We start from the raw sequence: 288,358 nt of genomic DNA on the forward strand, positions 1-288,358 counted from the left end.
GTGGGTGGGAAGCTGACTGCCGCCTGCGGTCAGCACCGCACCACGATTTCATGCTGGCGGGCCAATTAAGGCCTGCCCAGCGTGAAATGCGAGTGGCAGCGCTGAGCGCTGCCTGTGTCAGAGCTGGGGGGTGGAGAGTGCGAGCCAGCCAAGCACGAACTTCACACATGCACGTGAGTGAGCGCTGCACAATCTCCCTGTGGCACAGGGCTGCCTCAGGGAGATGAAGAGATATTAAAAAATAAGTAAATAAAATAAAAATGTAATAAAACATGTCCCCGCAAGTGACTGTCACATGAGCAGGGACGTGATATTAATGAAAAATTAAAGTTTTTATTTTACTTTTATTTGCTTTTGGAAACCTCATCCTGCCCATGGATGAGATTTCCAAAAAAACGCAAAGACTGCTTGGCCTTTTTGCCTGCCCGTCAACTGTTAGGTTGGACAGGCAGCGAAAAATTTACGTGTGTGTTTGTGTGTGTGTCTGTGTGTGCGTGTGTGTGTGTGTGCATGCGCCTGTGCATGTGTGAGCATGTGTATGTGTGTGCATGTGTCTGTCATTGTGTGTCTGTGTCTGTAGGTGTGTCTTTTTGTCTGTGTGTGTGTGTGTGTGTCTGTCTGTCTGTCTGTGTGTGTCTGTCTGTGTGTTTGGGTCCAGAGGAGGCGTATGTAGCTTCAGCAAAATCATTATCAGCACCAGCTGTCTGAGAAAATGGGAGCAGTGACTACAATCTGAAATTATTGAGATTGAGTTTCTGGAAGGTTGTAAAGTGCCTAATCGAAAGATGCGGTGCTGCTCCTCGAACCTCATTGGAGAAATGTAGGAGGCCGAGGACAGAGAGGCCAGGGTGGGAATGGGATGGACAATTAGAGTGCCAAAAAACTAGAAGCTAAGAGGTGTTCAGCAAAGCAATCACCCAATCTACAGTTGCTGTTCCCAATGTAGAGGAGACCACATTGTGATCCTAACTTGCTGTTGATTTACAGGGACAGACAATCAAGTTCCATGCTTCCTGAATCGATGTTCTTAAAGCATAATTTTAATTACAGCAATGTCGAGGGTAGAATTGGAGATTAGTATTGCTAATTAACTCTGGATATATTCCTGGAGATTTTTCATCTCATGGCCCCTTGGCTGACCCAATCTAAAAGCCTTTTCTCCCATCTCTGTATAATTAATTAACAAAAATATTCAAAGAAAATGAAAAGAATGCACATTTTTAACTGCCCCCTATTACCTATCTCATGAGTGTTGACTAGAGCAGTATCCAGGAGATACCTGGAGATACCAGGACAATCCTGGACCCTATTGGAGATCCAGTTATTGTGACAGGTTAGGATTGTTTTGAGAGCTGTTTTCAATTCGAGAGACTACACAGGGTAGATAATGAGTGGCAGACAAGGCCTCTAATTAAATCACACAACACGAGTTGATTAACAAGAAGTCATTGGGGTAGATAGCAGTAAGAATAAAAGGTCTCCTTTCTAAGATGGAGATGAGGAATTTTTTTTTCTCTCAGGGGGTCATTAGTCTGTGGAATTCTCTTCCCCAGAAAGCAGTGGAGTCTGGGTCACTGAATTTAGTCAAGGCAGATTTTCGATAGACAAGGGAGTCAAGGGTTATAGGGGGGCAGACGGGAAAGTGGAGTTGGGGCCACAACCAGATCTTATGGAATGGCAGAGCAGGCTCGAAGGGCTGAATGGCCTCCTCCTGCTCCTAAGTCCTATGTTCCTAGATTGTGTCCTTCCTGAGGTAGGAAGGAGTGGGTGACGTTAAGTCACAGGCCATGTTACATCTCTCGCCATTGTTAATTTGTGCTGGCTGGTCAGGAGATATGTAAAAATCAGACTGGCAACTCACAGTCGCAATCACTGTCACACAGGCGTGACGAAACCTAAGCTCACCATCTTTCGCTCGGAGGTCGGGAACTCTGATTCCCAGGGATCTTCGGAACCTTTCGCGCGTGCGCGGCCGTGAACTGCCCCCATCACCTGCGCGGTATTACCTTTTTACATTCTCCGGGGGGGGCCAAGGACCAGCCCTGAGCACCTGTGCAGAGAAAAGAATGATGGCGCGAAAGGGCAGGTCAGGTGACCAAATACCATTATCTAGTAGGTGCCCCGGGGGAGCGGGACACGGAAGGGGGACAAGGAGAGGTCCCAAAAAGAAATCCCAGGTAAGGGTCAAAGATAGCAACAGAAATAGACCCCGCTGAGTTAAGTTAAAAGAAAGGAGCAGAGAAATAGGCTCTGAATTAAAGAAAGAACTGCAGGGAGCTGACTTTAAGCCAAGTGGGCACGAGAGAAGCCCTGAAAATCCAAGATGGCAACAAGGTTGGTTACTCAGCGCCGTGGGATATTGGGGCAAAGGTACCCTTTTGGGGGCAGTGGTGTTCTGCTTGGCACGGCCAGAGACCTGAAATTGCACCTGGAAGATGAAGCCTGAGTGTACTCGGAGACCTGGGGAAAGGAATCTAGGAAGGCGAGGTCGAAACCCTGCGAAATGAGCCATTTTTGAAGCCCGTCCAAGCGGGGGCGAGGAGTGGAGACAATTCCAAAGCAAGGTCTTCAAATGTGGAGATTGGAAACCCTAGTGAGAAAAACAAAGTTTCAGTCAGATTTGTTGACTCACAATGTGACAACTGTCTGGTTGGGTTGTTGAGAAATCCATGGAATCTGTTTTGGTCGCATCTGTCATTTATTGTGTACAGTGGTGTGTCCGACCACAGTTCACCGTGTACCTCATGCTTACCCTGAATGTTAGAGTATAAGATAGATAATGTAAATTGTTTTATCTTTCTGAACTTGTATGATAAAAGTTTATTTTTGTCTGTTCAAAACCTATTGAATCTTGTGGCTTTTCTCACTCAGTAAGCACCTTGAATCTCAAACTTTACCCACTTTAAACAAAATCCTTTCGGTCCCTAACTGAATCTCCCCTGACAACCCGGGATCTGGCCAAGGATCGTAACAAAAAGATCATGATCGACCCCCCATTGAGTGTGAGTCCCTCAGTTTGTGAAAGACAATAGAGTGATGGGAACATAGGGCTGAAATACAGCTGATAGAATGACTGCCTCATCTATAACATGGGTAGTCTAGTGCCCATGGTACTTGGGTCAGCAATTTAGAGGTCAAGGGTCAAATGATTCCATGGGTGAAAAGCAAAGACTTGCATTTACATAGCACCTTTCACGGCCACAGCCATTGAAGTGTAGTCACTGTTGTAATGTAGGAAACATGGCAGCCAATTTGCGCACAGCAAGCTCCCGCAATCAGCGATGTCATAATGACCACGTAATGTTTTAATGATATTGGTTGAGGGCTAAATATTGGCCAGGATACTAGGATACCCTGCTCATCTTTAAACTAGAGTCATGGGATCTTTTACGCCCACCTATGAAGGCAGCCGAACCATGATTTAACGTCTCATCTGAAAGGCGGCACCCCCAGCGCTGCAGCACTCCCTCTGTACCACATAGAGTGTCAGCCTTGACTTTTGGTGCTCAAGTCCTGGGCACTTGAACCCACGACGTCCTGACTCAGAGCTGAGTCTGCTACCAGCTGACTGAAGCATCGAAATGATGTCTTAATCTCAAGAATCGGGGGAGGGGAGGGAGTCTGATAAAACAAATCTGCAAACGCACAGAAAGCGAGGAGTCATAGTTGTAATCACTGCCACAGAGCTTTATAGCTCAAGGTGCAGCTGTCTCCACCCCTAGGGAGGGATTAGTGCTCCATTCTTACAAAGCTGCACAGTGGCACTATAATTAAGGCAGCCACAGCTTCCTTTGTGCTTGTTTGAACCCTTCCTTAAATACACCGAAGCTGATCCCCCTCCGAGCAGCAGTTGCCAAGCTTTCCGAGGTGCGGCAGGGCCCGTTGTGAATTGAACCTGGGTTGCAATGGATTTCGGTGGCTTGGGACCTACTCTCGCAGTCCTCGCGCTGACTGTGCTGTTGCTTGTCTGCTTCGGGAAGGGTAGGCGGAGGGACAGCAGGCTCCCGCCGGGTCCTCCTGCCCTCCCGCTCCTAGGGAACGCTCTCCAGATCGACAAGAGAGCACCTGATCGATCCCTCATGAAGGTAGGCAGGGTTTCCTGGCGTCCTCTGTAACTCGATCTGCGCTGCGTGTTTCTGTGTGCATGCTTGCGTTCTTTATGTGAAGGTGTTTGTTGCCAGACTGTGGTACCAGCATCGAGTTCGCCTCTGGCACCAGAGACGCCGGATCAAATTGCCCACTCCCCACCCCCACCTATAACAGGAAGACTGCTTGCCCTTGCATAGAAACAGAGAAATTTAGATCACCGAAGAAGGCCATTCAGTCCATCATATCCACGCCAGCTGACAAGTAGCCTTCCAGCCTCATCCTACTTTATAGCTCTCCGTCCATAACCTTATGGGTTTTGGCACTTCAAGTGCACATACAAGTACTTTTTAAACGTGATGAGGGTTTCTGCCTATGCCACCCTTCCAGGCAGCGAGCTCCAGATCCCCACCACCCTCTGGGTGAAAAAATTCCTCTCAAACCCCCTCTAAACCTCCAATTTTTTTTCCTGAATCTATGCCCCCTGGTGCTCGGACCCCTCAACCTCAAGGGACTTCCTATCCACTCTATTTAGGCCCCTCGTAATGTTATACACTTCAGTTAAAATCTCCTCTCTGCCTCCTCCCCTCCAAAGAAAGCATCCCCAGCCCATTCAATCTTTCCTCGATGCTAAAGTTCCCCAGTCTGAGCTACATCCTTGCGAAAATGAAACATTCCTTATCAATTACTGTTGACAGCAACCCTTATTGCTGCTGCATCAATGTCCAGTTTATTAACCACAAGACGCTTGTGGCTTATTCAGAATTCAGACGTGACTAATTGCGAAAAGAGTAAATGCCATCCTCGGGCCTGGAATCTCAATATTCATAATCGCACAGCATCTGCCAGCGAACATTAACCTTATTGTGAGATGGTCGGCAAAGTAGTGAGAGGTAGCACAGAGTGTGTGTTTGTTCATTGTGTCAGATAGACACATGTTTGCTAAGCAAATACATTTTATCTGTGTGGCGTATAATGCATTCTCTGTTGGAACAAGTGCTTGTGGCTAAAATGGTGCCTGCGGAGCTACACCTGGGACTTGTAACCTGGAACTGACCTCTTTGACCAAGCGTCTGGTAATCTGTCCTAGTATCTCCTTATGTGGCTCAGTGTCAGAGGCTTCACTTGTCTGATTCCTGGGATGGGCAGGTGGGGAGGTTATCTCTTGAGGAAAGGTTGGGACAGGCTGCACCTGTACCCATTGGAATTCAGAAGAATGAGAGACGATCTTATTGAAACAAAAAAGATCCTGAAGGGAGTTCGACCGGGTGGATGCTGAAATGATGTTTTCCCCTCGTGGGAGAGACTAAAATCAGGGGGCACAGTTTAAAAATAAGGGGTCACCCATTTAAGACAGAGTTAAAGAGAAATCTTTTTCTCTCAGAGAGTCGTGAGTCTTTGGAACTCTCTTCCCCAGACAGCGGTGGAGACAGGGTCAATGCATATTTTTAAGGTGGCGGTAGATAGATCCTTGACTATCATGGGAGTCAAAGATTATCGCGGGTAGGCGTGAATGTGGAGTTGAGACCACAATCGGATCAGCCATTGAATGGCTCGATGGGCCAAATGGCCTACTCCTGCTCTGCACTACGACGCTCCTGTGAAGCACCTTGGGACACTTTGCTACATCGGGAGGTGCTATACAAATGTAGGTTGTTGTTGTTACGCTACAGCACAAAGTCAAGTTCCATCCCCAAAAGTTCCGGAGAGCCTGGGGTCCAGACCCTGCATCCGCCCGGAGTGGCAGGACAGACTCTCTGTGCCTCCTCTGTTTAGCATGTTGGGGCAGAGGTGCCCATGAAGCGATGCCAGAAATAGTCCGGGATCCCTAGGGCTGTGTTTCTGTGACGTGGAGGCGCCCTTGCTTGTGAGACGAACACCCACCCTCGCTTTTCGCAGGGTGCCGGCGAAAGCAAGGAGCACTGGCTCAGCTTTTTCTGTTCAACTTCACGGGAGTTTACTGACGAACAGGAAATGTTTGAGCACACAAATCAGCAAAAGCAATGTTTACAGAGCACCGGAAATTCCACCACCAAGCTCGCAAATAAATGTATCATCGGACTTTTTTTTTGCAGCAGAGTTGGTCACTCATACTTTGGTCTATATTGAGCAGCTCTGGGCGAGCAAAGCACCATCAGCCTCGTGGGGAGGTGGATCCCAGCCAACTGGTCACCTCACCATCCTTAAACTAGAATAAAAACAGAGACAAGGAGCAGAAGACAGAGGAGCAGAAATTAGGCCATTCGGCCCATTGAGTCTGCTCCGCCATTCAGTCATGGCTGATAAGTTTCTCAACCCCATTCTCCCGCCTTCTCCCCGTAACCTTTGATCCCCTTACCAATCAAGAACCTATCTATCTCGGTCTTAAATACACTCAATGACCTGGCCTCCACAGCCTTCTGTGGCAATGAATTCCATAGATTCACCACTCTCTGGCTAAAGAAGTTTCTCCTCATCTCTGTTCTAAAAGGTCTTCCCTTTACTCTGAGGCTGTGCCCTCGGGTCCTAGTCTCTCCTACTAATGGAAACATCTTCCCCACGTCCACTCTATCCAGGCCATTCAGTATTCTGTAAGTTTCAATCAGATCCCCCCTCATCCTTCTAAACTCCATCAAGTATAGACCCAGAGTCCTCAAACGCTCCTCATATGTTAAGCCTTTCATTCCTGGGATCGTTCTCGTGAACCTCCTCTGGACCCTCTCCAGGGCCAGAACATCCTTCCTGAGATACGGGGCCCAAAATTGCTCACAATATTCTAAATGTGGTCTGACCAGAGCCTTATAAAGCCTCAGCAGCACATCCCTGCTTTTATATTCTAGTCCTCTCGAAATAAATGCCAACATTGCATTTGCCTTCCTAACTACCGACTCAACCTGCATGTTAACATTAAGAGAATCCTGGACTAGGACTCCCAAGTCCCTTTGCACTCCAGATTTCTGAATTCTCTCCCCATTTAGGAAATAGTCCATGCCTCTATTCTTCCTACCAAAGTGCATGACCTCACACTTGCCCACGTTGTATTCCATCTGCCACTTCTTTGCCCATTCTCCTAACCTGTCCAAATCCTTCTGCAGCCTCCCCGCCTCCTCAATACTACCTGTCCCTCCACCTATCTTTGTATCATCTGCAAACTTAGCCAGGATGCCCTCAGTTCCTTCATCTAGATCAATAATGTATAAAGTGAAAAGTTGTGGTCCCAACACTGACCCCTGCGGAACTCCACTAGTCACCGGCCGCCATCCTGAGAAGGACCCCCTTATCCCCACTCTCTGCCTCCTGCCAGACAGCCAATCTTCTATCCATGCTAGTACCTTGCCTCTAACACCATGGGCTCTTATCTTACTGAGCAGCCTCCTGTGCGGCACCTTGTCAAAGGCCTTCTGGATGTCCAAGTAGATAACATCCATTGGCTCTCCTTTGTCTAGCCTACTCGTTAATCCTCAAAGAATTCTAACAGATTTGTCAGGCTTCTAACAGGACCTGCCTGCCTCTCTCTCTCTCGCTCACACCGACACATTTATCCCACCTCAGGACTACTGCTTCCCTCCTCTCTGTCCCAGCCCTCTGCATCCACCCACCCCCCCACCCCTCCACCGCGCCCCCCCTTCTCGCTACCCCCATCCCGTTTGTGTGGATGGAAGCTGTCCTCAGGACTGACATGACTTAGAGGCTGATTTTCCATCTCTGACTTAAAATGAGTTGATGATTCTCCCACTGACAGGCAATAACCTTAACGTGGCTGGTCCATCTTTGCATGCCCTGAGCCGGAATATTGGTCAGATGTTTGACCAAGGGAGCCATCACAGGAGTACCAATTTCATCAACTTGCTGTTATCCACAAGTGTGGACTACCCAGAGTCTTTGGATAACGTTTGTGAGAGGGCATTTTGACAAATTCTAGTCCTTTTTGGCGCAGGGACACTGATTCCAATTGGTAACGTCCCCCTCACTCCCCTGCATTGTCCTAGTTCAGACTAGCAGATGATCAACCCTCCCTGGTTTTCACAGCTGAGAGACATACGAACATACGAACAAGGAGCAGGAATAGGCCATTCGGCCCTTCGAGCCTGCTCCGCCATTTAATAAGATCATGGCTGATCTGACTGTAACCTGAAATCTGCATCCCACCTACCACCGATAACCTATCACCCCCTTGCTTACCAAGAATCTAGCCACCTTTGATTTAAAAATATTCAAAGACTCTGCTTCCACCACCTTTTCAGGAAGAGAGTTCCAAAGACTCACGACCCTCTGAGTGAAAAGATTTCACCTCATCTCTGTTTTAAATGGGCGACTCCTTATTTTAAAACAGTGACTCCCTAGTTCTAGATTCTTCCACAAGAGGAAACGTCCTCTCCACATCCACCCTGTCAAGACCCCTCAGGATCTTATATGTTTCAATCAAGTTGCCTCTTACTCTTCTAAACTCCAGCGGATACAAGCCTAGTCTGTCCAACCTTTCCTCATAAGGCAACTCACTCATTCCAGGTATTAGTTCGGTAAACCTTCTCTGAACTGCTCATAATGTATTTACAGCCTTCCTTAAATATGGTGACCAATACTGTACACAGTACTCCAAATGTGGTCTCACTAGTGCCCTGTACGACTGAAGCATAACCTCCCTACTTTTGTATTCAATTCCCCTCACAAGGGGAAGAAAAAGACAGAACAGAAAGAGACGGAGAGAAAGAGAGCACAACCACTATATCGATGACTTTCACACCCTCGAGAGCTCCAGTCAGTAACACCTTTATAAAGCGTAATCACTGTTATAGAGGTCTCGTGGTGCAGTGGTAGTGTCCCTGTCTCTGGGCCAACATCTCTGGGTTTAAAAGTAAAAAAGAACAGCACCTCATCTTCCGACTAGGCACTTTACAGTCTTTCGGGCTTAATATTGAGTTCAACAATTTCAGATCATGAACTCTCTCCTCCATCCCCACCCACTTTCCGATCCCCCTTTTCCAATAATTTATAATTTTTTTTACAACTATATTTTTTTCTTTTCCCTCCTATTTTTAAATTTATTTCGATCTATTGTTTCATCTCCACCTTTTAGCCCATTTCGATTCCTTCCCCCCACCTCACCCCCACTAGGGCCATCTGCCACTAGCTTGCTTCCCTTAATGTCCCCTTTAGCACATCCTTTAGATAATATCACCACCGTCAACACCCCTTTGTCCTTTTGTCTGTGACATCTTTGGCAGTCTCTTCTTGGCCTCCACCTATCACTGGCCCCCTATCGAGCTCTCCTGTCTCACCTCCTTCTACCAGCTTATATTTCATCTCATTTCTATATGTCTTAGTTCTGATAAAGAGTCATATGGACTTGAAACGTCAACTGTATCCCTCTCCGCAGATGCTGTCAGACTTGCTGAGTTTTTCCAGGTATTTTTGTTTTTATCTCTGGGTTTAAGTCCCACTCCAGGACTTGATGGACCTGGAAGATGTGTTCATAATGTGGCCAAGCAGGCTGGTTATCAGCCTGTAAATCTTTCCAACCTGCCTAATGGCATGGGGCTAAGTGTGGAAGAGTTTCCTGGTCAGACGCTCTGCAGAAGGCAACAGCAAAGCACTGCAGTACTTTGCCAAGCATAATCGTGAGCCAATCCAATGGAAGGCTATGGTTGCCAATTCCCTATCTTAAGGGCATGGTACCTGGGGGAAGAATCACTATTATAATGCGGGAAAAGTGCCAGTCAATTGGCGCACAGAAAGATCCCACAATCATGAATAAACAGTTAATACATTTTGTTATTGCACAGTACTCCCTCAAGAAAAGGATATAGAATGTAGAAGGAGAGAGAGGAAGATTACAGGAGTAGAGTAAATCAACAGTCTGCTCTCTAAAGGATATTACCTGTCTCCAGTGTGCACCCCAACATCAAGTAAAATGGATACAGGTTCAATCGCAACTTTCAAAAGGGATGAACACTTGACGTAGAAAAAAATTGCAGAGAGATGGAGGAGTGGGGGGAAGTGGGGGATGGGGTTAATTGATAGCTCTTTCAAAGAGGCACAATGGGCTGAACAGCCTCCACTCTGTGCTGTATCCTTCTACTATTGTATGATTTTCTGGATTCAAAGCTCATGAGGACCGAGGGCTCAGGAAAATTAAAGCCTCAAAATGCCTCAGCGACTCCCTCAAGACATTGCAACATCTGGAGATTTTAGCACCCCCTGCATTCCCAGCTCCTGCGGTAAATGATTATTTGTTTTCCTCGGAGAGTATTGTTTATCCCGAGCATCCTGTGGGAACATCGCCTCCCTCCCTGTATAAACTGCAAACTTCCTGGTGGTTTCCAGATGGACCCCAGCTGTCCGATAACCAATTACCTTCCCTTTCTTTATTAAGTCTATTTTTTAATTTAGAGGTTTACAGAGAGCAACAAGTGATCAGACAACAATCAGAAGTTTTGGACAAGGGAAGCTCTGTTGAAGCAAAATTGACGTACAGGGTAGGGTTGCTGAGCTCATCCACCCTAACCTGCCCAAGGATAGTACAATGTTTACACAAACGGTGATTAAAATACTGGGAAACCAACTTTGGAGGAGGGCAATGTCAGTCAGTAGCTGATAAACAAGACTCAAACTGGTTCTGCTGGGACATTATCATAAGAACCAGCTTTTTGACTTTATGCAATTTTTTGACAATTCCTTTTATAGGACATGGGCATTGCTGGCAAGGCCAGCATTTGTTGCCCATCCTTAGCTGCCCTTGAACTGAGTGACTCACTAGACCACTTCAGAGGGCAGTTAAGAGTCAACCACATTACTGTGGGTCTGGAGTCACATGTAGGCCAGACCAGGTAAGGATGGCAGATTTCCTTCCCTAGAGAATGTTAGTGAGCCGGGTGGGTTTTTGTGACATCTGATGATAGTTTCATGGCCCCCATTACTGAGACTAGCTTTACATTTCTTAATTGAATACAAATTCCACCAGCTACCACCATGGTGGGATTTGAACCCATGTCCCAAGAGCATTAGCCTGAGTTTCTGGATTACTAGTGCAGTGACATTACCACTATGCCACTGCCTCACCCATTGACGTTAAAGGCCTGAGGATTTGAGGATTGGGGTAGAGGGGGGGCGGGGGGTGCGGTGGTGGGGGGAGTGGGGGAGTGGGGGGGTGGGGCGTTGGGAGGGGGTTGCAGGGCGCTCGACTCATCAAGTTGGAAGTCCCCTCAATCAGGACCCAGTGTAAGATCGACCCAGACCCACCTGGTCTCATCGGGCACCCCTTCCTGCTTCCGACGGAAGTGAGGCCGACCCGGGAGGCGTTCAGGCTGAGGTCAAAGGTTCGGGTTCACTTGGGCACCCAGAATGTTCTTCAGGAGTGGGAGAGGGTTAGTACCTGCACCCTCCCTCCTCGTAAGGGTTTTTCCCCAGGGTTTTCAGCAGTGGGTGGGGGGAAGATGTGTAAATCCTCCCACTCAGGCCATGCCTCTTGAGCCCGCAACCTTCAAGTCCCAGTCAGGACAGTTTTTACATGATGTCCCATCCCCTCCCCCCAAAGTTAAAAATCCCCCCGACATTCACTGATTAGCACTCAAGCCCAATGAATGCTTTTCCAGTGAGCCATTGGAGAGCCAAGGGAAGGTGGAGAAAATCAGAGATGTGGGGGAGGAGGAGTTAGAATAATCCTTTCAAATTTCTTTATTGTACATCTAAACTGGATGATTTCAAATCCAGTCAAATTCCCACCACCAAAAGCGATTGGTCAGGAGTTCCTTCTGTGCTTACAGGGGCGCTGGTGGACTCACATCGCCTCTCGTCCAGACCACCCAAGGAGGTTGGCTGGACAAAAAGATTCAAGAAGCTTTCTCTCAACTCAGTGGGACAAAAGCTGTCTCAGGTGAAGACCTCTCCCTCTTCGCAGTGCCTGCTAACTTAAAGAAGTTAACCTTCGTACTCAGAGGCTGTTGGAAAAGAAACACACGAATGATGCCAGGGGGGCTGAATTAGTAACTCCACCAAGTGACGATGGACCCTACGTCACAGGAGCATCCCAAGTAACTGCTCAGCGCTGTATTCTCCCATCACAACTGAGGCAGCACTGAGGGGACTAAACTTGCCCTCTTCAAAAGGATCTTAAAAGGAGAGAATCAAAGAGAGGGAGAGACAGAAGCTTAGAGAGCAAATCCCTACAATCAGAGTGTGTAAAACATTATTTGGTCGTGTCTGCTGACAATGGAAGTGCAGGGGATGAACTTCCTGCCCTTACGTGGTGGTAATGTTTCTGGGCTAATAACCCATTGGCTGATCCGGAGTTATGGAGCGGTACCTTCAGGACTTAGTCACTCCTGGAAGGGCGGAATAATTTTCAGGTCAGGAGCATGATTTACGAATGGGCGAGCTCTTACCCAAAGCCAGGGCATTAGGAACCTGCTTCTGGGTTGCCTGACCAGTCAGGGAGGGTGAGTGAGGCAACACGTCCATTCTATCAAAGAAAGGGTTTCTAATTGACATCGGTTACGACGAATCACCAGCACTTGGGATTTTGGGGCTGCGGCAAGGAACCACAGAGGAGACCTGCTCCCTCGGTCTCTCACTCTTAACCGGAGAGCCGGCTGCAGGACATGAGGGGCCACAGTGAGCTGCCGACTCCCAACGATCAGAGGGGAAGATGACAAATTCTCCAACGAAGCAGGCATGGATAGAAGCGGCTGAGGAAGCAGACGGCAGGAGTGTGGTCCTCCAGCCTGGAGGTGGTGCATCAAGAGGATCTAGGGCCTCAGGAGGAGGGGGGGGCAAAGATGAGTGGCAGAACACACTTTCATGAGCCAAGCTCCCCACACTCTGACTTTCCCAGAATTCTCCTGCGCAGCACTATTCAGGGGAGGGGAGGGATGCAAGGTGGGAGCGTAGCCCTCCAATGATAGGCACCTTGTCAGCCTCTGGCGATGTGTACCCGCTTGCTTCACTGGGAAGGAGTCTTGTTCAAAGGGGCTGCGGATGTCAACAGTGACCTGCCATGAGTCTCCTGAGACACTGGTGCTCAGACATGGTGAGAGAGCTGATCCTCTGCCTGTAGCCCCCGTGTTGGAGGGGTCTCGCCACCTTCCAGCTGGACCTCGGTGTCCATCCCCTCTGTCCTGTGGAGGGTCATGTGGCTGAGGTGAAGGCAGCTGCTGCTGCCGCTTCTGTTGCTGCCGGTGGTGGTACGGCTTCTATTTGGCCCTCAGAGGTATGAGGGGGAGCTGCATAAGCTGCTCCAATGTCATGGTGAAGGCTGGGAGCAGGGAAGTACAGCAGAAGGGGAGTGAAGCACTACACGGGTGAAGTGCTTTCCAAGAACTGGCAATCACCCGTCAAGCAGTGACCACACCCTGAGAGAAGAAGCTCTATGAACAATATCCTCTCACCTGGTCACGGCTGCAGCTCTTCAGTTTAAGGGATTAAAGCCTTCCCAGCCTGTCAGTTTTACTGAAGAAGCTCTTCCCGATGTGCAATCACCTCAGTGACCCTGGCAAGTTGCTGACGGCTTAGGAAACAAGTGGCCGGCTGGGAAACAAAGATTTGAGGTCATAATTGGCTTTTTAACTACCTTAATAGCTTACCCAACAGATCCAATCACCACCAATCCTGTTCCTCAGAAACCCACAGAGGGTAGGATGATGTTGGGAACCCAATCTGATATCAATTTCAGGAGATTTAACTCCCCCTGTGCATGCAAGCTCGGTTGCCCTGGCCTGGGAAAATAACCCCAGCTAACTCTGTTTCCCTCTCCACAGATGCTGCCTGATCTGCTGAGTATTTCCAGCATTTTCTGTTTTTATTTCACTTTTCCAGCATCTGCAGTATTTTGGTTTTGGCTACAGGTTTAAGCCTGGTTGAGGGAAGACACAAGCAACATGAAACTTAAACTTGTAGTTAGGCTAAATGCACAAATAGGGGCAACTGAAACTTAGAAAGTAGAAGAGTAAAGATTGGAGTTGGGAGGACAAAGGATTGCCAAAGATTGACATTCACTACAATTTAACCTCTGAAAAATAGTATTAAACGTTCTGATTACTAAATAAGCACAACAGATAATAGATAAATGCTCAAGTACTCACATCTAAAACAATTTACAGCTATGTTCTGGCTTTAAAGATATTTTCTCTTTTCCAAACTCTACTATGTATTATTTATAACAGATATATATATATATAGTAGAGATATATACAATATATACACACACACATATATATATATATAAATAAAATAGATTTTATATATATAATAGATTATATATAATAATATATATTATATGGCGGAACCTCCAATACGAAAGATTTAAAGATCGTGCCAAATGGAAGTACATATGCATGTCCGATGACATCACTGCGTAAGTATGTATGCATAATGTCACCACACACCACTAGAATTGCAGATGGACAAACTCAGCCTGTCAACAGAGGACACTTTCTGATGATGTTACCAATGTGAACTGGACTGTACACACGCGAGTTAGTGAGATTCGGCTGTGCAAACTCATTCCTAGTTGATCGGCAGTTGTCACATCAAGCTTTTTTTACGCAACTTGGTTATGTGCTGCCTGTTGGAGTGATGGATACAGATTCAATAGGAGCTTGCAAAAAATATTTGGACAAATATTTAAAGGAAGGAAGGCATACGAAGAAAGAATACGAGAGCAGGACTAGCTAGATAGCTGCTCCAAAGAGCTAGGTTCAGGTTCAATGGGCTGAATGGCCTCCCTCTGTGCTGTGCTACAATTACAAACATACGAACAAGGAGCAGGAGTAGGCCATTCGGCCCCTCAAACCTGCTCTGCCATTTAATAAGATCTTGGCTGATCAGATAGTAACATGAAATCTGCATCCCACCTACTCCCGATAACCTATCACCCCCTTGCTTACCAAGAATCCATCCACCTCTGCCTTAAAAATATTCAAAGACTCTGCCTCCACCACCCTTTGAGGAAGAGAGTTCCAAAGACTCACAACTCTCTGAATGAAAAAATTTCCCCTCATCTCTGTTTTAAATGGGCGACCCCTTATTTTTAAACAGTGACCCCTAGCTCTAGATTCTTCCACAAGAGGAAACATCCTCTCCACACCCACCCGGTCAAGACCCCTCAGGATCTTATATGTTTCAATCAAGTCACCTCTTACTCTTCTAAACTCCAGCGATACAAGTCTAGTCTGTCCAATCTTTCCTCATAAGACAACCCACCCATTCCAGGTATTAGTCTGGTAAACCTTCTCTGAACTGCTTCCAACGCATTTACATCCTTCCTTAAATAAGGTGACCAATACTGTATACAGTAATCCAGATGTGGTCTCACCAGTGCCCTGTACAACTGAAGCATAATCTCCCTACTTTTGTATTCAATTCCCCTCGCAATAAATGATAACATTCTATTAGCTTTCCTCATTACCTGCTCTACCTGCACACTAACCTTTTGTGATTCATGCACTGGGACACCCAGATGCCTCTGCACCTCTGAGCTCTGCAATCTCTCACCATTTAGATAATATGCTTCTCTTTCATTCTCCCTGCCAAAATGAGCAATTTCACATTTTCCCACATTATACTCCATCTGCCAGGTCTTTACCCACTCACTTAACCTATCTATATCTGTTAGTAGCCTCCTTATGTTCTCTTCACAGCTTACTTTCCTACCTATTTTTGCGTCATCAGCAAATTTGGCAACCATCCCTTCAAACCCTTCGTCCAAGTCATTCATATAAATCTGTAAACAGTTGAGGTCCCAGCACTGATCCCTCTGGCACACCACTCATTACATCTTGCCAACCTGAAAAAAGACCCATTTATGCCTACCATCTGCTTCCTGTTAGCCAGCCAATCTTCTATCCATGCCAACGTGTTACCCACTATACCATGAACTTTTATTTTATGCAATAACCTTTGATGTGGCACTTTATCAAATGCCTTCTGGGAATCTAAGTACAGTACATCCACCAGTTCCCCTTTATCCACAGCACCTGTTACTTCCTCAAAGAACTCCAATAAGTTGGTTAAACACAATTTCCCTTCCACAAAAGCATGTTGACTCTGCCTGATGACCTTGAGCTTATCTAAGTGCCCTGCTATAACTTCTTTAATAATAGCGTCTAACATTTTCCCTATGACAGATGTTAAGATAACTGGCCTGTAGTTTCCTGCTTTCTGTCTCCCTCCCTTTTTGAATAATGGAGTTACATTTGCTATCTTCCAATCTAATGGAACCTTGCCCGAATCTAGGGAGTTTTGGAAAATTAAAACCAATGCATCAATTATCTCACTGGCCACTTCTTATAAAACCTGAGAATGAAGCCATCAGGACCCAGGCTCTTGTCAGCTGCAGCTCCAACAATTTACTCAGGACCACTTCTCTGGTGACTGTAATTTTTCTGACTTCCTTCTCTACTTCCATTTCCTGGTTTATAGCTGCTTGTGGGATGTTACTTGTATCCTCTATAGTGAAAATTGATGCAAAATACCTGTTCAATTCATCTGCCATTTCCTTGTTTTCCATCAGCAATTCTGCAGACTCACTTTCTATAGGACCATCGCTCACTTTGTTAACTCTTTCCTTTTCTAAATATCTATAAAAACTCTTACTATCTGTTTTTATATTTCTGTCTAGCTTTCTCTCATACTTTTATTTTTTCCCTCCTCATTAGTCTTTTAGTCACTCTTTGCTATTCCTTATCTCCTGTCCAATCATCTGACATTCCACCTACCTTTGCACAACTCTATGCTTTTTCTTTAAGTTTGATACTATCTTTAACCTTTCTAGTTAACCATGGATGGTGTGTCCGTCCCTTGGAATTTTTCTTACTCGTGATTGAGGCAGACATGGCCACTAATGGTAGACTGGAGGGTGGGTAAGCGAGAAGGGAGGATTACACGGAAGTTGAAGAGAGTGGGAAAGACCCCGCCATGGGAGATTGTGGGTGTTGTTCTGTGGCCTGTTGGCACCAGCTCAAATGGGAAAAGCAGTCATTCCCAAACCCCTGCCCCTGTGCAACCCCTCACCTTCAGATTTATATCGAACACAACACCCTGCACAATAATATTTCTGGGTCTTGGTATGTGCAGGTTGGTGGTTGGTCACTACACACTGCAGACAGGCATTTGCACATTGACAACCCTATAACTTCACAGTGTGAGGTGATTAGTAAGGCTGTAGGAACTTGATACGTTAACCATTGATAAGTATTTTTAGCTATGCAAATCCACACACAAATGTACCTAGGGGCAGAATTTTTCAGTCGGAGTGTGGGGGCAGGCCCGACACTCCGGCGCTTAAAATGACTTACGATGATGTTGGGCGTGTGTCATCGCTCAGTCCCGCAATATTTCGTTCAGCGGGCGCACGCCAGAGTCAGCTGCGCACCCGCTGAAAGGTAAACGGCCTATTGAGGCCATTAACAAAGTAATTATTGTACTTGTTAACGCTGCCCGTCCAACCTTAAGGTTGGTGGGAAGATAAAAAGCCCAAGCAGCCTTTGCATTCTTTAGGAAACCTCATCCACGAGCGGGGTGAGGTTTCTAAAGCTTTGATTAAACAAATAAAAGTTTTCATAAAAACAAAAACATGTCCCTTCTCATGTGACACAGTCACATGAGGGGACATTGTTTAAATAAATTTCTAAATCATTTATTTAATTATTTTAATATCCATTCAATCACTCTGAGGCTGCTTCGTGCCTCAAGGAGATTGAAGTGCTCTTTCAAGTGCATGCGCAAAAGAGCGCTGGCCCCGACTCTCCCTCCTCCCCCTGCCTGCACAGAGTCATAGAGGTTTACAGCACAGAAAAAGGCCCTTTGGCCCATAAAGTCTGCGCCAGTCAAACAAGAACCTATTTTAGTCCATTTTTCTAGCACTAGACCCATAGCCTTGTATGCCATGGCATCGCAAGTGCACATCCAAATACTTCTTAAATGTTATGAGGGTTTCTGCCTCTACCACCCTTTCAGGCAGTGAGTTCCAGATTCCCAACACCCTCTGGGTGAAAAAATTCTTCCTCACATCCCCTCTAAACCTCCTGGCCCTTACCTTAAATCTATGCCCCCTAGTTATTGATCCCTCCACCAAAGGGAAAAGTTCCTTCCTGTCTACCCTATCTATGCCCCTCATAATTTTATACACCTCAATCACGTCCCCCCTCAATCTCCTCTGCTCCAGGGAAAATAGCCCCAGTCTATCCAATCCTCATAACTAAAACTCTCCAGCCCAGGCAACATCCTGGTAAATCTCCTCTGCACTCTCTCTAGTTCAATCACATCCTTCCTATAATGTGGATTCCAGAACTGCACGCAATACTCTAGCTGTGGCCTAACCAGCGTTAGGTCCCCCCTACGTCTTGCTATGGACACTACGCCCTGTATCCTGCCTGTGCTCTTATGGGGCTGTGTCTTTTGTTGGCCCTCGGTGCTGGATATGAACCAGATCTCTTGCAGTTCTGTTACATTGCCCTTTTCTATCAATTGGTTCCCAATTCTATAATCCGTTAGATTCAAGGTTGATATGGAAAAGGACAAGGATAGGCCAGAAATCAGAGTTTTAAATTGGGGGAAGGCTGATTTTAATAATGTACTTGTAAAATAGCTTTGGATTTTCCTTTATTTTGCGAATATTTTTTCATGCCCCTTTTTTGTTCTCCCAATTTCCTTTTTAAGTTCCCCCCTACACATTCTATACTCCTCTAGGGCTTCCGCTGTTTTGAGCCTTCGGTATCTGCCATAAGCCTCCCTTTTTCTCTTTATCCAATCCTGTATATCCCTCGACATCCAGGGTTCCTTGGATTTGTTGGTCCCACCCTTTATCTTTACTGGAATATGTTGGCCCTGTACTCTCCCTATTTCCTTCTTGAATGAGTCCCACTGCTCTGACACAGATTTACCTAAAAGTAGCTGCTCCCAGTCTACTCTGGCCAAATCATATCTGATCTTATTAAAATCGGCCTTCCCCCAATTTAGAACTCTGATCTCTGGCCCATACTTGTCCTTTTCCATAACAACCCTGAATCTCACAGAGTTATGATCACTATCTGCAAAATGCTCCCCCACTGATACCTTTACCACTTGCCCGGCTTCATTCCCTAAAATTAAGTCCCCTCTCTTGTAGGACCTTCCACGTACTGGCTTAAAAAGCTCTCCCGCTTGCATTTTAAGAATTCATGAACACCTTCTGTTTTTTTAACTTAATTTAGTTGTTTTGTTTCTTATTATTGGCATTTTCTAAAATTGGCTTCCATCCTTTATTTTTAAAACCGTGGATAAGCCAATATTTGGGCCCACAGTGGGCGATCTGGCCTACAAAGACTTTTACACAGATGAACAAACTCGCGAACGAAGAAGCCATCGCGAGTGATAGCGCTTTACTGTATTTCGAAAGGTCTCCGGAGAGCAAGGAGCCTATGCTGCACTCAGTCAGACAAGCCCAGTGAACTGTTGGGGGGGGAGTGGGGGACAAGGGAGAGGAACAGGGCTGGTGTCCTCAACCCAGTTCACATCCACAGGGGTTATTTTTTATAAACGGCCCCAGTTAATCGGTTTGCACCTCCCTGGCTTGCGGGAGACTGAACCCCACTTTCTGTCTCTACAGCTGAGCAAGAAGTACGGTTCTGTGTTCACCGTCTGGCTTGGAACACGCCCAGCGGTGGTGCTGTGCGGCTTTGAAACCGTGAAGGAAGCGTTGGTCGATCGGGCGGCCGATTTCGGAGCCAGAGGCACGGTCCCGTCAATCAGGAAGGTCACGAAAGGATATGGTAAGAACGGGGGCCAAGTTAATCCCCCTGACCTTTCTCCCCCCATACGTCTTGCTATGGACACTACGCCCTGTATCCTGCCTGTGCTTTTACATGGCTGTGTCTTTTGTTGGCCCTCGGTGCTGGGTATGAACCAGATCTCTTGCAGTTCTGTTACATCTCCCTTTTCTATCAATTGTGTTCCCAATTCTATAAATGCGCTATGGGGTTTAAATTGGTCCAAAATGAGCTCATGGTAAAATTTAGAAAATTGGACATCGTGTACAATATTTGCCTTCCTGTTTCCTGCTGCAATCTCATTCTCTAACGTCATTACAAAAACAGAATGACTTTCCTTTCTTCCTCTTTTTCATTTGGCCTTTTCTTTCCCCTTCCTCCTCCACTCCATCCCTCCTCCCGCATACCTCTTTTTTCTGTACGCCCTCCCTCATTTGTTTATTACCTCTCTGCGTTCAGCCTCCCCGCCTGCATCCCTGAGCAGAGCTGGCAATTCAGAGATGGGGATTTCCAACACTGAGGAATTATCCTAGGTGCTAAAGTCGTCTGCTGCGAAAGTGGCTGAGCAGTGAATGTGGAATCTTTAGCCCAGGGCGCATTCTTGAGGCATGCCTATGATCTACCATCATGATCTCAGTATTCTAATCCCCAGGTAGGGTGTGGCACCAGTGAATGCAGAATGCAAGCCTCCGAGCCTCACCACCCACCCCAGTGTGGCGTTTAATAGAAGTCTGGTTAAGTACGTGAGGAGTAGAAGGCTATATAATTGGGCGAGACGCACTAAGATGGAGGGAGATAAAAGCAAAATGCTGCGGAAGCCTGAAACAAAAACAGAAAATGCTGGAAAGGCTCAGCAGGTCTGACGGCGTCTGTGGAGAGAGAGGGAAAAACAAAGTTAACGTTTCGAGTCCGTAGGGGTCAATACGGACGTGAAACGTTAACTTTGTTTTTCTCTCTCTCCACAGACGCCGTCAGACCTGCCGCGCTTTTCCAGCATTTTCTATTTAAGATGGAGGGAGGCTTCCATTAAAACTCCAGCATAGACCAGTGGGGCTGAATGGCCTGTTTCTGTGTTATAATTCTAGGTAGCTCTTGTGTTCACCAACACCCACACCCGCCCCCCCCCCACCAACGCCCAAAAGTAAATTTCTCAAGCTGTACCATCTGTTGAGGTCATTTTGACCCCAGATCTCAAAGGTGAAAGGTCAGAGGCTAACCCAACCCCACCCTGCACCCCCCAACCCCACCCCCTTGACCTTCAATCCTACCTGACATGCAGCTCGAGACAGAGCAAGCTGCCTTGAGGCATGGGCTGCATGGGAGATAACTGCGCCAAGATCTTCCACTCAGGCGCTGCAACGTCAGCGAGGGGTCCCTCAGGAAAACTGCGGGAAAAAACTCAGCTCTTTCCACTGAAGTGATGGTGGAGGAGGAGGAGAATCCCCTCTCAAGAGTTTCACAGTCCCCTTCCCTCGCCCCCCCGCCACCCCTCGTTTAACAACACGCACTGGGGAGTGGAGTAGGGGGTGAGTGGGAGTGGGGGGGTGGCGTGCCCTCTGAATGGTGTCACTCTCTGTCCTCCCAGGAATCGCCAGCAGCAACGGGCAGCGCTCGCTCCATCTTCGGAACTTCGCCATCACGGCCCTGAGGAACTTCGGGAAGGGGACGAAGACACTGGAGGATTTCATCCAGCAAGAGGCAAAGTGCCTGGTGGAGGTCTTCAGAGAGACCAAAGGTTAGTGATTCCACTCAGACTAGACTGACACTGAGCACCAACTACACTCAACCCACAACCTGCGGCATCAAGTTATTCACTTTGGCAGGAAAAACAGAAAAGACAGAGTATCTTTTAAATGGTGAGAGATTGGGAAGTGTTGAGTTCCAAAGGGACCTGGGTGTTCAAGCCATGAGGAAGGGAAATGGTATATTGGCCTTAATTGCAAGAGGATGTGAGTACAGGAATAAAGAAGTCTTGCTTCACGTGTATAGACCCTTGGTGAGACGGCACCTGGAGTATCCTGTGCAGTTTTGGTCTCCTTACCTAAGGAAGAATATACTTGTTCAGCCATTGAGTATGTTCAAGACAGAGATCGATAGATTTTTAAATATCAAAGGTATCAAGGGAATGTGGAGATATTGCAGGAAAATGGCGCTGAAGTGGAAAATCAGCCATGATCTAGTTAAATAGCAGAGCAGGCGTGAGGGGTTCCTATTTCCTATGTTCCTATCAAGATCAGCGCGAGTGTACTGAGGTAAAGTGGAGGGATGTTCACTTGGAACTGGCAAACATTACGAATTCAATTCTCAAAGGTGAAAGGTGAGAGTTGAACCATTTTCAGAAACCTGGGATTCACTGAGACCTTTTGTAGATCCAGCCGCTTCCCAACACCCACAAATTTCCCCCTGTCCTTTCCTGACTCTGTTTTGTGGGGTATGGGCTCCCCCCCTACCCACCAGCACCAACACCCTCGTGCAGACCTGCACAGCGAGAGCACAGTGGGGGCATCACCTCGGAGCTGATCCTGCCCAAAGAACTCAGATTGGGCAACAAATGTTGAAAAACAGCCATCGTGGGTATGAGGTACCAACCCAAACACCACTCAGACAGAGGTTAGAAAGAATGCCAAACCCTGCATTTATGTAACACCTTTCACAACCTCAGGACATCCTGCAGTGTTTTACAGCCAATGGGTTTTCATTTGAAGTGCAGACACTATAATAGGAAGCACAGCAACCAATTTGGGCACAGCAAGATTCCACTGTGTGATGGTGAACAGGTCATCAGATGTTGGTTGAGGGATAAACATTGGCCAGGAGACTGGGGAGAACTCCCCTGCTCTTCAAAATAGCGGCATAGGATCTTTTACATCCACCTATGCAGGGCTTCAGTTCAACATCGCATCCAAAAGACGGCACCTCCAACAGTTCAGCACTCCCTCAGCCTGGCTTACATGCCCAAGCATCAAGAATGGGGCTTCAACCCACAACCTTCTAACTCAGAGGGAAGAGGAGAAGGCGGGAGAATGGGGTTGAGAAACTTATCAGCCATGATTGAATGGTGGGGCAGACTCGATGGGCCGAATGGCCTAATTTCTGCTCCTATGTCTTATGGTCTTATGGTCTTATGGATATGCAGGCTCAGCTGTGAATCGCCCCATGGTTGAATAGGCTACTGGCAATTGGGCAGGTATTTGAAGTCAATGGAAATATAAATGAGGAGAGATGTAGAGAGACTGCCAACTCTCTCTTATTCTACCTCAGCACTTACCCTTAGGGTGCCTTGGGCAGGGTGAGCTGTGGACGCAGTATAAATATGCTTTATTCACACTTCTTTTTCACAAGCCAAGGGTTGCAGGAGCTTAAAAGCAAAAAAACTGCGGATTCTGGAAATCCAAAACAAAAATAAAAATACCTGGAAAAACTCAGCAGGTCTGGCAGCATCTGCGAAGAGGACTCTTCTGTTGAAGAGTCATACGGACTCGAAACGTTAACTGTGCTCCTCTCCGCAGATGCTACCAGACCGGCTGAGTTTTTCCAGGTGTTTTTATTTTTGGTCGCAGGGGCTGGTTTGCTTTTGGTTTTGGTGAAGTTCCCCTCACACCATTGATCACGGCCGCTCCCAAGAGCTGAGCCTTTGACAAACACAAGGCCTTGTGGATCGAGAGCAGAGGGGTCTCCGTCAGGAATTACTATCAGTTAATGACCGGAATACACGAGACATAGTGAGAAAGAAGCTCAACAGCAGGTGTACAAAGGGTTGGTTTCATTTGTAGAATTGTCAATCACACCTTCACAATCACCTGGCCTTTGAGTGAGACGATTACTCTCCATTCTCACCGTTAGACACCCTCACGCTGAAATGCTTTATCATGAATCTCAGGCGGTACTTTTTAGGAGGGCCACTGGCATTCAGCGTCTTAGTTAGAAACATTGCGAGAATGAAGTAAGTCAGAGGTTATTTTAACATTTGGTGCGAAAGGTAAAGTATAGAACCTTCCAGCACAGAAGGAGGCCATTCAGCCCATCATGCCTGTCCCAGCTTTCTGAAAGAGGCGAGTGGGTTTCTTAAATTGATGGGAAGGAAACGTGGGCGGGGTACAAGCGGCTGTCACCCAATCAGACGTCACCTGCTTTATGCTTTCGGCCAATCGGATGTGGACTCTTTTATGTTACTGGCCAATCCAATGTGAAGTGTGTTACACTATTGCCCCCTCCCCCGCCCCCACACCCCCTCCCCAAGGTAACTACAGAAAAATAGGCCTCAGCCCTCTCCCCTCCTTTGTTTGGGATGCACTCCGGTGCTTTGTGGTGCTCCATTTATCAAGTCACGCTTTGTTGTTCCTTGTTATTTCAGAGTTGCCCTTTGACCCCACGTTCCAGCTCACCTGTGCCACAGGTAACATAATGTGTGCTGTTGTCTTTGGGAATCGGTTCAATTACACGGACTCAAAGTTGCTCAATCTGCTGGACATGATCACAGAAAACATGAGAGTCATTAGCAGCCCCTGGGGCCAGGTAAGGTCAATCCCAGTCACTGGTTCCTCTCTCTGTCTTCACCTGTTTATTCCTCAGTAACACAGGCCTTTCTTTCACCCTACCGATAAGCTCCGACCTTTGAACTCGTCCCCAGGTGACCTCTTCTTCAAGGGCACTCGCACACTCTCGCCCCCAGCAGAGCTCGCCAATATTTTCAATTGACATAAATACTCTTGCTTCTTTAATTCACTGGGTAAACTTCAACTAGGAGCAATGAAGGGAGGACGGAGTGGTAGAAATTGTGAGTACAGTGCACACCCCCAGCACTCAAATCTTTCCATCCTCATAACATTGTCCTACATCTTTGCCAGAATGGTGAACGCAATAACTGCAGATTCTTTCATCGAACATTCTGCGACTAAATTCTCTATAACCTGCTGTATTGTGTGAGTTCTCCCCACATTCCTTGTGAGCATTTCCTACATGTTCCGTGAAAGTGTTCTCTACATGCCTGTCAGCGCTCTGAATCTGTTCACGGTGACAGTTCTCTGCATAGAGTCAATCATAAAATGGTTACAGCGCAGAAAGAGGCCATTCAGCCCATAGTGTCTGTGCTGGCTCTCTGCAAGAGCAATTCCCCTACAGCCACCCATCACTTTCCTGTAGCCCTGCAATTTGTTTTCTTTTCAGATAATGATCCAAAGCCCTTTTGAAAGCCATGATTGAACCTGCCTCCACCACACTCTCTGGCAATGCGTTCCCAATCCCGCCACTCCACTGCATAAGGAGGTTTTTCTTCATGTTGCCCATTGCTTGTTTAGCCAATCACCTTAAATCTGTGCCCTCTGGTTCTCAATCCTTCCAACAATGGGAACAGCTTTTCCTTACCTGCCCTGTCCAGACCTGTCATGATTTCGATTACCACTTTCAAATCCCCTCTCAGCCTTCTCTCCTACAAGGCTCCTCCAATCTATCTACAAAGCTGAAGTTCCTCATTCCTGGAACCATTCTCACGAATCTTTTCGGCACCCTGTCCAATGCCTTCACATTATTTCGAAAGGTCGGGGAGCACACAAGGGGTTGTGAACCTTGGCTAAGGTGCACTGTACCCACGTTCTGTCAGTTTCTTCAAATAGTCAGAGTTGTATTCTACCGACATGTGGCTACAGGTGGCTGTTTGAGTCATGTTGCACCTGTTCCCCACACCTTTTCCTCAGCTCCACGCCTCATGTTGCCCCAACATGTCTCACTGTTGAATGAATCATTGCCTCCTGTTATCCTGACTCCCAATCTGAAACTCTTAACGATTCCCTAACAAGATTTCAATGAAAGCCAGCTGTGGCAACAATTGCCACTTCATAATGACACTCCCATTTTGGGAATCTGATTAAACTCATCAGCTTTTGCCAGAAAACTTTAGCACAGACCAGCTGCCTCTGTCCCCTTGGGCCCCATAATGCTCCTTTCCCCCTGCTCTTAGTGCTAAGCCTGGATTGGAGTCTCTCTATACAGTAGGTGGAAATTCTCATATATACAGGAATTTGTGTATTGTCTGCTGCATTTGATTGAATCTTGGGGTGAGAGGTTGGCCTATGTGGAGTTGAGTAGAATGGGTCCATATTCTCTGGAGTTTAGAAGAATGAGACGTGATCTCATTGAATCATATAAAATTCTTAGCTTGACAGGATGGATACCAAGAGGCTGTTTCCCCCTGGACAGAGATCTTATAACCAGGGGTCATAGGCTCAGGATAGGGGTCGGCCATTTCAGATTGGAATGAGGAGAAACTTTTTCACTCAGCGAGGGCTGTTAATCTTTGGAATTCTCTACCCCAGAGAGTTGTGGATGCTCAGTTGTTGAGTATATTCAAGTTTGAGAGAGACAGATTTTTGGTCATGAAGAGAGACGGGGAATCGGGTGGGAAAATGGAGTTGAGGTGGAAGATCAGCCATGATCATATTGAATGGAGGAGCAGGCTCAACAGGCTGCATGGTCTACTCCTGCTGCTATTCCTTATGTTCTCGTGCTCTACTTACAGCACAGAGCAGCTGGGTAGAAGGGAAATGGGGCCAGGACGTGAGGAGCTGCACTGAGTATCTGCAGGAGGGAGTTAAAAAAAGATTGATATCAAATCTGACTCAGAAGAACAGTCCCATCGACCCACCACCCCCACTCCCACCCCCACTCCCCATGGTACCAGACACTACCATTGATGTGACACTTTTTATTTGTTAATAGCTCAATATCCTCCTGATTTTCTCATCTAGCCTTTTCCACACTCCACAGCAAGGCAGAGATGGTGGTGTAGCGGTGATGTTGTTGGACTGGAAATCTAGAAACCTAGGCTAATGCTTTGGCCATACGGGTTCAAATCCCACCATGGCAGCTGGTAGTGATCCAATTCAATAAAGCTAGTCTCTGTATCAGTGACTATGATAGCTATCAGTGGTTGTTTACAAAACCCCATCTGATTCACTAATGTCCTTTCCTTTTAGTGAAGGAAATCTCCTGTCCTTACCCGGTCTGGCCAACATGTGACTCCAGACCCACAGCAATGTGGTTGAATCTTAACTGCCCTCTGAAATGGCCTAGCAAGCCACTCAAGACAAGGACAGTTAGGGATGGGCAACAAATTCTGGCCTTGCCAGCGACGCCCACATCCCCAGAAAGAATAAAGGAAAGTACAGCGATTTATGTTGGGTTAGGATGCTTAGCAGTTCTTCCTCAAGTGTGAACCTAGACAGTGAGTGATGACATTCTCCATCATGTGGGGCTTCACAGAGCCACAATGAAGGCAATTACTGTACACTGACTGCGATCCCAGCACCTAACAGATTGCCCAATACCCCCAACATAGTTCAGCTCGGTATCACTCTCACCTCTTATGGCTTCAAACCTCACTCCAGAGTCATGAGCACCTAATCTAGGCTGACTGACACTCAATGTGGTACTGAGGGAGTCCTGCAATGTTGGAGGTGCGGTCCTTTGAGTGAGACGTTAGACTGAAGCCCCAACTATCCTCTCGGGTAGATGTAAAAGATCCCGTTACTATTGGAAGAAGAGCAGGGGAGCTCACTCTGGTCTCCTGGGGCAATATTTAACACTCAAAACAACACCTAAATCAGATTATCAGGACATTATCTCATTGTTGTTTGAGGGATCTTGCTGCGCTACATTACAATTGCTCATTGACTGTAAACCACTTTGGGACGTCCTGAGGCTATGAAAGATACAATATAAGTACAAACTTGTTCAACCTTTTTTCTTCACACAAGCCAATATCCAGTGATGGGTAAAGATTTAATCTCTTGCTATTTGGCCTCTGGCCACAGAAAGCCATTCCTCCTGCCATGACTCAACTAATTAACCACTACCTTGTGTCCTTTCTACAGCTATATGACTTGCTTCCGAACATTTTGGATTACCTCCCGGGCCCTCACAACAGGCTTTTCGAAAATGCAGCTCAAATCAAGAATTTCCTGAGAGAAATGATCCAAAGTCACAAAGACATGAGCGCCAGAGAGCGGCCCCAGGATTTTACTGCCAGTTTCCTCTCCAAAATGGAGGAGGTTTGTAAAGAGGTTTTTGAACATGTTCTGAACAGCACTGATCTTTAATGGAATCTCTGGGCTTTGAGCTGTTGAGCTGGCCACCAATCGGCTCTCTGAACTCTGGTTAACAAAGCCATTGATGGAAGAGAGCTGTTGGATAAGTCAGGGAGCTGAAGAGTGTTGGGGGCGGCAGAGTGGTGACGTCAAAAGCAAAATACTGCGGATGCTGGGAATCTGAAACAAAAATAGAAAAACAAAAATAGCTGGAAAAACTCAGCAGGCCTGACGGCATCTGCGGAGAGGAAAACAGTTAACGTTTCGAGTCCCTGTGACCCGTCTGATGAAGAGTCATATGGACTCGAAACGTTAACTGTGTCCCTCCTCACAGGTGCCATTGTGGTAATGTTACTGGCTGAGTAAACTAGAGATGGGGGTTCAAATCCCGCTTGAGCTGGTGGAATTTAAGTTCAATTAGTTAATCAATCTGGAATGAAATGTTAGTTTCTGTAGGGGTGACTTTGAAACTACTGTATTTTAGCAAAAACCCATCTGGTTCACCAATATCTGCTTCCTTACCCCGGTCAGGCCTACACATGACTCCAGGCCCAGGCAATGCGGTCATATTGATTCTTAACGCCCCTCTGAAATAGCCACTCAGTTGTATCAAACTGCTTTGGAAAAATAGCACAGTGGGTGTACCTGTAGCAGTTCAAGAAGGCAACTCACCACTACCTTCTCAGGGGCATTTAGGGAGGGGAAACAAATCCTGGACTTGCCAACAGCACCCACATCCCATGAACAAACATAGAAAAATGTAGAAGAGGAACATTGGTTCAGTTAGCTTATGGTCTGAGGGCAATTTTAACCCAAACCATCCACTAAGAAAATAAAAGCAAAATACTGTGGACGCTGGAAATCTGAAACCAAAACAAAAATAGCTGGAAAAACTCAGCAGGTCTGGCAGCATCTGTGGAGAGGAACACAGTTAACGTTTCGAGTCCATATGACTCTTCATCAGAACTAAGGAAATATAGAAATGAGGTGAAATATAAGCTGGTTGAAGGGGGGGTGGGACAGGTGGAGCTGGATAGAGGGCCAGTGATATGTGGAGGCAAAGAAGAGATTGCCAAAGGTGTCATAAACAAAAGGACAAAGGGGTGTTGACGGTGGTGATATTAGCTAAGGAATGTGCTGATGGTGACATTAAGGGTGAGCAAGTGACAGATGGCCCTAGTGGGGGTGGGGTGGGGGGGAAGGGATCGAAATAGGCTAAAAGGTGGAGATAAAACAATGGATGGGAATAAATTTAAAAATAATAATAGAAATAGGTGGGAAAAGAAAAATATATTTTTTAAAAAGGTATAATAATTATTAGGAAAAAGGGGATCGGAAAGGGGGTGGGGATGGAGGAGAGAGTTCATGATCTGAAGTTGTTGAACTCAATATTCAGTCCGGAAGGCTGTAAAGTGCCTAGTCGGAAGATGAGGTGCTGTTCCTCCAGTTTGCGTTGAGCTTCACTGGAACAATGCAGCAGGCCAAGGCTAAGAAAATGATGGAATCAGTTACAGCACCCCCCACTCCCAGACTTTGCTCTATATTGAAATACTGGGAGAAGGATACAAAGCTGAGACTCCACCCAATCCTGCGAGTTCCCCAGTTGTTCATTTTTCTTAAAGTTACCCCAGATGTTCTTTTAGTTCACTTTTGAACGCCTAACTGCCCTCCGAAATGGTGTAGTAAACTCCTCCACTGTATCATAGCAACCAACAGCACTACGGACAAACCTTTGCCAACACAGAGACTGCAGCCTACCAACCACCTTCTGAAGGGCAGCTGGAAATGGGCAGCGAATGCTGGTCATGCCAGTAAAACACCCTCATCCCCAGAATGAGTTTTAAAAAAAGAGATTGGCGTGAAGGATCCCAACCCACTATTCGAAGAAGAGCAGGAATGTTCTCCTGTTTTCGCATCCAACATTTACCCCCCGCCACCCACAGCACCATCCCTACACCCCGAGTCCACAACTCCAATGAAAATAAATTAAATGGCCACCTCTCTTATTTATTGTTTGTGGGATCTTGCTGTGCATAAATTGGCTATGTTTTCCCAGATAACGACAGTCACTAGCCTTCAAAGTGACCTTTGGGTGACACCCTGAGGACATGAAAGGTGCTATATAAATGTGGCTTCTTTCATAATGGTGTTATTATAGTAAACTGTTGATACAGCACAGATAAAGGCCCTTCGGCCCATCAAGTCTGCGCCAATCAAACCAGTACCTAACTATTCTAATCCCATTTTCCAGCCATGGCATCGCAAGTGCACATCCAAATACTTCTTCAATGTTATGAGGGTTTCTGCCTCTACTACCCTTTCAGGCAGTGAGTTCCAGATTCCCAACACCCTCTGAGTGAAAAAATTCTTCCTCACATCCCCTCTAAACCTCCTGCCCCTTACCTTAAATCTATGCCCCCTGGTTATTGATCCTTCCACCAAGGGGAGAAGTTCCTTCCTGTCTACCCTATCTATGCCCCTCATAATTTTATACACCTCAATCATGTCTTCCCTCAATCTCCTCTGCTCCAGGGAAAATAACCCCAGTCTATCCAATCTCTCCTCATAACTAAAACTCTCCAGCCCAGGCAACATCCTGGCAAATCTCCTCTGCACTCTCTCTAGTGCAATCACATCCTTCCTATAATGCAGATTCCAGAACTGCACGCAATACTCTAGCTGCAGCCTAACCAGTGTTTTATACAGTTCCAGCATAACCTCCCTGCTCTTATATTCTATACCTCGGCTAATAAAGGCAAGTATCCCATATGCCTTCTTAACCACCTTATCTACCTGTCCCGCTACCTTAAGGGACCGGTGGACATACGCACCAAGGTCCCTCTGATCCTTGGCACTTCCCAGGGTCCTACCTTTCATTGTTTACTCCTGTGCCTTGTTTGTCCTGCCCAAGTGCATCATCGTACAATTATCCGGATTAAATTCCATTTGCCACTGATCAGCCCATCTGACCAGCCCGTCTATATCCTCCTGTAATCTAAGGCTATCCTCCTCACTATTTACCAGCCCGCCAATTTTCGTGTCATCCGCGAACTTACTGATCAACCCTCCTCCATTCAAGACTATATCGTTTATATGTACCACAAACAGCAAGGGACCCAGCACCGATCCCTGTGGAATCCCACTGGACACAGGCATCCAGTAACAAAAACACCCCTCGACCATCACCCTCTGCTTCCTGCCACTCAGCCAATTCTGGATCCAATTTGCCAAATTGCCTTGGATCCCATGGGCTCTTACCTGCGTTATCAGTCTCCCATGCAGGACCTTGGTACAGCCCTGGGCCATAATTTATCTCTCCACCAACATCACTGGAAACAGATGATCATATTGCTGCTCGTGGGAGCTTGTTGTGTGCAAAAATTGGCTGCTGTATTTCCCATGTTACCGCAATGATTACTTTTCAAGAAAAGCATTTAATTGGCTGTAAAACACTTTAACGCTCTGAAGTCAGGAAAGGCGCTATAAAAATGCAAGTCATTCCTCTGCCATTTAAAGTTTTAGAAATGACATTTATTCTGTCGTTAACTTAATGGGTAATATTTAATTAAAAATAATTAATCCTGGCTCTTTCTTGATATTCTGCAGCAGAAACAAAAAGTCAATTTGGAATTTGCCACAAACGTAACCATGGGGTTTAAAATGCGATCAGTTTATGAAGTTTTGTTTCTCAAGTCTGTGTTTTGCACTTTTGCCAAGGGTAAGAACAGCAATAGTTCAAAGGCAGAATATATATAAGAGTGGGATGAGGCGATCTATGCCCAGGGAGCTGGAGGGATGCCAAGGGTTGCCCCTCATGTCCCCTGGCCAGGGGTGGCAAACACGACCCAGGACATCCCACAGTAGCTAAGGAGTCACTGCCGTTTGTAAACTGGATCTTGTGGTGTCTGGGGTTTGTTCAGCTGTGGTGCTCACCTTGGGCACAGTCAAGCAGAGCGACAGTGTGATAATACAAAGTTATTATCTCCCTCTTCTCCCAGGAGAAAGGCAACCCAAGGACTGAATTCAACGATGAGAACCTTCTCCTGTCCACATTTAACATATTTCTTGCTGGGACTGACACCACCAGCTCGACAATGCGATGGGGGCTCCTGCTATTCATGAAGTTTCCAAATGTCCAGAGTGAGTATGAGTGACGGTCATTCTGCACACGTTAACTGTGTTTCTTGTACATTCCCAGAGCCCTGTGCACACGGTAGCAAGTGGGTTGGCGTGTGTCACAGGTTAATTCCTGCACACCCTCAGCAAGGGTTCCCTCTGAAAGAGGTCTACGTTAAACTTTGCCTCTATTAGTTGGCTCAATGGTACTGTGGACAAATTGCTAAGTGATGTCAGTAAATGCAACGAAAACAAAAATAGCTGGAAAAACTCAGCAGGTCTGACAGCATCTGCGGAGAGGAACACAGTCAACGTTTCGAGTCCGTATGACTCTTCATCAGAACTAAGGAAATATAGAAATGAGGTGAAATATAAGCTGGTTGAGAGGGGATGGGACAGGTAGAGCTGGATAGAGGGCCAGTGATAGGTGGAGGCAAAGAAGAGATTGCCAAAGATGTCATAGACAAAAGGACAAAGGGGTGTTGACGGTGGTAATATTAGCTAAGGAATGTGCTAATGGGGACATTAAGGGTAGAAAGCAGGACGAGCAAGTGACAGATAGCCCTAGTGGGGGTGGGGGTGGGGGGGAAGGGATCGAAATAGGCTAAACGGTGGAGATAAAACAATGGATGGAAATAAATTTAAAAATAATGGAAATAGGTGGGAAAAGAAAAATATATTTAAAAAATTATAAATTATTGGGAAAAGGGGGATCGGAAAGGGAGTGGAGATGGAAGAGAGAGTTCATGATCTAAAGTTGTTGAACTCAATGTTAAGTCCGGAAGGCTGTAAAGTGCCTAGTCGGAAGATGAGGTGCTGCCTGTTGCTCGATCGCTTTGCTGCAAGTCCCCTTGTCTGTACTGCACTTAAAATTCTTTCGAGTTATCAACAGTCACAGATTGCAACTATTTCAAGAACAAATACAGTTCTTGGTTTCCGGGAGTGGGACATGAACCCACAACCCTCTGATTCAAAGGCGAGGGTGCTATGAACTGAGCCACAGCTGACACCTCGTACTGCACTTAAAGGTGCCATCTTTTGGATGAGATGTTAATCTGAAGCCCTGTCCCAATGATGAATGTGAAAGATCTCATGTCACTAGGCCATAGGAGAGCAGGGAATACGTTCTGGGTTCTGACCGACAATTGCCCATCAGTTAGCTGAGGCTCCAGGGATAGAACACTCAACTCTGAGGTGGAACCTCATGGGTTCAAGACCCACTCCAGAGAATTGCTTACTGTGCCAGTAGAAGAAAATGTTGAAAATATGACCTAAAAAATGCAAGTGTAGGAAAAACAGGATGGTTTAGCATTCATTTTCTTATTATTTCCTATTCTGATTTTGTCATTGTAGAATCTGTTGCCCACGTGCTCAGAATCTCATGCAAGATTCTTACAGGGCTCGACAGGGTAGATGCTGGAAGGATGTCCCCCTTGGCTGGAGAGGGTCTATACAGTCTCAGAATAAGGGGCGGGTCATTTAGGGTTGAGATGAGGAGGAATTTCTTCACTCAGAGGGTGGTGAATCTTTGAAAGTCTCTGCCCCAGAGGCCTGTGGAGGCTCAGTCGTTGGGTATGTTCAAGACTGAGATCGATAGGTTTCTATATATTAAAAACTAGCAAGGGATAGTGCAGGAAAATTGTGTTGAAGTTGAAGATCGGCCACGGTCTCATTGAATGGTGAAGCGGGCTTGAAGGGCTGAATGGTCTTTCTATGTTCTTAATCAAAAAGGAGTTAGGTATAGCTCTTGGGGCGAAAGGGGTCAAAGGGTATGGGGAGAAAGCGGGATCAGGCTATTGAGTTGGATGATCAGTCATGATCATAATGAATGGCGGAGCAGGCTCGAAGGGCCGAATGGCCTACTCCTGCTCCTAGTTTCTATGTAAACTATTCCACCCTGGCACCAGTACATGAATCTGCATTAGTCAGAGCCCATTGGATTTTGCTTTACAATAAGCTAAGAACTCTACTCAAACTAGAGTTTAAAAATAAATTGTTTCCGACTTACGAAATGTCACTTTTCATGTATGGTTTCACTGTAAAGAGTGGGGCTGTATATATTTTTGCACTGTTCATTCTGATGTGTTAAACCACAATGACTTTCACAATTGCAACAGGGGAGGTGTTCAGGAGTCGAGATAATTACAAGTTGTGCAGTGCTGCTCAGTAATTCATGCAACAGAACATTGCGTTCAACAAGTTCTGCCTTCCGCCCTGTCACAGACATTCCCTTTGGTTCTTCGCCACCCACTTCTCCCTGCCTCTGTACCCACTCAAAAGCTATTACATCTCAGTAACTTTTTCCAGTTCTGATGACAGGTCATCGACCTGAAACGTTAACTCCGGCCGGGATGTCCCCACCCCACCCGTGGCGGGATGGAAAATTTGATGGACTAGCCAAAGGTCCATTGACTCCAGGCGGGAATTCCTAGTCCCACGGTGGGCAGGACCGGAAAATCCTGGCCTGCGTTGCTTCCTCTCTCCACAGATGCTTCCCGGCCTGCTGAGCGTTTCCAACATTTTCTGTTCTTATTTCCAACTATAATTACTCCTCCCATTTGTCCAGATGACAGTTATTGGTAATGATTCTGCTGTTGCCATTAATGCCTCCACTTGCCCCAGCCCTTGTTTCTTTGCTTGTCCTATTTAATTGTCATTTAATCACCATTGTCCTCCTATCTATTACAGACTTCCTTAATTTCTTTGGAGGCCAAGACTCATTAAGCACATAACTGGAACTCTCCAAAGCCATCAACTCATTTTATTTTTTCTCTGCCTTAACTTTTTGTCTATAAAACAGGAAGAGAAAATAACATCCAACTGATTACAGTGCTACACCCCAACAAATTGGCTCTGATAGTCTTCAGTCTCTCCTCCCAAACTTACCTCTTTGATCCATGTTGATTGGCTCAAAGCTGAGTCGCAAAATGTTACAATGATACAACACAGAAAGACCACTCAGCCCATCGTTCCTTTACTGGATCTTTGATAGAGCAATCCAATTAGTCCCACTTCCCTGGTGTCAGCTGTGGCTCAGTCCATAGCACCCTCGCCTTTGAATAGGAGGGTTGTGGGTTCATGTCCCACTCCCGAAAACCAAGAACTGTGATTGTACTCGAAAGAGTTGCAATCTGCGACTGTTGATAACTTGAAAGAGTTTCCCTGGTACCTCCCTAAGGCTTTTACATCTATCTAAATCGTGGTGCCCAGAATTGGACACAGTGCTCCAGCCAGAGTCTAACCAATGTTTGATTGAAGTTCAGCATAAACTCCTTTGCTTTTGAACCCAATGCCCCTATTTATCTTTTTCATTTTTTCATTCATGGGATGTGGGCGCTGCTGGCTAGGCCAGCATTTATTGCCCATCCCTAACCAGAGGGCATTTAAAAGTCAACCACATTGCTATGGGTCTGGAGTCACATGTAAGCCAGGCAAGGTGAGGGAAGCAGATTTCCTTCTCTGAAGGATATTAGTGAACCAGATGGGGTTTTACATCAATTGGCAATGGTTTCATGGTTATTATCAGACTTTTAATTCCAGATTTTTATTGAATTCAAATTTCACCATCTGCTGTGGCAGGATTCGAACCCAGGTCCTGAGAGCATTACGTTGGGTCTCTAGGATACTAATCCAGTGACAATACCATGATGCAACCTCCCACAGATCCTGAATGTTTTTTAACAGTTTTCTCAACTTGTTCTGTCACCTTCACACAAACACCAAACCCCCCACCCAAATCTCCCTGTTCCTGCACCTCTTTTAAAATTGTACCTTTTAGCTCAGTCTTTTCTCATTCTTACTACCAACATGCATTATTTCACACTTTCCTGCATTAAATTGCATCTGCCATGCGTCTGCCCATTTCACCAGTCCATCTGTGTCCTCCTGGATTCTGTTACTATCCTGCTGCTTTGAAATTATGCCTCTTATACCAGAGTCCAGCTCATTAGTATGTATCAAAAAGAGTAGTGGACCTAATATCGACCCCGGGGCTGGATTTTAAGGCCCCCGGCCAGGTGTGTTTTCGAAGGTGTGGGGATCAGGTAAAATATGTCGGGTGGCTAGGCCACTGCCTTCCCATCCATTCCCAAACCAGTCACTATTAATAAGGAAAGTGGGTATGGCACCCACTAGGCTGCCCACCTTAGGTCCATTGAGGCCCTTAAGTGGCCAATTATCGGCCATTTAAGGCCCTCAATCCAGCTCTGCCCCCATAATGCACTGGCAAGACAGACTGGAGTGGGCAGGCTGTTTTTTTCACCAGCTTTGGTGAAAGGACAGGGAGGAAGGGGGTTACCTCTTTTGAGGGGGTGCCCTGTGCGCATCAGGGGCACCATCCCCCCTAAGATCTCACCACCCCCCTCCCTTTGTACCTTCCAGCCTAGGCTTCAGGAGCCACCCCCACCCCCCCAACTTTTCCCCCTCCCTAGGCTGCCCGATCCCTCCCCGTTCAAAACCCCAGACTTACCTGAGTCAGGTGGCCATGTCCTCCGCTTCCCAGGGACTACTTGCAGTACCCACAGCAGCCACTACTCAGCGCTGGCACTGCTGCAACTGCTGGAGGTGCCAGGAAATCCGACTGACTGGCAGCTCTGGAAGAACGGACTTACTTCTGCCTTGTTAAGGCTGCCCAGAGCAGCCACCTGTAAAATGCATCCCATGGGGAACATCACTGTACACATCCAGTGTGAAAAAAACAACCACTCGCTCACCACTCCTCTCTGCTTTCTGCCGTTTAGCTAGTCTCGTATTCATGCAGCCACTGTCTCTCTAATCCCATGGGTTTAATGCAATTTGCTAACAAATCTATTATGAGATTTATAGTCCTCTGACAGCATGTGTCAGGGGTGATTTCTAGATTGTGTGCATGTGTTTGCGTGTACGTGTGTGTGTGCATGTGTTTGCGTGTACGTGTGTGTGTGTGTGCATGTGTGTGTGCATGTGTTTGCGTGTACGTGTGTGTGTGCATGTGAGTGTGCATGTGTTTGCGTGTACGTGTGTGTGTGCATGTGTGTGTGCGTGTGTTTGCGCGTACGTGTGTGTGTGCATGTGTTTGCGTGTACGTGTGTGTGTGCATGTGTTTGCGTGTACGTGTGCGTGCATGTGTGTGTGCATGTGTTTGCGTGTACGTGTGTGTGTGCATGTGTTTGCGTGTACATGTGTGTGTGCATGTGCGTGTGTTTGTGTGTGTGTGTGTGTGGTAAAGTGGGTCACTAACCGTTCATTTATAATCAGTAAACCCACTCAAAGAACGAGAAAGCAATGTTTATTTCCAAGATTGAAAAAAAAGTTATCAGAATCTTCTCTCCCATAATGAGTGACTGTTTACATATCTGATCTCGGGTAGTTTGATTCCTGGCACTACAAAGAATGTATGTAGGTGCATCCTCCCATCACTTCCACCCTCGAACCAGAAAACCCAGATTGTTAATAGGGTCAGAGCTGGCTGGTGAAGCCAAAACCAAGAGACGGAGCTTTTCTTTATTGAGAGAGCTTGTTCAGTCTCACAGCTCCCCTCCCACACAGCCCAGTGTCCCAGTTATCCCCTATGTATACTTAATAATAAAACAAATGATCAGTAAAATAAAATAATCGAAGGGGCGACATCCCTTGGTGGGGCATTGTAACAAAAAACAAGCTTCAAAAGGAAATTTACAAAATCAAATTAAAATGTTGTTACCGGGGCTGATGATGCACTCCAGCCCCTGCAGTGCCTATTGGTCTCAGAAGGATCCCCTATTTATATTCTCTTTTAAATAAAACCAAAAATCAATCAAATAAGCCTATTAAAAGGGCTGCCAGCCCCTGAGGGGGCACTGTAACTAAAACAAAACACCAAAGGAAACTTACAGAATCAAATTAAAATGGTGTTCCCAGGGCACTCCAGCCCCCACAGTGCCCACTGGTCTCAGAAGGATCCCCTATTTATATGTGCTCAAAGACAATTAATACCCATCACCTGTTTCTCCCAGCATTCACAATGACATTAACAAAACTTTAGGTAATTAATAAGGTATTAACACAGCTAACAATTACATCCCCTCAATTCTGTGCCCTGTCTACAGCCCTTCGTTCCCGTACCCTCTACCTGTCAACAGCCCCCCAATCCTGCACATCCTACCCATGTCTACAGCCCCCCAACCCTGCACTTTTGCGCATATATGTAGCCCCCGCCGCTCCTCACTCCGCCCACCCGATCCTGCACAGTCTACAGCCCTTTGCAATACTGATGACATTCCTTTTTCAGAAAAAATTCAATGTGAGATTGACGAGGTGATCGGGTCTGAACGCACTCCCGCTATTGACGATAGAGAGAAGATGCCTTACACCAACGCAGCTATCCACGAGGTCCAACGATATTCCAACATTATCCCGTTAAATCTCCCTCACACCGTGACGAGAGACACTGAATTCAGGGGATTCATGATTCCAAAGGTAACTTGTCTACTTTATTTAGCTTTTTGTTTCTTGTTGCCTCACAGTTTCTGCAGCCACCTGTAAGCGCAGTCCCTTGTGTACAAGCAAATGAATAGCGTTTGGCGAATTTTGAGGTCGCTTCTGCAATCGCATGGCCCTTAGAGAAGTGTGGCGAACCCTGTGGGACATCCCCAGTGTGACAAGCCCAGTGAGACACCTGGAGTGTAATAATTCCAGTGGAATAGTCCCACTGTGACTAATCCACTGGGATATTCCCAGTACAATAAATCCAGTGGTTCCGTGGCACATCAAAAAAGAGCAATGATGCTCCCCTGAGCATCCTTGCTCATCCTGCAAAGGCGAGGGTGACCATGTTCATCACCTGAGGAGTTTGGTGAGGTTCCGATGGGTGTGTGGGTGACCGCTAAGGCCGATCTGTGCCCGGAAGGTTCTGCGTGCAAATAGGGCAGAATACGGCAGACGATGGAGTTTTGGACAAGTCGCTGGATCAGGATTTCCTCTCCTTGTGTTTTCTCTCTGCCTCTGATATGTGTTTGCCTCTGAAGGAGGCCGTTCCGTGTTTTATTTGGTTGCGCCGGGTGCAGTGACCCCGGGCGAGCTTCTCCCGGGACTCGGGGTCGATATCAAAACCCCCAGGTGAAGCCTTCGGAGTGCCCTTGTGGTGCTTCCTTTGATCGCGATGAGAGCTCACCCCAGACTCGAGCTCTCCACAGAAGATTCGCTTTGGTAAGCGAGTGTCGGGGATTGTGGCTACATGACCAGCCCAACTCAGTTGTGACTGTCTCAATCTGGTGTGGATGCTTGGCACACCAGCTCGGGTGGGCACCGCAGTGTCGGGTATTTTGTCCTGCCACCTGATCTTCAGAAGCTTCCAAAGGCAGCTCGGGCGAAAGTGGTTGAGCTTCTTGGCAGGGACGCTGGCACACAGTCCGAGTCTCCTATGCGTAGATCAGAGTGGGCAGGACTATTGCTCTACAGAGTTTCAGTTTGGTAGGAAGACTCACTCCTCTTCATTCCCTGACTGATGTTCAATGTCTGCCAAAAGCTACACCTGCTTTGGCAATTCCTGCACGTGTCTCATCGCCAACATAGACACCTCGAGAGAGAGTGTGCTGCCAAGATAAGATACGAGGAGAGTGCGAGAGGAGGACCCTGGGTCAGGCAGTCAGCAGCACCTAGAGGAGAGTGCGAGAGGAGGACCCTGGGACAGGCAGTCAGCAGCACCTAGAGGAGAGTGCAAAAGGAGGACCCTGGGACAGGCAGTCAGCAGCACCTAGAGGAGAGTGCGAGAGGAGGACCCTGGGACAGGCAGTCAGCAGCGCCTAGAGGAGAGTGCGAGAGGAGGACCCTGGGACAGGCAGTCAGCAGCACCTAGCACCTATCAGCACAGGAAACGTATAAGTTCTTTGGTTGGTGAGAAACTGCTGTTAAGGAATGTCATCGAGTAGCTGAGAATTAGAAAAGCACATTCTTTTTAAAAGAAGTGGTTATTACATTGAAGTAAGAAACACAAGCCATAGGGAAATAAAGTTACATCGAGGCCAGGTAAAATAAGGTGCATAAGGAAACCAAAGTAAAATAAAGTTAACACAAGGGAAATAAATTGAAGCCATGGCAGGACAACTCGGTCATGTGGAATGCGTGTCTTGTAATATGTGGGAAGTTGTGGATGCTGCCAGTATCCTAGACGACCACATGTGCAGGAAGTGTCACCAGCTGCAGAACCTTGAGCTCCGGGTTTCAGAGCTCGAGCGGCGGCTGGAGTGACTGTTGCACATCCGCCAGACTGAGATCTACGTGGATAGCACGTTCAAAGATGTAGTTACATCGTAGCTTAGGAGCCTGGAGGCAGAAAGGGAATGGGTGACCACCAGGCCGTCCAAGGAAATTGGGCAGGTAGCGCAGGAGTTCCCTGGGGTCCCGCTCACCAATCGGTTTTCCATTTTGGATACCGGTGAGGGCATTGGTTCCTCGAAGAGTGCAGTTAGAGTCAAGTTTGTGCCACCACAGGCAGCTCTGCTGTACAGGAGGGGAGGAAGAAGAGGTGAAGAGCAGTAGTAATAGGGGATTCGTCAGATAGGGGAACATGTCGCTATAGACATGACTCCGGGAGAGTATGCTACCTCCCAGGTGCCAGGGTCAAGGATGTCATGGACCAGCTGCAGGACATTCTTCTGGTGAAGGGTGATCAGCCAGAGGCTGTGGTCCATGTTGGTGCCAATGAGTTAGGTAGGAAAGGGGATGAGATCCTGAAAGCAGACTTTAGGGAGCTAAGAAAGAGATTGAAAAGCAGGACCTCTAAAGCAATAATCTCAGGATTACTCCCAGTCCCGCACGCAAGCGAATATAGAAATAGGAGAACTGAGTGAATAAACACATGGCTGGAAAGCTGGTGTAGGAGGGAGGGCATCAGGTATCTGAGGCATTGGGACCAGTTCTGGGGAAGGTGGGTCCTACACAAGCTGGATGGCCTACAGCTGAACAGGGCTGAGACGAATATCCTTGCAGGGAGATTTGCTAGTGCTGTTGGGTGGGGCGGGGGGAGGTTTAAACTGGGTTGGCCGGGGGGATGGGAACCTGAGGGCAAATTCAGAGGGAACGGGAGATGGAGAATTAGTGAGTGACCCCGAAAGACAGATGCAGCAAAGGTTAAAAAGTGTACAGCAGAGGAATTTGGCAGTGTTAAAAGATATATATATAAATGCAAGAAGCATTGTAAATAACGCCGATGAGCTGAGGTTACAGATAGACACATGGCAGCATGATATCATCATTATGACAGAAACTTGGCTTAAGGAGGGGCAAAAATGGCAGCTCAACAAACTTGGATATAGAGTTTTCAGGCAAGATAGGGAGGGGGATAAAAATGGTGGTGGTGTAGCATTATTGGTTAAAGGATCAATTACAGCTGTGGGGAGGGATGATATACTAAATGAAGCATCAAATGAGGCCATATGGGTTGAGCTCAGAAATAAATAAGGGGCAGCCACACTGCTAGGAGTGTAGTATAGACCCCCAAATAGGGGAAGGGAGTTAGAAGAGCAAATATGTAGTCAGATTTCTGAGTGCAAAAACAATAGGGCAGTAATCGTTGGGGACTTCAGCTACCCTAATATCAGTTGGGATACCAACAGTGTGAAGGGCACAGAGAGTGCAAAATTCTTGAATTGCATTCAAGAGCATTTCTTTGACCAGCACATAACAAGTTCAACGAGAGGGGGCGCAATCCTAGATTTAGTCTTAGGAAATGAAGCTGGGCAAGTGGATGAAGTAGCAGTTGGGGGGCCATTTTGGAGATAGCAACCATAATAACATAATTATGGAAAAGGGCAAAGATAGGACAGAGGTAAAAGTTCTAAATTGGGGGAGGACAAATTTTACAAAGCTGAGAGGTGAGCTGGAGAGAGTGGACTGGATACAGCTATTAAAAGGAAAAACGGTGTAAAATCAGTGGGAGGCATTCAAAGGCAAAATTCTACAGGCACAGTGTAGACATGTTCCCACAAAGAAAAATGGTGGTACTGCCAAATCTAGAGCCCCCTGGATACTCAGAAGCATACAGGCCAGAATAAAACAGAAAAAGAAAGCTTATGACAGTCACAAAAGGCTCAATACTGTAGAAAGCCTACAGGAGTATCGAAAGTACAGGGGTGAAGTAGAAATGGAAATTAGGAGAGCAAAGAGAGGATACCATAAAGTATTGGCAGGTACAATAAAAAAAGCCCAAAGACATTTTACCAGTATATTAAGAGCAAGAGAATAACTAAGGAAAAGGTAGGGCCTATCAGAGATGTACATGGTAACTTGTGTGTTGATGCTGAAGATGTGGGCAGGGTTGTCAACGAGTACTTTGTCCCTGTCTTCACTAAGGAGAGGGATGATGCAGACATTCCAGTTAAAGAGGAGGAGTGTGAAATATTAGGTACAATAAGCATAATGAGAGAGGAAGTACTGGAGGGACTGGCATCCTTGAAGATGGATAAATCACCAGGTCCAGATGGTTTGTATCCCAAGCTGCTGAAAGAAGCCAGGGAGGAAATAGTAGATGCTCTGAGGATCATTTTCCAATCCTCATTAGATACGGTTCAGGTCCCAGAGAAGTGGAGGTCTGCGAACATTGTACCATTATTTAAAAAGGGTGCGAGGGATAGGCCAGAAAATTATAGGCCGGTCAGTCTGAATTTGGTGGTGGGAAAATTATTGGAAACAATTCTGAGAGACAGGATTATCTGTCACTTAGAAAGGCACAGATTGATCAGGGATAGTCAGCATGGTTTTGTTAGGGGGAGATCGTATCTTACTAACTTAATAGAATTTGTTGAGAAAGTAACAAGGAGGATTGATGAGGGTAATGTAGTGGATATGGTCAACATGGATTTCAGTAAAGCACTTGACAAGATCTCACATGGCAGATTGGTCAGAAAAGTGAGATCCCATGAGATACAGGGGAACATGGCAGGTTGGATCCAATATTGACTCAGTGACAGGAAACAAAGGATAATGGCCAATGGATGAAAATGGTTTCCAGTGGTGTTCCACGGGGCTCAGTGTTGGGGCCCTTGCTGTTTGTTGTATATATTAATGATTTAGACTTAAATGTGGGAGGCACGATTGGGAAATTTGCAGATGACACAAAAATTGGCCATGTATTTGATGGTGAAGAGGATAGCTGTCGACTCCAGGATGATATCAATGGTTTGGTTGAGTGGGTGGAGAAGTGGTAAATGGAATTCAATCTGGAAAAGTGTGAGGTAATGCGTTTGGGGAGAGCAAACAAAGCAAGGGAATACTCAATAAACGGGAAGTTATTGAGACGGGTTGAGGAAGTGAGAGACCTTGGAGTGCATGTCCACAGGTCCTTGAAGGCGGCAGGAAAGGTGGACAAGGTGGTCAAGAAAGCAAATGGAATGCTTTCCTTTATTGGGCGAGGTATTGAATACAAAAGCAGGGATGTCATGATGGAACTGTTTTAAATGCTGGTTAGGCCACAGCTGGAATTTTATGTACAGTTCTGTTCACCACATTAGAGGAACGACATAATTGATCTGGAGAGAGTACAAAGGAGATTTACAAGAATGTTGCCAGGGCTTGAAAATTGCAGCTATGAGGAGAGATTGGATAGGCTAGGATTATTTTCCTTAGAACAGAAGAGGCTAAGGGGTGACCTAAATGAGGTGTGCAAAATTATGAGGGGCCTAGATAGGGTAAACAGGGATGACTTGTTTCCCCTAGCTGAGGGGACAATTACCAGGGGGCATAGATTTAAGGTGATTGGTAGAAAGATTAGAGGGGACATGAGGAAAACCTTTTTCACCCAGAGGATGGTGGGCATCTGGAATTCACGGCCTAAGTTGGTGGTTGAGGCTGAAACACTGAACTCATTCAAAAGGTACCTGGATCTGCATCTGAAGCGCTATAACCTGCAAGGCTATGGACCAGGCGCTGGAAAGTGGGATTAAAATGAGCGGCTAGTTTCTTTTCTCTCTTTTTGGCCGGTGCAGACACTATGGGCTGAATGGCCTCTTTCTGCACCATAACTTTTCTGTGCTGCTATGGTTCTATAAGTGAACGTATTCACTGCTGACAGGCTCTGGCCATGGGTTGAAACCTTGGGCTCGAGATGGGGCTTCCTTGGAGCAGGCTGGTACATTACTTCAGTTTTCTTTGTGCTGACAGTCAGGCCGAGGTTGCATGCGTTGGAGGACAAGTCCGTGCTGCATCGCATATCCAGCTCTGAACGGCAGCTAATGCACAGTCATCGGCAAACAGGAAATCACATAGTATGTCCTTGGAGATCTTGATCTCGGATTGAGCGGTTCCGGTCCGTACAGTATCTAGTTCAATGCCAGGGTCACCTTTATGGAAGGCAGGCGAGCATGACAAAGAAGAACATGCTGAAGAGGGTTGGCGCTAGCACGCAGCCCTGTTTAACTCCACTAGTGACTGGGAATGGGTCAGAAGATTCACCATCATCCAGGACATAGGTTATTGAAGATGGCAGGGCATGATGAGACAGCAGTTAATAAAGCATATTGTATCTTAGGCTTTATTAACTGGGGCATTGAGTACAAGAGTAAGGAGGTCATGTTGAACTTGTATAAGACACTAGTTAGGCCTCATTTGGAGTACTGTGTCCAGTTCTGGGCACCATACTTGAGGAAGGATGTGAAGGCATTGGAGAGGGTACAGAGGAGATTCACAAGAATGATTCCCAGGATGAAGAACTATAGCTATGAGGATAGATTGGAGAGGTTGGGACTCTTTTCCTTGGAGAAAAGAAGGCTGAGAGGAGACTTGATAGAGGTATTCAAGATCCTGAGGGGTACGGACAGGGTAAATAGTGAGAAACTGTTCCCACTCAAGAGAACATCAAGAACTAGAGGGCACAGATTCAAAATAATTGGCAAAAGGAGTAAACGTGATGTGAGGAAAAATGTTTTCACCCAGAGGGTGGTCGGAGTCTGGAACAAACTTCCTGAAAGGGTGGTGGAGGCAGGTTCGATCGAGGTATTCAAAAGGGAATCGGATTGCTACCTGAAAAGAGGGAATGGGCAAGGTCACAGGGATAAGGCAGGGGAGTGGGACAAGGTGGGATGCTCTTTCAGAGAGCCAGTGAAGACTCAATGGGCCAAGTGGCCTCCACCTGCACAGTAAAGATTCTGTGATACTGTGATGTGTGAGCACGCTGTCATTAAACCATTGTGATGAATTTCTCAGGGCAGCCAAATTTCTCCTTCCAAAGGCCCTAATGGCCGACTGTGTCAAAGGCCTTGGTCAGGTCAACAAACGTGGCGTCAAGGTCCATGTTCTGTTCTTGGCATTTCTCCTGGAGCTATCTAGCCACAAACACCAGCAATATTTATACCTCAAACATCATCACTTAAGCAGATTGTCTGTATGGTTGTTATCTCATTGCTGTGTGTGGGAGCTTGCTGTGCACAAATTGGCTGCTGCATTTCCTACATTATAACGATGTCTACACACCCAAAGTAGTAGAGGTGATGTAGCTATGAGGGTAGATTGGAGAGGTTGGGACTCTTTTCCCTGAGAAAAGAAGGCCGAGAGGTTGTAAAGTGGCTGTAAAGGGCTTCGTTGGTTGTAAAGTGCTTTGAGATATCCTGACATTGTGAAAGATGCTGTGGAAATGCAACTGCATTGGCCCAAATCGTGAACCTCCAAGGAAGACACTGGCTACATTAACAAGATGGGTGCTACATTGATCTTAATCTCTGTGGGTTTTATCCTTAGGGAATGATTGTGATCCCTCTCCTTGCGTCTGTTTTGTATGATTCCAATTATTGGGAGAGTCCGGAAGCATTCAACCCAGACCGTTTTCTGGATGAGACGGGACGATTGAAGGAGAATGAAGCTTTCATGCCATTTTCAGCAGGTTTGGACAACATTTATATTGTGTGCGTTCTTCATTTAAATTGCGAAAGTGCGGTGAGGGGACCAAGACCCATGGTACAAGGTTGGAAGGAGAAAAGCTGACACAATGGGAGAGGCACAGGGTTTATTCATACCAAATTTGGCCTTTCAAAATCCTCTTCACTGACGTCAAGACTGAGGCCTCCAGAAAGAAGATGTTAGAATTGAAGATGTGTTTTCAGACGATTAAAGGGTTTGATCGGGTTGCTAGAGACAAACTATTTCCTCTGGTGGGGGGGGTGGGGAGTCGAGAACAAAGGGAGAGAACCTTAAATTGAGAGCCAGGCCATTCAGGGATGATGTCAGAAAGCACTTCCTCACACAGAGGTTAGTGGAAACCTGGGACTCCCTCCTCCAACCAGCTGTTGAGGCTGGGAAGATGAATTGAAAATTTCAAAACGGAGATTGATAGATTTTTGTTAGGCAAGGGTATCAAGTGTTACTGAATCAAAGTGGGTAAATGGAGTTAAGGCATAGATCAGTCACAGATTTAACTGAATAATGGAATAGGCTCAAGGGCTCAATGGCATCCTCCTGCTCCTATATCTGAGGAAGTGCAGTTGGAAGAACAAGGGAACCTTCAAAATAATGCAGCCTCTCTTCTTCCTCCTGAAATACCCTTTCCCTTATCTCCTGTAAGTTCATTTCTAGCTCTTTCTTATCGATCTCGCAGATCCAGGTTGTGAGGCAGAGTTAGTGACTGAGGCAGAGACTACTGGCCTGGATTTTAGCTCCCAGGGTGTTGCCAACAATGGGGAAACTGGGCTGATGGGTTCATGCCACTTGCCCATGGCAAAGTGTTTGAATCCCACTGCTAATTTCCCAAGATCGTGGGGAATAAGGGCAGAAAAACAGCTCGCCAACATGAGGTGGGCAATGGGTTTGGGGTCTGGGTCCACTCGAGAACGTGGTCTCACGCTCGGGGAGTGGGGGTGCGGGTGGGGGTGGGAGTTAGGGAGGCCTGAACTTTCATATTGGTCCCTATATGAAGTTTTTATGTTCCTCCTTACCCCAACAAAGGAGAGACCCTTCTCTTTATCAGCATCTCCTGGTTCCGATCCCAGGATAACCTGGATGGAAAGGCTTCTCCACCCCAGCCTGGGTTTAAAATAGCAGCTGGGCCCCAGTGACCTCACCAGGGCTGGTCAGCGCAGTGCAGGGAAGATCCCATCGGCTTTGGACAGGTCGTCTCGTAGGATGCTGCAGGAAAGGGAGTTAAGATTGCAGATGGCAGGATCCTGGCATTTCAGCTGCCCACCCATTCAGGGGAGGGGCTTTAAACCCCCACCCCAGCCCCGCCAACCCCCGTGACACACTTTAGAAATAGGGTTAGATAAACGATTGAAGGAAATGGGAATAAAAAGACATGATTGGCACAAGGGCTAATACTGGTCGAGAGGATAAAGACCAACAGGGCCTGGCTGGGTCCAATGACCTGTCTCCATGTTGGGACGTCTATGTCACCATCACCTTGTAAGACCTTGGTAAACTCGCATAATTGTGACTCCTTGGCTTGCAAAGAGGCAATAGAACTCCCACCTGGATTTGCCAACATCCCAGGATTGGCCCGGAATCTCCAGGTATTAAAAAAGTAACCTCCAGTACAGTACACTGCTGTGGGAAACAGCCAGGAACAGAAAAAAACATAGGGGGATTAAAAAAACACTTTCATTTTCATTTCTTTGAACACGTCTGCTTACCAGTTATAAAAATATTGGTGATGACGTGGGGGATGAGGGGGTGGGTGGGTGGGTGTTGGGGGGAAATAAAGGCTGTTTGACCGACGGTCAAGTATCGGCCAATCAAATAATGGGGAGACTGCTATCCAATTGAGTGTGGGAAGGTGGGTGTTGCGATGATGGGCATGTAGGACAACCAATGGCGGGAGTGTTGGGATTAAAAACAGAAAAGGCTGGTAAACCTCCGCAGGTCTGGCAGCATCTGTGCAGCGAGAAACAGAGTTAACGTTTCAAGTCCGTATGACTCTTCTTCAGAGCTAACGAGAAGTAGGAATGCGATGTGATGGATTTTATGCTGTTTAGGAGCAGGTGGAGCAAGATAGAAGGCCAGGGATAAGCAACAGCTACTGTGGGAGTGTTGGGGGCAACCAGTGGCCTGAGTGTGGGGGTCAAAACAGTTGGCGCCTTGAGATCATATGATGAGACCCCCAGGAATACCTCCAAACAATGTTGGCAACCCAAACCCCATCCTGTTAAAGGCCCAGCTATATCCATGGACTTTCCATTATTCCGTTAGAGTGAGGTCAGTTCCTAACACCCCTGCATTACTTGTCCATCTCTTATAGGGAGCCGTATGTGCATAGGTGAGACCGTGGCCCAGATGCAGCTTTTCCTGTTTCTCACAGCCCTGCTGCAGAACTTCACCTTGAGATCCCTGGCAGAGCCACACGCCATTGATATCAGCCCGCTGTCCAGTGGCTTCTCAACCCTGCATCGACCGTACCAGTTATATTGTGTCCCTCGCAAATCAGCGTGAAACACAGCCAGAGGAAGAAACACCCAAGCCATGTGATCAGGAAGGGGTCAAAATGGACTTCACAACATTGTGGTACAAGAAGTTATTTTTTTAAAGCGTGGACAATTGGAATCACCAATTCCCTCATTCTCTGAGGGATTAAAAAATCAAATTTACGGTATGGAATTGGACCTGTCTGTTGACCGAATCAGACAAGAACACAACAGGTTCATTTCCTTTGAAAGACATTAATAAACCAGTTGGGTTTTTACGACAATCCAACAACATTACCACGGTAACATCGCCGCAAGTAACTTTCACCCTTTAAATGTTTTGGAGTGTTACTTTGAGTGAATGAAAGGTCATTTGAAAGCTTACATGGTGAGAGCAGTAACATTGAGTAAGACAATCTTACAGTTACACCAGGTAAAAGTTGTTCTGAACGGAGCAGTTGTTGCCGATTAGAAGGGCTACTAGGCCTCAGCATTTCAGTCAGTGTACTCTACCCATCATTCGTATAATGTTCTTGGTCTCGTTGTACTAACACAGAACATTTGAAGAATCGGAGTAAGGAAAATGTTAACTATATTAAGGAACAACTCACTGTGGCTTCCTCTTGCCATGAGGTTCAACAAGAGAGAGCAAGATCATGAGATATTGCATCACTTCCTGTGATGATGTGGACTGGGTCTCCTTAGCATACCACACAATCAGAATACATCTTGACTTATACCTTATACTGCATCTCCTCGAGTCTCTGTTTCTCCCCATTATACTACATCTCCCCAAGTCTCTGTTTCTAACCATTATACTACATCTCCCCAAGTCTCTGATTCTACCCCATGTACTACATCTCCCCCAAGTCTCTGTTTCTCCCCATTATACCACATCTCCCCAAGTCTCTGATTCTACCCAATGTACTACATCTCCCCCAAGTCTCTGTTTCTCCCCATTATACTACATCTCCCCAAGTCTCTGTTTCTACCCATTATACTATATCTCCCCCCACACCACCACGCAGTCTCCCCCACCTCCCCAAGTGTCTGACTTCTATTTATAGGGAAAACCGCTGTGGCAGTTTCACAAGTCTACCGGACCGGGTCCTCTGCTCATTTGGAGGAGATTGCGGATTTGAGTCCTGCGTATACATGTTAACATTCTTGCTGCCGATTGGCCAACTGTACAGAATGGATGGCAATGTGTTTCTTGAAGCTCCACTCTATCATTCATGCTCAAAAAGAGGACAAACCATCCCCCAGTAAACCAGGAACTTACAGCCCCTAGCATGCAATTGCAGACTCATCTGCACTGTGGAAATGTGCCACAGCCTACAAACTAGGCTCAAGGAACATCCAACCTCCTTCAAACACAGTGAATGGGGCAAGTCAGCTATTGTCAAACACGCTCAACTTAATAACCACCACATCCAATGGGCCAACTCTGGACTTGTCTCATCCATCACACATTGCCACACAAGACCTGGCAGGGAGGCCATGAAGCTCAACCAACACCACACTGTCCCCCAAGGTGGCAGCCTTCTCAGCAGTGACAACTGGCTACCCTTACTCAAGAGACACATTACCATCCATTCTGCGCAGCTGACTGATCAGAAGCAGGAATGTCATTCTGCCAAATGATGGGTAAAGTATGCTGTCTAAAATGTTGAGGCCTACCATTTCTTCTAACCCAGAAGTAAAAAACAGTTCGGACCAGTATTCTTATTCCCCAGTTTTACTGGCGTTCCATTTTAAGGTGTACAAGACCAGTTCGGACCAGTATTCTTATACCCCAGTTTTACTGGCGTTCCATTTTATGGTATACTAGACCAGTTTGGGCCAGTATTCTTATTTCCCAGTTTTTACTTCTGGAAAGGAATTTTTTTTAAGATAACAACTGCTTTTTCCAGAGCAAATTTTACATGGTGCAAAAATCATCTCACTTGATGGAAGAATACTGTTAATTACTGATTGAAGACTGATTGGGCAATGTGTCAGGCTGGTACCCAGATCAGTTCAAACCTCCCATTATATAGTGCCATACGTGCATTGATGTGTGTCACTGAGCCCCATGCACGCGAGGGAAGCCCTGGATTTAGTCCCTGGGCAGTGCCAAGTTAGCTGATCCTGCCCGAGGCAGCTGTAAACTATTGACCTCGGTGCCTGATGACCATGGAAGGAAAATCAGCTTCTGATTGGTGTCTAGTGATCCCATGGATTTCCCATTGCCCCAAATTGGGCAGGTAAAGTGGGGAAAATTGGGACCTGGGACCTAAACTTATCAACCACCTACCTGCCCACCCTAGTCGCTTCTCCCCTGCTCAGCCCCATGTAAAACACTGATGAGAAGACAGGGCCTGAGTTCCTGGCCCACTTCCCTCCCATCCACCTCACTCCCCACCTGAGATAAAGTTTTTGACACAGGGACAAAGACCAAGGAAGGCTTCCTAGCGATGTCAGCCCTGGCACCTCAGGATCAGAAGGTCATGTATGGAAGCCCTCAATTCAGAGGCTCAACAGTCACAACAATGGAGTATCTGGTCATTATTACATTCTGGGATCGTGCTGTGTGCAAACTGTCTGCCACAATTCCTTTTACAACTCTAGAGAGACAAAGGGGAGGCAGAGAGGAAGAAAGCAGGACAAGAAGAGACAGCATTTGCTCGTCAGTTGCAGACGATTGTCCGGCACAGTGAGCAACTGTCCTGGATTTTAGGGGACTGTCACACGTTTGAGGCGTTTGTCCCCTAGTTTGCTGCCAGGATGCGCTTTGTCCCGTGGTTTTGATCCATGATTTTCACTAATGAGTTCCCCGCTCTTCTCTCACAGGTTCGCCAGCACATCACTCCCTGCGCTGCACAACTCCCCACCACCCCACCCTCACAGGTTTGCCAGCAATCCCCCCGGTTGTATAGCCCACCATGCCATAGTGTCCCTTAGCTTTTTCCCTGAGAGTTGGTCACCCTGTTGTCCAGTTAAGATGTACATGACCAGCTGGTTAGTTGCCATCCCACTTTTCGCAATGTTTCAGCAAATTTATAGAAATATTCTGCTTTTTAAAAATCAGTCGCAATTCAATCACACCTTATCCCCGAGACAGAAACTGCTTGTGTTAAATGTACAGTATAATAAATGTCAAGTGCTCTCCCCAGTGGAAAGAGGTTGTTACTGCAGCAACTGTTTGATTTAATAACGTGTGAAGATGAGGGATTACAGCTGCATAGATAGACGGGAGAAGCCGCGGTTGTCTTCCTAGAGTAGAAAAGGCTCAGAGGAGATTTGGTAGAGACATTTAAAATCAAGAAGGGTTTAGATAGAGTAAATAAAGACAAACTGTTTCCAATGGCTGACGGATCAATAACCCAAAGACACACATCTAAAACGGTTGGTAAATGAGCCAGGGGGGGACATGAGGAAATGTATTTTAAGGAATGGGTGGTGAGGATTTGAAATGTACTGCACTGATAGGGAGGTGGATACAGATTTAATAGTAGCCTTCAAAAAGGAATTGGGTAAGCATTTGATTGAGAAAACGTTGAATGTACAGGAGAAATGGTGCAGAAGAGGTGCTAACTGGATCACTCTGATTGAGCAGGCGTAGACTCGAAAGGCTGACTAGTCTCCTTCTCTGCTACTATTCTATTAGCGGTTTTTTGGTAGTGCAGAACTTGAGCATTGCTGAAAAAAAGAGACATGTTATTGAAGCTTTTCATCTTGCACTCATTCAGGATAGCTCGCAAGAAATTCCCAAACTGTTACAAGGGAACAATTTATACTGCATGGGAAGAGAGCGCTGACTGGTTGGCAAGTGGACTCTGATTGATGGAGGCATTGCTAAGGAGAATGCACCAGGGAACAGTTAACTGCCAAGTTTTGTTCAAATTCAAACCGGGCAGGTTGACTCTGGTCAAGACATTGCCCTGGGAGATGAACCACGGAATGACTGTTCCCTAAGCTTTTGTTTAGTTGAAAATAGTGCAAAGTTGTGCACATTTTCCTTCTGTCTACAAAGGACAGGGCCCTGTATATGAACATACGTGGCTTCTAGCCATGTTACAGTTGGTAATTTCTTGCGATCTGACCTGATGAGTGCAAGACAAAAAGCTTTGACAGCATGTCTCTTTTTTCCAGCAATATTCTATTCGTATCGATTTCTCTCTGCTTTTGATTCTCATTAGAAACTGTGACACATGAGCATTAAGCTCTCTTAAATTTCTCAACTCCATAATCTCATTAAAAGTAGTCAAATAAGCTTTGAACCACTTACAACAAAGTGGTGCGTTATTCTATAGGTCGGAGTTCTGGAACAAACTGCAGCCAGGAGATATGGGGCAGTGTAGGGTAAGGATTAACAGAATGGGTATGCTAATGTATGACATAGATGATGATGTATCATCGATATCAGTCAGTCGTGTATTAGACTCTCGAGGTTGGAACACATGCTCAGGAGCAACATGCCTTCTCTGTAACCTGTTCAGTAGTACTAATAAACCTTTCTTGTGCAAGTATCAGAGTATGACTGGTCTGTCTGAGGGAAGATAGGCCACGCACACCAGTAACCAAGAAATCCACAGATCAGAGGGACCATCCAAAACAGGGAGCGGTCTTGCACTGACCTCCCTCACCACACCAGCTGTGTTTCTATTTAAGTTTGAAAGCACGCATGAAAATGAAGACTGAAAAACCCAGGCAGGCTTGGGTGATACGATGATGGGTGCGGGATTGGAGACCTAGGTGCACACACTGTTCGTTTCCTGCCTGTCATGCTGAATGTAAACCTGGTTTTCTTAAGTGCAGTTGGCACTGGTTGCCTCAAGACAAACCAGTCCTACATAGGGGCCTGTGACAGGCATAATTTACCAATGCAAAGTGGCCTAATGGCTGTTTCAGGTGTGGACTGTGTACTGTGTTTTCTTTTTGGTCAACATGCTGCCCTTCTTGCCTGTCATATTGGAGGCCATTTCACACCCAAATAAAACGTGATGTAAAACCTGGAATTAAAACAGAGTAGTAGAATCTATGCCAGGCCCACACTTTCCATTGCATCGTCTTTGGCGAATTTGACATCATAAGAGTTTTTTTATTAACATAATTGATGGACAATCCAAGACCACAATACACAAGGAATGCAACAAATATCCAGCACATCAGGAAGTTTTTTTATCCCCCCTGGAAACTGGGAGATTTTAATCCGGTAATCCCACAAGCTCACACAAAAATCGAGGTGATTCCTACAAGAACACTTCTAGTAGAGTTTAAACATCAGTCTATTACTGCATCTCTGGCACAGCCTCTCTGGAGCTCACAGCTTTATTTGTAGAAAAGCAGTCCCAGACTCATCACAGAGGCATTATTAGACAAAAATGGACACTAAGCCAAAGCAGGACGAGGTGGCTAAAAGGTTGGACAGAGAGGTGGGTTTTAAGGAGGGTCTGACAAGATGGGGAGCTGGAGAGGTTCAGGGAAGGAATTCTAGAGGGTGGGGCCTAGTGGACTAAAGGCATGACTCCATTGGAGGGGTGAAGATAAGGAGGATGCACAAGGGGCCAGAGTCAGATGAACGCAAAGGTTGTGGAGCTGGAGGACGTTACAGAGAAAGGAAGGAGTAAGGCCCTGAAACTATTTGAACAGGAGGATGAGAATATTAAATTGAAGGTTTTGAGGCAGCGGGAGCCAATGGAGGCCAGCAAGTAGAGGGAACTGCTTGGAATTGCTTTTTCAGTGCTGGGATAAACCCAGACTGACACATTTCAGTCTTGGATTTAGAAACATTTTTTGAACATTATCCCCACCATTAACATTATTGCAATGGTAGCTGCAAATTCCAAAGCTAATTCGCAATAGTCATGAATTAGCCTGTATGTGGATGATAGCAGGATTGTGATTGAAGAAAAAACCGACGGATTCAACTGCTGGACTGTAACAACTATTCGAACTAAAAATATCTGCATTTCAAATGAGAGGTTGGCACTACAGAATGGATGTTTTGCCTGAGCATGAAGCATTCACAGGTCAGGATAAACACAAGCAGATTCAGAACAAAGTTTCATCTGTTGTGATGTCCGAGTACCTTATGCAGGCACTCCACTGCAGTACTGAGGGAGTGACGCACTGCCAGAGATGCTGGCTTTCAGACGAGACCTTAAACTGAAGCCCCATCTGTTCAGATAGATGTAAAAGATCCAATCATATTTGAACAGCAGCTAATTTTTGCCCTCAACCAACATCTTCAAAATAAAAGCCAACCGATAATTTATCTTTGTGGGATCTTGCTATGCACCAACTGGCATTTGCTTACATAGGTGACTGCATTTTGAAGGCAATTCATTGACTTATTAAGTTTGTCGGGCAACCCCCAAGGATGTGAGAAGTGAATGTAAATGCTTACTTTAGGCTGTGATAATTCTATTTCTCACACCAGCCATTGTTATGACCTGCGAGGCTGACCCACGTGCAATAAATTTTCTGCAGGAGACTCAGTCCTTCAAGGTGTGACAACATAGCCATAACTGTTGTCAAACCAAGGTGCATGGCCAGAGCGAAAACAAGTCAAAGCAATGAGGTACCTGGGAATCTTAATAGTTTTGCAGCTCTTAGGCGTTTAAAGAAGCTGAGATGAAACCTTCAGGTATCCCAATTCTTGGGAGGTCTCTGTGACTGCGTATACAGCAACACATGCACTGTCCAAATTGAAATTCTTGGGTTTATAAAAAGCTGAAGAGCAACTGAAGCCTCCAGGTTGATCATCTGCATGCCAAAGCTGGGTCATGGGGCAGTTATCCAGTTCCACAAGAGTGCCCGGTCCACTTGTGAAGCTGGTCAGCTGCTTAAATCAAAGATCAACTGCAAACAATGTACAGATGAGTTTAAAATACATTTTTAATGACTTTTTTTGTTTAAACATAATTGTTCAGTTTTAGGCATTGTAACAAAGTACCGACATAGCACAAAGCAATAGCTTTAGAACTTAACCGAATGCAAAGTTAAATGGCAGGTATCAACAGGGAAAAAGAGCAAGTGTTCACACTATGAAGCATTCAGTCTAGATTGACAGTCTGACAGGACATAGGCATCTTGGTGATCAATGTTCCTAGGATTATTTAACATATTTTCACTATAAACCCCTAGGATAAAACTCTTGTAATAACTAGTCTTTGCCTGTGTAACAGAATGGAATATGAAGCACTTTTCTACATGGATCAGTGACAACACAAACTTGTGAATTTTACAATATGACAAATAAATTTACTTATCCACAAGCAATTTCATGTCTACAAGCTACCTATAAAGTCAAATAAAACACTAACAGTAGTGTGTGGGTCACTACAATGCAGGCCACTATCTTGCATGGAATCATTTCTTATGAAGATTTCTCCAATTTTCTTCCCTCCTCCTCATCCGCCCCCCCAGTACGCCCATCGTTTCAATCCCATAGATAATGAGTTCATTTTGGTACCATTTCCAATGAGCCACTTCTCGCGTTGTCACCAACAGGTCAGCAGGTTATGTGATTGCAAGGCAGCATCATAAAAGTCCAGTCCAACTTCCTCCACACATTCATTTCAAGTAGGGCCAGTCATGAAATCTCACTGCCTCCCAAAGCAAACAGCATTGGGATAGCTTTTTATATCCTTTGGTCGCTTGTTCTTCCAGCTGCTTTTCACCCCACTGAAATTCCTGTACTGAAAATCAAGCAGGTTCTCTACAGGGCATGCAATCTGTTTCACCAGATTGCCACTCAGGTCGAAAACCTATCTAACCCAGCATCTACCAGAGATCAAGCTAGGGTCTTCCAGATCCGTACAGTTCAGTGATTCATTAGGGTCACCTTGCTCAGTCATCAAGGTTAACTCTTTCTTGTAAAGCTTCTACCTATTAATGCTCTAGAATATTTATTCCAAACTAGGTGTTCCTGCACCTAGTCATGCCTGCCCAAGATGTGTGATTAAAAGTTACTAAAGCCACTCATTCAAGTGACAATCTACCAGGGTGGGAGAGTGGAGAGAAAGAGGGGTAAATTCATAATTTGAAATTTGCTTCTCTGAGGCAAAACCTTATCTGCTGCTAGTGTGGGAAAATGAGTAGTCACATAGTAAATGACCTATTAGTTGAAAATGTTTAGTGGCCAGCCAAGTGGAGGGAGTAAACCAAATTAAATCAAATATCCTAATTATTTAATGACACAGCACAGGAGGCCATTCAGCCCATCATGCCTTCCTGATCAGTTTGGACTGAATTTAACCAGGTTGCCATTTCTTGTCTAGTTTGAGGTCAAGTTATTCATCACCAGGCCACAAGCCAAAGAGATACAGGGGTTGAGCTCTGGCGCTGGCCCACAAGCCACATCTTTCCAAAACTGGTTTATTTGGAGCATCACAATGAAACCTAATCGACTCCAGCAATGGAGATCAGTAGTTCTACCTTAGGACAGTGTGATAAAAGGCTGACGTTACAAGATTGCCAAGCATTCACCATCACAGCAAGTCTCAGGATGTCATCATCTACCTTCCTCATGAGCACAGCACCTCAGGAAGGATAACTAGCCAAGACAATCACCTCCCTTTCTCCCACCCCTTCCCCAGGTGCAAAGCGAAACACAGCGCACTCCTTTCAGGAACCGAGGCTGCATGAAGCAAGTGAAGTAAAACACACCCAAAGCTGAGAGATAGGCAGATTTGTTTTTATTAACAGTATACGTTTTGTCAGCTTCTAGAGATGGAAGACAATTTTTCAGTTCATCAGCCAAAATGGTGGTGAAATAAACTGATTGCCTGAATGATATTGTAAAATGGTTTGGTCTGTACATAATATGGAGTGTTTATTTCTTTGTTTAAATCCCTGCTTTTTTTTTTACAATAGCACAACTGCCAAACCTGAAGGGTGTTCAGAGATAATTCTCAGCGCTCTTCTTCGCCCAAATAGACACAATGCTAAAACCCAACAGTATGGTCAAAAATATTCCTTGGGCCCTTAATTATATTTCAGACAAACACAAACTCTTGTAAGACGTTATTGAGGACAGTAACACCAAAAGCTGTGTGTGTGTGTGTGTGTGTCATTCAATCTTAAATCTTCCCCAGATACAAAAGCTGTTTCAACCAGACTCGACAGAAAAGCACAAGCAAAGTCACGTGAATAGTTATACATTATATAAAAAAAGTTAACACATGTTCAAGGTTCTAATAGTTTCAAAGAAATTTTGTCATTAGTTACCGACAAAATATCGACAGCTTATTAACAGTAAAAAGTTACATAAAAATCTAAAAAGGCGTCATTACATGAAACATCCCAGAATCTTAAAACTGTTTATTCCTTCTCTTTGCATCTTTTTTCAATTATACAATCACTACTACTATATCGACACAATAAAATGCCTGAAGACTGGTGTGTTTCACACCCTGATGCAGCTTTTAAATCTTAAATACAACAGACTGCTAGTAGAATTATTGGTTTTTTTTTTAAAAAATGGTTTTGTGACAAGAGCTTCGGCATTTGGGTTTTACTGTGTCCCAGAGCCCTGGGATCCTCCCGAGTAATTTCCATAGTTGTAATTCCCATAGTACTGGTTCCACTGACTCTGGTTCTGATAATACTGGCTCCACTGCTGAGCATACTGGAGGACAAAGGGAATATGGACAATGTTAAATTCACAGACATTAAGATTCATTAAAATGCAACATAAACATTTCAAGACAAGTAAAAATTTAAAAAAACATAGAACCATCTAGCTTTTCATAAAAATGTTTAAATGGGTGCTGTTACTGAGGGAGATCAAGCACTGCTTCAGCACAATGCCCAGTGTGCACTGAATATGTTACAGTCCATTAGAGAACATCCACAATAAAACTCTTGTTCTGTCCCAATATCTCATCTTAATTTCAGAGCAGTAACCATGGGTGGAATTTTATGCCCCCCTGCCACCGGGAGGCAGAGCCCTATGATGAGACTGGAAGGCTTGGGACGGAGAACCCATCACATTCCTGACTCCCCACCCCAATTTAAGTCTTGAGAGGGAAGTGTCGAGGGCGGTCCTCCTGTCTGGAGGCCAATTAAGGCCCACCCGGTCAGACACCTTGTGCTCAATGGAGGGACCCACCAGGGGCAAGGGCCTCTCCATGGGAAGACCCCCTCCCCTACCATCCTTTAAACTGAAGCCCCTTCCCCCAAGCCTGCCTGACTGGCCCCGGCAAGCCCACCCCAGTTACCCGGGTTCCAGGGCTTCATGACTGTTCCCTCCTCCCGGCTGCTGCAGTACTGATAATGACCACCGCTCCCGGTGGCATTGCAGAGACTAAATAGTTGTCAGCTTCTGATTGGCCAGCAGCTCTTGGAAATGGGACATCTGCTTTGCAGGACCCAGGAGCCCTGATGCTGACCACATAGGCGCCTGATTGGCACTTAATTGCCTCATGGCACCTAAGAATAGCCACGATGGGGTTGCCACTGGCTCTCCAGCCAGTGAACTGGCCCACCACAGTGGCTATTAAATCCAGCCCCAAATCAGCCAATTCCTAACTAGTTTGCACTTGGACTTTAAATGACACAACTGTTAAGAAAGATGTTTATCCTATCCAGATGCCAACACAGGTCCAGGAGATTAAAGTGTTACCTACTATGCCACCCAATCCCCAAAGACCGATTAGTTTTTTCATCCAAACATACGAACAAGGAGGAGTAGGCCATTCAGCCCCTCAAACCTGCTCCGCCATTTAATAAAATCATGGCTGATCTGATGGTAACCTAAAATCTGCATCCCACCTACCGCCAGTAACCTACCACCCACTTGCTAACCAAGAATCTATCCACCTCTGCCTTAATATTCAAAGACTCTGTTTCCACCGCCTTTTCAGGAAGAGAGTTCCAAAGACTCACGACCCTCTGAATGAAAACATTTCACCTCATTTTTAAATGGGTGACCCCTTATTTTTAAGGTGACCCCTAGTTCTAGATTCCTTCACAAGAGGAAACATCCTCTCCACACCCACCCTGTCAAGACTGCTCAGGATCTTATATGTTTCAATCAAGTTGCCTCTTACTCTTCTAAGCTCCAGCAGATACAAGCCTAGTCTATCCAACCTTTCCTCATAAGTCAACCCAACCATTCCAGGTATTAGTCTGGTAAGCCTTCTCTGAACTGCTTCCAACGCATTTAGATACAAAGAAAATCTTGAAACACAATAAGACTGCCATTGTTTCAGCACATTCATTCAAACATCAATGTCACATTCATAGCAGGCACTTTCAAAAATGGCCACTTCTGTCATTTCAGGGGCATCTTATGTGGTACACTGATCAGCAACAGCATCGCTTTGAACAGTCCTCCATTACAGGTAAATACAGAGTCAAACCTTCCTTATCCGATCTCTCCATCCAGAGATCAAATAATTAAGGTTCCCCGTTAGTGACATCAGTGAACTCAGTTACATGTTTCTTAGAATGTGGGTGATGCAGAAACGGTTGCATTCCCTACCCACCTACAGCTCAGCTTTCTACACGCTCACTGAACCCCTTCAGCCACACCAGGAGGGAGACCAGAGAGGGGCAGGGTAGGTGTCAGGTTCCTTACCTGTGAACCAGGTGGGTTTTTAAACAAGCTTTGGTCATTTTTTTTTTCTCCTTCCTGATGCTAGCCCACAAAGTGCCAGATATATCAAACTCAATTCTAGAGTTAACTCAATTCCCATTGTTGAGGGTGTGGGGTTGGGGTATTGAACGAACTGTGCACTAGGATACAGTACTGGATGCTAAGAGAGAGTTAAGATGTGCATTCTGACATTCCAAGTCTGTTAAAAATCACCTGCTGGTACTGGCTGGGGTATTGCTGGCTGTAAGGTTGTGTTGCAGTCTGGGGCTGAGTGTAGCTTTGATTGTAGTTCCCATAGGTGCTATAGTTGGGGTAAGTGTAAGTTGGATTGTACGTTTGATTGTAGCTCGGACTGTAGGTCGGCGCGTACGTTGTCGGTGTCGTCGTAGGTGCTGCTGGTGTTGGCTAAAATAGAAACGAAACATGTCAAGCTTGTTACAGCTTTGGAGGTTAAGGCTCAGAATGGAAAACAGCAGCACTTTTAACTGCTTCAGTCTGCAGTCTTCTTTATATAAAGTCTCCAAAGCCAATGCAACTTTAATCCATTTAAAGCTGAAAAATTTCAGCACAAGTTCCTAATGTACCAACAGGCAACCAGACAAACTGAGGAAGGACTAAGTTGAAGATTCAATGAAGAAACCAAATACAAGAATAAGCTTGGCTCAGTGGTTGTTCAGTCATCGCAAAGTTAGAGAGGGTCATGGGTTCGAGACTGACTCCTGATATGGCACACAGACTACGCAGCTGCTTCCACAGAGATTGTGAGAGATGCCATTTTTCAGATGTTAAAGACATCTCAGAAACACTGGACTGATGTCCATGGCACTATCCAAAGAGCAAGGAAAGAGTTTTGGCAAACATTTATCCTTCAACAAGCACTACTGAAAAGATCATCTGGTTTGGGTAAACAAACTGACTGTCAGGTGTGTCCACAAAAACAGTGACTACACTAACACAATTGGCTGGAAAACACTTTGGGACATCCTTGCGGGCATGAAAGGATCTATGTAAATGCAAGCTCTTTCTTTTTTGCACCAAGTGTGTAAATCCTGTAAAAGTGGTTACTTGATCCCACCCCCATATCCAATAATGCATTTCCAGCTGATATATATGCCAGCTTATTCCAAACCCCCCTCCCTCTTCCACCCCCCTCCTCCCCCACCTATTATTTATCGGCAGCTGTTACCTGGCTCTGATTGTAGCTGGTTTTGTTGTAGGTGGGTGTGCGGGTTGAGTTATAGCTCTGAGTGCGATTGTAGGTACCACGGCTGTTGGTGGTACTGTTGGTCCAACGGTTCTGTGTGTTACCTCCACGGTTGAAGCCTGCATTTAAAAATAGACAGATCTGATGTATGACTAGCGTGGGTCCTGCATCTGTACTGGGAAACAACAGGCCAAAAACTTCCCAGCAACAGGTGAACATAGGAACAGGAGTAGGCCATTCAGCCCCTTGAGCCTATTCTGCCATTCAACGGCTGAATTCATCGCCTTGGTTCCATAACCATTAATATCCTTGCCAACCAAAAGTCGATCAGTTTTGAAATTTTCAATTAAACCATTTCAGATTTCTACCAGCACTGAGGGAACCTTCGGCTGCTCCCTTACCTGTGGGCCAATCAAGGCCCTTAAGTGACCAATTAACAGCCACTTAAGGGCTTCCTCTCAGCACCGTGGGAATTTTACTGGTGATGGAAGGCCCAGAAGGGTTACTTTCTTGATTGGCATCCTACCCACCACCGCCCCTCCTCCCTCAACACAAGGTGTGAAACCCCCACCCCACAACCAGTATGCCTCCCCTTATTTACTCTTTCCAATAATACCCCCCACCCCAGCCTATCCCGGATGAAATCCCAGACTCGCCTTACATCATGGTTCCAACGCTGAACGCCTTCCTCTGAACCTTGCTGCAGTCCCAGTGGTGACCACTGTTTCTGGTGGCGCTGCTGGGACACAAGAGCTACCAGCCCCCAAGTGACTGCCAGCACTCTGCGGCGGAACTTCCTCTTGGTGAGGGGCAGAGGTCCTGCATATCACGCTAATTAATAGCCCGACGGCCATTTAACGGCTGCTGGGTGATCCGGCCAAGCGGAAGCAGGCTCGCTCTGATTTTTACACTAGAGGGGCAGAAACCAAACCCCCCCCCCCATCGTACAATTCAGCCGTGTGAAGAAATGCTTCCTGAACGGCCTAGCCCAAACTTTAAGGGGATGTAGCCTTTTCATTTCATGATAACTACTAAACCGAGCCACGAACACACTAGAGGCTATTTTAAAAGCAGAATAAACCTGGGACTTCTCTCGTTGACCCCCGCCACTAACCTGATCTGAATCCACCGCGGGTGAACCCACGCGTTGCCTGCCCGCCGCGACTGTCAAATCGGTTGAAGTTTCCTCGCCCACGGAAGCCGCCGGTTCGGTTGTCGAACCTCTTGTCGGGGGGAGGGCCAGCCTTTCTTCCTTCCTCATTATATTCGCTCACCAGCTTCAGCGACTCCTCCTTCTGCAGCTCGATGTAGGTCACGTCGTCCAGGAACTCGTCAGCCTCAGGCAGGGAGAAGTTCGCTGGGGGCCACACCAAAAAAAAAGGGAAAAAGAAACACAACGAGAGGAGACAAGTCAATGGGCACTCTCGGATTTAGCAAAAATAAAGGTCGATCCACCACAGGATGGATCTTTGCGCCAGTGGCCCAATGCCACTCATCACTGGGAGAAAGTAGGGTGCAAGGAAAAGAAAATAAGATACTGCGATCCCCAGGAAACTGCTTCTGAATTCCCAAGCAGATCGCTTGACATTGTATAACTGGTTACCGTCAACGCACTTATGAACACCACATAAATCAGAGAATCTGGTGATGGCCATAACATTCTTGGTGTACTAACCTGGGGTTTATAGTGTGTACATCTGGTAAGAGGGAAGAGACGGTGAAATGGGTTTGATGTGGGGGCAATAACAAAGGATGAAGACGGGAAGAGAGCTTTCTGACTGTGCTTTTTTTTCTTCCGACTTTTTTTTTTAAACAGGATGTGTGTTTCCAGTTTCCTACCTTTCATTTCTAAAACTGCATGATCAGGAACATCCTTTCCTTCCTCATCAGTGCGCTTTATTGTCCGTTGTTTTAAATCGGCATCCGTGGGACAAATTACAATAGCCTTGCGTTGAAACCCTTCAAAAGGACGCATTTTTCGTCTCTGTGCTGATCCATAAACATTTGTCTAGCAATGGTGACAAAGAAGAGGCAAAATTGTTCATTATTTGTTGCTTGGTTTGCAGACATTGAGGCCTGTAAACGACGAAATAAACAGTTTTTCCCCCTCATAGCTGGCAGGGTGGGCACCCCCCATCCCCTTGCAGAAAAACTTACCCGCAGGGTTAGGAATCTCCTTACTGGGCGTTTTTAAGTGTTGGATAAAACTGACAGGGCCTTGCAAGGTTTAGGAAAATCTCTTGTTGCTCCGTAATTTAAATAAACCAAACCAACAGTGTAAGCTTATCAGCATGTGTAATCTTAAAACGGAAAACTTCAAACGCCCAGATCGAGACTGCCTTCCTACCAGCGCTACAACAGTTTTCTGAATGCTCTGAGTCTTCTAACAGTAATCAGTAAAACATTAAAAAGCAAACCCAGCTACCTGTAGGCTAAATAGACAGTGATGGTCCAAACAATTCCTGACAACTTTGACCAATTAGAATTTATTACACAAACAAGTAGTCCATATCTTAATTGTAAAAGTCTACAAATCACACCAAGTAATAAATTAAACCACAATTGAACACTTTTTTTTAATTAACTCACTAATTGCATTAAATGTTCCTTTCACTCCCCATCTTTCCAAAAGAAGTTAACCGTGAAAAGCAGCAATCATGAGTTTGACAAAAATGGCTGTGATTATTGTAGAAAGTGCATGTTTTTTCTATAAAATAACTGGTGTATAGTGACACTGCAGGTCCCAGCCAGAATGGAAATGATTTGGTGATACGCCCCACCCCTTCAGTCACACCTGGAGACCCCAGTGCTGTAAGTAGCTGACTGATCTTAGGCATTTAATTTGTATTATGTAACCATTCACCGCTCCATGCATCTTGGTGGAGAAATAATCCCAATTTTAACGAGCGGCTCTGCTGTGTTTTCCGTCATGAGTTTTGTTTGATGTAGTGCAAATACTCTTGTCTAAATACACTGTTTACTTTAAGTATCATTCTGCCTGTAACCCACTGGCTCTCAGTGGTGTTAAACTCATTCTTATTTAATTCAGGCTGTTTTTGCAGTTAGAGAGAGATGTGTACAAGAATTTCTGTGATTACTTCAGATCTATTTAGTGTCTCTATGGGTGAGCTTGTCCCATAACCCTCTTGTTACGATGGTAACCCTGTTGGCAGTATAAAATATATTTCCTTTTAGCCTTCAGGCACCAGTTGATAACTTCAAATCGTTGATTGAAAACTTCACCTTTCCTGTACATTAGATGAAAAATAAAATCACCGCAGAAGTGACTATCCAATACCACTGGCAGAATCTTGTGGAGGCAACGGCTGTGTCTGTCTGTGTGTGTGTGTGTGTGTGTGTGTGTGTGGGGGGGGTCTCACCTGCCACCGGAAAGCCAGTGAGCGCCCCAGGTTTCCTCTTTTTGGGAAGGCCTGATGCACCTTGTGCCACTCAGGTACTTGACAGGCCAGTTAGTGGGACTTCCCCCTGGGATCAAGGACCCCGAGAGCTGAAGACCCCGCCCGACAGGAGCTGCCCACCAATCAGAGGCTGGCAGCTCTACTGAACTATAGCGCCACCAGGGAGGTGGGCCGGTATGACACCCACCCGCTGGCTAGGATCTTTCTAGGGAATCATCCCACTCCACCCTTGCGAGCTTCACCAGCCGCACAGCTCCTCTGCACCTTCAGTCCTCTGGCCACTGGTACAATTTCCCCCTCAACCCTCTGGAATACTCTTCTGACGACTCTCCTCTTTTCTCATCACTTTTACAAGTCTTCTCCAAACATCTTTTCTTTTCACCTCTCAACCCTCTCATCACCACCCTGCATTTACTTCTTTCTACTTTCATCTTTTTACCCTCCTCTTTCCATAAAAGCACCTTAAAGGCACTGTGTGTATGAATACTAGTTGCTGCATTATTCACATTTAATGGAAACAGATAAAGATAAACTGCTTTCAGGTCTCTCGCGTACCTCTCTCACCATTCAATTATAATCTTTTACTACACTAACCTCAATATTAAAAACACTAAGAGCACAGCGTATGAAAACTCCAGACACTTGACTACCAAGAAACATTAATGACAAAACTAGATATGTTAAAAGCAATAGTTCCTACTCAACAATAAGCAGGACAGCTTAGGAGCTCTCAACTGGGAGGGGTCCGGAAATAGTCTCCCCTTTATATTGAGATAAGTGGAACTGTCTCAGGAGGTACTGTTTATGCACAGCCAATTCAGGCAAATACTGCTATACACAAGTTAAGTACTGCTGAGAAAGTCAGTGATGTGCAAAGGGGCTCATCTAACATACAAGAGTGTTCAACAAATCCCTTTGCACATCACTGACTTTTACAGCAGTACTTATCTCATTAAGTTTTATTTGATCCAGCCCTATCTGCTTCCACGTTCATAAACTATTTACCCAGTAGGTTGAGTTGGTGACCCAAATTGATGGACAGGGGAACCCCCAAATTAGTCTGTCATTCCATTGCCTGAGGTAGCGTGAGCCTTCCTTTAAACCCTTTCCTTTCCCTCTGTGCAAAGTCGGTTGGAAGTTTCTCACTTGTTTGAAAAAGGACATTTTTAACCCTCGACCCTACCCCCGGCCAATTGAACTGGTGTTTGAGATTGGGCGGGGGGGGGCACCATCATTAAAGAGTACAAGCTGTCACATGGGCCTTGAAGGGGATGTGGTGGGGGAGGGGGTGAAATCAGGTAAGAAAGAGAGAGTAACAATAATCCGTAACATTGTAATCAGGATCCAGTATGTCTCCCTCCTTCAACATCTTCAGTCTGAATGAATAAAATGGCTGAATGCGCTACCATTATTTTTCTCACACTTCAAGACTAGCAACTTTAGATTCATGGCTATGTCTTCTCTGAAGGACGGATTGGCTTAGTCTGAGTGCTCGTGTCCTTTGCGATACCACCGGCTATTTGTGAAAGGGTTGGAGAGGAGGAAAGGACGAGGCGACCTGTGTCATTTACGGAGATGTTGTCAGATGGGCAGTCACCCTGTTTATTTCTCCATTTCGCTCATGTGGAATCTACCTCCAGCATTACTGGTATTGTTAATTCAAGTTGTTGGATTTCTGTTATGTTAGATGTTTGGTATCAAAGTTAAAAGGAAAGTTTTTTTTTCCCCCCAGAAGGGAAAGACACAGACCTGGAATTGACCGAGCATGTACAAAACAATCCTGTAGTGAGCAATGTGCCTGTTGTTTCTGGCTCATTTCCTCTTAAGCAATTAGTTGATGGGACAGTGCAGGCCTCGGGCAGAAAATGGGGACATAATGTAAATTTAGGACTTATTAAATTCTTCTTTTAGTAAGGGGTAGTGGAGCTATCCCAGCAGGAGCGAGATAAATTGCAAAAAACAGGAAGAATCATAAACGTACACAATACCAGATATGGATAAATTTTTAATGCACCCATCAGTTTCAAAACTTGCTTCATCAAGTTCAACCATAAGGGCTGAACAGCACTGAGGAGGTGAAGTTGTGAGCAAAAAAAGATAAAAGCCACCAATGAACCTACAAAATTAAAGGAAAGGCAAAGATAGCTACTTGAATTTCGGTTTTATTTGTACTGGTACGAGAGATATATCTCAACTGCAATTTGTGTGTAAGTATTGTCCAATGAATTTTTGAATCCTTCCCAATTACAGAGACACTTACTCACCAAGCATGAAATAATTAGGAATAAGCAACGTGTTTTTTGAGCGAAAGGCTAAGGAACTGGTTGGTACTAAAGCAGTAATGAAATCCACAACTGCTTCAGTATCTGAGGAGCTGCGAATCGTGCTGAACACTGCGCAAATCCCTATGCCCAAGTCCAAACTGTCGATATATATGGAGAACTAATCCTGCAGTACATCACTGTCACATTATTTTGCAAGCCAAGCAAGAGCCATCAACCCTAACCCTTCGTCTCCTCCCCATCTTCCAACTTTCCATCAGCCAGCTACATATCCTCTTATATCAAACATTTGTTCAACACACCGCCTGTGAAACATCTAGTGTCGTTGTGGCCATTCTTCCCATCAAGTCTGTGCCAGCTCATTAAAGAGCAATCCAATCAGTCCCATTCAAAATCCTGGAACTCCCTCCCGAACAGTACCTACACCACATGGACTGCAACAGTTCAAGGAGCCAGCTCACCACCACCTTCAAGGGCAATTAGGGATGGGCACAAAATGCTGGCCTAATCAGCAATGCCCACATCCCATGAACAAGTAATTTTTAAAAATTCTCCCAGTCGATCCCCATAGCTTTGCATGTTCATTTCCCTCAAGTCTCTTTGCCCATGCTCTCCACTGTTACTTATAAAAACAAACAATAAATGCTACCACCTTTTATATAAATTAAAATGAAATTTCTTTTTCAAATCATTCATCACCTCTGCTTCCACCACCCTCATAGCGAGTTCCAGGTCATTATCACTGGCTGTGTAAAAAAGTTTTCCCTCACATCCTCCCTGCGTCTCATACCCAAAGCCTTAAATCTGTGACCCCTAGTCCTTGTACCATCAGCTAATGGGAACAGTTTCTCTTTGTCTGCCTTTTCTAAACCTGTCATAATCTAGTACACCTTTTTTCAAACCTTCTCTCAATCTCCCTTGTTTTAATTCAATGGTTTTCACAATCCCTCCACACCACATCTACTCCATTATCCAATCAGTCTTCAAAATTCTATTACATCTGTGAGACAAAACTTGTCTTTAAAAGCTGTATGTTTGAGTACCCCAAACATTTCCAAATGCTTAATGATTCAATATCACACCATGAATTGTAAGAATTGTCCAAAACTGATCGTAAACTAAAGTTGGCAGTTTATCCTCCTTTCCCCTCTTGAATAGAGCCATTATGGTGGACAGTTTTTATATCAAAGGAGGATTAGAAAACTGTGCTCAGATATCCTGCCTTATCCTCAGGGACTTGTTTCAATAGCCTATTGTGCACCCACTAGGACCAAATAACCCTTGAATTCTACCCACTTTGAGAAATAAATTCCTTTTCTAGTTATTTCCATGGCAGCACAAGGGAAAGGTGGAAGTATATCACCGCCCAGTTTTAAGATATGCAAGTAAATCATTTCCTGTTTGATTTTGCTCTCAAGGATCTAAGTTATGCAATAAACCACTTGATATGCATTTTACACATGGAGTGGCACTTTCCTCACCCAAGGAAATTGTAGCTTCCTAAAGTTCAATATAATTGCGACTCAACTTCTGCAAATCCACCACAGACTATTCAAATAAAGGGACTTCAAAGAACTTCGTTTCAATGGGACTTTTTTTTTTAAAAACAAACAGAATATGACTGAATTCTGTGACTCTGAACAGCTGACAGCAGTTTTTGCAGCACAATATGATTCGAGACAATTCAAAACTGTACTTAATTTCTGTGTGCTAAAGTCACTCTGGCTCAAATTTAATTACACAATATTGGCTGACTTAAGCTTTAAGTTGGAAAAATAATCGAATTCAGCCTTCAACATTTTACAGTTTCTCAGTGCAGTAGTAAAATGCATTTTTATAAATGTACCCTGGAGAACCAGTTCATACTCCTCTTCTTTCAACAATATTGCTGAAGGACTTGGTAAAACCAGTTCTGAGTTCAACACATCTGATAACATTAACTAATGCAGCAACTCTTGTGTGATTTAAAGCATAAGCTACATGCTCTGCCATACCACTAAATTATCTGCCCATTAATACCCATTTTGCCATTTATAGGAAAGTTCAAATCACAAATTGCCCCATACAAAAAGGATACTGCAAAAAAAATGTATACTTAATGTTACGGTGCACAATGCAAGCCAACTCACAGAGCATCCTACGTACAGTCACAGGCTCACTTGTTTAACAGCTATGAACCAATCCTTTTCATTAGACGGCTGGCAACATCATATTACTGCATGCAACAAACATGCGGAAGTTATTTTACAGGTCATTACATCTGTAATCTGTTCAGCCGTAAACTATATCTTGTCGTAAGCATTTATTCATTACTAAAGGTGTTTGTGTAACAAAAGAATATCACGACCCTGCAAGATCATTTCAAAATTATGCTTAATCTCCATTCTTTTTAAAAAGCTTAAGTAACAACTTTCTTCCAGCATTAAAAAAAATTCCTTGCTCTGAAATCAAAATTCAAGGCACTTCCAAACTTGGATTACAGAAATTATGGAGCAACACAAGATCCAAAGCCTTTGCAGCGTAAATCAACTGCAACATACAAACCAAACATGGGTGTGAAATTTAACAGCTGTACACATCTTTAATGTACTTAAAGGTGTGTTAAATTAGACATGCCAATCTTCAGCATACATTTTGAGGATTAGAGCTATCTAATTCACTTGTGGTGCAAGGAATCTACACATAAATGTAAATGCGTGGGTCACTGTGCCACTAGAATGGAGAATGTTTTATCCAATGATCCAATTAAATATCTTCAGAAACTTTGATGAAGCCAATCTAATTCAATTACAAACAGGACTTTAAAGCTCGAACAAACTAGATGTGTGTGTCAGAGCAATTGTAGTGTCACCTACGTGGACCACTAACTATTAGTTCTCGTGTAGGGTAGCATATGTAAATATAATTAGGATTCCATTCTTTGCACCTTTAAAGGGGTCAATGAACTCCACAAACACCACCAAGAAAGTGCGAAGGTTTTCTTGTCTTGACCCTGACTACTCTCTCTGATACTTACCTTTACTTACCAGTTCTTCATAAGACCATCTGCCCCAGACAAGACAACATATAACTACTTACCAGTGGTACTTACAGTTATCCTGAACCAAAGATTGTCCTTTAGACCTGTACTTACCTTGCCTGTCCTGAAGGCCCTGGAAAGCCAAAATTAGTTGATGATAACTTACCTGGGCAACAATTATTAAACAAAACAAAGTTCCAATTTCTATATTTACATTTTTAAACTTTTTTTTCTTTACTTAGTAACAATGGAGATCAGTCAATTACTCACCATTGGTGTTTTACTTTCTAAGCAGCAACATCATTAAATTTCATCTTGTATTTTTGTTCTTTACGTGAGATGGCTATTTTCATTTGATCCCCAGGCAATGAAACAAAGTTCGTCTTTATTTACATCTTAATTTACAATGTTTTTCTTTAGATATTACATGAGATTTAATTTACCGAAATAATGTATCATTAATTTGTCGTAAACAAACAAAAACAAGCTATCTTATTTAATGTAGCAATGCAGCATGGAAACACAACAGTACCTGGTCAAGAATGTAGTTACGTTTCTTGCGAGCAGCAATCTGGATGAGACGGTTCAAGCACTGAGTAGCCTGCTGGATTAGGACGTCCCAGCGACCCGCGTAATTGCGTTGACGGCGGAGACCCATCACCTGTGAAAATGGCAGAGATGCCTGTTGCTGAGAGAACCGGATTCTTTGGCTCCTAGTAAGCGTCGGTTCCAGGTGTCTGGCCAGTGACTTGGAAATTATATTAACCCAATTTGTGCTGAAATAGCTTAAGCACTGAAGAGCCTGTGAGCCGGGGCTCTTTGGTTGGAAGCAATTTTTTAAACTCACCTTTGTACTCGTCTCAATTTACAATTCTGCCTTTTGGTACTGGGAGATGATAATTATTTGATATACATTCTATGATTACCGGCACCGCTTTTTGCATACGTGGAAATGGCAGTTTATTAAATTTCAAATGATCAAGCTTAAGGCTCAAGTTCTGTCCAGGGATGAGAAATTTACGCCATTTGGCACAATTCCAACTTTTGAAGAACAGAATTCTGCTCTTTTAATTTTTTTAACCGAGCTCCGCCTCCCCTTGGCCGTATCTGCCTCCAACGCAGCCAGAGCCGGCATGAGAGAATCTCAGTAATTCCAATAATGAGGCCAGGAGGTGGCTCGGGGGAGCTGCCCACCCATCCCACTGGGAGCTGTGGATCCGGGTTTCAGCAGGGCCAGAGTGGAAGAGGAGTCAGCGTCTGGCAGATGCAGGGGTGGGGGGGGTAGGTTGCGGGGTGGGCACGGTGGTAGCAATGTCTATATGGAATTCAGCAGACTCAGGGTTTGCTGGGCCTGGTGGGGGGGTGAGCAGTGGAGCTCAATGATGCAGAAGTCTTTTTTTTCTCCAGAAGATTTGGAAACAGTGGCTGCACTGTGCATTATTATTTATTGATTTATCAAATCAAAGGACAGTGAAATGCTTAAGCTTGTGCACTGGAAGCCAAAATAAAGGTTGATGACTTCTGATTTCCAGCTAAAAAGATATTACAGAATTCGTCCCTGCATTAAAAAAGCTCGCAAAAGACAAACTTTTTTTTCTTTATTTACAGGGATATTATACCGTAGTTAGCTTTAAAATGCATGATGTTGCAATACTTGTCCATTGCAAAAAACGAAAAAGCTCGCAAGATGTAAGAATCTTTCTTAAACAACGCAACATAAGCATATTGAGAATCAAACATGCAGTTATTCTGAAAAGTGTTTCCTATTAACTAAAGTATTTTTAGGAAGTAGACTCAGAACGACCTCGTTTAGATTAAATTATTATTCCAAAATTAATTTGAAAACTTGCCCCTGCTGCTAACTCAGACTGGTACATTTTTTTGTTTATGAGTTCTTCATTGAGTCATGTCTGAATGGGAGTTCTTGCAAAATAGGAAAAGACGAGCGCATTAATTGCCATGCTTTGACACAGCACAACTAGCTACCCAGGAGTGTGCAGCGAAGCCCCAGTCTCAGCCAACTATAGTGAACTGGCACCAGTTTTCAGTCACAGTGGCCTGGCCGTGATGGGGCTTGTGGGGCCCCAGAGCAGCTTGGTGTTGCTGTGAGGCTGTTGGAAAGGCCAGGTTGCTGAGTGAGTGAGTTGGGGGTTGGAAGAAAGGCGTGCGAGTGTGTGCGGTTAGGGAAAGAGGGTCTGATTACAATGTGTGTTTGGGGAGGTGGAGAGGACAGGGGCTTCATTGAGTCTTCTGTCACTAGGGAGTATGGAAAGCTTGGATGAAACCGACATGGGTACGTAAAATAATATTTTTAAAGTACTTTACAAACACATTTTCATATTTATATGATGCATTATATATTGACTTTAATAATTATATACTGAATGTTACTACGCTGCTTTATTGTTGTTTTTTGCTGGCATCAGGGGTCATCGTTAATTTTCAAGAGTTTAATATATTTATTCAAAGGATGTAGGCATCACTAGCAAGGCCAGCACTTGTTGCCCATCCCTCATTGCCCTTGAGAAGGTAGTGGTGAGTTAAAATGTTTTGTTGTAAGTATGGACTTCATCCTGTATTGCATGCATTAACTGCATTGAACATGAAATGTTGAGGTCACTTTGCTGATTTGATACAAATATATTGGTCCACGTCTTGACGGCAATAGAAGCTAAACAAAGAGAAAACTAATAGTTCTACCCACATGAAGTCTGATAATTCCACCCATCTGAAGTGGCCTACAAGAATTAACATTCACTACAGATCATAAAAATATAATTACATAATTCCTTATCACAAAAAATTTCAGGCCTTCTCACCGTCAGCTACTCTCATCCTGGGTTTGCCCTCCTCCAAAGATTATTTAAATAAAAGGACCTTAATGTTTGTGCATAGGTCTGTATTTAATGTCACTTTATAGTAGAATAAACATAGAATTGAAAATATCACTGCACCAGCTGACTTCTGACCTCTATGCAACAACAGCCTATGAAAGATACTGAAAGAAGTTGTTGACAGAATTACAGATAAGCATTTTCAACCCTTCCAATATTGGGCTGTAGGCACAAATGTTTTACAGTAAAAAAAAAAAATGCTGTCAAGTCTATAGAAATGTTATTGGGACAGTGACACCTGTCCCCATTACTGATTTTCACATCATGTTCATTTAGTCTTTGGATAGCAGACTTGGCCTACAGTATTATTGGGGGACTTTAAAATTGAACTCAGTTAATGAAGATATCAGCTGACCACCTCTGAGCTACTTACCAGTTCAGGCACAAACATAAGAACTGGGTCATTCTGCATGCCTTATACCTACCTTCATCTTTTCCATGATGGCATTTGTTCCAAGGATGTTGTATTTCTTCCAAGGATGGTGAGCTGCATGTGAAATAGCCCATGTTGTCTTCCCAGCTGCAGGTAAGCCAACCATCATCAGGATCTAAAGAAAAAGCCTCATGAGTAAAACACTGGCTCTCAACATTCTTTAAGGTGCTGTGCTCCCCATTTTCTCCAATTTCCCTTTCTCCCCACTATCTCCAGCCTCTTCTCTTTAGTAATTGACCATCTTGCAACAACTTGCATTTATATAGCACCTTTAATGTAGTAAAATACTCTAAGATGCTTAATGGAGAAATTAGGACAGGTGATCAAAAGTTTGGTCAAAAAGGTAAGTTTTAAGGGGGGTCATAAAGGAGAGGAGAGAGGTGGAGAGATTAGAGATAATTCCAGAGCTTAGGGTTAGGCAGCCACAGGTAAGGCCTCCCGATTGTGGAACGATGATAATTGGGGATTGCACTAAGCGCCACAAGCCTTCAATGCTGGCTGTTCTCCACTGGCCTCTTTGAGAATCTGACCTTGAAACAGAAGGGAATGCTGTCCCAAATCCGCCTGTTCAAGTCACAGTCATCAGTGATAATTGCAATGTGGTTATGTGACACAGCGACTGCAAGTTTATTTACCATTCTGGTGCCTTGCATTCCACCCAAAAGCAAATCTCCCTCTGCTTTGAAAATGCAGCTGACTCTTTATTGCCCTCTGAGGCATTTTTTAGAGCTGCTGTTGACACAATTGAGGCTTTTCAGTATTAGCACAACTTACTCCCTGAACAGGCTTTTGACCTGAAAAACTGAGGCTTGTATAGTAAAAGTCATTGGTCAGAGTCAACGGTTTTTAATTGAACCAGCGCAGTAATTTGGCTGGTTGGAGAATGATGTCTACATTGGGTTGCATGTGATTCCTGCCATACAAAGTTGAAGGATGGTTAGATCAATCTGGGTATTGAAATTTCACCCTTCAGGGCAGCTCAAAACTTCAGTTTCTTACTAAACATTTTAATTCCTTTGCATGGATAATTGAGGCTTTGCCACACCCCCCCTCCCATAACATTTGAAAAATTGAAGTCATCATCTTCAGCACCTACCATCCAACACTATATTCTCTTTACCTATTTTGAGGTTGAACTAAATTGTTCACAACCTCAAGGCTCTTTTTTTTAAACTTCAAGCTTAGCTTCCGACCCATTATCCCTTCCATCACAAGAATGCCCACTTCCACCTCCCCCCTTATTTCAGCCCATCTGCCACTAAAACCCTAATCTCTGACTTTGTCACCTGCAGACTCTACTATTGCAATGCTTTCCTAGCTGATCTTATATCCAACACTTTTCCTAAAATTCAGCTCATGCAATGCTCTGTTGCCCATATCCTACTCTGTCTCAAGAAAACCTCACCCAACACCTTGGTCCTACAGTGACTCCTGATCCTCCATGACTCAGTCAAAATTGTCATCCTTATGTTTAAATCACCGGCCTCTCACTACCTCTTCCAGTGCTACAATCTCCATGTGTTGAGTGTTCCCTTTAGGCATTCCTCCTCCTTCTGTCTTACCAATGGCTGCCGTGCCTTCAGCCAACATGCCCCTAAGTTCTTGAATGAGGATGACTAAATGATTGTGAAACAGTATGGTTTTGATTCATTTAGTGTCTCATTTAGAAAGGTGTTACACACAAGGGCCACAGACTGTTATTCATTATCCTTCAAATTAGTGATTTAAAACTGACTGCCTCCAACTCTATTTCAACTCAACCATTGCACTACATTTATCCACCTGCCAATAATCCAGAAATTCCAAATTATATTGTTATCCTCATCTGCTTAATAAACCAGACATCTTTCAGATATAATCTTGATAAACACATGGATGATTTATCGTACAATTCTGTGCTTGTGCCATATAAACAATGGGCATGGGCTGTGTGGGTGGGATTGCATAGACCAAAGCATCTGGTCAACAGGAGTCTTCAATCAACCTTTCACATTATGTTTTTCTAATCGGACCATGACAATATAGGGATTGTGAGTGGTGCATTTCTAAATCCCATTCTTTGAACTTTTTACATGATTTGCTACTGCAGAATTATGATCCTTGGAAAAGCACAGAAGGAAAAGACCTCCATACCAAAACTGAGACTATGGAAATTCTACATTTTCAAAATATTTTGAATTGAATTATTTAATTAAAGTCAAATAAATTCAGACCATCAAGGGGAAAATTAAAAGTAGGCCAAATGGAGAATTCAATCTAAAAAAAAAAGTGGTGTAAAGGAAAGGGTTTCTTCGAGATAGACTGCACAGATTCACTTTTAGAATCACAATAACCACCTCCAACCTTAATAAGCGTACCTACCTCACACTCTGACTTAGACTTTGGTCCTAATGTGCCTCGCATACGTTCATCAACAGGCACATGCTGAATGTACATGAACCCATCAGGAATTCTGCACCATGGTTCCTTCTGCCCAAAGTTGAATTCAATGGCACAATTCTTTGTCAGCACATGCGGGAACAATGGCAGTCCACCAAGAGCCATCTTTTTGACCCTAAATGCCACACCTAGCCACCTTCCGTTCTTTGTAAAGGACATCTCCACATCTTCACCGGCTTCAAAATTCTATAGATGTGATAGATAATAAAAACGTGAAAGGTTCAACAACGAAATATTTGGCAACTGGTTTTAACAACTACCTCCTTTTCCCATTTAATGCAGTCCCCTTAAACATGAGAGCTGGCACAAATTTTCCATCTCACCATCAGTCCCCTGCAGCTTTCCCAGTAAGTCAGTAATCACGCTGCAATAGGTGACACCATCCATTGTTCTGACGCCCCCCACCTCCGACCCCCCCACCCGTGTCATTCCTAACAATCTGACCAAGAACCAAGAGACCCTGAAAGTATAAATCCAGACAGTCTACCCACTGTCAATGTAGTTTTAAGCAGTGACAAGGTTAGCCTTCTGTTCCATGTGGATAACCACAATGTACAATAACAGACAGCAACCACAGCCTGCAGGAGACTGCAAACCGGGACTGCAAAATTTAAACAGTTGCATAGAATCCCTGTTTGAACCCATATCACGTTAATTTATTTTCGCAGTACCATTCTACAGGAGATACCAAGTTGATGTCATGAGAACAAGGATGAGCAGCCAAACCCCATTCTGACCTGTTCCACCAGTCTGAAAACTAACAGTCAAAGCCATGCATCAGATCAAAGCTCCAAAAAGATATTTCAAAGTCAGGAACTGATCAGTTCATAGAATAACCTTCAAGGGCATCCTTAACACAAATTTCCAACACCCAATAAAACCATTATACTGCAACCATTATATTAATATGTGTAAAACACAAAAAAAGCTACTCTGCTTGTAGCCTAGAGTTGAAAAATTATAATTCAAAGCAAATCTGTAACACTTACAATTAGACATCCCATCACATCGTTCTCAGAAAATCGCTCTCCGTAGTCCTGAAACTTGCAGTTTGTTGACTTCTTTCCAGTCCCTCCAAACCCAAACGAGAATTCCTCCTCACCTAAAATGGACAGTTAATTTGTCATCTGGCAGGCTACTTCAATAAACAGAGAAATTTCACATGGGCGCACGTGCATTGCATGCAACTCCAAATCAAGAAGCTTTATGGAGGAATTTCTCAAGTCAGTTAAATTCTGATACTGCGACTTGCTGATCTCATTCTGCAATCCATTAGGTGCCTCAGAGTGCTTGCTGATTGAGGACAACATGCTGTGGGTGCTATGGTACAACTGTCTCTAAGTAAGCACATAGAATGTACAAGTGCTTTACTGTTACATTAATCTCCTAGTAAGAAGCTATGCCAGGCATGAAAATATTACAGCATCCTCCCATGACAGAATTATCTGTCTTAGAAAACAATAATTGGTATCATGCACGATGTGGGCTCATAATCCATACTCAATAAATAAATGTGCAAATGAACACCGACTTCTATGTTACGGAAGACAAATTGGAAATATTTATATCCCACTGGTTGAACAGGAATAAAAACAATAACAATTCATCTGCTGTAACATGTCTGGGCCCCAGTAACAACTTTTGGAATACATGGTACAAATGTCAAGCATTACAAATACTAATCGCAGCTTGTGACAGGCAGGACATCAAAGTTGAACCAAGGAGGGTGAGGCCCACAATCAGAAAGGTTGATTCTTAAAAGGACAAGGCAAACTTTTATTGAACTTTCACAGTTTGTGCAGTAGATCGCTAAAGTTCCTCAACATGACAAAAGACAAGAAACTTAGGCCAGGATTTTACTGGTCCCCAGGAGATCCAGCAAAGAATGAACACCAATTTAATGCAACAGAGAAAATTATTTAGGCAATTGTCAGTAGGTAAACTGAAAAGATGCCGATCCTTGACAAATCTTTTAATCAAATTAGTAGAATAGATTTGTTTTAATCTTCAGCACACAGTTTTAAAATAAACTAGCAATCCAATTAGACCCTCCATCCACAATTTATAATGAGGAAAAAAATGGGGTCAATTATCAAGGATGTGTAGATAGTGCAAAATACATACATATGTTCCATTTATACTGCTAATATTTGCAGGGCATATCCTTCAAATCTACACAGCCATTGTCAAGATGTAGCCTCCCGTGCAAACAAAGCCTACAGAATTCTTTGATCTGGCTGAAGATGCTTCTAAATCAGTACTTCCATCGGCAGATCTGAATCACCAAATTCACTTTCAGGCCAAGTTTGGGAAGCAAGACCCTCCCAACTCTTACCAAAGCAAAACTCATCCTAGGCAAAACCACTGATGCCCTAAATTCGATAAAGGAAAATCAACACTCCCAAATTTCCTCCAGAATTTGCCAATCTAGAAAGAGGGACCAATTCCTGAGAGCACAGAGATACAGAATCCATAAAGGAACACTGAATAGGACCAACTTCAAGAATTAAAAAAAACCCATAGCAAGACTTATGGAGTTGAAAAGAAAAGCAAAATCTACGAATGCTGGAAAAGGAGTAATGCCACATCAAGGCCCCCAGGTCACTGCTGCACAAAGCACAATTCATCTGCAAGGATGGGAACCAGCTTATCCGCTCAAGCACTGGGGGCGGTTAAAATCTCCATATACTATGATGGGCAGACAAGAGAAGGAGAAAAAAGTGGAAAGTAAAAGAATATTGCAGGTGCTGAAAATCTGGATCAAAATGCTGGAAACACTGATCAGATCAAGCAGTTTTGAACTGGATAAGAGTCAGTTTTTGGCCTTGTACTCAACAGATGCTGCCTGGCTTGCTGAGTATCTGCAGTGCTTCTTGTTTTTCTCACAAGATACGAGAATCTACATTCGGCGAGCACATCTTTCTTGCAGAGATGAACAATGAATATAATTTTTTTAATATCCATTCATGGGATGTGGGCATCACTAGCTAGGCCAGCATTTATTGCCCATCCCTAAATGCCCATGAGAAGGCGGTGGTGAGCTGTCTTCTTGAATCGCTGTGGTCCATGTGGTGTAGGTACACCCACAGTGCTGTTAGGTAGGAAGAGTGTTTCAGGATTTGGACCCAGCGACAGTAAAGGAATGGCAATGTAGTTCCAAGTCAGGATGGTGAGCGGCTTGGAGGGGAACTTCCAGGTGGTGGCGTTCCCATGTGTTTGCTGCCCTTGTCCTTCTAGATGGTAGCGGTCGTGGGTTTGCAAGGTGCTATCTAAGGAGCCTTGGTGAGTTCCTGCAGTGCATTTTGTAGGTGGTACACACTGCTGCCACTATGCGTCGGTGGTGGAGGGAGTGAATGTTTGTGGATGGGGTGCCAATCAAGCGGGTTGCTTTGTCCTGGGTGGCATTCTTGAGTTAGGTTGGAGCTGCACTCCTGGCAAGTGAACAGTATTCCATCACACTCCTGGCTTGTGCCTTGTAGATGATGGACAGGTTCTGGGGAGTCAGGAGGTGAGTTACACACCACAGGATTCCTAGCCTCTGACCTGCTCTTGTATTTATAATGGCTAGTCCCAGTTCAATATCTGGTCAATGGTAACCCCCAGGGTGTTGATAGTGGGGGATTCAGCAATGGTAATGCCATTGAATGTCATGGGGCGATGGTTAGATTCTCTCTTGTTGGAGATGGTCATTGCCTGGCACCTGTGTGGCACAAATGTTACTTGCCACTTGTCAGCCCAAGCCTGGATATTGTCCAGGTCTTACTGCATTTGGACATGGACTGCTTCAGTATCTGAGGAGTCACGAATGGTGCTGAACATTGTGCAATCACCAGTAAACATTCCCAATTCCAACCTTATGATGGAAGGAAGGTCAATTGATGAAGCAGCTGAAGATGGTTGGGCCTAGGACATCATCAATTCCATGTAATCTACCAAAGCGTGTTCAACCACAGAAATCTCAAATTAGCAAGGAGTCAAATAAACTAGCCAACCCAATGGTCAACCTGCTCCAAACACTATGATACAAAGTCTGACAAGATCGCTCTTGAATGCTTATCTGGAATGAAACCAGCACGACATAAAAAAATTGCAAAGAAGACAAATTTACCAAACAGCCATGAAGATTATAATATTCACATATTCATTTTGAAAGAGGTGGAGAGTAAAATTTAATCCACATAACATGCAAAGATATTAACTACAAGATTCCTACTCCGATTTGACTTTTACCCCAACCAAACAGGCATAGGAAAAGAAAGTTAGTATTAGTTAGAAAGTTAGTAGTTCCTAGAGTGGGTACAGAAAAATTTTCCATGGCAATATTTTTTTAAAATTTTGTTCACAGGATCTGGGTGTTGCTGGCTAGGCCAGCATTTATCGCCCATTCCTAACTGCCCTCAAGAAGGTGGCGGTGAGCCACCTTCTTGAATCACTGCAGTCCATATGGTATAGGTACACCCATAGTGCTTAGGGAGGGAGTTCCAGGATTTTGACCCAGCGACAGTGAAGGAATGGCAATATAGTTCCAAGTCTGGATGGTGTAAGACTTGGAGGGGAACCTATGGGCGCTGGCCCTCCCATGCATCTGCTGCCCTTGGCCTTCTAGGTGTTAGAGCTTGCGGGTTTGGAAGGTGCTGTCAAAAGGAGCCTGGGTGAGTTGCAGCTGTGCATCTTGTAGATGGTACACACTGCTGCCACTGTGCGTCAGTGGTGGAGGGCGTGAATATTTAAGGTGGCGGTTGGGATGCCAATCAAGTGGACTGCTTTGTCCTGGATGGGTCGAGCTTATTGAGTGTTGTTGAAGCTGTGCTCAGCCAGGCAAGTGGAGAGTATTCCATCACACGCCTGACTTGTAAATGGTGGACAGGCTTTGTGGAGTCAGGAGGTGAGTTACTCGCCACAGAATTCCCAATCTCTGAATTGCTCTTGTAGCCACAGTATTTAAATGGCTGGTCCAGTTCAGTTTCTGGTCAATGGTAACCACCAGAATATTGGTAGTGAGGGATTCAGCAATGGCAATACCATGGAATGTCAAAGGGAGGTGATTAGATTCTCTCCTGTTTGAGATGCTCATTGCCTGGCAATTGAGTGGGCGAACATTACTTGCCACTTATCGGCCCAAGTCTAAATAACGTCCAGATCTTGCTGCATATGGACAAGGGCTGCTCCACTATCAAAGGATTCGTGAATGGTGTTGTGCAATCATCAGTGAACATCCTTATTTTTGATCTTATGATGGAGGGAAAGTGATTGAGGCAGCAGCCAAAAGTGATTGGGCCTAGGACACTACCTGAGGGACTCCTGCAGTGGTGCCCTGGGACTGAGATGGTTCACGTCCAACAACCACAACAATCTTCCTTTGTGCTAGGTATGACTCCAACCAATGGAGAGTTTCCCCCTGATTCTTACTGACTCCAGGTTTGCTAGGGCTCCTTGATTCCACACTCGGTAAAATGCTACCTTGATATCAAGGGCACTCATCTCACCTCACCTCTTTCGTCCATATTTGGACGAAGGCTACAATGAGGTCAGGAACTGAGGAACCCAAACTGATCATCAGTGAGCAGGTTATTGCTGAGTAACTGCCACTTGATTGCACTGTCAACTACCCCTTTCATCATTTTGCTGATGATCAACTGTAGACTGATAAGAGCAGTATTTGGATGTGTCCTGCTTTTTGCAGACAGGACATATCTGGGCAATTTTCCACATTGTCTGGTAGATGCCAGTGCTGGAGCTGTACTGGAACAACTTGGCTAAGGGCGCAGCTAGTTCTGGATCACAAGCCTTCACTACTATTGGCCATAGCCTTTGCAGTATCCAGTGCCTTCAGCCCTTTCTTGATATCATATGGAGTGTATCGGATTAGCTGAAGACTGGCATGTGATGCTGGGGACCTCAGGAGGAGGAGGAGATCGATCATGCACTTAGAACTTCTGGCTGATAATGATTGCAAATGCTTCAGCCTTGTCTTCCGCATTGATGTGCCTGGCTCCCCCATCAATGAGGATATGGATATTTGTGGAGCCTCCTCCTCTTCCTGTTAATTATTTAATTGTCCAGCAACTTTCACGACTGGATGTGGCACGACTACAGAGCTTAGATCTGATCCGCTGGTTGTGGGATAACTTACTCGGCTTATTGCAGGCTGCTTACACTGTTTGGCACGCAAGTGGTCCTGCGTTGTAGCTTCACCAGGTTGACCCCTCATTGTCAGGTATGCCTGGTGCTGCTTTTGGCATGCCCTCCTCACTCTGCATTGAACCAAGGGTGGTCCCCTGGCTTGATGGTAATGGTAGAGTGGGGGCTACGCCAGGCCATGAGATTACATATTGCGGTTGTATACAATTCTGCTGCTGCTGCAGATGGCCCAAAACACCTCATAGATGTCTCAGTTTTGAATTGCTAGATCTGATTGAAATCTATCCCTTTTAGCACAGTGGTAGTGCCACACAATACGATGGAGGGTATCCTCAATGTGAAGAGGGGACTTCACCTGCACAAGGACTGTGTGTGGTGGTCAATCCTGTAGATCCTATCATGGATCGGTGCATCTGTGACAGATAGATTGGCGAGGACAAGGTCAAGTAGGTTTTCCCCTCTTGTTGGTTTCCTGACCAATCACCGCAGACCCAGTATGGTAGCTATGTCATTTAGGACTTGGTCAGCTTGATCAATAGTAGTGCTCTTGGTGATGGACACTGAAGTCCTGACCCAGAATATATTCTGTGCCCTTGCCACCTTCAGTGCTTTTTTTCCCTGCAGTGGGACAGGACATACCCAGGGATGGTGATGGTGGTGTCTGGGGCATTGCCTGTAAGGTATGAATCCATGAGAATGACTATGACAGGCTGTTGCTTGACTCGTCAATGGGGATCACCCTCCCAATTTTGGCACAAGCCCCCAGATGTTCGCAAAGAGGACTTTGCAGGGTAGACAGAGCTAGGTTTGCTGTCGTCATTTCCGCTGCTTAGGTCAATGCTGGGCGGTCCATTCAGTGTCTTTCCTGTTAGACTTCATAGTGGTTTGATACACTGAGTAGCTTGCTAGGCCATTTCAGAAGGCAGTCAAGAGTCAACCACGTTGCTGTGGGTCTGGAGTCACATGTAGGCCAAATCAGGTAATAACAGCAGATTTCCTTCCTTAAAAGACATTGGTGAACCAAATGGTTCACAAAAATCAACAACGCTTTCATGGTCATCATTACTGGTGACTAGCTTTCAATTCCAGATTTATTAACTCAATTCAAATTCCACCAGCTGCTGTGGTGGGGTTTAAATCCATGTCCCCAGAACATTAGCCTGGGCCTCTGGATTATGAGTCCAGTGACATTACCACTACACCACTGTCTCCCTAAGTATATTTCCAGTCAAGGTATATCTCCAACAAGAAAGGAGGCACTGCTAGACCGAAAGCAAAAATGAAGTGTTGGAAAAACCCAGCAGGTCTGGCAGCATCTGTGGAGAGGGAAACAGTTAACGTTTTTGAGTCCAATATGACTCTTCTTCAGAACTGGTAGACCTGTTCCGAGGTCGACCAAGTGGAAGTAGGGGAACATTTAGGGGACGGTGATCATTGTGTCATAAGGTTTAGGTTGGCTATGGAAAAGGAGAAAGAACAATCTAGTAAGTAAAATTAACTGGGGGAACGCCGACTTCAGTAGGGTAAGAATGGATCTGCACCAAATAAATCGGAATCAAAGATTAGCAGGCAAATCTGTAACTGAACAATAGGCTGCTTTTAAAGAAGAGATAGTTCGGCACAGTCAAGATATATTCCTACAAAGTGCAAAAGTAGGGCATACAAATCTAGAGCTCCCAGGATGACAAAAGAGACAGAGATTAAGGTGAAGGAGGAAAACTGTACTTATGACAGATGTCAGGTGGATAATACAATTGAGACCCAAGGAGGAATATGAAAGGTTCAGGGGGGGAAATGAAAAAGCAAATAGGAGAAGCAAAGAGACAGAGAGTATGAAAAGAGACTGGCAGCTAACATAAAAGGGAATCCCAAAGTCTTCTATAGGCATGTAAATTTTAATGAAAAAACTGGTAAAAAGAGGAGTAGGGCCGATTAGGGACCAAAAAGGAGATTTACGCATGGAGAAAGGGGACATAGCTGAGGTATTAAATAAATACTTTGCATCTGTCTTAACCAAAGCACAGTAAAGGAGGTAGTTCAGACATTTGAAGGGTTTAAAGTTGATACGGCAGAGGTATTGGATAGGCTGTCTGTATCTTAAAGTTGATAAGGCACTAACACTGGCTGAGATAGATCCAACAATACTGAGGAAAAAGAGAGTGGAAATTGCAAAGATACTGGCCATAATTTTCCAGTCTTTCTTAGGACTCAGGGGTAGTATCAGAGAGCTGAAGAATTGCAAATGTTACACCCTTGTCCAAAACAGGACATAAAGATAAGCCCAGCAAATACAGGACAATCAGTTTAACCTCGGTGGTGGGAAAGCTTCCAGAAGCAATAACTTTGAGACAAAATTGATAGTCACCTGAGCAAATTCAGGTTAAGGAAAGCCAGCACAGATTTGTTAAGGACAAATGTTCTGGAGTTTTTTGATGGGGTAACAGAGGGGGCTGATGAGGGTAATGCTGTTGACGCAGTGTACATGAACTCCCAAAAGTGTTTTGACAAAGTAACTTGTTAGTAGACTTGTTAGCAAAGTTACAGCTCATGGAATAAAAGGGACAGGAGCAATATGAATATGAAATTGGCTGAGTGACAGGAAGCAATAGCAGTTAATGGGTGTTTTTCCAGATTGGAGCAAGGTTTTCAGTGGAGCTCCCCAGGGGTCAGTTTTGGGACCCTTGCTCTTCCTGATATACATTATTGACCTAGGCCTTGGTGTACAGAGCACAATTTCAAAATTTGCAGATGATAGCAAATTTGGAAGCATTGTGAACTGTGAGGATTGTGTAGAGGTTCAAAAGGACATAAACAGGTTGGTAGAATGGGCGGGCCAAGTGACAGATGAAGCTCAATGTAGAGAAATGTGAATCGATTCATTTTGGTAGGAAGAATATGGAGACACAATATAAAAGAAAGGGTACAATTCTAAATGGGTGCAGGAGCAGGGGGGCCTGGGTTTTTATGTGCATAAGTCACCGAAGGTGGCAGGACAGGTTGAGAGGGCGATTAATAAATCATGCGGCATCCTAGGCTTTATTAATAGGGGCACATAGTGCAAGCGCAAGGAAGTTATGTTAAACTTGTATAAAACACTGGTTCAGCCTCAACTGGAGTATTATGTTCAGTTCTGGGCGCCACACTTCTGGAAAGATGAAAGGCATTAGAGAGAGTGCAGATAGGATTCACTCAGCTTCAGTTACGTAGATAAATTAGAGAAGCTGGGACTGTTTTCCTTGGAGAAGATAAAGTTGAGAGATTTGATAGAGGTATCCAAAATCATGAAGGGTCCGGACATGGTAGATAGGAAAAAATCTTCCCACTGGTGGAAGAATCGAGAACAAGAGGGCACAGAGGGAAGGTAATGTGAAGACTCACTTTAAGATCAGTTCAACTGAGTAGTGGTCACGATATTTGTCCAAGCAATGTGTGGCTAGCATGGGGGAATAAATTCTAGGGAGGGGTTCCCTAGGAAAGGTAGTTATATGAGGGGCTGGCTGGATGCAAGCAGCCACGGAAGCTCTCATATAAATAAAGTTTGTTTTGTTTGATTAAGAAGCCTCCCAGAGTGTGTTTCTACAGGTAACTGGCAAAAGAAAGCAATGGAGACATGAGGAGAAACTTTTTTCACACAGCGAGTGGTTGGGATCTAGAACGCATTGCCTAAGAATGTGGCGGAGACAAGTTCAATCCAGGAATTCAAGAGGGAACTGGATTATCTGAAAAGGAAAAACGTGCAGGGGAGAAGGTGTGGGAGTGGCACTAGGTAAAATGCCCCTTCAGAAAGCCAGTGCAACAATTCTATGATACTGCGAACAGGAGGGTGGTCACTTAAAAAAAAAAGGCACAGGCAAGGTGCTAACTAACACTTCCATTAGAAGTTATGGCACAGGAAAGCAAACTAAAACCAACCTCTCCAGCAACTTCCGATAATAATAATAATGCATGAAATACATTACTGGCAAGATGGCATATAGGAAAGATATGAGTGGGAAAATTCAACACGTTTGCAGTAAACCTCAAAGAGCACCAATGGGACACCAATTTACTGAATCAATATTACATAGAAAAAAATCTGGTGAATCAATAAAAAAAATTTTCACCCAGTCGAACGTAAATCAGCATTTCCATTGCTTCAGATAGCACACATGGTGCTGCCACATTACTTAAATCCAATTTCCATAAACATCTCAGCGAAATGCCAGAAATGAACAAAAAAAACTTTTGATTGACAGCCTCAGAGAACAACTGTAGCCAAAAGTCGAGTATTAATAAGTGGTTTTAATTGATTGACATGACAGGAAAAGTATTACCAGTATTGATCAGGATGAAGAACAACCCTGAAGACAGCAGGTATCTACCATCCCTGCATATTCATTTCAGTCAATATGAACCCAAAACCAAGGGTGCATTGGTCAGCCATATAAAAATGTAGCTCTGTTTTGCAAAGGGGAGAGGTTGCAATCCAAGGCCTTTCAGGCACAGTGCACCTAGGGGCTAGGAATTGTATAGACCCCTCGGGCTGTTTGACTCACAGTGAATGTAGCCGATGAATGTTACATGTATCACAATTGTACTGAAGCATCAAGGGTGCAATATGATTTACTTAAATACCATTGCACTGTCTGTTATGACCATTATCAAATGTCTATAATGTTCCTTCATTGTATTGTTGCACCTCAGGGTGCGACACGATCTAGGTGGAAAACTTGAATATGACTGCACTTTTGCGATGGCCATTTTGAAATGTTTTTTTCAGATATTATGAATAAAGTATATTTTTGCAAAAAAAAATGTTTCTGATTTGCTGCACTGAAGAAAGATAGATTAACAAGCCTTCTGATGTTAGCAAGGAGTCACAAAACACAGAACAAACAGGCAAGACCGCCATCCAGCATTTAAATAAAGCAGGTTATCAGCACAGCCTCCAAAGGTTCCTGACAAAAACATGAGTAACGTGATCACATACTGTGTTGACCACCATTACCTTCACAAGGCAATCTCTACAGCCACAATAATTAAGGGCATACTTTCAAGCAATCTCATTTAGCAATTAGATACTTAATGACCCAGTGAAAGAAAAGCTGGAAAGGATTATTCTCAGATAAAGCATTCCGTGTCTCACCAGTTAGGATGAATGTATCTGAGACAAGCAACCCATCTGTCAGAACTGTAATCAAAGCATGGGGTTTGGGCATGTTTTTAAATCACTTTAACAGGTTCCAAATGGGTTTATTGTTTTCCAATTCAAATGTGCAAAGAAGTGATCTGATTTTATATTTTACATAAATTCAGACCTATTCATGCATAGTTCATTTCGTCCATGAAAGTTAAATTAGTACTTTCAAAAATTAATTGTCCTACAAGCTTATTTGTGCCTGTTGTAGTTATATATCCCACTTTTCATTTCATGGAATATTTAAATTTTAAAGGTGAAAACAACTGGAAAGGAAATGGGGGCACAAGAGGCCACAATTCACTCGAGGATGACCAGGGCTACGGATACCAAATCAATGGGAGATGACAAAATCTAGGCAGCAGGTCCAGTCTGATCTCAAGTTACCTGGGAAAGAAAGGAGAGCATGGGCCCATGAGGAACACACCAGAGAGGGAGGAGATAAATACAGAGCAAGGCTGGGGGCTGTAGCAGCTGCTGGAGGACACCGGGTTTTGGGGTGGAGGGGGGCAATCAAATCGTGACATCACAGAAAGCCGTAAGTTGATTGGTTGGTGAGCAACTGCTATTAAGGAGTGTGTGTAAATAGCTGGAAATTAGAAGAGAGAATTTTTTAAAATACTTTTCAGTGGTAAAGGTCTATTCTATTACTGCGGTTTAAATTAGTTTTTTTTTATTCATTTACGGGATGCGGGCATCGTTGGCTGGGCCGACATTTATTCCTCATCCCTAGTTGCCCTTGAGAAAGCAGTGGTAAGCTGCCTTCTTGAACCACGTGGCTGTAACAAGGTCAGGAGCTAAGTGGCCCTGGCAGCACCCAAACTGGGCATCAGTGAGCAGGTTATTGCTAAGCAAGTGCCGCTTGATAGCACTGCTGATGACCCCTTCCATTACTTTACTGATGATGGAGAGTAGACCGATGGGGCGGTAATTGGCTGGGTTGGATTTGTCCTGCATTTTGTGTACAGGACATACCTGGGCAATTTCCCACATAGCCAGGTAGTGTTGTAGGTGAACTGGAACAGCTTGGCTAGAGGCATAGCAAGTTCTGGAGCACTATTGCCGGAATGTTGTCAGGGCCCATAGCCTTTGCAGTATCCAGGGCCTTCAGCTGTTTCTTGATATCACGTAGAGTGAATCGAATTGGCTGAAGACTGGCATCTATGATGTGGTGACCTCCGGAGGAGGCCGAGATGGATCATCCACTCGGCACTTCTTACTGAAGATTGTTGTGAATGCTTCAGCCTTGTCTTTTGCACTGCTGTGCTGGGCTCCTCCATCATTGAGGATGGGGATATTTGTGCAGCCACCTCCTCAAGTGAGTTGTTTAATTGTCCACCACCATTCACGACTGGATGTGGCAGGACTGCAGAGCTTAGATCTGATCCGTTGATTGTGGGATCACTTAGCTTTGTCTATCACTTTGCTGCTAATGCTGTTTGGCACGCAAGTAGTCCTGTTTTATAGCTTCACCAGTTGACACCTCATTTTTAGGTATGCCTGGTGCTGCTCCTGGCATGCCCTCCTGCACTCTTCATTGAACCAGGGCTGATCTCCTGGCTTGATGGTAATGGTAGGGTGGGGGGTATGCCAGGCCATAAGTTTAGATTGCGTTTTGAGTAAAATTCTGCTGCTGCTGATGGCCCACAGCGCCTCATGGATGCCCAGTCTTGAGTTGTCCTCAATGTGAAGGGAGGATTTCATCTCCACAATGACTGTGCGGTGGTCATTCCTACCGATACTGTCATGGACAGATGCACCTGCAGCAGGCAGGTTGGCGAGGATGAGGTCAAGTATGTTTTACCCTCTTGTTGGTTCCCTCACCACCTGCCGCAGACCCAGTCTAGCAGATAGGTAATTTAGGGCTCAGCCAGCTCGGTCAGTAGTGGTGCTACCGAGCCACTCTTGGTGATGGACATTGAAGTCCCCCACCCAGAGAACTTTCTGCGCCCATGCCACTCTCAGTGCTTCCTCCAAGTGATGTTCAACATGGAGGAGCACTGATCCATCAGTACGTGGTAATCAACAGGAGGTTTCCTTGCCCGTGTCTGACATGATGCCATGAGACTTCATGGGGTCCGAAATCAATGTTGAGGACTCCCAGGGCAACTCCCTCCTGACTGTATACCACTGTGCCGCCACCTCCGCTGCTGCTGATGGCCCACATGTATGATCTGATAGGCATTGTAGAGACGTGGTTGAAAGGTGACCATGGCTGGGACCTGAATGTTGAAGGGTATTTGACATATCAGAATGACAGGGATGGTGACAAGGAAGTATTCAATGAACGGCATGACACTAGAAAGTTTTGAGGAGTTAAGGGACCTTGGCGTGTGTGTCCATAGATCTCTGAAGGCGGAGGGGCATGTTAGTGGGGTGGTGAAAAAGGCATATGGGACACTTGCCTTTATCAATTGAGGCATAGATGACAAAAGTAGGGAGGTCATGTTGGAGTTGTATAGAACCTTGGTGAGGCCACAGCTGGAGTACTGTGTGCAGTTCTGGTCGCCACATTATAGGAAGGATGTGATTGCACTGGAGGGGGTGCAGAGGAGATTCACCAGGATGTTGCCTGGGATGAAACATTTAAGTTATGAAGAGAGGTTGGATAGACTTGGGTTGTTTTCGTTGGAGCAGAGAAAACTGAGGGGCGACCTGATCAAGGTGTATAAGATTATGAGGTGCATGGACCAGGGTGGATAGAGAGCAGTTGCTCCCCTTAGTTGAAGGATCAGTCACGAGGGGACATAAGTTCAAGGTGAGGGGCAGAAGGTTTAGCTGAGGGGGTGGGCAGGGAGGGGTGAGGAAAAACTTTTTTACCCAGAGGGTGGTGACGGTTTGGAATGCACTGCTTGGGAGGGTGGTGGAGGCGGGTTGCCTCACATCCTTTAAAAAGTACCTGGGTGAGCACTTCGCACGTCATAACATTCAAGGCTATGGGCCAAGTGCTGGTAAATGGGATTAGGTAGGTAGGTCAGGTGTTTCTCACATGTCAGTGCAGACTCGATGGGCCGAAGGGCCTCTTCTGCACTGTGAGATTCTGTGAGATTGGTGGACTCTGGGACATTATCTGTAAGGTATGATTCCATAAGGCAGCTTTCCCAATTTTGGCACTAGCCCCCAGATGTTAGTGAGGAGGACTTTGCAGGGTTGACAGGGCTGCAATTGTCGTTGGTGTTTCCGGTGCCCACGTCGATGCCGGGTGGTCCGTCCAGTTTCATTCCTTTTTTGTGTCTTTGTAGCAGTTTGTTACAACTGAATGGCTTGCATTTAAGAGTCAACCACATTGATGTGGGTCTGGAGTGGCCAGGCCAGGTAAGGAGGACAGATTTCCTTCCCTAAAGGACATTAGTGAACCAGATGGGTTTTTACAACAATCGACAATGGTTTCATGGTTATCTATGAGTTTTAATTCCAGATTTTTATTGAATTCAAATTCCACCATCTGCCGTGGGTCCCCAGAGCATTACCCTGGGTCTCTGGATTACTAGTCCAGCGACAATACTACTACGCCATCGCCTTCCCCTAAGTAAGTGGTGGTAATGAGGGGCACTAAACAAAATACAAAAAGAGAAATAAATAAACAAATTGTTAAATAAATTAGCTAATTAAAATACATTAAGGATGGCAGGGCAGGTGATATGTTGCGATTGCAGAATGTGGGAGCTTCTGGGTGTCAGTGTGATCCAGGGCAAAAAATGTCTGCAGTAAGTGTCTGCGGCTTGAGAAGCTTCGGTTCAGAGTCATTGAGCTGGAAGTTGAGTGGCAGACACCGCAACACATCAGGGAGGGGGAAAGTTACCTGGATACTTTATTCCATAAGTCAATCATCATCTTAAGATAGGGTCTTCTGATTTGTTTAGTGGTGAGGGACAGGAGGGTGTGGCTACAAGTGAGGCGGGTGAGGGGACCCAGTAGGCAGGAGTGCAGGAGCCTCAGCCCTCGCAATTGTCCAATAGGCTTGAGGTTCTTTCAGCTCGTTTGGATGAGAGCAGGGGCTGCAGGGTGGATAGGCAAAATGACCATGGCACTATGGTCAATCGGGGGGGGGGGGGGGGGGGGGGGAATAAATAGGAATGGAGTGGTAGTGCCCAGTGCTAGGGTTCAGGACGTCTGCTCAGGGCTGGAGAGGAACATGCAGTGGGAGGGGGAAGGTCCAGTTATCATGGTCCACGTAGGTACCAATGACACAGATGGAAAGATAGAACTAGGAAAGAGGTTCTGCTGAGGGAGTATGAGCAGCTAGGGGCTAAATTTAAGCAGAATATCAAGGGTAATAATCTCAGGATTATTATCTGAGCCACAAGCAAATTGGCGTAGGATAAATAAGATTAGCGAGATGAACATGTGGCTCAAAGAACGGTGTGGGAGAAATGGGTTTCGGTTCATGGGGCACTGGCACCAGTACTGGGGAAAGTGGGAGCTGTGCAGTCGGGACAGTCTACAGCTGAAACGTGCTGGGGCCACTATTCTGACAAATCGTATAACTAGGGCATCATTGACAGCTTTCAATTAAATATTGGGAGAAGGGGTCATGTGAGAGAAGATACAGAGCAGGGCAGCAATTTGGGTAATGAGTACCAGAGTGTGACAGGAAGGGACAGAACATCCAATCGCAAGAGTACACCAGCAGATAAGACCCGAGATTGCAAAAATTGTTTAAAAAGAGTTTAAGGCCCTGTATCTGAATGCACACAGCATTTGTAACAAAAGGGATGAATTGTTAGCAGAGATAAAGATAAATATGTATGACCTGATAGGCATTACAGAGATGTGGTTGAAAGGTGACCATGGCTGGGACCTGAATGTTGAAGAGTATTTGACATATCGGAATGACAAGAAGTTAGGAAAAGATGGCGGGTTAGGTCTGTTAATTAAGGATGACATTAGTTCAGTACTGAGAGATGACCTTAGCTTGAAACAGAAATATGTAGAGTCAGTTTGGGTAGAGATAAGAAATAGTAATGGTAAGAGGTCACTTCTGAGAGTAGTTTATAGGTCTCCTAACAGTAGTTACACAGTAGGCCAGAGTATATAGGAAGGAATAAATGTGGTATGTAGGAAAGGTACCACAATAATCATGGGTGACTTTAATCTACATGTAGATTGGACAAATCAAATTGGCAAAGGAGCCTGGAAAATGAGTTCATAGAATGTTTTTGGGACAATATCTTAGAGCAGTATATTCTAGAGCCAATCAGGGAACAGGCTATCCTAGACCTGGTAACGTGCAACGAGTCAGGATTAACCTCATGGTAAAGGAGATTCCAGGTGATACCGATCACAACACGATAGAATTTCATGCTCAGTTTGAAAGGGAGAAGTGTGGGTCCGTGAGTAGTGTTTTAAACCTAAATAAAAGGTAACTATGAGGGTATGAAGGTGAAATGGAAAACTAAGTTAAAAGGTAGGACATTAGAATTGCAGTGGCAGACTTTAAAGGAAATATTTATTAACTCTCAGCAAAGATTTATCCCAGTGAAAAAAAGGTTCTTTGAGAAAGATGCATCATCTGTGATTTAAAAAGGAAGTTAAGGATAGCGTTAAATTGAAAGAAACACTGTACAAATCTGCAAAGATTAGTGGTAGGTCAAAGGATTAGACAGATTTTAAGAACCAGCAAAGAATGACTAAAAAGATAATAAAGAGGCAGAAAGAAGAGTATAAGACAAAGGCAGGACCGAATGGCCTCCACCCCAGGGTCTTAAAAGTGGTGACACAGATAGCAGATGCATCTCCCAAAATTCCTTAGATTCTGAACAGTCCCAGTGGATTGGAAAATAGGTAACGTAACATCTTTATTCGAGAAAGGAGGGAGGCACAAAGCAAGAAACTATAGACCAGTTCACCTAATATCTGTCATAGTGAAAGTGCTAGAATCCATTACTAAAGAGGTTATAGCAGGATACTTGGAAAATCACAATGTGATCAGGCAGAGCCAACATAGCTTTATGAAAGGGAAATTGTGTTTAACTAATCTATTAAAGTTTTTTTGATGAAGTAATATTCAACTTGGATAAAGGGAAACTTGTAGATGTGATGTACTTGGATTTCCAAAAGGCCATTTGATAAGGTGCCACATCAAAGGTTACTCCACAATCTAAGATCACACGGTGTAGGGCGTAACATATTAGCGTGGCTAAAAGATTGATTAGCTAACAGGAAGCAGACAGTAGAGATAAATGGGGCTTTTTTGGATTGGCAAGCTAATGGAGTGCCACAGGGATCTGGGTCCGCAAATGTTTACAATCTATATCAATGACTTGGATGAAGGGACCAAACGTATGGTAGCTAAGTTTACCAATGACACCAAGATAGGTAGGAAAGCAAGTTGTCAAGAGGGGATAGAGTTTGCAAAGGGCAAAAAATTGGCAGAGTATATCATGGGTAAATGTGAACTTCTCCATTTTGGCAGGAAGAATAGAAAAATGGCATACTATTTAAACGGAGAAAGATTACAGAACTCGGTGGTATAGAAGGATCTGGATGTCCTCGTACAAGAATCAAAAATTTAGAATCACCAAGTGATTAGGAAGGCAAATGGAAGGTTGGCATTTATTGCAAGAGGAATGGATTATAAAAGTAGGGAAGTTTTACTGCAGCTGTACAGGGCCTTGGTGAGACATCTGGAGTACTATATAGTTTTGAAAAAAACTTTTGAAAAAAATAACTGCTTTAGCAGTTCAGAGAAGGTTCACTTGACTCATACTTAGGATGAAGGGCTTATCTTATGAAGAAAGGTTCAATAGGTTGGACTTATACCCATTGGAGTTTAGAAAAATGAGAGGTCTTAAGGTCTGAAGGGGGCTTGATGGCATGGATACCTGGAGGATGTTTCCTCTTATGAGGGAAGACTAAAACTAGGGGACATAGTTTAAGAATAAGAGGTCTCCCTTTTAAGACAGAGGTGAAGAAGATTTTTTTTCTCTCAGAGGGTTGTTAGTCTGTGGAATTCTCTTCCCCAGAAAGTAGTGGAGGCAGGGTCATTGAAGTTATTCAAGGCTGAGTTAGATAAATTTTTGGTAGGCAAGGGAGTCAAGAATTATTGGGGGCGGGGGGGTGGAGGGAAGCACACCAGATCAGCCATGATCTTATTGAATGATGCTGCAGGCTCAAAGGTCCAAACAGCCTATTCCTGCTCCTTAGTCCTGTCTTCCTATGACCTGTCGAATAACACAAATATGATCTTCTCTTTCAGCAGCTGCCAACAGTGACGATACCAAAGGATTCAGAGGATAAACCCTTACTGTGTTAGGGAATTTTACACAGCTGGGGCCTTGGAAGGTGAGCAGATTAAAGTGTAGAACAGTAAATGCATTTTTCTACATGCACACTTCATTTTAGCAAAGAAGCTTAAGTTCTCGGGACTGACTCTCACCAAAAAAATGAGGTTCTATCTCCGTCACTCAATCCCAATCGTCTCACCAGGTTCCAGAAAGGATTTTTCTTCATTTTTATGCAATGAGAACAAGAACAAGAACAAACCAGCAACAGGAAAATCTCACAGGGGAGTGTAGGGACTAAAACACAAGGTGACAGGTTCAGCTTTGGTTCAGAGGGCATAAGGAGGACATGATTTTGAGAAAAGGTTCTAGAAAAACAGCTTTCAAAACATTACAAACGATTTCTCTCCCACTGCGATAAGCAATCTTCTCCAAAATAGCTACTCTCTGCCTCCTCAAAGCAAGTCTTTCTTCCAACGAGTCTTTCTTCCAAAAGATTAAAGCGATTCCAACCGAGTCCAACTCAAGGAGTCAGGCCCAAGTTCTTGAAGTTTTTAAAGTGACAGGTAGTTGCAAATTTTAACACAAATAATAGAGCATTACAACCCATTTGCAAGTCAATTAAGAGTTGTTGTTTCAACTTTTATTACAGAAAATTCTTCATAAAAATGATTTTTGAACAACCCGTGCATGAAAACATTGGTTCAAATTGAAAACTACTACACATTTAAAGCTCAATTCTCTTTGTTTCAATTCTAGCTTTACAGAAAGGAGATGAAAGAAACTGTAAAACCTGCCAATACAACACACTTGCCAAACCACAGCATCATCCATGCCATGTAATCTAAGTAACTAATTATATACCACCCACGATAGCGGAAAAGCATAAACTTTGCAGAGCTAATCATGATCCAAATTCGATACAATAAGTATAAACATGGCACCTCAAAAGGTTGAGACAAATTTTCTTACCTAATTGGGTACTGCATAAATCAAGTGACCAACCAACACGAACCACATGGGGATCGGGCTCAGTCGGAGGGAGGTGCTTAACTGAAATCTCTTCATGAATCTACAAAAAATAAACACAAGTAGTTTTTCTTTAAAACAATACTGCCACAGACATCATAACTAATATGCAAGTACTGCAAGTAATTAGAAAAGCTAATACAATGTTATCATTTATTGCAAGGGGAATTGAATACAAAAGGAGGGAGATTATGCTTCAGTTGTACAGGGCACTATTGAGATCATGTTTGGAGTACCGTGTACAGTGTTGGTCACCTTATTTAAGAAAGGATGTAAATGCGTTGGAAGCAGTTCAGAGAAGGTTTACCTGACTAATGCCTGGAATGGGTGGCTTGTCTTATGAGGAAAGGTTAGACAGGCTAGGCTTGTATCCGCTGGAGTTTAGAAGAGTAAGAGGTCACTTGATTGAAACATATAAGATCCTGAGGGGTCTTGACAGGGTGGATGTGGCGAGGATGTTCCCTCTTGTGGAAGAACCTTGAACTAGGGGTCACTGTGTAAAAATAAGGGGTCGCCCATTTAAAACAGATGGTGTAATTTTTTCACTGAGGGTTGAGTGAAACTCTCTTCTTGAAAAGGTAGTCGAAGCAGAGTCTTTGAATATTTTTACGGCAGAGGTGGATAGATTCTTGGTAAGCACAGGGGTGATAGGTTATCGGTGGTAGGTGGGATGCAGATTTCAGGTTACAATCAGATCACCACAATCTTATAAAATGGCAGAGCAGGCTCGAGGGACTGAATGGCCTAGTCCTGTTCCTTGTTTGTATGTTCGTATAACAAGCATTAGATCCTAAGTCCTACTTGAAGTCCAAGTGAGATAATGAGACTCTGAGAAGGGCCTGAATTCAGTAGACAATATGAATGCTAAAACTTTTGTTTCTATAGTTCAGCTGTCCAAATATAATAATCAAAGGACATTAGATGCTTTTGCAAAATTGTTTTACTATACATCCCCTAGCAAGAAAATTGATTCTTTTCACCGGTCACCTGAATATACTTAGCCCTGCTTGGAGTATGGGTCCACAGTTGCCAATCAATCACTTTCCACCTATCTCAGCCAGGGATCTATTACTTCAGCATTAGACTGAATGGGGTGCATCAGACTATTCAACCGCAGGGCCTTCACAGCCACTGCTCTCACAAATCTGAAACACAAGCACTTTCAGCCAGGGTCACTGGATAATAAATGGAAATGGGTACCCTAATCAAAATTCTACCTTTAACATCAGAGTTGCTTAGGTCAGCTACAGTGCCTCAGCCGAGATCAACTCAGCAGAAAACAGTGATTGTACCTTTAGCATTTCCCGGACTGAATGGCTCAACCAGTCACTGAATCACGAGGTTTGACCCAGGTCACAAATAGGGAGAATCTCATCGAATATATTTTCAAGAGGTCATGGTTCCTGACAATGTCCATGACGCTCCTTATACACTGTAAGCATCTTGCAAGCAGAAAGGTCCAAATGGTCCATAATACTAGTTAATGTATAGTAAACTATAAAACGTCAGACCACCCCACAACCATCTGTACTCAGGAGAATAGAAACCAAGTTTATTCAACTTGATCATATAATTTGACCTATTAAGTCCTGGTATAATTCTGGTGAATCTGCAATTTACCCCCTCAGAGGGTAACTTCTTTCTCAAGGTTTGGTGTCCAACACTGAAAGTTGCTCTCCAGATGGGGACTAATCAAAGCTCTGTACAACTCAAGAGTTGCTCACTTTGAAGTTTAGGGTGGTAGATGGGGTCCCAGTCAAGTGGGCTGCTTTGTCCTGAATGACGTTGAGTTTCTTGAGTGTTGTTAGAACTGTACTCAGCAAAACAAGAGTAGCATATTCCTTCCCTGATGCTGGTAGAAAGGCTTTGGGGAATCAGGTGGTGAGTCACTTGCTGCAGAATTACCCAGCCTCTGACCTGCTCTTGTAGCCACATTATTTATATGGCTGGTCCTGTTAAGTACCTGGTCAATGGTAGCCCCGGGACATTGATGGTAGGTAATGCCATTGAATGCCATGGGGAAATGGGTAGACTCTCTCTTATTGGAGATGGTCATTGTATGGCACTTAAGTGGCAAGTAACATTTGTGCCACACATCAGCCAAAGCTGGAATGCTGTTCAGGTCTTGCTGCATGCGGGCATAGACTGCTTCATTATCGAAGGAGCTACAAATGGAGATCATCAAACATCTCCACTTCTGACCTTAAAATGGAGGGGAAGTCATTGATGTAGCAGCTGAAGGTGAGTGGCCTTGGTCACTGCAGTGAGGAACCTGTGTGGTGATATCCCGCAGAAGTGATGGTTGGCCTCCACAACCAACTTCCCTCTGTACTTAAGTATGACCTCTAGGCTGTGACTTAAGCCAAATGCTGCCTTAATATCAAGATAAGTCACTCTCACCTCACCTCTGAAATTCAGCTCTTTTGTCCATGTTTGGAGCAAGGCTATAATGAGCTCTGGAGTCCTGTGGTCCTGGAGGGTCCCAAACTAAGCATCGGGTGTCCAGGTTATTGGTAAGCCAGTGCAGCTCGATAGCACCATTGATGGTGCCAATTTTGACAGTCTCCAATTTCCACCGCACTATTATTGGAAACCATGCATTCAGTTGCCCAAGCACAAGTTCTGGAATTTCCTTCCTAAATCTTCACCCATATCTCCTGCTTTAAGACTCCTTAAAACATCTCTCTTTGACTAAGTGTTTGGTCCCCTGTCCTACTATCTCTATGTGGCTTATACCAAATTTTATCTGATAAAGCTCCTGTGAAAGCACCTTGGGGCATTTTAAAGACACTTTACTAAGTGACCTATATACTGAAAGAAAGTGCAAGACTGTCAAATTTGCAAATAGCAATCATTTAGCAGAAGAAACAGAGATTGCAGTTAAGAATTTGTGAAAGGATTGGATCATTCATATAATCTGGTGATAGAAGTAGACCCTTAATACTGAAAGCATTGGTTATTTTGTGAAGTGAGCACAGCTCAGAACAAAATAAATGGAATAAAATTAACAGAAAGAGATTCAAAAAGGATCCACGAGTAAAAGTAGCCTTGTCACCGTCAATGACTGAACAACCTGATGGAGTAATTGAAAAGACTAATACAAAGCATGGATGATAAACAAAACAATTCAACCAAAGATATGCTGAATATTGTACTGGTCAGAGATACAAGTTTAAACAGGATGAATCTTTGAAGCCTAGAGAACTTTTTAAGATTGAGAGCACTCAAAATTTTCTATAAAATATATTAAAAGGCTTGGAGAAGATGAATCCAGAATATTACTTTAAACTAAGGCAGGCTAAGTTACAGTAAAGTCCTGCTGCTCACGGGGGCTACATTCCCATGAAGCCTCGCTAACGACGAAATCATGAAGGAGAAACAGGCTTTTGAACAGGACTCAATTGGATAGGTTCCAGCCTTGCAAGGGCAGCATTGATTAGGCAGTTACAGTACTCTACAAAAAGCTGTGTTTCTCTTCACTGAAGTTGCTGTGTATACTCCACATTTTTGCTTTTTTTGTTTCCAGTTTCCAGGACTGGCAGTTTTATTCGCAATCCATTTAAAAATCACGGTCAATGAAAAAGAGAAAAACTCAGGGCCAACAAGGGGTAAAATAAATCCTGGAAAATTCATCTCCTATTCCCCCCACCCCCCTCAGGTCACTGAAACCAGCCAAGATGGTCACATGGACCAAGGATTACAAAGGTTTATAAAGACACTTGCACTCTGTTTTATGTGATTTCTGTCCTCGACCAGAACTAGTCCAGTTCCCTCTGAAAGTGTTTGGAGAGTCAGCACCTACACCAGCCTGCATTATATTCACTATTCTCGGAGCCTCACTACTCTCTGAGAAAAGACAAATCATCTAATATCTAGTCTATTTCTACTCTCTCATAGTAAATTAATGGATCCCACCCTCGAGTTGTGCTCAAAAGGTGTACCTGTCAAAGAATCAGTGCAGAGATTCAGGCATTTCAAACGCGGATAAGCGAACATTGCCCACGCAATGGGCGATGCGGTGTACAAAGTACAAAGCGCAGGTAAGTGAAAACACAAACAAGAAAGTCACGAAAAGTGGGACTTTATTGTATATTAATTTAAAATCAGATGCATCAGCTAGAGCATCTTTAGACAAAAGGCAACATTCTATATTCTGCCTGTAATTGATCCAAATTTTCAGAGAGGTCAAAGTGCAGTTGGCAATTAGGCAAAGAGTTAAAGCACACAAGGACGGGCTGCATTTGACAGTAACTCTTCGCGTACTTGGCTTTTCTGCTGCACTTCCTCACTCAAGCCTCACAAACACATTACAGGAGGCAGTAAAGTAAAAAATCCCACGGTCAAAGTTCTCTGTAAATCTTCAGAGCAATTTGGAATGCAGCTGTTCTTCGAGTGCAATAAAGAAAGGTCATCCTTGATATATTTAAGGCTGAGATAGTTTCTTGGTCTCTCAGAGAATGAAGGGATATGGGCAGCAGGCAGCAAATTGAAGTTCAAGCCCAGGATCCGCCCTGATCATACTGAATGGCAGAACAAGCACAATAGGCTGTATGGTCTACTCCTGCTCCTATTTCTTGTGTTATGTGAACTCAGTAAGAATTAGTAAGCTTACTTGGTTAAAGAAATAAATCCTAGCAGGGCACCAACTAATAAAGGGTTTAAACTTCCTGATGCGTTGTGTGAATCTGTTCTCTATAAGGAATTCAATGGAATTTTCTGACTTTAGTGGCAAAAACTGAATTCTCAGTGCTAGTGCAAAAAGTGTTTCCTTGGCTGAATACTACACCATGTCTCCGGCTGATGTGTATTTCTCCAGGTGATGTGGTGCATCAAGTGTGTTAACGTAGTGGTGAGTCTGCTTGTCACCTCTTGCTTTCAGCTCTCACCGCTGGCTAGCAGTACAACTATCGTGCATAAGGCTCTTCCACCACTACATAGCCTCTTCATCTGCAAGCCCGATATGGTGCCTGTCTGTAGTGTCACTTGTAAACCAGGTACTTTGCAGTCCCAGGCTAAACTACAGGGGACTCAGAAGAGGCCTGGCCCCCACACACACAGTATACAGGCCGACGGGTACATGGTTATGCCCTGGTGCCCACAACCCAGATCTCCAGCTATGGGTAAATAGCCTCACTGCCAAAGGAGAAAAGAAGGATAAGGAAGTAAACCCTGACAGAAAATCCACAGTGAAGTCCCATAGACAGTAATCTGTCATCTAGCAGTCAGCTTTTCAGCAACTCCTGCAGCAGAGCTGGTAACAAATAGTACTGGTTTTATCCTTTCCTTCGGACAATCGTAGCAATGCCCAAAATTGGGGGTGGGGGTGGTGTGGGGTGGAGAAAAGAGGTTCCTGGTGCTTGGGCAACTCAGGGTTTCCATACTATTTGCCCAAACCTGTACCCTGGAGAGGAAACTCTGGCTTCGTAGTTTACATAGGCACAAGGTGGGTAGAGACGGGTGTCAGGGCAAGGGTGGGTGCCTACCCAGCTTGGCCAACATGCATAGGGCACCAGGGAATCAGCATGATGAACTAAAATGGACAGAGTTTGCTGGAGCTATGCTGTTGCCATGGGCTCTGTGACGAACAGCTACTTCCAAACCAAGCTGTGTCACAAAGTGTCCTGGAGACATTCGAGATCATGCCACTGGCACCAGCTGGATCTTATCTTCACCAGAAGTACCACCCTCAACAGTGTCCTCATCACTCAGTTATCACATCGCTGACTGACACTGACCACTCCCTGGGATGTAATAAGGGCAGGCTTCATTCAAGGAAACTGTACCACTCCAAGAAGAAAGGTCATCCTCGGATCAACACTTGCCATGCCACTAACCCAGAAAGGACCCTGGAATTTCTCAACATCCTTGACCAGGTCCTTTCAGACAACAATGCCCAAAGCCAGAGTGCAGGGTCAAAGTGGGATCATCTGCGCAACACCATCTATAGTTCTGCACTCACTGCGTAGTTTGAGGCTTACTGGACTGAAATGGAGCCAGTTACTGCAACCAAGAGGAGAGCCCTCATAAACCACAAGCAAGGCCCCAGCAAACAAAATCTAGATGCTCTCAGAGCTCCCAGAACCAAGTCTTAGCAGTCTGCTCAGCAGTGCACCAATCAATACTGGTGAAACTCTGCAACTACATACAATTTGCTGCTGAATCTGGGGATGCAAGAATGATATATGAAGGAATCAAGAAAGCAACAGGCCCAGAAGCAACCAAATGAGACCCCTTGAAGACAAAAGACAGGGATGATCATCACTGAACCTAGCAAGCAGATGGAAAGGTGTGTGGAGTACTAGACTGAACTCTACACAATGGAGAAGGTTGTCACTGAAGAAGCTCTCAGTGCCATTCCAGACTTTCCTGTCATGGAGGAGCTGGACAGCAAACCCACCACCATAGGGCTCAACAAGGCCACTGGTAAAGCCCCAGGAAATGACTGCATTCCACCTGAGATCATCAAAAGTGGAAAGCCAATGCTGCTGCAGCACCTCCATGAACTTCTGTGCCTCAAGACATGCGCAATGCAAATATAGTCACTTTGCACAAAAACAAGGGAGTTCGCAGTGACTGCAACAATTACCAAGGCATCTCCTTGTTAAATATTGTGGGGAAAGTCTTTGTTCACATTGGTCACACCAGATTGCAGACCCTGGCATCACGTATCTACCCTGAGACTCAGTGTGGTTTTGGAGCTGGCATGATTTTCTCACTTCAGCAGTTACAGAAGTGCCACGAACAGACCACTCTACATTGCCTTCATAGACCTCATCAACACTTTCAATCTCATCTGCAGAGACAGGGTCTTTAAACTGCTGCAGAAAATAGGCTGCCCCTCTGGACTCCTGGGTGTCATTTCTTCCTTCCACGAGAAGATGTACAATTTTGTCAGTTACAATGAAGCAACATCTTTCAAGATCAGCAGTGGGCTAAAGCAGGGCTACATCCTGGTGCCAACTCTCTGGCATATTTTTCTCTCTGCTGCCAGTGTACGCTTTCAGCGACTCAAATGATGGTGTCTGCCTGCATGCCAGAGCTGGTGGCGAGCTGTTCAACTCAGCAAGGCTACACGCCAAGACCAAAGTGCGTAGTTTCCTAGTCCTTGAGTTGCTGTTTGCTGATGACATCACGCTGGTATCCCATGCTGAAGTTCTCTTGCAACAGTTGCAGTTCTCCTAGGTTTGCAAAGAGTTTGGACTGATAATCAGCATCAGGAAGACCAAAGTTATGGAGCAAGACTTAGAGACCCCACCTTCCATCAATATCGACAACCTCTGGTTGGTCCTCTGGAGGTCACTGCTTCACATGTCTTGGATCAACAACTATTAGCAACCTGACCCTAGACGCTGAAATTAGCACCAGGATTGCCAAGGCTGCCGCTGTCATGCCAAAGTTGAGAAGTCAAGTGTGGGTCAACAGCAAACTAACCAAAAGTACAAAGCTCCATGTGTGCCAGGCTGGTGTTCTCAGCATCCTCCTTTACAGTAGTGAAGCATGGACAACTTACGCAAGCCAAGAAAAGTAGCTGAACAGCTTCCATCTCTGCTGCTCCAGACAAATACTGGACAGCTCCTGGCAAGGCAGAGTGCCTTATGTGGAAGCACACCAGCATGCAAGGATCACCAGCATGTTTGCTCTCGAGTCAGTGGCAACACTGTTGGCTGGGTCATGAGCCAAATGGATGACGGCCATATCCTCAAAGACAGGCTCTTCTAGTGAGCTTGCTATCAGCACGAGGCCAACAGGTCGCCCAAGTCTGCGGTATAAGGATGTCTGTAAGCAAGACAACAAGTTGATCGGGTTTGAAGTCGGTCATGGGAAATCCTTGCTGCTTACCAGAGTACCTGGAGACAAACAGGAAAGTGATGGAAAAAGCAGAGGGGAAAACAAACCACCAGATGGCAGAAAAGAGAGCCCACTGAAAAAAAAATCAGTCGACCCCGAACCAACGCAATTCATCTGTGCTAGCTGCAGAAGGGTCTGCCACTCACAAATCTCTACAGCCACAGCAGACGATGATCAATCCAGAAGTGACATACGCTCTAGACAGAGTCCCTGGTCTCCCGAGACAGGTGGATGCCATCATCACACTAGGGAAATGGTGTAAACTGGACACCAATGCAAAGAAGAGCAGATTAGAGGAGGATACAATCTCGCTCTGTTTCGCTTTGGAGTCCATTCAGGCTTTAATACCCGATTTACAGTCCACAAGTTTAGCATTGGTGCTCATTTGTACAGAATGCCAGGATTACCATGACTGCATTGCAAGGGATAGTCAGTCAGTCTTAATTTCAACAGAGAAATTTCCTAATCATCTAGACAAGGATTTAAGTTGCAAGCTGAAAGGAGCATCACTGAAGAAAGGAAATGCGGTTTAGTTACCAGAGTCTCAATAACCCACCTGTACAACATCTAATAAAGGAATTGAGCAATGTAGAGAGCAAGGTTGTCCAGAAGAAAGCCTTCTTGATAAACAGAGCAAAGAAATAAGCCTAGGACTTACAATCTCCAGGGTCGGGAAGTTTGGACTTCCAATGGGCAATTTCTCTGCATCTGGAACGCTCCGAAAGTCTTGTCGGAGACTTTGGATGGTTCCAACTCATTTACTAAAATAGGCGTCCAGGAAACATTAGGAGGATTAAAACGAGTTTTAACTCCTGGGTAACTATACCTCCCGCCCGGCTACCCCTCCTGACTGTGCCCCCTCCCCCACCACCGACCCACCCTACCCCCTCACCCACCCACCTGCCACCCTATCCCCTCATCCAATCACAAGTTACTTTATCTCAGTAACTTCTCAAAGTGGCTCTAAGGCCTTTAAACTTACCAGAATATGGCACCTAGTGCTGTAAAAATGGGGCATGGCTTGGCTTCCCCTGATGATCCTGCACTACAAGGAAGGACTACTAAAACAGGCATGCTCCACATTTCTGAGAAGGTCCGGTTCAGACATCCCGGCGAGAAATGCGGAGCTGCGGTGCAAGGTAAGCAAATAGGAGCAGAGTGGAAATCCAATGGTGATTGCCACTCCTTGAAGGGTTTGGCCCAATATTTCTTTTTGCTCCTAAGATTTTGGGAATGTTCCTTAGGAACCTGAAAGAGGGCATGAGGAAATTTCCATTCCATGCAGGCGGTGAAAAAGCTACACCAGTCACTGTGGGTCTTGCAATAGAACCTTTGTAACCCTTTGTTCTCACAGCTTGCCTAGACACCTCTTTCCATGTACAACTACAAAAGGGACAAGTCAACTTAAGAATCCATTCATGAAATCCTACCCTTGCTAAAGTGTGTTCATTTTTACATAACATATTGGCCAGATTAATGTGACGTTCGATCAGTATCAATGCTGTTTTGCTTTACATCTAGATGCAGAATACGTAATTTCACAACTGCTGTTGTGCTGTCCTGTCATTTGCAAATATCAAGCTGTGGTTACCCCAAATGCACCTGCTCAATCAGACCAAAACAGAATTTACATATCCCCTCACACTGCCCTGCCACTGCCCTAAACAGAGCTTCAATTCTCATCAACATGGTTTAACCACTTCCAGCTCTGAAGCATTGCCCATCTCCAAACCCTAGGTCATCCCACTAAACCCCTGACTCATCTTCATTGCTGGCAAAGCCATGTCGCTTATATGCTTAAGACCACACTGACCAATGCTGGGTCCCTGCCCCTCTAAGCGCAGATTTCAAAATCCTCCTTACAACCACTCCTTGGCCTTGTTGAACACAATCACTGCAACCTCTTTCAGACCTTCTGCTCTTCAGATACAAGTCTTTCCTCTTAGCTCAGCAAAGCACCTTTCACACTACATGCAAATTTCTTCCCAAAACTTTCCACCATGCTACATCTCTCCTGATCTGTTAAAGGCTCCTCAAAACCTATTCCTTTGATATAACTTTGCCCGAGTCCCACTTCCCTGCTGAAAACCTATCACTACATCAAAGCTGCTTTGGCAATTCAGGTGCCGTTGTTGAAGTGGTTCCCTCAGTAATGCTGAAAAAAAATTGAGACATGTACTCTGCCTGTTGCGAACAGGCAAAAGAACATGCTGTTTGATATGAACCACCAGTCGTTGCAATGCACAGCCTACATATCTGGCAACATGCCAGCACTGAAATTCAGATACTACATGCATATTCAACCAGCCCATGCTTCAAAACAGCATCCAATATTAGATGTGATTCCACGACTGGACAGCACTTACTGAACATTCATGAGTGTGCTAAGATTCACACTAAGTCAATTTAAGATTATCAGCTGGGCTCACAACATGGCTCACCTAAGCTTACTAGAAGCTACATATATTCATACACAGAAAGAATATGCCCAGACTGTAGGCCTTTTTCAATTAAACAAAAAGCATGGGGGAACAACAGTTCCTTGGTGCATTCCCCATAGCAACACCTCAGCTAACCAGAGTCAACTTGCCTTTTTTTTAAATTTAAACAAAAGCTTGGGGGATAACTGGTCCCTCGTGCATTCCCCATGGTAATACCTCGACCAAAGTCCACTTGCTAAGCAATAAGCACTCTTTTCTCATGCAGTATAAATTGTTGTTCCCTTTGAAACTTAATTGAAATGGCATTCTTGTGTCTGTCCTGATGAATGAAAGATGAAAAGCCTCAACAGTATGCCTCTTTCTTCAGCAATACTCCAGTTCTGCACTATCAATCGACTATTTCTTCCAGCATATGAAAATCATTAAATTATATGGGGTTTTTTGCCTTTCTAGGAATAACATGGGGACTCAATTGGCAAAGGTAAACCTTCAGGAAGATGCACTTAATGTGCACAAAAATAAAACACCTGCAACTGTTTCTTTTACAGTCTGGCTACTGTACAGGGCAAGTTTAAAGTCAAGCCATCATAATGCAGCACAACAGGGGCATTGCAGATGTAGTCCCAACATGCAATATGGGTATGCATGACGTGACTCCAACCCTACAACCTCAAATTCCCAATTTCCATGGCACTGCTAGAGTCAGTGAGCAAAGAGCAGGTGAATTACCATTGGTGCAGGAAAGACGAATGGGTGTCCTATAAGGATACTATAAAGTACATCCTAGCAAGTGGTTCATGAGCAGTACTGGCACAGGCCTAGCAGCAGCTCACTTGCCTAGCTAGAGTTCCGTGGCCTTAAGAGACGTGTACGGGGAGAAAAAGATAAAGGGAAATTCCATGCCCTCAAAGAAAAATGTAAGTACCTTAACTTCAAAACAAACTTTCCCCTTGTTGACCCCATATGTTGCTCGTGCTCCTGACCACAGATATGCAAATCCTTCAATAGTCAAGGGGTAGCCACTCAAGCGGTCTCTAGCCACTTTAAAGTGCAGATCACAGTTATCTAGGATGGAAAACATGGAAAAATGTAAGACAGGGAAACAAGAACATAATCAAGTCAAACCAGTTCAGATTACCCTGAAAATAGTTTGTTACAAAGACATTGCTTAATACTTACAAGTGTCAATGGTCACACATGATTCATCAAAGTCTTCCTCATCATCCTCTGCAGGTGGCTGGGGAGACTTTGCTCTATGGAAAAGCAAAATACTGTTGTTTAACCTCGTTAACCAGACAATGGTTCACAGGCAGAAACATTAATTTACCTTCATATCAATTCTCCAATAATTTTCTTTATGCATAAAGCTAGGTTTTTCTCAGTCAATAATTCAGTGAGCACCATTGATATTTTGCACCCAAAACAGTTTCAAGCAGACATCAATTACAGCACATATAATGGAAAATACAGCTCCTTTCCTACCAGTCTCTTCAACGTTAAGACTGTTGATTTAGTGTTGACTGCTGCCTCATCAGGAAACTTTTGTATTGTTTAGTCAAGTTAACTTGGACCAAACCAGCAATACGCTCACTTCAGCTGTAGCTCTTTCAGCTGAGTACCCTTGCTACACAAAGTGAGGTGCACATCAATAATGACACAGACACAATTGAATGTTCCACACTTTTTCTACCTTTGATCCTTGGGCACATTCACCTCAGGAATTAGTTTATGTTCCAGTTATAAATCAGGCCACAGGTAACCTGATTAACAATTTACATACAATCAGCATAATATAGATTGGGCATTGATGTTACTCAAATTTTTGTATTTTCTTCAGCACTTGTTCCCCCACCTGAGAGTAAATGACTTATCAGCCTACCTAGATTTATCTTACTTTCACCTCTGAGCTGTGAATAGCAACCACCTAAGACGCCAAACAATATTTTTTGAAGCGTCTCAAGCAGCATAGTGGCATGTGAAGGAGAAATAAGAACTTAGAGTACTAATCTTAAAATGGTTTTTCAATATTGTTGGGCATAATTTTCACACCAATTGGATGACTGTTGCCACTGCCATCTAGATTTCCATTAAAATACAAAAGGTGAGTTTATATCATACCTTTCGAATGTTCTTCAATTACATTGAAGCACCTATGACTTCAACAATAAAGTGAAAGAGACAACATACAACCCAGATAATAGCTCCAGGCAAGAACTGAAAACTCCATCCACAACTCATGGAAAGGATGGTCCTGGTGACAAGCTCAATCTTATGTACTTAATCATTCAACAGAGGGGAGAAACAGCATTAAATGTTACTCACCGACTGTAACTCCTGTCCTCTCTATATTCATAATATCCATGCCCTTGATCAGGGTATGGCCTCTTTCTGCTCAGCTGTATCTCCTGTTTGACCTCCGTTTCATCCACACGCTCTTCCTTTACTTCAACTGGTTGAAATTCTGCGTAAGTAATGCACTGTATTAAAAGATTAATACAGGCAAATCCCACCATTGAAAATCCAGTTGAAAAAAAAAGCATAAAGAATAATTCAAAGACGTTCGATACTAAATGGATAAGTCGTATTTGTCATTCTGAAAAAGAAAACTCCAACTTTTAAAACACAATTCAAAGGTACTGTGGGTGCTAACTAATTACCAAACGGAGAAGTTTCGAACAATTAGAATTGTTCTGTTTACACAAGAGTGTAAACAGAATAATTGCGGGAGAAAAACCTGTCAAAGATTTTCTCCAATTGTTTACAGCAATGATTAAACTTATTCCAATCCATAGTCTCCGTTTTGTGTTTAAGATGAGACTGCAGCACAAGAGGCAGCAATCGGACCATAGAATTCAAGTCAGCTCTCTGCAGAGCAATCCAGTCGGTCCGATTCCCCCGCTTTATCCCAGTAGCCCTGCAAATTATTTTCCTCACATGTCCACCCCATTTCCTTTTGAAATCATTGATCATCTCCGCTTCCACTGCCCTCACAGGCATTGAGTCCCAGGTCATTACTACTTGTCACGTAAAAAAATTCTTCCTCACACTCACCTCCCCCCACCAAGGTCCAGCATCTCTTGCCTATAACCTTAATTCTATGTCCCCTGGTCCTTGTACCATCAGCTACTGGGAACAGCTGTACTTTGTCTGCCTTATCTAAACCTGTCTTAATCTTGTACACCTCTATCAAACCTCCCCTCGATCTCCCTTGCTCCAAGAAGAACCACCCCAGTTTCTCCAAACTGATCTTGTAGTTAAATTCTGGAACATACATATACATACATACGAGCCTTTATGATAAACCTCCTCTCCACCCTCCTCACATGCTTCCTTTTTTTCACCCATTCTTTCAACCATGTTGCTGTGGGTCTGGAGTCATACATAGGTCAAACTAGACAAGGAAGGCAGATTTCCTTCCCTAAAGGACATCAGTGAACCAGATGGGGTTTTATGACAATCAATGATGGCTTCATAGTCACTATTACGGAGAGTAGCTTTCAATTACAGAAAATTAATTAACTGAATTTGTTGCCATGGTGAGATTTGACCCCATGTCCCTAAAGGATTAGCCTGTACCTCTGGATTGCTAGACCAGTGACATTACCACTATTCCACCATCTCCCCCAATAGTGTGGCCCTTCCTAAAGTGTGGTGACCAGAACTGGACGTAATACTCTGGTTGGGGTCTAACCAGAGTTTTATAGAAGTTTCAGTATAAACTTCCCTACTTTTAAATTCAATGCCTCTTTTATGATGCCCAATATCCATTGTGCTTTGCTAACTGCTCTCTCAGTATGCCCTCCCACCTTCAAAATCTTGCACAAGAACCACCAGGTCCATCTGTCTCTACACACTCTTGTGCCATTGACTCTTTTATCCCCCTCCCTAGCCCTCAAGAAAATGAGAGTAAACGAGCAAGAAATATAACAAAGACAGCCAGAGCTTCTACAAGTATATAAAAAGGAAGAGAGTAGCTAAAGTAAACATTGGTCTCTTAGAGGATAAGACTGGGGAATTAATAATAGGAAACAAAGAAATGACAGAGACTTCAAACAAGTATTAAGGGCTGGATTTTCATCAAGGAGAAGGGAGTCAGGAGTTTTCCCAAACCCACGATCCCGTCTGTGTACTGGAGGAGGCCACCCACCCATTTTTGTGTCAGGGAGGCAAGCAAGGGCTGGAGCTGGGCCAGGCCCAGCGCTCCCACAGGCAAGCCCGAAACAGGCGGATAGCAAGGCTGACAATTTAGACGGTCTACGTCCGTTTATTGAGACATAGGGCAGGATTTTTACCTCGTTGGGGTGGCAGGCCCGGGAGCAGACGCAAGCGTCATTTTACGCATGAATGGGTCGGGCGCACACCCACCCGATCAGCTATAAATTCTGCCCATAGGCCCATTTGTAATCATCACTGTTAGGCTTTCTGGCCCTCACACTTCCAACCACACCCCCCCATGCCTCATGTCCCCCATGCCCATTCAATGCCCCCTCATATCCTGTGCCCATTCCATGAACCCCCATATCCATGCTCACTCCATGACACATGCCCCCTCTTATTCCCCATGTCCCCTCCAAGCCCTCATACATCCCCTCCACAACCATTCCCCTTCCATAACCCCATTAATTTTCTATACTCGCTCTTACACTATCCTCCATGCACGGAACCAATTGGCAAGTTGAGAAAGTTTTTGAAATGCTCCTGAAGCTGACGTGAGCAAACAGGTTTTGAAAATCCCCACTGAAAAAAAAACTCATCTGACAAACTCATGTAAGTATCAATCACGCACAGCCAGGATATCAGATATCAATAAAAAAGCTTTAATCCAATTCACACCTCTTAAATTGTGTATAAATAAACAAACAGGCATTGAAAAAACTTCAAACGCAGCTCAGGTAATAAAGAAGTCAATCAAACAAAGCTAGCGCTCTCCAAGCTGGTTCAATGGGCTGAGTCCATTCGCTAATCTTGGAGCTCAGCCGAATATTCAGAATGAGGTAATCTGGCAACTACATGAACAAAAGCAGGTTCAACAGATGGTCAAACATCCATCTTTCCAGACAGCCTCATTATGAATGCTTAGCCAAGCTCCAAGAATGGTTACTGGACTCAGCCCTGTGACACAGCTTGCAGGGGAGTGCCACTGTGTTTGATTGACACCTTTATTACCTTGTAATAATTTGGTCTTTCTTTGAAGAGTTTTTTGAATGCTAGCATGGTTACTTTGACAACATTAAACAAGGTTTCCTCAAGGAAATTTTTACTGCCTGTGATTGATTTACAGCTTTATGAGAAGGTAAGAGGGACAATGTTTCTCAAAGGGAATGCTGGATAGCTGTTTTCTTTAGGCTCTCCACTCAGGACTATGGTTTCCCAATGGTTCACAACTCCTCCGAGGTGCCGTGAACCACAATGCCTAATGAAATGGGCACTGCTCCAACAAAATTGTGGGGCTCTGAAACACCCACCTCCACAATAGAGCCAGCAAGGGCGAGAATGCTGTGTGCAGGCTCGCTACCTGCACCCTTATGCTGCGCAGGCCAAATGGGACAAGAGACCTAGAAGTGGGACCAAACTGCAATTTTTAGAGGCCTTCAAAGTTGGCCCGACTCCCCGAAAACCGGGGCCTTTGTATTGAGGCTGACAAGTTCCCTAGGCCCAATGGCCTGCATCCTAGGGCTGAGTTTTCCACCTGTTTTTGGGGGGGTGGAGGGTTGTGCAGGGGCGGGCAGGAGCAAGCACAAACCCGATTGGTGCCCCCTATTGGGTGCGCGCTGCCATTTTACATGGACGGGCCAATTAAGGCCCTCCCAATGCGACACACGCCTAGAAGCGCTGAGCACTCCCTGTGCAGGCGGGGGGGATTCCCCAAGAGGTTCCCTGCGCGCGAAAGAGCGCAGAGATCTCCCCGAGACACAGATGTGTCTCAGGGAGATTTGTTTCAGTGCTAAAGTTTCGAATAAAGGTTTGTAACACTTCTAAAACATGTCCCCTCATGTGACACTATCACATGAGCTGGGACATGTCAAAGAATAAAAATATAAATTTTTATTGCATTTTAGAACACTTCATGAAACCTCATTCCCCCGTGGATGAGGTTTCATGAAAAACATGAAGGCTGCCTGGGTTCTTTGCCTGCCTGCCAACCTTAAGGTTGGACAGGCAGCTTTCTTAACAGTTTTAATGACTTTCTTAATGGTCTTAATAGGCCTTGGACAGTTTGTCAGGCACGCAGCTGATGGGGTTGCACGCCCGCTGAACTGACAATCTAAGTGACGCGCGGTGACGTCGGGACGCCCGCCCAACATCACCGCGCATCATTTTACGCGTTGCTCGCCGACGGGAAAATTCTTCCCCTAGAGTCTTAAAAGAAGAAGTACCTGCAGAGATAATAGATTCAATGGTTGTAACCTTCCAAAATTCTCTAAATCCTGGAAAGTTGCAGCGAATTGGAAAAGCACAAGTGTAATATTACTAATCAGAAAATGGGAAGGCCGAAAACAGGAAACTATGGGCCAGTAGGTCTAACATCTGTCATTGGGAAAATGCTGGAATCTATTATTAAGGAGGTAGCAGCAGGACATTTATAAAATCATTATACAATCAAGCAGTCAACATGATTCTATTCAAGGAAAATCCTGTTTGACTAATTTATTAGAGTTGTTTGAGGATGTAACCAGCAGGATGGATAATGGGGAACCGTTATGGGGACAGGCAGGAAAGCAGAGTTAAGGCCACAGTCAGGTCAGCCATGTTCCTACTGAATGGCAGAGCAGGCTCAAGGGGCTGAATGGCCTCCTCCTGCTCCTCATACATTCTGCTAAATTTTACTTTAAATTTGTTGCTCAGGGTGGCTAGAAATGAACACTGTTGAAGCAAAAAGTCTATTGCATTTTTCTTAAACATACACAACTGAGTTTGGATAACAAGCTAATTAATTGGTATAACTCCACTGAATAATGGGGGCATGTGGCATACGTGCCTGTTTTGTGAAGAACAACTTGTGTCAAAGGGAGAGTTGTTTCATCTTAATTTTGTGCCAGACCAAGTTTAATACCACTGTAATCAAATAAAATCTTCTGCACTGATCTGCCATTATCCTTCACTTGTAATCAATCAGATTTCCAGTGTATAGTTCAAGTCAACTATTCACATAGCACTTATAAAGATTAGGGTAATGTGAGGGCTTATGTCTATTCAGTGAGCTAATTACAAAAAGAGTTTGTGGGACTACACTACCAGGCACTGCGCATATGAAGGCAAATTCCAGCTTGCAGGGAGTAAAGGCTCAGCTACATCAGATGGAATTTGGTACACAGGTGAAAATCATATAAAGTTCCTAATAACATGACTGCTCGGTTTTCTGGCTTGAAAGTGCATGTACTGTATGCTATTGAGAAAGGACAGGATTCCACTTGGCTGCAATGAATCAGAAGTTTCTAGGGTAAGGATGGATACAAACATCTTTGTGATGAAATTACAAATATTCTTCTTGGAAGTCTTAAATGGAAATTAAAGGAAAACATTATATAACTATAAACTAAGTATAGTATGGAAGTGAGCAATGCAGATGGAACCATAAATACAAATGGAAATATAAAAGAGATAGAATGAGCTGCACCATCACAGGCAGTTATAAACTACATTTTTTTTTAAATTCAGGGCACAGGGAAGCCCCATGGAAGAAATGGGAACTACAATAAAGACTAACAAGCAAACCTGAATAAGTACAAGTTTTAAAAGCGCACCATTTTCTGTACTGGGCAGGAGGAAGCTACTTGCAGTGTTTCTAAAACTTGATACTTTAGTATTCAAACCATAAATAAAAGAAGTGAAACATTATGCACTTGAGCTGGGGGACATACAGCTCTAACCTCCATTAAGTATAATACAAGACTAACAGTGCTTGAAAATCCTAAGTAGAAATCATCAGCGCACAAGTACTTTCTAGAACACGCCCCGACAACTCACTGGCTAACAGCAACTTATTAGTATCAGCAGTGGAAGGAAGACAAACAGAGTCAACTGGGTTGGTCATTAAAATCTCATACAATTCACTGCACCGCCTTTGGTTAGCTAAAATACATTATAACGTAGCTAACCAAACTGACCTGCTTATATCAACAAATCCACCAACCTGATTTATAAGGCTGTGCTGCTGCTTGTTCAATGAATGGCTTCTCAAAGGCTCTCTCGGCATTTCCTTGGTCACGCCTTCCAAAGTCGCCACCTTGGTTATCATACATTTCACCGAAGGAGTTTTGGTCTCCACCATAATTTGTTTCCCGCTCATCAGGCACTTCAGCTTGAAAGTGAATGAAAACAAAACGAAATTGAAAAGATGCAGACAGTATAGAAAGAGCAGCCATGTCTCATCTCATACTGACCCTTTTGATCGTCTTCAGGAAGCTAGAGGTTCGTTCAATATCAATACCCAAGTAAACATAAACCTACGGTCTCCCATACATTTGCCTTAAAAATCAATGGGCCGGATTTTCCACAGACCTTTAAAAATGGCAGGCGAGAACCCAATGTGGAAGACCTGCCCCCAATTTTGACAGATTTTTGCCAGCAGAAAGAAGGAGATGTGGCATGATTCACATAGGGCCATTTGAACTTGGTACCAAGTTCAAACAGGTCCCATTTTGGCTGTTCCAAGGGCCTTAACCTGCAGTGTAGGAGTCACAAATTGATTGAGTAGGCGCAAATGTTCTTGAAGGGCAGATAAGGTCTGTGCAAGCGCCAAGTTTTTAAGTTTTTTAAAAATCCTCTGCTCTTTAAATCTGAAAACAAAAACTGGCTGAAGCTGTCAGTGAGAGTTAAAATAGCACCAAATGCTGGACTGTTTTGACTGACAGGCCATCCAGTGTAGATTAGAAAAAGCATTACTATCTGTTCATGCAGTTCCCATAAAGCTTTGTTGATACTTCCAAGGGCTGTTATTGTCATTGCAAATGCTTGGCTGAGTTTCAAAAGTAATTCTTAACAAGGGGTTCCGAGTTCAGTTTGAATAAATTCAAACATTTTGATCACAGATATAAATGCTGCACACATTGCATGCTGCCTACTCTCCTAAAAACCGCAACTAAGGGCTAAATTTTATTGGTTGCCCTGATCCTCACCTCCCCGGCTAAAACATCAGTCGGGGATCCGTCAAGGCAGTGAAAATCTATCCCATTGAGGAAACATTTGGGAAAATAATTTTCAGGTGGGTGGATGCGCTAGATTTTACACGCACCACCCCGCCTTCAAACTGGCGGGGAAGCATAAAATCCAGCCTGAAGCAAGAGATTCACATAGTAGCAGAAAACAATTATTGACTTTTCCAAGAACCAAGTGATTCTTTGGGCTGTCCGGCAACAATTTATTACACCGCTTTATCTTAGCATATTTTATGCGACAGCGTGTTACAAGCCATCACTTGTATTACACAAGAAAAAAAAATCTTGCCTTTACTTCGTGACTTTCATGATCTCAAGACATCCCAAAGAGTTTAACAGCCAATTAAGTACTTTCTGTGAATTGTAGCCACTGTTGTTATCGAAGAAACACAGCAGCCAATTTGCACACAGCGAGCTCCCACAAATTCCACTGGAATAAATGACTAGACAATCTGCATTAGTGATGTTGGCAGAAGTATAAACATGGGTCAGGGCACTGGGGAGAGCTCCCCTACTGGTTTTAGAATAGTATGGTGAGATCTTCTGCATCTACCTGTGAGGTTTCATCCAAATGACTCCACCTCTGACAGTGCAGCAATCCTTCAGAACCGCACTAGTCAACAAGGCTCACAACACAACTGAAGTTTACAAGCTTTGATAACCGACTCTGATTAGAATCACAAAGTGAGACACAAATACAGCTTAAGAGTCCTCTCCACTTAATCACAACTTCCAAGTTGAGTCAACTGCACACCCACGCAAAAAGGCTAAGAGGGGAGTCATTTCAACCTAGCAGAATTAAACCATGAAATGCCAGTAATAAAACCACAAACTTCCATCTGATTAAATGAACAAGTAAAAGATAAAGTCAGTTTGATTTTCTTTATTGGAGTAAAACCGCAAAGGCTGGAAATAAACAGGTCAGTCAACACTAGTAAAGAGAAAAGACGGGACATGATGTTAATGGCAGATACCCAAGGCAGAAAGATGAAGGTCAGAAAAATAGAAAGGAGGAGGGAAGGACACCTGATAATCACCAAGGGTGCAGGGCTCATCACCTCTAAGCTGCTTAATAGAATCACAGAAATTTATGGCACATGAGAACATAAGGAATAGGAGCAGGAGTAGGCCACATGGCCCCTCAAGGCTGCTCCACCATTCAATATGATCATGATGGCTGATCTCCTCTCTCAACCCTACTTTGCCACCTACTCCCCATGTGCTTCGATTCCCTGAAGGACCAAAAATCTGTCATTGTCAGCCTTAAATATACTCAAGGATGGAGCATCCACAACCCACTGGAATAGAGAATTCCAAAAATTCACAACCCTTTGAATGAAGAAGCTTCTCCCTATCCCAGTCCTAAATGATCGACCCCTTATTCTGAGACTGCAGCCCCATGTTCTAGATTCCCCGGTCAGGGGAAATGACCTCTCAATATGTACCCTATTCAAACCCCTTCAGAATCTTGTATGTTTCAAAAGGAGACCATTTAGTCCATCATGCCTGTGACATCCAGCCTTATCCCAGTTTCCAACCCTTGGGCTGGGATTTTCCAGCCCCGCGGTGGCATCACATGCCACAGGGGATGCAGCAGCCCAGCCAAAAGTCCATGACTTTCGGTGGGACCGGACAATCCTACAGCAGGTGGGGCCAGAGAATCCCACCCTTGGTCAGTAGCCTTGTTGGTAATAGCACTTCAAGTGCACATCCCAAGTACTTTAAATGCAATGAGGATTTCTTCCTCCACCAACCTTTCAGACAGTGAGTTCTAGAGTCCCGCCACCTTCTGGGTGAAAATATTTCTCAACTCCCCTCTAATCCCTCTATTTTAATCCTATGTCATCTGGTTAGCGGCCACTCTGCTTAGGGCAACCTTCCTGCGCACTCCATATAGGCCCCTGCTCGTTTTGTACACCTCAATTAAATCTCTCCCCATCAGCTTACTCTGTTCCAAAGAAACAACCTCAGCCTATTCAATCCTTCCTCATAGCTAAAAGTCTCTATTCCTGGCAACCTCCTCTGTAAAATTCCTCTGTACCCAGTCTAACACAGTCAAATCCTTCCTGTAATATTGCGAGCACAACTGGAAGCAGTACTCCAGATGTGGCATAAATAGTATTTTATACAGTTCTAGCATGACCTCCCTACTCATATTCAATGCCTCGGCTAATAAGGGAAAGTTTTCTGTATGCCTTCTTAACCACTTTATCCACCTGCTCTGTTATCTTTGAGCATCTGTGGGCACCCACTCCAAGGTCCTTCTGTTCCTTTACACTTTTCAGTATCCTGTCATTTATTGTATATTCCCTGGTGTTGTTTGCCCTCCCCAAATGCATTACCTCAAACTCCCTGGATGGAGTTCTATCTGTCACTTCTGGCCCACCTAACCAGTCCATAAATGTCTTCCTGCAGGCTATAGCTTTTTTCTCAATCACCAAATATATGATTTTTGCACCATCTGAAAACTTCTTAAATGTTGGGGCCAGGATTAAATTTAAACCATTGATATATGGAACAAAGTTAAAAGGAAACTAGTGCTGACCTCTGCGGGACCCCACTAGAAACAGCCTTCCAGCCACAAAGACATCCATCAGCCATTACCCTTCGCTTCCTGTCACTGAGCCAATTTTGGATCCAACTTGCCATTTTCCCCTGAATCGCATGGGTTCTTACTTTTCTGACCAGTCTGCCAGCTGGAACATTGGCAAAAGCCTTGCTAAAATCCACGTAGGCTTTATCAAATGCATTACCGCTCATCAACCCTCATTATCCCTTGAAAATTTCAATCAAATTAGTCGGACTTGACCTTCCCCTAATAAATCCATACCAACTGTCCTTGATTAATCCGTGCCTTTCTAAATGACAATTAATACTGACGCTCAAGAATTTTATCCAATAATCTGCCCACTACCAAGGTTACACTGACTGGCGTGAAATATATTACTATATCTATCCTTTTCTTCCTTCTTAAATAATGTCCAGTAGAAAGCAGTCAGGTGATATATAAAATACGCTTCTGCAGTAAGATGCAAAGGTATAAAAGGAATGAAAAAAGTGCAAACAATAGGGTGGAGGATGGCAAAGAGACACAGATGTCCATATGCACAACAAGACATAAACAAGGAGAGAAAAACATAAGGAGAGAGCAAAAAAAAACAGGCAGATGTGCAATAAAAATAGAAAATTCAAGCAAATCATAGTGAACCTACAACCTTCACATTACTGGAGGACAGACCCCTCCTGTTTTCCCCTCCCAAATCTTTCCTTTTCCAAGCTTATAAAACAATGCCTGTTCATCTGGAAAGACAGAAGGGTGAAGGGTATTCAAAAACATGAGTAAACAAGGAGAGACAAACATAAGGAGAGGGAAAGACAAAACAAGCTACGAAGGAAAATGTGTCATTAAAATAGAAAATTCAAGCAAATCATAGTGAACCTACCACCTTCACATTACCAGTAGGATACAGGAAGTAAATTGTGTAGTTTCAACATATTTGGTCTTTGGAGAATTTTGTTAGTTTCAGTGTAGTCCTTTCAGCTCTCGGACCATTTTTAGATAGCACTTGGCTTAACGTTAAAACTTACTGAAGCAATAACAATCAGATTTGCATTACTAATCAGAAGAGTTTTGAGTTTTTCCTTCAGCAATAAGCTGTTAAGTTATTAAAGGCTGCTCAACGCTAAGCATTAAATCTCCACAAACTGAGCGAGTGGCTACCCTCTCATGTGTGTCAGAACTTTTTGAGTCCAAGCTCCAGTCGAGACTTCAGCACCTAATCAAGGCTGACATTCCAGTGCTGTATTGAGGGGATGTTATGCTGTCAGAGATGCCATCTGAGCACTCGGGTGCACGTAAAAGATCCCACAGCACTATTAGAAGTCCTCAACTATTATCACTAAAATAGCTTATCTAGTCATTTATCTTGCAGCTGCTTGTGGGACCTGATACATTGGCTGTTGTACTGTTGGATGTTCTGTCTTTTCTCTTGAAATGTTAAATCCATGCTTACCTGCCAAAAAAGCAAATTCCACTATACTATTTAGAGAAGGTCAGGGTTTCTCCTCATGTCAATCAATAACACCAAAACATTGCTAATTGCAGGACCTTATGGCTTGCCTACATTACAAATGACTACATATCAAAAGTTCTTTATTAGCCTTGAAACACTTTGGAACCTAAGAACTATACAATTGCAATCTGCATTTTCTAGTAAGCATTCGATACTCAGACATTTAAGCACTGTATGGCCCTGCATTCCAACATGAGTTCACCTTAGCTGATAAAACATTACTTTTGCCCATCGAAGAAAGGGAAGTTAATGAAGGAAACTTGCAGACAGCCAGCTCAACACACTACAAAATAGTGCAACTTCTTAGCGAGAAACGGCTGAAGGCACTGGATACTGCAATGGTTATGGGCCCTGACAATATTCCGGAAATAGTACTGAAGACTTGTGCTCCAGAACTTGCCGCGCCCTTAGCCAAGCTGTTCCAGTACAGCGACAACACTGATATCTACCCAGCTATGTGGGAAATTGCCCAGGACAAAGCCAAGCCAGCCAATTACTGCCCCATCAGTCTACTCTCGATCATAAGTAATGGAAGGGGTCATCAACAGTGCTGTCGAGCAGCACTTGGCTTAGCAATAACCTGCTCACTGACGCTCAGTTTGGGTTCTGCCAGGGCCTCTCAGCACCTGCCCTCATTACGGCCTTGGTTCAAACATGGACAAAAGAGCTGAACTCCAGAGGGGAGGCGAGAGTGACTACCCTTGACATCAAGGTCACATTTGACCAAGTGTAGCATCAAGGAGCCCTAGCAAACTGGGGTCAGTGGGAATCAGGGGAAAACTCTCCACTGTTGGAATCATACCTAGCACAAAGGAAGATGGTTGTGGTTGTTGGAGGTCAATCATCTCAGTTCCAGTACATCACTGCAAGAGTTCCTCAGGGTAGTGTCCTAGCCCAACAATCTACAGCTGCTTCATCGATGACCTTCCTTCCATTATAAGGTCACAAAGGGGCATGTTCACCGATAATTACACAATACTCAGCATCATTCGCAACTCCTCAGATACTGAAGCAGTCCATGTCCAAATGCAGCAGGACCTGGACAGTGTCCAGGCTTGGACTGACAAGTGGCAAGTAACATTCGGGTCACATAAGTGCCAAGCAATGGTCACCTTCAACAAGAGACAATCTAACCATCGCCCCTTGACATTCAACGGCATTACCATCACTGAATCCCTCACTATCAACATCCTGGGGGTTACCATTGACCAGAAACTAAACTGGCTAGCTACATAAATACTGTGGCTACAAGAACTGGTCAGAGGCCAGGAATCCTACGATGAGTAACTCACCTTCTGGCTCTCCATAGCCTGTTCACCACCTACAAGGCACAAGTCAGGAGTGTGATGGAATATTCTCCGCTTGCCTGGATGAATGCAATTTCAACAACACTCAGGAAGCTTGACACCATCCAGGACAAAGCTGCCCAATTGATTGGCACCCCTTCCACAAACATTCACTCCCTGCACCACTGACGAACAGTGACAGCAATGTATACCATCTACAAGATGAACTGCAGCAACTCACCAAGGCTCCTTAGATAGCACCTTCCAAACCCATGACCACTACCATCTAGAAGGACAAGGGCAGCAGATAGATGGGAACAACACCACCTGGGAGTTCCCCTCCAAGTCACTCACCACTCTGACTTGGAAATATATCGCTGCTCCTTCACTGTCGCTGGGTCAAAATCCTGGAACTCCCTCCCTTACAGCACTGTGGGTGTACCTACACCACAGGGAATGCAGCGGTTCAAGAAGGCAGCTCACCACTACCTTCTCAAGAGCAATTAGGGATGGGAAATAAATGCTGACCTAGCCAGTGAGGCCCACATCCCATAAATTAATTTTTTTAAATGATGTGCAAGTACCAAATGGAGCACAAGCGACCAGATTTTCGCGGAGTCGGGCTGACTCTGGAAATCGTTTAAAATGGCAGCAGAGACCCAGATGTTCAAGTCCCGGCCCCATTTCCAACAGATTCCATTTTTGCTGGCGGGGGAAGGGACTGGGTGTGAATCAAACAGGCAGAAAACCCAAACTCAGCAGTGCAATTTAAAATTAGTTTAAAATTATGTTCATTGTTCCAAGGGCCTTCGGCGTGGGCTTCACAAATTCAATGTGCACATGCACAGTGAGGTTGTTTACCAGGCTGAGAGAGCAGGGTACAGAGGGGTTGCTGTGCAGACTGTGGGTGCAGGAGAGGCAGGGGTTGCTGTGCAGACTGTGGGTGCAGGAGAGGCAGGGGTTGCTGTGCAGACTGTGGGTGCAGGAGAGGCAGGGATTGCTGTGCAGACTGTGGATGCAGGAGAGGCAGGGGTTGCTGTGCAGACTGTGGGTGCAGGAGAGGCAGGGGTTGCTGTGCAGATTGTGGGTGCAGGAGAGGCAGGGGTTGCTGTGCAGATTGTGGGTGCAGGAGAGGCAGGGGTTGCTGTGCAGACTGTGGGTGCAGGAGAGGCAGGGGTTGCTGTGCAGACTGTGGGTGCAGGAGAGGCAGGGGTTGCTGTGCAGACTGTGGGTGCGAGGGGAGGTAGGGATGCTGTCCAGACTGAGAGATTGGGGGTGGCAGGGATTGCTGTGCAGGCTGTGTGAGCAGGCCACTGGGAGGAGAGCACAATGCACATGCACAAGTGTGCAAATCAAGGAACTCCAGAAATGAGGAAGTGAGAACCAGATATGTTTTCTAAAGTGACCAATCGAAAATACAAGGCAAATCACACCCCAGCATCAAACGACTCAGGACACCCACTTCAATTACGGGACAGTCCACTAAAATCCAGGATAGTTGGTCCCCTGGTTAGAGTTAAAAAGAAATGCAAGCAAAGTACAGAAGATGCTGGAAATCGGAAATAAAAAAAACAAGAAGTGCTCGAAAAACTTGGCAGGTGAGGCAGCATCTGTAGAGGGAAACAGAGTGAAAGTTTCAGGGCAAGTGACCTTTCATCAGACCTGAAGAAAGAAAGACGTGTAAGAGTTTTTTTAAGACAGTGGAAGTGGGGCGGGGGGGGGGGCAGGAAGTGCAAAACGGAAACTCTGATAAGGTAGAGGCCAAAGGAGATTAAATAATCGAAATCTGCAACATGATGCAACAGCCAAAGAGAGAGTGGTAATGGGTAAGTAAAGAAACAAGGGTTGTGTCCAAATGAGGTGAATGGCTACATGAAAACCATCTGAATGCAACATGAACAATAAAGAAAGAAACAAGACAAGGCCAGCCCAGCAAAACAAAACAAAAAATGAAAGAAACACAGAACAAGATGAAGGCAGAGGTTACCATCTAAAATTGTTGAACTCAATGTTGAGTCCTCAAGGCTGTAGAGTGTCAAGTGGAAAGATGAGGTGCTGTTCCTTGAGCTTGCATTCAGCTTCAACGGAACACTGCAGCAGGCCGAGGACAGAAAGGTCAGCATGGGAGCAAGGTCAAATTCAAATGACAAGCAGCCAGAATCTCGGGGTCATGCTTGTGGACTGATGGATTCCACAAATTAGTCACCCAGTCTGCGTTTGGAATCTCCAATTTAGAGGAGACCACATTGTGAAGATGAATACAGTATACTAAATTGGAAGTAGTACAAATATATCATTATTTCATTTCGAAAGTGTGCTTGGGGTCTTAGACAGTGAGAAGTGTGGAGGTGATAGGAGAGGGGGTTGCATCTCTTGCGTTTGCACGGAAAGGTGCCATTGGAGAGGGAGTGTTAGGGGTGACTGTGGAATAGACAAGGGCGTAATGAAGGGAATGGTCCCTACGGAATGCCAAAATGTGAGGGCAGGGCAAGATGTGTCCATTGAACACAGGACGGTCAGCTGCAAGGTGAGGACAAGGGGAATCTTATCACGATTCTGGAAAGGGGTGAGAACAGAAGTACGTGAAATAAGATGGGATACAGTGGAAGGGCATGAGACACACTTTCGAAATGAAATAACGATATACTTGTCCTACTTCCAATTTAGTATACTGTATTCGTGTTCACAATGTGGTCTCCTCTATATTGGAGATTCCGAATATATGTAAAGAACTGCACCTTATCTTTCTACAGTATTCTACAAGCTTTCTGGAGTTAAAAACTGCCTTGATTGACTGGCCATCTGGTGTAGGTTAGAAAGAAAAATTGTCATCTGTTCCTGCAATTTCACGAGTTCACTGTTGACATTTCCCATGGGCTGTTATTATTACAGCTGAGGACATTATGACTGCTAAGCTAAGTTCCAAAAGCTCCAAAAAGCACTTATTTCAACTGGGGGGGGGGGGGGTACGTTTAGTTCATATTTTGTTTGATAGTTTAATGGGGCTATTAAAGGATTAGCTGTCTTTGATGTGGTTACCGAATAGAAGTTTGTTTCTTTTTATAACAGGCCGAACATTTGAGGGGGTTTAAAATCTTTGAATGGGTTCAATGAATGAGAATTTTTTTTCTGTATTAAGTATGTATGAGAAAGTTCATACTGGATATTGGGTGAGTGGCTATGGAGGCTGCATAGGGGCTTGAAGTGGCATGGGGGTATGCAGAGGGCATAGAGATGGCATAGGGAGTGGGCGGGGGAGGGTCTAGAGGGCCTAACAGCATCTGGAACAACTGGGATCAAGACTCAGAGAACTGAGGCAGGCCTTCTAAACAGCCCACCTTAGCACTCGTCTGCCCCCGTGGCTACTTATGATCTGCTTCTGGGGTCAGCAGGCCTGATTCTAACCCATCCTCACCTCCCCAGAGTGTAATTTGGGTGTGACGGGGCCCTCTAAACCAAGGCAGATGTGCCGAGTCAGGAAATTTCCCAGCTCAAGCTACCCGCCTCGATAGTGAAAATCCAGCCCATGGCCTCTCCTACCTGCTCCTAACAAACTGCGCAGAGCAAAAACAGTAGAGTTACATAAACAAGCTGCCCACCCAAATATGCACATGAATCTGGCAGACAGGAAAACAGAACAAAAATGTGGAAGTCACCCTCCCACCTCCTCCCCCCGAATAACATGCTTAACTAACAAATTAAAAGCCTGGTTTATGCTAAATTGTACAAAATGTTGTCAAGCGAATTTGGGCTCCCTGGTCACCAAAGTTCGGATCCTCCCTCAAGCAGTAAGGATTTTTTTCTAAGACCAAGTCTTGATTGATTACTGTTAAAACATGAGAATATATCTGGTTACACAGAGGATACTTATCATTTAGAATACGTTCAAGGTTGCATTATGGTCTAACACAACTGGCCATTAAACAAGAGAGAGCAGTATTTAACTTCCACCCAGACTGCCGCTCTTGAACAAAGGAATGCCCATTTACTCCCCACAAAATACTATAACTACTATCTTGGCAACTTTGAATTCACAAACCTGAAGATCCAAAATTACTAACCAAGTTACTGTGTGCCAGCCTTGGCCCAGTGAAACGGTACATTCAGTTGTTAACTCCATTGGAATCCACTGCTAAAGCCACAATGGTTAACCCAACACACCAGTCCTGGATCTCACAGAATGTTGGCCAAAGAAGGCAAACAATTCCACGTCAAAGTTTCCCCAAAATTTTGAGTAACATATAGTTTGTGGCTACAGATCCATGTGAAAGGAGTCCTTCAACAAAAAAGTTTGAAAACCACATTATACAACTGAAACTGCCAAAAATTAGATCACAACTCAATCTCTGCTTTCCTGAATACAAAGTCCCCCCATTACAGCGTCCAGCTTTTTCGCAACCAGCCTTACTAGCAATTCATTCCAGCAATGGTGAACAGCAAATTCCTGACATCTAAAGTTTTCAGTCATAACCCTGAACCTGTGCCTTCCTGTCCTGCTTCCTAGTGTCATCTGAAAATACTGATTCAATAGGGGGAGTAGGGAATAGTGAAGTGTAAAAGTTGAGAATTTGGTGATAGTGGGAATTCTCTGCTAAGTAGGGTGAGCAGTTCTCAAATTGAAATTTAGTTTAACATTTTGTATTTAAAGTTAGAGCTTCTAAAAACTATAAAAGAAACATCAAGTTAGTTAACAGAAACTGCCCATCAGTAGCAGTTAATATTAATCAGCCGAAAGCGATTTCCTTAAATAGGTGCTAATTATTGTAGGGCGGGGAGTTGAGTCAGCAACTGTAACTTGGTGTTCTGCAAAAGGTGCATAGTTGTGGTCAAATGGTTAAGTTGATGGACTAAAAATCCATTGGGGTTTCCAGTGCAGGTTTGAATCCTGTCAACTATGTACTTCCTTTCTCAAAAAATTAACCATCCTCACTACGGCAGCACGTATACTAAAATCGGAACGATATAGAGATTAGCATGGCCACTGCGCAAAGATGACATTTATGAAGCGTCCCATAAAAGTAAATAAACAGCATCTGCTGGCACACAGAGTTGTAAATAGAATGGAAAGGTTAGTGAGTGTGAAAAAGAGGTATTGCGCCTCACTCAACCCCTCCAATATTTGTGGCTCATATAAGCTTCAGGCAGTAAGTATTTAAAATTCTTGTCCAGAGTTTAAGTGCAAGTTGGTGTGTTGAAAAAAATCTTTAGTCTAAACTGTTTATAATCTATTTCTTAGCTTAAGATATGGTAGAGCAATGAGTCCAGATTGAAGTCTGTGAACAGTAAGACTGTCTTGAGAAAACACCTGCAGAAGATGTCTTTGCCTGGATTCTTACCAACTCAAGAGTCATTGAGCTGTATTGTGAATTGGAGGCATTCTGACATGTGAAGGTGAGAGGGAAGTATCTGGACAGTTTGATCCAGACCTTGGGCATGCCTTGTTGATAGTTGTAGGATTAAACTGTGGCTGATAGCTTACAGTGTAAGGGAAGCCAGGTGAGAGAGAGAATGAGGGTCTGCAGGGGTTAACCCTAGCCTACAGGTAGAACGTGGTCACCACTGTACCTTGGAGCAACAGGAGAAAGAGATTCAGTGATTAAGGGGACTGATAACATCCTTTATAAACAGGATTCAGTTCTAAATTATTTTGCATATCTGGTGTCAGGGTGAAGGACAACTTGAAATAGCTTGAAAGGATGTTGGGGAGAGAGAGGAAGGATTCGGACAATGGGACCAACAAGCCTCCTTTGACAGCACCTTCCAAACTTGTGACCTTTACCACCTAGAAAGACAAGGGCAGTGGACACATGGGAACACCATCACCTGCAAGTTCCCCTCCAGGCCACATACCACCTTGACTTGGAACTATACAGCTGTTCCTTCACTGTTACTGGAGCAAAATCCTGGAACTCCCTTTCTAATAGCACTGAGTATACCTATATACCACATGGCCTGCAGCAGTTCAAGGTGGCAGCTCACCTCAAGGGCAGTTAGGAGTGGGCAATAAATGTTAGCCTAGCCAGAGATTCCCACATCCTGTGAAAGAATAAATAAACAACATAGAACAGTGTAGAGGAGTAGGAGAGTACTAAGCTACTAGAACAGGATTTTCAATGCTTATAACCTCTGGGTTATTACCTGAACCCCCATGCTCAAACATGTGTGGGGAGAAGCAGATATAAGGAGATGAACACATGGCTTAAGTGTAGGAAAGAGGGCTTCCACTTAATGGAACACTGGTGCCGGTATTGGGACAGGAAAGAACTGTGACAATGAGATGGTTCCATCTGAAAGAAGCTGTGACTGGTGTCCAAGTGGCGAGGATAAACTGTCATTAGCAGAAGTAAATGCAGGACAGTATTAATAATATTTTGAAAGTGTACAGATGGCTGATTCTTAAATGCCCTCTGAACAAGGGCAATTTGGGATGGACAATAAACGCTGGCCTAGCCAGCGATGCCCACATCCTATGAATGAATAAGAAAAGGAAAGACAGTAACAAACAAAAATTGTGCTTTAGCTACTACAGATAAAGGGGAAACTTAAAAGGTGCAATAACAATTAAACCAGGAGAGAAATAAGAAATGTGAGCAAAACATTCAAGTCAAAGGACAGGTTAGGGTGTGTGGCCCAAATAAGCATTCTTTATACAAACTCCTGGGTTATTTCAATAAATTGAATGAATTGCACGGTCAAACTCAACTTGGGGGGTATCATGGTAGTCATTCCTGAGATGGCTGCAAGACTGTCAGGACTGGGAATTAAATAGACCAGGTTATAAGGTCCACAGGAGAAGCAGTAGCCAAGGATGAAATCACCTCTGAGGACTTAAAAAGAGGCAAACAGGCAATGGAGACTTTGAATAGAATTATGAAAAGGATTTAAGACTATAGCGTGAGTTGTGTATAGGCTCGCTGGTAGTAGTTGAGGAGTGGCAGATTGTTTAATCTTTCACATTTATACAACCATGTAGCAAAAAGTAAGGCTATTTTAACGGGACATTATTAAATTTTATAAATTGCGTCAAGCAGACTAGCACATGGCAGAAGCGTAGTGAATTTCCTGAGTGTTCAGGATTGTTATCAGCAACAACGTGCCTTAGGACCAAAGGGGCAGACAAACTATATTTAGTAATAAATCATATTTAATCGCTGTTCTATCAAGAAACAGTTGTTCAGCAATGCTTAATGCCTGGACCATGCACCTCCAGACCTCATTACAGCCTTGTCCTAAACATTGACAAAAAGCTGAATTGATGAGGTGAGAGCAAATGCTCTTGACATAAAGGCAGCATTTGACTGTGTGCCATTAAGGAATCATGGTGAAAGTGGAAGTTTATGGGAACTGGGGCTGGGTGAGTGGACTCTCCACTAGCTGTAGTCATAACTAGCACAAAGGAAGATGGCCTTCATCAACCACAATAATCATCTCCGCCCTGGTACATTCCTGGGATGAAGGGATTATGGAAAAAGACTGTGCAGGTTGGGCCTATACTCATTGGCGGTTAGAAGATAGAGGGGTGATGTTATTGAAACAAACTTGATCCTGAGGGGACTTGGCAGGGTGTGTGCTGAGTGGATATTTCCAATCATGGGGGAGTCTACAACCAGGGGGCTCAGTTTAAAAAAGAGCTCCTCATTTAAGACTGAGATGAGGAGAAATTTCTTCTGAGTTGTTGGTCATTAGAACTCTCTCTCTCACATAGACAGCAATGAAAGCAAATTGTGTTTAACTAATTCATTGGATTTTTTTTTGAGTTAAGAGGGTTGATGAGGGTAATGTTATTGACGTGGTGTACATGGACTTCCAAAAAAGCATTTGATACAGTACCGCATAATAGGCTTGTGAGCAAAGTTACAGCTCAAGGGACAGCAGCAACATGGATATAAAATTGGCTGAATGGCAGGAAACAGTAATGGTTAATGGATTAAAGCACAATGCTGGAAAAACTCATCAGGTCTGGCAGCATCTGTGGAGAGAGAAACAGTTAATGTTGAGTCCATATGATTCTTCAGTGGTAACGTCACTGGACTAGTAATCCAGAGGCCCAGCATAATGCTCTGGGGACACTGGTTCAAATCCCACCACAGCAGCCGGTGGGATTTAAATTCAATTAATAAATCTGGAATATAAAGCTAGTCTCTCTAATGATAACTATGAAACTATCATCGATTGTTATGAAAACCCACCCGGCTCAGTAATGTTCTTTAGGGAATTAAATCTGCCATCTTTTCCTTGTCTGGCATACATGTGCCTCCAGGCCCACAGAAATGTGGTTGACTCTTAACTGTCTTCTGAAATGGTCTAGCAAGTCACTCGGTTCAAGAGCAATTGGGGGATGGGCAACAAATGCTGGCTTTGTTAGCAACTCCCACGTCCCATGGAAGAATAAAACTTTTAAAACTGCTCCTTTGGAGAGCCAGAACAGACAGGACTGGCTGGATGGCTTCCTTCTCTTCTGTAATCATTTTTTGATTCGGTGGAAACTGGGTTGTTAAATCTACAAGGGAGTCGTGGGTTAAGCGGGGAGACAGGAAATTGGAGTTAAGGCCACAATCTGATCAGCCATGATCTTATTGAATGGTCGAGTGAACTCAATGGGCCAAATAGCCTATTCCTTAGGATATTCTTAAGCAGTTCATATCCATGTGCAGCAAGACCTGGACAATATTCAAGCTTGGGGTGATTTTACTTGCCAGTTAAGTGTCAGGCAATGAAAATCTAGAACAAGAGATTGTCTGACATTACTATTGCTAAATCCCTCACCATTTGACCAGAAACTTAACTGAAGCAGCCACTGTGGCTGAGGTCAGGGAATTCTACAGAGAATAACTACACTCCTGATTCCAAAGTCTGTGCACCATCTACAAAGCACATGTCACATAGCATGCAATAGAACACTCTCTCCACTTGGATGAGTGCAACTCAAACAATCAAGAAGCTTGACAACATCCAGAAGAAAGCATGCTGTGTGATTAGCACCTCATCCACCACCATAAACATTCACACACTATTGGCAGATTGTGGACTGCAGTGTGTATCATCTACTAGATGCACTGGAGCAACTTGCCAAGGCTCCTTTGACAGCACATTCCAAACCTGTGACTTCTGCTGCCTAGAACAAGGGTAGCAGCAGGCACACAAGAACACCCACCTGCAGGTTTCCCTCCAAGTCACACACCAGCCTGACTTGGAAATATAATTTATTCTTTCATGGGATGTGAGAGTCACTGTCAGGTCCAGAATTTGTCACCCAACTCTAATTACCCTTTAAAGTAATAGTGAGCTGCTGCCTTGAACCATTACAGTCCATGTGACATCGATACATATACAATGCTGTTAGGGAGAGTTCCAGGATTTTGACAATGAAGGAAAGGCAACATATTTCCCGGTCAGGATGGCATGTGACTTGGAGCGGAACTTGCAGGTGGTGGCGTTCCCATGCATCTGCTGCCCTTGCCCTTCTAGATGGTAGAGGTCGTGGGTTTGGAAGGTGCTGTCAGAAAAGGCTTGATGAGTTATTGCTCCTTTACCATTGCTGGGTCAAACCTAACAGCACTGAGTTACAAAGACGACAGTGGCACACTACCACCTTTGAGGGAAATAAATGCAGGCCTTATTAATAATGTCCACATTTCATGAACAAATAAAAGTTTAACATTTTAGTGAACACTGATCTAACAGAAATCACAAAATAATGTTCAACATCACATATGAAAGGGAGAAATGTGAAACACCCAAATTCTAGATTTAGGTAAGGCTGACTTAATGTGATAGACAGGTTACCTACAGTAAACAGAGCAAAAATCAGATCAGTGGGTAGTATTCAAAAGTGATCCAGAACCAGTTCATACCTTGAGGGGCAAGAGCTCTATCTGCCTAAAGAAAATAGGCAAGGACAACGAAAGAAAGACACCATAAAACTAAAACAAAAAGCATACAAAAATGCAAAAAAGCACAGATCCCAGTGACTGGTATAAATGAAACAGCAATGGGTGAGAAAATAAAGCTACAAAAAGGAGCTTAAAAATTAACTTGCAAGGGATATCAAGATCTTCACAATTTTTACAATTATAAGAAAAAGGACTGCTGAGATGGGCAAATGTTTGGATATGGGGAACGGATGGACAGTGGAGTTGAGGCAGGAGATCGGCCATGACTGTTCTGAATGGCAGAGAAGGCTAAATGGGCTGTGTGGTCTACTCCTGCTCTCCCCATACAGGAGCAATGTGGACCCCTTAAACTGATTGTTAATGAAAAAAGGAAATGTGAATAATTACTTTTCATTCAGTATTTAGTGTTACATTTAGTGTTACATCCAGCAATCCAGACATCCTAAAGGAAATAATATCGGATCAAGCTCAGAGACTCAAATTAACTAAGCAAAATAACAGTAATGAAGAAAATAATGGCACTAACAAGAGTGACAAATCACCAGGACTATAAGGTTTCTATTCCGGGATCTAAAAGCAAGTGTGAGAACACTGCAGATGCCCTAACAACATTGCAAACTTCACTTGATTGGGAACCATTCCCTTAGACTGAAAAATTGCACGTCACTCCATTATTTTTTTTATTTTAAAAGTGAGGGAAACCAAAGATTTATTATAACTAGCTAGTCTATGAAGGATAGTGACTGAATATCTTAATTTTTAAGCTGATCAGAGGGCCAGCATAGATGTGAAGTACTGTAGGCCTTTTCAGATCTCCGTTTTTCCCTCAGATGACTAAAGTAGTGGACATAGATATATCCATGGATGTTATTTATTTAGATTTCCTCATAGAAGTTCCTCATTGGAGACTGTTAGCTAAAGTTGAAAGTCATGGAATTGAAGACAAATTAATCTCCTAGTTAGGAAAGTGGCTGAGTGAACACACATATCCAAGTTTGCCCGGGATCAAGAAAGGCAGCATATGTAAACAGTGTAAATGGAAGATTACACCAAGTGAAAATCACAAAGGCATTAATAAATTAAGTGAATAGTCAAAACTGTGGCAAATGGATTTTAACGTAGGCAAATGCTGTGACGTCATCTACTTTGGACCTAGAAAAAAATACAATGCAGGGTTCAAAATACATGGGTGCAAATTCACCCTCAACATCAAAATAAGTAAAATCAGCAGGGGGAGCAAAATTCAAGAATGGTCACCTATATTTCACTTTTGTTCGTTGGTGTCATCTTCCCAGAGGTTTGACTGCCATGGAGCTCAGTCTCCTGTGCTGCCCTTACACATTCTGCATAAGTCAACTGCATCCAATCCATTACATCCGCCATCCATTTTCTCCTCTGCTTCCTTCTACATTTTCTGTCAATCTTCCCCTCCAATAACTCTGTCTACAGTCTGCTCTAAAATGTGACCAAAGTATTATGTTTCTCTTTGCATTATGGCTTTTCCATATGTTTGTGTGAGAGGCTGACAAAGGACAGGGGGGTTTGGGGGAGGGTGAGAAGGCCACCTCTTAGGGCAAGAGAGGGGGTGTGGGCAACAGGCAACATTCATACTTGCAGCTCATTTGTTTTTTATATCTTTATTTTTCCCTCTTAAAACCTTGTGCCTGGCCTTCAAGTTTACAAACACTGCTGGAACAATAAGCAAACCAAACAAAAAAAAATTAAATCCTTTCCAACGGCTTTCTTCCTCTTTTATATCTGTCCAATATATATGTGGGAGCAAGGTTTAAGTGAAGAGATCTGGGGTAGAGGGAGAAAAAAAATATTGTTGGGGAAACAGTTTTTGTTTTGTTTCCTTTTGGCTTCTTAAATGCTTCAGCTATAGGAGTGTCTGTCTAGATACTGGCTATTCTGTCTGATGTTATACGTGGTTTTTTTTTAAAGTTTAACATGTAGACAAAATCAGGGGTCCAGTCAATTCAAAAGCACCCAACATTCCAGGCCTTGAATTTACTTTAATATCTGCCACCAGGAGGGAATTTAGTGGTGGTGAATGAAGGAAAACTCTAATTGTTGGATTCCTGGCTGCCTGCCCATCACCAAGTCTCTCTTTTCTTGAATATCCTTTAATGGAGGCATTACCTTCAAAGAGCCCTTGAAAATCAAATTAGTCCTCAAAAATCTCAGCTCTCAAAAAATATTTCAACTCCTGATACAACGTAATTTCTAAAATGAAGGACTAAAAACAGGTGACGGTCCAGAGATTCGGGGTTTCGTGTATATAGGTCATCAAAATGTCATGAACAAGTACAAGAAATAATCAAAGTCTAATGGAATGCTCACTTTAAAATTGAGTGGATTAGAATGTAAGAGAAGGTGTTAGTTATATGAAGCCCTGGTCCAACCACACCTGGAGTATGGGTGAACAGTATTGGGCACCACACCTTTGGGTATACTGGCCTTGGGAGTGCAGTATAGATTTATGAGAATGATGCCTGGATTCCAAGACTTAAATTACAAAGTGGGAATACACAAACTAGGGCTGTATCCACTGGAGTTTAGAAAGTTATGGATGATTTGGTGGAAGTTTGATATTAAAGGGAACAGGTTAGATGAAGAAACTATTTCTGCTGATTGGGGAGTCTTAAAAAATATTGCCATAGCTTTCAGGAGTGAAATCAGGAAATACTTTTTCTTAAAACACGCAATGGGAAGAAGTTTCAAACTCTTCTGCCAATGGCAACTGATGTTAATCGTTTGTTAATTTCAAGGCTGATTATTTTCTTTGTTCTCCAAAGATATTAAGGGATGAGGGTCAAAGGTGGGTATATGAAGTCAGCAAAGTTGAGCAGGACCCTGCTGTTCATATAGTGCTGCTGCATCTTTTATCACATCTGTACCCTGACAGTCAGGGTACTTTGTTTAACTTCTCAACTTGCCACAACTTAGGCAATCATCACTTAGTCCATCTAGACTATATATTCAAGTCTGTCACAATATCACTAAATCGTGGAACAGGCTATCCTGTTCCGAGATTTATTGCTGCACCCCACCGAGTACCTTTTGGAGTTTCTTCTTTTTTTTTGAAGAGTTTGTCAAGCCACTCCTCAACTTGGCCAGCATCATCTTTCAGTCAGAAGATTCCAGATTTGAACCTCCGCTGCAGACATGAACATATAGATAATTATCGCCTAGTCCATCAAGACTATGGTGTGGTAAATTGAAGTTAAACCAAGTGCCCTGCCTGCCAGTTCAGGGGCTTTGAACATAAAAAAGATGCAGCAGCCTTGTTCAACATCTGTCCCTCAATCAACCTCACCAAAAACAATTACTGTCTCTGGTCATTTATTCAATTGCTCAAATTGGCTGCCACAGTCCAGTAGCTTTAAAGTACTTTGCAATGTCCTAATAAGTTTTTAAGTTGTTTTCGTTCTTCATAATTTATCCCTCTTTCTTTCTACAGCCCAGAAGGCTTGTGTGTGCCACCATTTCATACTTTAATCTAGTAACGTTAGTACCTGGATCATCAAACGCACTGTAGCAGTGTCAATTTGCTGAAACACTGCACCATTAAGTAGTTGGATGTCCAGAAAGTATTGAGGTCCAGCCCTTCACCCCACAATGTCCTCATCAAAGAAGATAGATCATCCTCTGTGCGCTGTTAATAAATTTACCTCTTCATTTAAGAGGTTGGTGGCTATAGTGCCATGCATGACTTCCTCACATTTAGATATTAAATACTAAGATGAACAATTGAATTAATATTTAAATGTTAACTATTAAATCAAAAAAATCCAATGTTGCTTACAGCAATGCAGTCCAAGATGACTGAAACACAGAATTCATTATTTTGCTGAACAGGATCTCAATAAATCAAAGTTTACTTTCTCAATTCAACTGAACAGCTTCAAAGTGATTAGGTGATCATATTTTTATTCAATAATTTGAATATAACCAGTAACTCAGGAAATCAGATTGGTTATAGGATTTACTCCTCCATCAGCAGTGAACAGTTTCGTTTACCACAACCACTTCCTACTGAAAAAATGTCCTCCACTAACCCTGACAGCCTAATGGTTCAGAATGAACAGTCAAAGTTGCAGGACTTCAAAGCTTTGGATATAAATGCGAACCTGCTTCAGGATAACACTATCCTCAACCACAGGTGGTTTGGATGTTAGAATCAAATATGAAAATGTCACTGCTTCAAAATACTCCTGTAACAATCTATCATCAGGTCGGTAACTTGTTCCTCCTAATATTATTATTCTTCTACCTCTCACCAGCAGAACAGCTTGTGTTCATATAACATCTTTAATGTAATAAAAGGTTCCCCAGGTATTTCACAGGCATGTAAACAAGACCAAAATTGAGACACTTGGACAGGTGACCAAACATCTGATCAAAGAGACAACTTTCAAGCAGATTCTTGAAGGCGAGAGAGATGGAGAACCAAAGAAGTTTGGGGTGGGAATGCCAGAGTTTAGTCTTGACAGCTGAAGGTACAGCCAGCAACTGGTTGGGGTGAAAGAACCAGGGATGCACAAGAGGCCAGAATCAGAGGAACGTAATTTTTGGGAAGTTGCTGGGCTGGAAGATGTTACACTTCCTTCAAAAGACAAAGGACACATCAGAACCAAGTGCAAATACATACACAATATTACTGTAACTCCCTTGCTGCTATGCTCGCCAACTACACATTGTGAGTTTTGAAAATTTGCACAACATCCCTGTACAATTAAGATAAAAGCAAAATACTGCGGATGCTGGAAATCTAGAACAAAAACAAAAATACCTGGAAAAACTCAGCAGGTCTGACAGCATCTGCAGAGAGGAATATAGTTGACGTTTCGAGTCCGTACGACCCTTCATCGGGTGAAGAGTCATACGGACTCGAAAAGTCAACTGTATTCCTCTCCGCAGATGCTGTCAGATCTGCTGAATTTTTCCAAGTATTTTTGTTTTCATCCCTGTACAATTGGTTGTCTGTTATTGCAGGACTAAACAATCCCATTACAACAAACTTGACAGGTGCCATAACTCATCCAAGAGGGAGGAATTAAGTCAATGAAGGCCAGGATACAAACCCTTCTTTTGGATTGTTTGTCTCTGGGCCACATGATAACTTGATGCATCAATGTATGGGAGAGAGATTCTGGTCATGTACCACATCAAATTCCCTTTCGAAAGCGACTACTAAATCTGCTACCAGCACCCTTTCAGACAGTGTCTTAAGGTGCTATATAACAGGTCAAATGATTTTTTGTGCTGTCTACTCTGTAAAAGTTTATAACAATGCATATTAGGATGCAGTCTACTCTATTTAAAGATTAAAGCCCCAATTTATTTAAATTCAAATAATTGGATGATTCCTTTTAAGAACAAAACGGTTTGCAGACAGGACAAACTGCAGGTTCTTTTCACTATGAGTTAAGTTGCCCACAGTCAAGCATTTAAGAGGGCGGAGAATGAGATCAGAGACCGAACGCAAAAATCTTAACTCCAGTAAGCCGTACACCACCCCCTCCATCTCTCTCTCTCCCTCCAATCAAATTCAAGGTGAGCAACATGTCCAGGGCCCGGGCATGCGCAGACGCGGCTTACCTGCCCGGAGCCGCGCACGCGCAGACACAGCTTACCTGCCCGGAGCCGCGCACGCGCAGACACAGCTTACCTGCCCGGAGCCGCGCACGCGTACAGCCGGCTTACCTGCCCGGGCTCTCGCTGCATCCTGCTGTCGCTGCTGCTCGGCAGCCGCGGCCGCCCGCCGCTCTTCCTCCTCCTCCTCCTCCTCAGCGGCACGGTCGAGGGCTGCCTGTAGCCGCTCCTGCAGGTCCGCCTTGAGGCCCTTTGTGTCGAGGCCGCGTTTGTGTAGCTCCTCCTTTAGCTCGTTCACTTTTAGTTTCCGTACATCCAGCGAACTCATCTCCGTGTATTTAAATTACTTTGTTTTTAAAAAAAAACACGAGCAGCGGAAACACTGCTTAGCAACGCGGCCACGCGAATAAACAAACAAATAAGTGCACTCCCCAACCGTTTGCGAAAAGGTAAAAAGCGAACACTTTCGGTTCTATAAAGAAAATACCCCTCACTCGCCGCGGCGTCTGACGAAACAAAATGGCCGCCGTCTCCCTTCACCCACTTTGGTGGCGCCAGTCGCGGCCAAACCCACTTTTCTCTCAGGGCTCTTCATTGGTCATCAGGTGCTCACAATGCGCCTGCTGTTACCAAATCACCAATCTCAGGCCGCCTCGCTCCCGGCCTCCCCTCGCTTCCGCCGCCGCTCTGTCTCGCCGCCTCTCATTGGTCCGCATTCCCCGCAGCTTGTAATGGGGAAAACAATTTGAGGGGGACCTTTTCACAGCCAATCGGATGTGAGTTTGCACGAAAGTGGTTGAAAGGGGGGGGGCGGGGACTCCGCGCAGAGCGCGAGTGTCCAATAGGCCAATCAACTTGCAGAGCTGCAGGGCCGCTAAGTTGAACCTCTATTCCCTGCTGCCATTGGACCGCAGTGTTTCAACTATTTGGAAAGATGATTGGGCTATCCAGATGTCAATCAAAGTGACGCCAGCCACATTGACTATATAAAGGAAAGGGAGCCCACAAGAGGGACAGTTGGATTCTGAGCAGCAAGGAAAATTAATTTACATCTGCACCCCATATTTTTTGAAAAAGGGAGACAACTAATAAAGGGAATTGAACATTGAGTGTGTTTTTTAACATAACAAAGTGATATCTCTACAACTAAATATAGAATAGTGGTGATGTTACTGGACTAGTAATAGAGGTCCACAGCACAGGAAAAGGCCCTTCGGCCCATCGAGACTATGCCTGTCAAACCAGAACCTAACCATTCTAATCCCATTTTTCTGCACTAGGCCCAAAGCCTAGTATGCCATGGCATCACAAGTGTACATCCAAATACTTCAATGTTATGAGGGTTTCTGCATCCACCACTCTTTCAGGCAGTGGCAATCCAGAGGCTTGGACTAATACTCTGGGGACATGAGTTCAAATCCCACCACAGCAGCTGGAGAAAATTAAATTCAATTAATATATCTGAAATTAAAATGCCAGTCTCGATAATAATGCTCGTGAAACCATTGGATCCGATCTGGTTCACTAATGCTCTGTAGAGAAGGAAATCGGCTGCCCTTACCCACTGTGATCAACTGTAATGTGGTTGACTCTTAACTGCCCGAAATGGCCTAGCCTTTCAGTTGTACTAAGCCACTGCAGAAAATCTGAATAATAACAATAGCAGACAGCCCTCCCAGCATCAACCTAGGCACCAAAAACAATAAAGGCAACAACAGCCTGACGTAATCATACTTATTGAATCATACCTTACAGCTAAGGTCCCAGACACCACCATCACTATCCTGGGTATGAGGTGGTGGCCCTGAATGCAGTAAGGAGGGAGTGGTCTTGGCAGTCCTGAATATTGATTCTGAACTTCATGAAGTCTCACGGTGACAGGCGAAACATGGACAATGAAACCTCCTGCTGATTACCACCTACTGCCCTCCCTCAGCTGACGAATCAGCACTCCTCCATGTTGGCACCACTTGGAAGAAGCACTGTCCTGTTATGGGTGCAGGCTGTACTCTGCGTGCTCACTTCAATGTCCTTCACTAAGAGTGGTTCAGTAGCACCGCTACAGACCAAGCTGGCTGAGTCTTGAAGGATTTATCTGACAGACTGGGCCTGCAGCAAGTGGTGAGAGAACCAACAAGAGGGAAAAGTGTACTCGACCACGTCCTCACCAACCTACCTGTCACAGGTGCATCTGCCCATGATAGTATTGGTAGGTGACCACAGCTTAGTCCTTGTGGAGACAAAGTCCCAGCTGCACACTGGGATACCCTCCACTGTGTTGTGTAGCACTACCACTGTGCTAAATGGAATCGACTCAGGACAAACCTAGCAGCTCAAATTTGGGCACACAACAAAGGCTAAGAGACCTGACAATATACCAGCTGCAGTGCTGAAGGCTTACACTCTGGAACTAGCCGTGACACCATTCCAGTGTAGCTAAAACACAACATCTACGGAACAACGTGGAAAATTTCCCAGGTGTGGCCTGTCCACAAAAATAGCAGGACAAATCCAGTCTAGCCAAATACTGGCACGTCAGCCTACTCTTAATCATCAGCAAAGTGATTGAAGGTTAGCAGAGCTATCAAGCAGCACTTACTCAACAACATCCTGCTCACAGTTTGGATTCTACCCTTAACACTTAGCTCCTGAACTCATTGCAGCCTTGTTCCAGCCACTGGTATAAAAGAGATGAACTCAAGAGTGACTGCCTTTGACATGAAGGCAGCATTTGATCCAGTGCAGCATTAAAGAGCCCTGGAAAATTTGATAGCAATATGAATAAGGAGAAACTCTCCAATGGTTGGAGTCATACTTAGCACAAAGGAAGATGATGGTGGTTGCTGGAGGCCAATCATCTCAGACCCAGGATCTCACTGCAGGAGTTCCTCAGGATACTGTCACAGAACACAAGAATTAGGAGCAGGAGTAGGTCATTCGGCTCCTCAAGCCCACTCCACCATTCATTAATGGCGGGCCTGATTGTGGCATCAACTCCACCTACCTGTCTTCCCCCCACCACCCAACCCCTCCATAACCCTTGACTCCTTTGTCAATCAAATATCTATCTAACTCAGTGTTGAACATATTCAATGACTCAGCTTCTACTGCTCTCTTAGGAAAGGAATTCCACAGGCTTTTGACCTTCTGAGAAAAGCAATTCTCCTCAACTCAGTCTTAAATGAGAGACTCCTAATTTTTTAACTGTGTCCCCTAGTTCTAGACTCCCCCACAAGGGGAAACATCTTCTCTGCATCCACCATCTCAAGCCCTCTCAGGATCTCATATGTTTCAATAAGATCTTCTGAACTCCAATGTCCTCGGCCCAACCATCTTCAGCTGCTTCATCAATGAATTTTCCTCCATCATTACATCAGAAGTGGTTATGTTCGCTGCTTATTGCACATTTTTCAGTACCATTTGCAACTCCTCAGATACTGAAGCACTCTGCTCACATACAGCAAGACAATGGACAACATTCAATGTTGGGCTAATAAGTGGCAAGTAACATTTGCACCACAGAGGTAGTCAGCAATGACCATCTCCAACTAAAAAGAATTTAACCATCTCTCCTTAACATTAAATGACATTACCATCGCTGAATCCCCCACTATCAACATACTGGAGCTATCATTGACCAGAAACTGAACTGGGACAGCCATTTAACTACTGTGGCTACAAGAGTAGTTCAGAGGCTGGGAATTCTGTGGCAAGTAACTCATCTCCTGACGCCCAAAGCCTAGGGTGGCCAAACGTTCCATTTTATACCACATTGTCCGGTCTTTAGTCAGTCTGGCCACTGTCTGGTACCAGCTGGCTTTATGTCTGGTATTTTCTGGTACACTTACCTGAGTGAAGCATTGGCAGGGGCCTGTGCTCTTTCCATTCCCTGTCTGGAGCAGCCTCAAAGCACCTGGGACAGGTTGGTTTGGTTTTCAAAACAAAAACAGAAACAGAAATACCTGGAAAAACTCAGCAGGTCTGACAGCATCGGCGGAGAAGAGTACATTTGACCCCCTTCCTGTTTCTTCCCCCTCATTTTTGTTTTTTCCAATAATTTATATAGATTTTTTCTTTTCCCACCTATTTCCACTAATTTTAAATGTAATTCCACTATTGTTTATTTCTACCTTTTAGTATTCACCCAGCCCCACTAGAGCTATCTGTACCTTAGCTGTCCTGTCTTATACTCTTAATTAGCACATTCCTTTAGATAATATCACGACCTTCAACACCTCTTTGTTCTTTTGTCTGTGACAGCTTTTGGTTATCTCCACCTATCACTGGCTGCTGTCCCAACAAACCCCCCCACCCCCAAACCAGCTTATATTTCACCCCTTTCCTAATTTTACTTAGTTCTGTTGAAGGGTCATGAGGACTCGAAACGTCAACTGTACTCTCCTCCGCCAATGCTGCCACACCTGCTGAGATTTTCCAGGTATTTCTGTTTCTGCTTTTGTTTTGGATTTCCAGCATCCGCAGTTTTTTGTTTTTATCTCTGGTTTGGTTTTCATATTATTTTCTGAATCCCCACCTCACGCCCGACCTTGTTGTCTCTCGAGCCACAATGAATCTCCGTATGTGATAATGTCACCATGTTCGTGATTATGTCATCCCTGTACATGATGGCATCATCCCCACGTGCCACAGCGGTGTCCGGTATTTGTGACCTCTGGCAGTGGCCACCCTACCAAAGCCTGTCCATTATCTCCAAGGCACGAGTCCAAGAGCATGATGGAATACTCTCCACTTGCCTGGATATGTGTGGCTGCAATAAAACTCAAGAAGTTTGACACCATCCAGGGCAAAGCAGCCCACTTGATTGGCGCCCCATTCACCACCTTCAACATTCACTCCCTGCACCACTGATGCAGAGTTGGCTTTTATCTCAAGGGGCCTGGACATTCCACAATAGGGTGGAATCACAGAATTTTAACGGCACAGGGAAGTTAAGTTCCAATTATGTGTCAGCTGTGTCTCAGTGGGTAGCACTCTTGGGTTTGTGTTACAAGGTTCTGGGTGAAAGTCCGATTCCTGGATTTGAGCCTGAATAACGAGGCTGACGCTCCGGTGTGGTAGTGAGGGGGTGTTGCCAATGTCAGAGGTGCTGCCTTTTGGATGAGATGTTAAACTGAAGCCCCATCTACTCCTTCAGGCGAATGTAAAAGATCCTGTAACATTACATCAAAGAACAGGGGGAGTTCTCCCCGGTGTCCAGACCATTCTCTATTGTCCTTCAAGCAACTTCACAAAAACAGATGATCTGGTCATTATCACTTTGCTGTTTGTGGGGAGCTTGCTGTGCGCAAATTGGCTGCTGTGATTACTAAAGAAATCAGTGACTAAACTTCAAAAGTGCTTCATTGGCGGTAAAGCACTTTGAAATGTCTGGTCATGAAAGGGCCATATAAATGTAAGTCTTTTCTTTCTGTCTGTGTAAGGTTCTGGTTAGAGCGCCATTTAAAGCACTGTATTCAGCTCTGCGCACTGCACCCCAGGTGATATATTGGACCTAAAGACAGCGCAGCACAGATTTACCAGAATGGCACTGGGGCTAAAAAAAAGGGTTAACTTGTGGCACAAGTTGCATAAGACTTGGCTTGTATTGCCTTGTGTGGAAAAGATTGAGGTGATCTGATTGAGGTGTTTAAAACATGTCCTTCATGGGTACTGTCAGAAAGCACTTCCTCCCTCTCTCCCTCGCGCATCCTCACTCTCTCCCTCCCATCCCACTCATGCCCCCTACCCTCTCTCCTTCGTGCGCCCCCTTCCCTCTCTCCCCCATGCCCCCTCTCCCTCATGCCCCCTTTTCCCCTCTCCTTCATGCCCCCTCCCTCGTGCCCCCTCTCCCTCGTGCCCCCCTCTGCCTTGCCCCCCATCTCCCTCACACCCCACTCTCCCTCACACCCCCATCTCCTTTGCAGCCCCCCCCTCCCTCACGCCCCTTCACGTCCCCTTCCCTCCCTCCCTTGCACCCTCTCCCCTGAAACTTTAGGACTTACAAGTTGGGATTCTGGAATCTTTAGCTTAATAACAAGTAATGGAAAAAAAAATTAAACAATTTAAAAATAGAAAGACCCTTTCTGCAGTTTTATGTTGGTCAAAGGGTCAATACACAAGGGTGGTGGAAATCTGGACTCTTACCCCCAGAAGAACTGTTGAGGCTGGGATTCAATTGAAAATTTCAAAACTGAGAGTGATCGACTTTTTGGCAACAGTATGAAGGATTATGGAGGCAAGGAGGAAGGTGAAGTTAAGATACAGACCAGCTGTGATCTAATTGAATGCTGGAAGATACTTGAGAGGTTGAATGATGTACTGTCTCACTCCGATATTCCTTTATCTTTTCCTGTGCTGAAAATCCACACAGAATAGGCAGGCTGCGAATGCCCTTGCTTTAAAAATTCCCTAACTTTTCTCAAGTCCTCCAGTTCTGGTGAAAGATCATCGACCTGAAACTTTAACTCTTGTTACTCTCGCCACAGATGCCGGTGTTTCCAGGGGCAGAAGTTAATGTCCCGCAGGCGGGCACACACCCGACCCGATCGGGCGTAAAATAGCCCTTGATATTTTGGTCGGCGGGCATGCGTGAGAGCCAGCAGCCCACCCGCCGACAATTACGAAGCCTATTAATGTATTAATTAAGAGCAATTTTTCGCTACCCGTCCAACCTTACGGGTTGGCGAATCGGGTCAGGCGGCCTTTGGATTTTTGAGGAAACCTCATCCACGGGCGGGGTGAAGTTTCCGAGATTAATTTTTAAAAAAACGTTTTGACAGAATTTTTATGATCTATATGTTCAGTCCGATGTGGGGAAATTTTTTTTCTGCATTTCATAACCTTTATTTTTGTTTTTAATGTTCTTCGGCTCCGTGAGGCAGCTCTCTGCCTTCAGGGGGATTTTCATTGTGCGCTCCCCCACGCCCGCGCTGACGTCAACACTCGCCCTCCTCCCGCCCCCACCCCCCTCCCCTCCCCCAACCCTGGCAGCCCTGAGCTTCTGAGCGTTAATTGGCCAGTCAGCGTGAAATCGCAGTCGGGGGCCCATCGCGAATGGTGACCCGCTTCCAGGCCGCTCCCGGGCCCGATGACCCGAAAATCCTGTCCCAGCATCTTCTGTTGATAAATAATGACATTGTCGTTCGTCTCTGTTAGGCCATCTATTACCTGCTGAGCCCCCCTCGTTCACTGAGGAAGATTAAGACAGGCAGCAGTGGTGTTGGAACAGTTGAATCTAATCTGGAGCAAGCTTTGCTGTCAGTGAGGGGTCTTTGTTGGTGCCAGCTCAGACAACAGCTGAAAGTTATGAGAAATTGCAGATGTTCCAGATGTTTGGTGCGGTCATGAGTTCGCACCCAGTTTGATTTCGAAGCGTTACCTTTGATAAACAAATTAAGGTACACATTCAAACAGATTTGCACACTCATTTGCCTCATAAGTCAATACAAAGCCTCTGTCTTGTCAGAGAAAACTAAATAAATATTTGAGGGCTATGGGGAGAGCACATGGCAATGGGGTTAATTTGGGATTGGTACTGGGCAGTGGGATTAATTTGGGACTGATACTGGGCTCTGGGGAGAGCACAGGGCAGTGGGGTTAATTTAGGACTGGTACTGGGCTCTGGGGAGAGCACAGGGCAGTGGGGTTAATTTGGGACTGATACCGGGCTATGGGGAGAGCACAGGGCAGTGGGGTTAATTTGGGACTGATACAGGATAACAAGAGGAGACAGAACAATGGGATGAATTTGAAATTGAACAGGGTAATAGAGAGAGAGTGGGCAATGGGATTAGTTTGGATTGCTATGGCAAACAGTAGCGCAGACATGCTGGAGTAAATGGCCTCCCTTTGTGCTGTAAATTTGAAAGGTTCTTTGACATGGGGACCCACTGTCTATATTCCATAATCTCAACCATGTGACACTGATTTTGATAAAAAGAACAAAATGGAAACTGATTGTTCCCAAAACATGATAACTTCATTAAAGTATCATATACTCAAAACCAAAATTGCAGAAGGAACTGCTTTTACTAAAATGCTGATAGTTATGCAGAACAGATCACTAGCATGGCAGGGGTGGAACAAGAAACCATGATAGTTTATCAAGAAAGAACCAGGCAGTTCTTGGTAACAATTGGGATTCGGGGTTACTGAAAACATACCAGTGCATAGCTGGGCTAGATGGGCCGAAGGTCTCCTCCTGCCTGAAACCGTCACTATATTGCTAGGTGTTAGTTAAGGATGAAGGCTGAGAAAGTTACACTTAACTTATAAAATTAATTTAAAGAATTGTATCCATGATGATCTTAGTTTGAATCCTTGTCATAGAGTCAATGCAGCACAGAAGGAGGCCATCTGGCCTGTTCCATCTCTTCCCAGAGCAATCCAGTTAGTCCCATTCCCCCCCACCCCCCTGCTCTACCCCTGCAGCCCTGTAAGCTTATTTCCCTCAAGTGCCAATCCAATTTCCTTTTGAAATCATTGATGGTCTCCGCCTCCACCACCTCATGGGCAGCAAGTTCCAGGTCATTACCACTCACTGCATAAAAAGTTCTTCCTCACATTCCCCCCTCAATCTCTTTCCCAAAACCTTAAACTTAAGTCCCCTATTTCTTGCATTGTCAACCAATGGGAACAGCATTTCTTTGTCTACCGTATCTAAACCTGTCATAATCTTGTACCCCTCTATCAGACCTCCGCTCAATCTTTTCTGCTCCAAGGAGAATAACCCCAGCTTCTCCAGCCTAACCTTGTAGCTAAAATCTCTCATCCCTGGAGCCATTCTGGTAAATCTCCTCTGCAGCTTCTCAAGGACCCTCACATCCTTCCTAAAGTGACCAGAACTGGATACAAAACTCTAGTTGTGCAGAGTTCTCACACTTGGTTTAATGGGTTTTTTTCTTCCTGATTTATTTTTACATAGTATTTGTTCCTGGAAAAGAGTACAAATGATTCGAACAATATAGTGCTCTATCCCATGTCAAAAACATTCCAAAGTGACTTACACATAATGTATCCATTTGGCACCGACCCTCAGGAAAGATGTGAAGGCATTGGAGAGAGTGCAGAAAAGATTCATGAGAACGGTTCCAGGGATGAGGAACTTCAGTTATGAAGATAGATTGGAGAAGTTGGGACTGTTTTCCTTGGAGAAGAGAAGGCTGGGAGGAGATTTGACAGAGATATTCAAAATCATGGATTTTGCCTGGACAGAGTTGATAGGGAGAAACTGTTCTCACTTGTGAAAGGATCGAAAATGAGAAGGTGGAGGTGCAAAGTAATTGACAAAAGAAGCAAAAGTGACATGAGGAAAAACTTTTTCACTCAATGAGTAGTTGAGGTCAGGAATGCACTGCCTAAGAGTGGTGGAGGAAGGTTCAATCGAGGCCTTCGAGGGGGAATTAGACTGTTATCTGAAATGGAAGAATGTGCAGGGTTACAGGGAGAAGGCGGGAGAATGGCACTAGGTGAGTTGCTCCTTCGGAGAGCCAGTGCAGACACGATGGGCTGAATGGCCTCATTCTGTGTTCTATAGACAAACCTAGCTGTTACACAAATTCTAAATGACATTCACAGTGCCTGATGACCTTTGTTACCAGTTGCTGTTATTCTGTCAGAGCGAGGTATCTGTCTTTGGGAGAAAGGTTTTTTGGATTTCAATCTAATTTATCTCCTAATAACCCTTAACTGGATGCTTTATAAATTTAAATAATGCCCCTTTGAACATTTGTGTTCTTTTAAGTTTAAATTTCTGACTAATGCAGTAGATTTCAGTCAAACAGCTAAATTGCGCAGGGTGTAACAGCAGACTGGCCTCTAATTTAAGCCTCTTGCTGATTTTGGAATTCTATTGGTGTCAGGAAATTATTTCTCTCATCTTTCACATGCCGCTTAGAATTGATATAAACGTGGAAAATGTGAACTGTACTGATAAATTTCAGTTGTTATTTGAGGCCTGTAGAATATGTACAATTGCCATCTCCAGACTGCCAATGCACAAATTAACCGTATCTTGCCACTCTTAAAGAAAATATTCTAATTATATAACACCGTTTACAAATACAGATGTTACACAAATACAGATGTTACACTCATCAAACTTTTCCTAAAGAAAACAGTCATGAGTGTCCAAGAACGAGAGGGCACAGATTTAAAGCAATTGGCAAAAGAAACAAAAGCGATAGGAGCGAGTGGTTAAGGTCTAGAATGCACTGCCTGGGAGTGTGGTGGCGGCAGGTTCAATCGAGGCATTCAAGAGGGAATTAGATTGTTTTCTGAAAAGAAACAATCTGCAGGGTTATGGGGCGAAGGCAGGAGAATGGCACTAGGTGAACTGTTCATTCAGAGAGTCGGTGCGGACACGATGGGCCGAATGGCCTCCTTCTGCACCGTAACAATTGTGTGCTTCTGTTGTGAGACATGAATCCCATTTATCCCGGGAGCTTGTTTCACATCAACAATCACAAAGGAAAGTGGCAACAGCTCTGTATACATGGTAACGTGGCATTAATCAGTGGTAAAGGCACTCATGTTATACACAGAGCTATCAATCAAAGTCGTCTAGTTAATTAACAGGGTCTGTCAGAATCCAAAATACGTTACAGAGGATGGTTTACTGAAGTTCAAAGCAGCAAAAGCGACCTTTACCAGAAAGGCAAATTAAATCTTGGTGAATTAAAGACTTAGTGATTTTGGATGGTATAATGAAGGGGAACTTTTACTTATTGAAGGTGACTTAGGGTGGGGTTGGCTACGGTACACCAATTCTAAAGTAGTTACATGGTTTTATTTGATGAATTGCAATTACCAAATGTCCCATTGATCAAGCTCGCCTTCTGGCCAACATCGCACAATACCAAGGCACTCAGCTTGGAGAGTATATATATATAGGAGTGGGGTAAATCCAACTGCTGGCCATTGGGGAGTGGATTTCAGTTGAGAGTAGGATTAAGCTTGGTTGTGGTGCCTCTCCCTCACACCATGGTTAAATAGATTGCCAACACTCACTTTCAGACTTGCAAGGGCATGGTACTGGAAAACTGGTTATCCACTAAATGGCCTTTCAGCATGTTGGGGAATGTCAGGAGAAATAAAAAATAAAATTGGTACAAGGAGGAGAAAGAATATTAAATTACAGTTGTAAACCCTCTAGGATTGTCCTGTAGTCGCCAGGAATTAAAGAATAAATTCCCAAGTACCTCCACATGCAACCTTGGAGAAAAATCATAGCAGTATTTTTTTTAAATTGTATGTTTTGATGCCATGACACTGTATATCCATGTCTTTCTGAACAAGTTGTAAATGAATGAGACGGAATGAAGGAGTTACATGTGGAACTGGGGCATCCAATAACAGTGTCTTTAATGTAGAAACATGTCCCAAGGGGCTTTACAGGATTGTTGCCAGACAAAACTTGACGCCAAGCCACATAAAAAGCTATTAGAACAAGAGACCAAAAGCTTGGTCAATGGAGCATCTTAAAGGAGGAGGGAGAGGTGGAAAGGTTTAGGGAGGGAAATTCAGACCTGTGAGACTAGGCAGCTGAAGGCATGGTCACCAATAATGGACCAATGAAAATCGCTCCATTCAATTAAATTATCTTTCGTTGAGATACAAAAGGCTGCAACATGTGCATAGTCAAGAGCACTCAACACTAGGAAAACCAACAAAAGCAAATAACTCACTCTGGGTTTTGGAGTAGCATGCCACTGGAAATATTGCACAGGACAATTCTATTGACTGGTTTCTGCTTCATCTTTGAAGATGCCCAAAGGGGGCAGGCTGCACAAAAGTTAATGGCTATTCCCTGCTTCGTGAAGCAGTAATCACTAATGAGGAGCCAAATTACTCTGCAGATCCTAGCCCACAGCATTGAAAGGCTTCACCTGCTAAGGCTAGCAGATATCCTTATGCACTACATTTCAGCAACAGGCATATTAACTTTACCCATATCTCGTGGAAGATGGGGCGTCTGCCTACACTTTTTTTGTCCGGTTACTGCCAAAATAATCAGTTCCTTTCAAACATTTAATGAGTTGTGAGGTGGCTGTGGTAAAATGCATCATTTAAACTCAGTTCATCATTCAAATAAAGGTAGGAAAGTTGTGAGGAGTCTGCAGAGGGATATAGATAGGTTAAGTGAGTGGGCAAAAATGGAGTATTACGTGAGAAAATGTGAGGTTGTCCACTTTGGCAGGAAGAACAGAAAAGCAGAATATTATTTAAAAGGAGAAAGGCTGCAGAATGGTGTGGTTCCATTGTACATGAATCACAAAAGGTTAGCCTGCAGGTACAGCAAGCAATTAGGAAGGCAAATGGAATGCTGGCCTTTATTGCAAGGGGAATGAAGTATAAAAGTAGAGGGAGATCTTACAACAACTGTTCAGGGCATTGGTGAGACAAACACCTGGGCCAGAATTTTACATCCATGGGCAGGGCACGCGCCCGACCCAAACGGGCGTAAAATCGCGCGAGATGACGTCGGGCAAGTGCGATATTTCGCTCAGCGGCTGCGCGCAGAAGTCGGAAGAGCACCCACCGACAATGAAGCGGGCAGTTAAACTCATTAACGGCCCAATTGCAAGCAATCTTTCGTGCCCTGTCCAACCTTACGGTTGGCGGACGGGCCAATCGGCCGGGCGGGCTTTACATTTTCGATGAAACCTCATCCAAGGGCGGGATGAAACCTCCGTTAGGATTTAAAATAAAAAGAAATATCTTGGGGACTGTTTTTTTAATTAGGTCTGCTTTCAGGTGCTTGATTGTGCCGCATGGACATCTTTAGCAGCATTTTTGTGCTTTCTTTTATTACCTGGAGGTCTGCAGCTCCCTGAGGGGTCTGTCTGCCTTCAGGGAGCTCGGTGGAAGCTCCCACCCCCACCCGCGGTGAGGTCAGCGTGCGCCCTCTTCCTGCCCGCTTGCAACGCTGAGTCTTTCTCGGGGTGCGTTTCATGCTGGCTGGCCATTAATTGGTCAGCCAGTGTGAAATCGTGTTTGGGGGCCGATCCTGGTCAGGGGACAGCTTCCTGTCCGCTCCTGGCCTGCCAATCGGGCGCACCCAACAAGTACAAAATTCAGGCCTGGAGTACTGTGTAAAGTTTTGGTCTCTTTACTTAAGGAGGGATATACCTGCATGGGAAGCAGTTCAGAGAAGGCTGATTCCTAGGATGAAGGGGTTGTCTTATGGGAAAGGTTGAGCAGGTTGGGCCTATACTCATTGGAGTTTAGAAGAATGAGAGGTGATCTTCTGAAACATATAAGATTCTGAGGGAGTTTGACAGGTTAGCTGCTTAGAGGATGCTTCTCCTCATGAGGGAAACTGGAACTAGGGGGCACAGTTTCAAAATAAGTGGTCTCCCATTTAAGATGGAGACCAGGAGGAATTTCTTCTCTCAGAAGGTTTCATTAGCCTTTGGAATTCTGTTCCCCAGTGAGCAGTGGAGGCTGGGTCAATGAATATATTCAAGGCTGAGTTAGACAGATTTTTTAACTACAAGGAACTCAAGGTTTATTGGGGGGCAGGCTGGAATGTAGAGTTAAGGCCACAATCATATCAGCCATGATCTTATTGAATGGTGGACAAGGGTCGAAGGACCAAATGATCTGGTCCTGCTCCTATTTCTTATGATTTTCTGATCTTAATGAGGCAATTCCATCAATTAACTCCAAGAACTCTCCGTTCCTCCAATTATGACCTCCTGTGGATTTCCTTCACCACATAATCGGTGGCCATGCCTTCAGCTGCCTAGGTCCCAAGCTCAGGAATTCACGCCCTAAACCTCGCCAACCCTCTTTTCTGTTTAAAAATGCTCCTGTGACAAAGCTTTTGGTCATCTGCCCTAATATCTCCTTATGTGGCTCATGGTCAAACAGTTTGATAATCACTCCTGTGAAGTGCCTCAAAACATTTTATTATGTTATAGGTGCTACATAAATGCAGGTTAGTGTTGCTGCACTACACACCGCAGCAATTAGCTCAATTTTGAGTCAACAGAATGACATTGGGCCAAGGCAACAAGTATCTCTACAGATGCCGCACTTTATCTTCTTGAGGAGGCTGACACAAAGCAAGCCGTGTAAGTATTATGTAGAGAGTTAAATCTCATTGTTGCTGAGATAAGTAATGATCTTTGGTGCTCATCAGTCACAGCGGCTCCAATGAGTGGAATAACATGGCTCCAATCAATCCCTGGCCTCCCTGTGTTGAAGTTGAAGGTTACTTATATAATAAATTGAGGCAAAAAAACTTAGCAGAGGTTAGAAATAGAAATGGTGCAAGTTTCATGGAGTGGGCTTTAAAATATTTGGAAGAGGTGAGAATAGAAGAGGTTATGTGGTACAAGGAATCAAAGCAATGGTATTACTTGGGATAGGGGAAGGATAAAGCAATAGCCTGTTGAACCAGTCAGTGAGCATGCTAAAGGTCTCGGTGCCTCTGAATCAGATGCTTGTACATTCAAATTCAATTTCACTAGATCAAAAAGATACTTTTGCCAATGCATTGGTGAATCTCTTGAAATCCCACAGATATCCCTACCCCATCCCAGTTGAGAAACCCTAACATGTGAAACCCGAGGCATCCAAATTGCGCTCCAAATTCACGTCTTGATGATATAGGTTGTGGGATAAATATTGGCCAGCCTCAGTTTAATGTCTCATCTAAAAGACGGCACCTCCGGCAGTGCAGCATTCTCTCAGTACTGCACCGAACCTTCAGTCTGGATTACAGAGCTTTGGAGCAGCATTTGAATGTACAAGCATCTGACACAGAGGCACCGAGTCCTTTAGGGTGCTCACTGACTGGCTTGACAGGCTATTGCTTTAATCTTCCCTTATCCCAAGTAATATCATTGCTTTGATTCCTCGTACCACGTCTCTTCTATTCCCACCTCTTCCAATTGTTTTAAAGCCCACCCCATGAAACTCTTGCACCATTTCTATTTCTAGATCAAAGCTGACATGCCAGTGCAGTGCTGAGGGAGAACTGCACCGTCGGAAGTGCTGTCTTTAGGATGAGATGTTAAACTGAAGCCCCATCTGACTGTTCAGGTGGATGTCAAGAGATCTGAAGGCAATATTTTGAAGAAGAGCAGGGGAGATGTCCCCAGTGTCTTGGTTAGTTTTTATGGCTGCGTTTGCTGCCAATGCAGTGCATGCCGCAGTTGCACAGTTGCTTCTGATCCACCCTCTGATTCCATATCCCACGTTTGCAGCTCCGGGGCTTCTTCCGATTGGATCTTATTCAGATCCTGAAGCCGTTCACCCAGTTTCTGAGACCCGCGGCTGGCAGACAGGGGTCAGGGGTCGCGGCCTTCCCACAATTTCTGAATCTACTGCTCCGGAGCCTCTTCCCCCTTAACCCGGGACTGTCAACCGGGAAGAAGCCCCGGAGCTGCAAGCGCGAGATATGGAGGTTGTAAGGCCGGAACTGAGTGGATCAGAAGCCTCCCCATCCCCAATCCCCAATCCCCGGCTGACTGCCCACCTGCAACGGGGATGAGAAACTGGCTTCAGGAATCCGAACGGCACCGTGTCGCCGGCGAATGACGCCATTGGTTTTCTGCGCACGCGCGGACAAACGGACATGCGCAGACCGGTATTGGCGGCCATCTTGCCTTGGCAGGGGGGAGACACTGAATTTTTATCCCTGACGTCACATCACAAAAAAGATTATCTGGTCATTATCACGTTGCTGTTTGCGAGAGGTCACTGAGTAGAAGTTAGCTCCTGCATTTCTTACATAATAATAGTGACCAAGCTTCAAAGAGTACTTCATTCTGTACAGTGTTTTGAGACAACCGGTGGTTGTGAAGGCGAGTAATTCTTCCTTTTAGTAAGGCTGCAACTTTGAGCTAGGCCTTGATTTCTCTCTGGGGGGGGGGAGGGGGGGTGATGTTGACAGTTAACTGAATGAGTTGCACCCTGACCCTCCCCCTCAAGGATTTGGCTACAGACTCTTGCGCTCCCCATGTCCAGACTCTGGCTGTGGTCACTATTGGGTCATCCGCTCAAATAACCCATCAGCCAGGAGGTCAAGGTCAGCAACTCACCGCACAGCGCCTCCCAAGAACTGCAAATGAATGTGGTACATGTTCGCAATATGACTTTTCAAAACGACCCCTTTATAAGGGAAGTAGAAAGCAAATTACTGTGAACAGTATACGTGCTTGGAAAACAGCAGGTCAGCCGGTACTTGCAGGATGAGCAGGTAACATTTCTCTGGAAGGGTAAAAGCAAAATACTGCGGATGCTGGAAATCTGAAACATAAACAAAAATAGCTGTAAAAACTCAGCAGGTCTGACAACATCTGCGGAGAGGGACACAGTTAACGTTTCGAGTCCGTATGACTCTTCATCAGAACTAAGGAAATATAGAAATGAGGTGAAATATAAGCTGGTTGAAGGGGGGTGGGACAGGTAGAGCTGGATAGAGGGCCAGTGATAGGCGGAGGCAAAGAAGAGATTGCCAAAGATGTCATAGACAAAAGGACAAAGAGGTGTTGACGGTGGTGATATTAGCTGAGTATTGTGCTAATGGTGACATTAAGGGTAGAAAGCAGGACAAGCAAGGTACAGATAGCCCTAGTGGGGGGGTGGGGGGAAGGGATCGAAATGGGCTAAAAGGTGGAGATAAAACGAAAGATAGATCGAAATAAATTTAAAAATAGGTGGGAAAAGAAAAAATATATTAAAAATGATAAATTATTGGAAAAAGGGGGATCGGAAAGGGGGTGGGGATGGAGGAGAGAGTTCATGATCTGAAGTTGTTGAACTCAATGTTAAGTCCGGAAGGCTGTAAAGTGCCTAGCTGGAAGATGAGGTGCTGTTCCTCCAGTTTGTGTTAAGCTTCACTGGAACATTGCAGCAGGCCAAGGACAGACATGTGGGCATGAGAGCAGGGTGGGGTGTTGAAATGGCAAGCGACAGGGAGGTCTGGGTCATGCTTGCGGACAGACCGAAGGTGTTCCGTAAAGTGGTCACCCAGTCTGCGTTTGGTCTATCCAATGTAGAGGAAACCGCATTGGGAGCAGCGAATGCAGTAGACTAAATTGAGGGAAGTGCAAGTGAAATGCTGCTTCACTTGAAAGGAGTGTTTGGGCCCTTGGACAGTGAGGAGAGGGGAAGTAAAGGGGCAGGTGTTGCACCTTCTGCGGTTGCATGGTAAGGTGCCATAGGAGGGGGTTGAGGTGTAGGGGGTGATGGAGATGTGGACCAGGGTGTCCCGGAGGGAACGATCCCTGTGGAATGCCACCGAGGGGGTGAAGGGAAGATGTGTTTGGTGGTGGCATCATGCTGGAGTTGGCGGAAATGGCGGAGGATGATCCTTTGAATACGGAGGCTGGTGGGGTGATAAGTGAGGACAAGGGGGACCCTATCATGGTTCTGGGAGGGGTTGGGCTATCTGATACTTGGTTCACCCACTTGCTGGTATCTGATGTTATCCCATTTGAGGTTGGGATATCATGCTTTACTTGCCAGGCTGGGATATTAATATATATTTTGATTCCAGGGATGTGGGAAAGACTGGTATTTATACCCATTTCCCAAGGGCTGGAGAGTTTTAGTTATGAGAAGAGATTGGATAGACTGGGGTTATTTTTCCTGGTGCAGAGGAGATTGAGGGGGGACATGATTGTGGTGTATAAAATTATGAGGGGCATAGATAGGGTAGACAGGAAGGAACTTTTCCCCTTGGTGGAGGGATCAATAACCAGGGGGGCATAGAAGTAAGGTAAGGGGCAGGAGGTTTAGAGGGGATGTGAGGAGGAATTTTTTCACCCAGAGGGTGGTGGGAATCTGGAATTCACTGCCTTAAAGGGTGGTAGGGGCAGAAACCCTCATAACATTTGAGAAGGATTTGGATGTGCACTTGCGATGCCATGGCATACAAAGCTATGGGCCTAGTGCTGGAAATGGGATTAGAATAGTTAGGTACTTGTTTGACCGGCGCAGACTCGATGGGCCGAAGGGCCTTTTTCTGTGCAGTAGACCTCTATGACATGCTGAAAATACAGAAATTGACATGTTCTCAGGTTATGTAATAGACCTTTTTCAGTGGGAGCAAGATAAACTACAAAGAACAGGAAAAAACAAAATGAGCACATTAAATACCAGATAGGGATAAATTTTAAATGAGACCATCAGCTTCAAAACATCAAAACCCAGAAAGCGGTAATGCAGAAGTTCCTTCATCATACTTCCCCAAGAGCTGGAGAACAGCAGGGAGGTGCAAGTGTGAATAAAAGACATAAAGTCACCATTAACCTTGAAAAATTAAAGAAATACAAAGACAGCTGCTTGAATTTGTTTTATTTGCACTGCAAGTGGAGATATACCTGAACTGTGGTGTGCAATTTCTGCACAAGTGCTATACTTGAAACCCTCCAAATTACAGAGACATTTAATTACCAAGCATGAAATATATGAGGATAAGCAATGCTTGTTTTTGTAGTTGTAATTTTAGACAGAAAAGAATACTTGTGTGACAGGGGGTCTGTGGAATGACTATAACATGGAGGGGGTGGGGGGGGGGGGGGAGGCCTCAGAAGCAAAACCTTTGGGAACCTCTGCCCTACTTTCCAAGAGTGACTACAATTCAGAAAGAACTTCAGCGGCCGGCAATCATTTTGAGATGTCCTGAGGTTGCAAATGGTGCTATAGAAATGGAGGTCCTTTTTTAAACAGATTTAATTAGGGGGAAAATGGGGAGATGCATGATTGGATCGGCGTTTTTAAATCCATAAATGCGGGTGTTGGAATCAGGAGGAGAGTTGAAGAAACCAGTTATATTCTAAGGGATATTAAATAGAGCTTAACACATGACTACTTCACGCTTAAGGACCTGTTAACTTAGCTCCAAGGAATAACAATTGACTTGAAAACACTGCTGTGCCAACTAACCTCTCACACATTCACTGACTAGGATCAGGTGCATCGTATCTCTCTAATCCTAAGCAGACCAGTCAGATGGGAAATTGGGAGGTTTTCCCCAAGCGCCTCCATGAATGATTCCATAACATATTACCAGAACCCTCCTTCCTTTGTTAGAATCCCGCATCTATTTTATAGGGTCTGTCCACCCCTGCCTACACTACAAAGGAAAATCTCAGGGGCAGTCATCACCAGGACATCTCGTACACCTCCTCCAGTGGTTTCTGAGCTGCCAGTTCCCTCCCCGCAGTTGTTTGGCTAGGACTCTGGAGGCAAGTTACTCAGATGTTCAGAAAACGAGAAAAAGAAAAAGGTTTCATGGCATGTTGCCAGAGCAGGAAACAAAGGTTCAGAGCAGTAAAATGATGTGGAAAAATGGTGGTTCAATGGGCAGGTAGAAACAGAAAGAACTGCAACTGGTCAGAAAAAGCACTGCCAGAAAGGAAGCAAGAGCTTGCATTTATGTAGCGTCTTTCACATCCTCAAGACATCCCAATTACGTCTTTTTAAAGTGTCATCACTGTTGTAATGTAGGAAAACGCAGAAGCCAATCTGAGTAAAGCTGATTTCCACAAACAGCAATAAAATAATGACCTGTTAATCCGTCTTAGTGTCATTGGCTGGGGATAAATATTGGTCAGGACATTGTACATGGATTTACAAAGCTGGACCGATTGTGCATTCCCATTCCTACTTCACACATGTCTGATGCTACGAGTGATTTAACCTTGATTCTGTTAAGCAGAATAACTTTCACATGATTACTGTGGTGGGTTTGCAAATCAAGAGCTCAAAGCAGATGGCAAATAAAATCAAAGGATATAAGAATGATTTGATATAAAATTTATCTCCATTGTAAATATAGCTTTTTTGTAGACAAATATTAATTACATTTATTTGTTTTAAAAATCATCAGCATTAGAGAAACTATTAGTGCAGGATGGTACAGATATTTTGAATCGGCTTCCATCACAGTTTGGAGTAAGGCACATCTCTGGGGGACTTTTTCTCCATCGCAGCCTGAGCTGACTTTACAAGGTCATCTGTTTGTAGCATCGACATGTTCCAAGTGGCCTGAAGGGAAACAAGGGGATAGTCTCGGTGATTCTTGCTCATTGTACACAATTGTGAGGGAGCACTTCGGATGGATAATGGTCACAGAGATGTGTGGGAAGGTCATTGATATATATATATTTATTTATATAGCTGAGGCACTGTCACCTCACACATAAAAAAAATTCTGTAAAATAGTCCCCTATATATATATTTTTGTCAAACTTTAATCCTGGTGAGCAATGCCAAAGGAGATGCCTGAGTAAGGGAAACAAGTAACCAAAAAATGGAATGTGAAAAGAAATGAGAGAATATATCTTGGGGCAAGACAGTGAGAATCAACAAGTGACAGGCCAGACAGTATTTCAAAACTTTTTGTTTAAATATCTATTTATGTAAAGGTTTGAGTGTTTCTTTCACATTTCAAATGCCACATTTCTACTTCAAACTTTTCAAAAAAGGTGTGTTTTTTTTTCTGAGCTGCAGCTTAAAACTTACAAGCGCCTGGTAATCTTCAACATTTCTTCATGCAGCCATTGAACTCTGAATGACCTCTGGAGCAACTTAAATAATTTCCCCTAAAAATAATTTCCGCTAGAAATGCCTGAGCAGTAGCTTTAAAGGGATAGACCATGGAAGAACCTAAACACAGCAACTGTGCTCCAATCGCAAACTATCCACAAGCCATGTTCCTACTGGCTCTTTGAAACAGAGGGGCCCTTTCAGCTTTCAAAACATATGCGATATGTTAGTTCATGTGAACTATGAAACTGTACGGCCTCGGGTTTCCACAGGATCCTTCGGATATCCTGTTGCATGGGAGACTGGAAATCCTTCCACAGTAATGGAATAAATGATTAAGTGCTGCAGGCTTTTCTCCCAGGATCCCTGTGGAGATTTCAGGCGGCAATGTTGATTATCAGAATTAGAAGAATAAAGAATGATGTTCATGGTATAATCTAAAATACCTTTGGTGTGGAAATGCCATTGCAGCATGTAACGTGCCCCACACACACCAGCCAAAATGGGATGAGAGATCAAGTTATTTCTGTTGCGAGGCTGCCCACTCACCCGTTACATCAACCTCAATCATTTGTTTCATACTCACAATATAATCCAGGCCATCCTTAACAGAGTGGTCCCTGGAATAGATCAGGTTCAACTTCGTTCCTTGCACGGCCAGTGGGCTCTTGCTGGCTATCTCAGATGCCATCTCAAAGGCGCCTTCCAACATGGCTTCTTTGTCTTCGAAGATTCGGCTTTGAACAAGAGAAATGAAAGAAAGCTTGTGATGTTTTAGCCTTTCTCACGTTGGGCAAGGATCAAAATGCCAATTCTCCAGTGTCCATTCTTCATGGGTTAGTGCGTGTTGATAGTCTGCTGAGCTATGGGGTACTGGAGGAGAGGGGCGTTGGGGTGGGGGGTTGGAGGCACAGTGGTGGGGAAGGGGAGGCAAGCAAAGCCTTGTCTAGTATCAACCTGACCTGGAATTCTTGCATATAGCTTGTTAGGAGGGAACCAATGGATAGTGGTAATGATCTCTCTATTTCTAGGCTAACTGGGGCCAAACATAGTTGTCTACTTCCATTCTAACTGAGACCAGCTAATTTGGCACAAGCCTCAGGGCTTCCATCTCAGTATAGGTCAATAATGAAGATAATTATCATCACCCTCCTCAATGTGATGGGTTCTGAAAGGTGAGGACAGTACTCTACTCAAGTTGCCATTCTTTATGTGTGAGCCCTGATGGGTTAATGAAGCATGTGTGACATTACAGCAAAGCACAAATCTACCTGACATTTACACACACACACACACACTCTGCGCAGCAAAGACTACCGATCAGGAGCAGAAACCTTGGATGATTTCCTTCCTCTCTAAACCAGGGGTGCCGAGAACAACTGCTGCCCCAGCTGAGATGCAATAACTCATGACAGATCTAGCCCAAGATCTCAGTGCATGCAGCTCAGTGTCACAACAGCCAGTGCAAGCGGCCTCTAACCCAATGGGGAATTTAGAACTTTTAAATAATGTCCAACACCAAGTGCAATATGGGAACAAATTAATCAGGAAAAGCCACTTTCAGAACCAGTGAACAATGGTACTCACTGGACCAACCTATTCACTAACAGTAGGAGGGATCAAGACCATCAGTCTGTCCTAATAATGACCTGCTGTCAAGGTACACCCATACACCACCCCATGTCATGCTGGCTTCAGTCTCATCTAGCCATAGGGTATGTTCACAGTTGCTCTGGAATGTGTATTATGATCCATTGGATAGGACTTGCACTTATATAGTGAATCTGGGATATCCCAAAGTGCTTTCTAGCCAATAAAGTTCTTTTGAAGCGTAGTCACTCTTGTAATGTAGGGAACACAACAATTTGCACACAGCAAGGTCCCCAAAACAGCAAAGTGATAATGACCAGATAATCTGTTTTCGTGATGTTGATTGAGAGATAAATATTGGCCTGGACTCCATGGATAACTCCTCTGGTCTTCTTTGAAATAGTGCCATGGAATCTTTTGTATTTATTTGACAGGGCAGACAGGGCCTAAGTCTGAAAGATGGCAATGCAGTGCTCCCTAATTATGAAACTTGGGAGTGCCAGCCTGGACATTGTGCTCAAGTCTTTGCAGTGGGACATGAATCTATGACCTTTTGAGGTGTAAGAGCTACCAGTAAACCAGAGCTGGCGTGAGGTGCACTAACTCACTGAGGCTCTGGTGAATTCGTTCAGCTTCTCTTCCACAAGTAGTGGTTAAAAGACACCCAGTGCCTGAGTGAGCATGCTCATGGATACGTCAGGCCCCTGAATAGGAATAGCAGCTGTTAATGTATTGTCAAATTATATTGTTAAGATTTGTTAAAGTCAATTACATTGTTAAGGTTAAGAGAAACAGGTGATGGGTATTGTCTTCGAGCACATATAAATAGGGGATGCTGGGGTGTATCGTCATCCCCGGGAATGATATTTTGGTTTAATTAGTTAAGTTTCCTTTGATGTTTTTGTTTTAATGACATTGCCCCACCAGGGGCTGTCACCCCCTCTGATTTATTGATTTTAGTTTAATTCATTGATTTTGTTTGTCTTAAAAGAGTCTATAAATAGGGGATTCTGGGGTGTACCATCACCCCCAGGAATGATATTTTGGTTTAGTTAGTTAAGTTTCCTTTGACGTTTTTGTTTTAGTGCCCCACAAGGGGCTGTCACCCTTGTTTATTAATTAATTTATTTTTTGGTTTTATTCAAAAGAAAATATAAATAGGGGACGCTGGGGTGCATCATCATCCCCAGGAATGATATTTTGATTTAGTTAGATAAGTTTCCTTTGATGTTTTTGTTTTATTTACAGTGCCCCACAATTATTTTTGAACATTTATTTTATTAAAACAGAATATAAGTAGGGCATAGCTGGGACACTGGGTTGAGTAGGAGGAGAGCTGTGAGACTGATCAAGTCAATAAACTCTCAATAAAAAAACTCTGTGTCTTGATTTCAGCTTTACCAACCAGCAGCCAGGAGTGGACTGATCAACAGGATCACGGTGAGGTGAAGCTGGCGTCTTTGCTCCTACAGACCACAAACACAATGAACTTAGTTGAGACGGGGTTGAATATGACATTAAAATGGATGGATTACCTCACCAGACCACAGCTCAGTGCTTCATCCGCCATCATCTTCCTCGCTGTATAAACCAGTTCACTCACCAGACTAGAAAACACAAATAGGACAAACAAAATACCCTGGAACCATTCATAGTCTACCTTAGCTTCATTTCCCCACCAGCCCCTATGCCCAATATATCTGCTGGTTAAATGCAAATATACCTAACGCTGAAAATTCCAATTTTCCCTAAACCAATGGACGCCCCCGTGAGTATAACTCTGGTCCGAGCCACAGCTACGTGCTGATTAAACAAGTTTACCAGGTCTCGTTCAACTTTAGCGCAGTCTCCATTCAGTTTTGGAATATGAAGTTTTCTAGCAGAGGCAGAAAGGGTGGAGTTAGTCTGTTCCAGTTACACAGGGGGCGGCCAGTTTGACTCCAGTGGAAGAGGGAATAGGCCTCAGAACAAAAAGAGTTACCAATTCGCTACAGCATGTTTATGTTCCTGACATAGTCCAATTAGTTTGGATCCTGCTTTAGTTTGTAGCATTTTGTTCTGAGAGAAGAAACTTGGAGAAAATATTGTCCTTTTGGGGCAGTGGTCCAAAACTAGGGGTCAAAAAGGAAAACTTGCATTTATATAGTGCCTTTCACAACCTCAGGACATCCCAAAGTGCCTTATGGCCAATGTGGCCACTGCAGCCAATTCGTACACATCAAGCCCACACAAACAGAAATATGATAACGACCAGATCATCTGTTTTCTCAGCGATATTGGTTGAGCAATAAATATTGGCCAGGACATTGCTCTTCTTCAAAATAGATCTTTTATATCCACCTGAGTGAACAGACAGAGCTTCAGTTTAACATCTCACCTGTAAGGCAGCACCTCTGACAGACAGTGCAGCACTCATATCTCAGTACTGCCCTGGACTGTCAACCTAGACTTTTGGAGTAGGAATTGAACCCACAACCTTCTGGCTTAAAGGTGAGAATGTGAGCCACTAAGCCACAGCGAACACATTGCCATATGTAGAAGATAATAACTATCAAAATGAATAGGAAATTCAGAAGAAATGTCTTTACTAGTTCCACATAGAGTGGTGGAGGTGAATAGCACAGATGTATGTAAGCAGAAGCTAGTTAAGGACAGAAAGAAGAAAAGGATAGAAGGATATGCGGATAGAGTCAAACTAAGAGAGGTGGGAGAAGGCTCATTTGGGGCAACCTAATGTGCCAAATGGCCTATTTCGGTTCTGTAAATTCTACATAGCTCTTTCCTGCAAATAAACATGGATCAGTTTTTAAAAAGACAAAGCAAATCATCTCCTGTGCATCCGCCCTCACACCTTCCTCTCCCTCCCAGAACCATGATAGGGTCCCCCTTGTCCTCACTTATCAGCCTACCAGCCTCCACATTCAAAGGATCATCCTCCGCCATTTCCGCCAACTCCAGCATGATGCCACCACCAAACACATCTTCCCTTCACCAACCCTAGCGGCATTCCATAGGGATTGTTCCCTCCAGGACACCCTGGTCCACTCCTCCATCACCCCCATACCTCAAACCCTTTCCACAGCACCTTCCCATGCAACCACAGAAGGTGCAACACCTGCCCCTTTACTTTCCCCCTCCTCACCGTCCAAGAGCCCAAACACTCCTTTCAAGTGAAGCAGCGTTTCACTTGCACTTCCCTCAATTTGGTCTACTGCATTCGTTGCTCCCAATGCGGTTTCCTCTACATTGGAGAGACCAAACGCAGACTGGATGACCGCTTTGCAGAACACCTTTGGTCTCTCCGTAAGCATGACCCAGACCTCCCTGTCACTTGCCATTTCAACACACCGCCCTGCTCTCATGCCCACATGTCTATCCTTGGCCTGCTGCAATGTTCCAGTGAAGCTCAATGCAAACTGGAGGAACAGCACCTCATCTTCCGACTAGGCAATTTACAGCCTTCCGGACTGAATATTGAGTTCAACAACTTTAGATCATGAACTCTCTACTCCATCCCCACCCCCTTTCCGATCCCCCTTTTTCTAATTATTTATATTTTTTAAACATGTTTTTCTTTTCTCACCTATTTTCATTATTTTTAAATGTATTCCCATCTATTGTTTCATCTTCACCTTTTAGCCTATTTCGATCCCTTCCACCCACCCCAACCCCACTAGGGCTATCTGTCACTTGCTCGTCCTGCTTTCAACCCTTAAAGTCACCATTAGCACCTTTCTAATATCACCACCATCAACACCCCTTTGTCCTTTTGTCTATGACTTCTTTGGCAATCTCTTCTTTGCCTCCACCTATCACAGGCCCTCTATCTAGCTCTACCTGTCCCACCCCCCTCAACCAGCTTATATTTCACCTCATCTCTATTTTTCCTCAGTTCTGATGAAGAGTCATACGGACTCGAAACATTAACTGTGTTCCTCTCCGCAGATGCTGTCAGACCTGCTGAGTTTTTCCAGTTATTTTTATTTTTGTTAAAGCAAATCTTTTGTTGCGTACAGCAGAGCTAGTCAGCAGCATAGGAAAGTGCAGTAGCAAGGTATGAGTCAGATGCAGAAAGGAGTCAGAGAATGAATAAGAGAACGGGAATGAAGGACGGACAGTGAGGAATGTTTGGCAGGAGTCTGATATACAGGCAGGAACATGGCTGCACACTAACAGAGGTCAAGACCGGGCCTCACAAGAGTCTGTTTTTGCCGCCAGACTCGCTGATTGTAACTGTCGCTGGGTGAAAATCCTGGAACTAACAGCACTGTGGGTGTACCTACATCACATGGACTGCAACGGTTCTGGAAGGCGGCTCACCGCCACCTTCTCAAGGGCAATTAGAGATGGGCAACAATTCTGGCCTAGCCAGCGACGCCCACATCCCATGAACGAATAAAAAAAAAAATTACCTGGCGTTTCCTATAACTTTGGGAAATCGCTGCAAAGTGCCCACATCCGCTGCCATTCCGATATCCACTTCCTGGACAGAATGGAAAGGATATGCTTAAATTTAGCAGACTCCTGACAGAGCAGGAGCCAGTCATAGAAATGAATCAACACTAAAAGCTTTCATTTATATCCCACCTTTCACAACTTCAGTGCTTTACAGCGAATGAAGTACTTTTCAAAAGTATGGTCACTGTTGTACTGCAAGAAATGTGACAGACAATTTGTGCACAGCAAGATTCTACAAACAGCAATGAAATAAATGAACCAATCATCAGCTGTAGGTGTTGGTTCAGGGATAAAGATTGGCCCAGAAACGTAATCTCAAACAGTGCCATAAGATGTTTAATGACTACCTGAGTGGGGCAGAGGGAGCCTCAGTTTAACAACTCCACCAAAAGACAGCACCTCCGATAGTGCAGCACTCCCTCAGTACCACACGGAAGCGTCAGCCTAGATTTCAGGGTTCAAAATACATGGGGGCGGTGAATGAATTCACCCTTGAAAGCCTGTAAAAATTCAATCCTGGGATTGACCAATGAGAAAAGTAGCCCCTGTACGTGGGAGAGTCAGAACCTGTGAGGAGCAGCTCTTCCGCTGACCGATTCTGTCTCTTCCGCGCTGGCTGCTCCAGCTCCGCCAATCACAGGTTCCTCCCTCCCTTGCCTATAAAAGATAGAACTTATGGTTGGAGCAGCAGCAAGGGCTGGAGGGAGGGAGCCTGAATTTGGAGGAGCTGGAGAAGTTATTCTGGCTGGTCCCACTGGAGACTTTCGGCAGCACCGTCACCAATCATTGGGCATCTTCCAGGAGGTTGAGGAGGAGAATTAAAAAATGAAAAGGGGAAGGAATCTTCGCCGGTAACAAGCCTGAAGCAAGCCTGGTGGAGCCATCACTCAGCCTTTGCTGGGGAGGCTGAGCGAGGAGAGTGTCCATCTGAGCTGGGCATGCGTCACAGCCGGGGCTGGTGGGGTGGCAACAGTGGATCCAGCAGCTGCTGAGTGAGTCGGGGGGAGGGAGGTTGAAAAGATACTGCAGACACTGCTGGCAATGGCGGAGGCAGTGTGGAGGCTGTAGGCCTGTGTGATAAGCTACCCATGGAGCCACAGCAGACACAGCAGATCTTCCATAAGATATTAGAAGCGGATATCGACTGGATGGCCAAGCGAATAGTCATCCCTGGAACAGGTCAGCAGGAACAGGTAAGTTTAAACCAGCTACAACACTTTGTCAATAAATCTGACAATTTCCTAAGAAAGGAGGGGCATTAGAGTATATAGGGAGGGGGAATATGAGCAGAGCGATGTTGACTTGAATTTGTTCAATGATGTGATACTGAGACCAGGTTAAGTTGGGGAAGAATTTCCAGAGTTTGTTCTGAGACTGACCACAGGTGTTGTCTGTGGGTTCTGGCTCCACCAGGTAGGTACCTGTGATTGGGGAGTGCAGTTCACAGAGAATCGGACAGGGAGGGTGTCCATGAACCTGACAATATTTTCATGTTGGTACCATGAGCCTTGAGGATCACATTTCTTGGCCAAACAAGCTCCTCAAGGTTGACCGATAGCCGACGTCCACCATACAGATGATGATAAGACTCTGAGGTTGATAGCTGCTGGAATAAGTTGCTTAGTGACCATAAGTGAGACATGCCATCCTTTATTCAATGTTAGGTGCCTACCACACAGATAGGTGTCCACCCTGCCTCAGTGATGGCACGCTCACCCCACAGTCAGCAGATTGTGGGTTCAATGTCTATGGAGGGTTGTCAGGAAGATATAATAATTTTCACAATGTTACTCAAATTTATTGTAGAGTAATAGTGGGGTCTGTGTCTATGGGCGTGTGTGTGTATGCATGTATGTGTGGGGGCGGGGGAGTGAAAGAGACAGACACTTAATTGAATTAAAGGCAGCTGGTCCGAAGGCTTTGGTGTATCAGAAGATAAGCTAGGTCTGAAATGTTAAGTAGGTAAACATAGATGTAAAGGGAACATTTGCATTTTTAAATAAATCAGACTAGCTTGAATTCAAAAGAGGGGGGTGAAATGTTTCACCTAGCCAGGAGAAGTTAAGAAACAGTATGTTTATTTTTCCCAAAGATTATTGGTAAAATTGGTACTATGATAGATTTTATTATTAGAGAGGTAAAGTCCAAAGAGATAGTGAAACAATGGGAATTTGCATTCAAAGGGAAAATATGTATAAAGGAGAGAAGGCTGTGTGGGAGGGTAGGCATTCTAAGATGGAACCCTAGTGTGAAAAGCCTCCAGCATCTAAGCCTCAAGCTGCTGTCTACAAGGAACCGAAGCTGAGAAAAACTCACTTTGAATTCAAATGGTCGGGGTATTGTGTGTCACTCTGTCTGGGTCTTTTAAAATCTGTGTGTCTTACTGTTGCTTCAACGAAAATGTAACTGGGAGTAAGATTAAATAGGGGATTTAGAAGTTATCATAGTAGTAAGTTGTAGATCTATGTATGTACTTAAAATCATTTATTCTATTAATAAAGGTCTAATTTAGTTTTGTAAGTAACCTATAAGACTCGGTGGTCTTATTACTACTGAATTCAAGGCACGCACCTCGAAATATATACAAATTGCAAAACAGTTGTGGCAGTTGTTTCAAGTTTTGGGCAGCTCAGCATTTACCATTGGCTGTGCCATAACAGGGTTTGGAAAACAAGAATGAGAATTTTAAAATTAAGGGGTGTTGCTTAACCAGGAACCAATGTGGGTCAGCGAGTACAGCATTCACACTAAATGCCTCTCTTTCTCTCAGTCCCTGTGGGTGAAGAAACTGTATATTCTCCACTGTCCCAGATTCCAAAGGAAAGGCCACCTGCTGAGAAAGGAATTCATTAAACAGAAACACTCACCTTCACCTGGAACCAGGCATCCTGAGAGCATAGTCGTATATCACAGGCTGTAATCAAATCTACACCTGTAAAGGAAAGAGCACCTTCAGTGTATTTTCCTGAATGCTATGTGTATGGTGGCTCGAGCAGTTATTCGAACCTGTGTTGATTTGGCAGAATGATGAGGTTGATATTTGGATTGGCGACTGTTTGTCTGGTACGCAGTGTCTGTGCTGCTCTTTCACAGCCAGGGGCTTGTGTAACTTTCAGCCTCTACTGCCTTTTATTCAGCTCGAAAAGACAGGAAACATCGGCCACAAAGTATTGCACAGCAGCTTTCACTCCCCTTTCTGATGAGTTAGTTTCCTCTTACCCCCACTGCCCCATCGCCCTCCACAGATTGGGTACCTCAATGCAAACCCAATACAAAAACCTATGCGACACAGAGCGAGTGAGTTAAAGAGGGAAGGAGTTCAAACCGTTAACCTAATGGTTGTAAATCAATGAGTCACACTAAACACTCTGAGAAAACTAGGCCAATAGGCTCCCCTAAGATTACGTTTTTTTCTTTATTCTTTCAAGGGATGTGGCTGGACAGGCCAGTATTGGTTGCCCATCCCTAATTGCCCTTGAACTGAGTGGCTTGCTAGGCCATTGCAGAGGGCAATTAAGAGTCAACACATTGCTGTGGGTCTGGAGTCACAGGTAGGCCAGACCAGGTAAGGATGGCAGATTTCCTTCCCTAAGGAAGCTTTATATTCCAGATTTATTAATTGAATTTTTAAAATTCCCCAGCTGCTGTAGTGTGTTTGGGCTGCTGGATTACTAGCTCAGTGACATTATCACTTCGCCACCATCTCCCCAGACCCTTTAATTCCTATCAGATTACAACAAGCAGCAGAGGCTGAGGACAACCAACTGGCTCCTCCAACCCAGGTCATCTACATTGGGGTGATGTGCCCTTTCATATTCCAGCATTACTTCCATTGGGAGCAGCCAAATATACCAGAGATAGCTCGAATATTCTGCTGAGTTTTTCCAGTTATTTTTGTTTTTGTTTCAGATTTCCAGCATCCGCAGTATTTTGCTTTTAGCTCGAATATTCTCCTGGAGTAAGGGAGGAATGGGCAGCTTCTTCAACAGAACCTCCCAAACACACAACTTCCACCATCTGGGGGACAATTAGGAAGGTGCATGCGAACACCATCACCTCCACGTACACCTGAAAATCATGCACCTTGATTTATAATGTGCCGTTCACAGCCTCCAGACCTTCCAATGCACTTTACAGCCAATTGAGCAATTTTTGAAGTGGAGTGCAATGTGAAAAACACAGTAGACAATTTGTGCACAGTGAACTCCCACAAACAGCAATATCATAATAAACAGATAATCTGTCTTAGTGATGTTGACTGAAAGATAAATATTGGCCAGAACACCAGGGGAGGACACCCTTGGTCATCTTAAGAAGGCAGGTGGATTAGCGACCTTGGTAATCTGATACCTGAGCCAGAGATAGTCTGCAGTAAGACCCTGGGACTACTGGTGAGGGATTTCCATGCATATGAGATGTCCACTAACTCCCCCACAAAAACAAATTGTATGTGATACATGCCAGTATTGTTATGATCTCGAGAGAGACAATTACCTATTTTCTAAAAATTCAAATCCCAGTTATTTCCTGGAAATACCACGCCACAAGGTTTCACATTTTAAACAAACTCTTGTACTTTTACTGCACAAGAATTAAACAAAGCAAGCATTAATAATTTAACACCTTAACACGTAAACTCTTATTCTTCAAACCCAAAAATCCTAACAGACCACTTCCTGTTCTGTTTTTAGTTTCACGCAGGGGTTTCCCTATACTTTCCATGATATTGAGTGTTCTTTCACTTCTCCTAGAACCAAACCAAGGTGTACCACAGCTCCCAGGAATTCACTCTCAATCTCCTCAGTTTCCCGGTCTGGCACTTAAGATTTCCAGAGCTCTCTTTCTCTCTTGAGGATTCCACTGCCGACCTCTTCTACCGGCTTTACTAGGTCGATTGGACAATTTTTAATTCCTAATGAATGTGGATTTTTCATCCCGAGATGGGCCCTGCTCACAATTTCTTCTTACTGACTCCTATTTAGGAACACCACTGGGTGCTAATGACCTCTCTGCTCCCTGTTCTGGCTGTGGGCAGATACACCACTGCTTTCTCACAGCCTTCCGAGCTGACTCCCAGCAGCTTTCTCTATCTCTCAGTCCATGTGAAAAAGTGCACAGATAAACCCAAAATACAGAAGAGTACCTTCCTATATAACCTATCTCCATAGCAATGTGGCATACTTGGGATGTCCCAGATAGAGATTTCAATTAATTATCTTTTACCTTTAAAACAACACTTTGATTCCGGGATCCGTTGGAATAATTTTTTCTCTCTAATGAAGTTAACGGACCTTTTACTAGACTTACTGGTTCCATCAAGAAACTTAGTGTGTACAAGTAGCTTAAACTTACTGGGTCCATTAAGAAACCCAGTGTTTACAAGTAGCTTCCAGCTTCTTTGATCTGGGGAACCTACATGAGTAATCCCCAGTTTACACTCTAACTTCAAAGCATTTTCCAAGATGTCTTGAGACAAACTGGCTCCCCCAGATAGATCCATCATAATCCTAGGTGTGATTACCTTATACCACTATCCCAGAAACATAATAAAACCTCCCCTTTAAACTCTTTACCCCAGGGCTGTTTGAATTGCATTTACTTCAGGGTTGTTTGCCAGTTTCACAATCATCTATGTTTAAAATTAAATTCCTAGAACTGGAAGTTATATCTCCAAAACACATGAATTATGAAATTAAGCATTTTAACATTGTGAAAATGCACAAGAGTTGGACAGCGTCTTGCAAAATTGACCATTACTTACTGGATTTTTAAGATGACTCAAGCACTTACCTCCTCCGATGCAAGCACCATGAACTGCTGCAATAACTGGCTTAGGGCACTGAAACAGAGCACAAAGTAAAACTACACTCAGGAGGTGAAGGACTTGTGCATCTTTATACATCTTTGAAGGTGGCTATCATCTGGAGTTCTAGAACGCAAGCCAAAGTTCTCCTGTGTGGCAGGCAGCAGGTTGCACTTGCCTCCCAAGGTTACGATATAACTGCGGTTGGTCGCTTGCACAGTGTTAACCAGAACTGACCTCTGAGCTCTCAGGCTGAGAGTGAGTAGCTGATGCAGGATCGTAATGATGACAGTACCTCACTCGCACATCACTGTGATAATCAACTACTGAGCATCAACACCGTTAGGGAATGAGTTGATGAGGAGTAACATGTCACAAAGGATTTCATTTTACATTGCTCCTTTGGGCAGGTGGCGGGGTGGTGAAGGAGGAAGTGTGGGGAAGAAGGATGGATGCATGTGTGTGTTCACAAGTACGTGTATGTACAAGGGTATGAGGTGCGCAGGCACGTGTACATGCGGGTATGTGTGTATATGTATATACAGGCATGCGTATGTACGTGGGTATATTTATCTATGTACAGGTTTGGTGTGTGAGGGTACATGTGTACGAGATTGCATGTATGTGAACGTTTGTGAGTTTCTGTGTGATATGTGCGTGAGTGCGTGAGATTGTGCGAGTACGTGAATGTGAGTGAGTGCATGTAGATGTACATGCGTGTGTGGGTGTATGTACAGGTGCCTTTGGGGTGGGGGACACCTACACCGGCTTTTACAGCTTTTGGAGCTTGTGAAACCCAGCACAACTATTGTCAACCTGGGCTGTTTTCACAAAGGCAGCACTCATTTCACTTACTATGTAAAGGTAGCATTTGGATTTCATCACCCCAAGTACCATGAGTCCGAGCGCAAGCCGTCGCCCCCGGCCCCCGGCGCGAGCCGTCGCCCCCGGCGCGAGCTGTCGCCCTCAGCTGGAGCGCGAACTGTGACTTGGAGTCCAAGTGCGAATCAGGAAGTATATTCTGACACAATGACCATCACAATTCCTACCTTTTCTATCACGCTAAAGCTCTCCTGGTATTGGAGGATTGTTTTCCTCGTGTGCCAGGCTTTCCTGGCCGTATCATCTCCTTGGGGCTGCAATACATCTCCAGCCATGTCCATGAGGTCAATTCCTATGTAACGTTACCACAATTACTGATTTGATTCAGCAACAATATATAAATAATCAGTCATCTCTTTGTTACAATCACACTTAAGGCCCTTATCAGACAATCCAACCCTCAGCTCCCTCCACCACTTCAAACCACATCCTCACTTTATTCCCATTGGAATACTGAGGAAGTGCTACACCGTTGGAGATGCTGCCTTTTGGATCAGATGTTAAACTGAGGTTGTCTATCCTCTCAAGTGCAAGAAAAAGATTCCAATGCATTATTCAGTCATAGCATCATTACGGCACAGGACGAGGTCATTCAGCTCATCAATCCGGCAGCTCTCTGTAGAACAATCCAGTCAGTCCCACTCCCCCGTTCCATCACCATCGCCCTTGGAAGTTCATTTCCCTCCAGCATCCATCCAATTTCCTTTTGAAATCATTAATCGTGTCCACTTCCACCACCCTCCTAGGCAGCGAGTTTCAGGTCATTACCACTCACTGCGTAAAAAAGTTCTTCATCACATCCCCCCTTCCCCCCATAACTCTGGCTTAAAAGCTTAAATCTGTGTCCCCTGAGTCCTTGCACCATCAGCCAACGGGAACAGCTTTTCTTTGTCTACCTTATCCAAACCCGTCATCATCTTGTACACCGCTATCAAATCTCCCCTCAATCTCCTTTGCTTCAAGGAGAACAACCCCAGCTTCTTCAACCTAATGTACCTAAAATCTCTCATCCCTGGAGCCATTCTGGTAAATCTCCACTGCACCCTCTCAAGGACCTTCACATCTTCCCCAAAAGTCTATGTGGCGACCAGAACTGGATGCAATACACTAGTTGTGGTCTAACCAGAGCTTTATAAGGGTTTGTCATAACTTCCGTGCATTTGTACTCAATGCCTCTATTTATAGAGCCCAAGATCCCATGTGATTTCAAAGAAAAGCAGCGTCTGAAGAGCAGAACTGTATCGCCATTCCTTCACTGTCGCTGGGTCAAAATCCTGGAACTCCCTCCCTAACAGGGGTTGGGTGGACATACACCACATGGACTGCAGCGATTCAAGAAGGCAGCTCACCACCACCTTTTCAAGGGCAATTAGGAATGGGCAATAAATGCTGGCCTAGCCAGTGATGCCCACATCCCGTGAAAGAACAAAAAAAAGGACAGTTCAGACCAAAACTCTTTCAACTAACCAATTCATCTCCTAAATCCACACAGCTGCAATATGGAGAGTGACTGTATACTGAAACACACTGAAACACTGAATCGTGGCCAGCTATGGAATCTGGGCTACTAAAGCAAATCTATGGGCCCACAAAGCACTCGTTACATTCCCCAAATGCCAAATGAGGAGTCACTGGAACTGATTTTACCACATTTTAAGTCTTTAAAAGTTCCAGTCAGAACACGTGAACAAATCACATCAATGAATATTCGGTGTCACAGATTAGCAGGGCTGCTGAAGCTTAAGCAGAATTACAGAAATTACAATCTGGAGGGAGGCCATTCAGCCCATCCAGTCTGTGGTAGTATTCATCTTCAGTAGCTAGGAGCATTTTCTTTCTCAAACCTCATCCCCTGTCAAACCGGGGGCTTTATAATGATAGTTAAGGTTTGTGATTTGGCAATATGAATTGTCACGTGGTGTATACACTGCAACCCTTACTGGTTCTTTGTGTAGCTTTTTGAGGCCACACTTACCTGCAGTAAACATGCTTCCAGCTCCTGATACAACAACAACTCTATGGTCAGCATCCTGGGTGATCTTGTTAAAGCATTCCACCATCTCTCTGTTGGATCAAGATAGTGTCATTACTGTTGTACTACACGTGACTTAAACCCACTGAGAGCTAAGGGTTCAAGCGAGTTAAGTAGCGTTCAATAGACAGTGAATAACCCAAGAACCTACGCTGGAGAAAGCCACAGGGTGTGGAGTCAGAGCAAGTAGCTGCATTAACAGAGTTTATGAGTAGCAACGAGAAATGGTTATGGAAATGTAGTATATCCCCCTTGATGTTCAGTCAGAGGGCAGGTTCAAGTGTGACATGTACAGGAAGTGCAAACTATAAGCAGCACTCTATTTCCAGTAAAATCTTTATTATCTAGCATGGGCGGGGAATGGTTGGTGCAGATTAACCAAAAATGCCGGTTAACGGAGAGTTCCATTTACCAATGGAATAAGGCACAATACTTTTAGATGAACTAATATGCAAGTACTCAGGAAGTAAAGAACAGCATTCTTTATATTTCTAATCTTCAACAGTACATTAAAACATAAATTAAAGCATAAAATAATAGTGTACAGGTACGGTTTCCAGATAACCTTGCAATTGCTTCCAACTGGAAAAGTAACGATTTGTATTGGGGGATCATCAGAAATCCAGTTAGTAGAGAATTCTGATTGGTAGAGAGCCAGATAACACAAAGTTTACTGTATCCTACTGTTGTTATATCTGCTGCCCAGTGGATAGATGCAGATGGCTGGGGGAGAATGTGATGAAGATTGGGTTCTTGCCCCAAGATCATAGTTTAATTTTAAAGCACTACCTTAGAGGCGATATATAAATGCAAGTTCTTAATATCTTGGAAACACAGCGCCCTTTGCCATGGGAAGGTGGGAGAGCTTAAATGCCTTGATTATCCTGCCAGAAAGGACACTGGGTAGGAATCTATCCGATCTCTCCCCTCCCTAGGTTCACCTTGACACTGATTGTGCCACTGCCCTGGGTGAGAGCAGCTGAATCAGCACAGACTGAGGTTTCAGCCTTTGTTCCGTAGGCCTGGTTACACCAGGAAATCCTTTAGCCAGCAGATAACCAAAGCTAAATGGGGGGTTCCTTTAACCAGCGTGTAATCAGTGTTAGGTAAGGAGGTCCCTTTAACCAGCAATTAGTCAGTGTTACTCATCTTTAAACATCGTTCAGCAGATTTGAAGTCACCTCCAGAGGGCTTTGTTCATTGCATTCCTCTTCTCGGGTCTGTTCAGTTCCACATGCAGCACACAGTCTCTCGCTTGTGAGACACGCAGAGTCTCGAAATCGTAGGAGGGCGCTGCCACTGACATTGTCCGCATCCCGATTTGCAAAGATTGGAACAGGCCTCGACCTGCAAGGATGGGCGGAGGAGAATGAGATACAAACAGAAACCCATGTCCGCAGTCACAAAATGCGAACCCTTCCCCCCCCCCACCCCCCCGATATTTGTCTCTGCACAATTGCACTGTGGGGTGGTCCCAGCCTGAAGGCTGCCTCTGGGGCAGCTGGAGATCGGGGAACAGCTGACAAGGAGGGGCTCTGGCGAAGACGGGGATGTCTTAGGGCAGATGGGAGGGGTCCTGAGGTAAGTTCTCAAGGGCAGTTAGGGATGGTCAATACAAATGCTGGTCCAGCCAACGATGCTGTGAAAGAATTTTTAAAAATGAGGTGGCCTGTGACAAGGAAGGGGCAATCTCTCAGGCAGCTGATGGGGGAACAGTGCTGCTTGGCACTGTGCCCAGTGTGGACCCTGGTCACACGGGTGAATGTACAATCCATTAACCTCCCTTGTGACACTTGTCAGGCGCATTCCCACCCATTTGCAACAGAAAATCATTCCAATGGGACCTGGGGGCTTCCTGTCCATCGAAATTACCTTGAACAGGAACAGGCCATTTGGCCCAACTGATCCATGCTGGTGTTCATGCTCACACCAGTCTCCTTCCACCCTGCTTCACCTTACTCTTAACAGCATAACTATCCGTTCCTTTCTCCTTCACGTTTCTACCTGGCTTCCCCCAAATACATCGATGTGATTCCACTACTGTGTTAGTGAGTTCCACATTCTAACCAATTTCCGCATAGATTCCCAGACACATTGACTGGCACGTGTGACATGCTGACCTATGATTATTTTCAGAAGGATCATCCTTTTTAGCTTAAACTTAACAACTAAATATTTTGAAAACAGGCAATCCAGTGTGCAAGAAATCCTGAAAATACTGGAAAAACTCAGCAGGTCTGGCAGCATCTGTGGAGAGAGAAACAAAGTTAACGTTTCAAGTGCGATGTAACTCTCCCTCAGAACTAGGCAGAATCTTGTCAACAAACGCTTACTAGAAAGGTAGCATGGGAAGATGGTGGGTAAGTGGAACTAGATGGACCATAGAGCTTCTCCTTCTAGAACCTGACAATATCCAATAACAGTCAACTATGAAACTATTCCCAACAAAACCTAATTTCAGAGTCTGTGGAATTGGAATTTTTCCTTTGTGAATGGGCCTCACATTCTGGATCTTACTGGCATTATTTAATGATGATCCAGGAACATTGTAATTAGATGAGAGAATCTCTGCTCCTTCTATCAATTAGGAAGAGTTTTGTGGCTTCTCCCACTGATAAATCTGTTTATTTAATCGATTGTTGTCCAGGGTGATATCATTCACATTCCACGGACTCTGTACCACTTGAACAGTTGTTGTTCTGTTGGCTGTTGCAATGTTTCAGTTGAGATGCCAAAATATCTTGGATAAGGAAGAAGAGGGTAGCATTGGGAAGGTAAGGTGGAGAATGGTACCAATCTCATCTCTGAGTCACAAGGTTCCGAGTTCAAATCAGACCACCCCAGGACTTGAGCACAAAAACCAAAGTTGGCACTCCAATGCGGTACAGAGGGAATGCTGCACTGTCACTGTCCTTTGGATGAGACATTAAACGATTACACTTCAAAAAATACTTCATAGGCTATAAAGTGCTTTGAGACCTCTCATTGATGTGAAAAGCACTATAATTGCACATATTTCTCTTTTTTAATGATACAGATGCAGTGCAATTTAAGCTGGGACCAGGTCCCATCAGGTTACCCTGTTTCATCACAATGCCAAATTCCACTCTGATACCCAGACACGATGGGCGATGGGATGACATCAGCTCTGGGAAACCCTACCTAGTCTGTCTCTATCAGCCTCAATGTCAATTAAGGTTGTGAGATATGGGCGTAAAACCCTGCCAGGACCACGTCCCTGGCCTGGGGACTACATCTCCCACCCAGGTCGACGACCACCTGGTTTTATTGTACTTATTCTCGGAATACAGGTGAGGCCAGCCTTTATTGCCCATCGCTAATTGCCCCTTGAGAAGGTGGAGGTGAGCTGCCTTCTTGAGCCGCTGCAGTCCCTGTGGTGTAGGTACACCCACTGTGCTGTTAGGGAGGGAGTTCCAGGATTTTGACCCAGCAACAGTGAAGGAACGGCCGATATATTTCCAAGTCAGGACGGTGAGGGGCTTGGAGGGGAACTTGCAGGTGGTGGTGTTTCCATCTATCTGCTGCCCTCGTCCTTCTAGGTGGTAGAGGTGGTGGGTTTGGGCGGTGCTGTCAGAGGGGCCTTGGTGAGTTGCTGCTGTGCATCTTGTGGATGTTTCACACACTGCAGCAGCTCCTGGAGGGAGTGGGTGTTGAAGGTGATGAATGAGATTCTCGTGTTAGAAATTTCACTTCAAACACACGAGTTAAATTCCTGCCGCCCCTCCGGCTTCCCCACCCTCCCCCCCTCCCCACCCCACCTCCCCCCCTCCCCACCTCCCCCCCTCCCCACCCCCCCCCACCCACCCTCCCCCCCTCCCCACCCCCCCCCACCCACCCTCCCCCTCCCCCCCCTCCCCACCCCCCCCACCCACCCTCCCCCTCCCCCCCACCCACCCTCCCCCTCCCCCCCCCCCCCCACCCCCCTCCCCACCCCCCCCCACCCCCCCCTCCCCAACCCCCCCTCCCCACCCCAACCCCCCCACCCCACCCCAACCCCCCCACCCCACCCCAACCCTCCCCAACCCCAACCCCCCCTCCCCACACCAACCCAACCCCCCCCTCCCCACACCAACCCAACCCCCCCTCCCCACACCAACCCAACACCCCCCTCCCCACACCAACCCAACCCCCCCCTCCCCACACCAACCCAACCCCCCCCTCCCCACACCAACCCAACCCCTCACTCCCTCCCACCCCCCCACCACCCCCCCACCCCCACCCCGCCCCCATCCCCCACTCCCCAACCCCCTGGATAGGATTTTTACCTCAGTTGGCGCGATTCTCCCGGGTTATTTACCGAGTCTCCCGGTCTCTCACCGGCCCCTCCCCCCGTGAGCGACTGAACCGAGCGGCAGCCCCGTCACCGCGCACCGGCGCCCCCCCCCAACCCCTCCCGGCGCCCCCCCCCCCCCAACCCCTCCCGGCGGCCCCCCCCCCCAACCCCTCCCGGCGCCCCCCCCCAACCCCTCCCGGCGCCCCCCCCCAACCCCTCCCGGCGCCCCCCCCCAACCCCTCCCGGCGCCGGACTCACAGCCGCTCCGCACTCCCCGGACCAGGTGAACCGCCATCGGCTCCAGTATTGATCCGGAGCCGGCACAGCGCCCCCCGCGACCCGGCTGAGTCACTGCTACACAGCGCCGCCCCGCGGCCCGGCTGAGTCACTGTTACACAGCGCCGCCCCGCGGCCCGGCTGAGTCACTGCTACACAGCGCCGCCCCGCGGCCCGGCTGAGTCACTGCTACACAGCGCCGCCCCGCGGCCCGGCTGAGTCACTGCTGCACGGCGGCGCCGCCAATGAGCAAAAAACGTTCGGAACATCGCGAAAAATTCAAAGGCGAAAAAGTGTTAGGAAAACGTAAAAAGATTGAAAAAAGAAAACTGAGAGAAAAATTACAAGTGTAAAAGTGCAAATTATGGCTAGAAAAGCTTCCAAAATGTGGGAAAATGTCAGAGCGCAAAATGTGAACAAATATCAAAACGCGAGAGTGGGAAAAGTACAAAAAGTTAATTCAATCAGCAAAAAATGAGCAGCAAATGTGTGAAAAATTCAAAATCTCAACAGTCAGGAAAACATGTAAAAAGATTGAAAAACTGCAAGTGAGAAGATATGTAAAAACTGTAAATTAGCAATAAAGATAAATTAATACTAAAGAAATTTAAATCAGATTCACTCTATCTAACCCCTTTACTCTGTATCTAACCCCGTGCTGTACCTGTCCTGGGAGTGTTTGATGGGGACAGTGTAGAGGGAGCTTTACTCTGTATCTAACCCCGTGCTGTACCTGCCCTGGGAATGTTTGATGGGGACAGTGTAGAGGGAGCTTTACTCTGTATCTAACCCTGTGCTGTACCTGCCCTGGGAGTGTTTGATGGGGACAGTGTAGAGGGAGCTTTACTCTGTATCTAACCCCGTGCTGTACCTGTCCTGGGATTGTTTGATGGGGACAGTGTAGAGGGAGCTTTACTCTGTATCTAACCCCATACTGAGCAAGTACAGAAGCAGGGAAAGGAGGTATGAAAACAAAAGGGAGGACCTGTGATAGAGCTGAAGACAGGGAGGATTAAATAACACAAGGGATGATGGTGTAAAATAAATGGGATTGAGGCGAGAAATGCGATGTGTAAATGAGAAAGCAGGACCATCAGCTGCCATTCAAAAAAATACATTGATTGTAATGGTTATGATATGGAATCGCTGAAATCGCTGTTGAGTTCAGATAGGCAAAAAGTGTCTAATCGAAAGACGAAGTGCTGTTCCTGTAGTTTACGATGGCCATCATTGGAACAGTGTAGGAGGGCAAGGACAGAGAAGTCAGACTGCGAGTGAGGTGAAGAATTAGAATGGCAGGTAACTGGAAGCTCAGTCACACTTGCAGACTGAACTGAGGTACCCTGCAAAATGCTCACCTAATTTGCATTTGGTCTCCCCACTGAAGAGTAGACCACATTGCGAGTAACGAATACAGTACATATATTAAATTGAAGGGAGTACATGTAAAACACTGTTTCACTCTGAAGAAGTGTTTGAGGCCTTGGACTTGGAAGGGAGGTGGAAGGACAGGTGTTGCATCTCCTGAGCTTTGTCATGGGTAGATGTCAGGTAAAGTGGAGAGGGCATTGGAGGTAATAGAGAAATGAGCCAGTCCCTTCAGGCTAACCAGGAGAAGCTAAAAGGCAATCATTATCTCACTTGGGTGATTATCTGAAGACAAAAAAGAAATTGCAGGGCTACAGAGAAATGTAGGACTAGCTGAGACGCTTTTTCAGAAAGCCAGCACAGACAGACATGGCAGAGAAAAATAGCTTCCTTCTGTGCTGTAACCATAACTTGGGATATTTTCCTCTAAAAAACAAGTGGCCACAAGGTGGTGCTGTGGTCTACCTAATTGGCCTCCAAGTCACAAAGAAAGCTGTAAGACAAAAAAGGCTTTAACATGTCTTTTTTCAGCAATGCTCAAAGCTGTAATTGGTTTAAATATTAAACGGCAGACAACCATCTATTGCTAATCCATGTTTTTTAATGAAAAACAAAATCCTCACCTGGCTGATTAGGGTGCAGCCTGACACACCATTGCTTGGCAGCAGCCACCAATGAGCAAAGCCAGTTTTTAAAAAACAATCTGATATAAACAAAATACTGTGGGTGCTGGAAATCTGAAATCAAAACAGAAGATGCTGGAAAAGTTCAGGAGGTCTGGCAGCATCTGTGGAGAGAGAAACAGAGTTAACGTTTCGAATCCGTAGAGCTCTGAGTCACCGGACTGGAAACGTTAACTGTGTTTCTCTCTCTCCAGAGATGCTGAGGTTTTCCAGCATTTTATTTTTATTTTTTAAAAAATCTTCCCAGCTAAGGACATTTCGTGTACAGCTGACCTGACACTTGGAAATGGACTCAGCCTCTCTATAACCAGCATGGCCCTAATTGGCTTTATTCAATGAATTTATTAAAGTGGATTGACCAAATTGTCCAGAAAACCTACAAATGAACCCTAAAGGGTGTGTGACCCTCAGCATCTAGAGACTCATTTATGCAATGGCAGAGTAGCTCAAATCATTTAGTTACGAGTGTCCCCACTGGTTAAATGGTCAATAGTCAGACCAACACAGCATTATTCACCTCTTATATATACATCAGGAGCCCACAGTAAATTCAAAAACTGCAATAGCAGATGGATCAAATTGCACGTATAAATTCAACTTGGAGTGTGTGACGTGATAGCCATTACTGAGACATGACAGTCAAGGACCGAGAACTAAATATATCAGGTTGTAAGATCTACAAGATGGGGAAAAATAGTAGAGTGGGAGTAGCCACCTTAATAATTAAGAATGAAATCACTTCATTGTTGAGTGGAGACTTTAAATCCTTTTCTATTTCTTAATTCTATTCATGGAGGGGCTGTGAATAGGCCCCTGATAGTTGCTGTGAAGTGGTAGTTTGTATAAATGCTGAGATCAGACAAGCATAGAATAATGAGTGGGTTTTAATGGGCAAGTTTTATTTTCATGTAGAATGCGATAAAGCAAACTAGGAATTTAGCCAAATAGGGTCAATAAAAGGGCCCATGCCATATTAGATTTTGTTAACAGTCCAACGATGCATGAATTGTATCTAGTAGCAATCATGCGATCAAGATCAACTGTGGTCAAAAAGGGTCAACCGTGAATGAGCTGCTGAGATTCTAGATTTAGGAAAGGCTAGTTTCAACAAAAGAGACTGTCTACACCCCATACGAAACGAGGCAAATCTGTTTTGGGGTGAAACAAGGTGAGTGTGGGAGGGAGCAGTGTGCAGAAAATTAATTTGACCACTGAACCAGTTTATAAAGCAAAAGTTCTACTTTCTAAAACAAGTCAACATGGACAATGAAAGAGACACGAGACAACATTAAAATAAAAGCATACAAGTCCAAAAAAAGACACTGCTCTTGATGAAAAATACAAAGAGCAGCAAAAGGTGACACAGCTACAATAAAGGAGTACAAAAAACTTGCAAGGGTTATCAAAATGAACTCAGAAATCTCATACATTAGGAGAAAAGAGGGCAGTCAGAAGCAATGTGGGCTATTTGAAAAGTAATGTCAGTGGAAAATAAGGAAATGGCAGATACACTTATTGTGTATTTACAGCAGAGGAAGAGGGTCAGCATGTAAGACATCATGTTATCTGTTCTGATGAAAGGTTTTTGACCTGAAACATTTTCCTTTCCCTCTCTCTCTCTACAGACGGTACCTGACCTGCGGAGTATTTCAAGCATTTTATGTTTTTAATATGTTGTCAGGAAATAGTGCGAGTCTGAAGGTCAGCTTGACAAAACACACAAATTTTACAGCTGACCAGAGACCAGCATGGATTTGTAAAAGGCTGGTCATGCCTGATGAATCAGGTTGAATTTCTTTGAAGCTGTGACTATAGTGGACAGGAGAACGTCTATGGATGTTTGTAATGTGGACTTCCATAAGGCAGTTGAAGTCCCTTATAACATACTGTGAACTAAAATTGAACTTCGTGAAATTGAAAGCAAATCATTGACTTAGTTAAGAAACTAACCGAGCAGAAGAGTAGGGATAATGAGCAGGATGCGGCTAAGGGTATCCTGCAAAGGTGCTCTCAACTATTCAGTGTGTGAGACCAACTCAGACGATGATGGAAGTAAATAAGAACCAGTTATGTAAATATGTCATTGCACTTCTGCCTCTCTTTGCCAATTGTTCAATATTTGTAATTTTAAGTGGAATGGGAAAACTGCACCAGATGGATTTTAATGTAGGCAAATGTGATGTCATCTACATTGGATGAAGAAGAGTAGCACCAGAATATTTTGTAAATACTGAAAAGTTAGAAACTGCGGCATCCAAAGGGATTGGCAGACCGAGGTTCATACAAATAATCAAGGCGAATTCAATGCTGCCTTTCGTATCTAGAGGAATAGTATGCAAAGGGAGGTGCAGTCATACTTCAACTATACAAAGCCCTGGTTAGGCCACACCTGGGGAATGTGAACAGTTCTAGATAGGAAGGATGTACTGGCTTTGAAAGGAGTGCAACGGAATTTATTAGAATGTTACTTGGACTCCCAAGGGTCAAGCTACAAAGATATTAAACAATTCAGGGTTGTCTTCCCTAGAATGGAGGGGTTATGGGTGATTTATTAAGGAGAAATATAGGGTAGATAGAGAGAAACCATTTCCTCTGGTTGGGGAGTCTAGGACAAGGGAGCAGAGTCTAAAAATTAAAGCCAGATCTTTCAAGAATGAAATTAGGAAACATTTCTACACACAAAAAAGGGAGGTAGAAATTTGAAGCTCGCTTCCGCAATGAGATTAACAGTTTCTTGTTGGCCAAAAGGTAGGTAAAGGACATGGGGGGGAAATATAGAATTGGTTGCAGACCAGCCATGATCTCATTGAATGGCAGAACAGGCACTCAAGGGGTTAAATGGCCTACTCCTGTTCCTATCTGATATTCTATCAGCCAGATCTCGCACCCACTGCTTGTGCATTACTGCAATGGCCTGATTTTCAATTGAAGAGTTAGCAGTGCAACCTTCCAGGCTAGTCAAGTGCTCTTTGAACTTGTTAGCTTTCTTGTATACAGGCAGCACAGCTGATTCATGTCCCAGTGCCGAGGCATGATCCACATCCATGGAGTTTGAGTCTCTCCAGGCATGATTTCCCCAAGCAGTGAGGCACATTTGATAGGGCAGCATTTGCTTCAACAACCGATCACCCAGGAGTACAATTTACACATCACGCCAGATACAACACAAGCATCACTTGCTACAAACAGAATGGATTCGCCCATCTACTCTCCGGCTATTAAAGTGGTAGTGGAGCAGGTCAGATTCAAGCTCAAAGTCCCTCTCAAATAATGGTTACTGAAACATTGCACGTTCCACAAAGTGGGAAGAGGGACAAGTAGAAAGGAAGACTTGAGAAGCAATGAGTTAGTGAAGAATTGCACCTGGTGAAGGACATCAGCTCATGGTCATTGATAGGCCCATCTGAAAACTCTTCAAAAAAATCAATAAAGTTGAGCCAGTTAAACTGTTTATATCATTTATTGAATTGTAGTGCTGCATTGTTTAAATCACAGCCAATAAAAATGAAGGAGCATTTCACTTCTACAATACAGATTACAAAAAGTTAAACTGAAATCTACCAAAATAAAAAACTGGAATATGTGTCATAAACTGTGGCTCATGCCTTTTACACAAATTAAAAGATTACCGCATGTCATCAACTTTGCATAAAATACCAAAATACAACAGTCACAATAATGGAGAATGGCTAGCAGTCCATCTGGTCTGAAGTGTTGAGTTTTTATGCGGCATGCTGCACCGTGGAGAAGCAGAGTTTCAGAGTGTACGGATAAGGGCCACCTAGGGAAGAAAAGAGAATAAATCAGTGACTTCAAAATAGGCACTGCAATTCACAAGTCTCACGATCTAGTTAGGCTTTATTAGCAAGACATACTTGGGTTTTTCATTTGATAGTGATTCAGCAGGGACAATGACTCCATGGCATCGTTCTTCGAGTCCCATTCAATCAAGCCGGAGGAACTTCTCTCACCTATAAACATTAATAAATTTGATTCAATTCCTACATGCCAAAATATTAATGTGCCCAAGAGGCTGTGTTTAAAACTAGCTGTGGCTATGAAAGCTGAAGACAAAAGGATAGCTGCAAGGCTAAAGCTCTATGAACTGTTCAGCCTTTCAGCCTAGAGTTAAGTTCTGTCAGCTGGGGAAGGGAAAGAAACAAAGAAAGACTGTCAAGATCAGCACAGGAGAGGAAAGTTGCCAAGGATAGGGAATAACTGATCTACAGATGATTTCGCTGAGCTAATGGAATGCCAGGCTGTGTTGCCTTAAGCAGCTTTCAGTTGACCAAACAGAAGATGAAAGGAAACTTGTTTATTTAGTTACAAAGCTAGATTGTGCCCAATTTTCCACCAGAATTATTCACTGACAGATGAGACACTGAGAATCTCTGGATGTAAAATGGGCAGATTAGGATACTTTTGCCAACATTCAGCTAGAAAGAGACCAGTTACAAACATCACAAGAAAGCAGGTTTCTCAGTAGATTCATTACTATAAATGTTCTCTCATCTGTTGATCTAAGCCCTCTACAAGAGAGGAAAACTCATTGGTCTCCGACCACAAATATCAAGTACTTACTCTTTCCGGAGAATAACTTGAAGGCAGATGGTCTCTTCAAACCCAGCTCATCACAGACCTAAAGCAAACAAAAAAAAAAAAAAAATGGAGCTATAGGTATCCTGTTGAAGTTAGAGAAGGGGTTTCATGCTCTCAAGTCACACCCCTTTACGTTCCAAGCCACAGAACAACCACAACTTTAAACTGCAGCTGAGTGTTACACCGTCTTTGCAACTGCTCTACACCACTGGAGGAACTATAGTTCTTTGCTAGTATCAATGAGCAACAAAAATCAAAGTTAAAGTTGAAAGACACTAACTGCCAGCCTCCACCTCCATGTCAAAGCAAAACCACCAAATGCTAAATTTTATTCAATTTGACATATTAAAAGCAGCAGTCAGCTCATCTTCTGTCTCTATGCAATGATAAAAAGGCTTAGATCAGAGGCAAACCAGTAGCAAAGGTAAATAACCCAATACACTCTTACTAAAAACGCTAACTTAGTACCTCACAGAAGGCTTCCTCTGTCACCTCCGGAGGGGCATTGAAATAATGTAGGACGTTGCTCGGGTGCTGGATTCGATTCTTGCTGGCTTGTTCTGGAGTGGTGAATCGATTGTTTCTAGAACCAGAGAAATCCTTAAAACTGCAAGAGCCATCTTCAAGCTCATATGACTGACCAGCCATTATGGCCTGTTGTTTGGACACACTTAAAAACAGAAAAACATACCAGTAAGCACATACATTTCCAAATTCAAAAGTCTTCATGCTCCACACAATTACTTCCCTCCTTACACCAAAAATCTCCCTTCCCATATTCAACAGTTGACAATATTTACCATCTTTGGTGACTTACCATTCAGGTACCAGCAGCATTGTACTTAGCCCAGCAGGCAAGAGGTCATCAACTGAAATGTTAACTATTTCTCTCTGCAGATGTAATCTGACCTGCAGAGTATTTTCAGCATCTCCTGTTTTTAGATAAAATGTCCTACCTACAAATATTGCACCAGTGAAAGAAAGGATCTTCAAACCACTGATCTTTAAGGGACTCTACTGGGAATTAGCATGGAAGCCATAAGATCTTAACACTTGCACTTCAAATCAATCCAGCCAATGTGGATGAGACTCTCGCTCTCCAGATCTCTGAAGATGATGATATCCCGAGTGCTGACAAGATCTCAGTCCCAGATCTCAGAAGCAGGGATTCAGCCTTGGCCTGCCCATGGTTTTGCAGCACCAATATAGTGCTCAGCTATCCCTTATACACATTTCTTGCAATGTGATACGTAACAATAAATTTCCAGCACTTTTAACAGTGTAGCAGATAGCAAAACATGGATCTGACTAGGACCTCCCTCTCCTAACCAGTGGCAGGTCCAATTTTTTTTTGTTAAAAACACTTTTGCCGTAATCAATTATGTAATAGGCTTTTTTTAGCCAAGCCAGCATTTCAAAGATTAACACCAGACTCAGCTTCTACAAAACAGACATGAAACCCCAAAAGGGACCTGGCAGTGAAAGAATTGGTCCAATTCCAGTTATTCCTTGAAACTTTGACAAATCTTGCCAATTTCCACAACTCTTACTTTCCAATGCAAATTTTCAAACCTACCAAACATTTAGTTTTTGGTCAAACATATAAGTATTATTCAAGTGACTGATGGCACGATCCACAGCAAATCCATCTCCCATTTCTACCATGGCAGCTCCTGGCTTACTCTTCATGAATTTCACCTAAATAAGCAAGGAAAAATTACTTAGGGAGCACAGAACACAAAATATTAGGCTAATCATAACAGACCACCTTGCTCTTTTTTTTTAACCAAGGTAAAATCACATTGGCAAAAGTTCATCAATAGGTAAATATCACTTATTCAAATGAATTATGGTAGTTTATCTGTTACACAGCCTCATCTGAAAATCCAAGGAATAAGGCATTTAGATTTCCTTCCTCTCCCCCCAAAAAAATTTACCTTTTCCACATTTCCATACAAGCAGAAGATGTTGAACACTCGATCACAATTCATCCTTGAAGGGTCCAACCCATAAACCATCAACACTGGACTTTCTGCTTGAGGACCATATTCTGGGGGTGGCGGTGGAGGTGGAGGTCCATATTGAGGCCCATAGCGTTGACTGGGTGGGCCTCGGTGAGGACCACCGACTGGAGGTGGGCCTCCCATCCTCCGACGTTCATAGTGGGCAGGTGGACCATAATCATCATCTGGATAGTGACTATATCCTCCTTGTGGGGCTCCTTAGGAGGCAAAGCAGATTTAGAAGGAATGCTCCATCAAAGATAACTCTGGAAAACTCCACACCGCACACAATATCTTAAGCTACAATGAAGACCAAGTTTGAGAGAATTCTGCATTATTATGACTGTCACATTACTGCTCGCCAGCTGACAAGAACTGTGCCAAAGACAGGGGAAATGACAATGGCAATTCCTCAGTCATTGAGGGAATAGGTTGTGCGTTGAGCCATTCCATACCATATTGGATTCCCCAAAAGTCAACCAACCCCAGCATTTCAATTGTCCTTATCACAAGAACAGCAAGAGATGCCAAAACTCATTGCCAGTCAAATTACACCCTTTGGTGACTATCCAGCAATGCTGGGAGGGCATTGTACCCGAAAACAAGGGCAGGGTCAAATTCACTAGCCAAACCTATGAATGAACGAACAAACAAACAAACAGTCATGAGCATGCAAACTGCACCCAGCACACATCACCTTAAAAAGGTGAGGGGAAAAAACTAAGCTTTTTTTTGCTCAAAACCCCACCCCCCACCGACCCAAATCCCCACCAAAAAAAAAAGGGGGGGGGGGGGGGGAATTATAAGTATCAAAGTCATTAAGATAGACTTTGTGGGCAGCCAGGTACATCACCACCCCACCCCCACCAGCTCTAAATCTCACCGTACTCAGATGGATGATCTCCAAGCAAGGCTGGTTGGCGCTGTCGTTTGTTAGGATCTCCTACAAAAAAAAGTGAAGGGTGCAAAGGGGGTGGAGGGAAGAAGAGTGTTAAATGCAATTCCCAAGCTGTCAATGGCACCCAAAATAAATCACAACAGAAAAGCTACAATGCAAATATTGCAGAAGAAAATCAGTCAGTACATTAAAAGGTTATTACAATGTTTTCCACAGTACAGAGATACATATTTAAGACTTTGGCATTGAATTTTATACAATGTAGTCTTAACAGATCTATTACCACAAAGGTTCAAGCATAAAAAGGTCTACTTACAGCCAGAGTTAGAGAACAACGTCCATGTGCACAAAATGTCTGCATTTTTTTTCTTACCACCCAATGCTTCAACAGCAACTTATTGCAGTTTTGAAAGATGGCGCCCCAAACATATGCTTCAACCCTGCATTACACGTTTTACAGCAATGAATAGAGATTTTATACAAAGGCAGTACTAGCTTCTAACAATTGCATCTAGCAACAATTTCATGTTCACAGTTCAGGTAAAAGATTCTTCACAGGTGTCAAATGGTTCAGTAAAAGTTGTGAATATGAAAACCCCGTGTTCCTCCATGTCGTTCTCCTGAAAGTAGTGTTGGATGTGTTGGTCTTGGGCTTTGTGGTAGCAAGGCTTACTTGGGAAGGATCTGTGTACATCTCCCACATGGGTGTCCAAAATGAAGCAATGTACCATTGGTAATGTATCATTTATGCAGCAAAATGGCTGTACTGATGTGCCTCACACAATGTGTCTCTTATCCCTCCTGTTGAAGTTGCATGTTGCCGAGTATCAGTTGTTTATGGCAGATGTCTGAATGTTCTCTGAAATGTAGGAAATGTAGAAAACTGGTGTTTCGGCAGGTTGGGTTGACTGGTGGAAGGAACTCGGCATGTACTTCAAGAGCGCTGTATGAATGCACTTGTCTTATGACGAAAACTCCTCTAAGCAAAGTGAGGGAAAGCCCCTGAGACCATGCTGTATCAGTTCACATGAGGCAGTGTTTTTGACTTTTATCTGAAGAAATCTTGAAAAATGAAACAGTTACATCTCTTGCGAATATGCCTCATTTTTGTCTGCCTTCATGACCTTCACTTCAGAAGTCTAGGAAAATGATGGTTTGCCTCACAGTATGTAAATCATGGCATGTCGTATCGTTGTGGCTGCAGGGTAATCTTGGGTCAATGTATGACACTCGATGTATTGTTCTTGTTCAATAAAGGAAAGAATTCTGCTCGCTTCTCCAGAAAGATCTGCCTATTACTGCTGCACTGTGTGTGCCCTTACCCAGCAAATGGTTTGATTATATAATGCGAGAGCAGAGTTTAAAATTAACCTGACCACTAGCATAGTTCACATTTAATGAGAAGTAATTGCAGTTTGCTTTATTTTGGTCATGCACAAATAGCCACAGTTGAACTTTTTTTTTAAAAAAAAAATCAACTCATGCTCTTAACACAGATTTACAAACGAAAGCGTTTTGCAAACGTTCTAGAAGTTCCTGTTAATTTTAAACTATGCATATTTGGTTTCCCCAATGGTCAAACATGTACACCTCTTTTTAAAAAATGGTATTATATAATAACAATTCTGCATTAAATGTGCTCAATATAGGTGAATAGTGCATTTCAGGATTAGGTTCAGATACAATCTTCATCACAATCAAATAGAATTTAACTGTGCATTAAGTGAAGGAATTCCATTAAATAATTATACAAGTCTCGTTAAAAATACATGCTGTCACAATTTACAGTCACCATTTGGGCTGCCAAAATCTCAGGTTTGACTTTCCACTTTATTCAACGCAATGATGAATTCCATTACGGCACTGATTTGAAACGTACCCATCTTAGCTACTTATACTCATGCGTATGGCTATTGTAATTATGAGAGGATGCTGGATTGGTCTAAGAAGCCACCTTGCCATTATGTGAACTAGTACCACATCTCCCAGCTTCATTTAATGGCAACTTCAACATGCACATCAGGTAGTACATTGAGTAGCCATTAAAAAGTATTCTTGTAATTGGCATTACAGTCAGTAACAGAAGATCAAGGTAGATCCGAAGTCAGATGTTAAAAACAATTCAACTTTTTTTAAAAACCTAGTTAAACACCAAGTTACTTGGCAACGAAATTTAAAAATCTCATCCCAAAATCACATGACTACTGACAATAGCCAGTAGAAATGGTCTTACTCCATTTATAACCCTGCACTGAAGCTAACTTCATAAACAGAAAAATAGAGCTTGCTCAATTGTGTACAAATGAGGGACAATACCAGATCAGGATCTGTCATCCCATCCTTGGGAGAGTGGAGGTGAAGATTTTCAGACATTTTGATAAGCTAATGGAAGGCTTTTACAAAACAAGATGTTCAGTACTCTACACAAAAAACACACCCGAGAAAAAGGCCACTAATCTTTAAGGGCAAAGTTAAGATCAATATTTGCAGGAAAAAATTTACCGGAAGTGATGTTGATTATATCTGGCTGCAGAAAATGTATGTGTCTCAGTGCCTGCATTTTATTCAAGGACAACATACAGTAGTACTAACCAAGTTAGCAATTATCTGCAGCCAGCACAGTTTTGTTTCAAATTTTCCATGAGGAATTTTAGGTGCCATCACCTAAACTCAGATTTTTATTTCCATTTTGCAAAGTGGTTCATGATCTATACTAATGGTGCACAGTCCAAAGAAAAAAAAATTACATTGTTTGCATTCACGTGGTGATTACCAGGAAAGTCAAACCTTGTTATGGGGTGTGCAAAAGATGTAAAAACTTCCAGCAACATTCTGCTTTGAGATGCAAGTTCAGTCACAGTGCAATGGAAGTCAGTTTTAAGTCAAAACATTTTAGAAAGAGGCAAGCATGTTATGCCTAAAGCTGCATTTCATCGGAAAATTTAACTACTCATACTGAATTTTTAAACTCCAATTACCCATCATGAACAGCCTCAGAAATATGAAAATTTATAATGATTGCTGCATGCTACTTAAAGAAAAAACATCTGAGCAGGAACCAAATGTAAATGTGTTCAATGGATGCACAACTCCTAAATTGCATTATCTATAGTTCGGGAATACCATGCACTGTGCCAGCTGCTTCACATCCCATCAAGTGGAACAAGGCACCAGTTCAGAACACACTGGCCAAGCAGTTCTATACAATGCAGAGAGCAGAAGGTTGAAGCACAGCACCCCAATAAAATAGCTGCACTGGTCTCTTAACCTGCATTTCATTTGAATGCAAAGCAGATCAGATAAAAAGGAAACTTTGTTAAAATGGGATGAAGGTCACGACTTTTATGGGATTAATGTTGCTTCACGTACCCATTTACAATTTCACTATTCTCAGGAATCATCCTTTCATGCATTTGTACAGAAATCATCACTACCATATGGGTTGCTGCTGAACAGCAGTATGACATCTTATAGCCTTGCTCCTCAGGTGTCAGCGACACTCATCAAGTCAATTTTGCTCATTCCTTAGTTGGCCTGATTCTGGAATCCTGTATCATGTGCTATTCTAGTCCAAAACCACAACCACAAGGTTACTATGCCCATGGGATAGAGAAAATTCAAGATCTGGTCCTTATTTTGTCATTCAGGCCTCTGGTTTCAGCTTATTTCCTTGTAGCAACATTTGAAAAGTGACATTTCAAACTAGCACCAACCTACACATGAACTTGCAATGATGCAAAAATCTTAATCCATACAATTTTGAATCTTTAAAACTTAGCCCTGGAACCAGCTGTATCTCTGGGGAATCTGATCCGAGACTTAATTTCAATTGTTTTTTAAAAAAATATGTAAGAAAAACAAAATCTACTCAGGAAATAAGCGTGTGAATCGACAACAGTTGAGATTGACAGGGATGAGAAGGCTTTAATAACTATCCAAATTCCAGAGTTGAATTGCAGCAATGAGGGGCTCTTTACAGGTGGTTTAAAAAGAGGGGGAAAGAGATAAATCTAGGATTTAAAGTAAATGTCATGGGAACATGAGCAAACTAGTAAGCGGCAAATTTAGAGATCTTGACAGATCAAGACATTGAATGGATTGAGAGAGAATAATGGAGGCAATACCCTCAATCATTTAACAACTAATGCAGCAATTCAAGTGGTAGAGACAGAGTTTACACTATCCAGAAAGAACACACAATTGAGTTAGATAATCTTCCCGATGTGGAAAAAGACAGCTGGATCAGCTCCACTGAAAAGTGAACACCATCCATTGAAGTATAAAAAAGGTATAAACCAATGATTCTGCAAAACCTCAGCCCTTGAAAAATCCAAGCTTCAGAAACTCAAATACCATACTGCAGTTATCCAACGCTAAATCTAAAGACCGCCAATGGCCTTTTAAAACGTTTTGGCTTCACAAGCAGAATTCCGGAAGACTCAACATTTCTTCATCAAATCCAGTCCTAAAAGCTATATTTTGGTGAGAAGGGCAGCTGTATTATGCTTTTAGCAACAGCCAAAAGGAAAAGCAGTTAGCTGTTACAAATACACCAGCCTGGAATCATTATGCAGGCAGCTGCTGGGGATAAAAGCATTTTGTGAATAATCCTGAATAAAAACAGAAAATGCTGGAAATATTCTGCAAGTCTGGAAGCTTCTGTGGGAGAAAAACACCTTGGTCACAACCTGAAACGTTTGCTCCTCTCTCCACACATGTTGCCAGACTGGAGTATTTCCAGCATCTACAGTATTTGCTTTTGTAGCTGTGAATAATCTTGCCATACTGATCAAGTTAAAGCAGACTAAGTATTTAGGAGACAGTGCAATTCAGGTGAAGAAACTGGAATTCACAGCACTGGTTCAAATTGGAGTTCTCAAGGTTACAGTGCACCCAAAAGCCCATCTGACTGCCTCACCTCTCCTCCCCAGCCAAGCCACAATAAAATAGAAGGACTTGATATTTAATAGTGAAAGCTGAAACATAATCAGATTAAAACCATAAAACATTGTGCGATGTAAAACTACCCCACTGATTAAAAATTGCCAGCAGCCCAATGCACTATTAATTCAGCCAACAATGCACTCAGTCTTGCCACAGCATTTGCCTGCTGAGCTAGTCTCAGCCTCCATAGCCATCAAATCACTGGAAAAATGAAAGCTATGCACCAAAGCAAGAGCCTATCACCATAAGGCAAATCATTTAGTTGTTAAGAATTCTATATGGTGCAGTATTCCAATGTTGCTGGAAGTTTTTCTAAATTCCATTAACTGACAGCACCAAAGTTATAACTGTAAAATATGGTATAGAATTAGATCAGTATAATTTGCTAACAAGGGGAATGTGTATAATTTCAATCACATGAAATTAATTTTGCTTTACACTAAATATGCATATACTAAATTTATTACCTTGTCCTCCCAAAGTAGGATTTGTATAGTCCCAAGTGTCCTGATCATTTTTGAAGACATTCAAACGAGTAGGCTAGAGAGAGTGTAATTCAAATTATATTAGATCAATAAATGGATCAAGTGAACATCTGCCTTCCAGTTAACAGCCATGACTCAGGCCAAAACCCAGTATTCCTTTTGTGACATAACCCAAGCTCAATTAGCAGACCAATTTGGAGCCTCTGTACACATGCTGCTGATTGACAGGACAGTAAACTGCAAAAGAATCACCAATACTTGGATACAGAATACATGTATAATCCTAATCTCACTTTCTTGACCATCATCAACATATTAAGCAGAGGCTTAAGGCTTTAAACATAGCACTACATTTAGATGTAGCCACATTGCTCTTCTGAAGTCTTATGGGATTGTGAAATGCTATTTTCAGCTCGTAATTGAATTTCAGCCTCTATCATTTTCTCTATCACTCCTCGTTAGTCAGTATGTTGAATTTGACAAGCAACTTACTTTTGCATACTCGATCTTCAAAGTACAACATCCAGAATAAATGTCTGCTCCATTGAGAGATGCTTTTGCTCTCTGTGCACTCTGTACAGAGTCAAATGTGCCTGACATTAAGGTAAACATACAAGATTAAAAAGAAAGTACAACAGTTGCTTACCAATTACTGGTCTGTTATCAAAGAAGCCACCAAAACACTGCAGGTGTTACAATCAAGCTATCCCCTTCTTTGCTACCCCTACATAAGAACTTGAGTTCTGTGGTCAATTATTAGGATTTAAGAATGGTCGTACCATGGAAAGAAATGGCTGAGTTCCATCAATGGCAGCTTCAGTAAACATGCTTTGTAAAACATCCCAAAGTGCTTCACAGCCAAAGGAATGCCCCAAAAGTTTGGATAAAAAGCTGGCCTTTAAAAACAGTTTCAAAATCAGGCAAGGAGATCAAGGATGGAATTCCAAAGTGTGGGGCCCAGTCAATACACAGCTGCAAGTAGTGGATTAAACAGGATTTAAACAGTCTGAGGAATAGAGAGTTGAGGGGGAGGTAGCGGTAGCAAGCACCTGGTTCTCCCAGAGACAGTGGACTGAAATGTGTGGGAAAGAGCCAATAATTTTGGTCTTGGCTGAAAAATATTGCTAGTCATCCAAGGCTGGGATATTGGATAAGCAGACAGAATACAAGCAAATAAAGAGGTCAAGTAAAACATCAGTCACCATGTCCATCCTGATGTCACCAGGGAACATAGTGGGGAGAGGGGACACTTGAACAAACAGCCAGGGTAGATCCAGCCAGCACTCCCAACCCCCAACTTTCCATTCCTAAATCACCTCTTCACTGCTCAACTCACTGTTTTAACTACAAATCATAGCAAATACAAAACACACGTAGCACAGCCAAACTGCTGAGGGGAGCCTTGGCCGATTCCCAGTCATACACTCATTTATATACACTTTTTTCCAAGAATGCCAAAAGCAGAAAAGTGGAACAGCAAACTTCCTTCAAGTCCTTTCTATACACATTCCCTCTCATGCTCAATTTTAGCACTGAAAAGGATATTCCACCATTGCTTGGACTCCATTCTTCCTAAAGATTACGATCCTTTGCACGGGTCCGCATGGATTGCAAATTGTGTACAAAACATCCTGAAAATTTAAAATAGATTTGTTGCAATGAGTTTAGTTATGCAGTCACTCAACTCTGCCCCCACCATCCCTCTTGGGTTGTAAGGGGGCAAAGGCATACAATGATGGAGGCAAACCACCCCACCAGTTTCCTTGATTATATACTCCTAAGCTGAGGAATCAGGGTAGTATGGATCGGACTAGACAAAAATACCCAACACTTAAGTGGAGACAGGATCATTGAATATTTTAAGGCTGAATTAGATAGATTCTTGATTGAGAGGAGCGTCGAAGGTTATAAAGGGTAGACAGGAAAATAGAGGCCACAATCAATGATCTTATCAATTGGCAGAGCAGGCTCAAGGGGCTGAATGGCCTACTCCTGCTCCAAATTCATATGTACTTATGTTAAGTCAATGTGAGCTATGTAGCATTAAAAGAGATAATTTTCAGGAAGAATTCACTCAGTTTATAGTCTTCAAAACCAACATGCACTTCACCTTGCTCAGAATTGTACACAACACATAATGATGTAATAAATTTAAATAACTCACTGTTGTAATTGGATAGATAGGGTTCATCACTGTGAAGAGCAGTATGTTGTTCACATTTCTGGAATCATCAGAATCACCAGGCCTGGAAATTTTCTGACTAGTGGAGTAGTTCACAAAGGCAGGCTGAGCACCTACGTAGATCTGGCTTTCGACTGCAAAGTTTACACAGGCACATGCACCATTCAGATCCTCAAACTCCACTAATGCCTGTCGCTTCTTGGGCATCATCACAACATAGCTGAAAATCCAAACACAACAGTATTCGCACAAAAACAGAAACACCTGGAAAAACTCAGCAGGTCTGGCAGCATCGGCGGAGGAGAGCACAGTTGACGTTTCGAATCCTCATGACCCTTCAACAAAACGCACGTATAAAAAGCTGACAAGAGGCACTTGCATTTTTAACAATAAGCACTCTGCACTGCATGCTAGAGCTCAGCATTTTCAAATAGTTTAACCTCTTATCTCAGCTTTTAGCCATGATCTATCCACCCAAGCCTAAGATAGCAGCAAAACCGAAGTTTAGAGCAGCATGGTCTCTCAAAAAAATGCAAAAGATAATGCTGAGAGCCAACTTGTGGTGGTGCCATTTTTCTTCAGAGGCTACAGAGCAAGAATCAACTTTATTTCTGAGTGCATTAACAGTTAAACCTGACAGTGGGCAGAAACATTTTCTGAGAACTGCAAAATGCTCAGAGTATATAAACTTATTTTTTGCACATGCCCCATTGCAAATGGCCAAACAAAGGATAAGAGCTCCTAAAGCAAATGTTCCACTCCAGACCAACAAATCTAAACATTAGATATGCATCAGTTCCTAGCTTACATATCATTTCTCAAAGGTCAATTATGTAACCATCTTCCAAGTCTGAATTCCAAAAACGCTGTCCAAGAAACAGGAAACAACTTATGCCAGCAAAGGAAATTAAAGAACATATTAACTGATAAGCAATGCACCAAATATTTAGTTTAAAATATCAAGATTTGTGATGTGCAGTAAGCAATGCCTGCACAGTCATACTTCCAAGTTATTAAACCTTGGCTTTAAAGAAACTGGGTTGACTATGCTGCTCACTGCTGGAATTCAATATGAAAGTCACTGGCACAGGTCACAATCACTCAAGGGATACCTGAAACAGAAAACCTACAAAGCACAGCAAAAGATACTAGCCATATGGAGGAAGTTGTTAATCATTCAATCATTTCTACACTGTTTTGTTTACAGCTGGCAACGTGTCATCAACTGCCAAATCTCTCAAACATCCTGAAGTCACCACCAATAAGAAACTAGACCAGTCACAACTACTATGGCTAAAAGAGCAGAGGTTTGATGCTTGGAGAATGACCCACCTGCCAACTTCCCAAAGCCTTTTCACCATATACAAGTCAGGAATGTGATGGAATGCTCACTACTTGCCTCAACAGATGCAACTCCAAAAAAGCCAGCTTGATTGGCATACTATCTACCGCCTGAAATATTCACTCCCTACACCGCCAACTCTCAATGGCTGCAGTGTATACCACAGAATCAGTACAGCACAGGAGGCCATTTGGCACATCGTGCCTGCACCTACTCTCCGAATGAGCAACACAATTAGTTCTGCTTTCCTGCCTTCTCCCCGTAACCTTGCGCACATTCTTTTCAAATAAGTCTAATTCCATTCTGAATGCTTCAACTGAAGCTCTCACCACCACGCTCAGAGCATTCCAGACTCTGACCACTTGCTGCGTGGAAGTTTTTCCTCATGTCACCGTTGCTTCTTTTACGAATTACTTTAAATTTGTGCCTCTCATTCTTACGAGTAGGAACAGTTTCACCCATTTACTCTGTCCGGACCCTTCATGATTTTAATACCTCTGTCAAAGGGGAGGTGGTGGCATAGTGGTATTGTCACTGGTAATCCAGAGACCCAGGGTAATGTGCTGGAGGCCTGGATTCGAATCCCACCATGGCAGATGGTTGAATTTGAATTCAATAGAAAAAAAAATTCTGGAATTAAGTCTGATGATGACCATGAAGTCATTGCCAATTGTCGTAAAAACCCATCTGGTTCACTAATGTCCTTTAGGGAAGGAAATCTGCCGTCCTAACCAGGTTTGGCCTACATGTGACTCCAGACCCACAGCAATGTGGTTGACTCTTAAATGCCCTCTGAACAAGGGCAATTGGGGATGAGCAATAAATGCTGGCCTAACTAGTGATGTTTGCATCCCATGAACAAATAAAGAAAAATCTCCTCTTAGCCTTCTTTTCTCCAAGAAAAACAGTCCTCACTTCTCCAATCTATCTTCATAACCGAAGTTCCTCATCTGAGAAACCATTCAAGAATCTTTTCTGCAGTCTCCAATGCCTTCACGTTGTTTGGCACCCAAAATTGACATAATACTCTAGCTACAAGAACTGCAGCAACTCATCTAGGCTACAAACAGCACCTCCCACCTAAGATGAAGGTAAGCATGCACTAGAACAACATCATTAAGTAACCCCAAGTTACAACCCATCCTAACTTGGAAACGGGTCTCCATTCTTTCATTATCACTGGGTCAAAAACATGGAATTCCAACACAGTACTACAGAGTAACTCTTTTGAGTCAAAACAATAAACTAAATTAACAAAAACAAGGGAGAAATCAAGCATAGCCCCTAAGTCAGGTCAGCTGTAAAATCAAGGAAAAACTTTAAAGGGACCTTACAAACATCAAACTAAGATGTGATTAAAGGGGTCAACAAAACACCCCAGTCCCCGCGGTGCCCACCGGGCACGGAAGGCCTCGATGGTGCCGGCAGACACCGCGTGCTCCCTTTCCAGGGACACCCGGCCGCGAACGTAGCCGCGGAAGAGGGACAAACAATCGGGCGGGACTCCCCCGTCGATCGCCCACTGCCTGGACCTGTTGATGGCCAACTTGGCCGGGCCCAGGAGCAGGTTCACGAGGACGTCCTCCTCCTTCCTGACCCCCTTCCGCACCGGGTGTCCGTAGATCAGGAGCGTGGGACTGAAGTGCAAACAAAATAGTAACAAAAGGTTTTTTAAATAACTAAAAAGGGAGTGCAGCCTACAACACCCTATGTAAATACTACAGAGTACCAGAACACAGACTGCAGTGTTGCAAGGCAGCATCTCACTTCCACCTTAAGGATGATCAAATACTGGCAGACAGTGACCCCACAATCTACAAATGGATACAAAAAGGATCACCTCTTAATTGGACTAAGTCATGCTCTATTTGACTTTTAGAAACCAATTGTTGCCTGACAAATGCTCTGCTTTGGAGCAATTACCAATTTGCAGCAAGCAGAACATCAGTTCTATTTGCAAACTTGCAATACCATTCAGGAAGTCAGTGTCATTCATATAAAACTAGGAAGAACTGCCAGGGTCTGGTTAAAATCAGCTATGGACAAGAGAAGGGAGTTTTAAAAAGTTCCCCATTTCTTAGACTGCCCATTGATCAATTTTTTGCATCACTTTGTTGTCACTGATAAACGCACTTGGGAGCCTCTTGCTGTCCCTATATTGCATATCATCATTTCTGAGCCAAGTACACAGCATCCATTCTGAATAAGACAAAATGCAATACCTCTCGAGCAAGAGATCAGCTGCAAACCTATCAGGCCAATTGCCATCTTATCTCAACTCAAGCCACTTACCTAATGGCACCAAATTCCTGCAGTGCCTCTACAAGGTCTGCCTCCATCACTCCATCTGACAGTCCTCTGACATGTACCACAGGGGATGGGGATGGTTTGTGAGGATCTTCAAGATAGCTGCCATCCTGCTGCTGCAAAAGAAAAGTGACTTTAGTACAGCAAACATTTAGATAGTGTATACTACATCCCATCTGCCAGCAGTAATGCAAAGCTCCATTCAAAACTTGCCCCAACCAAAGTGAGATGAGATTTTCCATTCCCAGGTACACTGATTTTTTTTTTCCTAATTCAGTATAATATCCAGTGCTAATGGTGCCCTCAAGTCTGTCTTTATGTTCTCTTTAGCGCTAGCAATATACTTGAAGGTTAAATAACCACAAAAAAAACACAACTCAAGCACCCATATAAAAAGTAGACATGCTGTTCTAATTTGTGGGTTGCAACAAGTTAGAAATTATGCACATTAGGGGCAGCTCAACTGGTTCTTCATTTCAAGGGGATGGAAAGCCAAATCCAGGCCAGAACAACCATTAAATATCTTGTGGTTGGTGGCAGTCAGTGTCAAGCATGTGTTGTCTCAATCCAGTCTGTTATATACAAAGATGGCTCTAAGAATGAGGGGCTTTAATTGCGAGATAGATTGAAAGGTTACAGCACAGGAGGGGGCCAATGATAATTCCAAGAGGAAGGAGGTAGCAGAATTTTAACTAGCTTGAGGGTAACTAGTCACAATTGCAGGGATAATCTTGATTATGGAACATACAAGCGACGTGCACAATTGGTTCAACATTGGAGGAACTGAAACTCAAGTGAAAAGATATGGTAGTTCCGGTTATAACAAATATAATTACAAGATTGTCAAGCATACAAATGTAACTGTTCGACAGACTGGAACTATTACTGATCCAAAGCCAACAGAAATATACAGCTTGACTGGAGAAGAGGACAGCGTTAAGAAAACAAAACATGGGATTAAGAGGTCAACATCTACAACTGCTCCTACAAAATCTCCTAGACATCTGAAAATATTGAAGTTTAGTGACAATGCCCCAAGAAAGTTATGCAAATTAGCAGTGGTGTTTTATCGGTGAGAAGCAAGAAACATATGTAAGCTTTGTAAAAATATGTTTTAACTAATAAATTCTGTAAAACAAAAAGTGTTAGTTATTAGATCGGATGCAAGAAAAACGAGAAAAAAAAAGTGATTCACAGCATAAAATAGCCAGAAACCATCCACCAAGGCTGTTCAGCTTATTGGTTTAATGCTCCAAAACTGTACAAGAGATTCTACTTCACAATAACAAGCATTTATATAGTGAATATAGTGAAACATTACAGGAGGGTTACCAAATAAAATCTGACTTTAAAAAAATTTCATTCATAGGATGTGAGCATCACTTAACTATTTACTGTAATGGGCCTGACCTCCTCTATAGATATGTGAGCTAATCAGTGTTGTTTATGTTGGCTGGGGCTCTGATGTTTGTTGACCTTGCTACACCCTTTGGTTTAGCCAAACTACTCATAGATCAATGGGTCTTTTCTGACCAAAGCAAAATACTGCAGATGCTGGAAATCTGAAAAAAAAAAACAGAAAATGCTGGAAAAACTCAGCAGGTCCAGCAGCATCTGTGGAGAGAGAAAAACAGAGTTAACATTTCGAGTCCATATGGCCCTTCTTCAGAGCTCTGAAGGAACTCTCTCCACAGATGCAGACCTGCTGAGTTTTTCCAGAATTTTCTGTTTATGGGTCTTTTCTGATTCTCAGTCATTGGGATCTTATAGATTAAAGGAACAGGAGACCTCAGCTGTCATTGTCTCAACACATTCCAGACTAATATCCAGATTGCTGGATAGTTTCAAGACCCAAAAAGCATTTAAATGCTTTTTGAGATATTATCTTTGGCAATCTAGAAACTGGAATCTCACTGTCATATCCCAGCATTTATTGCCCTTCGTAATTACCCTTGAGCAGGTCAGGGTGAGCCACTTCTTGAACCACTGCAGTCCATGTGGTATAGGTGTACCCACACTGCTCTTACAGATGGAGTTCCAGAATTTTGACTTGCAGTGAAGCAGCAGCAGCAACATAGCTCCAAGTCAGGATGATGTGCAGCTTAGAGGGAATTTGTCAGTGCCGGTGTTCCCATGCTTCTGCTGCCCTCACCCTTCTAGACGATGGAGGTTCCGTGTTTGGAAGGTGCTGTCAAAAGAGCCCTGGGGAGTTGCTGCAATGCAGCTCGCAGATGGTACACACTGCTGTCACTGCTCACCAGTGGTGGAGGCAACGAATGTTTAAGGCACGGGATGGGATGATCAAGGGGACTGCTTCATCCTGAGCCAGAGGGCCAATGATCAAAGCTTCGTCAAACACGCTGAGCTCAAGTGCCAAGTTAAAAAGAAACAGTGTCAGAAGTTTGAGGAGGGGAGTCTAGAGCTTAGGGCTGCCGCAGCTGAAGGCACAACCTCCAACAGTGGAGCAAGTGAAGTCAGAAGCATGCAAGAGATCAAAGGAGTTTAGGTGTTGCATAAAGTTGTAGAACTAGAGGAGGTTAGATATAGGATGCGGCAAGGCCATTAAGAGGTTCAAACACAAGGATGGGCCATTGTAGGTCAGGGGTGATGGGTGAACAGGACTTGGTGAGAGTTACTCTACAAGCTGCAGAGTTTTGATGAACCCAAGTTTAGTCTGGAAGATGTCTCAAGAAGAGTCAAGTTGAGAGGTAACAAAGGCATGAATCAGGGCTTCATCAGCACAATTCCTCCACAACATATACATTTGAATTAAACAGCTACATTTTACCACTGATTTTTATCCCAACTCAAAATTCATCCATGCTTTTGACTTATTCCTAGGTATTAGAATTCACAGGATCCATCCAAATCAAAACCAGACCTTCCAGTGTGGCTAACAGCTCTTCAGGAACAAAGATTTGTCTAAGGACCAGGATGACAACAGGATTGTCCTGCTCTCACTGTCCCAGCAGCACAACCACCCACCCCCGACCCTAAAAGACCCCAATGCCAGAGTGACCCTCAAATGTTCTGTGAGAGTTGGTCACCCTGCTAAGGGCACATGCAACAGGAAAATGTTCTACATATATGAACAGAAAGAGATGTTTGCCCTAGGTGTTTTAAGAGCTGATTGCTACTGGGACTACATTCAACAGAGGTACAATTGAGTAATTGCAACAACATAAAATGAAGTTCCTTGAATACTTACATGTCTTTGCACTGCAAGCTTTGAAATACTGGTTTATTGGGCTTTGTCAATTGGCTAAGATTAAGATTCTGGATCACAGATTCTCTTTTCAGGGTCAATAAACACAAGAATAAGCCATTGCAACCATTCCTAACAGCAGAAAGCACAATTTAGAAAATATGCCTGCATGGATGAGGGGGGTGGGGTGAAGAGGAGTATGCAGCAAAGAGGTGAATGGAGGGTAAAAAGAAACGTTTCAACTTTACTGGAAGGCCTACAATCTCCATCACATTTTGGATTAGCCACATATCACAGCACAGAAAACAGTAACCTTTATCAAGTCTTGAACCAGAACAACATCACTGAGACAAGTAGAACACCTCCCAAACTGCCTAAAACCAATTTCACAACAAAACACTTGAGCATCAATCCAGATCACATACTCAAATACTGGAGTTCTACTAATTGTACCAACATGGCAGGCTATATACTGCATCCCTTAAACCACCTGCCAATATCCTGATATAGACTGGCAAGAGCCAACATGTCACTAAATAATCTCAGCAATACTTTCTAGACACCACATAAGAGATCCCATAATTCTTAATTTCACTCATGTTGCATCAAATGTGAGTGAAGGAAAAATAATTCGAGATTTAGACACAAGCAATTACACAACTGACAACTCAGTAAAGACAGCATTAACAAGTATCATCAAGTTCTCTTCAGAAGTTTTTCCCTTGCCACTACCTAGAATGGAAAACATTAAACTGCCAGCCACATGAAAATGCCAGTTTGCACAGGCAATCAAAGGTCAACTGTGACTGCTGCAACGCAGAGCACAATTTCAAAATCTGTCGATGATATACAACTCTTAGGAGTTTTGTCAAACAGCAAGGATAATACCAATCAAGTGCAACAGGAAATAGATAGACCAGCAGAATGGGTGGACAAATAACAGATGGAAATTAATATACAGAAGTGTGAGGTGATGCATTTTGGCAGAAAGGTAATGACAGTTTTAAAGAGTGTGCAGGAACAGAGGAACCTTGGGCTTCACATGCCTAGGTCTTTGAAGGCGGCAGGACATGTTGAGAGTAGTTAGCAAAGCATATAGGATCATGAACTTCATAAACAAAGGCATTGAGTACAAAAGCAGGAAATATATGCTGAACCTGTATAAATCTCTGGTTAGACCACAACTAGACTATTGTGCCAATTACGGGTCAGCACACTTTAGGAAGGATGCGAGAAAATCCTTGAGGCTGGGAGAGGACCCACTAAGGGACTGCTGCACTGTTGGAGGTGCTATCGTTCAGGTGAGACATTAAACGGAGGCCGCATCTGCCTGCTCGGGTGCAAGTAAAAGATCCCATGGCACTCTTCCGAAAATGAGCAGGGGAGTTAACCCCAGTGTCTTGGCCGACAGTTATCTCTCAATCGACATCACAAAAGATGATTATGTGGTCATCAACAACTGCTGTTTGTGGGAGCTTGCTGTGCGCGAACGTTTCCTACATTATAACAGAGGCTACCCTTCAAAAGTACTCCACTGGCTGTAGAGCGCTTTGAAAAGTCGTGGTCGTGGAAGGCGCTATATAAATTTTTTAAAATCCCCCCCCTCCCCCCGCCATATCCCACAATGGGCAACCCACAAGGGCATCGCTCACCGGCGCCAACACGTCCAGCCTCACGCGGCGCTGCCGCTAATGGCGGGCGGCAGAGGAAAGGAGGCGGGGGGTGGGAAAGCAGCCGGGCGCTCAACTCGGCCTCCGGCTCCACAAAGCGGCTGGGGAAAAGGAGCGCCCCGGGGGACTGAAGGAAAAGCCCCTCCCGCTGTTAATGAGACACAATGGGGGCAGGCCGCAGGCGCTAACACGCCGCTGAAGCCACATACGCAAGGTGGAAGGTCACCCGCAAAATGTGGATGGTTCCCTTCCCTCATGGCGATGGCGATCCCGATCCCACGCCCGAGGCCCGCTCCGCCAACCCAGCCCCCACACCGCAAAATGGCGGAACGGCCGGAGCCCAGTTTAATTGACGTCCCCATTTCCATCCCAACCCCATAATTATTTTCCCCTCTGTCGGTACCCGGCCTCCGGCTCCTCTTACTCGGTTGCCATCGTTTTCAGTTCGCTGCCGCTTTGCCGCACGCCCGTCGTACACCTGCTGCCTGGTCGCCATCTTATCACAACTACCGCCGCCTTCGAGCTCCACCACAAGGAGACAACATGGCGCCCGCAATAAATAGACCCGCGACCGAACTGGCCCCGCCTCCCCTCCGCGCCTCATTGGCGAATCGGGAACAAAGCGCCCGCCCCGGCTTCCGCTGATTGGTGCTCGAGAACAAAGCGCGTGCTTCGGTACCGCGCTGAATGGTCTCTGCTGACCAGATCACGCCTACTCTACCACCCGATTGGTAGACTGCCGACAGCAAAGGCAGGCAGGCGCCTTTGCCTGCACGCCGATTGGTGGGCGACCCGTCACTGAAGGTAACAAAGGGACATCTCAGTCCCGGTACTCCACGTGGCCTGTGTGTGAAAGGCCAGGAGCGCTGCTTGCTGGTGAGCAGAAAATACAAAAGGACTTGGGAGCAGCGGGGTCATTCAGCCCTTCGCGCCTGTTCCACCATTCAATATGATCAAGGCTGGTCTGGTTGTGGTCACAACTCCACGTTCCCATCTGGACCCCCATAACTATTGACTCCCTGGTCTATCAAAAAATGAAGAAAAAAAAAATCAACCACCCAACCTCCCCTGTTTTCAAGGAAAGATAATTCCGCAGACTAAAGGCCCTCGGAAAAAAGACTCCTCATCTCTGAATTTAATTCTTAAACAAAAAATGCTGGAAAAAACTCAGCAGGTCTGACAGCATCTGTGGAAAGACATAAAAACAAAAAACTGCAGATGCTGGAAATCCAAAACAAAAACAGAATTACCTGGAAAAATTCAGCAGGTCTGGCAGCATCAGCGGAGAAGAATAAAGTTGACGTTTCGAGTCCTCATGACCCTTCAACAGAACTGAGTAAAATTAGGAGAGGGGTGAAATATAAGCTGGTTTAAGGGGGGGGGGGGGGGGGGGAAGGTGTGGTTGCCCCCTCGCCTTAAACCAGCTTATATTTCACCCCTCTCCTATTTTACTCAGTTCTGTTGAAGGGTCATGAGGACTCGAAACGTCAACTTTATTCTTCTCCACTGATGCTGCCAGACCTGCTGAGTTTTTCCAGGTATTTCTGTTTTTGTTTCTGTGGAAAGACAGATCCTTCCACCACCCCCTCCTTAAAGAGCATATATTTCACCACATTTGTACTGCTCTTTAGCTCTGAAGAAGTCATACGGACTCGAAACGTTAACTCTGCCTTTCTCTCCACAGATGCTGTCAGACCTGCTGAGCATCCGCAGTATTTTGCTTTTATCCTAATTCCCTAGTTATAATAGGGTTCCCTAGTTTATCTACTTATTTTTATTAATTGTTTTATCCCCTTTTTTTAATCCTTTTTACCCCAACCACTGCCCTCTCCCCCCACCCCACCCCCAAAAGGATCATGTTACTTGTTCCATGTTGTTCTTTCAGTGCTGACTCTTGTCCTGCCTTCTTACCTTTATGCCACTATCAGTGCCTTCTTTAGCCCTTACCATTAACAACTCCCTTTGTTTTTTTGTCCATGACATCTTTATCAATCTGTCCTTCGCCCCCTACTTATCATTAGCCTTCTATCCAGCTTCACCTGCTCCATCCCCCTTAAACAGTATAAATTTTGTCACATTTCTACTTCTCTAGCACTAAAGGAGGGTCATACGAACTCGAAACATTAACCATGTGTCTCTCCACAGATGCTGTCAGACCTGCTGAGTTTTTCCAGCATTTTCTGTTTTTACTCCAGATATCCACCCTGTCTAGTCCCCTCAGGATCAAGTCCAATGGGTATGGGACCAACTTTGCTTCATAAGATAAACCCTTCATCCCAAGAATGAGTCAAGTGAACCTTCTCTGAACTGTTTCTGGTTTGAGATTTAGTTTCCATTTTAAATACTATTTGCATCTCTCTTCAGGTAACAAAGGAGACCAAAACTGTAGACAGTACTCCAGGTGTGGTCTCACCAAGGCCTGTACAGCTGCAGTAAAATTTCCCTACTTTTATATTCCATTCCCCTTGCATTAAGCCCTAACATTCCATTTGGCTTCCTAACACTTGCTATAACTGCATACTAACATTTTGTGATTCTTGCACCAGGACATCCAATCCCTCTGTGAATGTCCTTAGAAAACACACTTCTGTAATTAGGGAAGCTTTGTCTTTCCCCACATCGCTTTAATTCACCTGCCTGTCGTTTTTTTTAAAAAGTCCCTACAAATGCTTTAAGACAAAATATGACAGTTACGTCAATAGCTATGAAGGACATGTGTCCAAAAGCCAGGTCAAATATAAAGAGGGAAAGAGCAATATAGATGTTTAGAAGGAAATTCCAGAGCTTAGTTCTTAAAGTAGAAGGCGGCACAGTTGAATAATTTTTTTTTATTCATATGGCTGGGGAAGTAGGTATAATTCAATGTCAAAGTTAACAATTCATTCAATGATTTTAGGTGGCACAATGTGATGCCACCAGGAATGGATCTCAGGGCAGAAGTTCAGTGCAATAGTGGGCAATAGTTCGACTTGGGTGGCCACAGTCACAATGGGCTGTTCGTCATGTTCCACTTGTGGAGTAAGTGGCCGCATCTTCCTTGGCCTGTTCTCAAGCAGTCAAGGGTTGCCCAGATTTTCAGTGTAAAGTTGAAATCTGGGATTTCACCATTCAGGTCAGTTACAAGGTTGCAGTTGGTGACGTTTGCAGTCAACCAGGTGCGCCATCAAGCGGTGAGGCTGTTGTCAGTTTGCAGGCCGTGGAGCATGTTCCAGTAGGGACAATGGAATTTCAGACAAGTGCATTGTTTTTTTGTTTGAGGTCCTGTATGATTGGTAGTGCTTCATTAGCCGTCAGCCATTGGTGTTCTTTGAGGATGTTTTCCCAGCAGTTATCAGGAGGTTCAACATATGCTAGCACAGGAAACCACTCAAGTTATGTTGGTCTCAATATCCCAAAGTCTCAGGAGTTCCCGGAGGTGGATATCTAGCACATGTGTGTGGCAGCTCCTGAGCCAGGTTGTAATCTTTAGTTCCCTGCTTTACATGCCTATTCCACGTGAGGTGGCTGAGTGGGTTTATGTGCAATAATTATCCATATAACATCTAAAAGACACTCAAAGTGCTTCTGGAAAGAATATCTAAGCTTTATATTTTGGAATACTTAGTCTAGGGGTGGTCTGCTGGTTTATTGTGTGTAATTATCTTACTCAAATAAATCTATTAATTTTAAACAATGATTTTGCCAAGAAATTACTTAACTGTTCTTTCAAGTTTGGTAATGAACAGGATTACAATCAACAGTACTGTAAAATAGCCAGTTCTTATGAATAATTGAATGCATTTGTTAGTTGCTTCATCACGATATATACTACAGTACAGCACATATTTTTAAAAGGCTAAGATACACAATTACATAGATAAACAGATACACTGTTTAGCAATTTCAGTCTGGGAATCTTTAGGACCATTCAACTTCGCAATTACTTTCATCTCATCAGCTATCTGTTTATGCTTCATCCCACTTCCATTGATTCCCATTTTTCAATTACTCTCTCTGATGACACCACTTTCTACTCCAGAGTTTCTGAAATGTCACTCTTCTAGTGAAGGTTCCTTTCAACTGGTCAACAGTTTCCATTCAATTTCCTGGGCCTCCCTTCCAACCCCATTTCATCAACACAGCCTAGGATCCCTTCCCTCTTGCCTGTTTTTAACTCAAAATCCACATTCGACAGTTTTTGTTTCCTGACCATTCCCACCCTCCCCAAGCAACACATATTCCCCTCCCCACATTACCTATTCTCACCAATTCACTGGCACCTTCCAAACAGAAGATGAACACTTGTCCATTTACCGTTTCCCACATCACCATCCAGGGTAACCAGGGTAACAAACATTCCCTATATGAGAACACTTATGAAATATTTTCTCCAATCCAGAACAGGATTCATCGTTCATGGTGCGACTACACCCAAATCAGAAGGCCAAATAGATTTGTTGACCACTTTGCCAAAGAAGTCTGTGGTCTCTGCAAATGTGACCTTGATCCCCTGCACTTGATACTTTCAACTCTTCCTCCCATTCCCAGTCTGACCTCACCATCTTTGGACTCATTCATCATCCCAACAAAGTTCAGTACAAACTTTAGGAGCATCTCATCTTTCCACTGGATACTCTGCTGCCCTTTGGAGCTTCTGGATATGGGGTGGGCCTTTTTGTTCCTAAAGATGGACTGCCGAGATGGAGAACCTTAATGAGAACAGGGTGCTGGCAGGTTCACAGGGTTTCATTTGCAGTTTAGAGTTCATTTCTTTCTCTTTCAATTCTTTAACTTACATTATCTGTCTTACCCATCTGACTGATCTTTTATTATTATAAGATCTCCTCTGTGACTGCGTATCAGGTGTTCTCGCCTAGTCTCTTTATTCTTTCATGGGATGTGGGTGTCGCTGGAAAGGCCAGCATTTGTTGCCCATCCCTAATTGCCCTTGCTTGCTAGGCCATTTCAGAGGGCAGTTAAGAGTCAGCCACAATGCTGTGGGTCTGGAGTCACATGTAGCCCAGACCAGGTAAGGATGGTAGATTTCTTTCCCTAAAGGACAGGAGTGAACCAGTTGGGTTTTTACGACAATTGATGACAGTTTCATGGTCACTATTACTGAGACTAGTTTTCAATTCCAGATTTATTAAATGAATTTAAATTCCACCAGACCCTGTGGTGGGATCTGAATCCATGTCCCCAGAGCATTAGCCTGGGCCTCTGGGGTACTAGTCCAATAACATTACTAGTGCACTACTGTCTCCCCCCGTGATCTTTCACACCATTTAGTCTAACCTCACAAAAATTCCCATTTATTTTTCAGCTTTCTGTTCTAATGAAATAGCTTGCATCAAGAATGTCATAACTAATTTATTTATTTATTTTTTACAGGTTTCTACTGTCCTACATTTCCAAGAGTGTATGCATGTGTTGAGTCGGCTGTTGCAAAAGGTATACACATATACTATTCTAAGGTATTTTGAACAAATATTACAAGGATTCACAAAGACAAAAAGAATTTTTTTTATTAATACTTTGTAGCTGTAACACAATAGTGTACAGTTCTATGCAGTGCAGGAATCTTCCAATAATTAAACAGGTCCAAGCAGATGCTCGTATACATTAACCACTAACACGGTCACATTCCACATTTCACTAACCATTCATTCTCGGGAAAGCTAAAAAAAAACGTCCTTGCACTGGAAAACATACAAATTTCATCCCATGGGTCACCACACTTTACAGCATTAAAAGGAAACAAAAGCAAAAAAAAAAAACACCTGAAACAAAACTAGATAGGTCAAAAGCAATGATCAGCCTTGTGTCCGTTCCCAGCTCAGGATTCTGTTAGGCAGTCGAGAAACACAGCTTCAACGTGAACAGGTCAGGCCCATCTGTTTAAATTTTGAATTTTCAGAAAATTCAAGCGGGGGAAAAAAAGAGAGACACACTCATCATTAGTCGGCAAGGTGGCCATCAAATTTAACTGATGCTCTATTCTGTAACAATGCATCTCTGTGTAAGTGCATTACTGAAGACCATACCAGTTACCTAGCGAGTGCAGCTAGGTGTGAGCAAACAGCAGAGTGGCTGGTCTCAGGTTTGGGTCTGAAATTCCTAACACAAACAAGGTCTTTGGGCTATTTATATTCCCTCCTACACTCTTAACCGCTGGCTTGACAGACATCTTTGTGGCCAAGTATTTAGCCTCAGGGATCATTTCCAAGCTGTTAACTACCCCTCCAGTATGCTTCTAAACTTTACCAAAGGACTACCACCCAGGCCTCCCGTGATCTATTTCTTCCCTGCATCCCAACCAAGACGCTACAGAATAAGAAAATAAGAAATAGGAGTAGGCCCTACAGCCCCTCGAGCCTGCTCTGCCATTCAATAAAATCGACCCCAATTTCCTGCCTACTACCCACAACCCTCAACTACCATATAGTTAAAAGATCTGTATCTCAGCCCTGGATATATATTCAATGACCTAGCCTCCACATCTCTCTAGGGTAAAGAATTCCAAAGATTCATGATCCTCAGAGAAGGAATTTCTCATCTGCTTTAAATGGGCACCCCCTTATGCTAAAGTTATGTCCCCAGATCTGGATTCCTCCAAGAGGGAAACAGCCTTTTAACATCTACCATCATACTCCCTCAGAATCTCACGTTTGTAATCAGATAACCTAAATTTCTAAACTTCAATACATATAGGCCCAACCTGCTAAATCTTTCCTCATAAGGCAATCTCTTCAACCCAGGAATCAACTAGTTAACTTTGTTTGAAATGCAAGTATATTCCCTCCTTAAATAAGGAGACCAAAACTGTATACAGTACTCCAGGTGTGGTTTCACCAGCAGTGCAGTTCTAGCACGGCTTCCCTACTTTTATACTCCATCCACCTTGTAATAAATCTTCCAACTTGTTGAGGCTCAGTTAGTAAGAGTGGATCAAGACTCAAAACCCAAGCCACCTATCTCATTTGCACACTAATGTTAAGTGTCAGTGCAGTCTCACTGCTCTCTCTCTAGCCAAGGACATGTATATTTTTCTTTTTTTAAATCAGGCAACTCAGCTGAAAAGACTAACAAATGCATTAGGGTACATTCTATGGGTACCACCAGGGCCTTCAAATGGCACATCACCACCACCCCCATCTTCCACCAACACCCGCACTCCCACCCCATGTTAACCTTTGGTGAAGGAGACACCAGAAGTCAATCTTCACTCAGTTCAGATTTATCCACAAAGTGAAACATTACAATTGTATAGCTCCTAATCCTATTCACTACGCCAATGTCAATAAATGTGTCTCTATTTGTGCTCAAATAACGAATTCCCTCCACCTGTTTATCCTTAATTTACACAATTAATGCCCCAAATACCACACTTGTGACCATTTCTCAAATGCAAGATACAACAAGGAACCAAACCCAGCATTCGTTAGCACAAGAGAATAGAAGAGAAATTTGGATGGCTTTCAAACAGTCTGGAATGTCTGGTATATTTCAGTCTAATCGTCTTCATAAAATTCTACATAGAACTTACAGCACAGAAACAGGCCACTTGGCCCATGTCAGTATTTATGTTCCACATGAGGCTTCTCCTACTCTCCATCTAACCCCAATAGCAGACCCTTTCTTTTTTGCCATAATAATTACCTAGCTTCCCTTTAAATGCATCTATATTATTCAACTTACTTACTCATGCCATGTGGTACAAGTCCCACATTCTAATCATTCCAATTTCTGAATTCTTTACCGAATCTGATGTTTATAATATAGTTTTGGACTCCCCCACAAGTGGAACCATTTTCTGTATGTCTACTCTATGAAACTCCTTCACAGTTTCAAAAATATCCATTATGTTATGACTCAGCCATTTCTTTGATAGGGAAAAGAAACCCAGCCTTTCCTGATAGTTATAACATCTCAGTTCTGGTATTATTGTTGTAAATCTGTTTTGCACTTTTCTGGTACCTTTTTTTTGTGCGCTTAAATATCAATAGGCACTCCTTCTCACCTTCCACTGCCTGCATTCAGTAGCAAATTAAATGAGTCAAAGGTTAAAAAATGTTTTAGGTGCTATACATGCACAGGTTGGTCATGATTAAGCAGCAATATCCCAAAATTAATATTTGAGGGGTTCAGAATCCTTTAGGTTAAACATTGCTGTACCAGTTTCATACTTCATCTAAAATAACATACCTGGATTCTTTAGCCTGTAGTGGTTAAGCATAACCAGTGCCTCAAAAGCATCACTCTTCAATTCATATTCCAGGAGACCAGAAGAACTCTTCTCACCTACAAAATGAGAATTTGGGGAAGTTAACGTAAACTTTTTTTTTGATGTGAATTGGTTAGATGTAAACTCCATTTCTGGCATCTTCTAGGAACAAAACAACTGTATATCAAAAAAACTGATGCTCCCAAACAGAAACCTCCCGATTCTAAATCAAAAGTTTTGTGAAATCCAAACAAATAGCAGCCCACTAAATATACCCCTGCATGATGCACCAAAATAGCCCTTTAGTTATTAATCGGTGATGAGCTTCATGTAAGTAGCCAGCAGCCTTAAAATATCACAACTGAATTCTTTCAAGATTCGGCAATTTAGAAGCTTTAGGGTTAGGGTTTCACTGCGCTTGGAATTCAATACATTCAGTTTAAGTCCCCATGGGCAAAATGAGAGAAAAAGGAAATAATGCTCAACTTATCTTTGGGAACCCATATGGGGCTTTAACAATGCCTGCCTTTTTATAGGATACATGGTACATTTTTTCTTCCAGTCCTCCTCAGGTCCCCTCCATAGTCTCTTATTCCAGTACATTGGTGATTATGTCTGTGCCACTTCATGCTCTCTCCCAGAACTAGAAAATTTAATTAAATCCCACTCTCGCAATGGTCCATCTCAGACTCATCCTTTCTTCAACCTCCCTCTCTCTCCCTCCATTTCTGGAAATATTGGTGGACATTGGTGGACAGTCTGAGCCGCTGACTACTACAACTACCTTGATTACACTTCCTTGCTTCTTGTAAGCGCTCTATTCTCCCCGTTTCTCAGCCACATCTGTTCAGACAATACCACTTTCCACACCAGTATCTCCAAAATGTGTTCCTATTTCCTCAGTTGAGGATTCCCTTCCACTGTGGTTAACAAAGCCTTCAACCACGTCTGTTCCATTTCCTGGAGTTCACCACACCCCACCACCTAACCCCCAACTACCCCACACAATCTCTTCCTCTCCCAAGAACCATGACAGGATTGTCTTTCACCCAGAAGCCTCTACATTCAATCGATCATCCTTAGATACCTGCTGCATAATGCTACAACCGAACACATCTTCCTTTCCCCTTTTAGCAATGCAAAAGAGGTAGTTCGCTCTGCGACAAGCTGGCTCACTCTTCCATCACTCATTCCCTTGCCATGCAAGTGCAAGAGATGCAACTGCCCTTTCATCTCCTCCCTTCCCACTGGCCCCAAAATTCCTTCCAGGTGAAATTAGTTATTTACACTTTCATCTTGGCATACTGCTCACGTACTTCGATGCTACTTACAAACATGGTCTCCTCTACATTGCTGAACATCTCTGGTCAGTCCGCAAACATGATTCCAATTCTTTAATTCTCCATCCCACTCCTCCATCCCACTCTAACCTTTGTCTTTGGTCTCTTGAATGGTTCCAATGGTGCTCAATGCAAGTCAGAGCACCCATCTTTCTGCTCACTGTTTTATACTCTTCAGGCCTTGACAGAGGTTAATAACTTTAGATCTAAATCACCACTGAAAATTTTCTCAGACGCTGCTTATGGAATATGGCTGCAGTAGTGTCACTGGGAGTGCAGGTGGTTTGAGCTGGTGTTAGGGGCTGAATGGCTGAGATATTTTGCACCCCCCAGGTCCATCTACCTTTCTCCAGCACATTTCCAGGTCATGGAAGCCTTTTCCTCTTTGCCTGTTTTGGCTCTTTCCTTCACCTCTGCTGTTCTGCTATAACCACTTAACACCACCTCTTAAACATCATCACCCCATTTTGCCTTGGACCATCATCCTTTGTTATTTAATCATTCCTACCTTCCACAAAAGCAAATCTGAAATAAAAACAAGAAATTCTGGAAATGTTCAGTAGATCAGGCAGCATCCATGGAGAGAGAAAGAGTTAATGTTAACCTGTTAGTGTCTGGTCAATGACCTTTGCTAAGCATTTCCAGCAGTTTTGTTTTTATTCCTACCCTTTATCCCAACTTAAGACTGCCCCATTTGTTCTTTCCTCTCTCCCACACAGCTTAAAATTGTTGCTATCTTCCCCCAGTTCTGATGAAAGGTTATCAACTCAAAACATTATCATTGTTTCTCCCTCCAAAAGTGATGCCTGACCTGAACTTTTCCCAGCATTTTCTGTTTTATACACCAAGTTAATATAGATGGCAATTACGGTTTGAAATAAATGTTATCATTTAGCACTTACAAAGCAATACTGTAACACTACCAATCACATGGAAATATGGCATCTGGGAATTTATTCCAGGTTCCAAGCATAAGAAACCAACGTTAACAAAGAATACTTCAGCCCATTGTCACCTGAGTTGTGCCAATTACTTTTACTACTTCACTTTAGTCAATTTTTCTTCATGTTTAAACGTGTTTCCCCCATACAGAAAAAAGTTAATAACTCTCCTTTCCTGCTCCCGAGTTGAAGGTCATTCCCCTCAGACATAAGTTAAGAGCAGCTAAACTGATAGCTCGATAAGATATGCAAGAGTCATTGTAAACAAATCAAGAGTGGGGCAGACAGATTGAATCTGGAGTAGTGAATTAAGTGGTCTCAGCTGGCGTACATGTTAAAGAGCTACTTGAGGTGTCAGCTGTGGCTCAGTTCATAGCACCCTCGCCTTTGAATCAGAAGGTTGTGGGTTCATGTCCCACTCCCGGAAAACCAAGAACTGTGAATGTACTCAAAAGAGTTACTCTCTGAATCGGTGAAGAAAGACTCACTTAAAGAGCTACTTTTAGCCTTAGTGCCTCTGGCCTGAGGAGAGTAGAAATTAAGACTTGGTTGCCAGTGAACTCTTCTGGAGAGCACTCATGTGGACGTTAGAAGGGAATTGAAGCCTTCCATAGTCAAATAGGCTGTCAGCATCAGCTGCATGGCTTGAATCACAGCAAGTGTTAATGTGTTTAGACGAGAAAGGAAGAATGCTGGCTTAAAGAGGGAATGGAATAGGATCTGCTATTAGGTTGTACTAACATATTCTGAATCAGGATTGTCAGCAAAACAGCCTGTAACGTGGGTCTGGTTCTAAACAGGCTCTGAAACTCCATGTAGCTATGAGATAGTAGTTGGAGGAATGCCAAACAGATTTTCTGCTACAAACACTGAAGTGTTCTGTGCATGGAGTATCAGTTTGGAGCCCAATGTTTTGTTTTATTTTGAATAAGTCTGGTTTGACACTCACTTTTCACCATCTAAATCAAAACTCACTCTGCCATTGCCTCAATGGCTCACGTGTTAAACGGCATTCAGCTGGTTTTGCAAAGTTGACTAATCTGAGATGGGATGACAGCAGGTCGTGTACCTAAATAAACCTGCTACTGTTCTCCATTCCATATTACTATCTGGAGAGTCCTGATGGAAAGTGTGCAGTGTGGACAATGTGGGCTGGGATGTTCACCATAGTTAAACAGCTTTCTGAAATTCAACATTCTGAGATGATGAATGATCATTTGGGATGAGCCCCTGGAGCCCTCCCTGTGCAGGAATAATTTTTGTTTTGGAGGAGGGGAGGTAGAGAGATTTGGGCAAATGGAGGAAACAGGAGGCAAATCATTCAGTGTTACAGCAAGGAAGGCAGGGTTACTAACAGTCAATTTTTATTCATAGTTCATCACCAACGGCATTGCTGGAATAACCAAAAGCAGAACTGACTGAAAAATAGTGTACCTATGTTAAGTGGTTTCAACCCACACCTCCAACATCAGGAACATCAAGTGACTTACCGGAGATAAAGGCAGTCAAAACACATACTTTAAACATTTCTGTCTGCCAACATGAAGGTGAGAAAAAGCAGAGTTCTAAGGAAGGTAGTGCTCTCAACAGAATAGTCACTGATTTTAAAAGTGCAGAAGCATATTTTTAACTGCAATTACAGCAGATTTCGTTTCCTTCTTGAACCATTTCTGCAATCTTAAAATTCCACAGATTTATTGGCTTGGCACAGCCAGATTGCACTTAGTAAACAAACTGCCAGATAGGTTTCAAGAGATCAGTTAGAGTCCTTCTTTCTCTAATCATGATCATTATCTTTCACAAGTGATTAAGACAATTCACACAGGCTAGCTGATTTACTAGTATTCCCCTATTGTGGGGAAACACAAGTATGACTTGAAAAATTGGGACTTATATCACTTCAAGTCCTTCTAGTGTTTAAAATGATAGGACAGGGGAGATAGAAACATTGTTTTCTCTAGTTGAGGGATCTGGAGGCCACAGATAGTAGATTAAACATAAGAGATTTAGAAGAGCGAGTGTCATGGCTGATCTGATTAATGGCCTCAACGCAACTATCCTGGCTACCCCAGATATCTTTTGGTTCCCTTGTTAGTCAAGAATCTATCTACCTCTGCCTTAAAAATACTCAATGACCCTGCCTCGATCGCTCTCTGGGGAAGAGAGTTCTACAGACCCATGACCCTCTAAGAGAAAAATAAGCTATTGTTACAAAGTAAAGCTAGTATTTTTTTTCATCTGGGTTAAGCACAAGAATTCCAGGTTGTCTACAACGTTTTATTTCTTTAAGCAGACAGCAGGGAGGGAATCCTAGCTGCTTGGTTTTTTGTTTTGAACAGCATTCAAGTGCTGATTCCCAACTTGCAGATCTTGGTGGTAAACCTGGAGTAAATTTGCTGCATTCACTAATGCCAGCAACACCAAATTTTTAGAAACCACCTCAATGATTGTGTTGCAGTGTGCATCGGAAACCTGCATATTATTCCCTCCCACTCCTGCATGAAACCCAGTACAAAGACAGCTATAAAAACACCCAGAACTCTTGGTTAAAGTCACTGGCAAACATTCTCGCCAGAAAGAGCAGTCCGTGGCAACTAGAATAGTTGCCAACTATTGCCAGTCGTATTTATTCAAAATAAAAAGATATTAGTGAAATTACAAAGTTATGCCACAAAACAGATTGTCTAATGCTTTTAGGGATGGGCATCTTTGTTAGTGCCACCCACATCCCTGTAAAAAAACAGACGATGGCAAACCAACAGTACCAAAAGAGAGCTTTACCTGGTGCCTCTGATAACAGCGCATAGTGTATTTCCATCCATTGTTTGATCTCTACCTTTTAGCCTATTTCGATCCCTTCCCCCCACCCACCCCTACTAGGGCTGACACTTGCTCGTCCTGCTTTCTACCCTTAATGTCATCATTAGCACATTCCACAGCTAATATCACCACCGTTAACGCCCCTTTGTCCTTTTGTCTATGACATCTTTGGCAATCTCTTCTTTGCCTCTACCTATCACTGGCCCTCTATCCAGCTCTACCTGTCCCATCCCCCTTCAACCAGCTTGTATTCCACCTCATTTCTATATTTCTTAGTTCTGATGAAGCGTCATACGGACTCGAAACGTTAACTGTATTCCTCTCCACAGATGCTGTCAGACCTGCTGAGTTTTTCCAGGTATTTTTGTTTTTGTGCAATTAGCAGAGGTGGACACCATTTTGTTCAATGGTAGACGAAGGATGTACATCTGCCCAATACTGCAAGCAAAATGACTGTATGAATCTTCCTCAAACATGGGGAAAAGTACTGTAGCCAGAAAGCTGTAGGAAAGGCCCAGCAAAATAAATAATGGGGTGGGGTCAAGGGTCACTTGGAGCATGGGACAGAGCAGTGCTGAAGCCAATAACCAGTCTGAAGGCACAACACACCAATGAAGCACCTAGCCAAATTGTCCAGCTAAGTTTTTTTGTTAAATTGTACTCAATTAAAATTGATGCATGGAACATCATAAAAATGCCTGGTTTTCGGACACCACTGGTTTTTAGGTAGCCAGATTTGAAGCACTTCTGTAGATTAAGCTGGTAGATATTGTTGTTGGCATAACAGGCCATCTCCCAATAACAAAACAAACTGTACCAGCAATCACTTCGAGGCAATCAGTCAATCATTCTCTACTAACAAGCATCATCTTTGTTGCATTTGACTCAATTAGGTATAGGTTCAAGCCCCACTCAGACTAAACTACATAATCAAAAATTCTTTCGAGTTATCAACAGTCACAGATTGCAACTCATTTGAGTACAATCACAGTTCTTGGTTTCCGGGAGTGGGACATGAACCCACAACCTTCTGATTCAAAGGCGAGGGTGCTATGGACTGAGCCACAGCTGACACCTCTTAAACTACATAATCAAGGGTGACACTCCTGTACAGTACCTGGGGAGGGGTTAATTGTTCATATATTTGGATTAAACTGAGGCCATGTCTGCCTATTCTAATAGACTAGGTAGACTCCAGATCACTCAGCACCAATTAAGGAAAAGCAGTATCTGGTTAACAACACAAAATGCACATTAACTGGTCTTCTATGCAATGGACCTCACTGCAAAAATTACTGCCTTATACATCTATGTAATGAGACTGTACTTCAAAGTACAGTACGTGAAGCACTCTAGAAGCAACAATGCACTTCATATCCATTAAAAAGCTACAAAAAATCATGAATTGAAGTTATTTGTAGAAACGTCATTAAGACATTGAGGTAGTAGTGGGCTGGGACACATCCTCAATCCTTCATGTCCTTTCTTGGCTGTTGTCCACAAGCAGGGGGTTGCCAGTCCCACAGCAGTGCTGGCACAGGCCTAAGCTAACGAGAAACTTCTGAAGCGGAAGCAGAAGTTGGAAAACTTACTGAAATAAAATAAATCTAGTAATTCTTTAGAGTTCTTAGAACTACAATTCCAACAAAGAACTCACCCTAGTCAACTCCTCCAAGGAAAGCATTATGAGAGACGACGGCACTCTAGCAAAGCATTGCATTAGAGAGGGAGCAGAGGATTTGCTGACCTGGCTCTGGAGTTACAGCAATCCTGTGATCAGATTGTGTACAGTCCTGAACAGGTTATATGCCTACGCCTTGTCAAAATCCAGCCATAATTTTGCTATTGTCTGTGAATGTGGTATTTTGTATTATGCGCCGAAACAAAAGTGAGACTTTAGACAAAAGCAAAGATTCAGAGGTGGAAGCCACATTGAGCGCTTTACATTGACTGTCACTGGGGACCACCCTCAAACCCATTTTTTCAGGTGGCATCGGTATGAAAATGTTACTAACAAAAAGCAGTAAGCTTGAACAGCCATTACCATCATCCGTGTCTACCCTCAATGCTGTTAAGCAATCCGCATCCCTTCATAGCAAGGTCAACCAACTAAGCTTGATTATGAACTACAGTTTAGACTTGCAGCGATTGCTGAAACTTGGTTTTCCTCTGATTGGCCTGCAGACTCATTTAACATTGCAAACTTTGACTCGTTCTCGTGCGAAGAGGAGGCTGCACTATAATTTACACCAGGCATCACCTCAAAGCTATACTTAAACGTTTCAGTCCCTATCAATCTAGAAGCGATATAGGCAAGGCTCCGACCTCCACATCTGCCATGATCAATAGCGAGCATGACTATCACCGCTGTCTATTGTCCTCAGAGGTGCTCAATCTCAGCCAAGCAGAAAATCTTAGCTCGATTATAGTTTGGATCCTGGCAGACACTGGAATCGCCATCTTAGGTGATTCCAATAATCTTGAACTTGACACTCTTTCAGATTCAAATGATACAGATAGTGAAATAGCCTACTCACAATCTATCCAGAATAGCATATTTGGAACTAACTTTGGTGATCATCACAAGCTGTTTGAAATGACTTTACCCCTGAGTCAGCAACACTCATTTTGGAATGTATTATGATACCATCCCCCAGGATCCGTGTAAATGCTGGGATGCACACCCTCTACCCATTGGGATGGGAAACTGCTCTTACATCAGTTTTCCAGCCGCGCAGATTAAATAGTTAACAAATAGTAAGTCTTTATTAAGACTCTGAACTAACTGGGTTAAAGCTATATGACCAGCTGTCACCTGTAATCCAACACAACCTACCTGCCCCAAGTAAATACTTCAAAACTCAAGCTCTACCAAAGAAAAAGATAGTAATTAGCAAAAGAAATTGAAATTGGGTCCTACCTTGATTTCCTTTTGATCCAGCTGGAGCAGGTTGAAATATGCCAAAGACCATAAAAGAGAGCACATAATTAAACAAGAAGTTTCCCCACGCGGGTACATTTATTAACTGAAAATCTCAAAAGTCTTTAGAGATTCACTCAATTACAATGTAAAAGTATGATGTGTTCAAGATAATTTTCTGCTGTATATTGTTTCCGGTCCAACGAGAGGACATGCACCTTTGGACCTGATTCTGGGAAATGAGTTGGCCCAAGTGGATCAAATATCAGTGGGAGAGCCTCTAGGGGACAGTGATCATTGTATCATAAGGTTTAGGTTGGTCATGGAAAAGGACAAGGCACAATCCAGAGCAGGGATAATTAATTGGGGGAAAACCAACTTCGATGGGATGAGAAAGCATCGGAGTCAAGTGAGTTGGAATCAAATGTGGGCAGAAAGGACAGTGTCTGAACAATGAGCCACCTTCAAAGGAAAGGTATTGCAATGTCAAGGTATATTCCCTTGAAGGGGAAAGGTAGGACAAATAAATCCATAGCGCCCTGGATGATGAGAGAGATAGAGGTGAAGATGAAAAGGAAGAAGTGTATACAACAGATGTCAGGAGGAAAATACAGTGGAGAATCAGGTTGAATAGAGAAAGACCAGAGAAGAAGTGAAGAAACTAATAAGAAAAGCAAGGAGAGAGCATGAAAATAGGCTGACAGCTAACATAAAAGGGAATCCCAAGGTCTTCTATAAGCATGTAAATAATAAACAGGTGGTAAAAGAAAGACTAGGGCCAATTAGGGACAAAAAAAGGGGACTTGCATGTGGTGGCTCAAGAAATAGCGGACATATTGAACAAGTACTTCGCATCTGTCTTTACAACGGAAGATGCTACCAGGGCTGAAGTGAGAGGGGAGGTAATTGGTACACTAGAAGATTTTACAATTGAGAAGGGGGAGGTGTATCTTTACTTAAAATAGATAAGGTACCAGGACCAGATGAGATGCATCCAAGGGTACTGAGGGTAGAGAGAGTAGAAATTGCAGAGGCACTAGTGATAATCTTCCAGTCTTCCTTAGACACAGGGGAGGTGCCAGAGGACTGGAAAATTGCAAATGTTACACCCCTGTTCAAAAAGGGGTGCAAGGATAAGGCTGGCAATTACAGACCAGTCAGTTTGACCTCAGTGCTAGGGAAACTTCTGGAAACTATAGTTCAGGATAAAATCAATAGCCACTTAGACAACTGCAGGATAATTAAGGAAAGCCAGCATGGATTAATTATGGGAAGATCATGTTTAACTAACTTGCTGGAGTTTTTTTTTAAGGTAACAGAGAAGGTTGATAAGGGAAACGCTGTTGAGTCGTGTATATGAATTTTCAAAAGGCATTTGATACAGTGTCACGTAACAGACTTGAGAGCAAAATTCTAGGTCATGGAATAAAAGGGAAAATAGGCACTTGGATAAGAAATCGGCTGAGCGACAGGAAACGAAGAATAGTGATAAATGGTTGTTTTTCAGATTGGAGGAAGGTTTGTAGTGGAGTTCCCCAGGGGTTAGTATTGGGATTCTTGCTCTTCCCGATATATATTAATGGTCTGGACTGTGGTGTGCAGGGCATGATTTCAATATTTGTAGATGATACGAAGATTGGCAGTGTTGCCAACAGTGATGAGATTAGTCTTGAATTTCAAAAGGACAGAAATGTTGGTGGATTGGGCAGACAGGTGGCAGATGAAGTTCAATGCAGAGAAGTGTGAGGTGATTCATTTTGGCAGGAAGAATATGTTGAGACAGTATAAAGTAAGGCAGAGGCTCTAAACGAGGTGCAAGAACAGAAGGACCTCGGTGTTATCGCACAGTAGCCACTGGAGAAGGCAGGGCATGTTGAGAGAACAGTTATTAAAGCATATAGTATCTTAGCCTTTATTAATAGGGACATTGAGTACAAGAGTAAGGAGTCATAGTCGTAGAGGTCTACAGCACAGAAAAAGTCTACACCGGTCAAACAAGTACCTAACTATTCTAATCCCATTTTCCAGCATTAGACCCATAGCCTTGTTTGCCATGGCATTGCAAGTGCACATCCAAATACTTCTTAAATGTTATGAGTGTTTCTGCCTCTACCACCCTTTCAGGCAGTGAGTTCCAGATTCCCATCACCCTCTGGGTGAAAAAATTCACATCCCCTCTAAGCCTCCTGCCTCTTACCTTAAATCTATTCCCCCTGGTTATTCATCCCTCCACCAAGGGGAAAAGTTCCTTCCTGTCTACCCTATCTATGCCACTCATAATTTTATACGCCTAAAGGTCATGTTGAACTTGTATAAGACACTAGTTAGGCCTCATCTGGAGTACTGCATCCAGTTCTGGGCACCATACTCGAGGAAGGATGTGACGGCACTGGGGAGAATACAGAGTAGATTCACAGGAATGATTCCAGGAATAAAGAACTGTAGCTATGAGGATAGATTGGAGAGGTTGGGACTGTTTTCCCTGGAGAAAAGAAGGCTGAGAGGAGACTTGTTAGAGGTATTCAAGATCCTGAGGGGTACGGACAGGGTAAATAGTAAGAAACTGTTCCCACTCAAAAGAGCATCAAGAACTAGAGGGCACAGATTCAAAATAATTGGCAAAATGAGTAAATGTGATGTGAAGAAAGATTTTCACCCACAAGGTGGTTGGAGCCTGGAACGAGCTTCCTGAAAGGGTGGTGGGAGGCAGGTTCGATCAAGGTGTTCAAAAGGGAATTGGATTGCTACCTGAAAAGAAATAATGTGCAAGGTTACGGGGATAAGGCAGGGGAGTGGGACTAGGTGGGATGCTCTTTCAGAGAGCCAGTGCAGACTCAATGGGCCGAATGGCCTCCTCCTGCACTGTAAAGATTCTGTGACAAAATTTAAATTTGTTCCACAGAGTGTTAGAACACTAACAATTGAAAATTTCATACACCCACCATCATTCCTCACATTTTGAAATCCAAGTGACAAACAACTCTAAAATTAACCCGAGCTATAAAGAATAATTCTTAGAACAAGTCACTTACTTTTCCCACTGAAAAATATAATGCTTTTAGGTTTCTTCACATTAACTTTATCGGATATCTGTAAATAAAATGAAAATTTAGCAGCCTGGCCTCCGCCTGGACATCAACCAAGAAATCAGACGTCTAGAGCAATCACCAAATGTGGAGCAAAAATAAAACTGCACTTCATTCTCCTCATCTACTCAGTAGAAGCGCCACTTGTTAAATGCCAGTAACCTTTGCACTCCAACTACTCTCCTGGAGCAGCAATTGGTCCATTTTAGGAAGTGGGCAAGGAAGAGAAAGATTTACCTGCGAACAGCTCATGGATTGCAGAAGTGTGAACACAAGTTCCACCAAATTGGAAAGTCAGAGCATCAAAAGCAGATAAAGACTCAAAAGTTGTAAGGATGTGGCCTACAACATAGACTCGTTCCAGAGTCCATGAAATCTCATAGCTTCAGGTCAAACAAGGCCAGAAAATTTCCTGATAACTACTGCTTGTCTCCTTGTTGAGCATCACTTAAAAGTTCCAAGAGAAGCAAAGGCATAAAATATACTTGGGGTCTATTTTCCCACGTTAAGGGGCATATACTATAAAATCTTGGATCTAAAAGACATCGGTTATTCATTATAAAGTACAAATATCCATCCCTCCATCTACAAACACTGAAACAGAGCATGATAAACACAAAAATCTCTCTCCAAGATTAGTTTTGCGATAACAACTGTTCTAGCAGCCAATAAGTACACCAATACTTAAAATACGCCAGTGAGAAAACTAGGGTTGCGGATCTTTAAGAGTTCTCCAGAAGGCTGTGAATACTAAGGCATCAAATATGCTCAAGACTGAGATCAACAGATTTTTAGGAATTAAGGCAAGAGATATATAGATAGAACTCAAAAGTGGAGTTGGTTTAGAAGATCAGTCATCATCTTATTGGATGCCAGTGCATGTTTGAGTGGAATGTGGCTACGCCTGCTCCTATTTTGTGTGTTCTTAAGCCTTAGTAAATAGCACAATGGGCTGTGCACTGTTACACCACAGCAGAGGTTGGGGAACTTCAATTCTGTGCTACATGACATCAGCAGATTTGAGAAGAAGGTATCACTAAGTAGATGCCTGCTGCCACCACAGAAGAACGGAGATACCTCAGAAAAAATATATTAAATACAAACCTGATGGAATATATCTTCTGTAATGGCTGGAGGAGCACTGAAGAAATGTAGCATGTTGTTGGGCTTTTGGATTCGATTTTTGGCAGCTTGTTTCATATTTGTGAACCGGTTGTTTCGGTTAGTTGAGTAATCCTTGAAACTACAGGAGCCATCCTCTAACTCAAATGACTGGCCAGGAACTATAACCTTCTGTTTCGATACACTACAGAAAGGGGAAAACAAACCTCAGCAACACACACTCAAACACCAGGCGAAATTACTCGGTCCAAGAACCACAGACAGCACAGTTCTCTTACCACACGTTTATATGCTGGTCAAACAGAAAGTTTTCGGTGTTTAGGCATGTGAGGGCGCGGTCTACTGCAAATCCATCTCCCATCTCCACCATGGCAGCTCCAGGTTTGCTTTTTAAGAATTTAACCTACAGAAAGATTTATAGTCTTTAATGCACAGGTGAATATTTTTTTAAAAGCCTAGAACTGGAACTCTGGTGGTCAGAATCCACCATTTTTTTTTTGTTGTGTGCCGCCTATTCTTGGTAAATGCATAGTACTTCTAAACGTTGTTGCATGGCTGTGTATACGCAGTACCTTAAAGGGGAGCACTTGTGTGCAGTAACTTCCAGTTTGCTGTACAGCCACACAGCTTAGAGTGAACATTGCTGCTGGTAGTGATGCTATCAGCCATGCTATACCACACCTTGGGAGGTGAGAAAAAGATCAGGAATGAGAGAGCAAAAGCTGACTTCAGGGCTCTCTCAATGTTTGGTCAATATTTATCAACTAACATTAGCAAAACAGATTACGTGGTTGTGCAGCTCATATCTGTTTTTAGGGTCTTGCTGAGGGCAAATTGGCTGCCACATTTTCCCAACCACACTCAACAATAACTACACTTCAAATGTACATCTGTCACAAATTTACTCAAAATCACACATGGGATCAATATATAGACTGAGGTTTACAGCACATAAGGAGGCCATTCGGCCCATCATGTCCACACCAGTCAACAAAGATCTGGCTACACTAATCCCATTTTCCAGCACTTGGCCCATAGCCCTGGAGGCTATGGCAACATAAGTAAATATCTAAATACTTATATGTTACGAGAGTTTCTGACTCAACCACTCTTTCAGGCAGTGAGTTCCAGACTTCCACCACCATCTGGGTAAAAAAATTTCCCCTCAACTCCCCTCTTAGTCTACCTCTTACCTTAAATCTATGCCTCCTGGTTATTGACCCCTCTACTAATGGAAAAAGTGCCTTCCTATCCACCCTATCTATGCCCCTCATAACTTTATACATCTCTATCAGGTCCCCTCTCAACCTTCGCTGCTCCAAGGAAAACAACCCCAACCTATCCAATCTTTCCTCATAGCTCAGACTCTCCAACCCAGGCAACATCCTGGTAAATCTCCTCTGCACCCTCTCCACTGCAATCAGACCCTTCCAATAGTGTGGTGACCACAATTGCACGCAGCACTCCAGTTGTAGCCTAACCAGCTCTTTATACAGTTCCAGCATAACCTCCCTGTTCTTGTATTCTACGCCTTGGCTAATAAAGGCAAATATCCCATATGCCTTCTTAACCACCTTATCCTGCTACCTTCAGGGATCTGTGGATATGCACACCAAGGTCCCTCTGACATTCAGTACTTTCCAGGGTCCTACCATTCATAGTGTAATCCCTTGCCTTGTTAGCCCTCCCCAAGAGCATTACCTCACACTTTTCCGAGTTGAATTCCATTTGCCACTGCTCTGCCCACCTGACTGACCAGACCATTTATATATTTTGCAGAATTTATGGCAGCTTTCTGCACTTATGAATTGAGATGTCACAGCAGTCCATCAGAAATGGCAATGCAGTTTTAAGAGCTTAAAGCCTCAAAAAAAAAAGGGGCTATAAAGTTTAAGAGCAAATCACAATTTTTGACTTTTTTTTTTAAAAAAAGAGCCATACATCAAGATCAGTGCAAACATACCTTATGCACATTGCCATAAAGACAGAAGATATTGAACACCTTGTCTGGGTTCATCCTCTTAGTATCTAGCCCATAAACAATCAGTACTGGACTATCAGCCAGAGGACCGTAATCAGCATTTGGTAGAGGTGGTGGTGGCGGTGGCACTGGAGCACCATACTGAGGTGTGTAGCGCCGTGAAGGTGGACCCCTACGAGGACCTCCCACTTGAGGTGGCGGTGGTGGAGCACCCATTCCCCTGTCTTCATAATGATGTGGTGCAGCGTAGTCATCATCATCGTAAAAGCCGTGGTATGTTGAAGGAGTGTAGCCATGACCTGTTCAAAGCAAAACAAAAGCATGGTCAGAAACACTACTGAAGCAAACAAAAGAAAATGCCAATTTAGGATAAAATCTCAGCTGGTCTTGTCCCTTTAGGCTGGTTCTTTGAAACAACATGGTCACTTGCATCAGTCAATAACTGCACCTAAATCAGATAGCCATGCATTCAAGCCCCACTCCAGATCACGGATACATAACTATATTGATACCAAGTACTGAGGAAGTGCTACATTGTCAGGAGGTGCATAAGCATGGGCAGGTAGAAGATCCCATGGTGCTTTTTTATTTTAAAGAAAAGCAGGAAACTCTTGTAGGCAACATCTACTTCTCAACCAATTAACTGGTCATTGATCTTGCTATTTGTAGGAAATGGAGTATAGACTGGTTGCCTTGTGCCACACCCAGTACAGGCTTGAAGATATTACAAATTTTAAAGCTATATTTTATAAAAGTGAATACAAAAGCTGTTAAGGTGGCTGCAGCATACCATGTGACTTCTGACATTTGAACTGCAGAGTTTGACATCAGGACATGATTCACAAACAAGGATAAAGAGTCTCAGGGAACAGATTCTCTAGGCTGAGAGCTCACGGAACAGTCAGACGTCCAACATCTCCAGAGGCCAGGTTTGATCACCTTTGGTCTGCAGGAAACCAGGTTTTGAGTCTATTGTAATAGTTATCAAACTAATGGTGTGAGTAATAAACTTACATTTGGACAACACAGCTGAAACCACAAGGAATCATTTATTCGGGTTTAAGAGATTTCATAAGAGTTTGAATAGGCACGTGTGTGAGGGAGAATGGGTGTAGCACGAGTCTGAGCCTGCATCTGTCTCTTAAATCATAGATTCATATTGCACAAGAGAAGGGTCCTGGAAGCTGAGTCATTGAGCATGTTCAAGACAGTAATTGATGGATTTCTAAGATACTAATGACATCAAAAGATACGGGATAGCATGGGTAAGTAACATTGAGGTAGGCCATCAGCCATGATCTAACAATGGCGGAGCAGGTTTGATGGGCCGCATGGCTTACTCCTGCTTCCATGTTCCTATGTATGTGGGAGTATGCTTTAATGCACAGGAAGGTATTTTGTTCATTCCTATGAGATGTTGTGTTTTTAAACCTCTGGGGCAAATGTGGAATAATAAATAACCTTTATTTTTAAACCCACAAAAAAGCTTGCTGCTGAAGTGATTTAAATTGGAATAAATGCTGAAGGCAAGAAAATACACACCCCATATACAAAACATGTAAAATCTCTCTGTGGCATTTGTCTATGTAATAATGTTTGTACTTTAAGAACAATTCATTTGCTGCAAAGTGTTTTGGGGTGATTGGAGGACACACAATAAAAACACGTCCTTTCTTTTACATCAGAGCTCTAACTGATCATCTGTACCCTCTTCTGATCACCAAGCATATACGACACCCATCTGGTTAGAGCATCAAACAAAAATCCCACACCAAAAATCTAGTGTTTAGGTTAAAATAGCTAGCTATTTAAAAGTTGTAATTAAAAATCTGAACCATCCTCAAACAATTAAAATTTTGAATTCCAACTAAGTTTTAACTAAGATGAAGGCCCAACCTCCCCAACAAGCTCTGCAAAACTCTGCGACAAAATATTTTGAAGGAGTTATTTGAGATACAGAAGTTATTTGAGATACAGACTCAATCTTCCACAAATCAACACCAGTATCCAACTGTTTTTTTTTTAAAAAAGGCCCTTTTATACAGTATAATGGAAAATTAAGAAAGTTTAACACAAGGGTACTGGTAACCTTTTAACATAATATTTTTGTGAGACATCGAGTAGAGACCAAAACAAGCACTTTGCCTGGGGAGCCTGCAGTGGGGCCAGTTTAGACAGCCACTGACTCTTAGGCACATAACAGCGTGAGGAGAAAGCACACCCCATTCTTTCAGATTTATTCAATATTAAACAGATTCCTGAAAATAAATACATTTTTTGTCAAAGCTTTTCGTCTTGCACTCATCAGGACAATTCGCAAGAAAATACCAATGTCAGGAGAAACAATATTTTATACTGTATGAGAAGTGTGTGCTGATTGGTTGACAAGTGGTCTCCGATTGGTAGAGGTGTTGCAATGGGGAATGCACCAGTGGATGGTGACAGACTGTTAACTGCCAAGCATTGTTTGAAATTTAAACCAGGCAGCTTGGAGACATTGCCCTGGGGAATGAACCTCTTTAAAGAAAAGCAATCTCTGACTACAAGACAGTACTGCCGAAAACAAACCTCAAAACAGGACACATCAATTACCAGTAGTGTAGCAATGCATTCATAAGGCCAGTGAAGTCACCTTGATTTTTTTTTTTGCTTTTGCAGGTGGATAGCTAAAGGGAAGCATTAAAGCAAAACAGGATCAGTTTTTGATCAGCTTTCAAAATGGCTTCCTTCCTACAATGGCGTGGCGATTTTCTCCATTAAGCTGCAAGCGCTCATACGTTCAATCCTTGCTTTAAGACAAGATAGCATATTCCATTCCCAACCACAACCACCCCACATAATGAAAAGTGGCCTTCCATATATTGTACATTACAGCATCAGCAGTTTGTGTAACAAAGCAATGTGCCACACAATGTTTTTTCTTCCCCTGCAAATATTCTGCCAAGACTTCAGAGTAGCTAACACCCATAGCTAAAAATGGAGACGAATGCAAACCAATTGTTAATTCTATTACAGTATACAAATCATTTGGAAGGAGAACAATTTCAGAACATTGTGGGGTTCAGACTGAAAAGAGAGCTTGAGTTTCAAAATGCACAAGTTTAAAAGATTTTATGTGGAACTAAGCTGTTGGTATAACACATGGTAGGGCCGTGTGCAAGATTTCATCCAGTGAGATTAGCAAGTCCATCCACAGTTGACAATGATACAAACTAGCACATCATTCATCAATCACTCCCCCATTTTCTGCAACATGAGACACAGGCAAGAAATATTGAATGTGACTTTATTCAGTACAAACAGATTTATTCCTCTCCCAGTAAGGAAAGGAACAATTAAAATGCAGGCCTGGGACTCAAGTCTCTGGACTTGAATCTAAAGCTCTATCCTGAGTGCTGGGTACGCACACATTTTAAATTCAAGTTGAATTCAAATTGGAGAGAAGGATTTTTTTCATGCACTATTACTCACCAAAGCTAGATGGAGCATCGCCAAGCAAGGCAGGCAATCTTGAGCGTTTATTTGAAGGCTCTGAAATAGAAGCAGAAAAAGATCTTAACGAACAAATCTCATTTGGCATGAATAAAATATAAAAAAATTGTTACACGAGGTCCCACTTTCAGAACTAGATTAAGTAGCTTTCCCCAAGCATGTAATACTAAACAGAATTATTAGAAGTCAATTTAAAAAGTATATACAACAAAACCATAGTTTGCACAAAGGAAGACAGAACTAATACATAAATGAATCTACTTACAGCAGTGCTAGGGCACAAGGTCCAAGTGAACATTATCTTACCACTTTTATGCCTCAACAGCAACAAATGGCAGTTTGAAAGATGGTTCTCCATCAAACATACGGTTGCAAGCAGATTCGACACAGGCTTGAAACTTCAATCCTGCATCATACATTTTACAGTAAATGAACACCATAGAAGCAAAAGATTACAATTAGAAAGAATTCTCTACACATCATAGTTCTTTATTTGCACTTTAAAGCTTACAGCACACAGATGAAATTACAGAAGAAACACATTTTAACACTGAAAGACTGCAGGTCAGAGTGTGTGAGAAGTGATTTAAGAAAAGCTGTTCTTCTGTGTTTGAGCCCTCAAGTAGCAGCATTCCCAACACGCTGTTGGTTCATTTGGAAGTTTGTGTATACATTTTCCGCATTGGTGTCCATTGTATACAAAGTGAGCCGTGTCTACATATTTCCTTTTAAACTAACTAGTGAAGATAGCTTATGCAAATGCAAATACTCCCATAGACAGCAGACACTGTGGGCCATGTTTCAGAACAGGTTCCAGAAAGTATAATAGAATTAGAAGCTTGATAATGTATCTGTGTTGATGGTTGACTGATAGTACATCATGAATAGGTCCAACAATGATTAAACTTGGCCAGTGACCATATCTGAAATAAGTTGTTGAATTCAAGTTCAGCCAAACCAAAACTGCAAGATCAGTGCTTTGGGAAGAAGTGAAATGGGCAAGTTGACTCAACAGGATCAATGCCGTGTCTGTAATTAGTTTATTTTAGTTGGGACAGCACCAGATGGTCTGACACTTAAACTTCAGCATCTGTTGGGGAGCAGGAAGAATATTGATCAGGGGTCTTACTCACCATTTTTGCCTCTGCAACCTCTGCTTGAAATTAATAGGTGTTGGGCAAGGACAAGATGAGGCTTGGCTGCAATGCCCATGCAGTTGAGTAGCCTGCTGACATTCATGGTAGCCTTCAAGGCTCAAAGGCAAATAGCTACTTGGGCAAGATACACAAGTGTACTCCAGAGTGTACCTGAGGCTAATACAGAAGTAGGAAGCAGAAAAGTGGAAGGAGAAACCTATGCCTCAAGTATTTCCCTCCTAGGCTTAAAAGTTTTATGTTGCAAACAAGAAAGGGATTTGGCCCACGAGGGGATACTTAAAAGAATTTTCTGAAGTTATTACAGATGAGCCACTACCCCCACTATCCAAATATCTTGTATATTTATATAAATGAGGCAAAATATTGAAGTAAAAAATCTCATTACATCAATAAATCAATACCATGAGGGCATGTTATTAAAAATGGGTTTAGCATTTCTTCACATCTGTCTTCGCTCTAATGCTCCCCAGCCTCCCAATACCCTTTAGATGACTTACAGGGGTATACCAAGTTTGCCCAGTTAAGCCTATGTTCTCCACTACAGGGCTCAAGAACCACATACCTGTCAAAAGTTCTATATTGGAGGTTCACATGCCCTGAATGTTTGCTGAACTACAGAATTCAGCTCAGACATTGAATGATCACTGTGCACACTTGTCTGTGTAGTTTAAAAGAAGTTACATAATCTCTTAAAGCATCTCAAGACAGAAATTATTCAGGGCCAAATTTGGCATTATAAATGCATAAATAAGAGTCACTAACTGGCTGCTATCTCAGAAATAGAACCCAAAGTATCTGACAAGTTACATATACAGATTCCAGGTTCCATTTCATGTGAGGTTCTCCCCCTCTGTTTGACCTTGCAAAACACTTGAAAACTATATGGTTCCATTTAAAACAATAAGGGCAGTATAATGCTCAAAAAACAAAATCTGTCATTAAAAAAAATGGAGAAAAATGATCCTGGAGATCAATCAAGGTGTTGCTGATGTAGAAAAAAAACAGCTTAATACATGCAATTGCCAAGAGAAAAATCCAGGATTGAGAAAAAATTCACCCCTGCACATACGTGACCATGGTATAAATGAATCACAGCGATTTAATCTGTATAAGTCAAGGAAACTCATGGAACAGAACAGCTTAGTGAAAATCTGGCAAAGTATTTGGGACTTGAGGTGACAGTCACTATTCAAGGCATGTATAGAGAGACAGAAATGCAATGTAAAACCCACTAGTGCCACCGTGAAAGGAAAAAGTGCATCTAATTCTATGGGACTATGTTACTATGTTTCTCTTATGCAATGTTATCTTGAGATGCACAATGTACAATCTGATAGAAGAGCTGCCACTCCCCAAATCTGAGCTACATTTCGTTTGCTGAAATTAGGTCTAAATAGGAAAATCAAAGTCCTTATAAGTGTACTGCATTTCTCAAGAGCATAGATTTGGAAAGGTTAATTTTAAGGCCACCTTTACATCAGTCATATCAAAATGTCACCCTTATTCTTTATAAAGAAGGATGAGGCTTCTCAACAAAATACTGCTGGCCTCAAAGCATTACAAGGTCATGTACTTCTCTCCCATTCCTCCCAGCAAAACAAAGCTTCTCACCAAGTATGACTCACACAACAACTTGGCTCCACTGGCATCAATGACCTTCCCAATGCCCTGCCCTTGAGATCTTACTATGTGACAGTTGAGAAAGTGACAGTGCAGGAGAAATGATGAAGAAAAATCCCAGTCCAGTCCTCACCATATATTTCTGACAAATCAAAATGGGCTTACAGCAGCTTTCCTTAATCCACAGCATGGGGACACTAAACTGTAGCAACTCCCACTACTTAACTCAAAGAGCAAGAATCATGCCCTTCATCTTCTCAGTCAGTAGACAGTGTGCTGCTGGGACAGTAGCATAAACTGGAGCACACAGACATTACTATTGTGGTAATTTATTTCCCTGTCATCCCCAGCACAAATTCTTTTTCATCTGGCACTTGTCCCATACAAGCACAGGAGATGCAACACCTGTCCACTGATCAGAACCCCTAACACTGCTTCTGGTGAAACAGCAATTTACACGTACTTCATCCAAGTCAGTATACTGCATTTGCTTCTCTACACTGGGGAAACTGGGTGCAGGTTAAATGAGTACTTGAACAATCCTGCTGTCTGCAGGTACAACTAAACTTTCTGTCCTTTGCTATTTAAACTTACCATCCCACTCTTACCCATGACCACCTGATTCTTCCAATGAAGGTCACACAAGTTCGAGAACCATCACTAAATCTTTACATAGGAGCATCCCACAACCTCAGACTTTAAATATAGCTGCCTTCCTAACTTGGGTGGGATGGTTACCAGCACTGATATGGGTGTGGAGGATAGCCAAGCAGGTCAACGCCTGGGCTGTGAATTACTGAAATACTGAAAAGTCATAAGGGCTTGAAATGTAAGCTGTTTTTTTTTTCTCTCCAAAGATGCTGTTAGACCTAAGTTTTTGCAGCATTTTCTGTTCTTGTTATTGAAATACTGTGTTGGCAGGGTTGGCACCCTTGGTGTCAGTCTGTTTTTCCCCACCTGCCCTACCCCCAGATGATTAGAATCTCCTCTGCTTTGCCAATTTATGCTACTCTGCCACGTGCCCCTCTCTCTGCCCCTTTTAACTATTCCCACTCTCACATTTTTGATTTCTTTCATTATGCCTCCCATTGTCCCATGCTTATACCACTTCTCACATCTAGCTGTTACCAATTTGCCATATAAACATTTTGCATATCAATCTATTTTTCCTGTGTGTGTCTGTGTTCTCCTTTTTAAATGCTAGTCCTCTGACAAAGAGTGAAAGGTTGAAAAACGAAAGTTTTGTTTCTTACAGATGCATCCTGTCTACAGTTTTTTTTTTGTGTTAATTAAATGGGTGTTGCAGCACTATTTTTACACACATTTCAGATAGCATGGAAATGCCTAAACATCAGCTTAAAACTTATTTCCAGCAAAATAGTAGCCAGCTGTTGTAGTAATGGAAGAATTGTTTTGTGCACCCTCCTTCCACATGGACATTCAAATAGGACTTCCAAACCATAATTCTCAAACTACATTGTATAGAACGACTTGCTGCCTGAAGTGTCATACAAAAAGTTTACAAAAAAATTAAATCCAGTGAGAAAGCAGCCAGGGTTTTATTATAGTTCCAATTATTCAGTTTTTTAAATATTTAATTGCCCTTGAGCTCTCCTCACGTACTCTTAGCACTGACTGTGGCTCATAGATGATATCAGAATGACTTCTCTTGCAGAGGCGACTGGTTCTGGCTGTAGAATGCTCTGCCCAGTGGAAGGAACTGGTATCCTTCATAGATTCTGTATGATTGAAGTACTTAGTGGAAGATAGAATGCGGACTTTCAGTGCACATCAGGTTGAGCGAGAAAGTGTCAAGTTTTTTTGAAGCTAATGGGTAGAAAAGGCTTTGGAGAGGAATGATTTCAGTGTCTTCACCTTGTTAGAGGTTGGTGAGCAAGATTATAATGTAAAACAGGGCATATTTGAGGTGACATTATTCAAGTATTTCATGGTTGACAACTTGACGAGCTTCCTCATTCATTGTGTTTTCTTGTGAGTACAGTGATCACATGGATTGTCCCTCTCACCCTCCTTTTGCACAGTACTAGCTACGTGACAACTTGTGCGTGCAGTCCACGTCCAGCGATGGTAACGATCATCATTGTAAGTGTGTATAGAAGTGAACATCTTGTGTTGTAGTCAGTGAAAAGAGACTGTTCAGAAAAAGCTGAAGGCTCGTTGTACGCAAAGGATAAGCTTCCAGCAACCTTCAATTTCTGGTTAGCACACTAGGAATGGCTGGCTCTTTTAAAAAGATCCAAGATTGAACACAACAATCAACATAAACAAACCAGAAACCATTCTAGGATCTTGTTTCTAATTGCCAGGAGGTTTTCAGTAAAGGAATATAGGATTTACAATATTAAAAGGGACACTACTGCTATGCCACAAATATCTACCACCTTAGTTTATAGCAATGAAATAAAGCTAATAACAGCAAACAGAACACAATAGCTGCTTAAATCCCATTTATCAGTCTTCCCAATCTCTATATTGACAGAATTGCCAGTTGATTGAAATTAAAGAGCAGTGAAAACAAGGTGATCCAACCCTAGAGTATGTGGCACACTCCTCTATGCAGAGAAATGTTCAACGTGGCATTGAGATGATTTTGCTCGCTGAAAGAATCAATCTAGAGGAGATTTTAAAAAAATTAAACAAACACCGCTGTACAATCAGTACTATTGTGGGAACATGAAGAGCAAGAGAGGGAAAAATGAGAAACTGAAGTCCGTTATTCATTCCTGAGAAAAATCACCTAAAATTAAAAGATGTTTCTGTAATGCCTCAGCTTGTACATAGTAAAGGACAGACATGAAAATATCATACATACATTAATTGATAGGTTATATTTTCAGTTCAGGATTCTTGAAAACTACTGTCTATGGGTTAAGTGTGCAGAGTATTTACACTTTGAATAGCAATGAGGTGACAGGTTAATGCGCTTACAAATTTTGAACAAGAACCTGGAATCAATGAGGAAATTGCTGCCCAGATTTGGTGAAAAGAAGCCGAGGAAAAGCTGAGGTGATATCACTCTCAGGCTCACAAAATGAGCTCCCCTACTTCACAGTACAAGGACAGGAAGATAGGAACAGACGCTAGCCAGATTGCTAGTCATTAAATACCTCTACATACAATAACCACACTGAGGGAGTTAGATATTGTAGGGTTATTTTATGTTGTAACAATCATTGCAGATTACTCAGAAGTTTATTAATTAGTCTCAGAGCAGCACATTTGTCAGTGATCCCTAATAGCAGTAAGTCTGACCAGTCCTGTGGAAATCACAATGTAGAAGGAATGTCACACCAGAGCTCCTGGCTATTATTTTAGGATTGCAATTATCTAACCATTAGCTTTTCAATAGAGATAAGTAGGGAGTGGTTATTAGGCAGATATTTGGTAAGACGCATAACAAGAACAAACCAACAGGTCATTGAATTTATACGTCTTGAAATCAATGCATTATGTCAAACTGAGTGGCAGAATATTTTTAAACTAATGGCAAAGTTAATAGCCAGTGCAATGCCTTGAAGTCTAAATCTGTAACTGCAGTTAATCAAAAGGTTAAATCAATCATTTATTGGGAACAAAAGGGCAAATATATCAGAGATATTTTGCTATGCATTCCCACACATGAAAATTTTTACGTTTTCATGAGTTCACAATTTCATCACATGTCTTGACTTGTTCCACAATTATCACAAAGATGAGCCCAGTGAGGTGTATTAATTAACGAGTGTTAGAACTGCAGGAGACAAGACAAGTCATTGCAGAACTTAAACCAAATAGACTCATTGGTTAGCCTGGATCCATTTTCCCACCATCCCACCCTCCAATAGCATCATTCTGCAGTGTTGTCACAATGGCATCAGTTGAACACAATAGCGAGCGTGAAATGTTTGTACAATCCCCTTAAAATGTGGAAAAGCAGCCACTAAAATTCTGCCTAGTCAAAATTGGGTTTCATCTACTGAACATTTCCAGCTGCACATTAGTGTGAAGATTTGGTGGTAACAAGCCTCACTGGTGTCTGTAGTGCCTAGAAGAACATGAGGCTATGAATTAAGTGTCACGCAACAAGCCTATCAGTATGATATTAAAGTATATTTGGTCGTGCACAATTGGGTGACAACACCCAAGGGAGAAAACAATGCTGTGTATTAACAACATGCGTGTTTTAACATATGGTTCATTGCTGGATGGGCCATTTTAAATGCCTTACAAGTGTTTTAAAGTCCACATCAGTGTAACTTTATTAAATTCACTTAGAACACTGTTTATAGATATTTGCAATTGGAGATTGTTGTGAATATATGAAGACTCAAGTATATTTATGCATAATTAAAAAGTTGAAAGGAGACTTAAACTATAGTTATGGGGACACCAGAGTGCTTGAATAGCTATATTATCACCTTGCTCACACCAATCCTAAACTAAGTACCCCAAATGTGGCAGGATTAGGTAATCCCATTCTCAACATTGAACAGACCACCACTATTATTCTTAAACCAGGGTGCTGGAAGCTTAGCTGAGTGCAGATTCAAGATGTAACCTTTGACCTCCAACCACTATTAATGACTTTAGGGCCCAGATTGAAATATCTTTATCTGATGCACTACTAATTAGATATTAAACTTCAGGATAGGGGCACAGAACAGTTAAATTAATTGTGCATGTGGAACAAAGATACAGCATTGCTTGCTACTCATTCTAATACTGTAAGTAAACAGAATGGATCTAAATTATTATAGTATGCTATTCCTGAACTGAAAGAAATGAAATAAGGCCATCCATTAGGCTCCTTCTGATGTCTCAGGGGGTAGAATTACATAGAGAGAATACACAAACTAAGATGGTACTCCCTGGAATTTGGATGGTCAAATCACAAATTTCAAGACATTAAGAGGAAAGAGCAGATACAGGAAGTATTTTAGCTGTTTGGAGGGTCCAGGGCTGTGGGGCACAGTCTTAAAAAAAAGAGCCAGATGTTTCAGGAGTGAAATTAGGCAATACTTGAACACAAAGTTATCATCTGTGGCTCAGTTTGTAGTATTCTCTCCTCCCATTCAGAAGTTTATGGGTTCAAGTCCCACTCCATGACTTCAGCACAAAAATCTATGCTCACTCTCCACTGCTATCAGAGCTGCTGTCTTTCAGATGAGATGTTAAACCAAGGCCCTAGCTGTTCTTTCAGGTGAATGTAAAATATTTCACTGCATTCTTTCAAAGGAGCATAAAGGAGTTGTCCTCGATGTCTGGACCAATATTTATCCCTCACTCAACCTCACAAAAACAGAATATCTGATCACAATTATCGTACACAAAATGGCTTGCCACGTTTCCAAAACTACGGTGATTACACTTCAAAAGTACTTCATTGGCTGTAAAGCACTTTGGGACATTTGGTAGCTGTGAAAGGTACTATATAAATGCAAGACTTTTCTCCCCCTACTGAGAGCTGTAGAAGCTCAGAACTCTCTTCCGCGAACAGCAAATAATTCTAGATCAATTGCTAATTTTTAAACATGAGACTGATTAATCTATGTTAATCAAAAGGTATTCAGGAATGTAGGACAAAGCGGAGTATATGGAGTTAGGTGGCAGATCAACCATGATCTCACTGAATAGTGGATCAGGCTCAAGTAAATCACCTACTCCTAGTCTTGAGATGCATTGCCTAGTACAAGTCTGCACCAAGGTTGAACATTTGATAGATGATTCCTCAACCCATGCACATAAATTAGAGCTGGAAATCCCTAGTTTGAAGACGGCCAACAGTCTCATTCCGGATCGCTTACTGGTACATATGAAAAGGGTGACAAAGGAAAGGTCAGACCTATCCATGCTCAGCTATCCAGCTGAGTGCAGCACCCTCCTCCCCAACTACTAGTAATGTTAATTCCAGGGAGGGGCAAAAAAATACAACAGCCAACTTCAGGAGAACCATCACCAACTACAATAAAGCTCCAGCAGATTATAGTTATCTAAGTTCTGATGAAAGGTCATCAACTTGAAACGTTAACTGTTTTTCTCTCCACAGATGTGGCCAGATGTGAGTATTTCCTATATTTTCCATTATTACAGTTAGCTAAGCCAAATTATCCAAGGAGGGATGGAACCAGCTCTGCTGGCCCCTCAGAGCTGAATTATCCACAAACACACACCAAGGAAGGGTCACTTCAGCAAGATACCAAAAAGCCCATGGAAGCACACAAGTCAGTGTCTTCAGAAGAGAAAGGAAAGGGGCTGAGAAGATAACTTATTTCCTCCTTGCATTTAGTTGTGTGGTCGAATTTAACCACAGGTACAACACTTGCATTTATATAGTGCCTCTAATGCAGAAAAACATAGTCCCAAGGCAATTTACAATTAATCAGATAGAAATCCACAGCGCACCAAAGGAAGAGATGTTAGAAGGAAAAATCTCAGTCAGAAAGGTATATTTTTTAAAGAGGGTCTTAAAGGAGGAGAAATATTGGGTTCTCATGTAAGGTTTAGAGATTTAGGGAGGGAATTTCAGACTTATGAAGGCAGGACCACCAAAGGTGGGATGAAAGTAGTAAGAGAGCCCTGATTTGGTGGAGCGCAAACTCATACAGGGCTGTAGCAGATTACAAACAGAGGGAGGGGCAAGGTGATGAAGGGATTTAAAACAAGTGTGAGAATTTTAAAATCAAGGACGCACCTTTATTCATCTGACAACGAGCAATGGCAGGGGACAAAGGACCACAAAGTCAACTCAACTTTAGCAAAATTTAACGGCCTTAATATGAGGAACTAAGACGACAGAGTTATAAAAAGCCAACCATAAACCTTGTTTAAAAAATCCCAGGCCTACAATTTTATTGGATTAAGCCTATGTCAGATGCTTACATTCCTGTATTCCACATACACAAAGATGCTGTACAAGCTATTTTTGGCACAGCATGCCAATTAAGTGTGGCTGAAGGTCAGAGGTTCTGGTGTAGTTTTACAAACAAGAAATAAAAGTGAATAAAAGCAGAAAGCAAAGACAAGTTATGTAAGAGAGAAAAGTAGTGACTCTAATTATGATCTTACCTGGTCTACCAGGGTTAGGGTTTACGTAATCCCAGGTATCAGCATCATTCTTAAAGACATTCAAACGAGTCGGCTGCAACAGAAAATAGGAAGCTGTATGGACTAGCGAATCTAGTATGTAAAAGGAGCACAAGATGATGCCTCTAAAACTGCAGAAAACCTGAGTCAATTTAGCACAATAGTTAAACGGTGTGCCAGTGGTGTGGGAATGAATATTTAAGATGATGAATGGGGTGCTGGGCAAGCAGACTGCTTTGGCTTGGATGATGTTGCATAGTGTAGGAGTCGCACACATCCAGGCAAGTGGAGAGTATTCCATCACTCTCCTAACTTGTGGTCAGGCTTTGGGGGGAGGGGGAGGGGGGTGGGGTGGGGTCAGGTGGTGTTGTGCAGCATTCTATACAGTGCCACACAACAGACTTGAGAAAAGTTATAGCTCATAAATAGAATAAAAGGGACAGTAGCAACGTGGATACAAAAGTGGCTAAGTAATAGGAAACAAGAGAAGGATGGTCAATGGATATTTTTCAGGCTGGAAGAAAGTTTGTAGTGGAGTTCCCCAGGGGTCAGTATTGGGACCCTTGCTTTTCCTAATATATATTAATGATCTAGATCTTGGTGTGCAGGGGACAATTTGAAAATTTGCAGATGTTATGAAACTATGAAGCATTTTAAACTGTGAGGACGACAGTATAGAACTTAAAAAGGACATAGACAAGTTGGTGGAGTGGGCAGATAGGTGGCAGTTGAAGTTCAATGCGGTGGTGAAAGGTAAGGCATTTTGGTAGAAAAAACATGGAGACACAATATTAAATATAGGGTACAATTCTTAAGGGGGTGCAGGAGCAGAGGGACCTGGGTGTATATGTGCATAGATCATTGAAGGTGGCAAGACAGGTGGACAGAGGAGTTAATAAAGCATACAGTTGTAAAGAACATATCTTTTTATTTGGATGGTGGATTAAAATTACAATGGCTGCAGTTTGAAGGACACGTCTCATGGAACAGTGTGAGGGATATATATAATGTTGCTGTCCTAGAACAGTATGTGCCAACAGAGACAGGATGGTGCCAAGGAGGAGTCCGGTCAAATGGAGAACTGCCTGCCAGCGTTTTAATTGGCCCCTGTCCTGGTGACCAGGGTTTGTGAGAGAGCAGTGCAGCAGAATAGCTCCTAGCCTGAAAAGGGAAAAGGCCTAAAACCTCTTGCTTGTGTGTGTGTGTCAGATTCCAGTAATTCTACAATAGCTAGCTGGCTTTTTCTCCCCATATTTCTATAACCTGCTCTCTCTCTGAAAACCCCTTTCAAGAGGAAAAATCACTGTTAGAGACATTGAAAAGGCAAGTGTTCAACCTGTGAACTAAAGACTGAAAGCGTTGGGAAGACCACCTGGTGTCATCAACAAAGAACTGAAAGGAACTTGGAAGACATCGATCAAAATCAACCCATCAAATACTGTACTCCAGAGTTAGCGCTATTGAACTGTTCTATCCCATCCTTAAAACCCATGTTTTGTGTGTCTTGTATATGTGTGTACAGGGTTTTAAGAAAGGGTAAAGTTTTAAGTTATAGTGTTAGAAATTAGCAGTTCATAGTTCTTTCTTTTGCCACTGGTCAAAGACAATTTGTCCAATAAACAGTTATTTACTTATTAAGTTGACAAACTTGGTGCTTGTATTCTGCTAACCTAAAGTAAGCAATTAGGTGGGTTGATCAAACATTTTCACATTTTTCACGGCTCGGGCAGCAGTGGGGCTTGATATTGTAGCGCACTATCCCCAGTGAGTCGTGACACAGTATCCTGGGCTTTATTAATAGAAGCATAAAGTACAAGAGCAAGGAGGTTATGCTGAACTTGTATAAGACACTAGTTAGAACCCTGCTGGAGTATTGTGTACAGTGCTGGGTGCCACACTATAGGAGTGCAGAAAAGGTTTACAAGAATAGTTCCAGGGTTGAGAAACTTCAGTTATGAAGATAATCGGAGAAGTTGGGACTGTTCTCCTTCGAGAGAAGGCCAAGAGGAGATTTGATAGGGGTATTAAAAACCATGAGGGGACTGGATAAAGTAGATAGGGAAAAATTGTTCCTGCTCTTAAAAGGTTCGAGAACGAGAAGCCACAGATTTAAAGTGATTTGCAAAAGAAGCAAATGTGATGTGAGAAAAAAGCCTTTTCACTCAGCGAGTGATTCAAGTTTGGAATGCACTGCCTGGAAATATGGTGGAGGCAGGTTCAATCGAGGGATTCACGAGGGTATAGGATGATTATTTTAATAGAAACAATGTGCATGAGTATGGGGAAAAGGCAGAAGAATAGCACTAAGTCATAATGCCTATTTGGGGAGCTGGTGCAGACACATTGGGCCAAATGGCGGCCTCCTGCACCGTAACAATTCTGTGACTTCCCAGCCTTTCAACTGCATTTGTAGCAGCAACATTTAATGGCTGGTCCAGTTAAGCTTTGGTCAACAGTAACCCTAAGGCTGATGATGATTGGGGATCCAGCAATGGTAATGCCATTGAATGTTAAGGGGAGATGATTAGATTCACTCTTTTTGGACAGCATGAATACTTTCCGGGTTTTGCTGCATGTGGGCACAGGGTGCTCGAGAATCTAAAGAATTGCAAATGCTATTGAATACTGCAAACTTCAGCGAACAGGCCCATTTCCGATCTTACGCTGGAGGGAAGATCATTGATGATGCAGCCAAGCATGGTTGGGCCTAGAACATCACCCCGAGGAACATCTGCAGCGATGCCCTGCAGCTGTGATAACTGCATATTATTTAGTAAAGCTTTTTATCAGGGACACAAAGAAATTTAGTCAACGGGTAGGTCACTAATTGCCCAAGGATTGAACACACTCAGGCCACTCAGACAACAATGCAACTAATTGACGAAGACTGCTGCCATTTGCTATCCACAATTTGGATTAGATTACTTACTCTGTTTCACGTTACCAAAAGAATTAGCCACTGAAACGGTTAACCCAAGAACACAGGAGAGTGTGAGAGCACCACCCTGGGACAGGCAGTCAGCAGCACCTAGTCTATCTAGAGGATCTAGCATCTAGCCTATACTCAAGTAGGGATAAGGGTAAAATAAAAGCAAGGGTCCATATTCTATTTAGTGAAGATATGTCTGGGGAGCTCAGTCTCGTGATCTGCACATCGTGCGCCATGTGGGAAATCCTAGGCACTCCTGGCGGTCTGGATGACCATGCATGCAGGAGGTGCTACTGACTGGAGCAACTCGAGCTCCGTGTTTTGGCGTTTCAGCAGCAGCTGGGGGGACTACAGTGCATGCACGAGGCTGAGAAGTTCATGGATAGCACATTTCAGGACGTGGTCACCCTGCAGCTTAAGGAAGTGCAAACAGAGAGGGAATGGGTGAACGCCAGACAAAAGATGGGGGCCAGGCAGGTACTGAGGGAATCCCCCGTGTGCATCTCCCTCTCAAACCATTTTTCCGCCTTGGAAAATGGTTAGAATGATGGTTCATCTGTGGAGGCCAACCAGAGCCAAGGCCATGGCATTGTGGATAGTCCAACTGCTCGGGGGGAGGGAGGGGGGGGGGGGTGAGTGAAGAAGTGTGGAAGGGCAATAATGGTAGGGGATTCGTTAATGAGGGGAGTAGACAGGCACTTCTGCGGCCGTAGATGTGACTCCAGGATGATGATATGTTGCCTCCTGGATGCCAAGGTCAAGGATGTCAAAGAACGGCTGCAAGGCATTCTGAAGGGGGATGGTGAACAGCCAGAGGTCATGGTCCATGTTGGGACCAATTACATAGAAGAAAGATAAATGAGGTCCTGCAGCAGACTTTAGAGAGTTAGGTAGGAAATTGAAAAGCAGGATTTCAAAGGTAGTAATCTCCAGATAACTCCCGGTGCCACGCAGTAATGAGTATAGGAATAGAAGGATAGAGCAGATGAATGCGTGGCTGGAGAGAAGGTGCGGAGAAAGGGCCTTAGATTCCTGGGACATTGCGGCAGTTTTTGGAGGTGGGACCTGTACAAGTTGGACGGGTTACATCTGAACAGGAACAACATCCTCGCTGGCAGGTTTGCAAATGCTGTTGGGGCAGATGTAAACTAAATTGGCAGGGGGATGGGATCCTGAAAAGTAGTTCAGATGGGAGAGAAGCTGATATGGAATTAGAAGTTAAACCGCTAGTGAGTGAGTCTGGAAGGCAGAGGAAACATAGGCTAGATAAGGAAGAAGTAAGCTTAGCAAGGCTAAATGGAATATATTTTAAACGCAAGGAGCCTGAGGAATAAGACAGATGAGCTGAGGGCACAGATAGGCACATGGGAGTATGATATCATAGCTATAACTGAGACATGGCTAAAAAGGTCAGGATTGGCAGCTCAACATTCCCGGTTATAGGGTATTCAGATGAGATAGAGAAGGGGATAGAAGGGGGGTATCGTAATATTGATCAAGGAATCAATTATAGTGAGGAGGGATGATATCTTGGAAGGATCATCAAATGAGGGCATATGTGTAGAAGTAAAAAACATAAAATGGGCAAACACGCTGTTGGGTATACTATAGGCCCCCACAAAGTCAGGGAGAGATAGAGGATCAAATATGTAATCAAATTTCAGAGATGTGTAAGAATAATAAGGCAGTAATAGTAGGGGCTTTTAACTACCTAAATATTAACTGGGATAGTTTTAGTGTGCAAGGTAGGGAGGGAGTCAAATTCTTAAGTCGTATCCAGGAGAACTTTTTTAACCAGTACATAGAAAGCCCAACAATGGAGGGGGCAGTTCTGGACCAAATATTCAAAAATGAGCCCGGACAGGTGGGCGGCGGATCAACAGGGGAGCATTTTGGAGATAGTGACCATAACTCAAGTTAGATTTAGGATAGTTATGGAAAAGGATAAGGTTGGGCCAGGAATAATAGTTCTAAACTGGGGAAAGGTTAATTTTACTAAGATGAGATGCGATTTGGCCCAAGTGGACTGGGAGCAGCTACTTGCAGATAAAACTGTCAGAGCAGTGAGAGGCATTCAAGGAGGAAATCGCGAGAGTACAGGGCAATATGCTCCCGTAAAGACAAAGGGGAGGGACCAAGTCCGGAGAACCCTGGATATCAAGAGACACAAAGGTTAGAATTAAGAAAAAGAGAGAACCTGAAAGCAGATACCAAGAGCTCAATATGGCAGATTGCCTAGAGGAGTGTAAAACGTGCAGGGGGAAACTTAAAAAGGAAACTAGGAAAGCTAAGAGAAAGTGCATGAGAAAGCATTGGAGGGTAGAATAAAGGAAAACCAAAAGGAGTTTTTTAAACATATAAAGAACAAGAGAATAACTAGGGAAAGAGTAGGGCCAATTAGGGACCACAGAGGTAATGTGTGGTATGGACCTGGAAGACTTGGGTACAGTCCTCAAAAAATACTTTGCGTCGGTCTTCACGATGAAAAAGGACGTAGGTATAGACATCAGGGTGGAGGACTGTAAAAGATTAGAGGAAATTAACATTGAGAGGAGGTACTAGCGGGTTTAGCGGCCTTGAGGTGTGTCCGAGGCTGTTGAGGGGGGCAAGGGACAAGATATCAGGGGCCCTGGCAGTAATTTTCAAATCCTCTCTGGCCACAGGTGAGGTGCCAGAGGACTGGAGGACTGCTAACATTGTCCCTTTATTAAAAAAGGGAGGAAGGGATAGGCCAGGAAATTACAGGCCAGTCAGTCTAACCTCGGTGGTGGGGAAGCTACTAGAAAGAATTCTGAGGGACAGAATATATCTGCACTTGGAGAGATGCTGATTAATAGGGGATAGTCAGCATGGATTTGTTAAGGGAAGGTTGTGTTTGACAAATTTGATCGAATTTTATGAGGAGGTAACCAGGAGTGTTGATGAGAATAATGCATTTGAAGTGGCCTACATGGACTTCATCAAGGCTTTTGATAAGGCCCCTCATGGCAGACTGGTCAAGAAAATAAGAGCTCATGGAATCCAAGGCAAAGTGGCACTTTGGATCCAAAATTGGCTGAGAGTCAGGAAGCAGAGGGTGATGGTTGAGGGATGATTCTGTGACTGGAAGTCTGTTTCCAGTGGGGTTCCACAGGGCTCGGTGCCGGGGCCCTTGCCGTTTGTGGTGTACATCAATGATTTGGACTGAAATGTAGGGGGTATCATCAAGACATTTGTGGACGACACAGAAATTGGTAGGGTGTAAATAGTGAAGAGGATAGCTGTAAACTGGAGGATATCAATGGACTCCTCAGGTGGGCAGAGCAGTGGCAAATGGAATTCAACCTGGAAAAGTGAGAGATAATGCACTTGACGGGGGCTAACAAGGCAAGGGATTACACTATGAATGTTAGGACCCTGGAAAGTACTGAAGATCAGAGGGACCTCGGTATGCATGTCCACAGGTCCCTGAAGGTAGCAGGCAGGTAGATAAGGTGGTTAAGAAGGCATATGGGATACTTGCCTTTATTAGCCGAGGCATAGAATACAAGAGTGGGGGGGGGGTTATGTTGGAACTATATAAAACGCTGGTTAGGCCACAACGGGAGTACTGAGTGCAGTTCTGGTCACATTATAGGAAGGATGCGATTACACTGGAGAGGGTGCAGAGGAGATTTATCTGGATGCTGCCTGGGCTAGAGGGTCTGAGCTATGAGGAAAGATTGGATAGGCTGCGGTTGTTTTCCTTGGAGCAGCGAAGGTCGTGAAGGGACCTGATAGAGGCGTATAGGATTATGAGGGGCATTGATAGGGTGGATAAGAAGGCACTTTTTCCATTAGTACAGGGGTCAATAACCAGGGGGCATAGATTTCAGGTAAGAGGTAAAGGCTAAGAGGGGAATCGAGGGGAAATTTCTTCACCCAGACAGTGGGGGGAGTCTGGAACTCACTGCCTGAAAGAGTGGTTGAGTTAGAAACTCTCATAACATCTAAGAAATATTTAGATATTCACTTGCGTTGCCATAACCTCCAGGGCTATGGGCCAAGCGCTGGAAAATGGGATTAGTGCAGTCAGATCTTTGTTGACTGGCACGGATACAATGGGCTGAATGGCCTCCTTCTGTGCTGTAAACATCTATGAGTCTACGAGAGGTTAATCTAACCTACCATCTACACTAATCGCCTAATCATTAACCCAGCCTAATGCTCTGGGGGCAGGAGCTCAAATCCCACCATGGCAGCTGTGGAATTAAAATTCAATTAATAAGAACAAACAATCTGGAATATAAAGCTAGTCTCAGTTATGGTGACCATGACAACTATCATTCATTGTCATTAAAAACCCATCTGGTTCACTAATGTCCTTTAGGGAAGGAAATCTGCCATCCTTACCCGGTCTGGCCTACACGTAACTCCAGATCCACAGCAACGTGGTTGACTCTTAGTTGCCCTCTGAAATGACCAAGCAAGCCACTGAGTTTCGGGAAATTAGGGATGGGCAACAAATGCTGGCCTTGCCAGCAATGCCAACATCCCAAAGAATGGAAAGAAATAACAGAAATTGGCACTGCAATTGGCCTCAGTACACAGAGCTAGGAAAGAGTTTTAAAAAAAACAGGCAGTATTTCTATTCATTCCATCAACCTGTTGGAAAGCATCCAAAGAGCAGAATAAAGCTCAAATAGCTGTGACATGCTGTACGGTCAAATAATCCATAAACATTTACTGCCTAAGCTTTTATTTGTAGAATATTCATTTGGGAAAGCAGCTGGAGAGCTGTTCTTAGAGCCAGATCCCAGGAGTCATGAGCTTCAGAAGAGAAGTGGAAAAGTGAGAAAGCAAAATTAATGAATGGGGCTGTGGGGGAAGGGGGAGAAGCAAAAGTTTAATAATAGAACTGATGCCAATAGATTCCAGTAATCCAGAACAATGAGAACAAACCCAGCACTTGAAGGCTCGAATGCAGTTTATCTAACGGAACCTTTTCACATACATATACATACCTTCGCATATTCTATTTTCAAAGTACAGCATCCAGAATAAATATCAGCACCATTGAGAGATGCTTTGGCCTTCTGTGCACTTTGAACAGAGTCAAATGTACAGCAAATGAAGGAAAAAAACGCATATATACATTCCACAAAAAAAGTGACATGAATAACATTTTCAGTAAGAACTTGGAAGCTCAACAGCTCCTCTCAATGGTTTAATGGGTAAATGTTCCAAGATAATGGTGAAATTCTTGCTGTTGTCCCAGGTCAGTGATCATTACAGCACAATGTTCCAGGAGCTAACAATTGGTCTCAGCGCTTTTTCTGGCATACCAAATTTCTGGCATTGTTACGAATTCCCTAATAATAGATTCGGGCGTTTTTTTTCAACAACTGATATCAGGGTAACTGGCCTGTAGTTTCCCTGGTTTTTCTCTCCCTTCCTTTTTTTGAACAGTGGTGTTGCACTAGTGATCTTTGTTGACTGGCACAGACACGATGGGCCGAATGGCTTCCTTCTGCCCTATAAACGTCTATGAGTCTAGGCAGCAAGTTCCAGGTCATTACCACTCGCTGAGTAAAAAGGTTCTTCCTCTCATTCTCCCTGCATCTCTTGTCCAAATTCTTAAATCTGTGTCTTATAGTCCTTGTACAATCAGCTATATTTGCTGGCTTCTTAACCACTGAGACCATTCTAGAATCTAGGGAACTTTGGAAAATAATAACCTGTGCATCCAACATCTTTGCAGCCACCTTTCTTTAGAACCCCAGGGCGTAGGTCATCGGGTCCTGGGATTTGCCAGCTTTTAGTCAATTAAGCTTCTCAGCTTCTTTTGCTGCTGATAATTACTTTAAGCTCTTCATTCTTATTAACCCCTTACCCTCCAGCTCTGGTGTGTAATATAAAAACAGACAAAATATTTGTTCAACACATCTGCCATTTCATCGTTTTCTATTAAAATTTCTCGTCTCTGCCTCTAAGGAACCAACATGTATTTTAGCTACTCTTCATGCATTCGTCAACAATCAGTTTTTATATTGCTGGCTAGTTAACTCATTTCTATTTTTCCCCTTTTAAAAAAAACATTTTATTTCCTTAAACACTCTGCTTCTAAACTGAGTTTAAAAGGATATTCCACCATTGCCTGAATTCCATTCTTTCTGAAGATCACAATCCTTTGAACAGGCCCACACGGGTTGCAAATGGTGTACAAAACATCCTGAAAAACAAGTTGTAATGGGTAAATGCTTAAAACTCTCACTGCGCAATTTTAAATTCCCACAGAGTTGCAATTAAAGCAGCTCATTTCCCAGTAAGCAGACACAAACAAAACACTACAATTAATGAGCTTCACGTGATTGAGGGTGAAAATAAAAAGAGGTCAATCATAATAGGATAGTGTCAGAGAGTCATTTACGGCACAAGAGGCCAGTCAGTCCCATTCACCTGCTCTATCCCAGATGCCGTACAAGTTTATTTCCTTCGAGTGCTGATTTAACTTTCATTTGAAATCATTGATTATCTTTACTTCCATGACCTTTACAAGGTGGTTCAGGTGGCATATGGGATACTTGTATTTTATGCCTCGGTTAATAAAGGCAAGAGCAGGGAGGTTATAGTGGAACTGTATAAAACGCTGGTTAGGCCACAACTGGAGTACTGCATGCAGTTCTGGTCACCACATTATAAGAAGGATGTGACTGCACTAGAGAGGGTGCAGAGGAGATTTACCAGGATGCTGCCTGGGCTGGAGGGTCTGAGCTATGAGGAAAGATTGGATAGGCTGCGGTTGTTTTCCTTGGAGCAACGAAAGTTGAGAGGGGACCTGATAGAGGTGTATAAGGTTATGAGTGGCATAGATAGGGTGGTTAGGAAGGCACTCTTTCCTCTAGTAGAGGGGTCAATAACCAGGGGGCATAGATTTAAGGTAAGAGGTAAAGGCTAGGGGGAAGAGTTGAGGGGAAATTTTTTCACTCAGAGGGTAATGGGAGTCTGGAACTCTCTGCCTGAAAGAGTGGTTGAGTCAGAAACTCTCCTAACATTTAAGAAGTATTTAGATATTCATTTGCGTTGCCATAGACTCCAGGGCTATGGGCCAAGCTCTGGAAAATGGGATTAGTGCAGTCAGATCTTTGTTGACTGGCACAGACACGATGGGCCGAATGGCTTCCTTCTGCGCCATAAACGTCTATGAGTCTAGGCAGCAAGTTCCAGGTCATTACCACTCGCTGAGTAAAAAGGTTCTTCCTCTCATTCTCCCTGCATCTCTTGTCCAAATTCTTAAATCTGTGTCTTGTAGTCCTTGTACAATCAGCTAACGAGGAACAGTTTCTCCTTGCCTACTTTATCCAATCCAGTCAATCCTTGTACACCTTTTATCAAATCTCCCCACAATCTCCTTTGCTCCAAGGAGAACAATTGCAGCTTCTCCAACCTAACGTTGTAGCTAAACTTCTCCACTCCTTGCAACTAATCTGGTAAACCTCCTCTGCACCCTTTCAAGGGCCCTCACATCCTTCCTAAAGTGAGTGAGTGACAAGAAATACTACCAGTAATATCCTTGTTGAGGCCCAGCCAGAGCTTTAGAGCTTCAGCATAACTTCCCTGCTTTGTGCATTTACCAGCCTCATAGGTGCATACCTTGAAGTCTCAGGCACCAAATATAAAGTTTCATCCAACATTACTACTTATAATATTCCAATTTACTGATATTAATGTTCTGATCTAGAAGCAAAAAATCACTCAGGAAAAATCAGCAATAAGAAATAGAAGCGCAAATAAAACAGAATTTACTGGGCTGGAGATCGAGATTATCCAGACTTGGGAGCCACCAGCAGTCCCGCAAGCTGTACCTTGAACATTTCCTGCACTGAAACCTCAAATTGGAAAGTATGCTGTATAATTGTTAGTGTGCATCTAACCTAATTGACCCTATAAAACACTTCGCTATGTTTAAGATAGCCATAAACATGAGAAACTACAGAGTAGTCTCAATCCTCTACATGCAGCACAGACCAGAGATGAAATGTTGCTGCGTGTTTATAATCAGCAGATTGCTGGCAATTTGGTTGTCTTGTCAGTGATTTATTTTGAAATTATTATGGTGCATTGTTCCTTTAAAATTCTGGAGGGACTCAGGGCAGTCTATGTTTGGACTTCAAGGCTTAAGAGTACAGAGGGTCTTGGAAAACCAACTGCAACATGAAAGCCAAGCGCTAGCACTAAAAATTAAAACAAGCTAAACCCATCCAAGTGGACACTAATGATCCCACAGTACTGTGTGAAGAGAAGGGAGCTCCTCTTGGTAATGGACTAATGCTGAGTTTAAAGCTAAGCACAGGATCAAGAAGGGCAAAAGGACTTATGCACCAAAAGTTTCTGCTTGAGCTAGTATCCAGGAGGAAGGAACAAAACCAAGAGCTGTGGCACCAAGCTTCTGGTAGCAGCTGAACAGAATGGCTTTAGTTTTGCTTATGGTTAGTTGTGAAATGTTCTGACTCGTTCACAACTCTGTCAGGCAGCATAAGGGTCAAAGCTGGCAGAGAAGTAAAGCAGGGTATCAGCAGCAGCAATGGGGAGGAAAGAAAGGCCCAACAGGACAGCACTTGTTTAGCTTTATTCTTTGGAAAGGCCAAAATCGCTTATTGCCTCCCAAATCTATTCCCATCATTCCCAGAACTTCATGTTTAAATCCCTCCAAAATGGTTTCAGCCCCTGCCAATGCCAAAATAGTCACAAATGACAACTTATATGACTGTAACATCCTTCTCAACCTGTCTGCAGTCTTGGCACAGTTGACCATGCCATCCTCCTTCAACACCTATCCACTGTCATCCAGCTAGGTGGAACTGCTCTCACCTGGTTCCATTCTTATTTATCTAATCGTAGCCAGAGAATCATTTGCAAAGACTACTTTTACTGCACCTACACCATTACTTCTACTGTGGCGTTCACCGCCCTCACCCTCAGATCAATCCTCTGCCCCCTGCTATTTCTCAACGACTGCTGTTGGCAAAGTCATCCTAAGGCAGTGTCAGTTTTCACCTGTACACTGACTACACCCAGCTCTCTCACCACCACCTCTCTCAACTCCTCCATTGTTGCTAAGTTATCAGACTGCTTATCCAACATCCAGTACTGGAGGAAATTTCTACTCATCCAGTTAAATATTGGGAAGATTGAACCCATCGTTTTCAGTCCCAGCTCCAAACTCTGTTCCCTAGCTATAGGCTCCATCACTCTCTCTGGCAAAACAGTCTGAGATTAACAAGTCTGTTCACAACCTCGATGTCCCATTTTATCCAGAGATGAGCTTCTGACTTCACACCTCCACCTACGTAACATTGCCCGACTTCACCTTTCTCAGCTCAACTGCTGCTGAGACACTCATTCATGCCTCCATTACTTCTAAATTATTCCAAAACGCTTTTCAACAACACCACCCAAACCCGCAAGCTCTACCATCTAGACACACCATCCTGACTTGGAACTATATGACTGTTCTTTCACTGTTTCTGGGTCAAAGTCCTGGAACTCCCTCCCTAACAGCTCTGTGGGTGTACCTACACCACATGGACTGCAGCGGTTCGAGAAGGCAGCTCATCACCACCTTCTCAAAGGCAATTAGGGATGGGCAATAAATGCTGGCCGAGCCACTGATGCCCACATTCCGCGAACAAATAAAAACCCCTGGCTAAGCTTCTACATTCCACCATTCATAAACTTAACTCACAACAAGACCCAAGATAAAAGCAAAATACAGCGGATGCTGGAAATCTGAAACAAAAACAGGGAATGCTGGAAAAACTCAGGCCAGATAGAAAATGGGATAGAAGGGGGGGATGAAAAGGGGGATAAAACTATGGATAAATGAATAAAAATAAGTGGATAAAAAATAAAAATGAATGTAGAAAAAAGGGGATTTAAAAAGGGGTGAAGGTAGAGGAAAGAGTTCATGGTCTGAAGTTGTTGAACTCAATGTTAAGTCCGGAAGGCTGTAAAGTGCCTAATCAGAAGATGAGGTGCTGTATTCGCTGCTCCCAATGTGGGCTCCTCTACACTGGGGAGACCAAACACAGACTGGGTGACTGCTTTGCAGAACATCTCCAGTCTGTCCACAAGCATGACCCAGACCTTCCTGCCGCTTGCCGTTTCGGCACACCATCCTGCGCTAATGCCCAAATGTCCATCCTTGGCCTGCTGCAATGTTCCAGTGAAGCCCAACACAAACTGATGGAACAGCACCTCATCTTCAAATTAGGCACTTTACAGCCTTCCGGACTTAACATTGAGTTCAACAACTTCAGACCATGAACTCTTTCCTCACCCTTTTTTAATCCCCTTTTTGACATTCATTTTTATTTTGTATCCACTTATTTTTATTCATTTATCCATGGTTTTATCCCTTTCTATCCTTTTTGCCACCCCGCTTTAAACAGTATTAATTTCTTCACATTTCCATTTCTCTTCAGCTCTGAAGGCGGCTCATTCGGACTCAAAACGTTAACTCTGTTTCTCTCTCCACAGATGCTGCCAGACCTGCTGAGTTTTTCCAGCATTTTCTGTTTCTGTTTCACAACAAGGCCTGTTCCCCTATCACCCCGTACTTCTTTGTTTTCAAATCCATCCATGGTTTTGCCCCTCCTTATTTCTGTACTCTCCTCCAGCCCCACAATTCTTCAGATACTGGCACTCTAATTCTTATCTCGAGCCTCCCCAATCTTAATTGCTCTACCATTGGTGGCCGTACCTAGTGCCTAGGTGCCAAGATCAAGAATACCCTCCCTACACCTCTCTACACTCTACCTCGCTTTCCTCCTTTAAGTTACTCCTGAAAACCAACTCTTTGACCAAACTTTTGGTCATCTGACCCAATAATCTCCTCATGTGGCTCAGTGTTTGTTTTATAATGCTCCTGTGGAGCACTTTGGGTCGTTTCATTATGTTAAAGGGTTAAACGTAAGATGTCGTTGGAAAGCTATCCAAAACCACCAGGTTGGAAGTGCTGAACACAGAGCTCATTACTCAGCTTCTGCTAAACTTACTGTATTGATGGGATAAATAGAATTAGCAACATTGATCAACAGGACATTATTGCTCTTAGAGTCATCATCATCTGGCCTGGCAATTTTCTGGCTTGTGGAAAAACAAACGTAGGCCAGCTGTCCAGCAACGTAGATCGGGTTATCTGCTGCATAGTTCACACAGCTACACGCACCATCGATGTCCTCAAACTCCACCAACGCTTGCTTTCTCCTTGGCATCAGCATCACGCAACTGTAAACCAAGCACAAGGACTGTTAATAGTGGGGTTTCGGAAATTTTAAAAGCATTTAGATTGTTTCTATGGAGCATAATGTTAGCTCAGCAAGTTGCACCTGGAATAATCAATCACTAAGGGAATAAAAATTTAGGGCTTAGGGAATAGAAATTACCGATCATTCAAGCATTGGCTTTCATTCCATACTGACCACTACTGAACTGACACCAACCGCCCACTTGATCAGCACTCTCTCTGTGACACATCCCAATTTCTCAAAGCAAGCATTCATCCTCTTCATTTTAGTTCGATAGTTTTTAGTGCCAGCTCACACTCACTGGGAACCGAGTTGAGAAACCTCAGTTCATTTAACTCCTAGCATTTAGAGTAAGTTTATCTTGATTGGGTTTATCCCAATCAGAATTGAAGTTCACGGATGAATCGACACTATGGTAACTCAATGCGTCAAGCCCTGATACTAAACATCTGTACTTGAGCACAGGAGTGTGCAAGCACCATATTTACACATACAACCAACATCCACTTTTTGCACAGGAGTACAGTACCATTATACACAGCCATACAGAGATGAAGCCACCAAAATAAGCAAGGTACAATAAAATCCTTCTGAAGCATTTGACATCAAATTCTATATCTATTTACAATTCTGAGTTTAACAGGATGCTCTTAATCCTAACTATATCATGTAATTTTAATTTAGCATTCAGCATTATAAAGCATAACATGTCAACCTTCAGCAGACTAAAGAAAGAGGAAAATTTGCATTTTTAAAGCATCTTTTGTGACCTCAGGGTGCCCTAAAGCATTTTACAATTAATTAAGTATTTGTGAAGTGCAGTCACTGTTGTACCATAGGAAACAACCAATTTATGCACAGCCAGGCCCCATAAACAGCATAACAGCAGATAAACAACTAGATAATCTGTTTTAGTGATGCTGTTTGAGGGATAAATGCTGGCTAGGACACTGGAGAACACCCCTGCTTTTCAAATCTTGCAATGGAATTTTTATGCCAAAACAAGGGGCAGGCAGTTTCATGTCTCACCTGTATGTGGCACCTCCAACAGTGCAGCACTCTCTCAGTACTTCACAACTGTCCGTCTGGATTATGCGTTCAAGTCTCTGGAATGGGGCTGAACTACTGACCTGCTTGCTCACAGCAAAAGTGTTCTCAATGGACCAAGCTCAGCACCTAAACTATAAAAAGTGCAACATTCACTATAAAAGGAGAAAAAAATGCAGGGATATGGGGAAAGAGTGCGGGAGTGGGACTAACTAGCTTGCTCTTTGAAAGAGCAGGTGCAGATCCAAAGAGCCAAATGGCCTCCCTCAGTGCGGTACTATTCTCTTCTATGATTAACACTATAAAATGTTTGGTTTAAAAAAAGCGCAATACTCAGAATTCTGGTCTTAGCTAAGCAGAAAGGTCACTCAAAAAGAGAAAATAGCCACTATGTTTTGTGCGGTGTTCCCTTCCAAACTCAGAAAATTTTACAATCAGCACTTGCCAGATTGCAAGTAACAGAACTTGTATCTAATATCAAGGCTGTACATTCTTTATATTGTTGATGCAGAAATTCCAAGTCTTAGCAAGATATTTTACCCCAGATCAGCATTCCACTTCACGTTGTCCTTTAACATACCTGACATTGCCGAAATCCTGCAGAGCCTCCATAAGGTCAACTTCCATTACCCCATCCAACAGCCCTCGGACGTGTATCACTGCAGATGGCAAAACCTTATTCAGGTCTTCAATACCGCCATCCTGAAGCAAAAATGGGTTAATAACTAATTACACTAGTATTTCACAGTAATCCAGTTACTTAATAAAGATTTTCGCTTCAATTAAATGGTTTATCTGATCACTTGTTACAAAAAAGGGCTAGTCAGTCCTCTCCAGTTTTGCCAATCAACACAATAGACGACAACTCACAGGTTACAGCCATGTTGCTCCCTTCAGAAGATTAGCTAAAAGAATTGCGCAGTGTGGCGGTAACCACACAGATGCATGGTTACCATGGACTGGCTGAATTGGCTCACCTCAGTAGGGATGTTAACAATTAGTGGTGTTTTAACATGGGAAATAAATAACCTGCATTCCCAATCTCCATCCTTGTCACTGGTCAACATTCGTACATACAAGGTGAGTATCGCACTAAAAACAATTCCTCTGTCAAATCATTAGCCAGCATTCACTGTCTAAAAGTGGCCACTTGGACAAAGACTGCAGGGCTAAGCAACACCCAAACTGCATCGCAGCATTAGACAGTAGGAAAATTTGTGGGCGAAGGGGTCAATACAAGAAACCAGCCACATTACATAGCCCTGCACGGTCGAGCTAGCATTTAAGGCCTCAATCAGAAGCAAAATGTTTTCCCTTAAGGATAAGGACAAAGAAAGTAGGAGGCCTCTCAGCCCCCTTAAGCCTGCTACACCATTGAAGATGATCATGGCTGATCCTCAACTAACTCCACCTTCCCACCTAATCCCCAGAATCCCTTTGTGTCCAAAAATCTATTCATCCCAGCCTTGAATATATTCAATGCCTGACCTTCCACAGGCCTCTGAGGTAGAGAATTCATAACTTCTGAGTGCAGAAATTTCTCAGTCTAAAATGACACCCCTTTATTCTAAGACTGTGCCCCAAATTCTAGCCTCTCAGTGTCTACTGTCAAGTTCTCTCAGAATCTTGCTTCAATGATATCACTTCAGTCTTTTAAAACTCCATAAAAGTATAGGTCCACTCTTTATTCAATTTCTCCTCATAAGACAACCCTCTCATCCCAGGAATCAAACCAATGAGTTTATGTCACACACCCCCCCTCTAAGTTAACTATAGCCTACAGAGACCAAAACTTGCACAGAAGAGGAAACGGTATCCTCAGGTTCATTCATCAGTGCTAATTACAATCACAGAATCTGGACAGTCGTACGGGGACGCCAAAATTAGCCTCTGCTCCCTCGGGGTAACGGAAAATCAGTTTTTAAAGTTTCCACTGATGAAGACGATGCAGCACCACTGAAAGATGTGCTTCGGGGCAATTTGACTCGAACGAGGCCTCTCCAAAACAACCAATCATGTTTAAATCAAGGTCCTGTCGATTAATCACAGCTTCCAGCCATTGGAGGTAACAAGCAGAGACCAGGTCGGATTTTTTGCACCTCCCATAACCCAGAGGAGCTGCAGGGTAATTAATTATAGCAGCGAGATTTTTAAGCCTGCAATTAAACCAGAATTTTTAAAAAACATTCAAAGCAGAAACTCGGCATTGGAATGATAAATGCACAATATAGAATGGTATACAGGCGGTCCAAAAGGAAAATCACTTTGACCATACGTCAGTTTTAATCAAGAGGACCCATGCACTCTAACTAAGCGCCAAAGGGGATTGCTGAGGCAGATGGGCCTCCAGAGGCTGGGGTTTAAATTATGGGTCCGGGTTGCCAGGAGCAATGGGACTGGGCCCATGTGTCCCTCCACTTGAACAGATGCCCAGACCAACAACCCCCCCCACTCTCCTTCCAGCTGCATTCCGCATTGTGAAGGGCCCCGCTCCCCGCAGCCCGAGGGCCTGAAAGCCTCTTTGTTCAGCCTCCCTGCTGCCTGGAGATGGGTGGGGGGGGGGGACGGGGACCAGAGGAAGCGACCGTTAGCTCTCGCGGGCTGCAGCTCGTGTCGGTGGAAACACTTCGAGCCCCAGTAAGAGATCAAATATTGGCGGTCGCTCACCCTATCGAACCTGAAGCGCTTGGCCTGGTGTCTGCCCGCCATCCCCGCTCCGGCTGCCAATCTCCGACTCGCCGCCGGTACCTCACACGATGAGAGGGAGAGGGGAGGAGGAGAGGGGGGGGGTGGGGAAATTTAAAAAAAATGGCGGCCGCACCAGCCTCCGCCCACAGCGACGGCTCGGGGCGCGTTGACATCATCGGCAGACGTCCGCCCGCCTCCTCCAATCAGGCGTCGGCAGCCCGCCCGCGCCTTTCGCCAGCCTCTGCTCCGATTGGCTGGAAGGGAAGCCATTCATCATGCCCGGCGGCATGAGTTTTCATTCATGAAATGCGGCGGCATTGTCAATGCATTGAGGTGAAAACGTGCGGTGGTTCGCGCGAATGGGGAAAGGCTACACGTGTAAGGCCTATCAGCCATCGTGCACCGAGAGCTGGAAACTGTACAGCCCCAGGCACCTCAAAGTGGTTTATAGAATTATTTCTCCTTCTGTAATTACAATGTTGAAATTTTTTACAATGTTCCTTTAGATATTTTATGAATAAAGTATATTTTTGGGGAAAAATCTGTGCCAGGGATCTACAGAATGCCAAATAAAGACAGAAAATACAATGTATTTCCATCTGTGGCGAGAGAAACAACAATTAACGTTTCAGGTCGCTGACCTTTCATCAGAATGTAGGAGCGAGCCTGTTTCATGGAGTATCCATGAATTGAAGATCAATCTGCAGGACATTCTGTGTGCAACCCTAGGGAAGAATCATTGGGACGTTAAAAAAGATCGGAGTTGCTTTTGTCATTTTCTTTGAACATTTCTCTTTACCAGATATCAAAGTTTGAGTACTTCTGAAAAAATGACATTTTGTCGAAGCTTTTCGTCTTGCACTCATCAGGACAATCGCTCAGTGTTCAAAAATTATGTGTTATGTGATAATTAATTTCAGGAGAATCTGTGAGCTCATTGTTGAGTCAGGATCCTGATTCCTTGACTCATCTCCCGCCTTTCAGTCAACTAAGGCACTGTAAACTTTTGTAAAATTTCAGACTGCTGTTGGAAAACAGGGTACGGCCTCGTTACTAGTAGGGTTGCCAACCCTCTAGGGTAGGCATGGGGTCTCCAGGAATTGAAGATTAGTCTCCAGGACACTGCTGTGTGCAACCCTGGAGAAAGATCATCGGGACGTTTAAAAAGATTGTTTTTTTTTGAACATTTCTCTTCACCAGATGGAAAAGGGAAAAAAGAAGCTGTTTGGCTGACAGTCAAGCATCATCCAATTGGGTAATGAGTCTTTTTGCTTTCCAATTGTAGGGAGACAGTGCCACGCGAGGATGGATGTGTTGGCCGACTAATGGCTGGAGTATGGGGGCAAGTCATGTGATGAATCCTCCAGGAATACATTTAATCACGATTAGCAATCTTAGCTCTTTGTTGGAGCTGAATAAAGTTAACCCCAAAATTTAGCCTGTCATTTCTCTCCACAGATGCTCACTCACTGATCTCACATCTGAGCCAGGAGAAGGCTGTCAGGTTCCACTCCACAGACTTGAGCACAAGCTCTAGGCTGACACTCCTGTGCATTAGTGAGGGAGTGCTGCAGTGTCAGAGGCACCACAAGCAAAAATATGACGATGATCAATGAAAATGTGACAGTCTATATTGGTGGAGAAATACATATTGGCCACAGCACTGGGGAGAACTCTAATACAAAAGCCAAATACTGCAGATGCTTGAAATCTCAATTAAATACAAAAAATGCTGAAAAAACTCAGCAGGTCAAACAGCATTTATGGAGAGAAACAGAGTTACCGTTTCAGATCAAGTGACCTTTCATCAGACCTGGAGAAGGATATAAATGTAAGAGTTTTAAACCAGTGGAAAGGGGAGGGGACAGGAAGAACAAAAGGGGAGCTCCGTGATAGGTGAAGAGCAGGGGAGATTAAATAACAAAAGATTTCATGATGCAACAGCTAAAGAGAGTGACAATGGGTGTAGTAAAGAAACAAAGTTTGTGTCCAGATGAGGTGTGAGTGGCACATAAAAGCCATCTGAATGCAATGTGAAGGGATAAAGGAAGAAACAAGACAAGACCAACCCAGCAAAACAAAAAAAAAATCACACAGGACAAGATGAAGACAGAGATTATGATCTAAAGTTGGTGAATTGGAAAGAACCCTATTGCCCTTTTTCAGAAAAGTGCCTTGGAGTCTTTTATGTCCACCTGAGAGGGCAGCTCAGTCTCAGTTTGAGTTCTCATCCAAATAGATGGCATCTCCAACAGTGCTGCACTCCCTCACTTGAGTGTCAGCCTAGATTTATTGCTCAATTCATGTCTCTGGCATGAAAATCGAACCCATAACTTAGTGAGTTGGTGCAAGAGTCTTGCCTCTGAGCTATGTTTTTTTTTATTCATTCATGGGATGTGGGTGGCATTGGCAGGGCATTTATTGCCCCTTGCTAATTGCCGTTGAGAAGATGGTGATGAGCCACTTTCTTGAGCAAATGTGGTAAAGGTACATCCCCAGTGCTATTAGGTAGGGTGTTCCAGGACATTGGCCCAATGACAATGAAGGAACAGCAATATATTTCCAAGTCAGAATGGTGTGTGACTTGGAGGGGAACTTGGAGGTGGTGGTGTTGCTGCTCCTACTCCCGCTGCCTTTGTCCTTCCAGGTGGTAGAGTTTACAGGTTTGGGACTTGTAGGCATCATCCAACAATGCAGGACATGATTTGCATTTGTACACAGGACATTTGCCATTGTCATGAAGGCCCCTTAGATGAAGTTTTAAGGCGTACTGTCCCTGTTCTGTTCGCATTGGAGAAGCACCAAGCTATAACATGGCCAGTTGATTCTTGGTTGTCAGTCCACATGATATGGTGCCCAGTTTTGGGCTGCTTGGGTGATGGATGATCCTGCAAATAAAAGGCAGCTTCCGTCAAGCCTACACCTTCTACAAACTAAAACTTAACATTATAAGAATTGATTGGGATGGCATGCCTCAGAGTAAAATGTATCCTTGCGAAACTTGCAACCTTGTTTTCAAATCCACTATGGCCTCACCCTGCCTCCATCCCATTACATCCTCCAGCCCTACAACTCTCTGAGGTCTTCACACTTCTACATTCATCTCTAATTTTCATCACTTCACCGTTGACAGTCGTGCCTTCAGCTGCCGAGGCCCTAAGAGGAAATTTCCTCTCTAAACCTCTCCAACTCTCGACCTCTCTTTCCTGCTTTGTGATGCTCTTCAATGCCTGCCTCTTTGATCAAGTTTTTGGTCATCTGTCTTAATATCTCCTTATGCGACTCAATGAAAACTGTGTTTGATAATGACCCTGAGAAGGATCTTGATACATCTTATTATGTCAAAAGGTGCTATATAAATGCAAGTTGTTGCGGTACCACTGGGATAAATATTGGGAAGATGGTGTTTTTATCAGTGAATGATAATGACCTGGAACTTGCTGTCTGCAAGGATGGTGGAAGTGGAGACAATTGATGATTTCAGAAGGAAATTGCATGGACATTTGTGTGAAATAAACTTGCAGGGTTTAGGGGAATAGAGTGGAGAAATAAGACTGAGTTGATTGCTCTCCAGGGTTTAGGGGAATAGAGTGGAGAAATAAGACTGAGTTGATTGCTCTCCAGGGACTCAATGGGCCGAATAGACTCCTTCTCTGCTGTAATGAATCTGTGATTCTCTATGATTATAGTATGAATTCCTTTGTACACATTTATAATGAAAAGTGCCTATGTAAAAGGTGTAATTACACACTCCAGCCAGTGGTGGCAAAGCAGGATGTCCATGGGCAGGAAAATTGGGTGTAATTACAACCTGACAATTTGAATAGGCAGTTTTATATATGTGAATTTAGGAAATTGCAATGGAAAAAGTTGACAGAATGTCTGGGCAGTTTTACATTTTTTAACACGTTGTATATTTACAGTTAAACAGAAACACCTATGACAATTTGGGAAGCAAAGAAAGTAGAGTTGGTTTCCATGGAGGAGTTTTTATGTGAGTGCAGGCTGGTCTAAGAAGCTGGAAGATATCAAACTGAGCCAATGCAACACTGTCACTGCCAAGAGGATGCAACTACAGGATGGAAAGTTTACATAGGCAGTTTTAGTTTTAATAGAAAGACCTTGCCTTTCATGATCTCAGGACATCGCAAAGCACTTTACAGTCAATGGAGCGCTTTTGAAATGCAGTCACGGTTGTAATGAAAAGAAAACTGAAAGGCAATATGAGCACAGCGAGGTCCCACAGACAGCAATGAGATCCAACTTTCAGATGAGCAGCTAAATTGATGCCCCATCTGCCCACGAAGGTTGATATAAAAGATCCCATGGCACCACTTTGAAGAAGAATAGGGGAGTTCTCCCTGGTAAAGAAATCTGGCTAAGATTTTTGCCTTAACCAGTACCACTAAAAACATACTCTTTGGTCATTCTGATTTTGCTGTTTGTGTGACCTTGCTTTGTGCAAATTTCTGCCTCATTTTCTATGTTACAACAATGACTACAATTCAAAAAATGCTTGATTGGCTGTAAAGAGCTTAGAAATTCTTGGGGTCGTAAATGCAATTTCTTTCTTTAAATGTAGATATTGGGATTTATAATCAAAAAGGTTGATACAGGAATTGCACCTTTCATCATCTCAGAATGTCAAAACTAATTATCTTGATTACCCAGCCAATGATGTACTGTATTGGTCACCTTATTTGTAGAAGAATGTAAATGCATTGGAAGCAGTTCAGAGAAGGTTTACCAGACTAATACTTGGAATGGCTGGATTGTCTTATGAGGAAAGGTTGGACAGACTAGGCTTGTAGCCATTGGAGTTTAGAAGAGTAAGAGGCAACTTGATTGAAACATATAAGATCTAGATGGGTCTTGACAGGGTGGATGTGGACAGGATGTTTTCTCTTGTGGAAGAATCTAGAACTAGGGGTCACGGTTTAAAAATAAGGGGTCGCCCATTTAAACAGAGATGTCGAGAAATTTTTTCACTCAGAGGGTTGTGAGTCTTTGGAACTCTCTTCCTGAAAAGGTGGTGGAAGCAGAGTCTTTGAACATTTTTAAGGCAGAGGTGGATAGATTCTTGGTAAGCAAGGGATTGACGGGTTTTCGGCAGTATATGGGATGCAGATTTCAGGTTACGATCAGATCAGCCATGATCTTATTAAATGGCAGAACAGGCTCAAGGGGTCTACCCCTGCTCCTTGTTCGTATGCATGTGCTTTTGAAGTGTAATCACCATGGTAATAAAGGAAAAGCAGTGGGCAATTTGTGTAGCAAGTTCCAACACATAGCAATGAGATAAATGACCAGATAATCTGCTTCAGTGATGTCGACTGAGGGATGTTGGTCAGGATACCAGTATACCATAGATAGATTGTCAGATGTAAACTTATACAATAGCAAGATAACAACAGATAAATAGTGACACTGGTCCTGCAATTCCAGGTCTCCCGTCAAATTTACCAGAGGATGCAAAGAGAACCTGTGTGGAGTTTCTGGCCTGATGTCTAACTTATACTGATACTTTCAACCACCTCTTGAAACTGCTAGGAGGAATTGTTTTGGAATTCTTGCTCTTTTTTTTTCCCACATTGCTTTAGCTGAAACTTGGATCCACATTACACACGCTCCTCATGTTCCTGGGACCCACACTTGGCATGAAGGCCTTAAACCGCGACTGGACTAAGTGAATGGGAAGTAAGGAGAAAACCTTCAGCAAATACGCCAGAACCTGGACTGATTGTTCGTCAGAGTTTTATATTTACAGCACAGAATCAGGCCATTCAGTCCAACAGGATATGCTGTACTTTATGCACCACACAAGCCTCCTCTCAACCCTGTTCATCCCACATTGTTAGCATAACCTTCTATTCCTTCCTCCCTCCTGTGCTTATCCGACTTCCCCTCAAATGTGGCTCAGATCGCATATCCTTTATCTGAAATCCTCACGACTGACTGCATTTTGGATTTCAGATAATTTTGGTTTTCAGATACCAGATGTAAACTTACATTACAATAGCCTAAGCTAGGCTAGCTATAGCCTAAAGTAAATAGAATGGCTAGAAAAGTAAGATGTATCACTGTTTAATAAATACAAAGTACCTGAAAAAGCTTCTTTTTGACATGTTCACCACACAAATCGCAAGATAAACAGTGCAGACAAAACAACTAGACTTCCCCCGTTAAACGTCGATGAGGTTCAAAAAAGTGCGTTTTTTGGATCTTTTCAGCTTTCGGATTTACAGATAAAGGATACTCGACCTGTAGTGAGTTCGACAATCTAACCGCTCCATGGGTAAAAAAATTTCTTCTGAATTCCCTATTGTTTTCATAAGTGACTATCTTCTGTTTATGCCCCGGAGCTCTGGCTTCACCTGCAAGTGGAAACATCTTCTCTACCCCCCAACTCTATCAAACCCTTTCTTGGTCTCAAAGACCTATATCAGGTCACCCCTCTTTTCTACAGAAAAAAGATCCAGCCTCTCCTGTTAGACGTAACCTCTCAGTTTAGTTATTGTTCGAGTTAATCTTTTTTGCACCTTCCCCAGTGGCTCTGTATGGACTAACCAAGCTTCTATACTAGTTCTGATGAAGGCTAGATCTTCCACAAATGACAAATATCAGTATATTAGAGGACATCCTGACCTCTTTCTCAATGGGACAAGAATCAATACAAATCATTTTGATCACCCAGGCAGATTGAAAGTGCAATTAACAGCTTGCCTCCCCTTCTTGTCAGTTACTGATGAAATCATGGTTGATACAAAACCAATTAGATTATTGTATCTGTCATTTCCCCTCGTTGCCCCCTGTGAAATGTTACATTTTTCATCAGCAAACAATCGCATGCCAAGAAATGTCACACAGACCGGAGAGAATGACTGTGCCATGAAGTGGACTGTCCCAGGGCAGAATTGCATATTCAAGTGTATGGCTGTAGCTAAACCTTCCCATGAACAGTTATAATACATGAAGATTATATAACACATAGGCACAACCTTTGTCATTCAGACACTGAATGCTAGTCATCCTCATGTAGGCACTCAGCAGGGGGCACTGCAATACTGATCTATATTTCAAAAAAAATCAATATCAACCTTTGAAAGTGCTGCATTTGCTGAGTTTGTTTGATACGAACATACAAACAAGGAGCAGGAGTAGGCCATTCAGCCTCTCGAGCCTTCTCCACCATTTAATAAGATCATATCTGATCTGATCTGAACCTGAAATCTGCATCCCACCTACTGCCGATAACCTATCACCCCCTTGCTTACCAAGAATCTATCCACCTCTGTATTAAAAATATTCAAAGACTCTGCTTCCACCACCTTTTCAGGAAGAGAGTTCCAAAGACTCATGACCTACTAAGTGAAAAAATTTCGCCTCATCTCTGTTTTAAATGGGCGACCCCTTATTTTTAAACAGTGACCCCTAGTTCTAGATTCTTCCACAAGAGGAAGCATCCTCTCCACATCCACCCTGTCAAGGATCTTATGTGTTTCAATTAAGTTGCCTCTTACTCCTCTAAACTCCAGCGGATACAAGCTTTCCTCATAAGACAACCCACCCATTCCAGGTATTAGTTTGTAAACCTTCTCTGAACAGCTCCCAATGCATTTATATCCTTCCTTAAATAAACTGACCAATACTATACACAGTACTCCAAATGTAGTCTCACTAGTGCTCTGTACAACTGAGACATAACCTCCCTACTTTTGTATTCAATTCCCCTCGCAATAAATAATAACATTCTATTAGCTTTCCTAATTACTTGCTGTACTTGCATACCTTTTGTGTTAATATTTAAGACAGAGTCATAGCTCCTGTAGTCTAGAGAAAAGTATAATAATCATTGGAATTAATTACAATTAACCCATCTTTCAGATGAAATGTTAAACTGAGGCCCCATCTGCCCCCTCAGGTGGCGTGAAAAACCCCATGGCCCTGTTTTGTAGGGAAGCAGAGGAGTTACCTCCAGTATCCTGGCTGATATTTATCCCTCAGCCAACATCATAAAAATGTATTACAGTATCTGTTGTTATCACATTGCTGTTTGTGACAACTTGCTGTGCAAAAATTGGCTGCCACATTTTCTACATTACAACAATGACGATACTTCAAAAGTACTTCATTAGCTGTAACACGTTTTGAGATGTCCAGTGGTCATGAAAGATGCTATGTAAATACAAGTCTTTCTTTTTCTTACAATTAATTAGGCTAGAGAAGTGACGTAACCTTTACACCCTTATTCAAAAAGGGAGGGAGACAAAAACCAGGTAACTATAGGCCAGTTAGCTTAACATCAGTCATTGGGAAAATGTTAGAGTCTATTATAAAGGATGTAATAGCAGAGCATTTAGAAGTGCATAATATAATCAAGCAGAGTCAACATGGCTTCACAAAAGGGAAATCATGCCTGACAAGTTTATTAGAATTCTTTGAGGAGGTAACAAGCAGGGTAGATAGAGGGGAACCAGTAAATGTAATATATTTGGATTTCTAAAAGGCGTTCAATAAGGTACCACACATAAGGCTACTTAATAAAATAAGAGCCCATGGTGTTGGGGATAGTATATTAGCATGGATAGAGGACTGGCTAACTAATAGAAGACCGAGAGTTGGGAAACGTGGGGCATTTTCAGGATGGCAACCTGTAACTAGTGGAGGGCCACAGGGATCAGTGCTGGGGCCACAGTTATTTACAATATATATTAATGACTTGGATGAGGGAAATGAATGCACTATCGTCAAGTTTGTGTCAAGATACAAAAATACATGGGAAGACAAATGGGGAGAATAACACAAAGAGTTTACAGAGGGATATAGACAGGTTAAATGAGTGGGCAAAAACGTGGCAGATGGAACATAATGTCGAAAAATGTGAGGTTATGCACTTTGGCAGGAAGAATAGAGGAGCTGAATATTACTTAAGTGGAGAAAGACTGAAGAAAGCTGCAGCACAGAGGGATTTAGGGTTTCTCGTGCATGAATCACAAAAAGCTAGCATACAAGGTCAGCAGGTAATAGGGAAGGCAAATGGAATGTTGGCTTTTATTTCAAAGGGAATGAAGTCTAAAAATAGGGAAGTCTTGCTAAAACTATACAAGGCACTAGTTAGACCACACCTAGAATACTGTGGAAGAGTTTTGGTCCCCTTATCTAAGGAAAGATATACTGGCATTGGTTGCAATCCAGAGAAGGTTCACTTCCGGGAATAGAAGGATTTTCTTATGAGGAGAGATTGAGTAGGCTGGGCCTGTACTCATTGGAGTTTAGAAGAATGAGAGGCGACCTTATTGAAACATATAAAATTCTTAGGGGGCTTGACAGGGTAGCTGCTGAGAGGTTGTTTCACCTTGTGGGAGAGTCTAGGACCAGAGGGCATAATCTCAGAGTATGCGGTCGCCTATTTAAAACAGAGATGAGGAGGAATTTCTTCTCTCAGAAGGTAGTCAATCTGTGGAATTCTTTACCGCAGAGGGTTGTAGAAGCTGGGTCGTTAAGTATATTCAAGGCTGAGATAGACAGATTTTTAATCAGTAAGGGAATCAAGGGATATGGGGAAAAGGCAGGAAAATGGAGTTGAGGATTATCAGATCAGCCATGATCTCATTGAATGGTGGAGCAGACTTGATGGGCCAAATGGCCTACTTCTGCTCCTATGTCTTATGGTTTTATGGTCCTCCTATCAGTTACACTTTTTATCAATATTTAAATGCCTTTAATACTGTAAATGTCCTATTTAAGTGCCAGCCTTGACTCAATAATTGCACTGTTGTCTTTGAGATTTGACCGTCCAATCTAGATGGATACTTCAGGGGTATTTTAACCCTTCCCACTTTATCAGTGTAAACTTGCCTGCCGGTTAAAATGCCCTAGGTACCTTAGTTGCCCACATCCTGCGCCCACTATAGTAACTCAGGATTCTGGACAGGCAGCTAAGCCTGTAATTAATTGGTACAAGCAAATCAGGATCTCACGATATTACCCTGATTGTGACCACATTTTAACTATGGCTGTGTTTGCTGCCAACGCTGTGCATGTGCAGTTGTATACTGATGGTAGGCCCAAGTTAGCAGCCACCATCTTTATAGGGGGCAATATGAAGCAGGGCGCATATGTGGCCACCATCTTTGTAGGGGGCAATGTGCAGCAGGGCTCATTGGCTGCCATTTAGGTTATTTTTTCTGTATTTTACTCTTTTCCCTTTTGTTTGTTTTGATGTTAAGTTTTCAGCATTGCGCTCAGTTTTTATTTTTACCTGTGTTTTGCTAATTTCAAATAATGTAAATCTGAGAAATTAGCTGGCTACTCAAATGCCACACAAATTGTTGGAAAATGACATCAAGCTACTGGAGCGCTGATCCAAACTAATAAAAAGCCAGCAAAAATGCTTATTACAAAATACCACAGCTTTATGTTTTTATTGCTGGTGGAACCACTGCGAGGAAGCTCCTAACACCATCAGGCTTTTGCTAGCACGGTGTCACTAGCAAATGATGTCACTGCTTTCTGTGCATGTGCGGACAAGTGCACATGTGCAGCCGATTATTAGCAGCCATCTTGCATGGCCATCTTGCGTTGGCGGGAGACACAGTGTTTAACTATGGATTTACCAAACCCGCAACCTCCACCACCTAGAAAGACAAGGGCAGCAGGAGCATTACCCCATCCAAGTATACACCATCCTGATTTGGAACTACATCGTCGTTTCTTCATTGTCGCTGGATAAGAGTCCTGGAACTCCCCTACCCTGCAACAGCACTGCGGAAGTCCCTTCAACACACAGACTGGACGGTTCAAGAAGGCCACTCGCCACTACCTTCTTGAGAGGATTTAGGGATTGGCAATAAATCCTGGCCTTGTGAGTGACACCCAAATCCTGTGAATGAATGGAAAAATAAAAAAATGTTTTTAAAAGTTTCAGCCTTGGCTCAGTGGAAGCATTCTTGCCTCTGAGTTAGAAGGTTGTGGTTTCAAACTTCATTCCAGAGATTTGAACATATACTCTAGGCTGACACTCTAGTGCAGTACTGAGGGAGTGCTGCAGTGTCAGAAGTGCTGTCTTTCAGACGAAACATTAAACTAAGCCTCTCAGCTTAGATGGATTCCGTGGTACTATTTTGAAGAAGAGCATGAGAGTTCTCCCTGGTATTCTGACCAAGGCCCAGATTTTTGCCATGATGAAGAGCCTCTCCGTCGTGGCAAAAATGGCGGAAGTAGCCAAAAATCTGTAAGTCCCATCCCCCTAAGCATGGCACCACCCGTTTTAAACGCTGGACACAGTGCCGGAACCCTGAGGCAGTCCTTCCGCCCGGCCCACCTCCGCACCTGGCATCCCCTTCAGTTTTACCCGGACTTCTAATCCAGCCTGCACCCCCCCACTGCCCTGGAGCAAAAATCCAATGTCCGGGCAGCCATTTTTAAAGGCCGGGATCGCGGAGCCGGAAATGGTCCCGTCTCTGCAACCCAACCCGGGAGCGACGACCTGGGCCCAAGATTCATCTCTCAGTTGCCGCTACCGCCACCAACTAATGTTTATATGACGCCTTTAATGTAATGAAGTGCCAAGGTGCTTCACAAAAACATTATATAACAGAATATGACTCTGAGCCACATAAGAAGACATTAGGTCATCATGACCCGAGGCTTGAGGAAAAGAGGGAAGTGTTAAGAAGTGCCTTAAAGGAGGAAAGCAAGGTTGAGGGGCGGGGAGCTGTAGGGGAGGAATTCTGACAGCACAGCCACCAATGGTGAAGCAGCGAAACAGAACATCTGATCATTTTTTTCACAACCGTTTGTGTGAACTTGTGTGGAAATTGGCCGCCGCATTTCCTGCACTATTACTGTGACTAGACTTCGGCATTACTTCATCGACTGTAAAACGCTTTGGGATATCCTGAGGTTGTGAAAGGTGCTTTATAAACGCAAATCAATCTTTCTTTCTTTCTTCAAGCTGAAATATATAGAGTAGGAAGAGTGCTCACCTTCACCAGAAGTAAATTACTGACTGGGAGCCTGCAGGCACTGCAGTACTCAAGAGTTCAGCAAAGGTGTGCTGCCACAGTTGTGTGAGGCCACAGGACTGTCGGTGTTTAGAAATTCAGCTCTGGCACAAGCACAACTGCTTAAATAAGCTGTGAGATACAAAATTTAATCCAAGCAGCGCAGAAATGAAAAAGACACAAACCAGGCCTTACAGTTCATTTTGTTTTACCGTACTCTGGGTTATCTAGTGCCTCATTACAGACTCATAAACCAACCCAAAACCATTAAGACTTTACCAGCCAGCAGACTGAAGAAAGGAGCTGCTTTATTGACTTCCATTCCTCTCAATGCATCTCATCCTCGGGTGTGGAAGCTCCAGTGTGGGCTGCTATTATCTGTTATTGCTCCTATTGCATCCTACAAATGTAACACAGTAAATAAGGCCCTCAGTCTAAAGCACAGACGGAAAGATATTTGAAAAAAGGCAGCGGTAAGATTTTGTCCCTCTTTCTGGGAGCTGTACCCCAGGGTCATGGACCTCAGCAGCTCTCACCTACCTCATCGGATTTACGACAGATCTCGATCTTTGTGGGAGTGCAGTGAATTCGATTGATTCCCCAGATATGTGGGAATGTTTGGAAAGAGGGAGGCAAGGAGGACAATTTGATTTGTTTGTCTTTGGGAGCTCTAAGGACAACTCCAGGAGAGCTTGTGGTGCAGTGGGTGGCCAGAAGTTCCGAGTTCGAGTCCCACTTCCTGGCTTGATGGCCACGGAAGGTGCCTTCATAACGTGGCCAAACAGGTTGATCATCAGCCTGGAACTCCTTCCACAAAATGCCCAATGGCAGGCGGTAAGAGCGGGAGAGTTCCCTGGTCAGCCATACTGCAGAAGGCAACGGCAAACCACCGCAGAACTTCGCCAAGCATAATCATGGGCCAATCCCGTGGAAGTCCACGTTCGCCTACACCCTCTTAGGGTATGGTACCTGGAACGGGAATGGCAACTCTGCACACGTACACACGCAAACACACACATGCAGGTGAGCAAACATAATGGTGGATTTTATGGAGCCTGCAAGAGTGGGAAACATGGATTGTGGGATTACTGATTAAGGCAGGAGTTGAAATTTCGGTTTCCTGACAGCAGGTTGAGATGTAGACGTGAAGTCAGTAGAGTGTTAACAGCACGTTGTGCCTCACGCTGGCCTGTGGAGAGTTAATACTTGTAATACGTTAGCATGCATTGAATACTCATTAGCGTGAAGTGCTTTCTACCTTCAAGATAAAGCCAGCGGCACACAAGAATCTCGTGGCACCCGGTTCACGTTTGGTTAAAGGTGGCATGCAGTTGTGTGTAAGGCCTGTGGTTTTCTTTGCTGAATTCTCACGGTACAGGCGGGGAGCAGGAGGACGGCAGCTTGCATTGAGGCTCAGAGCAGTAGGAGCGAGGCAGTGTTGGGGGCTGTGGAGTGGGCTGGAGGCATCGAGGAATGGAAGAGGGAAGGGCCCAGCACCCAGTGTGTGGCGGGTGCAGTTTTGGTTGTGGATAATGGAAGGAGCTGAAAATCTCGCTTCTCATGAGATCTATGGCTTTATCTTGAATGTAGAATGTAATTATAAAAATCTTCCTGCTAATGATTATTTATGGCATGAAAATGTATTACAAGTATGAACCTGCCACAGGCTGGCGTGAGACACAACATACTGTTAACACTCTACTGACTTCATGTCTACATCTCAACCCACTGTCAGGAAATCAAAATTCAGCTCCTGCCTAATTCAGTAACCCCACAATCCATGTTTCCCGCTCTTGCAGGCTCCGTAAAATCCCCCGTTATGTTTGCTCACCTGCATGTGTGTTTGTGTGCGTGTGCAGAGTTGCCAGTCCTATTCCAGGTACCATACCCTAAGTGGGCGTTGTGAACCATGGATCGGTCCATGATTAGGCTTGGCAAAGTGCCGCAGTGGTCTGCCGTTGCTGTTCATCGACACAGGTATTACCGTCAGCCTTCTTCACGCAGTTCAATGACTGGAATATCTATGGGTCTCATACACCCAATAATTCCTGCAATTGCGGGAGCAGGAGGAAAGGACGCGACAAAGGAGGGCTCTTGCTGGTCAACAACAGAGGCTGCACACAGCCAGCAGCACCAGAATGGGGAGGCTGGTCAAGACACAGCCATCCGGGGAAGGCACTGCAGAAGACATGAACTAACGGTTTGGCGATCAAGTACCCTGATGCAGATCCTCCATTTTTTTGTCCAGGACGCTCTTTTATAGCTCACCCCAGCAGCCGCAGCATTGTCAGCTGACGCAGGGGTGGAAATCTGACTGGAGGGATCTGATTAGTGAACCGCACTTACTGGATTCCAACTCCCTGAATTCTGAATTTCCACATTGACACAGTCACATAAAATAAAAAAGATTCGCTGATTGTCTTCATCAGGATTTTAGAGAATACTCTGAATCAGCCTGCCTGTAGCAGGTGGATTCTTAAAGGCACCACACACGGCTCCATCATAATAATGTTTTTTCAGGTAGATCCCCTTAAGACTTTTTTTCAGGCATGTACTATGCCCCAGCAGGGGTGAGAGGGCAGCAAGGGCTGATCTGAACAGTATTTCTGCACAAAGCAACCGGTGCGTCTGGATTAATGATCGCAGTCCAGTGCATCATTCAGCTTGTGCTTGTCTGTATTAAAAGACACAGCAGTCAACTTGAACAGAGGAGACCAAAGTCTCTAATTCAACAAAACCCATTGGGAAAACCCCTTCACCCCTCGAGTGGGTACTGTTGAAAGGTGGGGCGGTCCAAGTGGGTAAGCCTTGTTGACCTCAATGCTTTGACCCAGCCCTCTTGCATTGTTGAGGTGCCTTCACTGATTGGTTGAGAGTAATGTCATAGTTCATCATTTTCAACAGTCACAGTCCCTCAAGTGTTGCTAAGTCTGTTGCTGTAGCCATAGGTTGTCATAGCAGCAGGTTGCACATCACTGAGGCTCTGTGTGCAAGTGTAGGCCAGAGCAAGAGTCTTGAATGGCTGTTTATCAGAATGAGACAAAGGGTTCAGTATTTCAGACTGGCATGCTTTCAATTATTCCGGTCAGACAAAGAAATACAACACAGCGCTGTCACTGAAAAAATAAACCACACTCGGACTAAATATCGCTTTGACTGTATAATAATTGTTCCTCTTCCTGGCCAAGCACCCAACTGCTCAACAAAGTTCCACTACTGATAAATTCACAATGTTGTTGTATCTTCAGGCACTTGCCTTGGAGAACACAGTGAGGTAGTGAACGAATTCTCAGGCCGGTTAGCTGTCTGATGGGCCATGATGTGGACCTTCTTTTCATTGGCTGTAACCAGCTGAGAGGATGGTTAGTCCTACATGAGGCAAGGTTTTATGAGCTCCTACAACCCCATACGATGAGTGGGGTGCACCCACATAACAAGAGTATCCCGCTGGATCTCAACCCAGAATTCGAAGCCAGAACTCCAATCTCCACTCCATGAGACTGTCTGCAGCAGAGTTCGAACATTGTACCTTCTGCTCAGAGGTGAAAATGCTGGCAATGAGCCAAATGCTTGCTTCATTTGCATAATAAATTCAGCTCGTTGATGCACATAAAGAAAGACTTGCATTTATATATCACCTTTCATAACCTCAGAACATGCTTTACAGCCAACTAAGTACTTTTGGAATACAGTCACTATTGAAATGTAGCAAACACAGTTGTTAATTTGCACACAGAAAGCTCCTATAAACAGCAATTAGTAATGACCAAATAACTATCTGAGGAATAAATATTGGAAACTGGAGAGACTTGTTCTTCTTCAAAATAGTATCTACCAAAGAGTGCAGACAACGTCCCAGTTCTTTTGTTATTTTCTCATGGGATATGGGCATCTTTCCCATCCCTAGTTGCCCTTGAGTGGCTTGCTAGGCCATTTCAGAGGGCAGTGAAGAGTTAACCTCATTACTGTGGACCTAGAGTCACATGTAGGCCAGACCAGGTAAAGAACATTAGTGAAACAGGGGTTTTTACAACAATCAATGATGGTTTCATGGTCACCATTACTGAGACTAACTTTCAAGTCCAAACTTTATTAACTGAATTTAAATTGCACCAGCTGCCATGGTGGGATTTGAACCCATGGTCTCAAACCATTAACTCAGGCCTGCTGGAACAACAAGTCCAGTGACATTACCACTATGCCACCACCTCCCATGAGCTGAAAGATGGCATCTTTGGTCATACAGTACTCCTTCATTAATCCGTTGGAGTATCAACCTGGATTATGTGCTCAAGTCTCTTGAGTGGAACATAACCCAACACCTTCTGATTCAGAGGCAAGTGTGCTACCCACTGAACCATAACATCCACCATCCATTATCAGTACTGGAAGATGATGGCTTAGGGCAAGATTGTTGTGGGCCTCTTGTTAGACTCTATTGTATTTTACTATTGCACTTCTTCTGCAGGCACCAGGACCCACTCCTGGGAGGATTTACTTCAGTGCCTCCAAAGGCAACAGTGCTATGGTAGCAATCTAAATGCTTACTTTGATCAGGATGGAGATGCAGGTCCATAGTTGGCTGGTAGCCTCACAGCCAAGGTGTCAAGTTACAGTGGGCAGAAATAAAATTGCAGATCACGGCTCAGTGTGCACTTTACATAGAAACCGGATTAGTCCCTTGAGCTTATTTTGCCTTTCAGTTGGTTTATGGCTGCTATGTATCTTAACTCCATTTACCAGCATTAGTTCCGTAACTCTTAATACACCTGTCTACAGCCTTCCGGACTGAATATTGAGTTCAACAATTTTAGATCTTGAACTCTCTCCTCCATCCCCACCCCCTTTCCGTTTCTTCCCCCTCCTTTTTGTTTTTTCCAATAATTTATATAGATTTTTCTTTTCCCACCTATTTCCATTATTTTTAAATGTATTTCCACCCATTGTTTATCTCTACCTTTTAGTATTCCCCCACCCCCACTAGAGCTATCTGTACCTTGTCTGTCCTGCCTTCTACTCTTAATTAGCACATTCCTTTAGATAATATCACCACCTTCAACACTTCTTTGTTCTTTTGTCTGTGACATCTTTTGGTTATCTCCAACTATTACTGGCTGCTTGTCTCAACAAACCCACCCCGCCACCGCTCCTTAAACCAGCTTATATTTCACCCCTTTCCTATTTTTACTTAGTTCTGTTGAAGGGTCATGAGGACTCGAAACATCAACTGTGCTCTCCTCCGCCGATGCTGCCAGACCTGCTGAGTTTTTCCAGGTATTTCTGTTTCTGTTTTTGTTCTGGATTTCCAGCATCCGCAGTTTTTTGCTTTTATATTTTTATGTCTAACAATAATCTCAGTTTTGAAATTTTCAATTTATACCCCACCGTCTTCCCCTCCCAGAGCCTCAATAGCATTTTTGTGGGACAGAGTTCCAGATTTCCACTATGCTTTGTGTGAAGAAGTGCTTCCTAACATCACCCCTGAATGACCCAGATCTAATTTTAAGATTATGTCCTCTGTAATCTGTGACAAAGTTTAAGAATATGGGGTCTACCTTTTAAGACAGAGATGAGGAGAAATTTTCCTCTCTCAGAGGGTCGTTAGTCGGTGGAATTCTCTTCCCCAGAAAGCAGTGGAGGCTGGGTCACTGAATTTATTCAAGGCTGAGTTAGACAGATTTTTGATAGACAAGGGAGTCAAAGGTTATGGGAGACAGACAGGAGAGTGGAGTTGAGACCACAACCAGATCAGCCATTAGCTTATTGAATGGCAGAGCAGGCTCGAAGGGCTGAATGGCCTACTCGTGCTCCTAAGTCCTATGTCCCTATGTTCCTTGTTCTGGACTCTATTCTGAAAATTGTTGGGATGTTTTCGAGAAACAACTAGAGATCCAGCAAGAAATTATGAGAAACCTTTGAACCTATAGTGCAGAAGGCAGAGGATTTGTTAAGAGTTCAATAAAATGGAGTCAGGGGCTGATGACAACATGTATGAGCATTTATAGAACCCAGCACCACAAGCACAGCTATAAGAGTAAAACCACTATTGGAGAACAAGTTCAAATTAAAAATGAGTGGTAGTGGCTTTAACTAAAACAAGTTCAAATTAAAAATGAGTGGTAGTGGCTTTAACTAAAAATTTGATCTTCGATGCTAATTAATTCGTACGAGGTTACAATGTCGATATTTCATTTCAATTTGAGAACGTAACTTAGATATATTCCCTTTTGAGGATCTGACAATGCTACAGAGGGCCAATTGGTTCCGTGCAGTCTTCACCAGGCTGGAGGATGGAGCAGAAGGATCTGTATATCAAGTGTTGCTTAATGAACCCTGGACTCTTGAAGAAACTGAAAACAAATTATAAATAAGAATACTCGGCTGGGTCAGGGAAGGATTAGAGGCTAGAGGTAGGGTTACCAACTCTCGTAGGCCATATTCCTGGAGGTGTCATCAGATGACCTTCCACCTCCAACCACCCCAATCCCACACTCCGGCCATTAGTCACCTGTCATGTCTGTCCTCACAGTGCCCGGCCTCCCCACACCAATCAACAAATGAATAGACTCTTCATCATCTGATTGCATGATTCCTGACCGTCAATCAAATAGTATCTTCTCCACCCCACGTCCAATAATATTATAACTAGTTAACAAGTGTTCAAAGAATTCCTTTCACATGGTCATTTTTATTTTTGGCTCGATGACTTTTCACCTGGGTTGTTCAGCAATGTCCCGTAGGTTAGTCTTTAAGCCGTAGAGGTGCCAGGGCATCTGGGTTGTTGCTGCTTGTCTATCAGTGCACCACACCGTATCGACTCTCTTCAGCCTTGAGATGTGGTTCAAGCTGTGGCTGGTCTTTGTTTGGACAAGGTCTTCTCCATGTCCTCCAATCCTTAAAACATTTCTGGTTTGCTCCGTGTCAACGAAGCTCATTTGATGATTCAAATGGGTTTTGCCCAATGCAAATAAACATGAGTTACAGACATGGGGCAGAACTTTTCGTCCCATGGGTGGCGAGGGCCTCAAAGCCTGCCTGGAGCATTAGCAGCCTGGTCTGCTGCCAAGAGCCCACCTCTGGGCAGATAGCCTAGACACTGACAACTCGAGGGAACTTCAGGCTGATTGGAAAATTCCAGTCGACCTCTGACAATAGGTCTTTAACTATCGTTGATTAATAATTAATTGTTCAATCATTTATTAGCTCCCAGGTAATTCAAAAGGTGCAAGGCTTGAGCATATTCCTTTTGTTTGCAGAGAACGGGACCCTTTGTAAGAACGTATGTCACTTCCAGCAAGCATTAATGAGCCATATTACAAGTTTGACTGATTGTCTTAAATTGGTTGTTAGTGTAGCTATTAGCACACTCAGGATTGTTCAGCAAGTGCTGCCCAATCACAGAATTGCAAGTGTAACAAGCCTTGTGCCTTTTTTGAATTACCCAGGAGCTTAGGGAGCCTATTGCTGTTGCTTTCTCCACGGCAACGCCTTGGCCAATCAGAGTCGACTTGTCAACTAATCAGCACCCTCTTCTCCTGTAGTATAAATTGTTGTGATCATTTGAAATTTGCCATTCTTGAGTTTGTCCTCATGAGTACAAGACAAAAATATTCAGCAACATGTCTCCCTTTTCAGCAATACTCAAGTTCTGTACTACCAAGTAACTGTTTGGAATCAGATTCAATAAATAAGTTTCAAAATAGTACTTGAAAAAGAAAAATTTGCAGGACAACAGGGAAAGAACAGGGAAGTGGTATTAATTGAATAGCTTTTCCAAAGAGATGATGGGTTGAATGGCTTCCATTTGTCTGTATAATTCTACAATCCCTGTATGCACTTCCTGCTGCCCAACTCCGTCATTGGTCAGTAAGCTCCCTGACCCAAAGTGCCCGCTTGTGTCGAACTACCCAGGCATCATGGAGGAGTGCCTAATTTTCCAAACCGCAGTGTGAATGAAATGGAGTGGACATTGTAAGATCTTGTCTGTGTACCAAAATGGAGACCAAAAAAGATACTTTACTGAGTTCAGTAGGTTTGCCAATTGTGATTAAATGTATTCCTTGAGGTTTCATCACATGACTTGCCCCTACGTTCCAGCCATCAGTCGGCCAACACATCCATCCTTGTGACGTACGGCCTTCCTACGCCAAATGGAAAGCAAAAAGACTCATTATCCAATTGGATGATGCTTGACTGTCAGCCAAACAGCCTCTTTTTTCCCTTTTCTATCTGGTGAAGAGAAATGTTCAAAGAAAATGACAAAAAAATAAGAACAATCTTTTTAAATGTCCCGATGATCTTTCTCCAGGGTTGCACACAGCAGTGTCCTGGAGACTGATCTTCAATTCCTGGAGACCCTATGCCTACCCTAGAGGGTTGGCAACCCTACTAGTAACAAGGCCGTACCCTGTTTTCCAACAGCAGTCTGAAATTTTACAAAAGTTTACAGTGTCTTAGTTGACTGAAAGGCGGGGGATGAGTCAAGGAATCAGGGTCCTGACTCAACAATGAGCTCACAGATTCTCCTGAAATTAATTATCACATAACACATAATTTTTGAACACTGAGGGGCTGACTAGGTGCTGAGTCAGCCTGTAACAGGCTTTTCATCTCAGCACCCAGTCGGAAAACAGGCAGCCATCTCACAAAATTCACTATCTTTGAGTATGGTCACACGATACAATAGTCATGTTCACATGACCCCCACCCACCAAACACATTAACATACTGGCTTTCTATTTTTATAAGTCAAACTGGAGGCTTTGCTCTTTCATGACTCTGGCCCTTTGTCTTATGTTCTGCATTAGTCATGAGTCATAAAATCACCATGGCACAGCAGGAGACCATTTGGCCCATCAAGTCCATGCCAGCTCTCTTTGGGCTGTTCTGCTTGACTTGCTGTTCAATCCTCTCCATCTGGACTTGGAATCCTCAACTCTGTTCCAAAACTGATACTTTTCCAGTTCTTTTTAAAGCGGGTTAGTTGATACAATGGCCAAGAATTCCCTTGGAAATTCTCATGTTCCAACGCTAAGCAGGATTCTCAATCTTGGTCGGACATATTCCTGGCAGTTTCATCACATGGACTTTCCACCTCCAATTCTTCCTTCTGGTCAAGCATCGCCAATCTTCTTGCCACCAGTACTTTTGTGACTAATACATAAAAGTGTTCAAAGAAGATGAAAAAAAACCCCAAAGAGTTCTTTTTAAAACCCCTATGATTTTTTTTTCTACAAGATTGTCTGCAGCAGGAGACTGCAGGACAATCCTGGAATATTGGCAATCCAATGTCACAGCTTCAGTGGAAGTTTGGCAGAAACCCTGTTTATGCACGTTAATTGGGTTTCCACTGAAGATACCATGCTGGAGCAGAGAAGCTGCAGGGAAACTCCAGTGACCAACTGCATTCTCTGCAATAAAAACAGAAAGTGCTGGAAAAATTCAGCAGGTTCGGCAGCATTGGTGGAGAAAGAAATAGAGTTAACACTTCAGTCCCATGTGTCTAGAGTCATATTGGACTGGAAACTTTAACTCTATTTCTCTCTCCACAGATACTGCCAGACCAGCTGAGTTTTTCCAGCACTTTCTGTTTTTATTTCAGATCTCCAGCTTTTGCAATATTTGCTTTTATATTATTGCATTCTCTGCCATTATGCCAAAACGAGCTATTAGATGAGTAATGCATTGGATATTGAATCCTCCACATCTTCAGAACATTCCAAAGTGCTTCACAGCCGCTAGCACACTATGTCTGTACAACAGTGACTATACTTCAAAGGCAGCAGCCAATTATTGTATGGCAAGATCCCACAAACAGCAAATGAAATAAATGGCCAGGTAATATATTGTATTGGTGTCAGCTGAATGCTAAACGTTGGCCAAGATGGCAGGGAGAATGTCTCTGCTTCTTTGAATTGTGCCATGGGATCTTTTACATTCCCCTGAGAGGGCAGATAGAGATTCAGTTTAATAGCCCACCCATAAGACTACACCTTTCATAATGCAGCACCCTGGAAGGAATTTTCAGCATAGATTATGGATTAAACACGAGATTAGGCCTTAACCCCAATGACCTTCTAAACTAGAGTGCTAACATGTATAAATTAAACATTTTAACTTTGAAATTAGGTTCTTATATTTCCTAAGGCTAGGTCTTAGTCATAGTTGCTGACACCTGCTGCGATACATGATGCCTGCCGGGCTAGTTTCGGAGGAACTAGCAGCACTTAGACAACTGGTAGGATTGCACTGACTGGGTTGTATAGAGCCTGTGGATAGAGCAGGCATAGTGAACAATAAAGTTCTTTGTGATTCATATTTATTTATCAAATTATTCTTGCTTCAAAAGGTCTTGTTCTCTGTAGTTGGTGGGTGGGATTGGTGGTTAAATACAGAGGCACATTGCCCTGTGTGACTATTGCTCTATCTTAGGACAATCTTTTTCAACTCAATTAAAATGTTACTGCATGGGGCCAAAGCAATTTCTTAGTGAAGCCTCAATAGGGAGCTTTCTCTATCACGGCAATTGCCTGAAAGTTTAGAATCCTGACATTGTGAGCTGGAGGAATTAAGCTTTTAAATTTGTCACGAGAAGCTTTTTGTGTGACAATCAGCTACTATCTTTGAATGTTTTTCTTGGTGATGTGTTCTTGGAAGAATTGATCAGGACCTTTTAATTAGATTACATGTCTCGACATGGTGACTTGCTCCTGGTAACCATTGTATTCTATTAATACCTCGTGGTAAAGTCACAAAGGCAGCAAGAGACCATCTGCTGATGATCTTGAATTCCTGTGAATGAGTGTTCGGCTCTGTATGAGTGAGACCTGCATCCTACCCGCTACCTATGGCTAATCCCAGTGATGAATGGAACAAAAACTATTGAGCCCTGCACTCTATTATTATTTAGCAGATGGGTGTCAGCTGTGGCTCAGTGGGTAGCACCCTCACCTCTCATTCAAGAGGTTCAGCTCCCATTCCAGGTACTTGAATGCAAAATAAAAACAGAAAATGCTGGAAAAACTCAGCCGGCCAGGCAGCGACTGTAGGGAGAGAAACAAGGGTTAACGTTTTCGAGTCCATATGGCTCTTCTTCAGAGCTCTGAAAGATTGGCGATCTGATGGCTGTTGCTTCCAACTAGGGTACTTAGACTGATAGCCAGATCATGGCTGAGATTCTCTTCCATAATCCTGTCCAAAATTGAGTAGAAAAATGATGGACAATGAGGGAAAGTTTAAATGATGAGGCCTCCCATCTGTCCAACTGGGATTACCCCCACCCGCCCCCCCCCCCCCCCCCCCCCCCCCCCCGCCACAAACGCTGCTGGTAGCTCGCCCACTGCAAACGGCAGCATAAACTTTGGCCTTGGGATCCCAGAGGATATTTCTACCATCTAGAAGACAATGATAGACCCAATGGGGTTGCAGTAAAGGCTTTGAATTCCCCAAGAAGGAAGAGGGCCTCGAAGCAGATCCCACTCACTTGGATTCAAGCCCTGCACCTATGGGACGCCATCTTCAAAATGCCCCTTTAAGAACCCTTGCCAAATCCCCCGGTACTGCATCTGCATCCACAGGATTTTGCACCCTCATACTGGCAGGCTCTGTCTTGGCAATGGTCATCCAGCCAGGAACCCATTGTGCAGCCCAAGCCTCGACCTATGTTTTGGAGGGGTGAATAGGCATCCCGTCCTGCCAGAATGTTACCCAAAAGAGGAGATCCCAGTCGAAGGCCTCGATTACAAGGGGATGTCCTTTAGTGATGGACTCGCCATGTACTGCTAGATAGCTTGGCAGAGAGAGATATGATACCATTAATGACAAGCACAGAATGAGAGCAAGATCACAGCTGAAAGATTCATTTGATGAAAGTTTCTATAAATCCAATAGTCTCCATTACTTCCTTGAGAAACTCTCACTTACGTCTAGCAAGAAACCACCACCAAAACAAGAATCATAAGACATTCTTGGATTATGAATGGCATTCAACGATGCAATATAGTATTCTGAAGATTAAAACTATTCTGAATAAAAGAAGCTAGTTTAGCGACCAAATTATAGCTGGTGAGAATTTTCAACACAATTGAGGTGGGTGTTAGGTTGACAAGTGGTAGAATTCAAAAAGACGTATTCTTTGAATGAGAAGTTTTGACCACCTATCCAGGGCCCCAGACTGATTTGGTGATGAAATAAAGTACAGCTAAGCAACTGATTCAGCAAACTTTCTTACAGATTTCCAGCAAAAAGCCTTTTGAGCTTCTCCCAAAGGGATGGGGGAGATCCAGTCAGGCTCCACTCAAAGACAAGAGAGTGAAAGGCCATTTTCTCCCAATGGTTCGGTCATTAAATAAAGCTCATGACATCTACACAGACCATTAACGTACAAAGTTTATGAGTCCTGAGTGCTAAGCTAACTGATAGTTGGAGCAGCTACAGGACCTCCGTACCTCAGAACAAGGGAGGTGAAAATATTGCCATTGTTCCTCTCTTGATCCATTGATCAACTGTTGACGCTGATCCATTGATTAACTATTGACTCTCATCCAATCTATTAACCATGATCCTGATCTATTTACCTGTGGGATGACCTTCCACAGGAAGTTCTCGTGGGTGTGTGTAACTTGTTGGAAATAGGTCTGCCCCAATTTCTTGCTCCTCCCCTCCCAGTACACAGAATCTTGCCCCATAAAACAACTGCACCTAGGATTTCTGTGGTGCTCTCCCAGTCTCATCTCCTGCCATAACCTTGGTAGAAAGTCGACAAAACAACTCCTCACCCACCCTAACCCAAGAAACGTTGCAAGTGAATAAAAATGGCCAGCGTTTTGTTTGATCTTCAGTCACAGTTACAGGAGATCAGGCGTATCACATGGAAACTTTTCTCCAAATTCTCCTTCACCCAATTAATGAGCAACCAGGTGACGAATTGTAGGTCAACTATTCTACAGGCCCTATTGCTGTAGCTTAGTGGGTATCTTTCTTGCCTATGAGTTAAGACAGCATGTGTTCAAGTCCCACTCCAGAGACCTGAGCACATAATCTAGGTTGTCAATTTAGTGCAGTAGAGGGAGTGCTGAACTGTTGGAGGTGCTGTCTTTCTTAAAAGATGTTAAACTGAGTGCTGTAAGGTTGTTTGCTGTCTCGTTAAGAGGTCTGGAGGTTTGTATAGTTGAACATAAACTGTTTATTGTCAGCCCATAACTACATACATCTCCAAGGTACAGCCCTGCTTGGGTGCTGTCTCCATTATAAAAACAGAAAATGCTGGAAAACCTCAGCAAGTCTGGCAGCATCTGCAGAGAGAGGAACAGTTTCTCTCTCCACAGATGCTGCCAGATCTGCTGAGGTTTTCCACCATTTCCTGTTTTAATTTCAGATTTCTAGCATCTGCAGTATTTTGCTTTTATCCTGTTGTCTCCATACTGGCTTCTTCCAGACTACACTGTAGCTAGTCTGCCATCATGTGACCTTCTACATCATACCGTGGGTGGTAATGTTCTCCAGTCCCACATTAACCCTTGCTCTGACTGAACACCCTTATACTGCGCCTTCCCCCAAGTCCTTCCCCTAATATATTTACAGTACAATCTTTACTTCACTTGCTACCCCTTGATCCCCCTCTCAAGTCACTGACTTTATAAATTCAGATGGTCTGGAGGCTTGACAATTCCTCCAGACCTGGTTCTGTCACATTTGTAGGAATGGTAGTCAGCTGTTTTGTGTTGACTTTGTCAGTTTGGGTTTGAAACTATAGTACTTTGTGTTTCCGGCACTTGGTAGTCTCCATTTGAGAAGCTTTTAGTCCTCCTTTTAGTTGCATTTCTCATAAGTCAACAACCCATGTGCTTTGTTCAGATACCATGTGATTATCCCATTTCTTCCAAAGGGAATGTTCACTTGGACTTGGATTTTCTTTTTCTGTGGGGTCCACCATGATCTTGCTGGACATTGATGTTTCAAAAATGGAACCTTCATGTCCCCTTGTTTCATAATTTCAGCCAAATATTTGTTTACTCTTCTGTTTGCCAATCCTTTTTCAAGCTTATGAATCTTTTCATTCAGCTCAGCAACTCGCTCTGGCGTGTTCAGTTGTCTTTGTTTCTGAGTTGCCTGCTTTTAAAATCTGGATTTGCTGTTCCATACTGTGTACCACATCTGTCAAATTCTTCAGACTGGATCAACGTTCAAGAATTTCATCAGTTTTGGCTGTTAATTCTGCATTCAACCAAATGTTCTGATTCATCAGTAATTCCTTTTCCTGTTCCAGGCATTTTTCACTTTACTTAATAGATCACAGAATCACAGTGCAGAAGAGGCCCTTCGGCCCATCGAGTCTGCACCGACATGTGAGAAACACCTGACCTACCTACCTAACCCCATTCACCAGCACTTGGCATGATACTTCTGATACTTGAAGTTCATCCAGTTTTAATTTTCCATTAGCAAACTCATCTTCCGTACATGAACTTTGGTTCTCTGCATTGAACAGGTTTTCCTTAGCAGAGTCTAATTCCTGTATGCTATCCTTCAATTTCGCGTTCTTTAATTGTACTTCTGCTAGTTGTTTCTGAGACTCTTCACACTCCTTTTTGAGAGCTTCTGCTTTCTCTTGCAACTGTTCAACTTTTTCTTGACAATCTATGTTTTTGGTTTTCATTTCAGCCAAGTCATTTTTCAACAACTCAATGGTTTCTCAGTAAGTTTGAGGCATCCAGTGCTTTTCCTTCTAGTTCCCTGATCTTCAGCTTCAGATTTGCATTTTTCAATCTTATTTCTGTCTTTTCTTTCTCCACCTGCAGCAGAGATTTGACCTGAAGAATCCTGGTAGAGTGTGAAGGTCTTTCAACAGGCTTTCTTTTTCTTTGTGGAGCTCAATTGCTTTGTCTTGAGTTTTCTTGTAATTCAACAGAGTCTCCTTAACTTTGTTCTATTGTTCTTCCATTCTGCTGTTCCAAACAGTCTTCATTTCTTCATGCTGCTGAAGAGTTATGTACTCCTTTTTCAATTGATCTTGAAGGATGATTAACTGTTCTTTCAATTGTTTATTTTCTAGTTGACCTCTTGCCAACTCACGCTGCACTTCAGTGTATTGCTTTGTCACTACTGATAGTTCCAAATGCAGCTTTTTCTGAAGTAGTATTCAACATCTTTTTTAACCCCTCATGTTTTTTCAGGGCCATGTATTGGTTCTTCAAAAGTCTTTCAGGGCAGCAACTTCCTTGAGTACCTTTCCTGCCCGCTGCTGTGCCTGGCTGTACTTCCGGTTGAGTTCTTCCAACTCAGCTTTGATATGAACATTTTTTCTGTGAAGCAGCTTCATTTTCTTTATCACAGCCATCTGCTCGCTCCGCACTACCTCCTGTTGCAGTTTAAGTACTGCGTCGGCTTTTTCAAAAAGCTCTATTTTGAAGCCTTTTGGCTGCTTCTCAGCCTCTTCCTTCTGCTGCACTAATCTCTTCGGCTTATGTGCTTCATTGTGCTGCCACGGTCCGTGACCACCTTGTGGTTTGCTTAGGTACTGTCACCCTCGCCCTTGGGTCTCCTTGCCCCTTCAGGGCTTTATTGGGGGTGTTCTAACCCTCCTTTTAAGGTCTGCACTCTCCACAACATTGAGTTTAAAATACTGGCCAAAGGCTTTTAGCAGCTCACCAAATGTGGTTGAGGATTCTTCCATACCTTGTCTTAGGAACACTTCATCCACAAATATACCAAGCAAGTGTAAAAAGCGTATTAACTTGCACTTCTTCTGATTTTTTACTTAATCCTGCTGTACTCCTGTAACCTAAACATTTTCTTCTCCAAGATGTCCAATTTTGGGTCTGGGTTGGCCCTTGCCTTAGCCTAAACTAGTCTGGTAGCTTCAATTTACTATCCATGGATATTTTTCATAGCAGGGGAGTACCACTTTAATTATTTTTTATTCAAGACGGGTCCGCAGTGACTGCTTTTTTTTTCTCTTTCTCTTCCCGTGCTTGTAGGGTTTCAGTGGGGTTCCGTTGTGCTGACCCGGCCGTACTTTTAAACTGATTCTCTCTGCAAAAAGTCATCAAAAAACAAGAAGCCTGGGCCTCTAGTTAAATCAGAGAAAATGTTCTGGAAGGTGATTTTTCAGCTCCGTCTTCAGTTTTATGACTTTCATTCATTCGAGCTTGGCCGCCATGCATTATGGTGCCGGCTGTGAGCCCTTGCTGCAGCTTCTTTGCACCTGTGCTCTGGAATGCTAGTGCTGATCCTGATTGCTGCCTATTTTAAAAGGTAATTTCTGCCTTTTTACTGTATTTTGCTCACCCTTTTTTTTGTGATCCGGCCAGGTCCTATGACTCTGCATTCACTCAGGTTCTCCTTTTCATCTGCACAATTGCTTCTTCTTCTGCCTTTCAGCCTTTTCCCTTTTTTGAATTTTGAGCGGCCTTTTGTCAGTTAGCTAGGTCACATGACGCTGCCTCTGCGTTTAATCAGGTCTGGCAGTGGACCTCCACTTGCCCTGGTGGAGCACTTCAGTCTGATTTAGGTGCACTTCATTCAGGTTAGTCTGTAATTCTTTCGTTTCTCGTTCTCTAGGATCCTTCTCCAGCTTCTTTGAGGTTATGGATCCTTCTATTGGCTGCCACCATGTTGTAAGGTTGTTTGGTGTCTCACTAAGAGGTCTGGAGGCTTGTATGGTTGAACATTAACCGTTTATTGTTAACCCATAACTATAGACACCGCCAAGGTACAGACCTGCTTAGGTGCTGACTCCATGCTGGCTTCTTCCAGACTGCACTATACCCAGTCGTGTGACTCTCTACATCATAAAATGGGTGGTACTGTTCACCAGTCCTACATTAACCCTTGCTCTGCCTGAACACTCTTATACTACACGGAGGATGTGCCTGACCTCTCAGGTGGACATAAAACATCCCATGGTATTATTTCGAAGAACATGGGAATTCTCCCTGGTATTCTGGTCAATATTTATCCCTCAGCTAATGCATCAAGTCAGATTATTTGGTCGTTGTCACATTGCTGTTTGTGGAACCTTGCTGAATGCAAATTGGCTTCTCTATTTCCTACATTACAACCATGACCACATTCTAAAAATGCTTCCTTTGCAGTAAACTGCTGTTGAGCTGATGTGAGCTTATGAAAGGTTCTATATAAATGCAAGCCTTTCTGTTCCTGTGAGGAACTCGGCATATCCTGAACTGCCACAGTAGTTCTATATTATAGCTATTATAGAACAGTTATACTGCTCTATATGTGGAGAGATCAGTGTCATCACTTCCTAAGAAGGTTCTGCACACCACAAGTGAGTTTTGTTTGTACACTGGCAGACCGTGCCATGCTGCTGAGTGCAGGAGAGGAGAATGGGTGGGGTTTAGTGATAACCAACCACAGAATTTGATTCCATTTGTAAGAGACCAAGAAAACAAGATTAAAAGAAACAGAGTATGTAATGGCTCAAAGAGTAAGTGTGTCACCCTGTGTAGTACTGAGCCATAATTATAGAAGGAGGATATTCGGCCCATCATGCCTGTATTAATCTCTATTATTCTATGAACGAGCTACCCAGTTAGGCTCTCTCTCTTGCCCTTTCCCATTGGTCCTGAAAATGTTTGCCTTTGAAATATTTATCAAAGTCCCTTTTTGAAAATTACTATTGAATCTACTTTCATCAGCCTTTTAAGCAGTGCATTCTAGATGATACTCATCATTGTATATAAAAAGAATTCTCTCATATCCCCTCTGGTTATTTACCAATTGTCTGAAACCTTGGGCTGCAAAATCTCGCTCTGTAGTGCTGGTAATTTCTGCCATATGTGCAACGGTTTAGTAGTATCCATGCTGCTTTTACCCACTTCCAACACAAAACATGTTGCATGTCATCTTGGTGAGAGCACTAGTGCGGATGTGACGCGGAGGAGAGTGCGAGAGAAGGATCCTGGGACAGGCAGTCAGCAACACCTGGAGGAGAGTGTGAGAGGAGGACCCTGGGTCATGCAGTCAGCAACACCTAGAGGAGAGTGTGAAAGGAGGACCCTGGGACAGGCAGTCAGCAACACCTAGAGGAGAGTGTGAAAGGAGGACCCTGGGACAGGCAGTCAGCAACTCTGCCGTTGCAACAGGAACGTGAGGTGATGGTGCATGTGTACAACCCCTTCGTCCCTGTCGCCGACGTGGTCACCTTCCTCACCAGGTACTTCGATAAGGTGGGGAGCGGCACTGAGATTCGAGACGACTTGGGGATCTGGACAGGCAAACGCCTGTTTAAGGTCACGCTAAAGACCGATGGTAAGGGAGCCATTTTCCACCCTCCTTCCAGTTTCGCAATCGGGGGAAACCGTGGCTACCTGGTCTACGCTGGGCAACCCAAGCATTGCCGCTCATGCGGCAAGGCTGGTCATGTGGCGGCCAACTGCAGCGCCTCCCTCTGCAAGATCTGCAAACAGGAAGGGCACCAGACAAAAGACTGCAAACAGGCCAAGTGCTGCAACCTGTGTGGCGAGGCAAGTCACCTCTACAGGACCTGCCCCAAACGCTGCCGTACTTACGCACAGGCAGCCAAAGCCGACCACGGGGAAGCAGAAGAAATGTTCCGTGTCACTCCAACCACCAAGGCCCCCAGGGAGCTCAACGGGACAAAGGAGGACACAGAGAGAGACAAGGTGGAGAAAGAGATTGAGGCAACAGAGAGCCAATCAACAGCACTACCCCCTGAACCTTCCAGTCCTCAGGACAGCGAATCAATGGAGGAGGAGGCAGCAGTGGAAAAGCAGCAGGGGGAGTGGCGGACGGTGAAGAACAAGAAAAGTAAGAGGGAGCGAAGAAGAAGCAAAGGCGTTTCCCAGAGAAGCGGCAAGAGGCGTCTCCCATCCGACACGGATGACAAGGGCAGCAGCTCTTCGGATGAGGAAGTGCCAGAGCGGCACCGACAGAAGAGGCGGCAAAGCTCCAGGGCGTTGGAGGACGAGACACCAGAGCTCCAGAAAATTGGAGACAACAAGGAGACCAGCGCACCCCAACTTGGCCTGCAACCTGAGGAGGCCAGTGCACCACAGCCCCTGGAATCTGGGAGCAGTGAGGCAATCATCGCACCCCAGCTCCAGGAAGCCGGGAACAGCAACCCCCCAGAGGGGGTGAGTTTTGGAGAAGCTTCTCCAGCAAAGGTCATCTCAAAATCCGCTCACTACGTGAACCTCCAGATGCCACTGGAGCAGAACACGGCCAAGGAGATCTACCTCAGCCCATCCAAAGTGAAGGAATTTGAGCTCACTACGGGTATGAAGGAGCAGACTAAAGGTCTGGGACTCTCAGAGACAGTGGGTTTGGTAGGAGAATAAATGCTTTAATATGGGTTTAAAGATTGTATCCATAAATGTGCGTAGCATTAAATCTACTACGCGATGTGTTGCGACCTTGGACTACCTAGCCAAGGTCAAAGCTGACCTGTTGTTTCTGCAGGAGTGTGCGATACCGCACCTCAGCTCCTACAGGCAATGGTCACGATGGTGGTCCCACGGGCCATCGATCTGGTCGGGCGGAAACGACTCTCGTTCCTCCGGCCTGGGTATTCTGCTGCGGGGAGGCAACTTCACCGTCTCCGAGGTCAAGGAGGTGGTGGGCGGGCGACTCCTGGTAGCAGACGTAATGTACAAGAACGCTCCACTCCGGTTAATTAACGTGTACGGCCCGGCACAAGGGGCTGAGCGGCTGGAGGTTTTTCAGCAGCTCCCACTGCTGCTGGCGACCTCCAGGCCGGTCATTCTGGGCGGGGACTTCAACTGCATCATCGATGCGGCTGGACGATCCGGCAGGGCCGGAAGCAGATTGGACGCTACGTCCAGATCCCTGATGGAAACAGTTAAGGATGCCAAGCTGCACGACGTCTTCAGCAACCCTGCAGACGGAGCGCAGCGTAGATACACCTGGTCGCGGCCAGACGGGTCCATTCGTTCCAGGATAGACTTCCTGTTTGTGTCCCGTGCATTCACAGTCAGATCCACCGACGTCAAGCCGGTGTTCTTCTCTGACCACTGCCTCCTACTGGCGGACTGCCACTTGGAGGAAGACCTGAGGGTGGGCAGGGGGGCATGGAAGCTAAATGTGCAACTGCTGACCCCAGAGAACATTGAGGAGCTCAAGAGGGATTACAAAGGTTGGAGAACCGTGAAACCCCTCTTTGAGTCCCTGACACACTGGTGGGAAGTGATCAAGGGAAGCATCAAGAGGTTTTTCATCCTCAAAGGCACCCAGAAAGCTAGAAAGGAACAGAGGGAAATGTCCCGACTCCAGGAAAAGATGCAGAATCTGCTCCGGCTGCAGTCGATGGGGGTCGATGTCAAGGAGGAGCTCCAAGAGGTGAAGGGCCAGCAAGCCTCGCACTTTGCCTCGGAGGCCTCCAAGATCATCTTCCGTTCCAGAGTCCGCTCCGTGGAGCAGGATGAGACGTGCTCACGTTTCTTCTTCCAAAAGGTACACAGAGAGCGCTCTGTGATCAGCAGCCTGAAGGAAGAAGACGGCTCAGTAAAGTCATCAAGGTCCGACATTCTGAGGATCAGCAAATCCTTTTATGCCGGTCTGTATGACGTGAAGCCCACGGACAGCACGGCCTCCCAGTCCTTCCTGTCCTCTATCACGGAGGTCTTAGACCACAGTACGCGGGAGAGCCTAGACAAACCGCTAACTCCTGACGAACTGACTAAGGCCCTCGAGTCCTTCGAGAAGAGTAAAACCCCCGGAAGCGACGGCCTGCCGGCGGAGTTGTATTCGGCTCTGTGGGACTTGATCGGCCCAGACCTGCTAGAAGTGTACGAGAGTATGCTCCTGGCCGGCAGCATGTCAGAATCCATGAGGAAAGGCATCATCACCCTCATCTACAAGCACAAGGGGGAAAGGGAGGAAATTAGAAATTGGCGACCCATTTCACTGTTGAATATGGACTATAAGATTCTGTCCAAGGTCATCGCCAACCGGGTCAAATCCGCTCTGGAATTGGTGATTCACCCTGACCAGACCTGCTCTGTGCCAGGCAGGAAGATCTCTGACAGCCTGGCGCTGCTCAGGGATACGATTGCCTATGTACAGGACAGGGGTGTGGATACCTGCCTCATCAGCTTGGATCAGGAGAAGGCCTTTGACAGAATATCGCACACCTACATGGGGGATGTGCTCTCCAAAATGGGCTTTGGGGAGGGAATTCGAAATTGGATCCAACTGCTCTACACTAACATCAGTAGCGCAGTCTCAATCAATGGGTGGGAAACAGATAGCTTTCCGATTAAATCTGGAGTCAGGCAGGGCTGCCCTCTCTCGCCTGTCCTTTTTGTGTGCTGCATAGAACCCTTTGCCGAGTCCATCAGGAAGGATCCGGGCATAAGAGGAGTGACGATCCCAGGCAGTGGAGGCACTCAGGTAAAAGCCTCCCTGTACATGGACGACGTCGCCGTCTTCTGCTCGGATCCGCTGTCGGTGCGCAGACTGATGCACGTCTGCGACCAGTTCGAACTGGCCTCGGGAGCCAAGGTAAATCGTGGGAAGAGCGAGGCCATGTTCTTTGGGAACTGGGCTGACCGATCCTTTGTCCCCTTCACTGTCAGGGCTGACGGCCTGAAGGTGCTGGGGATATGGTTCGGAGGGACCGGGGCATGCGTTAGAAACTGGAAGGAGCGAGTGG

The 288,358-nt window shown here is 43.8% G+C and overlaps 5 protein-coding genes and 1 pseudogene across 8 annotated transcripts; 2 read left to right on the top strand and 4 right to left on the bottom strand.

The window, feature by feature from the left end:
• Positions 1-3,786: 3,786 nt before the first annotated feature.
• On the top strand, positions 3,787-50,448 carry LOC144671394 (cytochrome P450 2F2-like). Of its 2 annotated transcripts, XR_013573928.1 has the most exons (10): positions 3,787-4,085; positions 19,646-19,808; positions 21,391-21,540; positions 24,160-24,320; positions 27,674-27,850; positions 31,885-32,026; positions 38,250-38,437; positions 45,689-45,830; positions 48,174-49,205; positions 49,280-50,448. XR_013573928.1 is itself a non-coding variant. In XM_078533283.1 (9 exons), exons 1-9 carry the CDS (start codon positions 3,906-3,908, stop codon positions 48,362-48,364), a joined length of 1,494 nt encoding a protein of 497 aa, XP_078389409.1. In that variant the 5' UTR covers positions 3,787-3,905; the 3' UTR covers positions 48,365-50,448. The 2 variants fall into 2 exon arrangements, 1 of the variants encoding a protein (XP_078389409.1); XM_078533283.1 differs by having other exon boundaries at positions 48,174-50,448.
• A 4,752-nt stretch (positions 50,449-55,200) lies between these two features.
• On the bottom strand, positions 55,201-136,016 carry LOC144671390 (heterogeneous nuclear ribonucleoprotein U-like protein 1). 2 transcript variants are annotated; one of them, XM_078533277.1, is made up of 15 exons: positions 135,591-136,016; positions 113,606-113,773; positions 107,794-107,932; positions 106,651-106,724; positions 106,397-106,536; positions 95,126-95,225; positions 76,603-76,715; positions 75,536-75,799; positions 73,167-73,289; positions 70,380-70,508; positions 62,967-63,135; positions 62,242-62,484; positions 61,110-61,246; positions 60,137-60,328; positions 55,201-57,952 (listed from the first exon to the last, which is right to left on the bottom strand). In XM_078533277.1, the coding sequence occupies exons 1-15, from the start codon at positions 135,805-135,807 to the stop codon at positions 57,839-57,841; spliced, it is 2,322 nt and encodes a 773-aa protein (XP_078389403.1). In that variant the 5' UTR covers positions 135,808-136,016; the 3' UTR covers positions 55,201-57,838. The 2 variants fall into 2 exon arrangements, with proteins under 2 accessions (XP_078389403.1, XP_078389404.1); XM_078533278.1 differs by having other exon boundaries at positions 107,794-107,948; positions 135,591-136,012.
• On the top strand, positions 124,911-125,008 carry LOC144671513 (U6 spliceosomal RNA; annotated as a pseudogene).
• Positions 136,017-153,771: 17,755 nt separating the features above from the next.
• On the bottom strand, positions 153,772-175,371 carry ech1 (enoyl CoA hydratase 1, peroxisomal). Of its 2 annotated transcripts, none has more exons than XM_078533300.1 (10): positions 175,302-175,371; positions 171,931-172,096; positions 170,693-170,781; positions 168,885-169,009; positions 167,823-167,871; positions 164,900-164,964; positions 161,987-162,057; positions 159,110-159,181; positions 156,571-156,721; positions 153,772-155,483 (listed from the first exon to the last, which is right to left on the bottom strand). In XM_078533300.1, exons 1-10 carry the CDS (start codon positions 175,336-175,338, stop codon positions 155,379-155,381), a joined length of 930 nt encoding a protein of 309 aa, XP_078389426.1. In that variant the 5' UTR covers positions 175,339-175,371; the 3' UTR covers positions 153,772-155,378. The 2 variants fall into 2 exon arrangements, with proteins under 2 accessions (XP_078389426.1, XP_078389425.1); XM_078533299.1 differs by having other exon boundaries at positions 175,281-175,345.
• Positions 175,372-180,811: 5,440 nt separating this feature from the next.
• LOC144671368 (heterogeneous nuclear ribonucleoprotein L-like) lies at positions 180,812-201,588 on the bottom strand. Its single transcript, XM_078533236.1, has 13 exons — positions 201,430-201,588; positions 196,116-196,246; positions 192,464-192,701; positions 191,843-191,930; positions 190,792-190,886; positions 190,282-190,354; positions 184,856-184,915; positions 183,907-184,190; positions 183,546-183,667; positions 182,438-182,639; positions 181,952-182,009; positions 181,246-181,341; positions 180,812-181,151 (listed from the first exon to the last, which is right to left on the bottom strand). The coding sequence occupies exons 1-13, from the start codon at positions 201,499-201,501 to the stop codon at positions 181,093-181,095; spliced, it is 1,578 nt and encodes a 525-aa protein (XP_078389362.1). The 5' UTR covers positions 201,502-201,588; the 3' UTR covers positions 180,812-181,092.
• A 4,907-nt stretch (positions 201,589-206,495) lies between these two features.
• LOC144671372 (heterogeneous nuclear ribonucleoprotein L-like) lies at positions 206,496-254,835 on the bottom strand. Its single transcript, XM_078533241.1, has 14 exons — positions 254,681-254,835; positions 252,594-252,715; positions 250,715-250,946; positions 245,804-245,889; positions 244,682-244,778; positions 236,753-236,825; positions 226,890-226,949; positions 223,401-223,717; positions 221,716-221,840; positions 221,420-221,621; positions 220,262-220,319; positions 217,230-217,250; positions 209,190-209,285; positions 206,496-206,878 (listed from the first exon to the last, which is right to left on the bottom strand). Exons 1-14 carry the CDS (start codon positions 254,720-254,722, stop codon positions 206,832-206,834), a joined length of 1,578 nt encoding a protein of 525 aa, XP_078389367.1. The 5' UTR covers positions 254,723-254,835; the 3' UTR covers positions 206,496-206,831.
• Positions 254,836-288,358: the final 33,523 nt, after the last annotated feature.

The sequence above is a fragment of the Cetorhinus maximus genome, chromosome 32 (genome assembly GCF_964194155.1).
Source record: "Cetorhinus maximus chromosome 32, sCetMax3.hap1.1, whole genome shotgun sequence".
Lineage (NCBI taxonomy): Eukaryota > Metazoa > Chordata > Chondrichthyes > Lamniformes > Cetorhinidae > Cetorhinus > Cetorhinus maximus.

Bases quoted from the DNA above. Each gene is read 5' to 3' on its own strand.
- LOC144671394 (XM_078533283.1), top strand. From the start codon at position 3,906: ATGGATTTCGGTGGCTTGGGACCTACTCTCGCAGTCCTCGCGCTGACT. The intron at 19,809-21,390 runs GTAAGAACGGGG...CTGTCCTCCCAG, and splicing joins GAAGGTCACGAAAGGATATG to GAATCGCCAGCAGCAACGGG. The intron at 32,027-38,249 runs GTGAGTATGAGT...TTCCTTTTTCAG, and splicing joins GAAGTTTCCAAATGTCCAGA to AAAAAATTCAATGTGAGATT.
- LOC144671390 (XM_078533277.1), bottom strand. From the start codon at position 135,807: ATGAGTTCGCTGGATGTACGGAAACTAAAAGTGAACGAGCTAAAGGAG. The intron at 106,725-107,793 runs GTGAGTAACATT...GCTTTTCCATAG, and splicing joins GAGGACAGGAGTTACAGTCG to AGCAAAGTCTCCCCAGCCAC. The intron at 63,136-70,379 runs GTACTGTTGTGT...CACCATTGCTAG, and splicing joins GTAACTACATTCTTGACCAG to ACAAATGTTTATGGATCAGC.
- ech1 (XM_078533299.1), bottom strand. From the start codon at position 175,338: ATGGCGGTTCACCTGGTCCGGGGAGTGCGGAGCGGCTGTGAGTCCGGC. The intron at 172,097-175,280 runs GTTGGGGGGGGG...CCATCCTTGCAG, and splicing joins TGAGTCCGGCGCCGGGAGGG to GTCGAGGCCTGTTCCAATCT. The intron at 162,058-164,899 runs GTGAGTGTTTCT...CATTCTGTCCAG, and splicing joins ATGCCTGGTTCCAGGTGAAG to GAAGTGGATATCGGAATGGC.
- LOC144671368 (XM_078533236.1), bottom strand. From the start codon at position 201,501: ATGGCGACCAGGCAGCAGGTGTACGACGGGCGTGCGGCAAAGCGGCAG. The intron at 196,247-201,429 runs GTAAGAGGAGCC...TTTCTTTTGCAG, and splicing joins CTGAAAACGATGGCAACCGA to CAGCAGGATGGCAGCTATCT. The intron at 182,640-183,545 runs GTAGGTTTGAAA...TCTGTTTTTAAG, and splicing joins GACCAAAAACTAAATGTTTG to TGTGTCCAAACAACAGGCCA.
- LOC144671372 (XM_078533241.1), bottom strand. From the start codon at position 254,722: ATGGCGGGCAGACACCAGGCCAAGCGCTTCAGGTTCGATAGG. The intron at 236,826-244,681 runs GTATGTATATGT...TTTCTGTTGCAG, and splicing joins TGAAAATAGAATATGCGAAG to CCGACTCGTTTGAATGTCTT. The intron at 221,622-221,715 runs GTAAGAGAACTG...CCCTTTCTGTAG, and splicing joins GACCAGCATATAAACGTGTG to TGTATCGAAACAGAAGGTTA.